General features: G+C 59.2%; 22 protein-coding genes across 29 annotated transcripts; 9 read left to right on the forward strand and 13 right to left on the reverse strand.

Moving 5' to 3' along the window:
- The first annotated feature begins 5088 nt into the window (after positions 1 to 5088).
- Positions 5089 to 10619, forward strand: NR1D1 (nuclear receptor subfamily 1 group D member 1). The gene is made up of 8 exons (XM_065651350.1): positions 5089 to 5255; positions 7245 to 7577; positions 7664 to 7752; positions 7832 to 7976; positions 8429 to 8889; positions 9027 to 9212; positions 9764 to 9974; positions 10053 to 10619. Exons 1-8 carry the CDS (start codon positions 5228 to 5230, stop codon positions 10250 to 10252), a joined length of 1653 nt encoding a protein of 550 aa, XP_065507422.1. The 5' UTR covers positions 5089 to 5227; the 3' UTR covers positions 10253 to 10619.
- Positions 10620 to 12855: 2236 nt separating this feature from the next.
- On the reverse strand, positions 12856 to 25886 carry THRA (thyroid hormone receptor alpha). Of its 5 annotated transcripts, none has more exons than XM_065651352.1 (10): positions 25798 to 25886; positions 20096 to 20136; positions 19307 to 19510; positions 17975 to 18036; positions 16139 to 16239; positions 15914 to 16061; positions 15352 to 15557; positions 14828 to 14974; positions 14480 to 14738; positions 12856 to 13421 (listed from the first exon to the last, which is right to left on the reverse strand). In XM_065651352.1, exons 3-10 carry the CDS (start codon positions 19357 to 19359, stop codon positions 13171 to 13173), a joined length of 1227 nt encoding a protein of 408 aa, XP_065507424.1. In that variant the 5' UTR covers positions 19360 to 19510; positions 20096 to 20136; positions 25798 to 25886; the 3' UTR covers positions 12856 to 13170. The 5 variants fall into 5 exon arrangements, with proteins under 5 accessions (XP_065507424.1, XP_065507425.1, XP_065507428.1 ...); XM_065651353.1 differs by lacking the exon at positions 25798 to 25886 and adding an exon at positions 25683 to 25791; XM_065651356.1 differs by lacking the exon at positions 25798 to 25886 and adding an exon at positions 25570 to 25588.
- LOC135997898 (basic proline-rich protein-like) lies at positions 23326 to 26279 on the forward strand. The gene is made up of 3 exons (XM_065650818.1): positions 23326 to 23468; positions 23600 to 24586; positions 25034 to 26279. Exons 1-3 carry the CDS (start codon positions 23326 to 23328, stop codon positions 26277 to 26279), a joined length of 2376 nt encoding a protein of 791 aa, XP_065506890.1.
- Positions 26280 to 28665: 2386 nt separating this feature from the next.
- LOC135997899 (uncharacterized) lies at positions 28666 to 29388 on the forward strand. Its single transcript, XM_065650819.1, has 2 exons — positions 28666 to 29110; positions 29219 to 29388. The coding sequence occupies exons 1-2, from the start codon at positions 28666 to 28668 to the stop codon at positions 29386 to 29388; spliced, it is 615 nt and encodes a 204-aa protein (XP_065506891.1).
- A 1361-nt stretch (positions 29389 to 30749) lies between these two features.
- On the forward strand, positions 30750 to 50132 carry MED24 (mediator complex subunit 24). Its single transcript, XM_065651302.1, has 26 exons — positions 30750 to 30818; positions 31028 to 31166; positions 33897 to 33979; positions 34472 to 34510; positions 35980 to 36053; positions 37166 to 37389; positions 37917 to 38028; positions 38528 to 38678; positions 38868 to 38981; positions 39124 to 39171; positions 39488 to 39570; positions 40301 to 40387; positions 40675 to 40786; positions 41257 to 41399; positions 42359 to 42396; positions 43049 to 43131; positions 44576 to 44754; positions 45255 to 45354; positions 45480 to 45655; positions 45731 to 45995; positions 46519 to 46700; positions 46983 to 47076; positions 47406 to 47505; positions 48984 to 49061; positions 49510 to 49658; positions 49793 to 50132. The coding sequence occupies exons 2-26, from the start codon at positions 31037 to 31039 to the stop codon at positions 49907 to 49909; spliced, it is 2961 nt and encodes a 986-aa protein (XP_065507374.1). The 5' UTR covers positions 30750 to 30818; positions 31028 to 31036; the 3' UTR covers positions 49910 to 50132.
- A 2634-nt stretch (positions 50133 to 52766) lies between these two features.
- Positions 52767 to 54691, reverse strand: CSF3 (colony stimulating factor 3). The gene is made up of 5 exons (XM_065651341.1): positions 54676 to 54691; positions 54116 to 54282; positions 53654 to 53761; positions 53395 to 53541; positions 52767 to 52937 (listed from the first exon to the last, which is right to left on the reverse strand). Exons 1-5 carry the CDS (start codon positions 54689 to 54691, stop codon positions 52767 to 52769), a joined length of 609 nt encoding a protein of 202 aa, XP_065507413.1.
- Positions 54692 to 56718: 2027 nt separating this feature from the next.
- On the reverse strand, positions 56719 to 60946 carry PSMD3 (proteasome 26S subunit, non-ATPase 3). Its single transcript, XM_065651084.1, has 12 exons — positions 60711 to 60946; positions 59978 to 60168; positions 59612 to 59749; positions 59340 to 59476; positions 59039 to 59229; positions 58496 to 58599; positions 58274 to 58388; positions 57851 to 57970; positions 57670 to 57773; positions 57254 to 57409; positions 57104 to 57154; positions 56719 to 57018 (listed from the first exon to the last, which is right to left on the reverse strand). Exons 1-12 carry the CDS (start codon positions 60877 to 60879, stop codon positions 56941 to 56943), a joined length of 1554 nt encoding a protein of 517 aa, XP_065507156.1. The 5' UTR covers positions 60880 to 60946; the 3' UTR covers positions 56719 to 56940.
- A 642-nt stretch (positions 60947 to 61588) lies between these two features.
- Positions 61589 to 66826, reverse strand: GSDMA (gasdermin A). The gene is made up of 10 exons (XM_065651250.1): positions 66698 to 66826; positions 65768 to 66030; positions 65393 to 65603; positions 65129 to 65294; positions 64940 to 65033; positions 64345 to 64392; positions 63922 to 64076; positions 63601 to 63751; positions 62932 to 63005; positions 61589 to 62363 (listed from the first exon to the last, which is right to left on the reverse strand). Exons 2-10 carry the CDS (start codon positions 65979 to 65981, stop codon positions 62127 to 62129), a joined length of 1350 nt encoding a protein of 449 aa, XP_065507322.1. The 5' UTR covers positions 65982 to 66030; positions 66698 to 66826; the 3' UTR covers positions 61589 to 62126.
- A 966-nt stretch (positions 66827 to 67792) lies between these two features.
- On the reverse strand, positions 67793 to 77998 carry ORMDL3 (ORMDL sphingolipid biosynthesis regulator 3). The gene is made up of 4 exons (XM_065651315.1): positions 77888 to 77998; positions 73546 to 73752; positions 71933 to 72084; positions 67793 to 71794 (listed from the first exon to the last, which is right to left on the reverse strand). Exons 2-4 carry the CDS (start codon positions 73717 to 73719, stop codon positions 71659 to 71661), a joined length of 462 nt encoding a protein of 153 aa, XP_065507387.1. The 5' UTR covers positions 73720 to 73752; positions 77888 to 77998; the 3' UTR covers positions 67793 to 71658.
- A 3914-nt stretch (positions 77999 to 81912) lies between these two features.
- Positions 81913 to 86342, forward strand: LRRC3C (leucine rich repeat containing 3C). Its single transcript, XM_065651206.1, has 2 exons — positions 81913 to 81967; positions 83810 to 86342. Exon 2 carries the CDS (start codon positions 83879 to 83881, stop codon positions 84659 to 84661), a length of 783 nt encoding a protein of 260 aa, XP_065507278.1. The 5' UTR covers positions 81913 to 81967; positions 83810 to 83878; the 3' UTR covers positions 84662 to 86342.
- A 4996-nt stretch (positions 86343 to 91338) lies between these two features.
- ZPBP2 (zona pellucida binding protein 2) lies at positions 91339 to 97009 on the reverse strand. Its single transcript, XM_065651338.1, has 8 exons — positions 96919 to 97009; positions 95979 to 96059; positions 95338 to 95463; positions 94636 to 94797; positions 93990 to 94208; positions 92764 to 92849; positions 91974 to 92151; positions 91339 to 91436 (listed from the first exon to the last, which is right to left on the reverse strand). Exons 1-8 carry the CDS (start codon positions 97007 to 97009, stop codon positions 91339 to 91341), a joined length of 1041 nt encoding a protein of 346 aa, XP_065507410.1.
- An 8562-nt stretch (positions 97010 to 105571) lies between these two features.
- IKZF3 (IKAROS family zinc finger 3) lies at positions 105572 to 128727 on the forward strand. 2 transcript variants are annotated; one of them, XM_065651071.1, is made up of 7 exons: positions 105572 to 105625; positions 106400 to 106510; positions 116179 to 116439; positions 117110 to 117277; positions 118907 to 119023; positions 123447 to 123563; positions 128024 to 128727. In XM_065651071.1, the coding sequence occupies exons 1-7, from the start codon at positions 105586 to 105588 to the stop codon at positions 128725 to 128727; spliced, it is 1518 nt and encodes a 505-aa protein (XP_065507143.1). In that variant the 5' UTR covers positions 105572 to 105585. The 2 variants fall into 2 exon arrangements, with proteins under 2 accessions (XP_065507143.1, XP_065507145.1); XM_065651073.1 differs by having other exon boundaries at positions 105580 to 105625; positions 106400 to 106520; positions 116168 to 116439.
- A 6657-nt stretch (positions 128728 to 135384) lies between these two features.
- LOC135998177 (retinol dehydrogenase 8-like) lies at positions 135385 to 137949 on the reverse strand. The gene is made up of 6 exons (XM_065651310.1): positions 137835 to 137949; positions 137597 to 137758; positions 136727 to 136906; positions 136557 to 136650; positions 136284 to 136467; positions 135385 to 135624 (listed from the first exon to the last, which is right to left on the reverse strand). Exons 1-6 carry the CDS (start codon positions 137929 to 137931, stop codon positions 135385 to 135387), a joined length of 957 nt encoding a protein of 318 aa, XP_065507382.1. The 5' UTR covers positions 137932 to 137949.
- An 805-nt stretch (positions 137950 to 138754) lies between these two features.
- On the reverse strand, positions 138755 to 146769 carry GRB7 (growth factor receptor bound protein 7). Its single transcript, XM_065651313.1, is given in 17 exon segments — positions 138755 to 138983; positions 139058 to 139151; positions 139504 to 139591; positions 139682 to 139742; positions 139821 to 139937; positions 140006 to 140086; positions 140375 to 140473; positions 140592 to 140702; positions 140773 to 140910; positions 141033 to 141107; positions 141349 to 141470; positions 141573 to 141729; positions 141806 to 141950; positions 142038 to 142214; positions 144374 to 144433; positions 144435 to 144467; positions 146762 to 146769. Coding segments are annotated over 17 exon segments (1713 nt in total). The 3' UTR covers positions 138755 to 138836.
- On the forward strand, positions 145483 to 148496 carry MIEN1 (migration and invasion enhancer 1). The gene is made up of 4 exons (XM_065651314.1): positions 145483 to 145607; positions 146701 to 146798; positions 147273 to 147349; positions 147683 to 148496. The coding sequence occupies exons 1-4, from the start codon at positions 145522 to 145524 to the stop codon at positions 147764 to 147766; spliced, it is 345 nt and encodes a 114-aa protein (XP_065507386.1). The 5' UTR covers positions 145483 to 145521; the 3' UTR covers positions 147767 to 148496.
- A 246-nt stretch (positions 148497 to 148742) lies between these two features.
- Positions 148743 to 159791, reverse strand: ERBB2 (erb-b2 receptor tyrosine kinase 2). Its single transcript, XM_065651311.1, has 27 exons — positions 159643 to 159791; positions 156890 to 157041; positions 156619 to 156805; positions 156046 to 156183; positions 155881 to 155949; positions 155011 to 155123; positions 154785 to 154926; positions 154594 to 154710; positions 154230 to 154356; positions 154069 to 154142; positions 153895 to 153985; positions 153612 to 153811; positions 152792 to 152924; positions 152598 to 152688; positions 152351 to 152511; positions 152220 to 152267; positions 151985 to 152123; positions 151777 to 151899; positions 151594 to 151692; positions 151329 to 151514; positions 151096 to 151251; positions 150675 to 150750; positions 150453 to 150599; positions 150263 to 150360; positions 150018 to 150188; positions 149580 to 149853; positions 148743 to 149499 (listed from the first exon to the last, which is right to left on the reverse strand). Exons 1-27 carry the CDS (start codon positions 159716 to 159718, stop codon positions 149171 to 149173), a joined length of 3717 nt encoding a protein of 1238 aa, XP_065507383.1. The 5' UTR covers positions 159719 to 159791; the 3' UTR covers positions 148743 to 149170.
- A 1223-nt stretch (positions 159792 to 161014) lies between these two features.
- PGAP3 (post-GPI attachment to proteins phospholipase 3) lies at positions 161015 to 164691 on the forward strand. 2 transcript variants are annotated; one of them, XM_065651128.1, is made up of 8 exons: positions 161015 to 161241; positions 161975 to 162072; positions 162152 to 162304; positions 162754 to 162816; positions 162919 to 162980; positions 163072 to 163208; positions 163305 to 163503; positions 164078 to 164691. In XM_065651128.1, the coding sequence occupies exons 1-8, from the start codon at positions 161040 to 161042 to the stop codon at positions 164139 to 164141; spliced, it is 978 nt and encodes a 325-aa protein (XP_065507200.1). In that variant the 5' UTR covers positions 161015 to 161039; the 3' UTR covers positions 164142 to 164691. The 2 variants fall into 2 exon arrangements, with proteins under 2 accessions (XP_065507200.1, XP_065507201.1); XM_065651129.1 differs by lacking the exon at positions 161015 to 161241 and adding an exon at positions 161583 to 161819.
- Positions 164692 to 165599: 908 nt separating this feature from the next.
- Positions 165600 to 168076, reverse strand: PNMT (phenylethanolamine N-methyltransferase). Its single transcript, XM_065651308.1, has 3 exons — positions 167923 to 168076; positions 167541 to 167748; positions 165600 to 166035 (listed from the first exon to the last, which is right to left on the reverse strand). The coding sequence occupies exons 1-3, from the start codon at positions 168074 to 168076 to the stop codon at positions 165600 to 165602; spliced, it is 798 nt and encodes a 265-aa protein (XP_065507380.1).
- Positions 168077 to 169144: 1068 nt separating this feature from the next.
- On the reverse strand, positions 169145 to 170695 carry TCAP (titin-cap). The gene is made up of 2 exons (XM_065651005.1): positions 170503 to 170695; positions 169145 to 169779 (listed from the first exon to the last, which is right to left on the reverse strand). The coding sequence occupies exons 1-2, from the start codon at positions 170670 to 170672 to the stop codon at positions 169530 to 169532; spliced, it is 420 nt and encodes a 139-aa protein (XP_065507077.1). The 5' UTR covers positions 170673 to 170695; the 3' UTR covers positions 169145 to 169529.
- Positions 170696 to 171780: 1085 nt separating this feature from the next.
- Positions 171781 to 191033, reverse strand: STARD3 (StAR related lipid transfer domain containing 3). The gene is made up of 15 exons (XM_065651006.1): positions 190949 to 191033; positions 185047 to 185329; positions 182557 to 182634; positions 182250 to 182327; positions 182103 to 182156; positions 181879 to 181996; positions 180676 to 180774; positions 180080 to 180135; positions 179696 to 179788; positions 178250 to 178312; positions 177156 to 177251; positions 176523 to 176602; positions 176116 to 176220; positions 174793 to 174886; positions 171781 to 172458 (listed from the first exon to the last, which is right to left on the reverse strand). The coding sequence occupies exons 2-15, from the start codon at positions 185260 to 185262 to the stop codon at positions 172354 to 172356; spliced, it is 1335 nt and encodes a 444-aa protein (XP_065507078.1). The 5' UTR covers positions 185263 to 185329; positions 190949 to 191033; the 3' UTR covers positions 171781 to 172353.
- Positions 191034 to 191296: 263 nt separating this feature from the next.
- PPP1R1B (protein phosphatase 1 regulatory inhibitor subunit 1B) lies at positions 191297 to 195882 on the reverse strand. The gene is made up of 8 exons (XM_065651240.1): positions 195661 to 195882; positions 194698 to 194758; positions 194152 to 194174; positions 193641 to 193716; positions 193341 to 193469; positions 192516 to 192584; positions 191852 to 192001; positions 191297 to 191768 (listed from the first exon to the last, which is right to left on the reverse strand). Exons 1-8 carry the CDS (start codon positions 195739 to 195741, stop codon positions 191680 to 191682), a joined length of 678 nt encoding a protein of 225 aa, XP_065507312.1. The 5' UTR covers positions 195742 to 195882; the 3' UTR covers positions 191297 to 191679.
- An 8132-nt stretch (positions 195883 to 204014) lies between these two features.
- Positions 204015 to 209787, forward strand: NEUROD2 (neuronal differentiation 2). Of its 2 annotated transcripts, XM_065651244.1 has the most exons (2): positions 204015 to 204047; positions 208906 to 209787. In XM_065651244.1, the coding sequence occupies exon 2, from the start codon at positions 208990 to 208992 to the stop codon at positions 209785 to 209787; it is 798 nt and encodes a 265-aa protein (XP_065507316.1). In that variant the 5' UTR covers positions 204015 to 204047; positions 208906 to 208989. The 2 variants fall into 2 exon arrangements, with proteins under 2 accessions (XP_065507316.1, XP_065507315.1); XM_065651243.1 differs by lacking the exon at positions 204015 to 204047 and having other exon boundaries at positions 208714 to 209787.
- Positions 209788 to 221935: the final 12148 nt, after the last annotated feature.

Consider the following 221935-nt stretch of genomic DNA (forward strand, 5'->3'; position numbering starts at 1 on the left):
GGGCGCGGGGAGCCCCTGTCCCGGGACCCGCCGCCCGGATCCCCCCACGCGGAAGGGTGAAGGAGGGAAGGTCCCGCTCTCGGGGTTCGGGTTTGTTGTGTGTGAGCCGGGCTCCACAAGTGCCCCCGTGGGTCTGCAGCCCCGCCTTGTGTGCACCCACACACACCCCACGGGGTCTGCAGCCCCCCCGTGTGCACACACACACACCCCACGGGGTCTGCAGCCCCCCCATGTGCACACACACCCCCCCAAACACCCGTGGGTCTGCAGCCCCCCCGTGAGCACACACCCACACACACACCCGTGGGTCTGCAGCCCCCCCCATGTGTGCACCCCACAGGGTCTGCAGCCCCCCCTTGTGCACACACACCCCTGGGTCTGCAGCCCCCTGTGTGCACATCCCCTGCACACACCCCCGTGGGTCTGCAGCCCCCCCGTGTGCACACACACGCAGCACTGCAGAGCCTGCAGTTCCTGGTGTACATGTGCAAGTACGTGCACAAACACCGCCCCCCCTGCACTGCCCTCCTCCCAGAGACTGCAGCTGCAGCATGCACACATATGTACCCATGCACACATATGTACACATGCGCACACACGCATGCACGCCCCCCTGCAGCAAGGGACTGCAGCCCCCGCTGCAGGCACACGCGCACCCTGCAGGCACTGCGGCCCCACTGCACGCCCACAGCCCCCCCGGCATGCACACGTGTGCACACGCACATACATGCACACACACACAGCACTTCCTCCCCCCTCCCGCGGCGCACGGGGTCGTGGCACCGGGGACACACAGGGCACGTGCCGGGGACGCGCAGGGGACACGTGGGGGACGTGCTTCTCCGCAGAGCTGCATTCACAAAGTGGAGGGTGCAAGGAGGGGTCCCCCTGCACGCAGCCCCCCACGATTTGCAGGGTCCCCCTCCGCCGTGGTCAGCGGGCCACGCTGGCGGTGCCGCCGCCCCATGGCGCGGTGCAGGGGAAGCCCCTCCGCTCTCCCCGCGTGTCGCGCCGAGCCCTGCGAACAAGCTGCCCCTTCCCACCGCGCGCACACGGCTGGCCACGCTCGCCCACGCGTGGCCACCGGGCCGGGGGGTTCCCGGTGGCCGGTCCCCGCTGCGGCAGGCCCACGTGCCGGCCGGGCGCCCGCCCGCACATGGCTCTGCAGCAGGGCCGCCGCGCAGGGAGGCTGCTGGGGCTAAAAATGGAGCAGGGCTCACATGCCAGCGCCACGTGATGCCGCAACCAGCTCGCTGGGGATGGAGAGGGCTCCCTGCACCCCAGGACGAGGAGGAGGAGGAGGGAGGGGAGCGCCCACTCACATGGGCTGGCACTGATGCCAAGCGGCGCGGTGCCCCCGGAGCCCGCAGCCACCGTGTCCCCTGCAAGTGGGGTGCCCCACGTCCCGACCCAGCTGTGTTTTGGGAAGGCTAAATACAGGCCCATGGAGGCGTGGGAAAGGGGAGTGGGATCCCCAGCTTGTGTTGGCGGGGTGGGGGGTCTGTGAGGGTGACGGAGCCGCCGTGGACCCCGGTGCTGCCCCTGCCCTCCCCTCCCTCCGGCAGCTCCGGGGCCGTGGCGCTGCAACGGGAACACAAACATCAGCACACGAGATTTATGGGGCCACAGCCAGGAGGGGTGTGGGTGAGGGGGCGAGCGCTGCCGCAGCCCCACCCTGCAGGCGGGGGCCACAGGGGTCCCCCCGACTGCCCGGGCTGCTCGCCACATGGGGGCTTTCCCAGACCACCCTGCACGGTGAATACATTGGGGTACCCCCCTCCCCCAGGGCCCCTGCACCCCCATATCCCAGCATCCCCCTGATCTTTGGGTCCCTCCACCCTCCTGGGGTCCCTGCACCCCCAGATCCTACACACCTGCACCCCCCCAGGCACCTTGCACCCCCCCTGGATCCCTGACTCTTTGCACCCTCCTGGGGTGCATTCACCCCTCAATCTTGCACCTCCACGAATCTGGGCACCCCTGCACCCCCAGATCCTGCCCCTCCCTGCGTCCCTGGACCCTGCACCTCCAGGGGTCTCTGCCCCTCAACCCAGGTCTGTCCTGTTTCGTGGTACGGGGGTGCTGTGGGATGTTCCCGCTCACCATGGGGTGCCCCTGCCTGCTGCACCCGGGCCAGGCTTGCCTTGTTTACCTGGTATTTTTTTTTTTTTCCCTTTCCGCAGGGAGGGGAAAGGCGAGTCCTGGCAGCGCAGAGCTGCTGGCCCCAGCCAAGAGCTGTGGGGACGAGCCAGGGCTGCTCTCTGCTTTCCAGCCACAGATCTGCTGCTGCACGGCAGGAAAACACCCCAAAAACCAGCCCTGCCCGGCACCCCGAGGCGACACCGGGGCTCCTGCCCTCCCACCTGCCATCATCAGTGCGATCCTGTGGGAACAAAAGGGGGGCCCGGGGATGCAGGACCCCCCATGGTGGGGTGAGACCCAGCATCTGTAGTTGCTCCCCCTCTGCAGCGTCACGCCTACAGCTGGGGAAACTGAGGCACGATGTGCGCCACGGTGACACAGGCACACAGCCAGACCTGGCATCGTCAACCCCATGGGGATGCTGCAGCCCCGCAGTGGGTTTGGAAGGTGTCCAAGCATGGGGGGTGCTGGGGGTGCAGCCCCCGCGGGGGGGCTGCACATTGCCAGACCCCCAGTGGTCAGCCTTGCGGGGGGGGACAGGCAGGAATAAACCCCTGTCCCCAGCAGAGACACCCCCCCTTTCTTGGAAAAGGTACAACAAGGTAAACAACCCGGCCAGCCCGGAGTAAAAATAAATCAATCCCTCTGCACGCAGGCGTTCTCCGGCAAGCGGAGCGCACCGTCACGTGGCGCGGCCGCACGGCACCGCCGGCAACCCGGGCACCGGGGCACGCGGCCGCCGGCCCTCGCGCCCACTCCTCGGCACTGGGAAACGATTCTTCCTCTGCCTCCTTGTCCCTGGGGAGCAGCGGGGTGGCCGCTGCAGGGGCGGGGGACAGGCCAGCCTTCCCAGGTGGACGCGGCAGTGGGGGGGCAGGGGGTGCAGTCGGGGGGCATGGCAGAGGAGGGGGGACAGGCACATGTGTCCCCCCATCACTGCCAGGCAGGGTTCACCTGGTGCCTGAGCGCGGTGGGATGGGACGACCTCGCGGGGGGGTTGAGGTGCCCTGTCTGCACCCTGGGGGGTTCATCTTGTCCCTCGCAGCCCCGCACCCATCCCAGGGACCCCCCGGGGAGCTGAGCAGCCGGGTGCAGCCGAGCACCCCTGTGCAGGGCCGGCTTCCCACTGTGCGCCATGTGCCGCAGCGCCGTGCACGGGGTTGTTTTCTGAACCGAGATGAGCGGCTGAGTCACGGCTAATTGCCGTGGACCAGGAACGTGCCAGGAGGGGAACGAGGCGCCGTGCGGGGCTGGTGGCACCTGCACACTCAGATCAGCCCGGGCACGGCTGAGCTGCTGGGAGTGGGGATGGGGTATTAAGGGCCCCCTTGCCCTGGGGCCCGTGGCCCCCGGGGCCCCCAGCCCCTGTGCCAGCCTGGCCCCACACATCCTTCCGGGAGCTGCTGGGGTTTCTCCCTGCCAGAGGTGCTGGCTGCAGCGTGGCCACGGCACCGCGCAACCACCTGGTGACTCAGGGCATGGGCACTTCCTGCAGGGTGACAGGGTGTCCCTGCCACCTCCCAGTGCCGCGGGGCACCCTGTGAGCTGGGAGCAGCCCCAGCACTCAGTGAATGTCCCTGGGGGCCCCCAGCTGAGGAACAGCCCCACGCACCCACTGGGGATAGCACCGGGGTCTCCTTGGGGTGCAGAGGTCTGGTGCACCCTCAGGCACCCCACGAGCTCCTGGCACAGCCAGGGTGCTCAAGGCCACCACTCCCATGGGATTTAGCTCCAAGGATTTCCTGGCCCTGGCACGTCCATTCTCTACACCTTCATCTCCTGGCTGGGGGCCAGGGCAGCTCCTGGCACGTGGCACCCAGGAGGTTGCGGGCACCCCCAAAACCTTTCCCCCCTGGGGCTGTGAGCACCCACGGAGACCCCAGCACTGCCGGGCTGAGCTGGCCCCTGCGCCACGACCCAGATCTGCTGGGTGACTCTGCCCTGGCACCGCGGCGCTGGGCACAGCACGTCGCTGCAGCCCCTGCGGCAGCCGGGATCGTGGCCAGGCTGGGCTGTGGCTGCCAGGCACGTGCCGTGCCGGGCACCCGCCGCAGGCACAGCATCGGCTGGTGGCACTGGGGACAGCAGGGACTGGGGAGGGGGCACAGCAGGGGGCTGGGTCAGTTGGGTAGGGGTCTGGCTGCGCTGCTGCTGTGCAATGCATTGGCATCCCTGGTTGGGGGGGACCCTGTGGTGCTGGTGCCACACTCTGCCTGGGTGTCCCCAGTGCAGAGGACAGTAACCAGTGCTGGGACCATGCTGTGCTGGGTGACAAGGGCTGTCCAGGTGTCCCCAGGGGACAGTGACATGCAGGGTGCCAGTGCTGTGCCTGGGTCTCCCCAGTGCAGGGGACAGTGCCATGCTGAGGCGCTCCCGGCGCAGGGACCACGCTTCGCTGGGTGACAGGGGTGCCCGGTGCTGTGCCCACATGTCCCTGGTGCAGGGGACAGTGCCAGGCAAGGTGACAGGGGTGCCAGTGCTGTGCCAAGATGTTCCTGGTGCAGAGGACTGTGCCATGCTCAAGGGTTCCCCAGGCTACGCTGGGTGACAGGTGTCCCCAGTGCGGGGGACAGTGCCACACTTGGGTGTTCCCAGCGCAGGGACCATGTGCTGGGTGACAGCGGTACCCGGGTGTCCTTGCTGCAGAGGACAGTGCCATGCAGGGTGACACGGATGCCTCTGCTGCGCGCGGGGCGTCCCCGGTCCCGGGGCCGGTCCCGTTGCAGTGGCCAGTCCCGGTGCCGGTCCGGCTGCCGGTGCTGGTCCCCGCGGGCTGGGAGGCGGCCCCGGTGCAGGGGTCCCCGTTGTGCCCGGGCTCCCCGGCGGCGGAAAGTGTGTCACTGGGGCACGAGGCTCTCCCCGGGAATCACATGGGGGAGGCGGCGGCGCCGCGTGCGGCCCAGTGCGCAGCCGCGGCCGGTGCCGGGCGGGCGGCGGGGCGGGCGGCGGGCGCACAACAGCCCTTGCCGGGCGGCGGAACGCACGGCTCGGCGCGGCTCCCAGCGCCTCGGCCCCGTTCGGCGCGGTTCTGGCAGCGGGAGGCTCGGCGGAGCCGGGACAGCCGCCTCCCCCCCGCTCCCCGAGGATGGCCGCCCCCGAAGCCGGTAGCACAGGTCAGTGCCCCGCCGGGACCGGGCGGGTAGCGGCACCGGCAGCGGCGGGCAGCACCGGAGCGGTGTCGGGGGCAGCGCACCGGCAGTGCAGCGTTGAGACCGCGAGTCGGACACCGGGACCGGGGTGGGGTCTTGTGCACCCCACCGGGCAGGATGCGCACCGGCACCGCATTCCGGAACGGGGATCTTTACTACCGGGACCGGGCGGTTCTGCATAGCGGAGTAAAGATCGGGCAGCGGGGCCGGCGCGTCCCCGGGAGAGAGCGATGCGCGCTGGCACCGGGGCGTCTTGGACACCGGGGTCACCCGAGCACCGGCACCGGGGCGCTCCGGGGCAGGAGGGATGGAGACAGAGACCGGGGAGTCTTGAGCGCCGGGGCGCACTGGACGCGGGGGTAGGAAGGGTGAGGACCGGGATCGGTGCGGCGGGACCGGGCGGGGGACGCGCGGCGGAACCGGAGTGTCCCGGGCAGCGGAGCGCGGCACGACCGGGGTGTCCCGGGCACCGGGAGCGGAGGGACGCGCACCGGGACCGCGGGAACCGGGCAGTCCGAGGGCGGCGGAGGCGGGGACGCGCACCGGGAGGGGCGGGGGGGGGGGGGGGGGGGGGGGAACGGAGGCGGTACCGTGTGTCCCCCCCCCGGCACGTGTCCCCCTCCCCGCCGCTGCCACGTGCGGAGTTTGTTTTCCCCGCAGCCCCGCCCCGCCCCCGCCCATTGGTCGCCTCATGACATCATCGCAGCCCCCCCGTGACGTCACACCCGGAAGCGTTCCACTCTCCCTTTCTAACGCGGGGGGGGGGGGAAGATCTCCAGGGCAACCAGAAAGGGGCGGGGCGTCGAAACGGGCCAATGGGGTGGAGGGGGAGGGGCAAAGCGTGAAGGGGCGGGATCGCGGGAGGCCACGTGCGGCTGGAGCACGTGGGGCGGCGGCGTGAGGCCGCATGAGCTGTTGTTGGGTGCGGGGGGAGCTGTGGGGCGGCTGATTAATGGGGGTCCCCAGGGGGTTCCCGGTGTTTCCCGACCCCGTGTCCTGGTTCCACCCCTTGGGGGGATCCCCCACCCCAAAGCCCCCGGGACCCCCCCTTTGGGGGGGTCCCGGGGGCTTTGGGGTGGGGGATCCCCCCAGTATTTTGGTGTCCCAGCAGCTGGGGCTCCCCAGGAGCTGCAGTTTTGGGGGGGGTGATATAAGACCCACTGTCCCCAATTCGGTGACCCCTTTTGGAGGTGGCTCAGTGGCGGGGAGGGGGCGGTTGGTGATTGGTGGTGACAGGCTGGCTCCGGCGCACGGCATCCGTGCCAGCGGCACCGTGTGCGGCGGGAGACACATGGCCCCGGCGATCCCGTGTGTCCCCAGTGTCGCCCTCCACGTGTCCTGTCCCCAAGTCAGTGCTGTTTCCCCTGCCCCGTGTGTGTGGTGGGGGGGGATAAGGGGGGCTGTGACCTTTGCTGTGGGCACAGCATTGGGGTTTATGTGCCCCCCACACTGGTCCCCACTTCTGCAGGGTTCCCCCACGCAGAGCTCGCTGCAGTGGGGCTGTATCCCCCCGCCTAAGGGGCTGCACTGTGACCCCTCCCCAGTGCCACGGGGGGGTGGCTTTGCTGCGGGGCTCCATCTGGTCCTTTGGGGCTGTGCCACGGGGCTCGTCACATCCCGGTGACGCCTCCGGCGGGTTCCTGGCCCACATTCCTCCCGCGGGCGCTTCCGGGGCGCCGTGTCCCCAGCCGGCTCGCACCCAGGCAGCCCAGCTGTCCCCGTCCCACGTGGGGCCGGTACCCGTGGCGGCTGGTGGGCGCGGTGCCTGGCGCAGGGCAGGTGGCACACGTGCGGCCGTGGCGCAGCGGAACGGCCGCGCTTCCAGGATGCATCCGAGGTGCTTCTCTGGGGACCCTCCACCCTGGGGCTGTGACCCCCTCTTGGGGTCTCGTCAGGAGGAGGCTGAGCCCGGCGCAGCTCGGTTCACACGTGGCCCCGCTGCTCTGCCCGCAGGCGGCGTGATCAGCTACGTGGGCTCCAGTGGCTCCTCTCCCAACCGCACCAGCCCCGTCTCGCTCTGCAGCGACAGCTCCAATGGCAGCTCCCAGTCGGGCTCACAGCCCTTCCCCACCTACTTTCCCCCATCGCCCACCGGCTCCCTCCAGGACTCCCGCGCCTACGGCGGGGGCTCGCTGGCCCCCCGTGAGGATGGCTCCCCTTCATCCTCCTCCTCCTCTTCCTCCTCCTCGTTGTACGGCTCCTCGGTGAACTACCCCGGGGCGCAGCAGGTCCCCGTGGACGAGCGGCGCCGCAGCTCGCCCAGCAAAGCCGGCAGCACCGTCACCAGTGAGTGGGGCGGGCGGGGGGGTTGCGGGTGGTGTGTGTCCCCCCCCATCACGGTGGGCACCCCGCTCACCCCTGTCCCTCCGCAGAGCTGAACGGGATGGTGCTGCTTTGCAAGGTCTGCGGGGACGTCGCCTCCGGCTTCCACTACGGTGTCCACGCTTGCGAGGGCTGCAAGGTACCGGGGATGGGGCTGGGGCGGCGCAGAGCCCCTGCTGTGCTGGGGGGGCCCCGAGTGACCCCACCCCACCCCGCAGGGCTTCTTCCGCCGCAGCATCCAGCAGAACATCCAGTACAAGAAGTGCCTCAAGAATGAGAACTGCTCCATCGTCCGCATCAACCGCAACCGCTGCCAGCAGTGCCGCTTCAAGAAGTGCCTGCTGGTTGGCATGTCCCGTGACGGTGAGCTCAGCCCTGGCCCCTCTGGTCCCCCCCAAACCCGGGGACCCCATGTTCAGTGCTATGCATTCCCTCCGGGGATGGGATGCCCTGTAGTCAGAGCTGCATGTCCCCTCCCAGGATGGGTCCCCCCATGCTCAGGGCTGTATGTCCCCTCTGAAGTTGGGGTCTCCCTGTCTGCACTGGGTGCCACGTGTGCACCACGGAACATGTCCTTGTCCCTTCTGCATGCTCAGGGCTCTATGTCTCCTCCAGGACCGGGTCCCCCATGCTCAGGGCTCTATGTCACCTCCAGGACCGGGTCCCCCATGCTCAGGGCTCTATGTCTCCTCCAGGACCGGGTCCCCCATGCTCAGGGCTCTATGTCCCCTCCAAGCTGGGGGTAGGGATGCAGCCGTGTTCCCCCTGGACCCCCATCATGCAGGGCTGCCCGCTAACACCAGTGTCCCCCACAGCCGTGCGCTTTGGGCGCATCCCCAAGCGGGAGAAGCAGCGGATGCTGGCGGAGATGCAGAACGCCATGAGCGGAATGGGCAGCGTCCTGCCGGGGATGCCCGGCCCCGCCGAGGGCCCAGCACCGAGCGGGGGCCGCACGCTGCCCCCCGGCCCCTCGCCGCTCGCCCCCCCCGGCTGCTTCTCCCAGTTCCCCCAGCAGCTGACGCCCCCCCGCTCGCCCAGCCCCGGGGGGGCCACCGAGGATGTCATCGCGCAGGTGGCCAAGGCACACAAGGAGATCTTCGTCTACGCGCACGACAAGCTGGGACCCCCCCCGCCCTGCGAGAACGGCCTCCCGCGCTGGGACGCACCCCCCGCCTGGGCCCCCGGACTCCCCGAACCCCGGCTCTGCCCCCCCACCTACCCCGAGCCCCCGGCGCGGAGCTGCCCCTGGCCCCGCGGCACCAAGGACGTCCTGCCGGTGAGCGCCCGGGAGCTCCCGCTCCCATTCCCTGGGTATTTTTAGCCGCTTAATCGCACTAATCGCCTTGTCCGTGGCACGGCGGCGGGGCCGGGGGAGCCCCGCGGGGCTGGGCTGAGCCGTGCCGTCGCCCGCAGGCCTGTCCCATGAACAGCCACCCGCCCGGCCGCAGCGGGCGCTCGGTGCAGGAGATCTGGGAGGATTTCTCGCTCAGCTTCACGCCCGCCGTCCGCGAGGTGGTCGAGTTCGCCAAGCACATTCCCGGCTTCCAGGCCCTCTCCCAGCACGACCAGGTCACCCTGCTCAAGGCTGGCACCTTCGAGGTACGTCCCGGGACAACAAGGGCTCGACGGAGGGCATGGTGCCCCGTGTCCTGGCATGGTGCTCCCTGACATTGCATGGTGCCCCACGGTCTGGCATGAAGTCCTATAGCATTGCATGGTGCCCCATGGCCTGGCACAGTGCTCCAGGGACTGGCATGGAGCTCCGTGGCCCAGAATGAAGTCCCACGGCATTGCACGGTGCCCCATGGCCTGGCATGAAGTCCCACGGCATTGCACGGTGCTCCACGGCATTGCATGGTGCCCCATGGCCCAGAATGAAGTCCCACAGCATTGCATTGTGCCCCGTGGCATTGCATTGTGCCCCGTGGCACTGCATGGTGCCCCTTGGCACAGAGCTGTGTCACAGAACACAGCATCGCACAGTGCCCCATGACATTGCACGGTAGCCCACGGGCATTGCACGGTAGCCCACAGCATGGCAGGATGCCCCACAACACGGGAGCCGCGGCACGCAGTGCAACATCACACGGTGGCCCACGGCCCTGCAGGACGGCCCCCGTCCCATCCCGCTGACACCGCGTGTGCCGCAGGTGCTGATGGTTCGCTTCGCCTCGCTCTTCGACGTGAAGGAGCAGACGGTGACGTTCATGAGCCGGACGAAGTACAGCCTGGAGGAGCTGTGGGGCATGGGCATGGGCGACCTGCTCAGCTCCATGTTCGAGTTCAGCGAGAAGCTCAGCGCCCTGGACCTCAGCGACGAGGAGCTGGGGCTCTTCACCGCCGTCGTCCTGGTCTCGGCAGGTGGGAGCTGGGGCGGCGTGGAGGGGTCCGGCGGTGGGGAGGGTCACCAGCCGCCTGCTGACACCCCCGTCCCCGCAGACCGCTCGGGCATGGAGGACACGGCGTCGGTGGAGCAGCTGCAGGAGACGCTGATCCGTGCCCTGCGCGCCCTCGTGCTGAAGACGCACCCGGCGGAGACGTCGCGGTTCACCAAGCTGCTGCTGAAGCTGCCGGACCTGCGCACCCTCAACAACCTGCACTCCGAGAAGCTGCTCTCCTTCCGCATCGACGCCCAGTAGTGCCCCCACGGACCCTGGGGACCCCCCCGCACACCCACCACCCCTGTACATAGCACCATGGGCTGGGGGGGGGACACACAAGCCCCCCGCGAGGGGCAGCACGAACCCCACGGCACCCACCAGACTCACCCCAGGTGGGTGCCAGGATGCTGGGACCCCCCCGCCAAGTTGGGTACCAGCCCCACGGCTCCGCTGGCAGCGCCCGGGGGGGTCTCCCTGCCCCGGCCCCCCCACTCCGGCAGCCAGCGGTGGAAAGCAGAGGCCGGATCCAGCCGAGCTGTGTGGGTCGGTTTGGTTGGGTTTGTTTTTTTTTTTTTTTCATCATATATTTATTACATAAATATATAGTAAAATAGACCAGCAACAATTACCATAAAAATATCTTTCTTTAAAATCCTGACCAAAACACAAAAGGGTTTTAAAATCGCACGTCACAGACTGTGATTGTCACGGAGCTCGGCGGCCCCCCCCCGACCCCCCCCCCGCCCCCGTGTCCCGCGCCCTACATTCAGCGCCGCCGGCCGCGGCCCCCGCCGCCACCGCGGCACCATGCATAGTCGGGGGACACCGAGCCGTGCCGACGCGGCCGCGAGCAGGTGCAGCTCCAGGAGCCATGAGGTATGTGCTTGGGGAGGGGTGGGGGGGACAGGGGACACGGGGACGTGGAACGTGGGGACGGGGACGGCCCGGGGTGGGGGGGTTGGCGGAGGATGGGGGGCACCGGTCCTGCCCCCCCTGGACGTGCGATGGCGACGTGAGACAGAGACAAGAGGGAGCGGCCCGGGGGGATGCGGGGGGAGTGCGAGGACGGGGTGGGGGGCGCTGGCTAGTGGGTGGGGGGAGCCGGGCTGCACCCCCAGGATGAGCCACCCCAGGGCACCGCATTGCCACCCGGGGGGGAACCAAACCCGGCTGTGGGGGGTGCCGGTCGCTGATTAAGACGCGTCCCGGTGCCAGCTTCGCCCCGCACGCCGCTGTGCAGGCAGCGCGCGGCATCGCGTGCACCGCGCACAAGAGCACACGGGCAGCGCGTGGCACCGGCACGGCCGCGGCACCGGCGCTGCACAGGCATCGCCGCAGCCGTCGCACCGGCACATCACACCAGCACGTGCAGCCATCGCAGCGGCACGACGCGGGCACCGCCGCGCCGGGGGGGCCGCAGCCCCTGCCCGAAGGCACGTGCGTTAAGGTCGGCGCTGCGCACGCAGGGCTGAGCGTGACCGTGGGCACCGGTGCTGCTGGGGGGGGGGGTGAACCCCCAAACCCTGCGCTGCCCGCCCCCCCCCCCCAGCGTGCGCATTAGTGTTTCTCGGCACCGGCTCCTATTGCACAACCCGGTGCCCGCTGGGGACCCCCCCGTGCTGGAGACCCAGGGCGAGAGTTTAAGACATTTTGCACCAAGTGCAAACCTGGCCCTGCTGTGGGGGGGGGGGTGAGGGCATCGCAACACCTCCCCCCCACCAAGCCACGAGGGCACCCATGGGTGCCACAGCCCCCCCCGACCCGGCTGCGAGGGGTCCCCATGCGCGACCCCTATGGTGGAGGGGAGGCAGAGTGTGGCGGGGGGGCCCGGCCCGGCCTCCTGTGCCCTGGGTGGGGCGGGGAAGTGTCTCGTGTTGGGATTTTCTGCTTTTAAACGACCCGTAAAAAGATTTTTTTTTTTAATTACAAAAATTATATATTTTATATATATTTATATATATATATATATTAGCTTAGGTGGGCCCCGGCAGGCTGCCTGCCTTGCCAGCTGCCCCCCGGCCCGCGCCCCCCCCTCGGCCTCCGCCTGAGGTAAGAAAAAATTCACAAACCTAAATTGGGGGGGGGGGGGAAAAGGTGATAAAACCATTCCCGGGTGCCCCTGCCACAGCCCTGCCCCCCCACCAAGCCAGGACCCCCTCCTTGGGCTCCCCCCCCCGGCGCCCATCACAGCCCAGCCCCCCCCGGGAGCAGGGGGGCGGTTGGGGGGTGCAGCCCCCCCAAGTGCTGCTGCCGAGGGGCCGGGGCAGTAGTGCAGTGGGGGCTGTGCAGGGTCCTGGGGGGGGCACTCGCTGGCCCCCCCCGCTGGCCCCCCCAGGGCCATTGCAACTTCTGACGGACACGACAAATAAACCCACGAGGACGAGGGGAGGGGGGGAAAACAACAACAAAAAATAAAGGACAACGGAAAAGGTGGGGGTGTGTGTGGGGGGGTGGTGGCACTGGGTCCTCACGCCCCCCACCCCCCGCCCCCGGTGTCCTGCAGCGCCCACCGTCCGCCGGCGCTTGGCACAAAATCATCTCCTCTCAGCCCAAAAAAAAAAGAGAAAACCAAAGCCCCGAATCTGGCCCCTAAATGCGGGGGGGAGGGAGTGCAGGGGGGCCACCCCAGCCGGGGCAGACCCCAAGGCCAGCGGGCTGGGGTCCCCCTCGCTGCTGCTGTACCCCCTGTGCCCCCCACCCTGCTATGGCGGGGGGGTCCCGGCTCCCCCCCCGGCCCCTGTGCCGCTGCCCGGCCAAAAGTGCATGTGGCCGTGGCCCCCCCAGCCGGGGCAGCCTCTCCCTGTGCAGCCCAGAGCCCCCTCCTCTCCTCTGCTCTTCCTCCTCCTCCTCCTCCTCTCTCCTTCCAAAGTGCAGTTAGTTTAATATTTTAGCCTCTCAGGGAGGGAAATAAATGCTTAAAAAATAATAATCTAAGAAGAGAAGGACAATAAAGGAAACGCTCGACCGTCGGGGCCCTTCCCTGTGCAAACAAACAAAATTCGTCAAGTCCTGGGGCACGGGGGGGGGCCGGCGGAGGGGGCACGGCGGGACCCCCCACCCTGGGGCGCAGCATCTGTCCCCCCCGCCCTCGGGGGCAGGGATAAGAAAAATTTGGGGGGGCCGGGAGGGGGCAGAGGAGGAGGAGGAGGAGGAGGGGGCATGGGGGGGTGGCAGCCCTACACCTCCTGGTCCTCGAAGACCTCGAGGAAGAGGGGGGGGAAGAGCTCGGTGGGACACTCCACCTTCATGTGCAGGAAGCGGCTGGCGTGGCAGGCGCCGATCATCCGCAGATCCGTCACCTTCATCAGCAGCTTGGGCCAGAAGTGGGGAATGTTGTGTTTGCGATAGTTGATGTAGTGCTCGAAGGCCAGCAGGTACGTCTCCTGGCACTTCTCGATCTTCTCCACGCAGATCAGCCCCGTCCGGTCTGTGGGGACAGAGAATTCGCCGTGCGGGAGTTTGGGGGTTCATCCCCGCACCCGCTCGGGGAGGCTCTTAGGGTTTAGTGCTAGATTTAGGTTACGGTTGGAATCGATCTTAAGGGTCTTTTCCAAGCAAAATTGTTGTGATTCTATGGCTGCCTGGAGCAGGTACCGCGCAGGTGTTGGGGTGCTCACCCCGTGCACCCCACGCTCCTGGGTGCTGGGGATTGGGGTGCCCACCCTTTGCACCCCCAAGTTGCTACACCATTAAGGATTAGGGTGCCCACCCCTTGCACCCCCAAGTTGCTACAGCATTAAGGATTAGGGTGCCCACCCCTTGCACCCCCAAGTTCCTCCAGCATAAATGATTAGGGTGCACACCCCTTGCACCCTCAAATTGCTACAGCATTAAGGATTAGGGTGCCCACCCCTTGCACCCCCAAGTTCCTCTAGCATGAAGGATTAGGGTGCCCACCCCTTGCACCCCCAAGTTGCTACAGCATTAAGGATTAGGGTGCCCACCCCTTGCACCCCCAAGTTCCTCCAGCATAAATGATTAGGGTGGACACCCCTTGCACCCTCAAATTGCTACAGCATTAAGGATTAGGGTGCCCACCCCTTGCACCCCCAAGTTCCTCTAGCATGAAGGATTAGGGTGCCCACCCCTTGCACCCCCCAGGCTGTAGCACCAAGGATTAGGGTGCCCACCTTGTGCACCCCCAGGTTGCTACAGCACTGGGGATTAGGGTGCCCACCCCTTGCACCCAAGGCACTGGGGTGCCCACCCCGTATCCCCCCAAAGCCAGTGGGGCACAGTTTCCCCAGGGTCCCCACTCAATGTACCCCCAGGGTGCTGAGGGCTCTGGGTATTGGGGAGCCCACCCAGTACATCCCCAGGATGCTGGGTGCTCCAGGCATCAGGGTGCCCACTCCTTGCAACCCCAGGAGTCTGGGGGCTCTGGGCATTGTGCTGCCCACCCAACACCCCCCAGGGCTCCCCCGGCACCAACCTGCCCACCCCATTCCCCCCAGTAGCCCTGGGGACAGACGCTGATGCCACTACCTGAGGACATGAGCAGCACAGCCTGGAGCAGGGCCACCTCGGTGTCGTCCAGGTTGAAGGCAGAGAGGGACTTGCCCAGGTCGAAGATGGCATCGGAGACGACGCCGAGGCCGCCGTTCTTGAGCTGCTCCCGCTTGACGGCCATTTCCCCGCTGAGCGTCAGCGTCTCGCTCTCGGGGTCGTAGCGCACGGCCGCCCGCAGCGACATGATCTCCATGCAGCAGCCCTTCAGCAGGATGATCTGGTCTTCGCAAGGCAGCTGGGGGGAAAAGAACCATCAGCGAGGGGGGGGTGGGAATTGCTACAGCCCCAGCCCTGCCACCCCCCCAGCCCCGGCTCCCCGCTTACCTCCGAAAACATGGGCAGTTTTTTGGCAAAGTCGACCACGCGGGTGATGGCCGGGGTGATGATTTTTGTAAACTCACTGAACGCCTCCAGGTCGACTTTGTCCCCGTCGGGCATGGAGGCCATGGGCGACTGGCCGATGTCATCGGGCTGCGGGGACACATGGTGGGGTTGGGGGGTGCGGTGTGACCGCGTCCCCCGCCCAGGGATCCTCAGGGTGGGGGGAAAGCGAGTTGGGGCTTGGCAGGGGCCAGCAGCCAGGAGAGGGAGCTGTGTGCCACCGCAGGGACAAGGACAGGCCACAGCTGTCCCCTTCGGTCACCGCTCACCCCTTAACCCTTCTGGGGGTGACAGGCTCAAGGACACCGGGTGACATCCCAAACCCCCCCTGGTGCAGAGGCACCACGAGTGCTGCCCGCCGCGCGTCACCAAGCGTGTGGGTGCTCAGCGGCCACCGGCCGGGGCGGGTGGCCAGGGTGGGTGTCCGGGGGGGGCAGCGGGAGGTTCCCCCCACCCTGTGCCCTCACCAGGAATTTCCGCTTCTGCTTCCAGTGGCTGCCCTGGGCGTTGGTGCTGCGATGGGCCTCGGTCACCACGTGGATCAGCTCCCACTCCTCCGCGCTGGGGTTGGGGCGATGCTGAAGCGACTTGATCATCTCCTCCTTGCGCCGCCGCTCCCGGTTCTCCTCGATCAGCTTCCGCTTTGCTACCCGCTTCGAATCATCCAGCACCACTGCCGGGAGACCCACCCCCATGAGCCGGGACCCCCCAGTGCCGTGCTGGGCATCCCAACCCACTCCCACGGCACCTCATCCTGCTCCTGCCGCTGCACCGGGCACCCCAACCCGCCCCACGGCACCGCCGGCACCGCCGGGAGCCCGTCCCATCCCCACGGCACCGCCGGGACCCCGACCCATCCCAACCCATCCCCACGGCACCGCCAGCACCACCAGGACCCCGACCCATCCCCAAGGCGCCGCCAGCGCTGCCGGGACCCCGACACATCCCGACCCATCCCCACAGCACTGCCGGGACCCCGACCCGTCCCCACGGCAGCAGTGGGTGCCCCCGTGCCCCCCCCGCACTCACGGTCCATGGCCATGCCCACGGAGATGCACTTCTTGAAGCGGCAGAGCTGGCACTGGTTGCGGGTGATCTTGTCGATGACGCAGCAGCCATCGTACTTGCAGGAGTAGGTGGGGTGCAGGTTCTTCTGGATGGTCCGACGGAAAAAGCCCTGGGTGGGGGGACACACGAGTGGTGAGCCGCGGTGAGCCCCCCCGCCCGCCCCCGCGCACCCCCTGCCCCGCTCACCTTGCAGCCCTCGCAGGTGATGCAGCGGTAGTGGTAGCCGGTGGCTTTGTCCCCGCACACCACGCACTGTTCATCTTTGTCCAGGTAACTAGGGATGTACCCTGTGGGGTGCCACTGTCAGGGACCCCTGCTGCGCCCAGCCACACCCCCCCGTGCCTCAGTTTCCCCCGCTGCGCTGCCGCCCCCCACCCCGCAGCAGGCAGTCCCAGCACAGGAAGGGTTAAAGGCTGGGGGGGGCTGCCCAAGCCCCCCACAGCAATAAAGCTCCCATTATCTGGCTCCCCAGCCAGCTGCGGGGGGGCATCCCCGTCCCCCCAGGGCACACAATGGCCCACTGTCCCCACCATTGTCCGGGGTCCCCCAGCCCAGCCGCCTGGGGACCAGCCCCTCCCCAAACCCCCCCATCACCAGCTTCGCAGGGAAACTGAGGCACAGACCACCCGCAATGCACGGGGGGGTCCCTACCCCCCGGGATCCCCGCGCCTCCCCCGGGATGGAGCGAATGCAGGTGTGGGGGTCCTGAGAGCCCACCCAGGAGCCCTGTGGGTGCTGGATGCGGGGGGGTCCCGGGTCCTCCCAGAGCGGGGAGGGGTGCGGGGGGGATGGGCTGGGAGCCGGATGCCTGGGTCCCTCCAGCGGCCCCTCCTCCTGCCCGGCAGGATCCTGCCGGCGCCGGCCGCTCCCCACTGGGGAATGGGGCAGGGCTGGGGGGCAGCGCCCGGCCGGGCCCCCCTTATCTCCCACCCCAGGGTGCTGCCGGCCCCCGATAGCGCCGCCCCAGCCCGACCCACGGCCACAGGGTGCGGAGGGGGACGGGCACCCCACGGGGACACGGGCGCTTGGGGTCCCGGCGGGGACGTGGGGTGCTGGGGACCCTGTGGCTGCACCCAGCAGGAAGGTGGGGTGCCTGGGGAGGCCAGGAGAGTGGGGTGCCCGTGGGACCCGGGGGTGCCTGGCGAGGATATGGGGATCCCAGGGCACTCTGGGGTGCCCATCAGGGACACGGGGTGCCTGTGGGACCCAGCAGAGACACGGGGATCCCGGGGGACCCTGGGGTGCCCACCAAGGACACGGGGTTCCCGCGGGATCCTGGAGGACCCAGCAGGGACATGGGGATCCCGGGGGACCCTGGGGTGCCCACCAAGGACATGGGGTTCCCGCGGGATCCTGGAGGACCCAGCAGGGCCATGGGGGTCCCGGGGGACCCTGGGGTGCCCACCAAGGACATGGGGTTCCCGCGGGATCCTGGAGGACCCAGCAGGGACATGGGGATCCCGGGGGACCCTGGGGTGCCCACCAAGGACATGGGGTTCCCGCGGGATCCTGGGGGACCCAGCAGGGACACGGGGATCCCGGGGGACCCTGGGGTGCCCACCAAGGACACGGGGTTCCCGCGGGATCCTGGGGGACCCAGCAGGGCCATGGGGGTCCCGGGGGACCCTGGGGTGCCCACCAAGGACATGGGGTTCCCGCGGGATCCTGGAGGACCCAGCAGGGACATGGGGATCCCGGGGGACCCTGGGGTGCCCACCAAGGACATGGGGTTCCCGCGGGATCCTGGGGGACCCAGCAGGGACACGGGGATCCCGGGGGACCCTGGGGTGCCCACCAAGGACACGGGGTTCCCGCGGGATCCTGGGGGACCCAGCAGGGCCATGGGGATCCCGGGGGACCCCGCGGTGCTCAGCACGTACGTGGGGTGCCCACGGGATACGGGCAGGACACGTGGCGCCTGCGGGACCTGCTGACCATGCGGGGTGCCCAGGGGGCCCGGGCGTGCCCAGCAGGGCCGTGGGGCACCCAGGGGACCCCGGGGGTGCTGGGGGGATCCCGTACCTGACATGCTGCTCTTCACCAAACATTGGCTGCTCTTTCTTTTGCGCTTGCCATCCAGCCACCTGCGGGGGGGTGGGGGCCAGGCTGGGACGGTGCCCCTCGGCCCCCCCGTGCACCCCACCCACCCACCCACACCCGCGACGTGGGGACCCCCCCCCCGGCGGGTCCCGGACACGGCAGTGCCACCGGTGGGGTCCGGAATTGGGGTGCCAGGGAACAAACCCATGGGTGCGGGGGGGGGACACCTTGGGGACCCCCGATATGGGACAGGGTGTCGCCCGGGGGGGCTGAGCCAGGGCGGGGGGGGGACGGGGGAGGGGAAGGGTGGGGGAAGGGAAGGGAAGGAGGGGGGGGGATGGGTGGGGAAGGGCTGGGGGGGGAGGGGGGGTGGGGGAGGGGCTCATTTACAGTCAAAGACAAAATGTCCTTTTGGCTCAGCGGGGAAGTGACGTCACAGGGGCTCAGCCAATGGCTGGCGCCGGGGGTCCGCGCCTCGCCCGCACGGCAGCAGCTCATTGGCGGAGCCGCCCGCGGTGGGCGGGGGGAGCCGGGGCGGGGGGACCCGACGCCACGGGGATGGGCACCCGCGCCCGGGGGTCCCGGGCTCCGGCGCAAGGTGACCCCGGGGCTGGCTCCCCCCGGGCACGTGAGAGCGGGTGGCCCTCCCGAAATAGCCCCGGGACAGGGTGGCCCGAGGGGCCCCGAGCGGGGAACGGGGGTGGCTGGGAGAGGGGGGGGGACACACACACGGGCGTGGGCACGAGTGGGGGGTGCGTGGAGCCCAGGGGGGCACCTGGGGCATGGGGATGCACGGGGACACGGACACGTCCACGATGGGATACGTGGGGACACACAGAGCATGGGGACACACAGGACATGGGGATGCACCAGGCACGGGGACACTTGGGGACATGCAAGGCGTTAGGGCGCATAGGGCCACACAGGGCAGGGACGTGGACACGGCCACGCAGGGATGCATGGGGATGCACAGGGCACGGGGACACACAGGACATGGGGATGCACGGGGACGCGGGGCACAAACATGTCCCTGACCACGCAGGGATGCACGGGGACGCACAGGGCACGGGGACACACAGGACACGGGGATGCACGGGGACGCGGGGCACAAACATGTCCCTGACCACGCAGGGATGCACGGGGACGCACAGGACATGGGGATGCACGGGGACACGGGGCACAGATATGTCCGTGACCACGCAGAGATGCACGGGGACACACAGGGCACTAGCACGCAGAGGGCACGGGGACACAGGGGGACACGAGGGCAGAGGCGGCCACGGTGGCAGTACCAGCGTGGGCACAGGGACTCACCGGGTGTCCTCTGGCTCCGACAGCGGGTCCAGGGTGCTGGGCTTCTGTTCCATTCACCGCAATTCCATCAAGGAGCGCTCAGCACCGACCGAGTGGGCTCCGCCACCGGTGCCACGCGCGGGGGGGCCACGGCGGGGGGCTACGACGCGCGCCCCATGGCGCCCGCCTCAGTGCTCAGCTCCACGCAGCATCCCGGGCCGGACCCTGCCGACACAAACGGCGGCTGAGCCCAGAGCCCTGCTGGGAGGGGGGCAAGGGCTGCAGCCCCGGGGAGCCCCCCTGGGAGCTCACGCTGTGGTGCAGGGCTGGGCAAAAGCACACGGGGGTGGGTGAGAGCGCTCAGGAGCAAGCAGGGCTGGGCGAGAGCACGCAGGGTGTGCAAGGCCACGTGGAGCGTGCAACAGTGTGCAAAGAGCACACAGGGCTGGGCGAGAGCACAAGGGACGTGCAAGAACACGTGGAGCGAGTGAGGGCTCGCAGGGTGTGTGCAACAGCACGCGGGGCTGGGGGAGAGAGTGCGGGGCGTGCAAGAGCGTGCATGGGTGTGTGAGAGCGTGCAGGGCGTGCAAGAGCGTGCACGGGTGTGTGAGCATGCGCAAGTGTGCAAGAGCATGCACAACTGTGCAAGGCTGTGTGAGAGCAAGTGGGGAAGCACACGCACACATGGGAGGAATGGGGGGTGCCCAGGGGAGCCCCCATGGATGCCACACCCGGGGTCAGGCTGAGCCCTGATGCATTTGCCTCATGCAAGTGTGTGTCCCTTGTGCTGGTTGGTGGGGGGAGACTTACAGGGTGGGGGGCGCCAGGCGATCCCTCCTCTGTGATCTCTCCTGCAGCAAAGAAACAGCACCGTGAGGCCAGGGCATGGGCAGCGCTGACTGCTCCCTGCATTGCGCACCCCAGTGATGCAGAAACCGAGGCATGACCCCGGCGGACCCCCCCTCACTCGCCCCCCCAGCCTGCATGTCCCCATGGGTGCCCAGCACCCACCAGCAGCACCCTGCAGAACCGGGGGGGCCTCATTTGCAAGTGTCCCCCGTGAACCCCCGGCGACCTGCCCTGGCACGGGGGCGTGTGGGGGTGCGGGGGCCCCCAGCCCGCGCCGGGGGGGCCGTGGGGCTGCGCCGGGCGCCGTGCCCGGCCCTCGGGCTCCTCCGCTCCGTGCGGGGACAGGCAGAAAAGTAGGTCACGTTTGTCTTGGCCGCGGCAGAAATTCCTCCGGCGGATTTAAAACGCAGCGGCTGGGGCTCGGCTGCGCCCGACAACCCCCCCCCGGCACCCCCACACCGCGGGGTGCCCCAGCCCGGCCCCCTGGCCCCCCTCCAACCGGGGATGCCCGGGCAGTGCGAGGATGGGGTCAGGGATGCTGCACCCATGGGTGCGCGGCAGCACCCCCCACCTTGCTGCGGGGTGAGCGCGCAATGCACGGGGGGGTCATGCAAGGGGTCCCCACGGACCCCCATGCATGTGACCCGGGGGGGCCGTCACCTGCCCCAGCCTCTGCGGGGAAACCGAGTCACTGCAGAGCACCCCACCATCTCTGCATCCCCCCCACACCTGGGGGGGCTCGGGGGGGGGCTGGGGCTCCTCACCGCAGCCCCAGGCTGGTCTTTGGGGCCGGCTGCTGGCGGTACCTATAGAGCTGGGGCGGCGCAGCCAGGGGCTGCAGCAAATGTTTGTTCCATATGGGAACAGCGCGCGGAGACTTCCAAGTATAGGCACTGGCAGCGCGCCAGGGCTGCGCGGCCCCGCCGGGCACCGGCCCCCCCGCCGCCCCCCACCCCCCTTCCCCCGGGACCCTGCACGCCGGCAGAGCCCCGACCCGCTCGGCGCATGGATGGGGCTGGGGTGCCGTTGCCACCGCGGTGAAGCTGGCACGGGCACAGGGCGCTCTGAAACCCGGCGTGGGGTGGGCTCAGCCGTGGCTGCCTCAGTTTCCCCGTTGGGGCGGCCTGGCAGGTGAGCGGTGTCGAATTAGAGGGGCTTAGGGATAAAGCCAAGGCTCAGCGCTGCTAAGTCGGGTCTCGCCCGTGAGCGTCCCTGTCAGCCCCCGCTGACACCCCCGGGATCGCCGGCACCCAGCACCCGGCTGAGCCCACGGTGTCGCTCCAGGAACCGTCACTCGAGGAATCCCGGCCGTGCTGGGGCGGCCTAGACAGACAGACAGACAGAAGCGGGAGGTGGCTCTCCTCCTCCTGTGAGACGTGTGATGAGTGCAGTCGGGTCTCAGCCCCCCCCGCGCCGAGTGGCACCCCAACCCGCGTGTCCCCACCCCGTGGGACCAGGTGCGGGGCTGGGTGGGAGCAGCGTGGCAGCCGGCGGGGGCCCCCACCCTGCGCTCCCCCCAGCCCAGCCCCACGCCCAGGGGAGCGTTTCTGCTGAGTCGGGTGGTTGCAGGCGATGGAAAACAACCTGGGGGCAAAGTCCAGGGCTGTGCTGGCGGCGGGAGCCACGTCGCCCCATGGGGGGCACCCAGCACCCCACTCCCCAGTGACACTGCACCCAGGGACCCCCCGGGATGAGGACCACAGCCCAGGGGACACCCCCCTGTGAAGGCGCAAGCTGCCTCGGTGCAGCCGGGCATGGGTGCTGCGTACTGGGGACACCCCACGGCGACATCCATCAGTGTCCCTGCCCCTGGGGACAGATGGGCTCTGGGGGTCCCAGGCGCCCCCTCCCCCTCGCCCAGCTGCCATCTGGGTCAGGGAGGTGAGGGCCTAAGCGCTTTAGCCAGGGTGCCAATTAGCGCGATTAGCAGGGGCTGGGGGCAGGGTGCCGCGGGCAGACCCGCCAGTCCCACACGCGCCGGACACCAGCGCGATGCCCAGTTGTGCGGGTGGCTGTGGGCAGCAGCACAGCGGGCACCGCGGCACCAACACCGCTCTGCCCCAGCCTGAGCAACCGTGGCTGCGCCGCCTGGCAGCACCGTGCCGTGGCAGCGCAACCAGGCTCAGGGACACCTGCCATGGCACAGCTGGCAGCGCTTGGCACGCGCCGGTGCCCACGTGTGTGGCTGTGCCCGGTGCCGCATGTGTGTCCTTGTGCTCACCCCCCGCACCTTTGCTGCTGCACGTCACCCTGTGCCTGGTGCCACGCAATGCCTGGTGCTGCAGGGTGCCCAGTGCCGCGGGGCACGCGTGGCAGCGTGCGGTGGGGCCAGCATGCCGGGAGGCTGCAGGAATCCCAGGCATGTGCAGCAGCTGGGCAGCCCGAGCACGGGAGATGCCATGGGCCTGACATCAGGGCAGCCCACTCTGTGCCACAGGGGACCCGCATGATGCCCCCTCCCCACACACGCGGTGTCGGGACCGTGCCACGGCACAAGTTGGCCCGCTGCGGTCAGGGCACACGGGCACCACGGCCCCGGCCACCCCGTGGCTTGGCGGCTCGGGAAACCACCACCCGAGCGAGGGCAGGAGAGGGCAGGAGGCCACGGGGACGGTGACCTGCCCTGGTGCTGACCGGGCACCCACGGCTGACACAGCCTCACACCTCTGACGGGTCCTGGACTTCTGTTATGGACACATGCACCGTGAACTCCACCCAGCCCCACAGCCACCGTGAACCCCAAAACTCCCGGTGCCGTCAAGTCCAACTGAGGCCATGACAGCCGCTCCTTCCCGCAGTGCCCAAGTGCGCAGCCGGGACAAGGCAGCAGCGTCGGATCCACTCCCTCTGCCCCACTTGGCCACCTTTGGCCATGCCTCTGTTTCCCCATCCCACCAGGGCTGCCAGTGGGGAGCTGCTCAGCAGAGGAAGAGCCGCGGTTCCACTTCCCCCAGCACAGTGCCACTTGTGCCAGCGCAGCAGGACGCAGCCAGGTCCCCGTGCCCCTGCTCCTCCTGGCCACAAAGGACACCCAAAGGGGTCCCCCGGGAACGTGGTGTGTGCTGAGCACCCGTAGTCTCAGCTCACCGGGGTGGCTGCAGGTCCCGAGCCCCACAGGGTGCCCCCGTCCCTGGGGAGGCTGTGCCGGGACACCGGGGAGCTATTCTCAGCGCTGGGAGCTTGGCACGGGGATGGGGATGTTTCTAAATCGGGGGCTCCGGTTCACGTGCACCAGGGTGGCGGGGCGGCTCCTGGGTTCCATCGCCAGGGGCCCCACTCGTGGGGGGGACGCAGCCACCACCTCGCCACGAGGCACCCAGGGTCGGCACCACTGGTGGGGCGCTGGAACCGGCACCAAGCCTGTCCGGGGGTGCCCGCCTCCCCCCGGGAAGCGGACACGGGAGATGGTCCCAGCAATGTCACCCCGGCCACCTGACCCCTGCTCGACCCCTGGCCGGTCCGCAGCGCCGGGGCCATCGCCGTGCGACTCCGCCCCGGGGGGGCGTCCCGGCCCCCGCTGCGTCCCCCCGCCGCATCCAGCCTGCGCGGGGCCCCGGGCGTCCTGCCCGCGCCCGCCTTCGCCTTCACCGCATCCCCCCCTCCTCCTCCTCCTGCTCCCCCCACCCCGCCTGGAAGGGGACCCAGGCGTCCGGCCCCGCCCCCGCGCTCCACCGCGCACCGGCGGCTGCGCGGGGTCCGGTGGGGCCGGGGCGGGGGGGGCGCGGGATGGGACCCCCCGGCCCGGGGCTGCTCCGAGCTTTGCCGGTACCCGCGCTCGCTGCTCCGGCAAAGTGCGCGGTGCGGCGAGGAGCGACGGGGCGGGGGGGGAGCCGCCGCCCCCCGGGAGGGGACGGGGATTGGGGGTACGGACGCAGCCCCCCCAAGCGCTCGCGGGGTGCGGAGCCCCGGGGGTGCACGGCCCGTAGAGCCCGCACCGGGTTCCCCGCTCCGTTCCTCCCGCCTCCCGGAACCCCGCCCGCGGGGCTGCCACGCCACGGCCCCGCGAAGGTCACGGCCGCGGCCGGATGGGGGTTGTCAGGCGGGGACCCCCACCCGGGGACCCCCCCCGCTGCCGGTCCCGGGGTGCGTGGCTGCACCGGTGTGTGCGAGCGTTGCGGGGGGGCACACGCAGCCGCACGGCAGCGCCGGCGGGGGGGGATGCGCCGCGCTCCCACCCTGCGCCAAGACCCCGGGCGGGGGAGCCCCCCCAAACCGGTTCCACCGGGACCTGCCCGCGCCTCACAGCGGCCCCGGTTCCCCCCGCCCCGATGGAGCCCCCGGGGGTCCCCGGAGCCCGCGGGGGTCAGGCTGGGTGAGGCGCAGCCCCGGTCCCCCGCCGCTGCCGGCGGTGTCAGCCCCGCGGCACGGGGTCACGGCGGCCACCGCGGCTGAAGGTCGCGCCGGTGCCGCCGGCTCGGCCGGGACGGCGGGGAGGTCGAACCGGAGGCCCGGGCAAGGCCGGCCGGTCCCGGGGTGACCTTGGCCGCGGCGCCCGATTGACCTGCCTCAGTTTCCCCGCTTCGCACGGGAGGACGCACCGGAGACCGGCCAGGGCCGCAGCCTGCGCCCCCCCGGCGGCACCGGGACCGCTGCACCCCAGGCAAGATCTGGCTCCCCCGGGGTTGGGATGGGGGGACGCTGCAGTCCGCGCCCCCCCCCGCCTCCTCGCGGGACCGCGGGACGGCGTGGAGAGGGGAGCCCCCGCCACGCCCCGAGCGCCGCTCGGCGGGGGCAGCTCCGGGGTGCAGCTCCGGGCCCCCCCCGCGCCGGGGACGCCCCCCGCTGTCCCCGCCCCAGCCGGGAGCGGCCGAACCGCCCCCCCCCGGCCGCCCCCCCCGCGCTCTGCTCCCGGCGCACAAAAAAATAATAATACTAATAAAAAATTTTTAAAAATCGCAGGCATTCCTGCCGCCGCGGCCAGGAGCGGGAGCGGGCGGGGACGGCCACGGGGCACGGCCACGGTCCCCCCCCTCCCCGGCCCTTTCACGGCCTCTCCACGGCGCGGCGACGGCTCCCCCCCCCCGCCCCACGACACGGCGACGGCCGGCCCACGGCACGGCCCCGCGACCTGCCCACGGCACGGCCCCGCCGCGGCTCGGCCCCGCACCCGTCACCGCAGAGCCACGCCGCCGCGACGGCCCGGGCCCACGGCCGCCCGCCACGCCGCCACGCCACGGCCACGCAGCAGACGCGGGGCCGGGGGGGCCACGGCGCTGCGGGAGGGCGGGGGAGCTGCCCGCCGTGCACGGCCCCCCCGGGCCCCCCTTGGCCGTGGCGTGGCGGGCGGTGGGCAGCGGCCGTGCCCCGCGGGCAGCCCCGCGCTGCAGCAGCGGGGGGGGGGGCGCACGGGCCCCCCCCGGCCCCACGGAGGGACGCGTCCCCCCCCCGCCCCGCTCCACGCCAAACGCCCGGATTTTTGCAACAAAAATATTTACCCGTGTTTTTCCTGCCGGTGCGCGCTTGGGCCGCTCCCCACCCCGCTCCCCGCCGCTCCCCGCGGTTCCCGGACCCCTCCGCCCCGACACCCCCCCCACCAAATTGCACGCACCGAACTGCGCCCGGGCTCAGCCGGGGGCGCCCGGGGGGGGCCGCGGCCGACGGTAAACAACCGGGCTGCGGCGGGGCCGGGCGGGGGACGGCGGCGGGGCCCGCTCGGGCCGTACCTGGGCGGCGGTGGCGGCGGGCGCGGGGCGGGCGGCGAGCGCGGAGCGGAGCGGGGCGCGGAGCGGAGCGGGGCGCAGCGGCGGCGGCGGCGGCCGACGGCGCCTGGCTCCTCCCCCGGCCCCGCCGCGCCGCCCGCCCGCCCGCTCCGCCGCGGCCGCAGCCCCCTCCGCCGGCCGCAGCCGCTCCCTGCACCCGCCGCGCCCGCCCCACGGACCCCGCGTGGGGACGGGGAGGGAGGGCGGCCCCGGGAGGGGGCCCCACGGGACGGCGACCCAGAAGGACGGGGACTAGCGGGGTGGGGACGGTGCCCGTGGCCGGGCGGAGGTGGCGCGCGTGGGGAGCGCGGGACGGTGCCCACGGTGGCCGCGGGGATGCCGCGACAGTGACGACGGGAACGGGGGATGGTGGCCACAGAGTTGGGGTCGGTACTCGAGGGGATCTGGGGACAGTGCCCGCGGGGGCCTGGGGCCGGTGCCCGTAGCAGGGTGGAAATGGTGCCCACAGAGTCTGGGGACAGTGTCCCCAGGGATGCTGTGACAGTGACAACGGGGTGCCCACAAGGATTGGGGACGGCACCCATGGGGTAGCTGGGGAAGGTGCCCACAGGGCCCCAGGGGTGAGGTGGAGATGGTGCCAAAGGGGCTGGGGCTGGTGCCCACAGTGCAGCGAGAGCGACAATGGGGATTGGGGACAGCGCGCACAGAGTTTGGGGACAGGACCTAAGTGGAGCTGGAGACAGTGCCCACAGGGGCCCGGGGATGGTGCCCATCACAAGGTGGGGATGGTGCCCACAGGGAGCTGGAGACAGTGCCCACAGGGGCCCGGGGATGGTGCCCATCACAAGGTGGGGATGGTGCCCACAGGGAGCTGGAGACAGTGCCCACAGGGGCCCGGGGATGGTGCCCATCACAAGGTGGGGATGGTGCCCACAGGGAACTGGGGACAGTGCCCACAGGGACGCAGTGGCAGTGCCAACGGTGACGGGGGACAGTGCCCACAGGGTCCCAGCGACGGTGCCCGTGGTGGGGTGGAGATGGTGCCCATGGGGAGCTGGGGACAGCACCCACGGCGAGTGGGGACAGTGCCCGCGGGGTGGGGACCAGACCCGCCCCCCGAGGTGCCCAGCCCGGCCCCGGTGCGGCGGCAGACACCCGGCCCGGGCGGGGGGAACCCGGTCCCGGCGGCCCCACGGGGCACCCAGCCCCCGCACGGCGGGTGGGCGCTGCCCCTGCGCCCCCCAGGGGGTGTGGGGCTGGGGGGGGCTGTGGGGCAAGGATCCGCTGTGGGGCTGGAGCCGGACCCCGCCGAGCGGCGGGCCGGGGGGCCAGGGGTGGCAACCTGCACTGGGGGCGCGGGGGGGCTCCCTGGGGTGCCCCCGGCAGCACCCCAACCCTCCCGTCCCACCCCACCTCTTTCCCAGCATGCCCCGCGCCCAGGCGCCCCCCTCCCCCCTCGGACTACACATCCCATCATGCCCGGGCTTAAAGGGCCGTTGCCGTGTGTCCCCCCCCCGCCCCGGGCACCGCAACTCGGTCCTGGAACCCCCGGGGTGCTCGGCCTGGCCACTCTCCCCCTCCGGATCCATGGCTCGCCCCTCCCTGGGCTGCACACACAGTGCGGTGACACTCAGGGGACATGGATACCCAGGGGACAAGGGGATCCCCAGGGGAGCGTGGTACCCAGGGGATGGGGATAATTGGGGCACAGAAGCACCCAGGGGATGGGGTTACTCAGGGGACAGTGACTCTCAGAGCATGGTAGTGCTCAGAGGATGGAGACAGCAAGGGGACGGTGCTACCCAGGGGATGGTGGCACCCAGGAGACGGTGGTACCAGTGGCACGGTGGTACCCAAGGGATGGGGACAGCAAGGGGACAGTGCTACCTAGGGGATGGTGGTACCCAGCGGATGGGTGTACCCAGGGGATGGGGGTACCCAGAGGATGAGGTACCCAGGGGATGGAACCTCAGCCTCCACCCCAGGGCTGGGCGGGCAGAACGACAGCCTGGGCTGCTGGTGGGTGTGCTGCACCCACAACCCTGCGGTCCCTATGGCCCCCCTGGTCCCTGTGGTCCCCTGGTCCCTGTGCTGCCCCTGGTTCCCACAGCCCTGTGGTCTCTGTGGCCCCCCTGGACCCCCTGGTCCCACGGTCCCCATGGCACTCCTTGTCCCTGCAGCACCCCGGGCCCCCCAGCCCCACGGCTGGTGGCAGCTGGGGCGCCAGCGTGGCAGGGGCAGGAGCAGGGGGGGTGGCACTCCCGGCCCGGCCCCCGCCTGTACCGTACACTTTATCCTCGGCAAACACGGCGCGTCTGCGGCTGCCCCCCCGCAACGCCGTCTGCCCGCGATAAGGCCGGGGCTGAGCTTGTCCCCCCCCGGCCTGCTGGGCTCGGCCACCTCAGCACAGTGCTGTGTCCCCAGATTCCCCCGCCCGCTGCCCTCCAGCACCCTCCATTCCCAGGGGGAAACTGAGGCAGGCCTGGGGTTCACTGCAACCCCCCTGGGCTGTGGATGGGCACCTCTCCCACCCATGGCCTGTCCCCCGGCCCCTGCTATGAGCCTGTGAGTTGCCCCCAGTGCCACCCCCAAGCCTCTTTGTGCCTGCGGGGCACGTTGGAGACCCTATGCCCTGCAGCAGACCCCGGGCTGGGGGGACAAGGAGCATGGAGGGGCCATGTCGCTCGATGCAGTCGGCCGGAACAAGCTCATTAAAATTCATCCCGCTGCTCTGCGGCGCGGAGCCGCTATATATAGCCCGAGCCCAGCAGCGCGGCCGAGCTGGGCCCCCCCGGAGACCCCCGCACCCCCCGGGAAGGGAGTGACACTGGGTGCAGCCCAGCGCCTGCATCCCCATCACTGGATGCCCTCATGGGGCAGCGCCTGCCACCAGCTGGGGGGCCAGGTGGCCCCGTGGGGGCGTCCCCCACCCCAGGCTGTGTGTCCCCCCCTCCCCCGCCTTCCCTCTGGGAGCCTCTCCTGGGAATCGAATCCTTCACACCCCCTCAAACACCGGTGGAGGCGGGTGGGAACCGCCCAAGTGTCCCCCCCACACTGACCGGCACCGGCTGCCCCGGTTACCCCGCGGGAAGGGGAAGCCCCCGCGCCGGCCCCCCCTCCCGCTCGCCCCCCGCCTGCCCCCGGCGCTGGGAACGGCCGCGGCCCCTTCCGGCCCCCCCGGCCCCGGGGCTGGAGGCAGCTGGGCCGGGGCGTCCTGCCAAGGCCGGGACCGGAGCCTCGACGCCCTCCCCCCGCGCCGGCCCGGGGGGGCTGGGACCCCCTGAGCGCATCCCACCCCCCCCCCCGCCCCGCCCAGGTCCGGTTTGGGGGTGCTTTGCCATGGGGGGGTGTTATCCAAGGGGGGCACCACTGGCCCACTCCCCCCTCGGACCCCTCCCGCGGTCTCCGGTTCTGCCCCCGGCAGCTGCGGAGAGCGGGACCCCCCCCCCACCCCGGCACAGGAAATCCCTCCTCATGAATGGGCCCCCCCGCGCTGCCGGGGCCCCTCGGCCGCCGCTCGCCCGCCTAATCCCGGCCCCGGCGCGGGGGGATTTGCAGCGCCCCGGCCCCATGAATGATTCACCGGGGAATTAAGGGGCCTCTGAGCCCCCCCGAGTGGAGGGGGGGGTTGGGGACAGTGGGTGGGGGGTGCTGAGGGGCCGCCGCCCCCCCCAGCCCCGCTCCCCATCCTCCCGTTGCCGTGGCGATGGCTCGAGGCAACCGTTGGGAATATTTTTAGCTGCTGGTACCGCATGGGGGGGGCCCAGCCCCATGGCTGGTTCACGTGTGCACACACACACGTGTCCGCGGGCACATCTGTGCACATCTGTGTGTCCACACATGCACGGGTGTCTGTGCACGCTTGCCCGTGGGTGTCTGCACACATATACGCATGAGCACACGCGTGTCTGTGTGCACACCCATGCACATGCGTGTGCAGCACGCACGCACACACACACACCCCCAGGCACATGTGTGCACACACACACCTGCATCCACACCCGCTCCCCTGGGCACGCCCATGTTTGCACGCCCGTGTTTGCACGCTCCCATGCTGTGTGCACACCCGTGCTCACGCGTGTGCGTGCACATGCACACACATGCATCTGGGCACACACCCGGGCACGCGCACACCGTCCTGTGCACACACACACATTCCCATGTTGACATGCCCATGCCTCTCCACACACCATGTTTGCACAAACTTGCCTTTGCACAGCCGTGCATTTGCACCCCCACACCTTTGCACCCCCAACTATTTGCATGCACCGTGTTTGCACACCCATGTCTTTGCACACACCCCTTTGCATGCACCATGTTTGCACGTCCATGCCTTTGCACAGCCACCACTTTCAGGCTGTGTTTGCACACCCATTCCTTTGCACAGCCATGCCTCTCACAGTGTTTGCACACACATGCCTTTGTCCTGCCATACCTTTCACACCCTGTTTGCACGCCCATTCCTTTGCACACCCACGCCTTTCCACAGCCACGCCTTTCACACTCTGTTTGCACACCCATCCCTTTGCACCACCACACCTTTCACACCGCGTTTGCACACCCATTCATTTGCACAGCCACACCCTTCACACTCTGTTTGCACAACCACACCTTTGCACGCACCTCGTTTACATAGCCACGCCTTTGCACAGACATGCCTTTGCATGCACCGCGTTTCACAGTCACGCATTTGCACACCCACGCGTTTGCACACACCATGCTTGCACTCCTACGCCTTTGCACACGCGTGGATTTGCACACCCGCGGATTTGCACACCCGCGGATTTGCACACCCGCGGATTTGCACACCCGCGCTCGCGCCCTCTTTGCGCCCCGCCCCGCCCCGCACTACAACTCCCAGCAGCCCCTGCGCCCCGCCCCACTCCGAACTACATCTCCCAGCAGCCCCCGCGCCTCGCCTCTCCTCAGCACCCAATCAGCGCCCGGCTTGCTGGCGGGTGCCATCATGGCGGTGCCCAGGCGCTGAGGGAAGAGTTCGGCGGCCTTAGCGGAGCCGGGGGAAGGTGAGGGCGGCGGGGACGGGCGGGATCGGTGCGGGGGCCGACCCTGGGGTCCCCCCCAACGCCCCGGGAGGGCTCAGGCTTCCCCTTTCCTCAGGAGCCGTTGGGCCTCTCAGCCGCTCTGCCTTTCCCCGGCGGGGAGGGGTCAGGAGTCCTTCCCCCCGCTCCCCAAAAACCTGTCAGCCTTGCCCTGAGCGCCCTTCCCTTGGCAGGTCGCGGCCATGAAGGTGGTGAACCTGAAGCAGGCCATCCTGCAGGCCTGGAAGGAGCGCTGGAGCGACTACCAGTGGGCCATCAACATGAAAAAGTTCTTCCCCCGTGGAGCCACCTGGGATATTCTCAACCTGGCAGGTGTGGGGATGTGGGCCTGGGGGGGATGTGGGCCTGGGGGGGATGTGGGGCTGGGGGAGATGTAGGGCTGGAAGGGATATGGGGCTGGGGGCAGCACAGGGGTGCAGGGATGGGGCTTTTGGCTTTGGTGGACCTGTTGCCTGGTGCCAGAGCTGAAGCTGGCCTAAAGCTCAGCCTGTGGTGGGGTCGCTGCAGTGATACGTGCTGAAATGCTGCTGGCGCAGAGCTCTGGGGTCGTGGAATCACAGAATGGTTTGGGTTGGAAAGGACCTTAATGATTGTCCAGTTCCAACGCCTCGCAATGGGCAGGGACACCTTCCACTAGACCAGGGGCTCAAAGCTCTGTCCAACCTCACCCTGAACGCTTCCAGGGATGGGGAATCCACAGCTTCCCTGGGCAGCCTGTTCCAGGGCCTCACCACCCTCAGGGGGAAGAATTTCTTCCTTGTATCCAACCTAAATCTCCCATCTTTCAGTTGAAAGCCATCACTCCTCATCCCCTTACTACACGTTCTTGTAAAAAGTCCCTCTCCAGCTTTCTTGTAAGTCCCCTTAGGTACTAAAAGGCCGCAGCAAGGTCTTCCCGGAGCCTTTTCTTCTCTAGGCTGAACAACCCCAACTCTATCCCAGCACCACTCACCACCCGGCCACACGCAGGTTCCTGCCAGCTCCCTCAGTTTCCCCCACCGAGAGGGGATAATGATGCTGTCTGCCTCGTCAATGTGCCCGGCCAAAGGAGCGGAAAGCGCTGCGAAGGAGCCAGGTGCTGCTCCGAAGGCTGCTTCCCACCCCTGGTTATTGGAGTTTCTTCTCCCACCCTTATTCAAGGGCGTTTGACACAAATCCTGCCAAATGCTGGTACCTGCTGAGCCCCTCGGTTTAAAGATTTGCCAGGCTTTTGTGCCAATTATAGAAACTTGTTGCTCGATCTTCTTTTTTTTTTCCCTGTACAGCAAGTGTGTGTTTGCGAACCCTGAGTAAATAAACCGAGCGCTGCTCAAGGATTGCTGCACCGAGGGATTTAAAGGGAAATAGCCCTGGCAGAGGCAGCAGCGCTCTTCACCCACCGAGGGGGAAACCTTTTTCAGACGGGTCTTTTTTTCCTCCCTCTGTCCCACCAGTGTTTTTTCTGGCAATGTCTGACCTGTGAGGGTGGGTTTTGTCAAACCAGCTCCTCAGACCGGGTTTGTCCCCCTCTCTCTGTAGCCAGGGAAAGACTTGGCAGCCCAGGGTTCACTGGGGGGCAGCCCTCCTGCAAGGGGGGAAGGAGCCAGGTCCCTTTCTACCCCGCTGCAAAAAGGAGCTTAAAAAGGAGGATGTGACACCGACACCGTCCTGGGCAGCGCGAGGGTTGTTGTGGGCACATAGGGAAGCTGTTCCCGAGGCCCTAATGGCTGTGATGATCACTCTCACCCTTGCCACAGCCCTAGGACTGTCCCTTTCCCAAGCTCCTGCCTTTCAGATTTCAACTACAAAAGAGGAAAAGCTGGCACAGGCCGGCAAGATCGTGGCAGTGCCCGGCAAATCCGTGCTGACACGTCTGCGGTGGGTCACAGCGTGCGGCTGGCTCGTGTTGAAGCTCCCTGATTAGATGGGGAGGGGAAAGGCTGCCATCAGCCTTCTGTCCTCGAGCTGAGACGCTTTTGGCCGTGCTCTCAGCCTTCGAGCAAGATCCAGGGAGTCTCCTGCTCCCGCGGTCAGGATCTGGCGACGGTTTCTGCTCCTCCTCGTCTTTGGGGCGATGATTTCCCGAACAGCCGCTGCCCCCTCTTGCATCTGGGTGCTTTGACCTACTAAGAGCCCGTACCACAGCCCAGGGCTTGCTTTTGGGAGGTGCTTTCTGCACTCTGCCATAGTTCAAGTGGTCAATTAAAGGCTTGACTGAGCAGATAGGACGGGCAGAGCCCCTGCAGCAGCCACGGGCTGGCAGCCGGCGGCAGGGAGAGCCAGACGTGCCGGGCTGGGCCCTGCTGAGAGGGGCTGTTTGCCCCGAGTTCAGCCCCAAGAGTGCAAGGATGTGAGAAGCTCCTGGGCAGGACGTGGGAGCGAGGGAGGGGAACGTGTTCAGAGAGCGGCAGGCACTTTTTTGGGGGCCTGGGTGCCCGTGGAGAGCTGAGTTAGCAGGAGGCTGCTTACGCTGCCTGAATTATTTACCGACTTTTGCCATCGGGGATTAGAAAGTTGTGGGATTCTGTTGATTTCAGGGAAGCGCGATGCTGCGGTTGGCACAGTTTGCCAGGTTTTCCCCTGTGCTGGGCACTGGCGAGCCCAAACCTCGAATCCTGGGGTCAGTTTTGGGCCCCTCATGCCAAGAAAGCCCTTGAGGGGCTGAAGCGAGTTCAGAGAAGGGAACGGACCTGGGGAAGGGGCTGGAGCACAAGTGTGATGGGAGCGGCTGAGGGAGCTGGGGATTCAGTGAGGAAACAGCCTCAAGTTGCACCAGGGGAGGTTGATGTTGGATCTGGGGAACAATTTCTTCCTCAAAGGGCTATGGGGCATTGGAACAGGCTGCCCAGGGCGGTGGTGGAGTCACCATCCCTGGAGGGGTTGGACAGACAGAGATGAGGTTCTCAGGGACATGGGGCAGTGCCAGGGGTGGGGGAACAGTTGGACTCGATGATCTTGAGGGTCTTTTCCAACCAAAATGATTCTCTGAGGGCAAAGCGTGCGTGTGTCTCCATGTCCCCACACCGTTTACGTGCTGACCTGGTCCCTCTCCTTCCCTTGCAGAGGCTCTTCTTGAACAGGCCATGATTGGGCCGTCACCCAACCCACTCATCTTGTCCTACCTGAAATACGCTATCAGCTCCCAGGTAATGACACTCCTCGTGCTGCAGACACTGCCAGTGTCACCTCATGGCCCCAGTTAGCAGGCGGGTGGCAGGCAGACACCCCAAATCTCCCATCTGTGCCTCTCCTGGGCTCAGGTGTGCAGTGGAGGGCTCAGCACCTGCCCCAGGCGGGGATGTTTCTGTAAACACCCTCTGCCCATCGCCTGGCTGCACGCGGGATGGAAATCCTTGTTCTTTGAGAGCCTCTGTGCTTGCCGTGAGCTCTGCTCTTCCTTAGCGCAGCGTTTAATACCGCCTGAAGTTTGTGCAAAACGAATCAGCAATCACCTAAAAATGTCTGTTTGGATTTGTGCTGGGTCAGTGCCCCGGCCCAGTCTGCGGTGACAGGCAGCGGGACCGTGCCCTGACCTTGCCGTTCCTCAGCAACCAGCACCACGCTGGCAAACATCACCCGCTGACACGCTGCTGCACCACGCTCGTTTTGGTTTTGTGGTTTTTTTTTTTTCCTTGTAGATGGTGTCTTATTCCACGGTCCTGACGGCCATCAGCAAGGTACGGCTCTGACAGGTGCTGCCGGAGGTTTTTCTCTTTACCTATGACCCGCATATCCATTTCCCTCCCCAAAACTCTCACCGAATATAGGTCAAGTGGAAAATGACATCATCTGCTGAGTCAGCAGTGGTCAGACAGCACAGATTAGTGCCCGAGTCCTTCTGTGTCCTGCTGGGGACAGGCTGCTGCTGTGCCTGCCCGGTCCCGCTCTGGTGTTGGGGACTTCCACGGGTGTAAAAGCCTCGTTCCTCCGTTGTGTGGGGCCTGGCAGGCTCCTGCCCCACAGCCCCGGGCGCATAAGCCACACCCCGGCTGCCGGAAACCACGTCCCTCTGGGGCTGGCGGCGCTGGCAGCACCGTGGGGATCCGGAGCTGGCGATGGAAAAGCAACGCTGCTCACGAGGGAGGGCTGCCAGCGCCCGAGCCGCGGCCACTGCAGCTTCCCACGGCTGCTCGGTGTCCCCGTGCTGCTGCAATGGGGATGAGCCCTCTGCTTGGCGTCTAGGGCTGCTCCATGGGGAGCAGTAGCTCCTCCTGAGCTGCGTCAGGCCCCCCACCCTCCCTGGGCACTTGCTTTGTCAGGGCGAGCTCTGATCTGAAGGGAGAAGAATTTAAGGGAGAAAATTTAAGGGTGAACGATTTAAGGGAGAAGAATTTCTCACCTCCCCACTCCTTGTGGTTACTGGGGGACGGGGGGAGAAAGGCGCTGGCAGCCTCGCGATGCCGGTGTTATTTTGGGGTGACACAGGCTGAGCTCGGAGCTGTGCCCTAAATGTGCCCCAAGCCCTGGTGAGGGTGGGGACCTCTCCAGCGGGGCACAGCACCGATCCGGGGGGGTGGTCGCGCTCCCAGGGGAGGGCAGAGCCAGCGTATGGCCGGCTGACGTTGAGCACCGTGGCGAGTTGGTTCCAAGCAGCGCAGGCTCATCACCATCCCCCTGCTCGTGCATCACTGCCCGTTCCAGCCGGGCAGGCAGAGAGCTGACCTTGAGAGCTGAGTTTTCCTCCTTCAGAGCAGCGTGGGCGCAGAGCAGACCCGCGGGCAAGCTCCGGCCCGGCGGGGTGGCCCATCTGCTCTGCCGGGAGGCGGGGAGCTGCACTTCTGCTGCCCGCCGGCCCCGCGGCCAGCCAGGCTGTTGGCACATGCTGCCAGCCCGTGCTGAGCCGGGGGTGGGCACGGGGGCTGGCACCGGGCCACTGCCACAGAGCGGAGCTCAGGCCACCGCTGCCGAGAAAACTCAGCCTTGTCCTCGCCGCCGTGGCCCGGTTGCCTCCCGCAACCCTGGGAGGGCAGGACACGACCGTCTGACAGCCCTGACCTAATTCTCGTTGGAGTGGCTGTTGGGCAGCTGCCAGGGCGAGCGTCTCGTGGCCGGCAGCGCCCGGCACAGCGCACAGAGGAAGGGGTTGCATTGGTTTTTGGGGCCTGGCAGCTCCCATCTGAAATCCTTTCTTGTTCCCTTGCTCTAGTTTGATGACTTTTCCCGGGATCTGTGTGTCCAGTCACTGCTGGAGATCATGGACATGTTCTGCGACCGCCTCAGGTACCGTGTGGCCCTTCCAGCCCGGCTGCCTCAGCCCCGGGCGGTACCGCGGGTGGTACTGGGAGCTGGGGGGGCCTGGCCGAGCCCAGGTACTAATCTCAGCAGGGAGAGGCACGTTCCCCCTCCAGCTCCACGTCCATTCCCCCTCCAGCTGCTCCAGGCTGGGCTGCCACACGAATGCCAGCACAGAGTGAGACCAAAACCCCACCAGCTTTGTGAGAAGCTGCAAGAAACCCACCTGTACTGGGCTAAACGCCTCTGCTGTGATATTCCTGCCCGGCTCAGGCAGACACAGGTGGGCGTAAGCCCTGTGGCCTGAGGTTTTCTGTTCCCTCAGAGCATTTAATTTCTCTTGTGTGGCTTCTGCAGCTTCCCAAGGCCCTGGCTATGGTGTCGCCATCTGCCAGCACTCGCCGTCCTGCCTGCGCTGCCCCAGGCAGCTGCCTTGTTTTGCTTCATGCTCTTCCGCTGGTGTTGCAGGACCCAAGGGAGCCCAGACAATTCAGGCCACAAAAACTTATTTAGAAAGCTCAGAAATCTTCCTGTTAACCCTTGACAGCCTCTGCTGGGAGGCTGGAGCAGAGAGCGTGTGGCAAGGAGCAGCGGGAGGAGAAGGAAGGCTGAAGGTAGCAGCTCTTCAATTAGATGAAATGAAGCAGCAGCGATGAATATGCACTAGTCACAGATGTTGCTGCAGAGCTGGCTGCTTAATCCAGCCCTTGCCTAATCTCATCCTCTGCTTAATTTGATCAAAACTTCTGGCTGCAATGATTTGTGCATCAGGAGGGGAAAGCGTTCACCTCTTGCAGCACATTGATCGATGCTGAGCCTCTCTTAGCAAGATAATTTGATTAGAGGCTTGGAAAGTTTCCCTGTAGTAGAGTGGTCAGAGAGGAGGCCGCGCTGGGGAGGCTTTATTTCCCCTGGCACAGCGGGATGGATGCTGGTGGGCTGAGCATGGTGGGATCTGTGACAGAGGAGCCAAGAGCCGGCGAGCACATGGGCTGGGAGCTCGGGATGTGGGTTTGGATCCCTGTGTCCCTGCCTCAGTTTCCCCAGAGGCAGCAGCCCAGCCCACAGTGAGCACAGTCCCGTTTTTTTCTCCTTCCCAGCTGCCACGGCAAAGCTGAGGAGTGCATCGGGCTCTGCCGGGCGTTGATGAGTGCCCTCAACTGGCTCCTGCGCTGCGCGGCCTTCTACGCTGAGAAGGTGAAGGAGACGCTGGAGCAGGCGGCGGCCGAGAATCAGCTGAAGATGTGTCTGGAGCGGCTGGAGAAGATGCTTGGCAGCACCAAGAACCGTGCCCTGATCCACATCGCCAAGCTGGAGGAGACGTGTGCGTGGCTGCCCCTGCCCTTCCCCAGGGCAACGCTCTGCCCGTGGCTACTGCCGGGGCTTCCTGCTGGCCCTGGGGAGATGTCATTGTCACCTCTCCCTTCCCCCTGCCCGGCTCCTGCCGCATTGTCCCTGCGGCTCCAAGCCCATCCATCTTCCAGCCCTGTTGCTGTAGCTGTCTCCTCCCTGGCTCCGTGCCACCCTCTGCCCCCTCCCCTCCTCGGAAGAGGAGCAGAATTAATGCAAAGGCTGCGGGAGCTGTTCCTGGGCACGCGGTGGGGCCCGTGTTCCACCAGCGTGCCTGGCACAGCCCCGCACCTCCGCTCCATGCCCGCGTCTGGCCAGGAGCCTGTGCCAGGCCCGAAGTGGGAGCTGCTGGGTGACACGCAGACCCTTGGCTTAGGTTTGCAGAGGTGCACTGAATTCAGCTCACCGCGGGTCCCCAGCCTTGGCAGACTCTCTGTGCTGCCTGCCCGGCTTCTCGGCGTGTCACTGTCCCCCCGCTGAGCGCCTGCCCTCCCTCCCCAGCCTCCTGGAGCACCGTGGAGCAATCCCTTGTCAAGCTGGGGGAGAACCTGAGCAGCCTCAGCAACTCCCCGCTGCGAAGCCAGGCTGACGACTGCATCTCCCTCATCAAGAGGTAGTTTTGTACTGCTGTCTGTGGGCTCAGGGGATGAAAAAATGGGTCTGAGCCCTGCGCTGGGGGCTGGGAGCCTCCTGCGTCCCCTCATGCTGGTTCTCTGCTTCCCTGTCCCTCCCCAGCTTGGACCCCGGCCCTGGGGTAGGAGAGGGGACAGGGCTAGCGGTGACTTGCTGCAAAAGAGTCTTACCCAGAGGTTGCTCTTCCAGCAGCCCTGGGGCCTCTTGCCATCACCCAGCTGCTCTGGTCGCAACAGAGCTGCTGTCCCTGCTCCAGATTGTCCCCAGAGCCGCTCCCAGGGCCATGGCTGTGGCGCGGGGGGCTTGACTGTCCCCCAAAGGCTCCTCTGCAGGGCACTGGGGCTACGAACTGTCCTGTCCCGGGGAGATGCAGGACAGCAAAGGTCTGGGGCTTGACCAGAAAGTGAGAATGGGACAGGAGGAGCAAGGATCTATCCTTGCAAGGCTCCAGTGACCCTGTGCTGTCCTTTCCCACCCAGCATCCCCACCATGCTCTCGGTGCACTCCGAGCAGCTGAACAAGACTGGTTTCCCCACCGTGCACGCCGTGGTGCTGCTGGAGGGGACCATGAACCTCACGGGAGAGACCCAGCTGCTGGTGGAGCAGCTGATGATGGTGAAGAGAATGCAGGTACAGAAGTGACAGCTTGTTCTCCTGCTCAGGGTTGCCCTGGGGGCTGTGGGACTGGGGACCTCCCTATGCTGAGCCTGGGGAGCAGTGGGAGCCCATTAACACCTTAGCAGGGGGTTCAGGGTTTGCCTGCGGTTTCGGGGAGTTGCTTTATTTGCACTAGGGGAATTTTGTCTGTGTACCCTGCAGCGCATCCCCTCCCCGCTCTTCATACTGGAGATCTGGAAAGCCTGTTTTGTGGGGCTCATTGAGTCCCCAGAGGGCACGGAGGAGCTGAAGTGGACAGCGTTCACCTTCCTGAAGGTAGGGCCCAGCCCCACGGCTCCCTGTGACACTGGAAGGACCCTGCGGAGTGGGAGGCGAGGGGACAGAGTCCCCGTGGGAGGGCCTGGCTGCAGAGTGGGCTCTGCCTCACTCAGTCACAGCCGTGCCCTGTGTCTTTCAGATCCCCCAGGTCCTGGTTAAACTCAAGAAGTATCCCCAAGGGGAGAAGGTGAGTGTTGAGGGCTGTCGGTTGGAACTGTGTGCCACGTTGTGTGCACAAGTGAGGTGTGTTTGTCACGATGATGGTGGCCGTAGGATCATCAAATAGTTTGGGTTGGAAAGGACCTTCACAGCTCATCAAGTCCAACCCCTGCCATGAGCAGGGACATCTTCACTCAGATCAGGTTGCTCAGAGCCCTGTCTCTGGGCTCTGATGGTCCATGTCCCAACAACCTTCCTCTGATAGACGAGGCAGCATGGGAGGGGAAGGTGGGCTCATGTCGGCAGCACTCCGAGCTGAGTGCTTGTCTTTTCTTGTACGGCAGGACTTCACCGAGGATGTGAACAGCGCCTTCGAGTTCCTGCTGAAGCTGACCCCTCTCCTCGACAAAGCAGATCAGCGATGCAAGTGGGTCCTTGCTGTGCCCAGGGCTGACCTGTGGCCTCTCCAACCCTGTCCTCTTTGTGGGGAGCCCCGATGCAGGATGACAGGGCAGCTCCTGGCAACACTTATTTTAGTTTCTTATTCAGTTTCTTCTTCCTGAGGATCTAGTGCTGCCAAATCAGCGAGGCAGTGAGTGTCTGCTAGCTGATTCATGTGGTGGTGGGTGGTGGGAGCAGAGCCAGGAGGGCAACCCAGGAATCCCCCTACCCTGCAGCACTGCCTGGGGCAGCAGGAATCACAGAATCACAAATCCCAGGGTAGTTGTGGTTGGAGAGACCCCTGTAGATCCCCAGCCCAGCCCTGCTCACGCAGGGTCACCAGAGCAAATCACACAAGTCGGTCCAGGCGGGTCTGAATGTCTCAGAGAAGGAGACTCCACACCAGCTCTGGGCAGCCTGGTCCAGGCTGTGGCACCGCAAAGGAAAGAAGTTTCTCCTCATGTTCACATGGAGCCTCCTGTGTTTCAGTCTGTGCTCGTTGCCCCTCACCCTGGCGTTGGGCACCACTGAACAGAGTCTGGTCCATCCTCTGACACCCACCCTGAGATATTGATCCCATTGATCAGATCCTTCTCAGCTTCTCTTCTCCAGCGGAACAGCCCCAGCTCTCTCAGCCTTTCCTCAGCAGAAGGATGCTCCAGAAAAATGCTCCAGGAATGCTGTCCCTCAGGCTAACATTCTCTTCTCTTTTCCAGCTGTAACTGCATGAGTCTGCTCCTGCAGGAGTGCAGCAAGCAGGGGCTGCTGTCGGAGGCCAACATGGAAAACCTGAGTGAGAAACGGTACAGCCTCCTCAAAAATTTGGGTTGGAGCACCTTGTCTTGCTGTCCTTGTGGGGGGAGCATAAAGGACCAGCTGTGATGCCACTGTCTGTCCTGCAGCTGGGACACTGCGGCCCGGGGGGATGTGGCTTTGCTTTTGGGGACAGACTGTGACAAAGTCTGTCCTCTTGAAGCAGCAGCTGGGGGGTGCCAATGGTGGAGGTGGGTGGGAGGTGGCTGAGGGGCAGGGAGGAGCGGGACATGGTGACAGATTCCTGCTAAGGGGTCCCCTGTTGTGGATCCCTCAGGCAAGCGGACAGAGAACATGCTCCGCACTTGAAATCGGCAGAGAACGCCAACATCCAGCCGAACCCGGGGCTCATCCTGAGGGCCGAACCGACTGTCACCAACATCCTGAAGGTGAGTCCCCCCCTGCAGCCATCTGGGCTCAGCCCCAGAGCCCATTTCCAGCAGCAGCAGCTTCACCAGGCAGCTGAGGGAGTTGGGAGGTGCCAGATCTGCTCCTGTAATCATAGAATCACTACAAATCCTAAGGTCAGTTTTGGGCCCTTCACAACAAGAAAGACTTTGAGGTTCTGGAGTGAGTTCAGAGAAGGGAAGGGGCTGGAGGACAAGTGTGATGGGAGCAGCTGAGGGACCGGAGGGGGTTTAGATTGGATCTTGGGAACAATTTCTTCCCGAAAAGGGCTGTCAGGCATTGGAACAGGCTGCCCAGGGCAGTGGTGGAGTCACCATCCCTGGAGGGGTTGAACAGATGGAGATGAGGTTCTCAGGGACATGGGGCAGTGCCAGGGGTGGGTTATGGGTGGACTCAATGATCTTGAGGGTCTTTTTCCAACCAAAATGATTCTATGATTCTTTTTTTGTAGACCATGGATGCGGATCACTCCACGTCCCCCGAGGGTTTGCTGGGGGTCTTGGGTCACATGCTGTCTGGGAAGAGCCTGGACTTGCTGCTGGCAGCAGCAGCAGCGACGGGCAAACTGAAATCCTTTGCTCGGAAGTTCATCAAGTGAGTATCCACCTGGACAACACCATTCCTGGGGATGAGCAAGGCTGGGGTGAACAGGCAGCCCCCCAAAGCTTTTCCGCAGGCTCTGGTCTCTGCAGCGCAGAGCCCTGGGGAGGGCTGGGATCGAGGCGGGGCTGCACCCCACAGCTTCTGTGTGAGCAGGGCAGAGAATGGAAGTCAGGTTGGTTTAAGGGTATTAAGAGAACTTGAAAGTGCCAACGCAGCCTCAGATCCAGGGTGCTCGCTGTGTGTGCACCTTTGGTCCCCAGACACGCATGTCCTGGTTAGAGCACATGCACCAGCACACGTGGGACTGCGTGATAGAATTGTAGAATCACAGAATGGTTTGGGTTGGAAAGGACCTTCCCAGCTCTCTCAGTGCCACCCCTGCCATGAGCAGGGACATCTGCACCAGCTCAGGTTGCTCAGAGCCCCGTCCAGCCTGGCCTGGGATGTCTCCAGGGATGGGGCATCCACCACCTCTCTGGCCAACCTGGGCCAGGCTCTCACCACCCTCAGGGGCAAAAAATTCTTCCTCATGTCTTGCCCCATGTCCTTTCTCAAGCATGGAGCCTGGGGCAGCTCTAACTACACCAGCCCAGCTGGCGCTCGCTCAGTTCGGGGGTGAAGGCCGTGCTCATAAATCCCTGCGCAGCTGGGCAGAACCGGCTCTGGCGAGAGGATGGTGCTCAAACGCCGGGCTGGCTGGGTGTGGGGGAGAGTACAGCATTGCTGGACCTGTTTTGCTGCAGAGAAGCAGAGAGAGGAGGCGGCTCGTCCCTGCTCGTCCCTGCCATGCTGGGGGGTGTCTGCGGAGCCGGGCTGGGTCCCTCAGTGCAGGGCACGGAGCTGGATGTGGTGCAGGGAGGGGTCTGCGGGCAGGGGCAGCCCCCTGTCTGGGGGACAGCAAGAGGTTTCACATGGTGCTAACACTTCCCTGTGGCTCTCTCTTCATCTAGGCTGAACGAGTTCACGAAACACATCACTGGAGAAGGCTGTAAGTGCCTGTGTGTCTGTGTGTGGGGTGGTTCGAGCAGTGCTCCCCCCGCCGCCACGTACTGGGACACTGTGGGGCCTAACTGGATTAAGTTGGGACTGGCTTTGGCGCCAGGAAGAGCTGAGCTGTGCTGGGCCCGGCTGGGGGCATGTGGCCGGGTGCCAGCAGGGATCTGTGTCCCGGGGACCCGCTGCCCTCGCCCTCACGCGTGGCACATGCGTGTGCATCCCAAATGTGGGGTGTTCCCTGCATGGGGGACAGAGCTCCCGCTCCCCGGCACAGCCCACGGGGCCCCTCGGGGCCGGCCCTGCCCTGGCTCCCTCCCTGGAAGGGGTGATGTGTCAGCACTGAGCCCGAGATAAGGACTCTGCATTTGCGTGTGATGAAACTCACTGAGCTCTCTGACCTTCCACGGCACGGGGGATGCTCTGGGGCTGCTGAAAAGCTGCTTTGGCGGCTCGAGGGGAGGCGTGTGGGGTGGAGGGGAAGCAGTTGCTGTATCCCCTGTAGCCCTTGTTTGCACACAAGCACTTGGGGGTTAGAAAAGCTGCCTGGGGGAAGCAGGGTCCTGCCCCCCCATCTTGCAGGGCTCCTGCCTGCTTCCTCTTGCCAAGGCTGGAGATCCCCAAACTCTTTGTTTCTTCTTCCCAAGCCAAAGGAGCCCCAGTTCGGGCCCTGCTCTTCGACATCTCCTTCCTCATGCTGTGCCACGTGGCCCAGACCTACGGCTCAGAGGTGAGTGTCCTTGGAGGGGCTGGGGCGCTGACTTTGCCACTGTCCTCACCAGCACTGCCCGGTGCCTTTCACCTGGTGCAGGTAGAAATCTGTCCCTGCATAGAATCACAGAATCATTTTGGTTGGAAAAGCCCCTCCAGATCATGGAGTCCAAGCATAACCCCACCCTGGCACTGCCCCATCTCCTGAGAACCTCATCTCTGTCTGTCCAACTCCTCCAGGGATGGTGACTCCACCACTGCCCTGGGCAGCCTGTTCCAATGCCCCACAGCCCTTTGGGGAAGAAATTGTTCCCAAGATCCAACCTCAGCCTCCCCGGCGCAACTTGAGGCCGTTTCCTCGCTGAACCCCCCAGCTCCCTCAGCCGCTCCCATCACACTTGTGCTCCTTCCCCAGCTCCATTGCAGGGTCTGTCCGTGCCCGGCGATGGCGCAGGGGTGGCTGCTGCCTGCCTCTACAGTACTGCGATATCAGTGTGAACTCTGCCTCCGCACCCTCTCCGGGCTGGCTCTGATCTCACTGGACTTTTCCCAGCTTTTTCCCAGCTTTCCCCCAGCTTTTTCCCTCTGTTTTGTCGCTGGCTGGACTGGGGGGGGCCACATGCAGCCAGGCCGAGCATCAGCCCCTCCCCAGAGAGAGTAGGAACTTGAAGCCCCGCTCAGGAAACAGCACTTGGGTTGTGTGAAAACTTTCCAGGTTTCGACATCTGTGTGTGTTGGGAGGCGAAACGATACCGAAACGCTGGGAAGGCTGAGCGGGAGCGAAAGGCGGGCGGGGGGGCCTGGGGAGGGAGGGTCCTGGCTGGAGGCAGCTCGGAGCGGACGTGCCCGGGGCTGTCTGGTGAGATCTCATCCCCCCGCTCCCGCCTGCAGCGACTTCCCTGACCAGCTGCTGCTGAACAGCTGTGCAAAACTTTTCTTTTTCTTTTTTTTTTTTTTTTCTGACAAAAATAGTGTCCCTTGGGTGACAACGAGCTGAAGGGAGAAGGGGGCGTGTAGGATTCCCAGCTTGTGTACCCCCCCCGGGGAGCCCTCCCAGCTGGGCCGTGCGCCCCGACCCCACAGAGCTGTGGGGCAGTTATTGCTGGGGAACCCTGAGCAGGGTGGAGGACAAGTGACGCTTTGTGGGCAGGACACGGTGACACCACTGCTGTGCTCGCAGCCCCGCAGGGCTGGTCCTGGGCTGGTGTCCCCATCTGAGATGGGCTGTTGTCCTCTGGGGGGAATCCTCTGCTGGAGGAGACAAACCACAGCCCACAGACTGGAAACCAGTGCCTTACTGGGGGCTGACCAGTGCCTGCCTTTCTGTGCAGGCCACAGGGCGGCGCTGCTCCCCTGGCCATGAATGCCCCAGGGTGGGGGGTCTGACCCCAGGGTGGGGGTCCCCAGCAGGGTCCCTGCGGGGCACAGACCGCGTGACAGACCCCGGGCTGGTTCCCTTGCAGGTGATCCTGTCAGAGTCGAGCCCGCCGGGCGAGGTGCCCTTCTTTGAGACCTGGATGCTGACCTGCATGCCCGAGGAGGGGAAGATCCTGAACCCCGACCACCCCTGCTTCCGCCCTGACTCCACCAAGGTGGAGTCCCTGGTTGCCCTTCTCAACAACTCCTCCGAGATGAAGCTGGTGTAAGAGCTCGGCTTGAGCGGGAAGGGAGCGGCCACCACAGAACGGGGCCACACAAATGATCAAGGGGATGGAACAGCTCTGCTGGGAGGACAGGCTGAGAGTTGAGTGTGTTCAGCCTGGAGAAGAGAAGGCTCCAGGGAGACCTTATTGCGGCCTTTCCGTACTTAAAAGAAAGAGGGAACAGACTCTTTCGCAAGGCCTGTAGCGACAGGACAAGGAGTGATGGTTTTAAACTAAAGGAGGGGAGATTCAGGCTGGACATGAGGAAGGAATTTTTGCCCCTGAGCGTGGTGAGAGCCTGGCCCAGGTTGGCCAGAGAGGTGGTGGATGCCCCATCCCTGGAGACATCCCAGGTCAGGCTGGACGGGGCTCTGAGCAACCTGAGCTGGTGCAGATGTCCCTTCATCCCAAACCATTCTATGGTTCTATGATCCTCCCTGGCCCCATGGTTGCTGTGAATGAGTGCCTGACCTCCCCTTGGCCTCTCTCTCCTTGGCAGGCAGATGAAGTGGCATGAGGCGTGTCTGAGCATCTCAGCCGCCATCCTGGAGATCCTCAACGCCTGGGAGAACGGTGTCCTCACCTTCGAGTCCATCCAGGTGGGGCTGGCGGGTTTGGACCCTGTAATTGGGACCCACAGCCCTGGGCAGTGATGCTGGGGTGAAGCCTGTGCATCCCTACGTTTCTGTGCTCATCCACCCCCACTTCCCATCTCCTTCTCTAGAAAATCACGGACAACATCAAGGGGAAGGTGTGCAGCATGGTGGTGTGCGCCGTAGCCTGGCTGGTGGCCCACGTCCGCATGCTGGGCTTGGACGAGCGCGAGAAGTCCCTGCAGATGATCCGCCAGTTGGCCACCCCCCTGCACAGCGAGAACACGCTGCAGTTCTACAACGAGCGGTGAGTCCTAGCTCACTGTGCCTGTCGTTCCTCTGCTTCCCGGGGCCTGCGTGAGCCCATCTCTCTCTGCTGCAGCGTGGTGATCATGAGCTCCATCCTGGAGCACATGTGTGCGGACGTCCTGCAGCAGACGGCCACACAGATCAAGTTCCCCTCCACGGGGATGGACACTATTCCCTACTGGAACCTCCTGCCCCCCAAGAAGCCCATCAAGGAGGTGCTAACAAGCATGTTCACCAAGGTGCTGGAGAAGGGCTGGGTCGACAGTCGCTCCATCCACATCTTCGACACCCTGTTGCACATGGGAGGTGTCTACTGGTTCTGCAACAACCTGGTCAAGGTATGGGGTGGAGGAGGATCTTATTGATGAGATAAATATCTCAGGGTGGGTGTCAGAGGATGGACCAGACTCTGTTCAGTGGTGCCCAACGTCAGGGTGAGGGGCAACGGGCACAGACTGAAACACAGGAGGGTCCACGTGAACATGAGGAGAAACTTCTTTGCTGGGAGGTGCCAGAGCCTGGACCAGGCTGCCCAGAGCGGGTGTGGAGTCTCCTTCTCTGGAGACATTCAAGCCTGCCTGGCCCGACCTGTGTGATCTGCTCTGGTGACCCCGCGTGAGCAGGGCTGGGCTGAGGATCTACAGAAAGCCCTGCAACCACAACCACCCCGCAACTCTGTGATTCTGTGAGGCAGGTGGCTGCGAATCCCAGCACCATGGCTGGGTGTTGAGGATGGAACTGGGAGTCCAGCTCATGCTCCCAGTGCTCAGGAGTCCTGGTTGTACTGGGCTGGTGTTGGATGCGAGCGGGACAGGCCCAGCCGTGCCCGTGTGTCCCTCAGCCCTGCCCTCCACCTCGCAGGAGCTGCTGAAGGAGACACGGAAGGAGCACACGCTGCGGGCCGTCGAGCTGCTCTATGCCATCTTCTGCCTGGACATGCAGCAGCTGACGCTGACCCTGCTGGGTCACATCCTTCCCAACCTGCTGACCGACTCCTCCAAGTGGCACATGCTCATGGACCCACCAGGAAAAGCCTTGGCCAAGTAAGACCCCAGACCCATGAGCACCCTCTTGTTTGGGGCAGGTGGGGATGAGGAGATGCTCCGTCCCGACACGCGCTCTGGACTCTGCCATCTTTGGACAACATCCTCAGACACATGGTGTGAATTTGGGGTTGTCCTGTGAAGGGACAGGAGTTGGACTCGATGATACTTGTGGGTCCATTCCAACTCAGGACATTCTGTGATTCCATGGCCCCCCCTTGCTTGCACACAGTCACTGGGGCGGGCTGGCAGCAGCTGGCCGTGTCCCTGCTCTGTCCCCAGGCTCTCCGTCTGGTGTGCCCTGAGCTCCTACTCCTCCCACAACAAGGGCCAAGCGTCCGCCCGACAGAAGAAGAGGCACCGAGAGGACATTGAGGTGGGTACAACATGGGGTTTGGTTGGGGGGTCTCTGTGCTCGAGGAGGTGATGGTGGCAGGAGCAGCAGAGACCAGGCTCCCTACCTGGGTGCTCAGGGCTGGCTGAGGTCCTTTGACCTTAAAATATGGTTTTTTGCCTTTTTCTCTGGGGAAGGGGATTTGGAATGAGACGGTCTGAATGGGGTTGGCCCAGGCTGGGATGCTCTGGGTGAGAGGAGATCGTAGTTCTGGACCGTGGGGCTGTGCAGAGCCCAGGGGGGGCCATTGGCCATGGGGAGGGGGGCTGGGATCCCTCCCAAGAGCGGAGCTAAACCCCTTTTTCCCCCAGGATTACATCAGCCTGTTCCCGCTGGATGACACACAGCCCTCCAAGCTCATGCGCCTGCTCAGCTCCAACGAGGAAGATGCCAACATCCTCTCCAGCCCCAGTAAGTGCGGACAGGGGGGCACCGTCCCGCCTCGCCGCTCCTTTTGGGGTGTGAAATGTGTATTGGCACAAAACCACTTCTTGTCACAAGCCGCTCAGGTGAAGATTTAGAGCGCTCAAGTGTGTTTTGCTGAGTTCTTGTGAAGCCTTTGCGCTTAGAAAAGGTCAAAGCTCTTGATTGGTCTGATTGGAACAGCTTTGGAAAGGAGCTGAGGTCAGATGTTCCTCCCGTGACGTTGCCACCCAACCCAGTGTGTTGTGCACGAGGGGCTCGGGGGGGATTTTTTAGAGCCCTGTCACCCCCAGACAGTCCGTGTGGGACCGGGGGGCTGATGTGCTGCAGCACGAGTGGCAGGAGGTGACATTCCTGGTGGATGTGGCTAAATCCCGAAATTCCACTCTTGTGAACAAGGCAGCGAGCGCAGCTGATGAGTCCCTGCAGCTCCGGCGGGTGTGCCGGGGGGTGTCCGTGCCCCTGGTCCTGTCACATCTCCCACATACATTGTCTGCACTCCTGGGCAGTGAGTCAGGAGTCCTCAGTCATTATTTCTCCTGATGCCCTTATCCTAAATTACTCTTCACTTATTAATTTTCAACACATGCCATCAACCTGTGGTTTTTGTTGGTTTCGTTATTGTTGAAATACGGGCTTTTCCCTTTATTTCACTATCTTTTTTTAACTTTTTGAGGCACTTCCACCTCTTTCCAGTGACATTCAGGACTTTTTTTGGGCTGTTCGCTGCCCTGATGTGGAAACGCCGCTTCCTGCGGCCACGTAACTCATGTGATTCCATGAGAAAAGTGTGGGAGGGCTTTTTTTCTTTTTTGTGAGCATCCTCAGAGCAGCACAAGGTGGGTCCTGCTGATTTTTGGCAGTAGTTGTGTACTCTGGGTCTGCACAAGAGCCTTGCCAGGAGGCTCCTGTCCTGTCGGACTGGAGATGTCCCAGTTGTCCCACAGGTGCACCTTTTGGTTTGTCTAAAATTCGCTCCTAGTCCGTTGCCTCAGCTCTAGCACCTAAATTGTACCCTGAGAGTGAAATTTTCATGCTGCTGTGCAGCTGGGGAACATCTGGCTCGCTCCGCCCTGCCTGCTGCACTGGGATGTGCGCGTCGCTTCGCCTTGGCCGAGAAGTCATTCCCCTCCTTTGTGCTTCGTGGCATCGCGTGACACCGCTCGTGCCCTCGCGCAGCGTCAGGGCCGAGTCACTGCTGCAATTAAACCCCGGCGGGGAGGCACAGCTCACGGGCTCGCTCACGCTCCGGGGATGTCGTTAATCTTGGTCGGACTCCGAATAAAGCCGGCTTGTGCAAGAGCGAAGTGTCACAGCCCTGGGGCAGCGTGCGGAGCCCTCCCCGGGCTGCTGCGTGTGTCCCCGGGTGTGTGGGGAACTGTTCCAGCTGCTGGCACCGCAACAGAGTGGGATGGTGACCGAGGCAGAGACCATTCCAGCCTGACGCCTGTTCTCCTCCCCAACAGATCGCTCCATGAGCACCTCGCTCTCCGCCTCCCAGCTTCACACCGTCAGCATGAGGGACCCACTGAACAGGGTGCTCGGTAAATCCCGGGGGGGTACCCGGTGCTGGGACCCGGCCCTGGGGTTGGATTAACTGTGTTGAGACAGTAGTTGGGACCTGTCCCCTGAACCCGACTGGCTTTTGATATTTCCCTGTCTCCACACCATAGAATCACAGAATCATGTTGGTTGGAAAAGCCCCTCAAGATTGAGTCCAACCGTTCCCCCACCCCTGGCACTGCCCCATGTCCCTGAGAACCTCATCTCCGTCTATCCAACTCCTCCAGGGATGGTGACTCCACCACTGCCCTGGGCAGCCTGTTTCAATGCCCGATAGCCCTTTGGGGAAGAAATTGTTCCCAAGATCCAACCTAAATCCCCCCAGCTCCCTCAGCCGCTCCCATCACACTTGTGCTCCAGCCTCTTCCCCAGCTCCGTTCCCTTCTCTCAACTCGCTCCAGCACCTCAAGGTCTTTCATTTCATTTCAGCAAACCTCTTCTTGCTCATCTCCTCCATCCTGGGGGCCAAGACCGCTGGGACCCACACCCAGTTTGTCCAGTGGTTCATGGAGGAGTGTGTGGACTGTCTGGAGCAGGGCAGCCGCGGCAGCATCCTCCAGTTCATGCCCTTCACCATGGTAAGTCCCACAGCCGCGAGATCCTCCTCCCTGGTCCCACGGGACAGACGGACACATCCCGGGGAGTCCCGCTGCCTGCTCTCCTGTCTCCAGCACCATTGTGACTCTACTGTGTTTCTCCTCTCTCTGGGCAGGTTTCAGAGCTGGTGAAAGTCTCCACCATGTCCAGTCCTAAAATCGTCCTGGCCATCACAGATCTCAGCCTGCCCCTGGGCCGCCGTGTTGCCGCCAAGGCCATCGCCGCGCTGTGAGCGGGATGTCTCCCTCCTGCCACGCAGGAGAGGGCGGCCGGGCTGTGTGACCCCACCAGAACCTGGGTGCTGGGATGGGGACGCTGGGGACAGCTGCTCTGTCACCACAGGCTCCTTCCCTCTGCATTCAGCCTCCTTCAGCACCTCGTGTTGGGCTGTCAGAGACTAAAACAAGCCCCCTGGCTTTTTTTCTATAATTATTTCAGTTTTTTTGTAGAACCAGGCTTTGCCTCATTTCTCTTTGGTTTCCTGCTGTGCTGAAACGGCATGAAAATTCTTGTTGGAAATTCCTCCCCGTGAGCGTGAGTTCACCCCGTGTCCCCGGCCATGGGCACCCACCGGCCACTGTGTAACCGCGGCCACGCCAGCACCACGCCGGGAGCGGCTTCTCACCGGGGCTGTCCCGGCACCCGGTCAGCTGCTTCGGCGGTGAATCCCTGTCACTGTCACAAAACCCCGACCCTGAGGGGGTGGCAGGGCTGGGGTGGCTTCGCCTCCCCTCCTTTCATTTATGTTTTCTGCTTGACTCACGAGAAAGGGGGAAGCGGTGGAGCTGGGCACCCCCCTTCTCCGCAGGGTGCCACGGCGCTGAGCCCGGTCTCTGCCACGTCCCGGGGGCTGAGCTGTCCCTCCTGCCCCCCCAGCATGAGTGAGGTTCACAGCTGCTGGTTTTGGGACTTCAAAATGAGTGTTTTGGGGGCAGAGGTGGCACAGGGAGGCCCCGGAGCGGTGCCAGGGGTTTGGGTCGGTGCTGGCCGGGGACAAGGCAGCCGGGAGGTGTCTCCCAGTGCAAGGACAGATGGATAGTGGGACACGGGGCTGCTGCACACAGCGGGGCAAGGGCTGCCCTGCCGCAGCGCTCAGTGCTTGCCCAGGCGCGGCTCTTTACCGGTAGCTCGGAGCAAAGAGCAGGACCTGGCGCTCTCGGCCTTTTCAGCTCTGTCAATATTTGCCGGCGGCAGCCCCGCACCCGGTGCTTCACCTTACAGGAAAGGGCTGGAGTGGGAGACGGGGTTTCCTGTAAGCGCCGATAAGGAAGCAGCGATGCTTTCTCTGCATTTGCTCTCCCGGGAGGCGCTGCAGATGGAGTGTGCAGCCAAAAAGCAGCAGCGGCTCGGGACAGTGGTGATGGTCCGGGATGGGATGATGGGGCTGCAGCCTCGTGCCTGCCCCTTCCCAGGGCTGGGACATCAGAGAGAGGCAGGAACGGGGACCAGTTCAGGATGCTGATGGTCACAGGACATGAACACGGGACCCGGGGGAGGAAGTGGGGTCAGCCCGGGGTGGCCAAACACCCACGGGGGAGCAGGGAGAGGCCGTGGGCCGGGGATGGCCGGAGTGTTTGCCAGGCCAAGGGGGATGCCCAGGACTCCTGGCTCTGCCCGTGTCACTCTGCCAAGTCCGTTTGTCTCTCCACCCAGCTCCTCTCGCTGCCAGAAGCTCCGTCCCATTGTGGCAGCTCTGGGAGGGCTCTGGGCACATCCCTGGGTGGCTGTGGCTCAGATTCCCTTCGTGGGAAGAGGGGTGGCTGGGTCCCCACACCACGGCGAGGGCACAGCATCCAGGTCAGCTCCGCAGAGCCCTGAGCACTCATCACACGCTTGCTCACCCTCCTGGCCCAGGACGGGGATGCTCTGAGCCCCCACCCTCTGCCAGCGGGTCCTGGTTTGGGGATGGTGCCGGTGTTGGTGCCAGGGCTGCTCCCCGTGGCCCTGGTGCTGCCGAGCTCCGGCGCTTTCTAGGAATCGGCTCTTGCCTAAGCGGCGCTGTGGGCACGGGAGGAAATTGCCACCCCCGGGCAGCCGCACCCCGACACCCCCAGGGGGGCTTGTGCAATGTCGTGGGGGCAGGAGGGCCGGGGGGGCTGGTTTGCACCCCCTGGGCACCGTGGAGCTGCTGCCAGCGCCCACGGAAATGAACGCATTGTCCCATCTCCGTCCCCACACCCCGGCCATGTGGCGCTTCCCCCTGCGCAGGCGGGAGACAGGAAAGGCAAACAGCCCGGACTCTGGAGCAAAAAATAGTTTATTTCCATTTTTATCACATATATTAAAAAAACATCATATGTTTCTCTGGGGCTCACCCAGCTGCAGTAATAAATACAGTACAAAACACACTGCTCGGCTGTGAAGTTTCCAGTACGCAAATACAGCCGCGTGGGCAGGGGAGCTGCCGGCACAACCACGAGAGCGGGGGCTGCGCCGGGGCCGTGCCGGGCTCGGGGGAACAGGACTGTGTTCTGCCCAGCCCAGGAGATGCGGACAAATAAGTTAAATTGCAATAAATACACTGAGTTTAGGAGGGAAGGTGCTGGGGCTTCCCTGGAAAAGCCTCATCTGGCACCTCCCCTCCTTCGTCTTTACCTAAAGGCTAATAAATATTAATTAATGTCACTATGCCTAATAGAAATAACACTTGTCAGGTCTGTCCCTGCAGGCTGCAGCCCAGGCAGGGAGATGCTGCTCTGAAGCATCTTCATCCACAGATGAAGACGGTTTCCCCTCGGCCGGGGCGGATGCCGCAGTGGTACCCGCAGCACCCTGCACGAGCCATTGGGGAAACTGAGGCACACACGGTGTCTGCAGGAGCTGCCGGGGCTCAGCCCAGCTCCCGAACCTCATAGCAGAGATACGCTTTTGTTTAAATATTAAACAAGGGTGATGCTGCGCACGGATACCCGTGCACGGATGCCACCGCAGGGCCGGCCGCCCTGCCCAGTGACCGATGGGCGGGGAAGCCTCCCCAGCCGGATAAATATTAAATAGCGATAAATATTACAAAAAAAAAGCAGAAAAGCCGGGGGCTCCCAGGGACGGTCACTCAGGCTGGGACATAAATAAATAAGGTGCGGGGGGTGTCAGAGGCGGGCGAGGTGCCGCAGTGCCCGGTACGCCGTCTCCAGGAACCGCTGGAAGTTGGCCAGGATGAAAAAGCCGCCAACCTGGTGGTGGAAGCGGGAGGAGAAGGCGGGGAGGGGGTCCCGGCCCTCCGTGGGGAACGTCACCGTGGCCAGGCCCAGGTCCTCCACCTGCAGCCGGGCAGAAGCAGAAACATCAGCTCCGGAGCCAGAGGTACCCAGGAGCGCGGCAGCATCCTGGCACTGCCCGCCCAGCCGGTGTGAGCCGGGGTGCAGAGCCCCGTGTCCCGGCTGTGTTCCCCCAGGGATGCAGAGCCCTGTGATCCCCCCGTCCCCCCAGGGTTGCAGAGGCCCATGTCCCTGCTGTGTTCCTCCAGGGATGCAGAGTCCCGTGTCCTGGCTGTGTTCCCCCAGGGATGCAGAGCCCCATGATCCCCCTGTCCCCCCAGGGATGCAGATCCCTGTGCCTCCACCATGTCCCCCCAGGGATGCAGAGCCCCGTGTCCCTCCCGTGTCCCCCCAGGGATGCAGAGCCCCGTGTCCCTCCCGTGTCCCCCCAGGGAAGCAGAGCCCCGTGTCCCTACCCTGCCCACCCCATCCCCTCAGCCCCCCTGTGTCCCCGCGTCACCTGCTGCTGGATATTGGAGGACAGGTTGGCCGCGTCCAGCTGCAGCGTCTCCACCAGCCCCGCGTGCCTGGGCAGCAGCTCCCGCACGGCGGCCAGGGAGCCCTGGTAGACGCGGAGCCCATTGCGGATCTGGCTGAAACAGGCCTCCTGCGGGGGGAACGGCAGCGTCGCGGGGGGCTCAGCACACCCGGACACCCCCAAGCAGTGGGGAAGCCGGTGGGGCTGAGAGCGGCCGGCTCGTGGCAGGGATGGCGCTCACCGCGTGGAAGGTGCGGCTGTGACATTGCTCCAGCGGCGCCTGCGCGATGCCCAGGTCCTGCCGCACCAGCAGCAGCTCTTCCTCCTGGCACAGCTGGAACGTGTCACACTGCAGCCCATGGGGACAGGGTCAGGGTGGCACAGGGACCCCGACATCCCCAAACACCCCATCCCTGGGGTGCGGGACCCCCCACACAGCCCGGCCAGGAGGAGAGAGGGGATGGGGCGACCTGGTTAGGTGGGGACGGGACAAGAGCAAACGTGCCCCAGGGATGTCCCCGTGTGTCCCCAAGCCCCTGTCCCCCAGGGCTGGGCAGCACGGTGGGAGCCTGAGGCACAGGGGACACCGCTGGCCCCGGCTTTGCGGTGCTGATAAGGCCGGGAAGGGGAAGGTCACCTTATCTGCGACCTCGCAGTGCCCGTGGCCACCGTCCCCCCCCGCCGCGGCACCCGGGGGACTCACCACCACGCGCTGCAGCGCGGCCACGTCCCCCTTGATCTTGCGGGTGAACTCGAGGTTCTTGTGCAGGAAGAGCTGGAAGTCCTGGTCCCCCGAGAGCTCAGCCAGCGGCGCCCCGTGCAGCACCCGCCACGGCGCCCACAGCAGCGCCAGCGCCAGAGCCAGGACACCTGCGGGGACAGCGGCTCAGCGCGGGGACACCCCGGCTCCAGCCCAGGAACGGTGGCACCAGCACAGGCTGGGGAGGGGGCAGAGACCCCCCGAAAGGGGGAGACGGGAAAGGGACCCACAAGGCAGCGGAGTCTGTGTGTGCAGCTGCAGCGGGTGCTGTGGGTGCTCGGGTGCAGCGGGTTCTATGGGTACGGTGGGTTTTGTGGGTGCAATGGGTGCTCTGGGTGCTGTGCATGCAATGGGTGCTATAGGTTCAGTGGGTTTTACGGGTGCTCTGGGTGCCATGGGTGCAGTGGGGGCAATGGGTGCTAAAGGTACGGTGGGTTTTGTGGGTGCTCTGGGTGCTGTGGGGGCAGCAGGGCAGCGGGTGCCGTGGGGCAGCGGGTACTCACGGGTGAGGCAGCACATGGTCCCCGATGCGGCGTTTCCTCCTCTCGGCAGCGCGGTTGGGCCCGGCACGGCTGGTTCCTGCCCCGGCTCTGGGCAGCCTCATCGATCGGGGCATTTATAGCGGCCGCGGGGATTCACACCGATGTGGTAACCGTACCAATTGCCTAATGATTGTCTTAATCACCAACATGCAAATCCCGGGAGCTCCGGCCACTGCCCACACCTCGCAGCCGTGGGGCTTTCCCAGGGCCGGCGATGTCCCCGGGTGCTGAGCCGGGCGCTCAGCGTGGCCCTGGCACCGCGGCGGGTGCCGGGACGGTGCCGGTGGTGGCTCGGTGACTCATTAACCTGCTCGCAGGGCTCCCACCTCGCTGGCCAGTGCCCAGTGCCACAGGGTCACTCACAGGTGACAGTGGCTTTTCACAGCCTTGGGGGTTGTCACTGTCACCAGCCCATGTGGACATTGTCCCCACCAGCTGCCCAAGCCCCTCGCCCCGGCGTCAGGGCGGGCAATGGGAATGTGACCATCGTGGTGGTGGCACCAGCTGGAGGTGGCTGAGGTGACACCCCATCCAGGGACATATTGCCCCCCACTCAGCACCCACGATGGGGCCAGACCCCCCCGGTGAGGGGCTGTCCCCTCCGGCTCTTTCGGGGAAGCGGCCGCCAGCGCAGCCCCGGGATCGGGGCCGTCCGGGCTGATGTGGGAATTTTGGCTTGTGCCGGTTCCCGCAAGCGCTTCCTGGGCTGGTGCCAGCTGGGCCTGACCCTGCGCGGCGCGGGAGGGACCCCCCAGTGACCCCGGGGTGAGGCTGTGCCGGGGGGGTCTCACTCTGCGCCGCCGACCCCCAGCTCAGGCCTGGGTCCCATCACTGTCCTGCAGGTCATGGGCGCGGGGATGGGACAGGGACCCCTGTCCCCACGTGTCCCAGAGCTCAGAGGAGCCCCAGGACCTGCTCCCCGCTCCAGCTGGGGAAGGAGCCCCCGGTGGCTGCAGCCAGTCCGTGAGCACCAGCCAGGGCCCCGCCCAGCACGAGGCAGGTGTTAACTCTGAAACCTAATGATGGCTTCCCCGCCCAGGACCTGGCAGCACCAAGTGTTCTGCCCTCAGGCTGCAAGAAAGGACCTTGGCAGCGGAGCCTGTTTATGGGATTTCCTGGGAGAAATGCCCCCCCCCGGAGCTGGGGGAAGCCAGAACGGGGGTGGCCATCGAGGGGGCTCAGTGTGACACACCCGAGCACCTGGAGCATCGCCCCATTCCCCGGAGCAGAGCTGCCATCTCAGCAGGTTGGTGCTTTCAGAAATCGGGGTGGTGGGGACGTGAATCAGCGCCTGGTGGGGCCCAAAGCCCCCGTCAGCTTTCCAGGGAAGGAAGTGGCGGCCAGACCTGAAACCTCGTGGGTGTTGGGGTGGGGGTGGCTGAGCTGACCCAGCACAACCCCCCCGGAACAGCCCTGCCCCACCCGGGGACTGTCCTGGGCCCCCGTCCCCCACAGTTCTGCCTCGTGGCCACCTGATCTGGGCACCCCCGGCCCCTTCCCAGCATCCGCCAGGACATCAGCGCTTTTGGGGTGTCCCTGTGTCTACATTTGGCTGCTGCAGCAGAACAAAGTTGTTTTGGGGAAGGAGGATCCTGGAGGTTGGAGCAGAGGGAGTCCCGGGGGTCCCTGGCTCAGCTCTGCGCTTGTCCCCGTGTCCCCAAGCCCCCGGTTCCCCATCCTGGCACAGCTGGGGTGTCACCTCCAGCCCCAGGGGGGGTTCCGGGTGGAGAAATCAGCCCCACGCACACCCACAGTCACAACAAACCCACCGTGGGAGGGCACCAGGCTGGTGGTTGGTTTTTTTTCTTTTTGCAACTTTTATTTTAAAAGTCATAATTGAAGCTTAACAAAGTTTGACCCCATTATTGTTGCAAGAGCTGGGGGCACCCGCGGTCCCTGCGGAGCCGCGTTCCTGCCCCCCCCCGGCGCCTGCCCTGGCCCCGCTTCTCCCCAGGAGCTCCCAAATTCATGGGCTGGTCTCGGGCTCAGCAACCACAGCCAACCTTAAAAGAATGTTTGTTTATTGGGGAAGGGGGTTCCCGCTGTGGGGGGGGAGTGGGCCCATGGCTGTGGGCCCAGGGACCCCCCCCATCCCCCTCCCACAGTACAGACATGCAGATATTTATTTATAAAAGAGGCAGCTGGGGACGGGGCTGCACGGGGGGGGCTCTGCTCAGACACCATCTTCCCGAGGGACAAATAAAAAAATACAGCCAGGCCAGAGGGTCACGGAAAACCGTCGTCATCATCCTCTGCCATCTCCTTTGCGAACTCCAGGTCCTGCTGCTCGCGCTCCCGGCGCTCCTGGAAGGCAAAAGGCAGAGATTGGTGGCAGTTTGGGGACAGGGGCCATGTCCTTGGTGGCGGAGGGACCCAGATGAGGTCTCACCTCTGCAGATTCCAAGTCCTTGTTGTAAGATTTGGGCGGGAACCTCATGGCCTGGAAAAAAAGAAAAACATGGGAATAAAAGGTCTGAGCTGAGCGACGCCTCAGCCCGGCCCCGATGTCCCCAAGCGCTTGGGGACCTGCCGCGCTCACCTTGACCGACATATTGTGGATGTCGAGGCAGAACGAGATGCGCTGGTGAAACGCCAGCTGGGGCTCCCGGGTGGAGTAAATGTCGATCATTTCCTTGGACTGGACGTAGCCCTTCTCGTGGTTAATGCTGGCCTCGATCACGCCGTCCCGGATGGCCTGCAAGCCGGGGGGGGACGCGGTCAGGGCCCACACTGTCCCCGAGGGCCGAGGCAGCGGTTTGGAGTGAAAGCGGCTGCTGTGACAGGAGCGGGGGGCTCAGGACGCAGCACAGAGAGGGGACTTGGTGCTCTGAGCATCCTCAGAAGCTCCGGGAGGAGCCTCAACCTAAAAATTAGTGACTGCAACACTGCAGGGACCGGGCAGTGGTGAGAAATGGGGCTGAGGACAGCGCAGGACCCCGGGGGACGGGACTTCACCTTGGCCACAATGAACTCTGCGTCCTCCGGACTGTCCAGCTGCAGCTTCTGGGCGATATCAGCCAGGGAGATGCGGGAGTAGGAGAGACTGATCATCCGGACACCTGCGGGGGGGAACGGGAGTGGAGCCCCCCAGGCCAGGCAGCCCCAGGGTACCCCAGACACCCCAGCAGTGTCCTACCCGTCTTGATGACGTTGTGTCTCAGGCGAATGATCAGGGTGTAGGTGCCATCAGCCTGGAACTTGTCCCCAAACTGATCAAGGACTTGGTTGAATTTGGCCAGGTTCCCGGTCCTGACGGCTGGAGGAGAGAACGCGCTAACTGGGGAGGGGGCAGGGTCTGGGATGCAGTGGGGGCGGACACAGGGACGCGGTGGGTGACACACAGGGCTGACCCCCAGGGCTGTTGTCCCCTCCTCTGTGGAGCCACTGGGTGAAACTGGCCTGGCACTGGAACCAGTACAGCCTGCAGCTGCGTCCCATCGAGGGGAGGGGACAGAAACCCCCCTGCTCCCTCCCCAGGGCTTCCCACTCCCCCAAAGCGCTGGGACATTGTGCCAGGACAGCGGGGAGGGAGCAAGCGTGGGTGGGGGGCCCGTCATACCCTGGGTCAGGAGGAAATAGGGCATGAGCGAGCGCTTGAGGGAGGGTTGTCTGAACTGCAGCCTGTCCGGGATCTCCCCAAGCAGCAGTTCCACCACAATCAGCAGCTTGTGCACCTGCAGCAGAAAAAAAATCGTGAGCTTCTGCAGGGCCCAACTCTGAGGCAGCTTCCCTGGGGATGCTGGAGGTACCAAACCCCCCAAACTGCTTGTTCCCTGCTCACTGTCTGCTTGAAGCCGACGGCCGTGTGCTGCGGTGCCTTCCGCAGGGCGTTGGTCATGGTTCTTCTTGCCTCTGAGTACTCCAGCTGGATGGCCTTGATGCGCCCTGCAGTGACACGGGGCAGAAATCGTGTGGAAAAGCCACCAAGTGAATCCCGCTGGATCCACACGGATGGAGCTTCAAATCCTGCCTGGGAGCCCCATCCCCAGCTGCTTAAACAGGTTCTCCGGGGAACCGGAGCCCCCGGTGACAGGACCAGAGGAAACGGCCTCAAGTTGCGCCAGGGGAGGTTGAGGTTGGATCTGGGGAACAACTTCTTCCCCAAAGGGCTGTCAGGCATTGGAACAGGCTGCCCAGGGCAGTGCTGGAGTCACCATCCCTGGAGGGGTTGGACAGACGGAGATGAGGTTCTCAGGGACATCGGGCAGTGCCAGGGCTGGGGGAATGGTCGGACTCCATGATCTTGAGGGGCTTTTCCAATCAAAATGATTCTATAATTCTATGATCTTGGTCCCAGTGCTGCAAGGGCCCCTCTGTGTCTCACCTGTGTAATAGAGGTACCGAGCCCACTCGTTGTTGTTGGCCTGTTCGGGAAACACGGACTTGGAGACGAGTTTTTCTGCTTGGTCGTAGAGGTTGTAGTGGAGATAGTTCCTCAGCAGCAGGTTCAGGAGGGTGGCCTGGCCGTCCGCGTCATGGCGCAGCGTGGCCGTGCGGAGCCGGGCGTGCAGGAAGCTGCGGGAAAGGGAGAAAAAACACGTCAGGGAGGAGGAAAAGAACCGCCTGGCTCAGCAGGGTGGAAGGGACCAAGCGCAGGGAGATCCCGCATGTGGGATTCACTCTACCTCCTGACCACGTCGAGTTTATTCAGGAATTCGTATATGCGGGAGTGGTAATAATAACATTTTGCCACCACCAGGTCAAGAGCCCGGCGGTTTTGGGAACTGATCTTCTGCATCAGGTCGTCAGACACTTTCTGAGCCTACAGGAGGGAGAGAGAGGTCAGAGCAGAGGAACCGCTGCCCAGGAAGAACAGAGAGGCTGTAGGGCTGAGCCCGGGGCTGCCTCCAAATGTGGCTGAAATATCAGGGAAAGTGTGGGACTCCCGGATTCTCACCTCTGGGTATCGCTTGCTGTTCATCAGGTAGATGACGAGGAGCAGCTGGAGGTAGGTCTCCACTTCAGGCAGGAGAGGGGCTGAGGCCGCTTTCCCTGTCCGCGGGCGAAACTGCAGCTCAGCTTCCGTGTCCATGGACTGTGGGGAGAGAGACGTGCTGGGCTCCCTGTGTCTACTCCTGTCCCCAACCCATCCCCAGTGACACCAGAGCCAGCCCGGGCTGCCAGCACTATAGTCCCATCCCCACCAAGAGCTGCAGCAAGTCATCTCACACACGAGCCTGTCCCAAGTGTCCCCAAGCCCCTGCCGTTCCTGGAGGCTCCTGGGTATGGGACTGGTGTCCCCTCCCCGTCCCCATACCCGTACCTCCTCCAGGAAGCCGAGCAGAAAGTCCCGCACGGTGCTGTTGGAGGTGAAGAAGCCGTTGATGGCTTTGTGGAGCACGTTGGAGTTGAGGCGGCGGGAGGTGGAGGGCAGAGCCCGCAGGGCGCGCAGGACGTAACGCGGCTCCTTCCCCGACACGGCCTTTTCCAGCTGCTTCACGTGCTCCTTGATGTCTGCAGGGGGACAAGGAATAAGGTGTCAGTTTGTGTGTCCCAGAGATCTCTGCTGAAGGATGTGCCAGGATGAAGCTGGTATCGGGATCCCCCAGATACAAGACGCCCCGTCCTGCAGCTCTTGGGTCCCTCTGTCCACCCGTGTCCGTGTGTCCCCAGTGTCCCCGGTGACCTCACTCGGAGTGGGTGGCTGGAGAACGTCCCTCCGGGGGTCCCATCCCCTCATTCTCCCCACGGGCTCCATGCTCACCCCACAGGGCCCCCCCACCCCTCAGAGACCCCCACTCAAAACCACCCCCCTCCCCTTCCCTCACAGCCCCTTATCCCCACAGTGACCCCCAATTTCTCTCCTTTGACACCTTTTCCAGCATCTTTCCCCCAGCCCCTACAACGATCCGCCTCCCCGGGGTCTCTATGCCCCCCCCCACTTCTCCCACAGGGACCCCTCACGGAAGCTCCCCCGAGCTGCCCCTGCTCCCCCATGACCCCTCAACCGACACCCCCCACCCCAACTCCCCGTTACCGGGACCACCCCCCCTCACCCTCCAACGTGATGGCGTCCAGCTCTCGCTGCGGTTGCCTCTCCCCGGCCGTTTCGGTCGCCGCCGCCGTCTCCTCCTGCATCTCCACGTCGGGGGGGGCGGGCGGCGGCCCGTCCGGGGGGGCCTTGGCCTTGTCGCCGCGGCGGCGGGACGAGCCGTCCTGCTTCATGGCCGGGCCGAGCCGGCGGTGACACTGCAACAACCGCGGGGCACGCCGGGAGCCGCCAGGCGCGCCCAGCCGCCGGCCGGCCTCACCCACCAGACCTGGGAGGTCGAGCGCCGAGCTCTCGGGTGTTTCCGTCAAGCTCTCGGGTGTTTCCGTGAAACGCTCGCGTGTTGCCGTCAGGCTCTCGGGTGTTTCCGTCAGGCTCTCGGGTGTTTCCGTGGGACGCTCGAGTGTTGCCGTACAGGCTCTCGGGTGTTTCCGTGAAACGTTCGAGTGTTTCCGTCGGGCGCTCGGGTATTTCCGCACGCCGCTCGGTTCTTTCCGCTTGTTTCCTGCGCATGCGCGGACGCTCCTCGCTGAGGCGAGGTGCGAGGGCGGCGGCCTCAGCCGCGGGCGTCGGTCGCCGTTCCCGTATTTGAGGGGCTCGGGCTGGGGCTGGGCTCCCCTCGTCGCCGGTACATAGCGTGGCCAAGCCTCTTGTGCTGGCGGTGCCCCCAGAGCCATCGGTGACCAACTAGGTAAGCAGCGCTACCCCTTGCTGAGGGCACCCTCTCCCCTGAGGGACCCGCCCAGGCCCTGAGTCTGAGGAGAGCTGGGCCTGCAGGCACTGGGTGACTGAAAACACCCCCCGGATTAAAAAATTGCCTCTCAGAATGCCTAGTTATCCAGTAAGAAAATAATTCTCTTTATTTATAAAGTCATAATCCAAGTATTTGTTACGTTGTTCTGCAATGCTGTGATTTATTTCTTGCTGGTGGGGTGTGTAATTGTGTGGTGGAGGTGCCGTTTGCCAGGTGGGCATCATTAAAAGGCTCTGAGATCCCACAGCTTTCTAACACTGAACAGCTTACTGAGTCACACCCGTGTCACAGGTGTGACCAGGATAAATGAGTTATTGTTGACTTATTCCTTTGTACGTTATTGACTGCGTGATCAGTGTGCTGGTGTTTTTTAGGACAACCAGGATCATGCAAAATGCAGCTGCCACCCTTGCGTGGGCTGTAGGTGTTTCGCTCTACATTCAGATGTGGGGAAGGAAAAAAAAACAGTTTTGGTACCTGGCTTCCATAAGGAGTTTTCTTGCCCTAACTCTGGTTTTCCCACTCATTTTAAATCAGCACTAAGCCTTAATAAGGAATTCCTCACCTACGTAGCAGGGTAAAATTCAGAGAGAGGATCTGGCTTTTGCAGTAAGAAACTTTCACATGCATTGTCAAGCGATTCCCTTGGAACGGGAGGATGTGTGTAACCTAATCTGAGTTGCTCAGAAGACCGAGGACGTACAGAGACACGTACAGGGCTGCGACGGCTGGGAAGGCGTTGTCTGTACAGATAACGGATCCATCCTTCTGGAGCTTCACTCCGCTCATCTCAACCAGGGCAATGGTTAATTCTTGTTCCTTCTCCTGTGGGAAGGAGAGCAAAGTGGGATCCACGCTGAACGGCCCCGTCGTGTCTTCTATGTCATGTTCCAGGATGCTCTCAACCTTCACAGTAATGACAAAAAAAAGAGCAAAATCAGTATTTTAACACTCTCATCTGTGGAAGTCATTAAGTAAATGATCTCTTTGACTTGTGGAGTGCTTTACCATCTTACAGGCACACTATGTAATCCACATTTATATATGGGCCTTTTTACCCTATAACACTATTGCTCATGTATTCGGTTTCCAGTTTCTTGTGAATTAGTTATGCCCAAGAAATTAAAATTGTAGTGGGTTTGTTTGTTTGTTTTTTTAAATCTGGAGCCAAAGCAGCCAGAAAATTCTGACTGCCATTTCAAGAAAAATGGCGATCAGCTGTGTCCAATGTAATATTTATCATCAGCAAAACAGTTGTTAGACATCTGAGGTATTCAGGTCTTGGGGTGATTTCTCTTAAAGTGAGTATTTTGATCCTTGCCAAGTTTGAAGCGATTATTCCTTCCCTTCTTCCCAGTGTTACCTAAAGTTGTGATACTGCTGCCTATATCATCATCTAAATGTTGCTTTACTTAAAATAACACTCCCCCCACCCTTTCGTTTTGAGCCACGTGTGATTTGTGTTTTCTCTCACCAGCTTAAGCCATTGGGGCACAATCTTCTCTTCCAAAGCCTCCAGCAACAGCAGCAGCTGATTCTCCGTTAGCTCTGCAGAGTTATTATAATAAAACAGGATATTTATATAATAAAACAGGTTTGTACCAAAACCCCTCAACAGTGTTTCAGAGGCATCTGGCCAGATGGGAAGGGTTGACCATGAACTATCTTGCAAGGAATGCCTGTTCAGTCAATAGTTCTAGTGCAGCCTCCCTGTGAGACAAATACGGCTGTTACTGTGGGTACAAAGAGACCAAAGCGGTTGAGGGGAGATTCAAGCCATATTTTGTGGCAGCCTTGGGAAAAGATCCCTGGAATTTGCACTGCTCTCTCTGTAAGGTGATCTTGCCATCTTTCCCCACATTTTAATTCTGATTTCAAGCCCTCTTTTCCTGGCCTGAGTGGTAACTCGGTGTAACGCGCCTGGCAGTTGCTGCTCTGCGACTGTTTTGTGCTCTTGGCATAAACCACCTTCATTCCCGCAGTCTAAGAAATTAATGTAGATAAATCCTCTGCAAGCGTCTCTCGCTCTCTAAGTTTTCTGTATTCTGCTAGTCGTCTTGGTGGGAACAATACATTAATATGTTGTTTTTAATATATTCTGGTGCTACTGGATTTAGCTGTTAAAACGGCCAACCAGTCTTACCATCTAACGCGTCCAGAGTGTAGGTGATTGCTCCTGCCAGCGCAAGGAGAAGATCCCTTGAAGAATCCTGTAAGCTGCTCAGCAGGTCTTTTAAGTCTGGGCTTTCTGTTTCCAGCTCAGAACCACCAGTGTCATGAAGAACTGCTTCCATCTAGGGGGATAAGGAAAGGAAACATCAGGATTTAAGATAAGAGATCTGCTGAGTAAAGGATTTTTGGATCGCTCGTTATGGCACAGGAGAAATAATTTCTGAGGGCAAGAGGTGCAATTGTGGATGTCTCTGTATTTATAAATCCTGGTGGTAAGAAGAACTTTGCTTACTTTCTGGGTCAGCTCTTGAAAGAGGTTCCTGTCTCTCATCGCAGCTTTGATGGCTTTTAAAAATACGACGAGCACATCAGAAGACAGCGTGGAGAGAATTTGACAATTTGCTTTAAGTTCTCCTTCCAGTTCTCCTAATTTTCCTTGTGAGGAACCTGAAAATCAGAGTGTACAAATATGTCACTTGTAAACTAGGCAATGCCACAGGAAGTTCGCTGGCACCCCTAAATTTAGAATTTGAAACATTTCTATGAATATTTTCAAAAGAAATATGCAGGTTTGAGTTGGACAGTTGTCATGTCTCAGGTAATAGGCAGTACTCGACAGTAAACACATCGCTTTTAGTAGTTTTGTTTGTCCTGAGAGACTCTGTCTTATCCAAAGCAGGTAAAAATAGTGTAAGTAATAAAATCCATTGCTTACCGTCAGATACAAGCATTGTTCTTGCTTCGTATGGGAAGTAGTCAAGATCTGCAAAAGGATAAAAAGGGCATTGCTGACTTAGAAAAATATTTAAAGCTGGATTTTTTTTTTTTTAACAGGGATGTTTTAAAGACTGTAGATACTGGTATCCCAGGTCTGAAATCTCAGGTCAGACTGGTGTTTGCACTCTTTCCAGCACACACATCTTCTGCCCATTCATTTAAAATCTGTTATTCCTACACCTCGTTCACTACCATCACGTGCCTTGTGTTGGGGTCTGTATGGGCCAATAAGTGTGTTAAAATATGAGTAAATTAAAATGACGGCTTGTACTCAATGAGATCCCTACAGGCGTAGGAAGCACAGGGGAAGCAAATTGAATGTGGGCTGTAAAATCCTGCAGCCGTTTTGTGGATCTCAGGCCCCTCATTTTCTACCTGCCCAGCGTAAGCATCTTTTATACCGGTCTTGCCGCTGAAGGGTCAGTCACCCTGTTTTCTCCCTGTCTCTTTTCATTTGAGTAGGAAAACAAAACAAACCTCTGCCCTCTGTGCTGTTTTTCAACAGGAGTTGGTAGTTTTTGGAAGCTACTTACACCACGATTCATCTGTAATCCCCAGCTGGATTGCCCTGAAGGCCAGGGTGCAGCCTTTGGGTATAGTTATGCTTTGTTTTTTCGCTGTGGTGCCCTGGTCAATGAAGAAAAAAAAAATCTGTTACCAGGCCTGGATGGCTTGCAGATGTTTGGGAAGGACAGATTCCAGAGGCTGAAGAGACATCAAACCTTCACACTAAACTTGGCATAAAACTGGGCCATGAAGCCCGCCGTCGCCTTGGTGCATTCCTCGTAGCTCGTCTCCTCAGAGGCTTCTATTGTTTCGTGAATCACGTATAAAATGTGTTGTGCTTTCTTTAGTTGTCGAATGAAGGTGTGATTCATATCCATTTTTCTAAAAGAGAAAAAGGATGCGATAAATGATTGCGTGACCTGGTGTGGGGTCAGAGGATGATGACCGGAGGGCACATTCTCCCTCTGTGTCTGCCATACCTTTTGTCTTGCAGTGCGTTGAGTTCTGGTAGCGGGATATGGTTCTTCTCCAGCGTGATGGACCACGCTTTGGATGAGGATGCAGCTCCTTTCACCTCTGCGTTTGCACAGTCCACAGGAACACTTAGATTACCATCAACTCTGTCGCTGCTGCTTTTTTTCAGTGTAAATTTGCTTGAATCTCTATCCCCTCCGTTGGGAAAGAGGGACTCTGAAATAATTTGATGCATTAGCTTAAGCATTGGTTACACAGGCTCAGTATTATAACTATTGTGCACGCAAGAAAGATGAAACGTGGTAGACTTCAGACACAAGTGATTCAAATGTTTCGTATGTGGAAATTGTAAATTTAAGAATGATAAATGTGAGCTTTACCTATGCTTTTATTGTCTTCTCCAGGCAGCAGCACGTTGTTGAGCCTGTAACCTGTCTGCTCGTAGCGGGGAAATAGGTGGAATATGGTTTTTCTTTTTCTTTTCACTAGACAGAGGGGTCTGAAATGTTCATGGCCTGAGAAGCTGGGAACTGGCACCAGGGTTCCTTTTGGATCCATTTGATGTACTATGGATTCAGTGAGTTTTTTAAACATCCTGCTGTGGCTGGATGAATTTTTGAACTGAAGCAAAGTCTACTTGTGCCTTAGGAAAGATACAAGACAAGTTAAGCAAAATTACTTTAAAAATACAAGCAGATGGTTGTAAGAAAATAACTGGTACTTTTAATTACAAAGAACTTTTCAAAACTGATAATAACCCAAACCAGCCCACATTAGTACAAGAACACACCTTTCACAGGAATTACATATAGGGAATAATTAATGCATTGTCCTGAAGTTTAAAAAGAAAAAAGCTTGAGCAATTTCTTGCTGTTTTTTACCGCTTCAGTGTTTTTTTTTTTTCCCCTGGCATCTTGTTGCTTAGTGGTCAGGCGTGGTTTAGCATTGTTACAAAATAGAGCGTTAGAAAAATGGTTTCATCAAAGTCTTACTGCAGGGAAGTAAAAGTGCTGAGAGGTGAATACTGGGTTGAGGGGGGAAGTTAGGAGAGCTTGTTCAATGGCAAGTCTCCTCCAAAATATATTTTAAAAAAATGATCCCAGCACAGCTACTTGGGTATGTCTTGGTGCTCTGCCTGTATCCCCTGCAGTGCAGAGATGGATATTTGAGAGGCAGAAAAAAATCACTGTTCATTTCCTGTTGTAGCTTGGTTTTAGTCCAAAGTTTCAATTTTGCTTCTTGCTTCAGTCAGCGTATGTGAGATATGATGATGAACTTTCATCTACAAATGCAAAAACTTCTGTACTTACTGAGAGGGGGGAAAAAAAAGGTGCAGGTCTTTTCCCTCTGCTGCACCTGACTTTATCAAGTCTGGTTGGAGAAGAGACGCTGATCCCTGTTTACAGTTCAGATGAGCAGATATGGAGGGATATCTTCCCACAGGGGTCTAAAAAAGAGACTGACTTAGTCTGATTCTTCCAGAAAGCAGAACTCTCATATGACAAAGGGTGTATGCAATGGAGCTGTGGACAGGAATTAGTCTCGTGTGGGGTCATTTTAGCAGTACCTACAGGACTCATTCCCTTGGGAGACTTTACAAAGACATAAAAACTAAACAAGAACATTCAACAGTTTACTCCACCCCTCTTCTGTACTGAAAGCTCTTAAAAAATGTACTTGCCTATTTGTGGAGTGAGTGGCTTCTCGTCCACGGTGGGTGGGCGATGCACAGAGCGATCCGCTGTGAATTGGAGTGATGTGGCCTCTTTAACACCGGAGCTGGCGAAATGCGTTCTCCCCGCCTCCCTGGGCAGAGGTCCGGAAGCATCTGCTAAATTAGGGCACAAAAAAGCCCGTTGCTTGCATAATTCTTCCTCCCAAAAGCTTCAGTCATCGACCTGAGTCACTCTCTCAAGATCCGTTACAGTGGCCGTGGACTTGAACTGCTTCTACAAATGCATCGTTCCTATAAGATTTGTTTAATTTCTAGCATGGTTCTGGTTTTCATTTATACTTCTGATCTGTTAAGATGAGGAACAGTGTGTTCCGATTCTGGAGGATTTCACTAAACCCGTGAGCGAGCTAATTAAGGCGGTGTAGACAAGGGGACAGTGTTATATCACTGGAGACAATTATTAACTTTTATTGATGAGTGGTGCACACGCCTGTTTGCTGTGAGCAGCAGAGAGTTCCTGTGCCTCGCAGGTGCCGTTCCCTGTGCAGGGATCCATGCGGTGGGCTACAAGCTCTTTGCTTCACTGCAACCGGTCACTTGGTGGCCTTGGAATTGCCATATAGGATTAATTTGCCACACTTGTTTAAAAGCAAAACTTGTTCATTTAAAAATCCAAGGAATCAAACAAAAGCTTTTTACATGAATACTTACTTTATTAGTTTCTCTTAGAATACTGTACAAAGGAGTAATAAAAATATTCACACTTTTATTTTAGAAAGTTCTCTACATGAGACTTCTGTATACACAGCAAAAAGAAGGGCTACAGGAAAAAAACCCCTAAAACTATGTACAATGTCAGAATGTGCCATTAAAAAAACCCAACTAATTTAAACTGATCCAAGGAGGATACATATACACAAACACTTGCATGCTTAAAAAGATTATAGGCAATGACAAAGCAATATAAGTTGTAATGAGAAATATTAATGTGTTAACAATGGTAACCAGCTGCTGTCCCCTTTTTAAGGGCCAGTACCATGCTTCTATTAAAACAAACAGAAAATTAAACAAAGATTTAAAAAAATAAAGTACTCAGAAATTAAGTAGTCCCAGATCTTGGGCTTTTCTTTTTATTTTTTTAAAGGTTTCTTCCTGCGAAGGGCTGGACTGTATGACATCCCATGAGCTACGTTAAACAAGTCGCAAGACAGGATCCCTAAACTGGAGGTATTGGGCTGGTGGTACTTGATTTTCTGGCTTTTCTGGTGCAGTGGCTGCCACACTGTGCAAACACGTGCGTGGTCTTATAGTGGCTTGGGAGAGGCTTTGCCCGGGACGGGACTGGGCAGAGGGACAGCTTCTGCCATTCCCGTGAAGAAGTCAAGGGGTGGTTTTCAGCAGCTTTTCTCCTTTGCCATTCATGGCAGAACAAAACAGAAAAGCATTTTAAGTACCTGCTTACCCAGTAATTGTTTCTCAGCCACAGGTCAGAGTCCACCTTTAATTCTCCAGTTCGCCCTAGTCACTCTAGGAGAAGCCAGTACAAGTTTGAGAGGAAAATCTGTCAAGTGTGACGTGATCAAAATCCCATTTAAAGCCAGTAACAAATACTTATCTCCTTTATGCAGGTACTTGCAGAAAATTCTCCAGTCTAAACGAATGAACGGGCAGTTTTAGCACTGGCATTCTGGTTCTTCACGCAGAGGTAAGCTTCACCCCGGATCACTGCAAGTGCACGTCTGAAAATCCCTCAGCCTGTCCACGCTGCCGCGATTGCCCTTTTCTCAGAAACTAGTTATCCCATCAGTGCTTTGACTCTACCCTTTAACTTGTTTGGCGCAAGATGAGCCTTTTGAGTGCTGAACTCACTTCTAGATGAACTTAACAAACACAAATAAACCAGAAGTGGTTTCAGTACAGAGTTCCAGGAGATGTGGAGCCGTGTCTGTTACCTCCACACCGCTGCGGTGGGGACAATCAGAAATTTGATTGGGTACCGCTCGCTCCCGTGACACCAACGGGAAGGAGCCACCTGACTGGCACATGAGGGTGGCTCAAGCAATTGCAACTGTGGTTTAATTACAATTAACTTATGGTTTCCTTTCTATGTTTGATTAATTCTGATACCTACCCTTAAGATGGGATCTTAAGGAAGACATTATCAGATGTATAATTGTTCAAGTAATTATTAATTTTATGTAGATACTTAATGCACCCCATTATTAACAAAGTCTTCCTTCAACTCTCTCACTTCTTTCCATATTTCTCCACTTTTCATTTATGTTTCCCTTGATTGGATTAACTTCAGTTATTCCACAGCAAAAATACTATCCCTGTGTTGTACAGAAAATCATTTGCCATGTAACACATATCTATATAAAGTCTATTTTAATAATTTGTGTGAACAAGGTAAATAAGAAAAGCTTACTATCAGAATTAAGGCTTTGCCTAACAAGAAGTTTTTAGGCTCTAAAAACTACCTTTTTGAGAAACTAATAATCCCGTTCTGTTTAACAGTTGATCTTTAATTTAACAAAACAGAATCAGGTGTCCATAGTGTCAGCTAAGAGCACAAATAACATGTCCAGATCCTCAGCTGGTGTAATGCCGAGGCCTTCAGGGAAACGGAAGTGCTGTACTTCATAAACAAGAGCTGACCTCCACCTTCCATTCATACTTCTGCTAAAAATATCAAAACTGCTTTGACTTTATAATGTGCATATACTTAGAAATACCCAGTATATGTCTGTCTATGTTGGAGTAATGCTTTTAAGCATATAGCCACTGTTGCAGAAAAAAGTTGATGTTTTTCTCCTTGTATTCTAGGAAAATAAATAAATAGTTTTCTTTCCTCTGGAGATTGACCACTGGCATGGAAGTTGTGCCTGCGGGCAGACGTTCAGGTCTGTTAAGCCACATCCAGTCTGCGTTACAGGTACAGCCTTCGCCGTCACGCTGCAGCTCTGAGGGCATCGAAACTCTCGACTTCTCAGTCCTTTCAAAGGTACTTAGCTGATTGATGAAATCTTTCTTATTTTGAAAACAATATCTATTTTTTTCAAAAGTCATTGTCTAGTAGCTTAAAGAGTATATTCGCTTTAGGGTATATAGTACCTTAACTAAAGCAGCAGTCCTTACGTCATGGTGGTTAAAAGGTTTAACCCGTCAAGTAAATTGCACATCTGTCAAACTCCCTCACTGGAGAACAGCACTCGGGTATTGAGCCAGACTCTTTTTTGACCTTCTTGAAAACTTCCTTTTCACTTAAAATATTTCCACTTCTCCAACATATTAGGTAATGATTCTCTATGCATTCCAGCGGCCCTCTGAGGTACGCTAGATGTTTTTCCCTTCTCTGCAGCAGTCTTGTAAGAAATGATTAAGTCTGAGATAGAGAAGTAAAGCGGCTTGCATAAAATTACGTATGGAGCAGTACAAGATCTTATATCCAAATCTGAAGTTTCCCATCCTTGTCCTATGCTCAGGCCATCAAAAAGAACTCGACAATATCCACTATGACCTCTAAAGCTAGAATCGGCTAATGCAGGAGCAAAATATAGAATATTTAAAATGTTTATACCATTGTCAAAAGTGTGAGACAATATAAGCACTAAGACAACAAAAAATACAGGTTTTCGTGAGTTTACAGGGGAAGCATGAGGAAAAACACGTTTCCTCCAGCACACAACCCAAAAGAAAACCAGATTGCTTTGAACAGTAGAAAGCTGTCTCAGCCAGGAAACCTAAACCTGCTTTATTCAGGTGGTAACTTTATGGGAAAAAGGCTCAATTTTGTTCCTATATGAAATAATCTGTTATTTTCAGTGACCCACTGCATCCTTCTGTTGGTCAGTTCACTCTGCTGCTGGTGCTGCAGAACCCAGGCAGATTCTGGTAGAAGCTGAAAATAACAAGTATGATTTAGGATCTATTGACTTTTTCCCTGAACTACGTGAATGGTACTGTAGAAAAGTGAACCTCTATCAAATTGCAGGTCCTTCCTTCCTGTACTGTTCTTAGTAAAAGAACTTCCTTTCTCAGTGGCATAAAAGATTGCAAAATAAAAATGTCATTCTCTTCCCCTGCCCCAAAATGGAACTCAAACCTCGAAACAATCAAGTATTGGGAAAGTCTGGTTGTATCCCTTTGAATTTCCCCCACATATCACTTAAAGCACCTAGCTTCAGAAAGGGAAGTCTATTTTAAAGTGCATTTACCACAGCAATAGTACCAGCACTAAAAGCTTTTCCCCTCATCCCTATTCTCTTCATTCAATATCTGGGATAGACGAAAATCTCCCCAGAATTCATCCTCGTTGTACCTTGAAGTCTCAGTGTATCTGCATCTATTTATGACACTGGAATAAAAGAAATCCAGTGTCATACGCATCCTGCTCCGCGCTAAACTCTACTCTGGAGCTTGCTTAGATTTATTGGGCATGAGGATCCAGCATGCGGTTTATGTCTATTGGATACTGCAGTTAAACAGCCGCTGTGAAATTACATCCCAGTGTGCGCAGGGGTGAAGAAACGGGAGTAGAGAGAAGGAACTTCCCCCTCTCCCCTGCTCCTCTTCCGTGCGCTCCAGCCACGCAGTTCAGTACTTGTTGATCCCAAAGATCCGGACTCCGTGAAACTGAGGCAGTTTGGGGATCAGGACGCTCATAAGGGAGATAGTGTTGATTACGAAGTGTATCCGGTCATACTTGGTGTAAAAGCTGGTTAGAAAATACCTAGAAAGGAGAGGAACAGAGGGAGAGGGGAGACTGAATTACAGCGCTTCGTGGTTTTGTTTCCCAGGACAGCATGTGCAGCAGGAGCCTTGATGGGTACAAATGTGTGAGGCAGCTCAGCTGCCCCAAAATACTCACAGGACGATGGGCATGATGGTCAGGAACTTGCGCGACGCCGTGAACTGCACGCCGTAGTCCATCTGCTCCCAGTGCGTCAGCAGCCGGGCCTTCCCCTGGTCCGGAGTCTCAAAAGGAGTTCCCTTCACGGTGTGTAGGAAGATGTACATGCTCTGTAGGAAAATGTACATGCTCTGTAGCAAACACAAACGCGTTGTGAAGCACACGGAGGGTTCTCTACGCCCCTTGCCACCAGAAACGGTCAGCTTCACGAACAGCGTGGCTGCGGGAGCTTGCACCAGCGCGTGGTTCCGCTAGAGGGACGTATCGCATCATCACTGCTCGAACTCGCAGCAGCTAATGAAGCAGCGAGAGTGAGGAAGGAAGAAAAGCTGCTGGCTCAGGCTTGGCTGTTACACCTGAGGCCTCTGGTTCAGCTCCTGGGCTTAAGCCAAGAAGGTGGTTGCAAGATCAGAGCCCGCAGATCTCCGGGATCAGGAGATGAGTGTGGACTCGCTCTACCATGCAACAGCAATGCTCTACGCGTTCTAAAAAAGTGCTGGCAGATCTGTGGGCAGTGAGGGTCTGTTACCGCCCTGATTGCAAGTTAACCTCTTGAAATGGAGCCCTGGCCACAGATAAACAGCAATTGTTTGGCTACGTCACGTGTGTTTTTTTTTTTTAAGTATTGCCATTGCTGGCCTTTAAACTCCTTTCTGTTCCCAGGACCTAATTTTTTAAGCTGCCAGAGAAGGGGAAGGAGCTGGCTGAACAGCAGGCAGCTTGTGAACAGAACTCCAAGCAGCTCTACTTGGTGATTTTTGTGGGTTTTTATTGTTGTGTTTTGCCCCCATTTTTTTTTTCCTTTCCCCCACCCCCCCAGCTAGAAATGCAAATAACATTAGCATGAGGGTCCCCAATAAGGTGGCCTCTGGAATATTCTCTGGCTGAGACACTATTTAAAATAAAGGATATAAAATTGATTGCTGAAGCTCTGAAGCATTTTGCCCCTTATGCCTGAGGGTGAAGGGCTGAGACGTCTGCTCCTCAGCTCTCGGACCCAAACGTGCTGAGACCTGCGCAGCGGGACAGCAGAGGTGCAGAAGCGAGACATTAAACCCAGGGAACCCACGTGCCCTTGTCCCCAGCACAGTGCTGTGACACCTGTTCACTTGGGTACCTGATCCTTAGAAGGGGGGAAGTTGTTCCTGGATTAATTTTTTCCTTTAAGCAGAGCAAAGTTTGGGTTTTAATCTTGTTTTCTTAACTCTGATGAGGCAAATTCAGATTATATCAAGTGAAGGCTGTCCTGCCAGCTTCTGTGCCCTGTCACAGCTGTTCCTCTGTGACAAAGGGACTTACCCGGCAGGCAAATGAATTCCGTGTCCCCTCTGAGCAGCCTCACCAGATGTTTGCTGTCTCATCTGCCTAGGCTGGACTTAAATATGTGGCCTAGAGGCAAAGGTGCAGTCTGAGGGGTGGAGGTTGAGTAACTTACCCTGTGTCTTTAGAAATACAGAGAAAGGAATTGTTTCAACAAGAACCTTACTACATTGCTCTCAGAAGAGCAGCCGGTGCTGAGAGGTGATCTCTCCATGCCCCAGGAAGCCAAACCAGCCACGCTGTTTCCTTACCATGTTGTGAATGATGTTGGTGAGAGTCCAAACCACAGGGACGCTGAAGAAGGGGATGCTCAGGAGCACGACGTGCAGCAGGCCGATGCCGAGGATGTAGGACAACCAAATGCCGCGGCTGTTCATGACGCGGGTGTTGGGGTTCACCTCGCTGTGCGCTGTTCCCACGTTCATGTTGGCTCTTGTGTCGAATGGGCACCCCTGGAACTAAAGCGGAGTCGGGTCAGTACTCGGATCACGGCAACGCTCCATCTGAATTGCTCAGGTAAGCACCGTGGGGGTGGAACGCAGCGCCGTCTGGCTGTTAAGCAAACCTGAAATCTTGTTTGCTATAAAAACCACAAGTCTGTTGACTTCTCTGCACCTCATTGTTTTCATTTCTAGAGCTGATGTTCATGGGGGGAAGGTATTGGAGGAGCGATTGAGATTTGGGAATAACGTGTGGGAAGCCTGTCTGTGACAGAAGCTACTTGTGATCTGCTGAAATGCTTTCCTGGAACTGAGATGTCAAGGTTCAGTCCTCCGATTGCCTGACAAGACTCAAACCAATACTTCTAAGCGCTTCTTAAGTCCTCATCAGAGTGTTAATTGTGGAAGCACTCAGCATATGAAGCTTCTTGCAGTTTTTTTACAGGTTCAGCATACATTAAACTCGGAAAAGAACACAAGTATTTGCAGAGTAAAGGCACAGCAGGTCTGTATCAACAGATCTCTTAATTACTTCAGCTAAATTAAAACGGTTCTGCACAGCTCTAGAGGCTTGCTGCATTCCTGGTCTGGCTTATGTGTTTTCCCTTCCAATTTAAGATTATGGGGAGAGGGGAAAAAAGTAACAAATTCCCCCATGGGGAAGGAATGAGATTCTTCTTGAGTTAGATATAACAAGGAAAAGTGCATCGGGAGGATATTTCAGTGGCAAGAACTGCAGAGGAGATGGCTTTTCCCCCTACCTGGAAAGAGCAGCTGCTGCATAGGCGGAAAACTGATTTTTTTTTTCCTGAACAATGCCAGGAGGGCGAGGAAGCAGGGCAGTGTCATCCTCTCGGAGAGGAGCACGTCTTTGGAGTGGTGTCCTGCAGCCTGTGCAGGTATCGGGGTGGCTTTTTGGGCTGAGAGCAGCAGGTATCAGTCAGCTTTTAGGCTTTCTGGGAAGGTGGGAGCTCTGGTTTACCCATTTCCAAGGATTACAGGAAATGACACAAATTAGAACTGCTCTAAAGCTTGAATATCTTTACACCGAAGTCAGAGAAGTTCTTGTGTAAACTCATCTTTGTCCGTGTCCCACGGAAATGCAGTTTAATTTGATAACACGGCCTGTCCCTGTGTGCGGAGGACCTCAAGGCGAGGGCTCTTTCCTGATGTCCAGCCCGGTGGTTTTGCTGCTCTGGTTCCCACAGCTGGAAGATGCCGCTGCTGTTCTCTCTCGCAGCCTTTGGTCTCGGGAGGCGATTCCCAGCCAGATCCAACATTACACGCCGCGTGTCGCTGCCAGCTGCTCGAGTTCCCTCGCGGAGCGCTGGGCCTGGCTTGTTTCAGGAGCTGGCGTTTCCCCCGGTTCCTGCCCGGAGTGAGAACACGAAGCCAACACTGGACTCCGCGGCTCCTGGGTGAGCAGAACAGATGCTCGCCCGCCTCTGCTACCCAGGTGTCACTCAGGGACCTTATATCTGGAGGTTTTTGCTACCAGAAAAAAGGTTTGCAAGTGTGCATAGCGCTTGTTGTCTTGTCTTGTTGGCTACTGGTTATTCCAGAGAAAAGCCTGAAGCTTGGTCTGAAAGCAGGACTAGAGCCAGAGTTCAGCACTTCAGTCCTGGCAGCTCTATCCTTAATCTGGTGCAATTCCTAAGGGCTTTCCGAAGGAAATCTAGGGCTTGCGGTGAAGCATAACATGGGTCAAAAAAGTCATATTGTTGCAACAACAACAAAAAGCAGCACAAGCGGCCCTGAGGAATGCATAAACAGGAGTGCTGGCTGCCAGACAGAGGAAATCATTCTCCTAAATACTGGTAAAGATCTCGGCTGGAATAGTGTCCAGTTCTGGAGGAGCTGGAGGAAGTCCAGGGGAGAGGAGTGAGAATGAGCAGAGGTGTAGGAAAAACATGACCTGCAAGGACAGACTGAAGGAAAACGGGGTTTGTTTAGACTAGAGAATGTTGGAAAGAGGAGTGAGGAATAATCCTCCAACATGCACAGACTGCTGTGTGGAGAAAGGAGACGAGTTGTGCACAACCGAGGCTTGGAATGACTTGCCAATGTGGAAGGACTGATGTTGGAATGGAGCGGCCAGGGAAGGCGATCACTGGTCTCACTGGAGGCTTTAAAATAAGTTTCATAAACAGTTAAAAAGTAAGATTCCTGTTTGGAGTGAGAGGTTGAGCAGGTGGCCCCCTCGGGACCCTCTTTTCTTGCAACGATGCGGTTACCCAAGGCAACAGAAGCTTGCGGACTTTCCAGCAAGCCCTACAGCAGGGGCAGAAGTAAATATAAACAAATAGAGCAGAATTTCCATTTGAGGACAACCACGAGTGTAATTTTTCAAAAACTAATGAGTAACTTCTACTTGGGTCCCCTCTGCAAATGAGGGCAGTTGTAAATCTGCAGCTGGGTAGCAAAAGGCCAAACCTCAGAAGCCACACATGAAGCAGTTCTGCTCTCTGTGCCTCAGTTTCCTTGCTTGTAAAAATGAGGATTAGCCGGGTAAAATGCTACAAACATCCCAGAGGTTAATTCATTCTTGCAAGAGAGGGAGTGAGACGTCAAGCGTTTGGTCCTACGCTGAGGATAATTCTGTGTGCTTCTCCAATTCTGTCCTTCCCCACCTTAAAAACATTTAATCTGCGGATCTTTTCGATATCTGAACCGCTGTTTGCTCCCTTCAGGTTGCGCACGCGGCTCTCCACGCTGTTGCAAAAGTCTGGCTGAGGGCGCATGACCTCCCAGAGCTCCGACCCCTACCCCAGCCCAGATCCCGTGGTGTTTGCTTTCTGATTTTTACACTGGGGATTTGTTCACCTGCAGGAAAAACAACACAAAACAACAGCGGGAGGAACTCCAGTTCCCCCCCAGGAGCTGCTGGCTGCGAAGTTTTGCTTTCCCACTTGTGCAGCTTTTTTTTTTTCTTAGGGACAGAAAAGCTTTCAATGTTTCACCAGAAGGGGTGTGAAGGTCAGGATTGTGCTGGGGTTGGACTGTGTCCATCCAAGGAGAGGAAAAGTCATAGCTGTGGTTGGAGGCAAAGGGCACGCAGTGACGGCCGAGCTGAGCCCTTTCTCTGCCCCATCCTTTTGTGGTGTGTTCCCAACTTCCCCCACCAGCCTTGGCGGGGGAAAGAGTCGAGTTTTGGGGCTGCATCTGGTGTGACAGCATCTCCCCACTTCTGAGGAAACAGGGAAATAAAACGACATCGGCAGCTTCCTGCTCGCTTTCTCATCCACCGGCTGCTGGAGGACCCACGACCTCTGCCTAAATCCCTGGCACCGTGGCCTGGGTCCTTCCCCACCTTTGCTGTTGTCCCCAGAGGAGTGTGACAACCGTGTGTTCCCGTCCCCTTGTGCTTTAGCTGCCTGGGGATCGCACCCTGGGCTCAGTACCCTGTTGTTCCTCAGCCCGGTGCAGGAACTTTGTGGGGAACGAGGGCGCAGGTGCTCGGTCGATCTTCCTGAGCATTCCCAGAACGTGATTATGATCCCACAGAACTGATTATGATCCCACGGAGCCGCAATCCCTACCCCTGGCAGCACCAGCAATCACCATCTCCCAAGCAAATAAATATTTTGAACCCTTCTTTGCGCGATGGCATCGAGTCCATCAAAGCTGTTGGCAAACGCGGCTGAGAGGAGAGATCGGACCCGGACGGCGCAGCTTCGTGTCCCAGGCTGGCCCGGAGTCATTGATGGACTTCAATGGGTCTGAGCCCTGTAGGGGCTGGGTTGTGGGGCTGCAGGTTTGGGGTGCAGCTCCAGGGCTCAGCTGGGGGGACCAGGAGCAGCAGGAGCCCCTGGGGCTCTGCCTCTCTCAAATTTTTAATTTAGGGGGAAAGCCGGGACCCGCAGGGGACGCTGTGTGGGTGATCGGGGTCCCCATCCAAAGACCGCGGGGACCCCCCTGCCCCGGAGCTTTCTGCCCCCATCCCGCAGCTGGTTTAGGATATTTTTTTGGTGTGTTTTTCCCTCGGACGGGCCCACACGAAGCCCCTTTCCCCACCCCCGGCCCCGGGGCTCGGCCGCCGCCTGTTCCCGGGGAGGGGGCGAGGCCTCCCCGGCCGGGCCCGCCGCGCTCCGGGCCGCTCCCGCAGCCCCGGGGGAGGCCGGGGAAGAACCGGCGGCCCCGGCCCCGCACTCACCGCTGCTCCGCCCGGCCCGGCCCGGCCCGGCTCGGCTCGGCTCGGTTCGGCTCACGGGGCCGGGGCTCCCTCCGCCGCGCACCCGCCGCCCCGGCTGCGCTCCCGGCGGCCCCCGCAGCCCGGCCCGCCCCGCCGCCCGGCACCACGGGAGCTGTAGTCCCGGGAGCGCCCGCACCGGAGCCCGGTGGGAGAGGCCGCGGGGGCCGCTGCAGGAACGGGCGGCGAGCCTGGGAGCCTTGGCCCCTCCGCGGGTGTCCTGGGCTCGGCGCCGGTGGCTCCACCACATCCCTGGGGGCAGATCGAGCCCCTCATGACGTGAAAAACCTCGAGGTGCTGGAGCGAGTTGAGAGGAGGCAACGGAGCTGGGGAAGGGGCTGGAGCACAAGTGTGATGGGAGCGGCTGAGGGAGCTGGGGGTTCAGCTGGAGAACAGGAGCTGAGGGGAGACCTTCTGATCTCTGACCTGCCTGAAAGGAGCTTGGAGCCAGGGTGGGTCGGGCTCTGCCCCCCAGGAACAAGCGCCAGGACCAGAGGAAACGGCCTCAAGTTGCGCCAGGGGAGGTTGAGGTTGGATGTGGGGAACAATTTCTTCCCCAAAGGGCTGTGGGGCATTGGAACAGGCTGCCCAGGGCAGTGCTGGAGTCACCATCCCTGGAGGGGTTGGACAGACGGACATGAGGTTCTCAGGACATGGGGCAGTGCCAGGGGTGGGGAACGGGTGGACTCGATGAGCTTGAGGGACTTTTCCAACCAACATAATTCTATGCTCCCTGCCAGCCCTGAGTTGGGGGAGCAGCCCCAGGAGAGCGCTCAGGGGCTGTAGCCGCCCCATTCTGCACCCTGGGGGCTCAGCCCCCTGCTCGCGGAGTGTCTGACTCCCTCCCCTGCCACCCTTCCCAGGGGCAAAACTCAAGCAGGTGTTGTGCAAGTGACCCGAGCAGGGACACCCTGCTGCGGGACACCCGGCCAAGGTCAGGGGCTGGGAGCGCTGGATTCCTGCGCTGGATGAGCATGGGGGAGACCATCTGGCCCGGCTTTTGTTTGCACAGCGATCAAAGCTAATCGCGTGGCGCTGCCACGGCCCCTCGGTGCGCGCAGCCATCTGTGCAGGGCTTTGTGCGCGCCGGCCGCCGCCAGCGAAGCCACTTTGTGCTGCGAACCCCCTGCCTGCAGCTGTGCCGGGGTCCTGGGCCGAGCGGAGCCCCCGGCAGCGCCGTGCACCCCGGCTGCCGCACACGCAGCTCTGCCGGTGCCGCTCGCAGCCCCCCAGCCTTTCCTGTGAAGGCCATCTGTGGGGTTTTGGTTTTGGCCCCAGGTGGGTTCGCAGCGCTGCTTTGCATGGAAGAAATGGAGGTTTTTCCCGACACTCCCTGGAGATCGGGGAGCCCACACCAGCGTCCCCGCGGGGCGCCCAGCCCCAGCCATGCATCCTGACCCCGTGCGCATCCATCTGGCCTCGGCACCAGCTGCACGTCCAGCTTCAGGCCCCAGCCGGCTCTGGCTGGGTGGCCGTGTGCCGGCTGGGCACGGCGAGGCCACCGAGACCCCGCCGGCTGCCAGGGCCTTGGCTGCCTGGTGCCACACACTGGCACCACGCTGCTGGCAGCACCAGCACTGCTCACCGGAGCCAGAGCTCCGCAACGGCTGCTCCCGGGGACACTTGGGCACAGTGGGACAAACGCACGTGGTTAAAGCACCTGTGGGTGCTGCAGCCACCGGCCGGGAGGACCCAGTCCCTGCCCGGTCCCTCGGGGTGCCCTCGGCAGGGCGAGGTGTGGGGATGCCAGTGTGCGCAGGTGGGGGATCCCGAGGGAGCTGGCCTTGCTTTGCAGGAGAGCCACGCACGCACAGCAGCCTCTGTTTTTATCCACACTCCTGCCTGACTGAGCAGCTCCCTCTGCGCGGTGACATCTAATTTAGCAGCTTCCCCGCACCCCGCTGACTCCGCACGTGAGGGGGAAGCACAATGCGACAGCTATTTTTAAACGGCCATAAATATTAATCCCTCTCAGTGATGCAGCAGGCAGCCTCTCGCTGCTGGCGCACGCGCGGGGCAGGAACCTGCTTCCCTGGGCTCCTCAGATCCAATTCACCCGCCCAGGGAACCCCGGCACTGCAGTTTGGGGGCTCTCCAGGGGGTTCCAGCCCCATGCACAGCCCAGGCCGGCAGCTGCCTGGCCCAGCGCTCCCCCCGTGCTCACCAGGGCTGTTCCCGTTTGGATTCCCAGCCCTCGCTCCTGGTCTCCCCCCGTGCTGGGGGGGCTGCGCTCCCCTCCCGCTCTCCCGGGCTGCCGGTCCTGCTGCCCAGTCGATACCCACTATATTTAGCACCACGGTGGCAGCAAGAAGCCGGTGCTGGTTATTTTTAGCCAGCCCTCCCGTGGCTGCGGCGGGGAAGGGTCTGCACAGGGTCGTGCTGCACTGCAGGTGCTGGTTTTTCGGGCTGGTGGGTGCTGTGTCCCCATGGGACACCCATGGGGTGCAGTCTTGGTGCTGCTTGTGCTCCCAGGGTCTCTGCCGCTGCTGTGGTGATCCACTGCTGCTCTGGGTGCCAGCGGGAGCTGGGACTCGCCAAAAGCTCAAGCACCACGAGCCTCTGTGTGCCGCCTTGGCCGCTCGATGCCCGCAGGCCCCGTCCTGCGGCGGGCGGCTGTGTCACCTGCAGCTGCCTCCACGCTGCCGCAGCCCCAGCATCGCTCCCGCTCCCTCCACAGCTCCCAGCAGTGCTGGGACTGGTGACAGGCAGCACAAGGCTTCTCTGCCGGTGAAGGGGCCCAGAGCCCCGGCGATGGTTCCCCAGCGGCTGCCTGCCAGGCTCCCGGCCACGTCGTGCCCCAGCCGGGCCCTGGGCTTGGCTCAGGTCGCAGCCCCAGCGATGGACGCACCAGCTGGACCATCCTGAGCATGGACACCATCAGCAGCCCCAGACCGACGGCTGCCCTGGCGTGTGCCGACCCTCGGCCCCGGTAAACCCTCGCTGGCTGCAGCACCCTGAGGTGCAGAGCCTGGGGCAGCCTGAGCTCCCGCTGTGCCATGGGCTCCGTCCTGGCCCTGTCCTCTCCACCTGGCCCCAGCTGGAGGGTGGGGGTGTCCCCAGGGAGTGTGGGGGTCCCGGGGGAGCCTCTGGCTCCGGCCCTGCCTGGCTGCGCCTCTCCCGTCAGGTTTTGTTCTGCTAATTGAGCCGAGATCCAAACCAGGCGCTTCGTAAATGGTTTAACCTCCCTGAGCAGCGGGAGAACGTCACTGCGCGGGGCCGGGCGCTCCCTCCAAGGAGAACCGGGGACGGGGCACGGGCGGCCGCCACCGTCCTTGCTGCAGCACGACAAGGGCACGGCCCCGGTGCCCGGTGTCGCACCGGGGAGCGGCCCCGGTGCCGTCCCGAGCAGCCGGGGGACCCGGCCGGGGCAGCTGGAGCCTTCGCCCTGCTCGGCGGTCCCGGCCCGGCCCGGTAACGGCGGCCGCTCTCCATGGTCCTGAGCCGGTCCCGCCGGTATCCCGGGACGGCGGGGCCCCGGGAGCACCGAACCCTGCGCAGCCCAGCGAGCCCTGGCCCGGGCAGCTCGGGGCTGGGCTGGGGGGACCCGCTGTGCCCCCCGCGGTGGGGCAGGAGGCTCCTGCCCGCCCGCTGCCGCCGCGGCTCGGGTTTCCCCGAGTAAGCGATGCCGGTACCGGGCAGGGAGGCTGCGGGCGGGGGGCTGGGGGCACGATCCCCCCGCCGGCCTGGGGGGGGGTCCTGCTCTCCCCGAGGGAAGGCGGAGGGGCGGGGGATCCCTGGGCCCTGGGGGGGCGGCTCCTCGCCGGGTCTCCCCGGTTCCCCCCGGGCTGCGGTCCCGAGGCAGAGCCTCTCCCGGGGGCCAGTGGCTGGAGACGACCTGAGCGCGGGGCCGGGGGTGCTCGGCGCTGTACGGCCCCCCCGGCGGGGCGGGCCGGGGGCGGGGAGCCCCGGGGAGGCCCGGGCGGAGGATCCCGCCCACCGGCCCCGCCGCCGCCGCCGGCTCCGGGCCCGCCGCGCTGCGCGGGGCGCGGCCGCTCCGGCCCGGGGCGCGGGGCCGCTCCGCCGCCGCGGGGCTGCGCACGGCAGGTGAGTCCGCACCGGGACCCCCCCCGGCACAGGGAGCGGGCAGGGCGGGAGGCGGCGGCGAGGGGGGGCCGGCGGCGCCGCGCCGAGCTGAGCTTCCCCCGGGGAAGCACCGGGGCTTCCCTCGCCCGCAACGCCCCCGGTGCCGGGGGGAGCCGGGGGGAACCCCGGGCATCCCCGGCTGCGCTGGGTGCACGGCGGGTCCTGGAGCCCTCACAGCCCCGTCCTGTCCCCGGGCACCTCAGCCGCCCTCCCCGGGGCTGGCGGCGACCCCCGGGGTCCGGCTGCGGCCCCCCGTGCCCTGCTGCGGGCTGGGAACCCCCCGGCGTTGTGGCGGGGAGGCTGGGTGTGCCCGTCCTCGCTGCGGTGCATGGTCCGGAGCACCGGGGGGTGGAACCATCCGAGCCCACCGCGGGGCCCTGGAGAGCCGCATCCCTCCCGCGGGGGTCCCCCGGATGAAGCCCCCGTGTCCTGGGTCACCGGTTCCCGGCTCACCCCGGTGGGTTTCTCGCAGTGTCCAGCTCAGCGCTCTCCCCCCTGCAGCGGGAGGGGGACCCAGAGGGGCAGCGTTTGCTCCAGGTTACTTCTGGCAGACTCGGGGGGCCGGTCGCCCCTGCCGGGCTGATGTGCTGCTGCAGGGCTGGGGTTCCAGGTGCCCTTTGGCCGCTCTCAGCCCTGGTCCCACTCGGGGACATCAAGGAGCCCGGGGGGGTCGCAGCGCAGGGGTCAGCTCTGCACTGGTGTGACCTTGGGGTGTTTTGGCACGGTTGGGGTGTGTTACAGTGCCCAGGTGCTCATCCAGAATACGCTACCAGGGTCACCTTTGGGTGGGCACCTCTGTCCCTTGCTGGGGAGCCCCGCTCAGCTTTGCCTTATGGGGTGCCACAGGGTGCCCTTTTACACCCGTGTCTTTAATGGTGGGATGGTGGGAGAGCACCTGCATCCTGCCTTGATGGCTTCACCACCGTGGCCCTGCCAAGGATGATCTGAAGCCCCTGTTCGTGGCGGGACCCACGGCTGGAAAAGCCAGGCACCGTGCTTGCAGAGCTTGGCCGTGGCCCTTATCTGCTGCCACCACTCTGGGAACTCGCTTACACGCTCAGCTCCAGTGAATTTCCTTTTTCTGTTTTTGTTTCTTTCCTGCTGACGTTTTTCCCCTCCGGAATAAAGAGCTGGATGGAGACCATGGTTACGGGGTGGTGTGGGCAGCCTGGCCCCATGGCCGGGGTGGCAGCGGGCAGGGGACAGCGGTGCCAAGCAACCCACCTGCCCCAGTCCCCTCAAAACGGGAGAAAACCCAGCGTGTATCTGCGTGTGCCCCAGGCGCTGCTGGGGATGGAGCCAGGGAGCGGGAACCTGCTCTGCCTCTGCCCGCACGTGTTTTCCGTAGTGTTCCCCGGGGGCTGCCTGCAGCGGCTGCTTGCCCAGAGCCCGGGCTCACCGACTGGCACGTCCCGCCAGCCGCTGCTGCAGGATGTGTTGGCCTCGTGCGAGCGAGCGACCAAACCGCGGTGACCTTGGCGGGCGGGAGCTCACCCCCACCTCTGGCTCAGCCCGAGCCGCCTCCGCTTGTTACAGCCCAGCTGCCGGCATGCCGGAGACGTGTCTGCTTGGCCCCTCAGAGCCTGATCGTGCTGCACGGCAACCCTGGGCGAGGCTGCTGATGGCAGGGGATGGGGGATGCATGAGCTATGCTGGCTGTCCCCATCCCTGTCCCTGTCCCTGTCCCTGTCCCCATCCCTGACCCCATCTCACAGCCAGGCGTGATGCTCGCAGCGGGCACAGCAGCGGTTCTGCCTCTCCACACCCTGGTCTGACGCTGTCTCCTTGCTGTCTCCATCTCAGATGCAGCCAAAACCACCGTGGGCGAGAGCCACCGGGCCAGCAGCCGTATGATAAAGCCAGCGCAGCACCATGCCTGCAGCAGAGCGGGTCCTCCTCCGCTCGGTGACCATGTGGCTGCTCCTGCAGAGCATCCTCCTCCTGGCCTCCTGCCTCCGCTCAGCTGCTGCGTTCCCCGTGGGCTGCTACCCCTCGGAAGAGGAGGGGCTGAAGACTTTCCGCTGCAGCAACGCTCGGCTGACTGAGGTCCCCAGGGACATTCCAAATGACACCAACAAGCTCTACCTGGACTCCAACCGAATCCCCTTCCTGCCCCGCGACGCCTTCCGGGACCTGCCGCTCCTGCTGGAGCTGGATCTGTCCCACAATGCCATCGCCAGCGTCGAGAGCGGGGCGTTCCGGGGCCTGGCAGAGCACCTGCACTCCCTGGACCTGTCTTCTAACAGGCTGGTGTCGGTCAGCAAAGACGCCTTCAGTAATCTGAAGGCCAAGGTCAACCTCTCCAACAACCCCTGGCTGTGTGACTGTCGGCTGCAGGAGTTGATCCGCACAGTGGATCTTGCCGCCGGCTCCTCGGCCGGCATTGTCTGCGACTCCTCGGCACAGGAGGAGCACGTTGGCAAAGCTTTCCTGCAGGTGATCGCCGACACGGACTTCTGCAACATGTACAAAAAGACCACGGACATCGCCATGCTGGTCACCATGTTCGGCTGGTTCGCCATGGTGATCTCCTACCTGGTCTACTACGTGCGGCAGAACCAGGAGGACGCCCGGCGGCACCTGGAGTACCTCAAGTCCCTGCCCAGCAAACAGCGGCGATCGGAGGAGTCGTCCACCATCAGCACCGTGGTGTGAGGTGCCGGCATCCCGCAGGACATGGGGATCCACGGAGCCGGGGATCGGCCGCTCCGCAGGCTCACCGTGGCCGCAGGAGCTGTCACGAGCCACTGTCGCTGCACAGAAATAGTTGTGGATTTGTTCTGTTCTCCTCGGGGAAGTGAGTGCCCGGCTTTGGCACAGCGAGGGGCGAAGCGGCTGCAGAGGGGGGTTGTTTTTGGCAATGAGCACAGAGTGGCGGCAGCATTCGAAGGACCAGAGAGACCCCGAGCATCCCCCCAGCACGCAACCGACCTGGACATTCAGACTTCATTTAAAAGTTTTAGATTTCCTTTGCAGAGATCCCTTGGGGCATTAGCAGAATCAGTGTTTTAATCCCTCCCCGGCTTACCCGCGGCTGCCCGAGGGATGTTCCTGGCGGCGTTGCACAGCCTGGGCCTGGCTCCCTGCCTGCGCTATGGGGATGAGCGGTACGGCCGCGAGGCCAGTGCCCTGCCGGGTCATCGGCCCCGCGAAGGTCCCGGTGGGGCCGAAGGACAGAGCGGGAGGTGGGGACACATGGGTTGGGAAAGGCAAGAGGCAGGTGTGGAGGTGCCCCACTCCAGTTCTGGATGATGCCACCCCATCTCTGGAGGGGAACCGAGGGGTCCAGGTGGTGGGTCCAGCCCTGCTGGGATGCCGGGGAGCGGGTTTCCCCTCGGTGCTCTCCAGGGACCATGCGGGTGGGTGTAGCACCCCCAGCAGCCCTGCTCGGCCGTCGAGGGGAGCTCCCACCGCTCCTTCTGGCATGCACGAGGCTGCCGACCGGTCACTGTGATGGGAGACGGGGATGGAGGGAACCACCGCGGCTCCTCCGCCCTCTCCCCACTCCCGCACCACTGGCAGGAGCCTGAATCTCCCCTAAAATGCCCCAAAGTCCCTTCTTGACACTTCCAGTATTGGGCTGCAGGTTCCTGGTGTTGGTAGGTAGAGGATGAGGTGGCAGGGGCCGGTGCGGGTAGGGGTCGGTGCCACCTTTGGGGGTGCAGGGTCCAAGCGGCGACTCAGAGCAAAGCCAGAGCAGACCCAGACTCTTCCAACCAAGTGTCTGGCCCTGAAGAGAGCTGGTTTTGCTGGTTTTGTCCTTTTTCTTTTTAAACCAACTGAAGCTAAATTGCCTTAATTCACCAAGAGCACCAACCAAAGCTGCTGGAACATTGTCTGTGCCAGGCCAGAGCCGGCTCCAGCTGCCCCGGCATGGCGGGGGCTTATTGCCGGCTCTGGCCTCAGTCCCTGGTGTGGGTGGCACGTTTTGGTGCAGGCAACGCCTTTTGGCACAGGCAGGGCTCTGTCCCCCGCCTGCTGCCCGTCCTCCCGTGCCCCAGTGCCGGTGGGAGCTGTGGGATGGAGCCGGCCGGGAGCGGCACGCACGGCCCTTCCACAAGTGCCTAATTTCCCAGCGCAGACCAGGGGCTCTGCAACGCACAACCAACCTCAGCCCCGGCTCCAACCCAGGCGTCGCCCCGTGCCTCCAGCCCCACGGCAGCTCCCCCTCCATACAACTGGAGAAAAGGGGCTGGGAGGGACCCGACCGAGCCACCACCAGCGGCTGCTCCCCCGTGGGCATCCCCCATGGTGTGCGGGGACACCCGGGACTGTCTGACCCAATATGTGTTTTGTTTAAGGGACCTTTTACGTTCTTACTTTATACAACAATAAAATTGGCTTTTACTTTGGAGCCCGTGCCCAGTGTGTGCTGGTGTGTGCGTTTGCGGGGGGCACAGGGTGCTGCTCCCACGGCTTTGGGCCGGGGCGGGTGGCATCCCTGCTGTGCCAGGGTCACCTCTGTCCCTGATGACATCCTGGCCACAAGGGAAGGATGAAGGACGCCTGCGACAGCCAATGTCCTCCCTGAGCCATGTCGGGCTCTGCTGGCGCTGTCAGAAACACGATCCTCGGTCCCTCCGGTAACGCTGCCTTTGCCTTCAATAAATGAACACACTGCAGCTCAGGTCACCGTCACCGCGCTGGTCCCTGAGCTGCGCCACGCTGGGACCCTGTGGGGCGGTTTGTGGGGACTCTGCTCTGCTCCCGTCACTCCTGTCCTCACCGGACCCGGGAATCATGTGGCACACAGGGCAGGGACCATAGTGGCCATAAGAGACAAGCCTCGGTGTCCCTGTGGTCCCCACGAGGGCTGTGGCATCCACGGCAGCCCCGTGCCGATTTGTCGGTACCTTTTCCCCATGCGGTGCCACGGAGGGTGAAATCTGGGACCTAACGCAGAGTGACAGATCCCGCTAGAGGGACATTAACCTCGTTTGTCACTCGGCCATCTCCAGACGTGACACAGCCCGCAGACCCCGGGCTCCGGAGCAGATGGCTGCCGTCCCCCACCCTGGTTGTCTGCCCGGGGATCCTCCTCGTGCCACCCTGAGCAGCTGGGGAGGGCTGGGGGGTGCCGGGGGACCCGGCTGCCACCCCATCTGCGGGGCTGGGGGTCCCCGGGGTGCTGCCGGTGTCCCACCACGGGGCTGGGTGACACTGAGCCTGGTGCCTGGCCCGGCTCTCCTGCCCAAGGAGTTATTAGGTTGGAATCCACTGGGCTCATTACAGCTGACACTAATGAGCATGGGGGAAAGGAGGTGGATTCGGTGGCAGCTCCTGCCATGAGGGAGCTTAGCTGGTTGTGGAACAGTCGGTATGTGGTTATTCAGTGGAATAAAATACATAACAAACCTCGTAAAAATCTGCAATAAGCTTCAGGAAGATAATTTGGTCTGGGACGGACTGAAGTTCAGTGGATTTATGTCATTAGTAATTACTTCCCTTACTTACTATTTACTTTCCTGCAGCAAGTTGCTGAGGGCAAGATCCTGCCGGGGAGCCGGGAACCGGCGCTCAGCATGTATGGGGGGCTCAGTGAACGTTTTTCTTAAATCGAGGAAATATAATAATCCATTTTAATCCTGCATTTCTGGGTAATTCATTTCCTGATGTACCGCAGATTGATCTGCTGGGATCAGCAATGGGAGAATTAGCAGCCTGACCTCCTTGTGCACCATTCCAGCACGTCAGTAAATCTCTGTTATTAACTTCCAAGGTGCGGGTAATTAACTGGCCTGGTCAGGGGGGCTGTTCTTCCTCTCCGGGATGGAGGAAAATGTGTCACTGGGGCAAGACTGAAGAATCGGGTCCTCGTTGGTGGTGACGCCTCTTCCGAACCCCCCCGGGAACGCAGGGACTAAGCGATGCTGGATATTCGACTATTGATGGAGCTCAGCCTGGCTGTAGATCTAAGCATTTGCTGTGTTTTAAAGGTTTGGGGTTGTGTGTTTTAAAGAAAGGTAAAATAATGGTTTTCTCAGCCCGTGAATGAAGCGTGTTCAGCATTCGCAGCCCCAGACCACATCCTGAACTTTTAACTGATTCGATTTAGAAGAGGGAAGGAAGGATGTCTAATTGTTTAATTTCCACAGTTATAAAAAAAATTTATAAGTTATTAGAACCGATGGCAGCAATTACACTGTGATTAAAGCTGGTCTACACTTCATCAATGGCCCTTCAGTTACGGAGCCTTATTTATTTATTTTCACCAACAACAAAAAAATCCATTTACAGTGGCATTGCTGCCAATAATGAATCATATTTATTCACTGTCTGCAAAGGACTCATTAATCCAATGATGTTGTTTGTTATAGGAACAGAGCTGCACAGAAAATGTGGTCGCTGGACTTGAGCAGGAGGAAATTTAATTTCAGCGCTAGGGTTGGGGTGACAGTTGGGATCAATGACCTTGAGGGGCTTTTCTAACCAAAACAATTCTGTGATTCTACGCACCTGGTGTTTCCTTGGCTTGTTCCCCTCACAGGTGTGATGAGTTGCTGGGATGTGCTGATCTCAGGGCACCTGGTCCTGCTCCTCCCTGCAGCCCCTCGCCTTATAATCTCCTGGGCAGGCTGATGGTTTCCAGTATGTCTGAGTGAACTGGGAGTTCTGGTGTGTCCTGGGCAGCACGGTGACCTGTTCAACTCCTCTTGATTTTAATTTTGAGGAGCAGCTCAATTGTGGGCTAATGAAGATGCTGCGGGAAGTTACGAGACGACTGTCCCATGGCAGCGGAGGTGTCACCGTCACATGCCGTCCTGTTGCTGGCAGCTCCACAGTGAGTGCTCCAATGGGTGTTTCTCAAGTGGTTTGTTCCAGGCTGGGAGAAAAAGCAGTTCTGATGTTAAAACAATGAGCTGTGCCTTCCACTTGGCAGATTACTTTTGTCATTTGTGGAAGTTTACAAGTTCTCTGTTGGTACGCAGCCTGTGGGAAGTGCTGAGGTACTAGAGGCCAGTGCAGACAAGGACGTTTTAAACTCAGAATTTATTATTTGTGATAACTTATTGCTACTCTTGAGGTGTTGTAATTGTCCTGTGCAGAAAGGGAGATCAGAGCTGCACCGTCAGGGCAGGTTACAGCGGGGATTTAAAGGGATGAGCCTCACAGGAGCAATCAGGGTTTCTCCTGCTGTGGCTACAGCTCACGTTTCCAAGAGGAAAGTGCGTAAAAAGACCAAAAAAAATAGGAGAATTTAAAGTGGTGAGGAAGGCTCTTGCAGTTCCTGTTGAGCTATTGCAGCTGGGGGAGGTACAAAGCGATGGTAAAAAGAAAAGATGAGGTGAGAGCTGATTACGGATATTTGTAAAATCTGAAGTGTGACAGCGATTCAGTGGCTTGAGGGAAGGGAAGGATTTGTGAGGGATGGTGGGTCATAAAAGAAAATATTCAGCTGTGTCCAGGGCTGTCGTGGGCAACGAAGGAGGGAGATCCGCCTGGATGGAGAGAACTGACACAGGAAAGGTCATAGTGAAGCCATTTCACACCAGTTTTTCATGGAAGTCTCCACAGAATTAATGACACAAACCCCTCTGTGATGCAGCACTGAAATGTTTGAACTATTTTTTTGACTTTTGAGGTCTGCTGAAAAACTTGAAGTGCTACAAGAGCTTCCTGTTCCTCCAGTTTCTAGGGGAAGGAGTAAGTGTTCATTTGTGACTTGCTGTTGCATTTAGTACCTACTCACTGTTTTTTTTCCCCGTAATAATTTATGCACGTGGCATTCCTGTTGTGAAATAGGCCAAGAGATGCAGGCAGCGAGCGCCGAGCCCGTCTGCTTAATCTGTATTAGCCTGAGCCGTGCACACAGTGTCCAGTTGGCAGCTCGGATAATCAGCCTACAGGCAGTTTAAATGCTCATTACGGTACACTTTATTCATCAGTATTTAATAAGTAATGATTCTGAAAAGCTCAGAGTGTGGTCTGTGCCCGTACCATCTCCTGCTGTGTTCCTGTCAAAATGGATGAGTTAAACTGGGTTGAATCAGGTCGATTTTTGGATGAATACCCACTGAGGAATTTCTAGATGCCATAAGAAGTTGCAGTTATGGAGTAGGAGGTGCTTTTTTGCTTGATTTAGTCCTACAGAGTGCAAAAAAGAAAGGAATGGCTCTGTGCCGGGAAGCTGGATGTGGATTTCTATGGCCATGTGTGTGCAGAATCTCCTTTGCTTGGTTTGCAGCTTAAAGAAAAATTGATTTAAAAAAAAAAAAGCCCGTGTTTTGGTAGTTCCACTGTGGCTTTGGAAGCCTGTGGCAGGCTGGCTGCTCCAGTGGGCTTGTGCTCTGCTCCATGCAGTGGCCGCTGAAAAGTCAGGGTGACTTATGAAACTCTTGATAGTAGTAAAATAAAATCTTTCCTAATAGTGCTTTATGAGCAAAATGATGAATTGCTGCAGATCCAGCAGCTAACCCTCAAAAGCAAAGTACATCTTTTTTTCTGGAAAGAAGCCTTTCCCATTATCTCAGTGCTTTGGCAACTTGTATCTTGACTCGTTACTCATCCGGTGAACTTGATGGGGAATTTGCAGCTGGTGTAAGAGGATCATCTGCTCATGTAACGCGGCACCTGGGGCTGGCAGAGCTCTGCCATGAGGATTGGATGCAGCTGAAGGAAAAGATGCAGCAGGCGAAGGCTGTGCAGCCTCTTCCTGGGACATACCCGCTTCTTTTTGGGGATCAGAAGGAGAGAACTCTAATATCTGGGAATTTGTAGAATGTTATTAACCCTCTCTCTTGCCAGAGACCTGATTTCACTTTCTGCTCCACCGATGCAGCGGGTCGGTGTCTGTTAACTAGTGCATGGTACAGTTTTGCACAGGGTGGGCTGGAACATTCAGGCACAGAAAAATGGGGAAAGATAACAGGAAGGGCATTTAATGTTTTTAAATCACGAAGATTAAATACTTCCATTAATATGTGCTAGAAATGGCTCATAGAGACTGGCATATGTGATTATGGCACATAATTCCACTACAACTATTTGCTGCCTTTGCCTGAATTGTTTAGAGCTGCTTTACTGCAGGACAGAGCTGTGGTGTCCCGACCAAGAAACAGACTCTTTGCACGAGCAGCCCTGTGACAAATGTCCTTTTTTTCCCCATCGAATTACTTTACCTTGCATGAACACTTAATTTTTTGTATAATTTTTACAGATTGATTGGTCTCTGAATACAGAAAAACTAGGGGTGTGTGAATGAGGATGTTCTGCTATTGTTCAAAAATGACCATAGGATTCCAGAATTAGTAGCTAAAACCAAAAAGGATGTCACGAAACCAATAAAGCTTTCACAGCTGCTCTTTGGTTTTCCAGTTTCTGTCGGAAGTTTATTAGCAAGCTGTTGCTCCATATATTTGGACTTGAGGCCTTGAACAAATCTGGCAGGTCACTTCGTTGTTAGGACTGTAAGTTCCAGGCTCACAAACCACTGTGAAAAGAACAGAGTTGGGGTGTCAGCCAGACTGGGACCCCCTGACACCCTCATGGGCCTTCCTGAGGCTGTGAGGAACGAGATCTTGCCCTTCCTGAGCTCACTGCCTCTTGCTAAATATCCCAAACTCCACAACCAGGGGTAGGTGCTGCTGGCAGAAGATCTTTTAAAACAGCTGAGTGTTTTCTAGCAGCACTACCATTAAGATAATTGGGTTTTATTTGCTCTGTAGCCTGAGCATCGTCACTCACCAGTGACCTGCAAGGAAAAAAAAACCCCGAACAATAAACCACTTCATCGCTCCCACTCACTCTGTTTGGAAATACAGTTACACCGATGAGCACACTAACAAAAACTGTCCGCTTGTTTTCTGTTCCTTTCTGTTTTTTTTCTTAAATCTGTGATGTCAATGTCTTTCCAAAAGATGAATGGAAATATCATTACTTTTGACACTGATATTTACCAAATGGTCTTCTCAGAAACTTGTGGCCGGAGCTAATCAGTGATATTTAAATCAATGTATGATGTATTTACCGCAGCAGCTCGCGCAGTTCTTGTGGGTGAAATCGTTCTTCCCAAAACCTGGTCGACAACTGTCAATGTGAGTAACCGAGAAACTGTTGTCCACATAGTGTATTGCAGGAACGGTGTGAAAATTGTGCCTCAAAGCATATGTCTGCTTACTGAAAAATGCTCCAATTCGATCTTTTGCCTAAAATTCGGAAACATTGGAACAATAAAAACCCAGTCAGTTGCTTTTTCTTGATTTTTTTTTTTTTTTTTTTTTTAAATTCACAGAATCACAGAATCACAGAATGTTGGGGATTGGAAGGGACCTCGAAAGATCATCTAGTCCAATCCCCCAAATTCAGTAAATACCTCGTACTCCTGGTTCCCACACCCAGGCCCAGTATCCATCTAATAATGAATATTAACATTAAGAAGCCAGAGATAACAGATTTTAGGAATTAGCTACAGTAGATTTACTTTATATTCCATTTACCAAATAATAAAGCTTTAGTTTAGAGAACTGGAAGTTCAGTATACTATTATAAATATTAATGTTTATAATTCTATAATTAGAGGTAAATATAAAGGAACTAATAAGCCTGATTTTTTTTTAACTGTTTGCATCAATTTGACTTGTAAAAACAGTTTTCCACCCTGAACTGAATTATTTGAAATCCATGAATTGTCATTTACAATGGCATTAATCCCATAAAATCAGGGTGAAGCTGGATTACTACCAGTCAAATCTGTCGCTGCTAAGGCAGAAATTTGTATTAAATATGCAGAGGAGACACAAGGGTGGCTGACACAGAACCTCTTCAACTTTCATGTTTGTCGCATCTTCACAATCATAAGGAACCTGGCGGCAAACTTCTTCCCATCCTGGTGCAAAAGGACTTACTGCGGGTGGGGGGCAAAAAGAACACATGTATATGCATTGAAAAATATATTGCAGTGAACTCAAATACCTCAAGCAGGTGTTTTTAGGTTCATTTCAGAAAACATCAACAAATAAAATGTATTAGTGCTTTTAGCGTCTTGTGGTGCTCACTTCATCCTACTGTATGCTCTTAATTTTGCCTCTAATTTGTGAAGAACGGTGATTTTTTTTTTTTTTAAACCTGTCACTGTCTACAGTCAAGATCATGTTTTGAAATAGTTCTTTTGACTGCATGCATTTGAATGATGAAAAACGAGTGACTGATAAAAGGCGGGCGGGGAAAAAACAGGTTCGCTCCTGGTGGTTTCTATCCAGTTACTTAAATCGCTTTGTTCCAGTAAGAGTCAGAGGTCAACCAATAAAATAATGTGCGGGAAAAATGCTGAGATGGCAGGAAGAACGGAACAAAATTCTCACCTAATACCCTCAGGTTACAGAAAGGGCTGAAGTTTTATGTACACTTAAACTTTGGGTCCTCGGTTTGTTCTGAATGTCTCTTCACTGAGGGGAAAAATGGCCACAAAATGTTCCATAACCTGTTGGATGGTCCCTCTTGACACAAGATGGGAACAGATACAGAAAAGAATGTGGTCAAAGCATTAATGAGTAACTTTCCTCAGTGATAAAATATCTCTAAATTGGGGCAGATATCAGGGTTGATTTAACCTGTTTTGCAAGGCAATAGAGCCACATCAGTATTGCCATGAGGTAATGAGGCTCTTGCTTTTAACCTCTGCATAGTTTCCTCGAATCAAGTGAAACCACAGAGGTCACAGACTTTATTAAAAATCAAATAATGAAAGATAGAGCCATTTTCCTTTTTTTTAAAAAAAGGCATCTTATCAGCTATCTCCTTTCAACTGCACTCCTTGAAAAGTAATATTTCCCACTCAGGTTTTAACTCGAAATTCAACATATAAACTGCATTTTAGCTCCATCTGTGGGCTAGTAAGAAAAAATACAGGGACTCCAAAAGAAAGCTGGGAAATGACTTCTGAAGGTGTACTTGACTTTGATGTCTTTCAGCTGCTGTTTATAGTACTCTGGGGTTGTTTATAAAAATAAATGATCCCTCCCAAACAAACATTGAAATGTGTTACCTTGAAAACTAACAAATAGCTCATACAGGAGGCCTTGTTTTGGTATCTTGACAGAGTGGCATTTGTAGGATGATGCTACGATGTGACATGTCAGATCAGAGATGATGTTATTTAAGATCTTCCTTAGCTCCTCAAAGAATTGGCTGTTAGCTGCTAGGTTGCATTCTTTTGTAGTAAAGCGAACAAATACCTGATATGCATGGTCGGCTTCCCTGTATGCTTTAAAAAAAAAAAGTTTGTGTGTGAGTTCTGCAGTGTAACCACAAGTGGAATCTTATAGAACCTTATCGTCTGTATCAGTGCACTTTGTATCTGAAGTAGGACTCTTATTCAAAAGCAAACAAATAAATAATGCTTACTCATTAACCAGAACAGAACAAATTTGTCCTTGCCAGAGCTCACTCAAATAGGAAGAGATATTTTGGTTTGAAACGTGCAGGAATTTGTGTGTATGTTATTTAAAGCTTTTCCCAAAACTTGAGAGAGGATTAGTGTGTGTGTAAATATAAAAAATTCATTTTCTATTCTGGGATAAAATGTTATCTAATTATTTTTTGATTAAGCTTTGCAATAAACGCGCACTTCACAACCTTCCCAAAACACAAAGGTGATGTGCCTTAGCATACTAGTTAGTTAGCAATCGTACCATATACCATGAATTTATATTCCTCAAACACTTCTCTTTCTTCTTGTGTTGTAGTTTCGATGATTTTGTGAGAAAGAGTGCAAGTGTAGGCTCCGGACATAAACTCCTTAAAACCCATCACCATCAGCTTTCCTGTTTCTGTAAGATTCACATACATTCGCCCTAGAATAGAAACAGGAAATATTTGATTACTGGAAATGTTTGGTTTCTGATCCTCTGCTCATTTAGAACATTTGAAGATGAGATCTTGCTCTTGTACATAATGACACGAATTCATATTAGTCTGAAACAATCTAAAATGTATGACCTTTAGGACTTATTGCAAGTTTACTTCTATCTCAAGCATTAGGAAATTTTAAAGGGAGAAGAGAAACACAGACTAACGTCAGAGCTCGTGGAAAAATTTGACAAAGGACCAAGTGACTCTTTGGACCCCCCATCCTATTGCAGGGTGGCCTCAATAGAAACAAGGAAAACGTGATTTCATGTACAGTAATCTACTTAGCCATTTGTGGTTGGCTTTTTCCCTTGTAAATAGAAAACAGAAACTATTTATCTCAGCATATTTTCCTGATTGCCTCCCCACCTCCCTGAGGCAGAGGCTGTTTCTGAGTTTGTGAAAGAAAGAACCGTAAAAAGCCCATTTTTATTAGTGACTGGGGAAAAAATAGCTGAGGCGGGCAGTGGAAATAGGTGACCAACCTTCTAAATTTGTTCCATCTGGACCAATCCAAAAATAGTTGGGATCTATCAACTCTTCGCTAGAACGAGCCGAATCCATGCATACTAGAAGTGGGCTGTTTGTAAACATCTTAACATACACATCCACTGCAATACAAAAGAAGGTAAATTAACTGAAATGCTTCTATCAAATGAGATCACCAAAATGCTTATTTCAAAAATATATTTAATGTAATGCTAAGGTTATTTTTTTCATGTTTGGACTTGAAAGGTATAAGGTTTAATCTTTTATCTGCAATTGTTGTTATTGATATTGTGGAACTGTCCACAGTTTGGTGGGTGCTGACTGCGAGTAGGAGACACTGGAGTCCTACACAAAACCATGTCACAAGCTCACAAAAACCACAAATTTTGAGCCTTTTGCAGAGAGGGTCCCTTATTCAGACATTAAATTTTCAGCTGTGCTTCTAGTAGCACTGTGAGACAAATGTGTTTCCAAACCCACCCTTTCTTGTTACTTTCGCGATCAGGATTGTATGCGGGAGTCTCCAGCACTGTTTGGCTGAGCTTGGTTGTGTCACTTCCATAATGATCACTGTACTTAAAACTCCATTTTAAAAGTCCAGTAAGACATAAATATATATACAAAAAGACAAGTTTACCTTCACGTTTAGTGTTGCCATAAACATAATTATTTTCAATTAAATCAATAGAATGTTTCTCTTCCTTATGTGAAGCTGTCACTGTAGAGAAAAGGACTTAATATATGAGAGAAATCTAAATGCGTGATTGACCATATATCTTTGTGTTAGCGAGTTTCTGTCTCTTGCTTTTCTTATTCTTTCTTCCCACACCCTTTTCTCAAAAACAAGGGCTCCTACTTCTTGCTGACTTGCCTGGTTTTGTTGCTTTAGTGCCGGCATTGCAAATCTGCCTTGATGCACTAGGTCCAAACTAGCTCAGCCTTTCTCTTTACGAAAAGCCAATAAATAGTTACAAAATCTAACTAGAAAGTAAAGCTCTTCCCAGTGACCGCAAGGGGAGCCAGGACGGGTGCAACATGCACTATTTTGGTTGGAAGACACTCAAGATTGAATCAAAGTGTTATCCCACCCCTGGCACTAACCAATGTCCGTAAGAACCTCATCTATGTGTATTTTAAACCCCTCCAGGGATGGTGACTCCAGCACTGCCCTGGGCAGCCTGTTCCAATGCCCAACAGCCCTTTGGGGAAGAAACTGTTCCCCAGATCCAACCTCAACCTCCCTGGCGCAACTTGAGGCCGCTTCCTCAAGCCTTCGCCTTTTGGGAAACAGCAGCTTGGGGGTTTCTGTTATAAGAGCCCCCAGATGGGAAAGTTGTTATAACGTGCTGTTTTCTGATGCTTTTTCCAGGTCATGACGGGTGGTGACCCTGCCTGAGCGCTGCCGGGGAGCAGGACGCTGCTGGGCTCCCCGCCTTGCCTTCTAAAAAGGGGTTTTATCATCATCACTTGAGGGAAGGTCCTGCAAAGCACAGCCGCTCTCCACAGATGGCAGCGCCCCCCCGCCTCACCTCACAGCCGCCCTGAGGAGCCCCCACTGCCGCTCCCTCCCCCGGTACCTCCTGTCAGGACACCCAAGGCAGCCGCCACCACCCCCAGGAGCCCCGCCGGGGGACAGCGCGGCCGCCCGCCGCCCCGGGCCGTGGCCATGGCCGCCCCGAGCGCCGCCTCCCCCGCGCCAACGGCCGCAACCGCCCGCCCCGCCGTGTGTGGGGGTAACGGCTCCGCCCGGCGCTTCCCGCCCTTTTCCTCCCCTCAGCGCGGCCGGGACGGGGACGGGGCCGCGCCGGGTCCCCCCGCGGCGCTTCGAGTGGGGGACTGGGGGGTCCCGGCTCGTCGCTGTCACCTTTTTTCTTCCTTGCCCACACCCTGTGCTTGTAAAAAAAAAATGTTTATTATTGCTTCACAGGTCACTTGGCTAGGGAAGGATGGTCCCCGCCCCCCCGGGCTCTTACGCCTTAGCCCCACACTTGGGTAACTACCACGTCGCTCTTCCACAGGGTGTGGAAGTGTGGGTTTTGACTCTAAAGTGGTGTTTGCAGCTGTGTGGGCAAGGATGGGAAACTGCGGGGGCAGGAGGAATTAGGTGCGTAGAATGATTTTGGTTGGAAAAGCCCCTCAAGATCATGGAGTCCGACTGTTCCCCCAGCCCTGGCACTGCCCCGTGTCCTGAGAACCTCATGTCCGTCTGTCCAACCCCTCCAGGGATGGTGACTCCAGCACTGCCCTGGGCAGCCTGTTCCAATGCCCCACAGCCCTTTTGGTGAAGAAACGTCTCGGGCAGGGGCTGAGGTCTGTGCTTGGGGCACCGAACCTGGTCACCGCAGGGACGGCTGGGCTGGCGTCTCTGAGCTCCACATCTCCAGGTCACTGCAAGCCTTGTGTGCCCGGCTGTTCTTTTCTTCAGCTGCAGGTTTCTGCAGCAACTCATTATGGGAGAAGCACTTGTAGCTTAAAAACAACAAAACCCCCCCATTCCTGCCACTTGCTGTGAGAAAGACTGAAAATAAGAGTTGGGCATATCCTGTTGGCTCAAAAACAGCCAAATGCTACGTATTACTTCAAGTACTTGGGGTTGTTTTTTAAGTCAGTTACGTGTTTTGGAAGACTTGCTTATGACTTTCGAGCTCTTAAAAGTAGAAATATTTTGTTTCTAGGCTGAGAGTTATGAAAATACTCAGGAAACCCAGGTGAACAGGGAGAGAAGGGTGCTTGCGTTTCACCAACCTGCACATCATGAGACACTCAAGATAAGGAACTGCGGCCAGGTCTCTGGTAATTAGCTAAATCATATTGATTGTGCAGCCTCAGACCACACCAGTGTCCAAAAATGATGAAATAGTATTTGCATAACAAATATGGAACCAGTAAACACAGGAATGGTAGTTATTTTTGCAGATAGCTGTAAATGTTTTAATTCAACAGTTCCATGTAAAAAATCCCCACACTTGAGTTATGAGTTTTCTTTAATAAAGCATGCAAAACAAAGTGTGAAAAAGAAGGTATCGAATTATTGATGGAAAATACTTTTACTCAAGCCTGGTGGTATTTTAACGTAGTGTCCCCTCTCATTTAATGTCTTGCAAAACTCCTCGCCCTATTAAATGTGTGCACTGCCTCGTTATTTCACTTTGCTCTCTTTGCAGGTAAGTGGCTGCGCTTTCTTCTTCCTTAGACCAAGATGTTAACTCTTAAGTGGTCTGTCAAGGTATCAGAACTATGACAGGGTTTTCGCTTTTAATTTCTTTGAGCTGCTGAACAGTTCATAATTAGGACCACCTCAAAAGATCTGACGTTCCCATGTGTTGAATGTTTTCAGTTTTACTCAAAGTTAACACTTCACGCTTACGCCTTATAGGCAAAATGATTCAGTTTTTAACGTGCCTGCTATAAACTAGTCATATTTCAGTCTGAACATCCTCAGTTCCTAAGGGTGTTTATACCCTGTTGTTATGTAACTGTTTTACATCAATCTTCCTATCCCAAAACATCCATTTCTCGGTTTTAAAGTGCAGCTGAGTTGCAGAGCCATAAAAACCCAACCCAACAAGCTTTGTCTGCAGTTTTGAACCTTTATAAACTTAGGTGCATCCATCCTTATCAATGACCTCGCATTCCATTGCTATGTCTACCAAAACATGTATCTAGCTTTCAGGAAAACTGCAGTTATTTAGAAGGCTTTAGCTGATGGGGAAATTCACTAAAAGAGAAACTTGTTTTTTAACAAAACCAGGACAGTGATGAAAGAAGTACAGAAGTGTAACAAACGGATGCAGCAGTAACCCTGAGGGTCCAGCAGTGCATCTGCCTCAGCCATGCTGAAAATCATCAGTGAGCTCCCATCATCTGCAGCATCTTGGGTTGGTTTTTCCCTTTTTCTCTCTCTGCTGTCTGCCTGGCTCATCGGTTTGAAGCCACAAACACGTGCTCTGATGTCAAAGCGTGCCAGGTACGGGCTGTGCTGATGTTCTGTGCTGATCTGAGATCTAGGCCAGCTGTTATCTTTTCAGGCCTTTTTTTAGTAAATAGTTCTGGGTTTGGGTGAAGGAAAATCCCATGAGTGGTACTGAGCTTGCGTGTGAAGTCAAGGCTGCGTTGGGCTGGCGCAGCTCACGCTTCCACGTGAATCATGGAAGGGTTTGGGTCAGACCATGGGCAGGGACATCCTGCACTGGGTCAGGTTGCTCAAAGCCCCGTCTGAGCCCTGTGCGGAGAGTCTCCTTTCAAACTTCTGTCTTAAATGTACAAAAATTGTCATTTAACAATCTCTTTATGAGTGCAATTAATCTTTAATTTATTAAATAATTTTGTAAGTTGATTTTTCTTTTAAATTGCAATGCTCTTTTGTTAGGAAAAATAGCTAACTTAAGTTTAATTTTAATCTTAGTCATTTAACTTTAATGTGGAGTCTGAGGAGTGCGATCTGTTAACGAATAATGCAAAGAAAGCAGCATTCATGTAACAGCCGAGGCTGCATTACCATGTTTACGTGATGTGTAAACAGAGCCAGGACTAATTGCACACAAAGGAAATTCAGGATGTAGAAAAGAAGTAGCTCTTTTGTGTGTCAGCATCATGGTGCACAATTGCCACACCAGTCTGGATAAAGGCTTCGACCACTTGGCTCTGCTGTGTAAAATAAAAATGAGTCAGAAGTGTGCCAAGGCGAAATAGCTCTGTGTTGCCCTGCGAAACTCTCTGAATGAATAGCTGTTGTCCTTTGAGCGACCTGACCCCTGCCAGTGCCAGCTTTCCTGCACTATTTTGGGTGCCAGCATTTGCCGCAGACCTTAAAGATGAAGGGATCCCTAAAATGCTAAGTAATATTTTTGGCTGGTTGTCCGTAATGGTTTATGGATCTGTTGGTCTTGCTGGCGACCCTTCCATGGAAGGGACTGTCAAACGGCTTCCCACCCCGCAGCGCTGGGGGAAAACAGTGCTCGTGTCTCGTTGGATATACTTGCACCTGGAGATGTGGGTTGGAAGGAGCTGTTGATCGAGCTCGAGGTGCAGTGGGTGTCTGAGGAGCTGTGTGATCCCCCGGGCACAGGAGTGTATCTGAGCCCTCAGGGTTGGTTTGTTACTCCTAGAGCTGCCTCCTGTGGTCCCACTCCCGATAGCGTCCCTGCCTAAGTAGCTGCTGTGGCTTCTACAAGAAAGCCCTTGAGGTGCTGGAGCCAGTTCAGAGAAGGGAACGGAGCTGGGGAAGGGGCACAAGTGTGATGGGAGTGGCTGAGGGACCTGGGGATGTAGCAAGTAACAGGACAAGAGGAAACGGCCTCAAATTGCGCCAGGGGAGGTTGAGGTTGGATCCTGGGAACAATTTCTTCCTGGAAAGGGCTGTCAGGCATTGGAACAGGCTGCCCAGGGCAGTGCTGGAGTCATCATCCCTGGAGGGGTTGAACAGATGCAGAGATGAGGTTCTCAGGACATGGGGTAGTGCCAGGGGTGGGGAATGGTTGGATTTGATATTCTTGAGGGTCTTTTCCAGCCAAAATGATTCTATGATTCTTTACCTGTGGAGCCGCCTCATGCTGGTGGCAGAGCTTCTCTCTTATCTCCCACGAAGCAGAGAGCGATGTGTTCTCTAAAGCGCAGAGTTTCGTGTTTTGCTTTGGTGCGTTGTGCGAGACGGGGGCTGCAGGTGCTCCCCCTCTGCCCGCGCTGTCTTGCTGAGCTCTGGCCGTCACCTCCGTGTTCCTGGTGCCACTTGTCCCCAGGGCGGGCGGGTCCCCGGGAGCGGGTCGGCTCCGTTGGCCGCCGCCCGGCGCCGCTCTCCGCCCGCCCAGCGCCGCCGGGCCGGATGTCGCGGTGCCCGCGGGAGGGAGCGGAGCCCGGGGAGGTCCCGCCGCCAGTCCCCGAGCCCGGCCGGGCAGGTGGAGCCGGGACCCGCGGCCGGAGCATGGAAGGTGAGAAACGACCCCGCTCTTTCCCCGGGATGGGGCTTCGGGGTGGGGGGCGTTTCTCCCCACCGACCCCGCTCCACCTCCCGTTTTCTTCAGCCCTTTCTGCCAGCACATCGCAGGCTCTGGAGGAGACATCTAATCGCGGGTTGCGATTAAACAGGAAACGAACGCGGCTTTTTCCCCCCTCTCTGTTTAATTTCGGAAGCATCCCAACATCTGTGATAAAGTGGGGGTTTAGAGCCGGCTTTATCTACTGTTCGTGTTCTACATTTTAACGAATTAACGGGCGTGTTGGTTTCTTTTCGTTTGTAAAACGTGCGTGGAACTTTCAGAGCCAGCAAAAAAACGTTGCGAGTTAATCCTGGGTTACAGCTTAATTCACTTTTGAAGAAAAGCAAAATTACCGGTGTTTTTAACAAGCCTGGCAAAGCAGCATTGCGAAGCATCCTTTGATTTATTATTTCAGAGGTGGATATTCTTATTTTAACTCATCGTTTTCGGGGCTTGAGTTTAGATTCCTCATTTTCTCAAATGATGTGAAGTTTTTGGTTAATTTAGATGCAGTTGTCTACTTGAAAATGTATTTTCCTTTGCTAAAGGCTTTTCAAACGTTTGTATTTAAGTATTTACTCAGAGTCTGACTTGAGACTGACTGCTTGAGAGATGTAACTTATTTTCTGAAGGAATGAGGCTGGTGGCAGCTGGGCGCTTGAATTGGAGCCTTATTTTCTTGATCAAGTTGGGACCACTGTGTATCTTGTGTGGGAGAAGAAAGCTCTGTAGTTATGTCAGAAATTTTAGTCTCCAATAGAAAATAAGTATGTTTCTGCCACTACAACTGAGATTATTTGAGAAGTCTCTTTTTTGATGTGTTCCTATTTCTTGTACGCTTACAGTTAACATGCAAATAATCCTTCAGGTTTTGGTTTGGTTGGGAAATGGGCACTGGCACGAGCAGGTGGTGGAGACCTGGGTCTAGGTAGCCAAAGTGTGTGATCTATTGGGTTGTCTCTTTGTGACAGGTTTATTTTTGCAAAGATCACAAGAACTGGCTCCATGCTGTCATTTCCACTTGCTGTACTGGGATGAACATGTTGAATTGCTAGATGTTCTGCTGTCTGCAGGAGGTCGTGTGCTACAATATGAGAAAAGTATTATCCTTGGTTACACATTGCTGATCAGGATTTCTTCCCAAAATGACGTGTGCACTTAAAATGCCGGTGTCGCTTAAAAAATATATGGTGCTGAAGACCACCAAAGTGTTAGAGACCCTATTTTTAAAAGTGCAAAGAGTATTTTTCTGATCCAGGTACCTTCTTCAGAAAGCCATTGAGACTGAAAATGCTGAAGAAGGTCATTCAGAGGAGGAAATTAAATAGGTTTTCTCTTTTTAATAGTGCAATGTGGGTTGAAGGTTGAAAATATGCTGGGGTGAAAAGAGTTGACCGCTGTGCATTGCAAAAGCACTGGGGTAAAGCTGTGCGAGTCTACCTGTAGGGCAGGGGCCAGGATTGGTGTGTGCTTTATTTTCGCTTGCTTGTGCCTCTTAAGACAGCTCAAAGACAAGGAAATGAGCTGTGTTTGCTCCATGTGCTGTGATAGGAGGACTGAGAGCATACAGGATTTAAAAAGATGTCCCCTTCACAATGCTCTTGGGTTGGAAACTGCAGCTGGCAGTAAAAAGGCAATGTTCTGGATTTCACTTTGGACGAAAACAGGTAAGATTATAATAATTCAACATGTACCTCCCATTCTGTTGCTTACAGCTATATCGATGATAGAAGGGTTCTAGTGTTATCATTAATTTGAAAACCATCAATTTTAGGGGGGCTACAATACAGCCAGGCTGTTTTGTTGCTTCTAGTTACTGGTCAAATACCAGGATAAAGTATAAATACAGTTATGTATTAAAATGCCAGAACACTTTTTCAGCAAGCTATTTGAATATTTTTGCCCTACTTTGGTTATTGGCATAGAACACAGGATGGCTAAGGATGGGTTTCAAAAACACATGAATTTTACTTCTGCTTTGTAAATGAACGTTCCGCGTCAGCTGCAACACACACAAGACAAGCGTCTCCTTTCCATGCGCCCTAGTCCCTGGATCTCTTTGAAGCTTGGGAAGACTAACGTGCTCTGTAAGTGATTGCCCACACTGTGCTTTTCTGAACGTTGGGTAGAAGTAGGGTCTTATTTTTATGGAATCAGGGATGGAAGCTTCCTAGGCCTTCCCCTTCTACCACACGTACAGTGAAGGATCTGGCTTAAACTAGTTGGGAAAGAGACCTGAGGTTAAATATGAAGAGACCACTAAGGCTTGAGATTAATATCACGAAGAAACCGGGTGGTGATGATGTTGAAGGCTTGAAAGTGATAGAATGACTGAGATTTTTCAACAGAAAAGATAAATATGATATGGTACGTTGTTTTTCTTACCTCTTCAGGAGGGTTGTACTGCCCATCCTGCACGGGGTTTCTGAATGTAATTAAAACTGAATTCAAGTGTTACAGAATAATGGGGATTTCACTGTCTTGCCCCAAGCTTAATTATTTGCACAATTACAAAGGTTTCTGTAATGTAAGTATATTATTGCAATGTAAAATTAAATACTAGAGAGAATTTTGTTCATGTACCATGCATTTACTGATGTTTCCCCATCACCATTCTTAGTATAAATTGGTCCATTTGCTTATTTGTACCTCATTTTTCCTGGTGTGATAAAATGAAACAAAGACAAATTAAGAGCCATAACTCTGGATTTCCTTGATCTTATTTATTTAACTTAAAATCTTAAAAAATATTGGAACTTTTTGTTATTTAATTCCATGACCGTTTATGACACAAGGTAACGTTTTTAGCTCTATGAAAAGACACTTAGTGAAAAGCTTGCATTCATGCTAAACTTGCATGCAAGGATAGGAGCTCTGATTTTATTTTAGGATATGTTTATTAAGTGCTAATAGCTTCACAACTTGTCTCCAGTCAGGAGTTACACCCTGAAGAGCTCAGGCTGCTGCTGGATGGCTTGAATCAGTAATAAATCCACCCTTCAATGTGTTTGTGTATTTGTATTTTCTTTTTTTCTTGCTGCTCTTTGGCAATAGCTGGTTAAGAGGAATGGGAACTACCTGCATAATGTAACACTTAGACCCATTATTGAGAAATGGGAGCTGAATGCTTTCATTTGGGAGACAACAAAACCAAACATTTATAAAAGATTTGCTGGATAGTTCTATTGTTGCCCTTTTTTTTTTTTTTTCCCTTCTTCTGAGTTTGCCCTTATTTTGTTGGAGGCATCAGCCTAATTTTTGGATGGCCTCAACTGCTGCTGGGCTCCTGTGCTGTAGAGTTAACAGAGCTTTATATTTTGACGTTGCAGCAACCACAGAAATGTTCCGTACGTAGCTGTGGCAGAGAGAGGTGAAGATGGGGTAAATGTCACCAGCGGTTAACACCTCATGGCCGCTGCCTGTGTGTTTCTGTTATGTAACTGCCAGGAATGAATTTTGACAAGTCCTGGAGCTATTATTTATGTTCAAAGATAATAAAAGATTTTCTGGTATGTGCAAAAAACAAAATGGGGGGAATAGCTAGAGGAAAGGAAGGAGGAAGGAAGCAGGTGGCTGTGACACGGTGAAGAAAATCAATCCTCATGTCAATGAAATCTCAAGACAGCAAAACATGAGTGAAGCCTTGTCTGGACAGGTTGGATCTGTGACTTCAGTTAAACTCACCAGCTTCAATGTGGGCACTGGAGTGGGAGATGGAAATACCTGCGGCTCACGTTGGCTTCAGCGCTTTTGGAAACCAGGCCACAAACGTAGTCCTCAAACTTTTTAAAAATTCTTGATGTGATCCTTATCTGAATCTCTAAATGGGAACTAGACTTGCATTTCCATTAAAACCAACTAGAGCTTGTGAAGATAACAGGGTTTTTCTGTTTTTTATTGAAGAAGGAGTGTGAAAATATCTTGTACTCAGTGCTTCATAGAAATTTGCTTCATATGGAGTTACTACCACTACACTATGCTCACAGAGTGCAAAATGAGATTTTTAAATTGAAAGTGTAAGTTGTTTTCTTCTATAATTTTTGAAGTTGGAAAATAATCACTTCTCTGGGCACATGCCAGTGTTGAAGATATAAAGAAGTTGTCCAATGAAATGCAACAATTACTTTATTCATTTGAGAATTTTGTGCTTTCAGTTTTGCTTTCAGTCGAAAACCCAGGAATTTATAACATTATAATAATTGTCATGAATGCTTCTAATATTAAGCAACTCAGACTGCTTTTCTGTCTTTTGCAGATTCACAGGCAGGTATGGACCTAAGTAATCCTCAGGAACAGCCCATGGTTGCAGGTACAGTGCTGGTCAAGTCACGTTCTTTCACCCTACCTTGAAAATTTTAAATTTAAATTGAGAAAAATATATGAATTGCAGTGTGTTTAGATTCCCAGGAGACCGACTAGCACAGTCACAAATATGAAGAGGGGCATGAAAGGCAAAAAGTAAATTCTAGAACTTGAATAAAACTGTGGAAACTTCACCTAAATTTTACTAAAAAATTGGCTTTATTTCAGAGAAGAGAAGCTTGGATTTCTGGGACATCCTGCTGCTGCAGTGATCAGCAGAAAACCTTCTGATAATGTTGGTGTTTAAAAAGACACATGTAAAATAAGCAGCAAAGTGCAGCTGGGTTCAAAGAGGTTTCCGATTAAACGTGCTCGAGCAGCTTCCTGGCCGGGAGCCAGAATGATTGATATTTTGCCCAAATGAACCAAGTAGAGCCATGATTCCTTTTCCAGGCTCTGAAGAACTTGCCTGCCAGCAGCAGTTATCAGAATACATATGATGTATAGAGTAACATATCCTGGAATTTATTCCTGTTTTGTTCTTGTTTAGAACAATCTCCAGAATAGTTAAATCTGAGCAAAAGCTTAAGATTTAGTTAAAGGTGTGTGCTCTGTGTAAGAGTTTTCATATGACTTTGGGAAGCAAATCCATTCGTCCAAACTGCAATTAATGCATCTGTAAGAAGAACATTGTGAGCAGTATTCGGAGTTCGCAGATACTTTGAGGTAATCGCCTGGAAATATTCTTGGAGCATAAATAGTTAATTCTTGTTCTTTTCAGAAGAACAAGAGGATTTGACAGACTGTAACCTGAACAAATCCCAGGAAATGGAAAGTATGGATAATGGGGAAGATGTGAAGGAACACAATCAGCCTAGTGAAGAAGCAGGAGGTAAAGTGGGGGATAGAATTCTGAAAAAATAAATTATGTTTTGTCTTTTTATTCATCTGATTATGCTGTACGAGTGATCAGAAAGTTTATTCTGGATCATGGCTCTGGCTTTCCTGCATATCTGTAGAAGGAATAATGATGCAATTAGTTTAGAGTGTTTCAACATGCTTTAACAGAGGAATAAACTGTTTTCCTTCAGGGAACCTCACATGCATTTTATAAGGGTCACTTTTACAGGATCTATGAAATATGGATAGCAAGATTAAAAAAAAAATCACGTGCATATGGTAAGCTCTTTTAATGTGCTGTAGCATACTAAATAAATGTTGTGTTTACTTCAGTGCTTCGCATACAGTTCTCTACAATCATTCTGATACCGGAAGCACAATAAATCTTAAATACTTAAGCATGCTGCACAAGTAGTCCAGACTATGTGGATATCAGTAGGTGTATTTAAATTTCTTCCTAAAGCCAAATGCCAGTTCGGTTGCTGTTGTCTACTAAAATTCACAAATAAAATTGGCTTTCATGTCATGCCCACTATATAACGGTAGCAGGTACATTAGTCACTGAGCAACCCTTGCGGGTCAATAACTATCTGTCTTCTAGATAAGTGAAACCACGTTCTGACAGTCCTGCCCTGGTGGGAGTGTTATCATTTGGGGATCACTAACCCTGGTAAAAATGAATATGTAGTATTCTCCAGAATCGTAGAATAGAAATATCGTTAGTATTAGTGATGGCTCTTGGGAAATGGATTATGTTAAAAATGTTAATAGCGGTTTTGTTGTTTGGCCCTTTTTGTGAGCAAGTGATTCTGCTTCAGTGTCTTCACAATTCACCACTGGCGATCGCCTCCATCACAGAAAACTCTCCGTTTTCTTATCCTGAAGCCCTGTCTGATCCGTGCCTGCAGGGTTTGTTCCATCAGCTGGAGGCCACCAGCAGAACAAGAGGCCACTGACTCAGAGTGAGATTGAACATTTGATAGCTGCCTTTCCACTGCCTTAATTTGTCTTGAACATGGTTTTCTTCGGTACAATTGGGTCTAGTTTTTCCATGTTTAGTCAAGCATTCATAGTAAGTTGTAATCTTCCGGTTTCTTGGACTATATGTTTTTTGTGAATCTTGAATTATTAATGAACGACACTCTAAATACAGAGTGGGGACTTCTGAGGCTTGGAGCAGAAGTTGGAGCCTGATCAAATCTAGATATCGTCTGGTGGAGCCTTGTATGTCAGATCTGCAGAAAGTCTGTGATCTTTTCAAACGGCTGCAGAACCCTCCTAAAGGCACCAAATAAACTAGTGTACAGGGCTGAAATGTCATCACAACCAGTGCTCTTTTGGCATAAGAAAATCCACTTTTTCAGCAAAAAATTCCATATTTGTGCTCCTTCAAGGCTGATGTGGTGTTTGTTCCATTTTATAACTGCTGAAGGTGGGGTGCCATTCAATGAAAACTATTCAACCTGTCCTATTATACACACCTTTTAAAAGGGCTTCAACTACCATGATTGCCAAGTATCGGCAAACAATTGGGCAGAAGGCTAGAGTAATATGTTAATTAAAAGCTTAGTGGCAAACAAGGGGAAAAAAAGAAAGAAACTGTTTTGTTTTTTTTTGCCTCAAGGGAATGGAAGCTGCATGCTGTGGTGCATGTGGTGTACGCTTGCCTGCAACCATAAAAATACGCTGTTCCCATGGTGCTTCCTGTATCTAGTCTGAAAAGAGACAAGCAATGAGACAGAAAGGGGAGGAAGCACTTAATTTCCCTTGATTTTTCCCTTGTTTCTTTACGTGTCCCCAACACTATTACTTTTGGTGGCCAAAGTTGAAACATCCTCAATTTAAAAATTAAATTAAAAAATCTGCATTCTTTCATAGGGGAGTCACAGTCAAGCGCAACTATTTAATTATGTCTTAATTCCCTTATCTGTTGAGGCAGACAACTTTTTTGGTGTTACGAGTGTTAGCTAGCTTTCATGGTTGTGAAATAAAAAGAAATAGAAGCCACATTTGTGGTTTATGGATGCTAATTGCTGCTGCATTTAGGTGTGCGGAAGGGGGCGGTTAAAAGGCTGGAGCGAGACAGGAGAGGATGACAAAACTCTCGCTTGGGCGCGTACTGAGGTTCCAGTGGTGCCGCTCGCACACGCACTTATCTGCTCGCAAAGGAAGTGCCGTTTTTTATCAGAATATTACATCTCCCAAGCCCAAATCGAGCCCTACCGCTGATGGGACTCAGGGGTTATCTCGCAACATCAGCAGCGCTGCGCAAGTTCACTTGACGGGGGATTTCTGTAAGTGCTCAAACCAGGGGCTGCTGAACCGTGCAGGGCTCTCCACTTCGGCAGCTCGACATGAACTGAAAGTCGCAGTGTTGTCAACAAAAAAAAGCCTCTTGGTTTTAGCGGCAGGAATGCTGCCGAGCGCGTTTGGTGACATCAACACAGGGAGTTGTCACCGCGGCCTGTCTGATTGACACCAGCTTGGACTGTCCTGCACAATGGGTAGCCCAGGGCTGATACAGAAACTCGGATATTCCAGTTGCCTTGAAATAAGCAGGAAAGTGAGCTGTTTTAGTCTAATTAACCCATTATGCTCAGCAGAAAATAGAACTTGCTTTTGAGATGTTGGTGTAAACTATCAGACGAAGTCTGGAAGGGGAATGGATGCACAGCATTAGTCAATTGATGATGGACTCCTTTCCACAACTTTTTAAACTGCATTTTTCTTCGCTTGTTCCACAATGTGCATCTCAGATTCACATAAAACAATTCCTTGAAATTAAAGGTGAGATACATACTTATTCCTTTGACACCAAAGTCAAGGGTAGATGAGTTGTGGTGTGTTCCCTCTCAACCTCCCCTGCCCCAGCAGGAAATAAGTGAAGATGAAGAAAACGGCCCTAGGAACTCAAATCACATGTCGTTGTAGAAAGTAATATCCATTTTTAGAAATATGGGTTGGTGGAAAGGAAATCAGTTAATTAGGATGACTCACATTTTGCCCCCAAACTAGGCTGTTCATTTGGCACAAAATGTGTGAGTTTAAGGGGCAGTTTTGCTGCTGGAAAGGTATCAGAAAGCAGAAATAGATCCACAAGAGCCCAAACTTTGCTAAAACGCAGCAAATGTTTCCATGAGCATTGGAAATGCTGAAGCTCGTTTCTAGTGGGGTTGTGTCTCATTGCCAGCTGACTTGTAATTGCATTCTGCAAAATTTGCATCATGTGTGAGATGCTGTATTACTTCTGGTACCCCTGCCAGACAGGACTGAATGGGGTGTACAGCTCTGAATGGCCAAAGCTCAAGTATCTCATTATAAACAGCTCAATTTGGAGACGATGTGCTTGTAATCTAAAATTCAAATCTCGGAATCTAGATTATTTACTACTGGAATTTTTTTTCTAGTGAAATCAAATCAATACACTTATTTTTGTCAGTGTTATGGTATTCAAGGTTTTTGAGCAACATCTTAACCAAGCTCCTGTCATCTGTGGTGAATATCAATGGAGTTTTAATACCTATAAACTGATTTCCCTGCTCTTCATGTTATGTTCTTTTTTCTTCATGTTATATTTTTCTGGTATGAAGCACAGGAGTATATCGCATCGCAAGAAAGATTTTTGGGAGATGAATTTTAAAAAGGCAAATGAAACTACACTTCTAACTTTTCGGGATAGAAGTTCATCAGAAAAAGCAGTTGACCAGAGACGATCATGCCTGAGCGGCTGTATTAGTAATAGGTCCCTTGGTATAACTAATGAAGGCGATTATCTGATTTTAACATGTGGCCTTTCTCAGTCTGACTGTTGGGTCCAGATGTTGTCTGATTAACTGTCTAATTGAAGTCTGATTTAACGGTTGTGATTGTATCTGGCTTTCTGGACTTCAGGAATTGTAATTTTAGAAATGTTTTCTATGAGTGATGTTATCTTAACCGTAACAGAAGGGAAGAACTCATGCAGTTTCTTTTTTTTTTTTTTTTTTTTTTTTTAAGAGGGAGAATTTAAAGATATTAAGATTTGAAAGGTGTTAACAGGTGTCATAAATGAAACAAAACTCATCTGGGACAGGTCTGGGGGTGTGGATGGAGTTTCCTCTGATCCTCTGTGCTCTTGTGCAACACTGAGGGCACAGGCAGTTGAAGTAAAATGGCAAGGAATTGACACTTAAAATTAAAAAAAAAAAATCCCATGATAGTTTCAGGATAGCTTTTTAGCTCCCAGTTATTGTCTCCGGTAATAACACCTTGCTTCCCCAAATCCGGTTTGTAGTGTCAGTTAAATGAATTATTTTTCATTTCCATCCCTAAACCATGGCCTGGTGTTGCTGAGCACTCGTCCTGTATAACTCCAGACTTGGTAGCACTTGTTTTTTGGATAACATTTTTTCCTTTATCACTGTTTCTGTCAGTATAACATATTTTGGAAACCTTTTAAAATGAAAATCCTAAAAAACCCACTAGCTTATTATTAGGCAGAAATTGGTAAATAGATGGGAAATACCAGGTATGAAATTATAGTTTTACACAGGAATATACATCTTTATAAGAAAAATGCTTGTATTTGAATAAGATGCTTTAAGAACCAGTTACATAATTCAAGTTTCATGGCTCGCATGAGCCTGGAGATGATGTGTGTTGTTTGGCAGTTGTTGTAATTAATTGTACAACTAGATAAATTATACTGTGTTTTAATGATAGAAAGACACTGGTATTAATGAAGTAGAAAATATACATCCGACTGCTTGGAAAATGATGCCTCTTTTTTTTCTTTCCGATTCGCAGTGCTGCATTTCAATTTGATTTGTTTCTATTTTTGTTTCAAGTCACAATAAAAACAAGGAAACTCATTACCGTAGAGCACGCACTCCACAAAGGGGAATTGTGAAAGTTTCTCTCCTATTTTCAGAAGTGAAATTTCCACCAGGTGCAAACTGCACCGGTTCATTTAGGAATTACCAGTCAAGTATGTTTTATATGGTATCTAAACAAAAGAGATGCTTGGTTTTTGTATGAGAATGGATACTGAACGAGAGTATGAAGAAAATTCTGGAAGGCACAAGGATGAGATAAAACCAAAGCAAATCTGTCCAAGAAATAATTTTTGGCAGCGGTTGCTGCTTCCTTTGTTGGCAAACAGGGATCTCACAAAAGCATCGCTGCTGTTGGAAAAAAGGAGATTATCACTGGGGTCAGGGGAAGAAACAAAGCCATGCTGGGCCAAAAAATCCTTGAGTTCCTTTCCCTTCCCCAGAATGGGTATCAGCGGACATGGAGAAAAATTGCCTCATCTCTGACTGTGTTACCTCTGTTTGTTGGGTTTTGGTTTTTGTTTTTTGGGGTTTTTTTAAAATATTTCTTTCCCCCCATTTTATCATTTCAATAGATGTACTGCAAACTCCTCTTTATTAATTAAGGAATACAGGTGTTTTTAAAATTTGTAACATATCTTTCCCCGCAGTGTGTTAATTCTCAGGATTCTGACTCTAATTTGGAAACTCCGCTGACTTTTTCTGTTTTACCATGTACGTCTGTTCTGTTTCAAGCTGGTTCAGGTAAAGGAATCTCGCATTCTGGGAGCAGACAGACCCCAGTATGCGCACACTAGGTCTTGGTTTTCTGCTGCTGTTCCTGGGGAAAATTTGTGGAGATAATGGTGATGAATCATCAGTTAATACCTGCCAAATCCAGGTAGTCACAACGCACACCTATAGACTCTTGTACTTCAGCATCTGAATCCTATTAACAGCTGTCAAAACCTGGTAAACTATTTATATGCTCTCACAATTTGTTTAATTGGATAGTTAGGAAATGGCATACAAGAAAAGCTTTTCTTTTTTCTTTTTTTTTTTTTTCCCTTTAGTCTGGCTGAACATCTGTAGCATTAGGGGCTCATTATCTCTGAATTGGCATAGCAAATCAGCAGCATCATTAAAATGCCACATTAAGATGATTAAGTTTCTTTGTTATCCAGTTGACTTTTTGCATGTGCTGAGGATTTCACGATTATGACCCCGCTCCTTGTAAAACACTTGAGCAACATCACCCTTTTGTGCCGTTGTCTTTAATAGCTTCTGGATTTTATTCCTTGTGCTTTTCATAACACTACTGGTAAACTTTGCTTAACAACAGTGCAAAACTTACGTTCTTTTCTCTACATTGGATGCAAAGGTCTTGGATTAAATGTAGTAATTGGGGGGGGTTTCCTTCTGAGACCTCCTACTAGAGAGAATCACTAAGGTAACGCTCTAGCTTGTCCTAATTCTTTGCTGCTATTGACTTTTTTAATTTGTGCATTTTATAGAACATACACAAGCACCGTTCATGTGGTGACTCAGTCTGAAGTTGCTACCACAGCTTTATTTTGGATTTTTTCCAGAACCCATTGTTTTTACAGTGTTTCAGGTGAAACAAAAATATTACTCTGGAGTATGTCTTTCATCTCGTAATCATCTCCCCAGGAAATGAAACCATGTGCATCAGCCTTAACGCATCACACTGGTACTTTGTTGTGTAAAACCTACAACATTTCTTTCTGCAGTGTATATTACCTTCATGAACCGCCTCAAGAAAAATAGTTACCTGGGTTGGACACGGTGAATGTTTTTTTCTCTTGCCTCTTTACTTTCCTAAGCATAGAAGAGATGATAGCACTTTTTTTTCTCAACTGGGGGAACTTTGTCAGTATTGTTAGGGATAATTGTGTTTTTTCATCAGCTAAATTTCCTTTTTCTTCTCGAAGTCATAGCCACCTTCCTCTTGCTTGAGGCAGATGAGCCTGGAAACTCCCTAATCTCATCAAAATACATTGGTATGATTTTTAGGTGACAGATACAAACCTTTCTCCTGATCTCACAGTATTCCCTGTGTGTGCCAGTGCATAGGGCAGAAGTCAGGACTGAAAAAGGAATTTGGTTCCTTCAGATCTCTGCAACCACCTGGTTCATTTTCAGGCCAACCTGGACTGAGCTGTCTTTTCCTCAGCCTGCTTTGTACCAGAGCTTTCTTCAGTATCGCTGTCAGGACGGCAGAATAGACTCTAAACAATAACAGGTGTGTTAGGGCGGAAAAATTCCAACCCTTCTAACACTTATTTGGTTAAAAAAAAGCCTCTTCCCTCGTGGCTTCTCTTCTGTGGTGTTCTCAGTCATCAGAAGGTGAATTTTTTTTCCACTGAGGTTCTTCAAACACCTACATGCAAACTGAAAAGCGCTCGAGCTTTGGTGGCATATCACTGGCGGCTGGAGCGGGGGGGATGTTTGTTGGGGGGAGGCAGCAGTGGTGGAAAAACCTTGAGCAGAACTCAGGTGCATCCTTCTCCATCACTAAAAGAACGCGAGCACTGCGAGCAGTCAGCGTGCAACGTGGAAAATGCAGAGGTAATTATTTTCCACGGCGGAAGCATAGGATGGCTTGCCCAGTTTGTGCCAGTCGGCACAGAGAGCTCAAACCAGTTTTGGCGCCGTGTGGACACCGGCACGAGTCTCTAAAAGAGTGAAAAGCTGCGAGCTGTGTGGTGAGGAACAGAAAACGGCAGAGAAGTCTTCTCAGTTGGAGGTTACAGCTCATCCTCCGCTGCTAAGCAATTGCATCTGATGCAGACGAAGGTGAGACGTTGAGTAGAAAGTGGGAATTGAAATCATTTCTGAAAGTGTGTGCTGCCTTTTACCGCTCTGCGCAGGATGTAGCAAATTGTTTTGGAACTGCTGCCTTTTGAGAGGGAAAAGAGATTCCGTTGAAAGCTGCTTTCAGCAGCTGGCAATTTTTTCATTAGAGTGATGGAAATGGATGCATAAACTGATTTTGAAGGAGTCTTGATAGCAGGATCGCCCTTGCATCCTCAGACATGAAGCTGGAGCAGAGAGGAAACCCTGTTTCGGTGGAGCTGGGAATCCCCGGGATGCGAAGCAGAACTGGTACTGACGGTGCAGGGAAAAATGGCCCATTTGCAGCTGAATCTCAACCTACCAGTGAGCAAACACCCAAACCTGTGTGAGCTCCTTGGGACCCTATACCAAATACTAACAGATGTCTAGGATGGGGGAAAAAAAGCCATCCTGTGAATATCATCATCTATGGGAGAGCACCAAGAGGAATCTCTGTTTTCCATTCCACCATTTCCATGGTGGATTCTTGCATAGGGTGAAGAAATTGTCACTCACCTGTTCCTTCCACCTCACTTCAACCCAAAGTAAAATAGGCTGGGCATAGTGCAAACATTTAGGATAGAGCAGCGATTTTTATCACTAAAATATAGTTGAAAATTTTGATTTTTGTGAAAGTATTGGTTGCCGGCCCTTTATTTTTCAGTGCTGCTTTTATGTTGCCACCTCATTTGTGCTGTCACTCGTTGTTTGTTCTCGGCATTTGATGTGGCTTATTACTCAGAACCAGAGCTAATACTTATTCAGTGGTCAGTGTTCTGTACTTGGGAGGAAGGACAAGTGATTAAGTGCCAGATTTAACTGTCTAACCCTCGATTTGAGAGAGGAGCAGGTGGCCATGAGAACAAGACTTTCAAACTGGAAACCATACATTTTATCTCCTGGTGCTTTTCTTCCCTTGGTAGTTTGAGGCAGAACTCAAGTCAGCTCTTGTCTAGGTGGAAAAGTGAGCTTTAGGCAGAAAAAAGCTGTCCTGTCCATTAGAAAGGAGTGCTGGTAATGCTGGAGTTAATAGTAGGAAGGAAATTCAGTGACAGAAGTTGGGAATCATCAACTGTTTATATAGTGTGACCAATTTGCTTATATATTTATATGGGAGTATTATTGCTAGTAAATTCTTAGCTGTTTGTTACATTCTCCTCTTGTCGTGAAATTTAAGGCAATATCTTTGGTTTTCTCTGAACACGGCTACAGGTCCAGGAACATATTTAAAGGCCATGGCTGCTGATCTTCATGAGTCTTTGTGTTCTTTGCCACATAGTCACAATATGACTTCGGACAAAACTTTTAACCTTTCTGGGATATATTTATTTATCAGGAAATCCTTGCCCTGCCTCTGCTGGCTTTACTCGCATAGTAACTTTAGGATACAGGTATCAAGATTAGCGGATGCTCGTCACACATGCCAGATCTTTGGATAAAAATTGCAATTTGCAAATGAAAATTAGGATGTTTCCTTAGGCTTAACTGATGAGAATCTCTACCATGGGAACACTGTAAGTCTTATACTGGATCAGACATATTTTTTAGGCATGTTTGAAGCACCTGAGGTTCCACAGGAAGAGATAAGTATCCTTTTAAGTGCGTCTTTCTCTGTTTCCAATTCACAAGGAGCAGCCTGAGACACTAATTTCTATAGGCTAATTGTGAGTCGTGGGAATAAGCATTTTCTTTTGAATCCTGAATAGTACCCTGTAATTGCAGGAGAAGTTTGTTCTGTATTATACTTTTATAACCTGTAGAAGGAAATTGTACATCAAAGGTAATTAACAGGCATGTCAATACTTTTAAAGGCTATCACACCATGTCATTAAGTGTACATGATCCGTGAAGATTCATGTCTCAATTGCATTTCTTCATCTTTGGGTGTTTAAATAAAACTTTTAGGAAGACTGATAATGTAATTTTACATAATTTTTGGTGAGCTTTTTTCCTAAGAGACTTCATTGTGCCTAAGCTGAGCATTTTTCCCTTTTGTGCTTTGTTTTGCCTGCAGATGATGTGGTTAAAGTGAAAGGTGAATACAGTGAAAGAGAGGAGAGTGCTTTAAATTCAGAGCCTATGGAAAACCCAGAAGAATCTGAAATGCCTTACACCTATCCCAGAGAATATACTGAATACGAAAGCATTAAACTGGAAAGACATTCTGGTTCATATGACAACATCAGGCCAGCTAGTGGAAAAATGAATTGTGATATCTGTGGATTAGCCTGCATTAGCCTCAATGTCTTGATGGTTCATAAGCGTAGCCACACTGGTAAATATCCCTATATTGTTATTGTAAGAGCTGAATACTGAAAGAATAATAATGTGTAATCTAGACTACTTATTTTTTAAAAAGATACCAAAATCGGGATTTCCTTGTTCTGTCCTTGATGCCACATGTGATCTCTGGCAAGTTACTCGCTTTTCTGTGCCTCACTTTACCCACCTTCTTATCAGGATTAAATGTTAGTAAAACTGTGTTTGTGAGGCATTTTAAGAATTTTGGATGAAAGGCACTATGTCATTGAAGTATTTCAGCCATTGGTTTTGTGCTGCCCTTTCCAGTCCGTGTATGTGTTTCTCTTTGTTCTATACTTTGGCAACAAACCAACGAGCATCTTACATTTTGACCTGCAGTAAGATAAGACTTTTTTTTTTTTCTAAAAATTGCTAGCTTGTTGGAATCAGCCTCCTCCAGAACACTTATTTCCATGGAAAAACTGTACAGTGTTTTCCATTGTCATACATATGTTACAAGAAGCTGTGACACCAGAGCTGCATTTAACTCCCACTGAAGTCAATGGAAGGGCTGTGTGTGTGTTTCTATAGAAATAAATTGATCCAGTATCTCATTCTTTCCTCTTCCAAAAAGGAAAAAGGGTATGAGGATATCGTGATACCCACGTAACCATTAAATGTCCTTTTTTGTATGTCATTTTAAGGTGAACGGCCATTCCAGTGTAATCAGTGCGGAGCTTCCTTTACTCAGAAGGGTAACCTCCTCCGCCACATTAAACTACACACAGGGGAAAAACCTTTTAAATGTCATCTTTGCAGTTATGCCTGCCAAAGGAGGGATGCGCTAACAGGTCACTTAAGGACACATTCTGGTAAGTGACTTCAAAGACACTTCATGTGTTTCAGATGTGTGTCACTAGGACACTCGATGTGGAAAATATAAAAGAGTCAGCAAAGTTTGCTCAGCTGGTCTAGTTTTGAAAGAGTTGACAAACAGCAGTGACCAGTCCCTCTGCCTGCTGTGCTGCTGGAACCATCTCCACTTTGAATCCAGAAAGAGGAGACGGGGAAAGCCGCTGTCACAGCCTCGATACCTGCTTGCACAAAATAACTCCTTGCTCACCTCGAATGAGTGGAGCCAGCGATGCCAGCAGGCTCTGAATTTGAGGAGCAGCGTGAAGAAATGCTTTGCCGGGACTTTGTTCTTCTCCTGCGCTGCTAGGATGGCTCCAGGAGTGTAATCCACCTCGCGGTTGTGTAGTGCCTTTCATCTGAATGTCTTAACATGCTCAACAAATGCCAGTGGTTTTTTTGTTCCGTCCATTTTTACAGATGAGAGAAATGGAGGCACAGAGCTGAGGTGACTTGAATAACAAGCCAGGTTTAAATTGATTAATCAGTTCTCCCAGTTCTACAAGAGCCCAGTTGTGCTTACTCTGTGTGTATATCCCATGTTATACAAAGGCCTAGAAAGAAAACATTTATTGTAAGTGACAGATGTTATCTCTGCACTTCACCTTACAGGAAAAAAAAAAAATCAACCTCGCAAAGAATCAAAGTTAAAAAATGAGATTATCCGACATGGATAAATGAGCTGCTGATTTAATCAAGACCCAGCACAGTGGTGGTGACTGTCCCCCACTAGCACAATCCTAAAAACATCATCGTGCTTCAAACATATCGCGTGGTTATTGTGACTGAAGTTTTTAAAGCTGGTTTATAAACAGTATGAAGAAAATCTCTTCAAGTGAATCACACAAATAAGCGAGCAATTGCATTAGCAGTAGGGAGTATGGTCTTTTTGCACAATATAAAATGCAAGGCTAGTTATATTGGTGCTGTACAGGGATGATATTTTGCCTGGGTTTGTTAGAGGATGTCTGTTCACAAACCAGTAATGAGATAATTTAGGAAGTGTCTCAAGTCCTTGCACATGAGGTGCTGGGAAGGGCTGTGTGAATGCTTGAGTTTCAAACAGGTTGGCTTCAGCTTAAATGGATTAAGAACATAATTCACTTTCCAGCAAGGGGCTTTGGAAATTAAATGAACCTCACATATGGTTTTGGTTTGGTTTAACTTCATCAGCTTCATGAAATCCTTGAAAAATTCTGCACAGGCGGGCCCTAGGTGAGGCAGTCGGGCAGTTGCAGTCCCGGTTTAGCAGTGGTACAATTACTCTTCCGTGGGGAAGTTATGCCAAGAAGAGTTGTCAGCTAGAGCCAGGCTTAGGAACCCGAGCTCCTGGGAGCCATGTCTAACCTAAGTCCTCGTCTTTTCTGCTGCTGAGCTTAGGGGATGAAGAGGAACTTTGTGTCCGGTGGTTCTCACCCTTCTGTAACCCCAATTTTGTCATGATTACAGTGCTCATAAACTTAACAGAAATGTAAAGCATTCCCCACGAGCTGAATATGTGCCATGAGTAACTATCCACTTGTATGTCACGGAGACAGCGTTTTAGTAGTATCTCATCGTTATTTTATACTGCGCTCTTATTTTTCTAGTGGAGAAGCCGTACAAATGTGAGTTTTGCGGGAGGAGCTACAAGCAGAGGAGCTCGTTGGAGGAGCACAAGGAGCGCTGCCGCACTTACTTGCAGAACACCGGCGTGTGCGAGGCTGGTGAGTTTATCACATTGCAGTGGGTTTGGGTTTTTTATTACATTACAGTGCTTAAAAAAGGGCACCTGGTAAGCTGTTAATTCAAGCCCGAGAACAGTTTTTACTACACGTATTTTCAGTAACCTAAGGGTCTGGTTTAATGCATCCCTCAGGCAACTAGTTAAAGGATGCTTTTATTTTAATCACTTCTTTATTTCACAGTTACTTTGAATGAAACACCTAAAATACCTTGTGCGCAGCATTTCTGTAGGTGACACAGTATGTTGAATTATTCCTACATCAGTGCTATTATGTAGCTTATTTTATTGGATGAGTTGATGCCCATGGTTGTTGACAACAGTTGTTCACATGTCTCAGTCCCTTTGTTTCCTTTTCTTTAGAATAAGAACTGTTGGTGAGAAAAGCATCAGGATGGTAGTAACCATTCTAGTTGCTTTTTAGTAGAAAGTTTGCATGTTCCAAGTGTGGCAGTGTGGAAATACCTCTGAAAGAAAGTTTTTTATGAAGCAATATTGCTAGCTTTGCTCAGTTCCTGATAACAATCTCTGCTCATTGTTCTCATTGCACAATAACCCACCTCTCTGTTCCACTCTCCATTATTTACTGACCACACAGAGATGCTACAGGAAGCAATGCCTCTAATTCGAGCTCCACTTTGAACTTCAGGGTTTTGTTAACGATGCCCGCATGTTCTAAAAATTATACTCGCATTTACAGCGCGGCGGAAACCACACCATGGAAACAATTCAGGTTAAATGATCGTATGTTCACGCTCTGGGCTGGAAGAGCAGTATCTGCTCGGTGTACATGTCCAGAATGACATGGTGACCAGGGCACAGGACTGTCACACACACCACGATGCCAGGAAAGGCCAGAATCGGTCACTAAGTAGGAGATGGTGACCCAAATTTAAAAGCAGTGAGGACCTGGGAGTGAAACCCCATCCTACTACTGTAGAAAATACCATGGTTAGGAGCTTGACTTGCTGTGGAATTCTAGAGGCACATGCGAGAGCACTGGTAGATCTGAGCAAGAGGGAAGAGGGTGGTTTGTTTGGTCTGCAGAGTTCCTTTTAGGATCCTTAGACTTTTTGATGTTTGTTTTCCCGTGCAGTTGAACCATCAGAACTATTCGCCTTGCAGGGCATTTCAAGAGCACAGGCTGGAACAGGTTAAGTGCTTTGGAAATCTAGATTTTCCTTAGTACTATTTGCTTTCTCTCAGCATAACTTTGAGCAAAGCACTTGACCGTTTCTGTCAGTCCAGCCTGAAATCTATTTTTAGATACATGTTATAGTTAGATAATGAGTTGTTTAAACTAATGTCACGATTTGCAGTGGAATCATCTAGTGGTTAATTGAAGAGGGAGACAGTGCACGATGATTTCTCTCCGTTTGACAAGCCTTTAGAGAACTTTGAGCAATTAAAAAAAAAAAATTTCTAAATACTAAATCTTATTCTTAGCTTGTTTGATACGTGATCCAGAAGAAAGTGGGGAGATAATTTTAAGTTGTGGGAGAGAACCAGTGTAACCACCTGTTACAGCTGATACTGTTTACCCAAGGCTGTATATGAAGACATCGTCAAAGACCTTTTGTGGCCCATAAATGGAGATTTTTTTTTTCTTTAGGCAAAAAAATGGCAGTTAGCAAGAAGTAGAAAATCTTAATGTGAAAGAGAAGACCCTCAGCATTAAAATAAAATGGCAGACAGTCATCAAACTGGAAGATTGATACTTACAGATGTCCCAGAAGATATTATGTAGGTCAATAGTTACTGTCTCTTCAGCAAACTTGTCTGAGTAAAGACCATTGTTACCTCGGCAGGAAGCCGCTTGTCTGCCCTCTTGACACTAATTTAATAAAGTTCACATAAATAACATTGACAAGACAAATAGTCACTCATCTGCTCCGTGGAGCTCCCAGTGTGTTTCTAGGGCTGGTTAAGAGGGTTTGCAAAAAGTTCACTCCTTGAGTTCCGTCACAAGATAGAGTAAAAGATTCTGAAAATATGGAATTAAAGCTTTAATAGTGCATGAGTGCAACTCATGAAGTTAAAGATTGAGAAAGAGAGGAACTCTAAGAACAAAATAAGAAAAATGAAGGAATGGTAGGGACCAGGGAGCTGCTTTTATGACATGGATGAATTGTGTTTGTTTGTTTTTCTTTACGATGTAAATTGTTGAATATACAGCACTGTTTATATTATTACTTGCTCAGGGTAGTTGTGGGTTGTTGGTGTTTTCAAAATTTAAATTACTATTATTAATGACTTGTGCAATGGTCCTGTCAAGATCACAAGCTTTCTGGGTTGGGGATGGTTAAAACCTTGAACTGCAGTTATCTAAAGATAATATAAGCAGCTCAGAAAGCACATTCCACTTTTTGGACCATGAGAGTTAAACAGAAGTTCTGAAATTAAAACCCCCATAACATTATTCTCAATAATTAACTAGAGCTTCTGGCCAAAACCCAAACAGATGATTAAGTTCTGCCTACCCGATTTTCCCTTGTAGTTTCAACTTAATCTGATGTTTTGTCTCACTTTATGTAAACTGTTACGTAGTGTCTTGGTATTTCATGCTGGAAGCAGGTGCATTTTAGCAGTTAATGAATGTAAGTCTAAACATGAGAGTGATTTGGAATAAAAATCAGGTCAGAAAAGCTGTATGTTATTACCTTTAAGGCATTTATTCATGCCCTCTGTGGGGCTGATGCTCATGTGTATCATGGAGTTCCAGCCTGATGAGCCAGGACTAAGGGAGTGCTGAGCTGGGCCCTGTTATCCCATCCATCCTGAGGCATTTTCATAGCCGGTATTTGTGGCGTCGAGTCCTTATGAAGCGCTTTACATTTTCAAAATGCTGAACAAACATTAACACACGGTTCTGGCTGAGGTTTGGTGAGTCATGGTTTGTGCTGACTGAAACTCATATGGTATCAATAACAGCAATAATAACCAAGTAAGGACTGACTGACTTTGAAATTATAGGGAAATGCTGCACACTAAGCTCTGGAAGGATGATACTGTGTTTTTATCACTTGTTGTACTTGGCAAACTGCAATTTAAGTCCAATACTGACTAAAGCTGCATTTAGCAGGACTGAAGAGATACAGAAGTGCTTGTATCCCTTTCCTCTGGCATCACTTCTTTCTTATGTAGATGATGCTTCACATTTAGGTAAGCTAGCGCAACAGTACAATGACACAGCAGCCAGGATTCTTTCACGGTGAGATCTGACCTTTGGTATTACCTTGAGAAGGTAAATTACCCTCCCCTGTCTTTGTTTCCTTCTACTTAGGTACCAACTCTCAAAGGCATGAGCAGCATCTTAAAACACATCTGCTTTTCACCACAGTGGTCCCTAATGCTGAAACACTTTTTGATATAGAAGTACCACTACTGATATTTGTTCTTTAAGCGAGAACAAGCTTTTTTTGGGGGGGAGGGGAAGCCACAGCGGTTATATTCAGTATTAGTGTGGCAGTAGCGATATGAGGTGGCGGTTCTTCAGCTTGGCTGATCCAGCTCAAAGCCTCGGCAGTAATTTCCGTGAAGTGATGGGCGCTGGTTAGTGCAGCTGAAGGAGAACTCTGGAAAATGGTTCAGAGCCTTAAAACAGCGGCCCGCTCTCAAGGGTGTGATCGTAGGGCACACAGACTTTTCCTGAAATTAGAAATTGTGGAGGTTATAATGAGGTTTGAGACACTTAATGCTTACAAGTGTGCCAGAGAGAAAACATTCTGAATTAGTTTTAGCTGTAGCATTTAGGAAAAAAAAGTTATACAATCTGAAGAGAAACCAGAGTATAATGGCTGAGTGAGAAGTGAATATTGAAATATTACATTATTTTTATTTTAATGGAACACTGACATATTTTATACAAGTTTCTTAGTGATTGGTTAAGAAGACGTGTAGGTATGACTGATATCTAAAAAGTGTAGCAAGAGCACTGAGTGTCTTGGATTGAAGTTTTGAAGCCGTGTCGGTCTGCAGGTGTCACACAGGCTTACTCAGAATAAAAAAGAAAGACTAGCAGAGGTGGTATCTCCAGCTACCTTTTGTAACCAGCCCTTCCAGCCAGTTTATTTTGCACTTCCTCTTGCTCACGAAGAGCCCGAGTTTGTAGTTTGTATGGTTTGCTCCCCTTGCACGAGCTCAGGACTGCACGACGAGCGGCTGTTCCTGCGCCTGGTTCCACTGACCGCAGCTGCTGCCCAAGATGCAAAGAGCAAGAACGACAGAAAAAGCAAAACAAGTTTACATCAGATCTCCAAACTGTTTCCTCCCTGTTAATGTGGCAAACTCCGGAGATTAAACCATTCATCTCTTCCTTTTTTTTTTTTTTTTTAATTTTTAATTTTTTTTCCTTTTCACCTACGTGTTGTGTTTTTTTTTTTTCTTCTTCACATTTTCCAAACTAGCGAGCGTGGAGGCAAGGCACATCAAGGCAGAGATGGGGAGTGAAAGAGCCCTTGTGCTGGACAGGCTAGCGAGCAACGTGGCAAAGCGAAAAAGCTCAATGCCTCAGAAATTTATTGGTAAGAACAAAAAACCTTTTCATGCGCAACAGTTAAATATGTGCAAGCTGGTAACCTGTAGTACAATGCTTCTGCTTCTTTTAAACACTCAAGTTTATAATCTAATTTAATACGAAAGAATATAAGTAGAGTAACTTTGATTATTCTGATGTGGTTTTAGTGATTTGTTGTAGGGTTTTGATTAAAATAAGAAGAATATATTCTGTTAGATACTTAAACTGAATGGAAGCTACTATTGTGCTTTGTGGAAATTTATCAATATATTTTATGAGCTTGCAGGTGGTGTTTTCTGTACCTGTGTGTTTGAAATGTTCTCTGCCAGGTTCTTTACAGGAAAAGACCAGAAGCCTTAATGCTGTTGAGGTCTCTTTCTGGTCAGCAGGAGCCAAAGCTACTTGCAGGTTGCACGCGTGGAATAAGGGCCTAAACACAGAAAAGTATTGGTTTGGGTTAGTCATCCTGCTGAATCTGACTATGATTTTAAAAGATCAGGTCCTTTCTTGTGGTAGTTTAAGCAACATGGTGTTTCCATAGCATTTTCTTTGCATTTAATTTTGTATGATCAGAGTTTTGCATGCTCTGGGGATCTTAAATACTAGTTTGACAGGTTCGCCTGATCCTCCTGGCTAGTCTGCGTTCATTAACCTGCCTTTTAAGAAAATAAAATGCAACTCTTGTGTCCTGAGTAAAGACCTGACTTAGCAGTTTTATATTAGTACTAATAATGCCTTATTTGTTATATTCTATATGGTTATATCAGGTACTGAGTGCTTATTTTTCTTAAAATACGTTTTGCTGGAGGGAGCAGTGAGGGGCGGGGAGTGCAGGCAGCTTAATTTTGAAAGGTACCGCAGCTCTTACTGGGTTTGGTGGGTAGCACTGGACTTTCATCTATGAAAACTGATAACTTTGATTTAGACGTCTTAAAATGGCTTTTAAAAGGTCACTTTTTGTACAGGAGTGAAGTCACCAGCACACTCCACCCCAGTGCCTTTGGGTGCTTAATATTGAAACTGTTGACTCTGTGATTCAGACCTTACATGTTGCACTGTGATTCAAACAGTAATACTAATGCAAACGTGTTTGAAAATCTTTAGCTTCCTTTTTTTTAGCCCTTCACCTTATCTTGTTTTATAATTGCTACCAATTCAGTCTTTCTGTATTTTATTAAGTGCATCTGCAGCAGGATGCAACCACTCAGCATACGCTTCAAGTTAAGTACCGGTGTTTTTCTGATTATTTTCTTTTTAACGAACATACTTGTTACCATATAGGATAGACCCATTTTTGATTTGTGATTGTGCTCAGTACCATGGTCTGCAGATGGCACAAGCCGATCCTGCACCATCCAGGAGTTTTTGCGGAGAAGCTGGAGGACTCAGGGCAGTTTGCCTAAAGGAATGAAACAACTAATTTGTGAGAGTTACTGTTTTTCTAGAACCCCTGCGATTGGCATGTTCTTGTTGGGTAACCTCTGAAAAAATTACTCGCTTGGTCCGTTTTATCCCTGGGAAGTATGTTTGCAGGAGCAGCCTGTCCGACCTTGGCTTGACTTGTGTGACTTTCTGACCTGTACGTGTAGGAGGGCAAATCTGCCGGGACAGCTTTGTCATTTCTTGGGAAACGGCATTCTTGGAGCGGGTGCTGATTTCTCATTTTGTCAGGAAGAAGGGATAGAGATGTGTACTAACAAGGCATCTTTGTTGGGCTCATTTCTGTGAATGAGGTCTATTGATCAGACAAAAAAAAAAACCCTTTATTATTATTTGAGGGTTCTACAGAGATTCATACGAGCACCAGGAGTCTTGCCCACTTTATTTTTTCACATTTTCATTTTCAGTAGCTACCACAAGTCTCCACTAAGGACACAGATCAGCAGAGCGTATACTTCACTCTTAAACTCCACACTGGGCCTCCTTTCAAAGGCTTCTCCTGCAAAGACTTTTGTCCTCAGCTTTTCCTTTAGTTATGAGGGAAGAAGGATTTGAATGGAAGTTGCTGAATTTTATGTTTCCTATTTTGCTGGGGATTTCTGTTTTGCATGTTGTATACACCAATTCTACAAACCTTGGCTTTCTGTACTTCCTGGTTCGATTAATGAACAGATATTTTAAAAAAATAACAAATAGAAATAGCCCAGGAGAAGAGATCCCTGTGCTGATGGTTCTTCCCTGCTGCATAAAACACTCAGGGGCTGCATCTTCAGTTCACACGAGTCCAGTTGACAGCAGCTGAGAATCTTGACCCACAAACTATTTCTTCCTTTTTAAAAACAAGTTCTCCCTGAGATGAGGAGTAGAAATATATTTCTCATGGTGGTCAAAGTGCTAACAAACACCGTTATCCAGCGTGCAAAGTCTTAACGAGAAATTGCCGGCTTTGGTTAGCGCGGCGGCGGGAAGCAGGTTCGCTCCCCGTTTCCAGTGTCCGCACCTCCCCAGGCTGCAAAAATCTGCGGATGTTTGAGAGCAAGCGAAGCATCGCTGAGCAGCACATGAGGATGTGTCATACGCTATGGCTCATGTGTGAATTTTGAAGGGGGACGCTTTTGCATTGCGCCGAGACAAACAAATAAAAAAGATGTTCCGCTAGCCGGTGGCTGCTTTGTAAATGAACCCTCAAGAACCTGTAAGTTTAATTTTTAATGTAGTGTTTTTCAATAATGTTGTGGCACTTCCCCTGGTGCAGATAGCAGCTTAACTCAGAATATTTATCTATTACATTGTCCTGCTGGCTACGAAGATAAAACATCAACTGCTTTCAGCACAGTCCATCTTATTCGTCCCCAGTCCCCATATACTCCTTTCCCCTTTTCTAAATCTTCAATACCAACTTTCTCCTGCCCGACTGCTGTTGTTTTTGAGTGAAGAGCTGATCTGGCTTGTTGTCTCTTCCCACGGAGAGTTTTGCTGTATTTGACTGAAGAGGAAAAAAAAAAAAAAAAAATTTCAAGAGTGGCCCCTTGTCTGCTTGATTGTGATATGGTGCTATAACTTGACATTCTGGATGTACGATTAGCACTTTCATGCGGATTCAGCCTGCCCAAATATTGGTATTTTACTGAGGTATTGCCTTGGGGTGTCTGCTGAGACGGCGAGGGGGGAGAGAGAGAGAGGAGCTGTTCTTTATGTGATGCCTTTTCCTCCCAAATTATCTGAGACATGTCGCAGGCTGGTTTACAGCCTCGTTTCTTGCCCTCTCATGTAAGGAGTCCACATTTGATGTGCAGTGGCCTTTTAAAAATGTACAGCAACATGGCACGTTAATGTATGTCAGAAGAGTGTTTGGGTATTTGCATTTCATTAGATATAACTGATAATTTAAGGGAGGCAGAATGAGCTCTTGTGGGGATTTTAAAAAGCCACCGGGATGGTGGAATAACAAAGTTCTGCAAGAGGCTCCGTGATCATGCATTGTGGTTTTTGTGCCTTGTGACTCCTAACCCGAAGTTTATGGGGAGTCCTGTATATTTTTACTTTTGTCGCACTTTTTTTTTTTTTAAATTTCAAATTTGTTCACATCTTTCACTTGCCTGGAGCTGGTTTTGTGAGTCATACAAATGTGCTATATTTTTTTTTTTTCCTTCCGTGTGAAGTTGGATCACAAGTTTTGTTGAGGGTTGGAAGCAGTTACGCTCTTGTGGTTCACTAACCTTTTTGTGTGTTTTATAAGAGAAACGTGAGCTCCTGGTTTTCTGCCTCTGCAGTGAAACCTAATGAGTTTCATATACATTGAGTCATGGTGTTGACAGGTGACTGATAAACATCTGCACTACTCCACTTATGGTAACTAAAAGATTAGTGGATCTGATGTTTGCAAGTCACTTGCACATAAAACATTTGGTCTGGTCCTTTTTTTTTTTTTTTTTTTTAAAAAAGCTTTAGTGTCCAAGGTCGTATAAAAGAAGAGTCTACCAGGTGGGTAAAAGTAGCGAGAAGTGCATCAGACTTCAGCCGTCACTTGTCTTAATTTCTTCTGTTAGAGATTCGTTTCTTCTGTACACTTCTCAGGGACAAGTCAAGAAAGAAGAGTTGCAATCTTGGTATTGTAAATGGAGTATTTAGGTTCACTATCAATTAGTTGTTTTACAAGTATTTTCATTAATGAGTATTTACCTTTTTCTAGGAAAAAAAAGTGAGAGAAGTTATTCTATGGAAGCTATGATAATATCCTTGCCCTTAAATCCCAGAATAATTTTTAAAAATTAATGATGATTTGTCCAGTAAGTATCCTCACCACCTCCTCTATTAGATTGGGTTTTTTGCTTCCAAGTCTGAGCTTTAAAAAACAAGAAAACCCAAAAAAACCCCAGAGACTTGTGCAGATGAACAGCCTCTTTCAGCAGAGAACATTTAATGCTTCTTTACTTTCCAGGCGCTACTGCCATTTAAAAAATGCATCATGAGCTTGACTTGGGTGGGTAAAAAAGCATTTAATTTAACACCTCTCCTCTCTTGCAGGTGAGAAACGACACGGTTTTGATGTTAATTATAACTCGAGCTTCGTGTACGAAAAGGAAAGCGACATAATGCAAGGACGCATGATGGACCAGGCCATAAACAACGCCATCACCTACCTGGGGGCCGAAGCCTTGCGCCCGCTCATGCAGACACCGCCGGCTCCCACCTCCGAAATGGTCCCTGTCATCAGCAGCCTGTACCCCATCGCCCTGACCCGTGCCGACGTGCCCAACGGCACCTCGCAGGAGGTGGAAAAGAGCCACGGCCACCTCCGGGACAAAAGCTTGTCCTCCGACAGGGGTCTTTCCCCAAACAACAGCGGCCAAGACTCCACAGACACTGACAGCAACCACGAGGAGCGGCCGAATCCCACCTTCCATCAAAGCCAGGTCATCCCTGCTCCATCCCGCAATGGCCTCCAGTCCTTGAAGGATTTCCCGAGGCCGTTCGACATCATCAAGCCACCCGCCATCTGCCCGCGCGATGCCTTCAAGGTCATCAACAAGGAAGGGGAAGCCATCGGGGTCTACCGGTGTGACCACTGCCGCGTCCTCTTTTTGGATTATGTGATGTTCACCATCCACATGGGCTGCCACGGCTTCCGCGACCCCTTTGAGTGCAACGTCTGCGGGTACCGGAGCCACGACCGATACGAGTTTTCCTCGCACATAGCGCGAGGCGAGCACAGGGTCGTGCTCAAATAAAAGGACTGGCTTTCAAAGGCTTTGGTTTAGGTCAGAAGGAAGGCTTGTTTGGTTGGTTTTTTAATTAGTATAAAGAAATTTCCAGAGAATTTTTCTATGCCAGTTTTTAAATGAGTGTCGCAGGGAGGTGATACCTCTAAATTTTTTTTTTTTTTAAGAAATATTTCAGTGTTCTGTAGCATCTGTGCCTAGCTGCCTTGGTGAGTGGTACTGTACAAAATACCAGGAGCAGAGACCCATTTTTATATGAACTTTATTTTTGTGAAAATCAAGAGCCATTTAAGATTTTTTTAAAAAATTTTTTTAAAGTGCATTTGTTTTTATAATGTATGCTTTAACTCAGCGCAAAAGGTTTTGATGCCCTGCTGCCTGTTTCTCTGCTTTTGGCCAGATGTATAGTCAGACGCATACAGGAGGAGCTTTTTCTGGCTGTTTCAGTCCCGATGATCTTCACATGGCTCATCACTGACACAAGGAAAACATGTGTCTGGGAGGGATTATTAATTCCTCTTTAAAGGTTTTCCCCTAAGTCTCAAAGAGCCCCACCACACTTTCATTTTTCTTACCCCTCTGTTCACTTTCTTTAAAGTCACTCCCACATGTGTCTTACTCACTAATAGCAAAATAAGAAATGAAACCTATTTTGGGGCTGGGGGTTTTTTAACAGTACGTGCATTTTTGGGATACCCAGTGAGATCACTGCTTGGCTCATCCATGCAGTCTGGGGGAAATTCTGATTTTTTTCATTGACGGAAAGTATTCCTTTTCTCATGGATGCCAAGAACGAGGATGAAACTGCCCCGTGCTCCCGCTCAGCTCCAGCGGCAGAACTCGCGGCTGTGCCATTTGTCCAGCTCTGGCACACAACGTCCCCACACCAGAGTCACTGTGTCCCAGCAGCAGCCGCCATCGTGAGAACCTGCATACACGAATGTGTGGGAGCTTGACAGCTCAATCATGCCGTCTGGTTTTACGTGGGGATATCCCTCGGAGTGAAATGTGCTGTTTTGCAAAATGAGTATTTACCATTACTTTGAAGCTGGTTTTTAAAATACTTCTTTTAATCTAATCATTGCTCCGCAGCTGTATTATTAGTCACTGTGCTGAAGATATGAATTCGATAACAGTTTTGCTGAGTGAATGTTTATTTTTTGCAAAGTATTTTTGTATGATGTAGAGTTAGGTGTGTTCTGATGGACTTTTGTATCCATTGTACACTTTGATATCTACGTTGCGTTTGTACTGTTTCCACAAGGGATCGCTGGAGCGCCGAGGGTCAAGAAATACTGAATTTAATTCCTTCCTATGACCTGGGCTCACTCTTTTTTGGATGAAATACTTTCTCCCTCCTTGAATTTTAAGGTACAAAAAAGAAAATTATATCCATTTTTCCTTCCGGCAGCAGCCTGGGCTTGGAAAGGCTTCCACCAATTATTTTAGCCAATTCCCTGCTTTAATTGGCATAAATCACCCAATAACTCCATCTCTCATGCTGTGTTTTCGTGGGGGAGAAGCACCTGAGTTCCACGCACACGGTGGCTGATGAAAACACTCCTCGCCCTTCACCAGAAATGAATAAGGTTGCACAGAGTAAAACGTAACTTGTCGTTTGCACAGGAAGCTCCTCAGATTGCCAAATGTGTGTCACACCGCGCCGCCAGTTTCTGTCTCGGGTACCAAATCCTTGAAAACACTCTGCAGATTACTGTCCCGCTCCTCACTTACCGCCGGGCAGGGCTTCAGCCACCTCCTCTTGCTTCCCAGATAAGGTGAGCAATCGACCGCTGTGCTTCTGAGCAGGTTTTTGAAAGGAAGGAGGGAGGTTTTTCACAGTATTTGGCTGAAACGGCTCCGTTTTCCCACCTGCTGCTCGGACAAAGTCATGATTTCCAGATAGGCTGAACCAAAAGAAGTTCCCTGCTCTGTCCGGAGTTGACGAGCGGTAACCTCATTATAGCTCTGCTGTTGAACAATCGTGTGTTGTGGAATTTCAACCCAGTCATTTATTAAAAAAGAAAAGTACATATATAGATATATAGATATATAGATATTTCATGAGTACCATTTATCTGCTGTGTGATGTGCTCTGAGCCTGTTCCTGTACATCCCTGAACCGGAGCCTTGGCTGTGTCCTGGGACACACCAGCCCTGTGGGGTGACAGGATCAGTCCCCTCAACGGCCTCCCCTCATTTTGGGGACCCTGTACCCTCCCGAGCCCCACATGGGGGGCAGGAATCCCCTTGGGCTGTGCCCGTAGGTCCAAGGGCTGCGCTCAGTGTCAGGCAGGTCACTGAGCTCAGAGGAGCTTTGCAATTCGCCTCGTCTGGGAAAATCGAGGTGTCGGGGGGTGGGAAAGGGCTGGTATTTGTTGTGAGCTTGATTTCTTCTGCTCCTGGTTTGGTTATTTTGGTACGAAACAAATGGCTGTTTGGACAGTTCTCTTTGAACGTGCTCCAGCCAGCTGTTTCATCTGTCTCGCTTGGTTTCTTTATTTACTGCTGAATTACACCTAAACAGCGGGCAGCGCTGGGGAGACTCAGGAAACTGCCTTTTAGCATTAAGAGATGAGCCTCTTGTGCTTAAAAATTTATTGAATTTCTCAATTTCAATAAACTCTCATGTCCATAATAGTGGAAGAGACCCCGGGGGGCTGCTCCCATCTGTCACCTCTGGGATCTGTGAATCACAAAGATGTGACGAAACCTGTGACCAGGCTGTAGCTGCGGTGTTTCAGCCCATGGCAATGGCTGTGGCCACCAGAACAGCAACCGATTAGTGGGATTTAACAATCACGTAGTTTGCTCGTCTAACTGCCGAAAAATGGCATTGGTCTCTGGTTCTGGTTAACAGATAAATGACACAGCCCAAGGGAACGTGCCCTTCTCTGAGCTGGGGCTGCCACTGCCTTTCCTTGTCTCCCCAGCAAGCCCAGGACAAGCGTTCAAGGGAGGGGAACAGCCCAAATTTGCCCCGGTAATGATTCCCGCGGGATCCTTGGGCCTCACTCCTGTGATGTGACGTGTCTCAAAGCGCCGTCCTCCTCCCCCGGTGTCACCGAGCGCAGTCAAAGTGAAACCGGGCTCTGGTAGGCGTGTGGAGGAGCCCGGAGCCCTGGCGTGCGTGGCGGTGGTGGTCTTGGTTGGGGGCAAATGCTTGTGGCTGGGTTTGACCTGGGATCCTGGGTGTCTGGGTGTGACACCGGGGGTGACACCCTCACAGCCAGCGCGGGAGAGAGGAGTGTTTGGGAAGGGGACAGCGGAAGGGGCACGTGCCCCTCAAATTCCTTCCCCATGGGCACGCTCTGGCTGCTCCTCCTGGCAGCCAGCTGGCGTCTGAAATGCTCAGCCCCACGTTCCTGGACCCGCTCCAGGACACGTCGACGCTCCCACGGGTGTGGGGTGGGCTGGGGGTTTCCGTGGGGTGACGGGGGCTGCGCCCACCGTGCCCGAGCACATCAGTCGGATGGAAACACCCCGGCAGGCGGGGAGGGGGGAGGCTTGCGCCAACCTTCCCACAGCACCTCTTTCAGCAGGTTGACGTTGTTCACACTTATTTCATACTCTCCTGATACCTTCTACTGCCAGAAGCTGGACATGCTTGAACCAAAGAAAAGAAAATTGTAAAAAAAAGAAGGCAGAGGATCCTTTTTTTTGTTGTTATTTTTTTTGTTTTACCTTCACTTCCTTCCTAGCGTGGCTGAAATGCAGGTGCCAAGGGTTATTTTCCCCTGGCTGTGATGCTGCCAGGTAATTCTGAAGGACGGGGTGAAACCCTCCCGGTGCTCACAGCCCCGCACCAGCCCAGGGGTTCAGGGCTGGGGGGACAGCGAACCCCCCAGCCTGGCCTCTCCCTGAATAAGAGCTTTTTTTGATCCTAAAAAACCCCTCAGCCCTCCTCTGCCAGGAACCAAAACCCCTTTAAAGCACCAGGCTTATAAAAACCTTCACTTGGTGTTATGACAGAGAGATCCTTATCTGCTGATATGCTGTAATTACGATAGAGCAGGAACTCGTTTCCCTTGTCGTGTTGAAACACGCTTTGTAATGCACAAAAATAAAAAAAATCCCATAAAACTCTGCCGGGTGCTGAAGTGCATCCTCTCAGCATCCCAGCTGGCTCTGCTCCCCGTCGGGGACCGGTCCAGCACCCCAAAACCAGCAGTGCCGGGAGGGGAGGGCGGCTGAGGGAGGACTGAGTCACCGCCACCTCCTCCTTGTCCCAATTCTCCAGCCTTTCATGAGTCACCCCGCCATGGACCCACCGGTGTTTCGCAGCCCTTTGCGTGGGCTGGGTGGCTCTGCTGTCCCCAAAATCTGGGGGATGAGGTGTGAGTGTGGCCACCTCTGCGCGTCCCTTGCGGGGCTGAGGGCCAGCAGATGGGGGGCACCCATCCCAACAAGGGGGAGCCCTGCACCTGCGGGCCGACCACCCTGCGTGACACACGGGGTCACCGGTGTCACCGTGGCGGTGGCAGCAGGTTCATGACACGCCTGCTGCCCTCGCCACTTTGCCGGGAGGGAAGTGAAGCCCCCGGGGGAGCCGCACATGCTCCCGCGCCACCCAGCCATTCCCTCCGGCGGGGTTATATCTGGTGCCACATTTGCATCGCGGCAAGCCGGCACACCTGGGCAGGGCCAGCGAAATCCTCAGGGGAGCGGCTGACGATTGTCACACGCCGGGGAAAGGAAAGTCCCAGCGGACGATTGTTTTTTAGAAAAATATGCTTCCCACCCGAGCATCTTTGGCCCCTTGGGCACCTGCTGGGACTGCAGCGCGGGGTGGGATGGGGACGATGCTCCTGGACTCTGCACGGGTGCTCCTAGAGCGGGGAGGATGCTCCCAGGTTGGAGATGCTGCTCCTTGGCTGTCAGCATGGCCCAGGTGCCCCCCAGCAGCTCCCTGTTTCCCCATCGCTTTGCCCCAGATCCCCCCCACTTCCCACCACAGGCGCTGGTGAGATGAGCTGCGGCCATTGCAGGGCTGCTGTCCCCTGCTCTGCAGTAGGTGTTGGGGACCATTCTGTCCCTCCTCACTTCCTGGGGGACACCATGGGCTGGGGGTGTCTGGGGGGTCCTGTCCTTCTTCGGCCCCTTTTCCCAAGGCTGTGGCTCTGTGTTGGGGGGGCTGAGCCACAACCAGGGGCCCCCCGTCTTGTTGCTCCGTGGGGCTGAGCACAGCCCCCCTGTTCCTGCCCCCCGGAGCGGAGAAAGTTAGTCAAATCTGCAGAAACCACAGCCAGGGGGGAGGCTGCGTCTCTGCCGCAGCTTTGATGTCACCCCTGCGTGTCCCACAGGTGCTGCGCCGTTGCCATAGCCCCGGTGCCGCGGTCCCCACCGCCGCTTTGCCATTAAGTCATGCAGGAAGGGGGGGATAATGCAAAAATATTTCCTCTCCCCCCACGCCCCCATCCTGTCCCCAGGGTGCTCGGAGCTGGCCAGGCCTGGGGGGCCACGTGCGTGGCTGCAGCCGCCATCCAGCCCCTCGTATGTGGGGCTGGGGGTCCTGGCAGGGGTTTAGGGGGCTGCACTGGGGTCCCCACATTTATGCCACATGTGTATCCTTGCAAACTCCATCCCGGGCGCCGGTGAGGCTGCGGGGTGTCCCTGGCTCCCAGGAAAGTGCGGTGGGAGCCGGGAAGGTTTCTGAGAAGTGGCACCCCCATGCTGAATCGTGGCCGGGCCTCCCTGCGGTTTCCCCCTGCTCTCATCTCCCGGGCACAGTCACACCAGCACCCATGCACCAGCACCCTGCGCCTAGCCTGAGGGGTGACAAAGGCTGCGCCCACCCCACTGCCACCCTCCCCGAGGTGGAGGGGACCCCCCTGGTGCTGGACTCCCCCTGACGTGTGTGTTTCTGGTGCCTGACCTGTATCCACCCTGCACCCACTGTGCAGCCAGCATCCCTGTACCCAGCATCCCTGCACCCTGCACCCAGCATCCCTGCACCCTGCACCCAGCCTTCGCTGTGCAACCCACACCTGCTCTGCACCGATCCCTGCACCCCCTGTGCACCCCCCTTTGCACCCTGCACCCCCTGTGCACCCCCTGAACACCCTGCACCCCCTGTGCATCCCCTGAACACCCTGCAGCCCCTTTGCACCCTGCACCCCCTGTGCATCCCCTGAACACCCTGCAGCCCCTTTGCACCCTGCTCCTGTCCTTGCACCAGCCCCTGCACCCAGCACAGCAGCCGAGCTGCCGGCACAGTGCCCTGCAGCCGCTTGTGCTGCTTGGTGACAAACGAGGGGTGACATGGTCCATCGTGTGGGACCCCCCCACCACGGGGCATTGCTGACTCCACAGCAGAGCCCAGGAGGGAAGGAGGATGGAGCCAGGGTCCGGGGGTGCTGCACACCCGTGAGTGCAGGGGCTGGGGGGTTTGGGTGCCCCCAGGGAGCTGGAGGCAGGTTGGGGGGGCAACTGCCAGCCCTTCCCAGCCCCGTCACACCGGCTGCACTCTCAGAGGAAGCCGCTCTGCTTTTTTTCACCCAGCGCTGGTTAAAAATACCACTCCTGATTTTAATACAGCGGCGGCGGGTGCTATTTTGGGCTGGGAGCAGGAAGCGAAACCCCACGCCGGTCCCGGCCCCGCTCGTCCCCCCACCTCCGAGCTGCCCCCCGAGCTCAGCCGGGCGGTTGTGCTGGGGGCTGGGGGGGCTATTTGAAGCCCAGCAGCCGGGCACCCTCCTTCACCTTCTGTGCCTTCCAGCGCAGCAGGCGGATGGCGCGCAGGCTGAGCCGCAGCACCGCGTCGTACTTGAACACCAGCTTGTAGAAGGCGTCGGTGACGAGGGCGCCGCTGGGGTCGGCATGCTTGAGCGCGGCCATCGGCGTGTACGCCGCGTTGGTCTGGTGCCGGAAGGGCGGCCGGGCCGCCTCGATCACCCGCAGCGTGTGCTGCACGTGGGGGCGATACTGTCCCCTTCCTGTCCTGGTCCCCTCCTCATTCCCATCTCCATCCCCATTCCCGTTTCCATCCCGTTCCCATCCTCATTCTCATTGCATTCCCATCCCATCCTATCCTCATTCCCAACCCCATCCCAACCTCTTCCCATCCCATTCCCATTCCATTCCAGCCCATCCCATCTCCATCCCAACCCCATCCCTATCCTCATTCCCATTCCCATCCTGTTTCCTTCCCAACTCCATTCTCAAACCATCCCATCCCCATTCCCAGCCTCTTCCCATCCTATCCCCCTTCCCATTCCCATCCCATCCCCATCCTATCCCTATCCCCATTCCCATCCCCATTCCCATCCCCATTCCCATTCCCATTCCCATCCTGTCTCCTTCCCATCCCATCCCCATTCCCAACCCCTTCCCATCTTATCCCTGTCTCTGTCCCCATTCCCATCCCGGCCCCTTTCCCAGCTGGGCTCAGCCCCATCCGGATGGAGCTCAGGGGGAAGGAGCTGTGGGGGCAGCTGGCTGGGGGGCTCTGCTCCTGGGTAGGGATAACTGAGGCTTCACTAAACAGCCCAGCCAGGGGCTGCCAGGCAGCGGGGGTGGGAACAGGGCAGTCCCCAGCCTGGCAGGGCCACCCCCCCGCCTGTCACCTCTGCGATGTCCTCGGGGGTCTGGCCCAGGCTGGCGAAGACGTCCCTGGAGTTGCGCAGGTAGAGGTTGGTGAAGATGTCGGCCGTCTCGGGGTCGGTCCGCGAGTAGTCGGCGCGTTTGGCTTCCTCGTACAACTTCTCCTCAAACTCCGTCATCACCGGCCCCGGCTCCACCAGGCTGATCCTGCCCGGGGACGGGGCGCTGGGGAAGCCAGCACCCCCAGACCCCCCCACCCCGGGGGGCTGCACCAGCCGCCATCCCCTGGCACTCACGCCACGTTGAAGCGCAGCGCCTGCACCACCAAGCTCTCGCAGAAACCTTCCACCGCGAACTTGGAGGCCGCGTAGATGTCATTGAAGACGATGCCTGGATGGGTGGGGGGGTCCCGGTGAGGGCTGGAGGGGGGCTTAGTCCCACTGGGGCGCCCTGTGCCCCCCCTTACCCTGCAGGCCCATGATGCTGCTGATGACGACGATGTGGCCCCCGCGGCGCCGCTTCATGTCGGGCAGCACCTCCTTGACCAGGCGGACGAGGCCAAAGAAGTTGGTGTCCATGAGGTTCTGCATGGCCGCCAGGCTCTGGCACTCCAGGGGACCCACCATGCCCACCCCCGCGTTGCTGACTGCGGGCACGGGGTGTCACTGGCGTGTCCCCTGCGTACGGGGGGTCCCTGTCCCGTGCTCAGAGAGTCCCCAGTGCACAGAGGGTCCCTGGTGCATGGAGGGTCCCCAGCATGGGACATGCTTGACATGGGCTGTCCCTAGAGCCTGGGGTACCCCTGGTGCACGGAGGGTCCCTGGTGCACAGGGTGTCCCCAGCATGGGGTGTCCCTGGGGCAGGGTGTCCCTGGTGCACAGTATGTCCCCAATATAGAGCTATCCTGGTGTGGGGTGTCCCTGGTGCACAGGGTGTCCCCAGCATGGGGTGTCCCCAGCATGGGGTGTCCCCAACATGGGGTGTCCCTGGTGCACAGTATGTCCCCAACATAGAGCTATCCTGGTGTGGGGTGTCCCTGGTGCACAGGGTGTCCCCAGCATGGGGTGTCCCCAACATGGGGTGTCCTTGGTGCACGGAGTGTCCCTGGTGCACAGGGTGTCCCCAGTCTAGGGTTATCCTGGTGTGGGGTGTCCCTGGTGCACCGGGTGTCCCCAGCATGAAGTGTCCCCAGTGCAAGGTGTCCCTAGTGCATGGAGGGTCCCTGGCGTGGGGTGTCCCTGGTGCACGGGGTGTCCCCAGCACAGAGTCCCAGCACAGGGCTCCCTGGCTCAGGGCACCGTGGGGACGCAGTGCCATGGGGGGTCTCGGGTCTCACCCAGGACATCGACGTGGCGCCCGGGGACGCTGTCCAGGCAGGCGCGGATGGAGCCCTCGTCACACACATCCAGCTGCTTGATCTCCAGCGTCCGGCCCAGCGCCGGCCCCGCCGCGGCCGCCAGCGCCCCGCTCCTGCCCGTGTCCCTCATGGTGGCGATGACTGGGGACAGAGGTGGCTCAGCCCCGCACCGGGTGTCCCCCCCACCCTAGAACGGGGGGTCCCCCACCCCGCTCACCTCGGAAGCGGTGCTGCTTGTCCCGCGCCAGCCGCACGGCCAGCGCCAGCCCGATGCCGGAGGAGCAGCCGGTGATCAGCACCGTCTTGGGAGCCATGGTGTGCCCGCAGCCCCCGCCCCCCGGCCCCCCGCCTTTAATAGCAGCTGGGCCCCCAAATCCGGGCCCTTAATCCCCCCCCGGCTAATCCCACCGGGATTTGCCAGCGGCCGCGTGGCTGAGCCGCACGTGGTGCCCAGGGCGCACAGAGGAGCTTTTGTGCGGGACTTGGGGCACCATGGGGACACCGCGGGACATGGGGACACTGCCAGCCGCACGCCCGCTGGCAGCGGGGGGGCTGTGGGAACAGACCCCCCCCAGCACCCCGGCTTTTCCTTTAGAGGGGACGAGGCGTAAACTCTGAAAAAATAACCTTTATTCTTGCTGTATAAAACACGTCACAGTTCGACTGGCCTTGCGGGGACGTGGGGGACACAGTGGCGGGTGCAACCCTCACCCCCCCGCCCCCAGGACCCCAATCCTGGGGCTCAGGACCCCCGAGCCCACCTGGCCTGGGGGAGGAGGAGTGTCAGGCCCCCAGGGGACACTTGGGGACACTTCGGGCCGGTGCTGGGTGGGGGGGAGAAAGTGCTTGAGTGTGGGGGGGCCCAGCGGCACTGGCACCCCAGGACCCCGCGGGCAGAGCCGGGGCACAGGAGGGTGGCTGGTGACAGAGATATCCTTGTCCCCATGTGTGCTGCGCCGAGCCGGCTCCGGTCCTGCCGCCCTGTGCCAGCAATGCTGGGCTGTGCCGAGCCGTGCTGGGCTGTGCCGAGCCATGCCGGCAATGCCAGACTGTGCCAAGCTGTGCCAGCAATGCCAGGCTGTGCTGAGCAGTGCCAAGCCGTGCCAGGCTGTGCTGAGCCACGCTGGCAGTGCCGAGCCGCGCTGGGCTTCGCCGGGCTGTGCCGTACCGTGCCGGCGGTGCCACGCGGTGCGGTGCCGCGCGGTGCGGCGCTGGGCGCTCAGAGGGCCACGCAGGTGCAGTAGTGCCGCAGCTTGCAGGGCAGGATCCCGCGGTTGATCTGGTGGAACTCCACGAGCTGGATGAGGTCGGCGAAGCGCGTCTGCCCGTCGTCCATGGTGAAGTAGAGCCGGCCCTCCTCCTCGCTCTGCCGGGGGACACTGATCAAGCCCCCCCACCCTCAGCACCCCTGGCCCCCCCGGCCCCACCGCCGGCACTCACCGGCAGGATGAGATAGTGTTTGACTCTCTGCAGGTGACACAGGGACAGGACGAAGCCCTTGGGGTTGCGCTGACTCTCCCGCACCAGGAAGACACTGTGAGCCCCGGGGAGGTGACACTGTTGGTCCTGGGTCCCCTCTGCCACCTCTGTGTCACCCCAGGGTCCCAGATACGCCCCCTGAGCCCTGGGGTCCAGTATCCCCTGGGGACCCTGTATCCCCCTGGGAGCCCCAGGGTCCTGGCCCCCCAACAAACGCCCAGCTCCCATATCTCTGGGGGGTCACACACGCCATGTCCCCCGGGAACATCTCCTCCATCTCCCAGGGGTCCTGCATCACCCCATGAGCCACAGGGCCCTATAACCCCTGGGGTCATGTCACCCCCAGGACGCCCATGTCCCCTCCATGAGCCCTGGGGACTCCGTTTCCCCCGCCGGGGATCCCGTACCCATCCACCAAGCCCTGTCGGCCGATGAGCTGCTGGGTGTCCTCCCGGGAGATGCGCCCGTGGAACCAGGGCTGGGTGCGGTGGATGGCTGCGGGGAGACGGGGGTCAGGCACGGGGGGACCCCCAGCCCGGGGCAGGGACCAGGGACCCCCCCTCGGCACAACCCGGCTGTGCTCACCGGCGCTGAGCGGGGAGCTCTGGCAGGCTGCCAGCAGGCTGTACCGGTGTGTCGTCTTCTTCTGGCCGTGCAAAGCAAGGACTGGGCATGAGGGTGGGCTTGGGGGGACCCCCCAACACCCCTCTGCACCCCAACTCACCCTCCAGGCTTGTGCCTCCTCCAGGGCCACCGACAGCACCTCGCTGGGGTTCTCGATCACCCGGCCCGTGCACCCCGAGAAGTCCATGGCCACCAGCGCGTTGTCCGAGACGCTTCGCTGGGGGGAGGTTTGGGGTGACCGGGGGGTCCCCGTGGGCCGGGGGGTGGCGGGGGGGTGGCACTCACCAGGGGCGTGGGGCCGATCCAGGAGGGCTGGCTCAGCCGCGCCTGCGCTTGCTGGTAGTTTCGGTAGAGCTGCATGCCGTACTGGGGGGAACGGGCCTGTCAGTGGGGGGGTCCCACAGCGGGGTGGGGGGACACCCGCCTGGCGTGGGGATGGGGACCTCCACATCCACATCCACCCGGTGTGGGGACAGGGACACTCATCCTGCATTTTTTCTAGCACAGGGATGGGGACATCCCTCCAGCATCCTCCAGCTTCCCCCCAGCGTCCCCCCAGTATCTCCCCAGCATCCTCCAGCATCTTCCCAGCATCTCCCCAGCATCCCCCCCCAGCACAGGGCCCTGTACCCTCCCAGGGGCACCAGGTCCCACCTTGAAGAGGCGAAAAGCCGCCATCCAGCAGCTCCGGCTCTGCTCGTCCTCGCTGCAGAGCAGCTTCAGCCCCTTCACACCGCTCCGCACCTTGTGGGGCTGCGGGGGGAGACCGGAGCCATCACTGGGCAGCCCTGCAGCCCTTGTGGGGCAGAGACCCCTCGTCAGGGGAAGGGACGGTCCCCCCGGCCCCCCAGCCTGGCAGGGACACCCCCACCTTGATGCAGAAGCCGAACTCGGTGGGTGTCCCGTAGAGCTTCTTGCCCTGCGTCACGTAGTAGATGTTGGACTCGGTGAGGTCGGCGAAGTACTGGAGGTGCCGGGGGTCCTGGGCCGGGGGGGGGTGTCAGTGCCAGCCCCGCTGCACCCCCGGCCGTGCCCCCCACCCATCCCCTCACCTTGGAGGTGCCTTTGGTGGAGTAGTAGAGCCCCGAGCGGCGCAGGGAGAAGTGGAAACGCTTCCAGACCTTGCGCCCCGGCTCCCGCAGGTGCAGGAAACCCTGGACCTCAGGGCAGCTCCCCGAGTTGAGGAAGTTCTGGGGGGACACGAGGGCTGAGGGGGATGGCAGGGTCCCCAGGGCATGGCGGGGTCCCCATGGCAAGGTCCCCATGGCACAGTGATGTCCCCATGGCACAGCCGGGCGCGGTGGCCCCGTACCTGGATGAGCTCAGAATGCGCCATGCTCTTATTCGCCTCCAGGCAGCTGGACACCATCACCTCGGGGAAGAGGGACTGCCGGGGGGGACAGGGGGTCAGGGGACACCATGGGGTGCTCAGGGTCCCCAGAGAGCGTACGGGTCCCTGTGGGACACCCAGGTACCCATGGGACACACGTGCCCCCACGGAACATCCAGGTCCCCATGGAGCATCCAGGTCCCCATGGGACACCCAGGTCCTCATGGGACACCCGGGTCCCCGTGGAGCATCCAGGTCCCCACTGTCCACCCGCGTCCCCGCGGGCTTTGCCACGTACCGCGTTGCTCTTGAAGAGCTCGTACTTGGCGAAGTTCTTGCGGAACACGAAGCGGCTGTCGGCGCCGGGGGGCCAGGAGCTCTGCACCTCCACCACCGCCTCGTGGTCCTCCAGGCACCGCTCTGCGGGGATGGGAAACACAACGGGGCTCAGCGCGGCGGCCGGGGAGGGGACACGCGGTGCCACAGCGTGCCGTGCCGTGCCGTGCCGTGCCGGCGGCTCACCCAGCGCCAGGTGCTGGTGCAGCTCGACCAGGGCCCAGCTCTGGTCCTGCAGCGCCCGCGTCCTCCGCACCAGCGTTTCGCAGAGCTGCCGCGCCGTGGTCCCCGCCGACGCCTCCAGCGAGCGGCACGCGCCGTCCTCGCCGAACACCTTCACCACCTGCGCCAAAGCGGGGCGGTCAGGGCGCCGCGCACCCCGCGGCTCCCTCCCACCCTTCCCCAGCCCCACGACTCACGTGGGAAGCGCCTTCTCGGGGGGGTCCCTGCCCCAGGGCCGGGCTGCTGAGGATGGGGGAGTTGGAGGGGCTGCAGAGCTCGGGGAAGGGGTTGGGGATGGCGGGCAGCGACGAGGCGCGCGGCTCCTCCGGCGGCACCGGCCGGCTGCGGGCAGACACGGGCTCAGCTCCCCTGGCCCCCCCAGCACCGGACCCCGCCTCGCCCCCTAGGATCGGGTCCCCCCCAACCCACCTGCTGCCGTGGATGAAGAGGGGCTGCGAGCGCTTGACCTCGGGGGGCCCCTCGCCCCCGTCCCACTCGCCGGGGACCCCGTCCTGCTCCACGCCGCCCGGCCCGGGGGGCTCCTGGAGGCTGCTCTGCTGAGCCCCCCCCTCCATGGCATTATCTGGTGGGGGGAGAGAGGAGGTCCTGCTCCGCACGAGGCTCCAGCGGGGGGGTCAGGGGTCTGTGGCCACCTTGGGCATCCCCATGGCCACCGGGTTGGGGACCACACGGGCCACCAGGCACCACCACACTGGTGCCACGGCACTGCTGGGGGCTGCACCCCCCGCCCGGGGGGTGTTTTGCCAGTGCCCACACAAGTGCTGAGTCAGCACCTGGCGGGGTGACTCAGCACCGCCCCACCTGTTCCCCCCGGGGGTCCCTGTCCCAGTGTGGAAGTTGGGGGACAGGAGAGGAGCCGGGGGGGCACAGCCCCTACGAGCCGCCTGAGAGTCCCCACAGCCCCCATGGGATGCTGTGCAGTGTCCCCATGTCACCACCCGGAGCCTGGGGACACTGGGGACACTGACTGAGCCAGACTGGGGCTGGTGGAGCCGAGTTGGGCTGAGCCGAACGGGGCCAAAGTGAACTAGGCCGAGCTTTGCTGGGCTGAGCTTTGCCGGGCTGAGCTTTGCCAGGCTGAGCTTTGCCAGGCTGAGCCACGGCGCCGGCAGCAGCAGGAAGCGGAGCGTGGCGGGGGCCCAGCCCAGACACCTCCTCGGGTCCAGCCAAACCGGTTCTGGCGGCCGCTCCCAGCTCCACCTCACCGCGCTGGCATCCGCGCCGGGGCGGCCGCGCCGGCGGCCGGGGGCGAGGGACCGGCGCCCGCCGTGGGAACGGCCCCGAGCCCACCCACCGGCACGGCCCCCCGCACCGCCACGTCACCCAGCCCGGTGCCGGCGCCCACGCAGTGCCGCGGCGCTCGGGGGATGTGGGGACACCAGCCAGAGCGCCTGTTTTGGCCCCAAAATGATTTGGAACGGGGCTGGGGGGTCTGTGTGGCCATGGAGAGCCCAGCCATAGCACGGGATGGCACACGGGGCCACCAGCATGCCGCACACGTAACACACGTGTGGTGGCCGCGCCGGTGGCACTTGGTGGCCGCGGGCGCACACCGGGCCCTGCCATCGCCTCGGTGCCGCACGGGGCCGGGTTAATCATCCACCCGTCACCGTCACCGTCATCGTCACCGTCCCCGCCTCCCGGCCAGCCCAGGGTCCAAGTCCATGGGCGGCAGGACCGATGCCATCGCGCGGTTGCCACCGCTGTCCCCTCCCATCGCTGCCCCCGCCACGTCCCTGCCCTGGCTGCCCAACCGAAAGGGAATCACGGCTCTGTCCCCGCTCCCCTGCCCTGGCTGTGCCCGTGTCTCCCTGCCTGGCCAGGCCCTGGGTGACTCTGGGGACAACCAGGGGTCAGGTGGGGTGATGCTGCCCACAGTGGGACAGGGTGCAGGGGACACTGAGGGGGATGTGACAGGTGGGGTCCCCACAGGACCCTGGGACAGCAGCACAGCCCTGTCACCAACCCGCCAGCCCATCACCGTGGCCTCAGGTCACCCCGGTGCCAGCCCTGTCCTGATGGCCGTGACGGGGCTCTGATGGGGTGATGGGGGGACACAGAGTGTCCCTGGGGTCTGGGACAAACAGAGCGACCGGGGGCTTGCGGCTATGGGGCAAGGGGACCAGGGTCACCAGGGTTATGGGACAGGGGGACCAGAGCCATCAGGTTTAGGGGACAGAGTCCCAGGGCCACCAGGGTTTGTGGATGGAGTCAGCAGGACTGCGGGGCAGGGGGACGGCGAGGCTGCGGGATGGGGTCCCAAGGCCACCAGAGCTACAGGACAGGGGGACCAGGGCCACCAGGGCTATGGGATGGGGTCCGAGGGCCACCAGGTGAGGGGACAGGGGGACCAAGGCCACCAGAGCTATAGGACAGAGTTCCCAGGGTCACCAGGGTTGGGGGACAGGGTCAGGGTTAGGGGATGGGGTCCCAGGACCACCAGGGCTATAAGATGTGATCCCAGGGCCACCAGGACTAAGGGACAGGAGTCCCAGGTCCCTCAGTGGTGGGTGGGGGTCCTGGTGGGTGCCGGGGCGGCGGGACGGGGGTGCAGAGGCTGCGGGGTGGCGGTGGCGGTGGTGAGGCTGTGCCGGGACGGCAGAGGAGGAGGAAGAGCCAGGAGCAAGGCGGGAGGGAAGGGGCAAGGGGGTACACGGGGCACGTCAGAGGGACAAAGCCAACGTCCCTGGGGGTGGTGATGGTCCCCCTGGTGCCAGGGACCCCCAGCCCGGCCCCGTTCCTACCTGCAGGCGCCCGCCGCGTCCCGCCAGGCTCCCGCCGGACCGGGGATTCCTGTTCTCCCCGGCTTTATCTACCTGCGCCAGCTCCCGCCCCCGCCTGACATCACTGCGCCCCGGGCCGGCCACCCGCCACCAGCCCCCCCACGGCACCCAGGGGTGTCCCCCAGCCCCCCGGCACCGGGACGGGGCGTCCAGCCTGGTCCCCTGTCAGCGCCGGGGGTCTGAGCCCCCCCAAACACACAGCCCACCGCCCTGTGTTGGTGATGGGGAGTTTCCCACAATGCCCTGGGGTGACCCCAGGAGCTGGAGGGGACATGGCTGTCCTGGGGGTGGCCCATCCCAGACCCCCCCGGCTCTGGGGGTTGGGTTGGGGCTCCCCTGGGACCCCACAAATTGGCCCGTGGGGTGGAGGGTCCCATGGGGTCAGCACAGGGACTGAGGCAGGTGGGGACCCCGTGGGGTGTGTGGGGGGCTCATGGGGGGTCTCATGCAGGTGGCAGCGTCCCCTGGGGTTGGGAGGGACCCCGTGAGGGGGCTGTGGGATGGGGGGGACCTGTGGGGGTCCCTTAGCGGGTCTGTGGGGGCCCTTGAGGCTCTCCATGGGGGGTGGGAGGGATCTCCATGGGGTCGTGGGAGCCCCATAGGGCCCGCGGGTGCCCCCGTGGGGTCTGTGGGTGTCCCCACAAGGGGCGTGCGTGTCCCCACAGGGGGTGTGGGTGCCCTCGTGGGTTCCTTGGGGACGCAGGCTCCCCAGAGAGGCTCCTATGGGGGGTCCAGGGGGTCCCCGCGAGGGACGCTGAGCGTTCCACAAGGGTCCCACGGGGCCGTGGGTGACCCCTTGGGGTCTGTGGGTGTCTCCACGGGGGTGCTTGCGGGTCCCACACGGGTGGTTGTGGGTCCCATGGGCTTGCTGCGGGTCCCACGGGGTCAGTGCGGGCCCCACGGTGTCACTGCGGGTCCCACGGGGCGTCGCTGCGCGTCCCCGCGGGTTCCGTGGGGACTCGGCGGGCCAGAGCGGCCCCGCCGCTGTGCGCTCCTCCCTCCAGCAGGTGGCGCGGGGGTGCCCGCCGGGAGCAGACGAGAGGAGGCGGTGCCGCGCACCGGAAGCGCCGCGTCACGTGGGCGCACCCGGAAGCGGCGGGCGAGCGGCGATGAGCGGCGGGGCCGAGGAGGCGGCGGCGGCGGCCGGGACGGGGCCCGGGGCCGAGCGGCGGGTCCGCATCGTGGTGGAGTATTGGTGAGCACCGCGCCCGGCACACGCTGTGCCGCCGGTGCCGCTTTGCCGCCCTGGGGGGTTCGCGGCGCTGCGGGCGGCGAAGAACCGGGGAGGGGCCTCCGGGGGTGTGAGGGGTGGGGGTGCTGGGGAGGGGGACACTGGGGTGGCGGGAGCAGCGACTGGGGGAACTGGGGTGAGGTGTGCGGGGGGCTGGGGGGGTCAGGCCCGTGATTCCGGGGGGACTGGAGGGGTTTCCTGCAGGATTTGGGGGGAGTTGGGGAGCAGGGGAGTGTGTGGGGTATGGGGGGCTGGGGAGCAGTGAGGGCCAGGAAGGCAAATGGGACCTGGGGGGGATTAGAAGGGGGTGGTCAGGAGGTCAGAGAGGTTCTCCTGCCCCTCTGCTCTGCCCTGGGGAGGCCACATCTGGAATATTGTGTCCAGTTCTGGGCCCCTCAGCTCCAGGACAGGGAACTGCTGGAGAGAGTCCAGCGCAGCCACGAAGATGCTGGAGGGAGTGGAGCATCTCCCGTGTGAGGAAAGGCTGAGGAGCTGGGGCTCTGAGCTGGAGGAGACTGAGGGGTGACTCATTCATGGGGATCAATATGGAAAGGGGGAGTGTCAGGAGGATGGAGCCAGGCTCTTCTGGGTGACAGCCAGTGACAGGACAAGGGGCAATGGGTGCAAACTGGAACACAGGAGGTTCCACTTAAATAGGAGAAGAAACTTCTTCCCAGTGAGGGTGCCAGAGCCTGGATCAGGCTGCCCAGGGAGGCTGTGGAGTCTCCTTCTCTGCAGACATTCCAACCCGCCTGGACACCTTCCTGTGTAACCTCATCTGGGTGTTCCTGCTCCGGCGGGGGGGTTGCACTGGATGAGTTTTCGAGGTCCCTTCCAACCTCTGACATTCTGTGATTCTAGGTGCAGGGGGGGAAGGTTTGGGGGGCACACAGGGACAGGAGTGACTCAGAGACAGGGGTCGTGGGGTTTGGGGGAGCAGCAGCAGGGGAGGTGGGTGCTGGGGGTCCCTACTTTGGGGAAGGGTTGGACAGGGTGATGGGGGGTGCTGGTGGGGGCTCCCCGCACTGTGCCCCCTCACTTGCCCCCCCGCCCCCAGCGAGCCCTGCGGCTTTGAGCCCACATACCAGGAGCTGGCGAGCGCGGTGCGGGAGGAGTACCCTGACATCGAGATCGAGTCCCGCCTGGGGGGCACCGGTAAGGCTGCGGGGGGGCCCTGCTGGGCTGTGCTGTGGTTGGGGTGACCCCCCACCTGCTTCCACAGCAGTGTGGGGTGTCAGCCCTGCTTGGGGGGTGCTGAGCTGGTGGAAACCTTGTGGTGAGGCTGGGGGGGTTGTGCCCTCATTGAGTGCTGCATATGGTAGGGGCTGCCCCTCAGCCAGGTCTCGGGCCGTGCAGACACTCTGGAGCCTGGGGGGCTGGGGGGAGCCCCCTGGGCTCTCTGGGGGTGCCCTGTGTGCTCTGCCAGCCCCATCCTGCTGCCAGGGGTAAGGCCTGGAGGCGACACCGCGGCGTTTCTGCCTCCTGGGTGCCTGTGCTGGGGCTCAGTGCAGCAGGAACGGTGGCGGGACAGGCGTGGGGTTGGTGACACCGTGTGGGGTGGGGACACAGGGTTGTGACACTGTGCAGGTTGGGGACACAGCTCATAGTTTGGCCCTGGGTGCTTTTCAGGTGCCTTTGAGATTGAGATCAATGGGCAGCTGGTTTTCTCCAAGCTGGAGAACGGAGGATTTCCCTACGAGAAGGACGTAAGTACCAGCCCTGCAGAGTCCTTGGGTCACTTAAAGGTATATTTATTTTCACAGCGACCTCCCCTGTGTCCTGTTTTTCCCTCGACATCCCCATTTCCTCACCCACCGGTTCTCCCTGAGCTCTGGTGACACTCACAATCTCATTAGATGTTGTTCTCCTTCATACCACCCTGCCAAGACCTGCTGCAGGTCCTGCCGGGGTACGGAGCGACCCTGAGCCGTGTGGGGAGTGGGGGATGAAGGTTCCTGCGCTTCCTGCCTTGGCGTGGCTGGGATTTGCCCCTGTGGAGTTGCCTGACCCCCACGTGTTCTCCCCTCTTGTCTCCTCAGCTGATTGAAGCGATTCGCCGAGCGAGGAATGGGGAACCACTGGAGAAAATCACCAACAGCCGCCCCCCCTGCGTCATCCTGTAGCCCCCGCGCCTGGCTGGGACCTCCCAGTGACCACCAGTGACCTCCGACTGGCCCCCCCCCCAGCTTCACTCTGCGCTGCCTTCGTTTGTTCCTGCACACGCCGGGGCGGGGACCAGGGACATTGGGGCAATGTGACAATGTCAGGACCCTCCCCTGTAACTGGGGGCGAGCGCTGGGATGGGCAGAGCTGCCGGTACTGGTGTCACTGGGCCGGGGGGGCTGTTCTGACAGGTCCCTTTGGGTCATGTCCCCGCCGTGCCTGACCCCCCACGATGTGGGAGGGCTCCCTGCCTGCCTTTGCCTCCCCCCAGCAGTGGGGGGGGGGCTCCCCCCTCCCTCAGCCCCTGTGGATTTGGGGACGTCACCAAACTCTTTTCCCAGCCCTCGGGGGAGCCAGGCCAGCTGTGTGTGTGGGGGGGACTTGGCAGCTCCAGCCCCCCCAGCAGAGGAAAAACCACTCACTCTCAAGTTTTAGTGTGATTCGTTAATAATTAAAGTCTCTCCTGTCACTGTTTAAACCGGTGCGAGGGCAGCGGGGACCGGCTGCCCCCCCCCGGGCATGGGAACCCCGTCTTGGCTCCGTCCCCATGGCCAAGAGGTTTATTTAATGAGCTTCCCTCCCCCGTAACGACTCTGCCCCTCACCAGGGGTGGCTGAGCTGGCCGAGGGGCCCCCCCTATTTATTCTATACTGTGTATAAACCCAGTGAATAAAGGACGGAGAAAGTGGTGGCCCCTCTCGTGTCGCTTGGTCACGGGGGTGGGACAGGGGCACTGAAGCATGAAAATGGGTTTAAATCAGGTCCCGGCTCCTGCCTGCCCGGTGGGATCGGGACTTTTACCCTCCCAAAAAGTGTGTCCTGCCCTTTGCTGACTCCCCGGGTGGTGGCAGCTGAGGGAAAGGACACGATTGTCCCCAGGAGGTGACCCCGGGTCCCCTGCACTGGAGGAAGGAGAAATCACACAGACAAAGGGAGTAATAAAAAAAACAATGTACAATTATCAAATATACATCTTGGTGCGATACAGTCGGCTTCAAAAGAATCCGGGAGGAGCTGGGACGCGTGTCCGGCGTCTGTCAGCTCTCAGTGCAAGTCCGTGTGTCCTGGCGCAGCAGGGGCGCCAGCAAGGGATGGGGAGAGCCTGGAGAAGGGGGTGGTGGCGGTGGAGCCTTTGGGGTGACGGTGATGGGCTGCGTGTCCCCAGGCTCAGTGTGGCTTGGGGGTCCCCAAAGCAACACCTGGCACAAAGGGTGACCTTCCTGTCCCCACGAGTGTCCCACAGCGTCCTGGGTGCTTGGTGTAACTGCGTGGCATTAGCCACCGGGCAGAGGGGACAGCCCCATGGCTCGCCGTGCTGTCCCCCACAAGCTGCCTCGGCGAAGTGGGGGGGTCTGTCCCCAGCCCTACGCGGCCGCATTGTCAGGGCCGGCCAGGCCCAGGTACTCGGGGTTCTCGGCTGTGGGCATCGTGCCGGGGCCACCCTCAGGGCCACCGGGTTTGGGGGGGTCCTGGTTCCAGTAATAGGGGTTGTCGAAGGCCTGGCTGAAGGGCCCGGGAGGGGCCAGGTACTCGGGGTTCTCCACGGCGTGGCCAAAGGGCCCGGCGAAGGGGTTCTTGGTGTCCTTGATGAGCCCGTTCTTCCCCTGGTGTCCCTTGGGCTTGTCCAGCGGGGACGGGGGTGCGCGGGGGTGCCGGGGGGGGGACCGCCGCTCCGCAGCCTGGTTCACGTACTCTGCAGCAACAAGGGACACGTTAGAGACCACCATGGGCTGAGTGCACCCCTGCGCAGGGTCCCCCTTGTCCCCTCCCTACCTGGCATGGCGGTGCGGGGGGCCGGGGGGGTGACACCCTCGGGGTCCAGACTCTCGCCGTCCTCGGCCGCCAGCACGGTGGGATCCTCGCTGTACCGGGGCAGGGAGCCAGGCTCCCGCGTCCCCCCGCTCTGCAGGACCCCCTTGGTCCCCCCATCCTCCTCCGGTGGCTCCAGCACGGGACCCTCTGGCCCCTCCGCCAGCCCCGGCGGGGGGAAGGGGAAGGCGGCCAAACCTTCACCCTCCTCCACATCAGCCGGGGTTTCCGCCGTGCTCTGGGGACAGGATTTGGGGCACTGAGTCAGGCGCTGGCACCCCACATCAAGGGACCCATCCCCGTGCCCGTGGGGGGGGGATTTGCACCCCCACATCCCCCCCTGCCAGCACTAGGGTCACCTCTGGCAGCAAAGGGGGGGGCTCCCCTTTGCCCCCTACCCACCCGCGTGGAGGAGATGCGGCTGCGGTAGGCGCTGGAGCTCTCGGCGCTGAAGAAGCCCTGGTGAGGTACCAGGTACTCCTCGGCATCAACCAGGTCCCCCATGTCCTCCTCCTCCAGCAGCGCGCGGTAGAATGTGCTGTCCATGGAGCCCGGCAGCCCCGCCAGGTCGTTCTGTGGGGGGTGTGAGAGGTTAGTGCCCCCCCTGGGTGCTGGCGGGGGGGCAGGACCCCCGGGGAGCCGCGTACCTGGATGACGACGAAGCGCTGCGGGTCGCGGGCCATGCGGGAGAACTCGGTGACCAGCTCCCGAAATTTGGGTCGGCACTCAGAGTCGATCATCCAGCCTGGGGGGGCAAGAACCGGGTGATGTCAGGGCTGGGGGTGAGGGGGGCAGAAGTGCCACCATGTCCCTGTGTCCTTGTCCCCCTCCCCGTACATTTCACCATGATCATGTAGACGTCGATGGTGCAGATGGGCGGCTGCGGCAACCGCTCGCCCTTCTCCAGCAGATCTGGGATCTCCCGAGCAGGGATCCCGTCGTAGGGTTTTGCCCCAAATGTCATCAGCTCCCACACAGTGACACCTGGGGGGACAGGGATGGGGGTGAGCGGTGCCCCAGGTCCCCCCCCAGCCCAGGGATGGGGTCACCCCGACGTACCGTAGCTCCAGACGTCGCTCTGGTGCGTGAAGCGACGGCGGAGGATGGATTCAAGTGCCATCCACTTGATGGGGACCTGGGACGGCAGACGGAGAGAAGCATGAGAGGAAACGGCCTCAAGTTGTGCCGGGGAGGTTTAGACTGGAAATTTGGAACAATTTCTTCCCCAAAGGGCTGTGGGGCATTGGAACAGGCTGCCCAGGGCAGTGCTGGAGTCACCATCCCTGGAGGGGTTGGACAGACGGACATGAGGTTCTCAGGACACGGGGCAGCGCCAGGGGTGGGGGAACGGTTGGACTTGAGGGGCTTTTCCAACCAAAATGATTTGATGATTCTATGGGCAGGACTGGGGGGGTCTGGCTGTCCCCAGGGGGAAGCACCATGGTCCCCACCACCCCGTCCCCGTGTCCCCAAGCCCCACCTTGCCACCGTCAGCGTGGTACTCGGTCTCATCGATGTCGAGCAGCCGGGCCAGCCCGAAGTCGGTGATCTTGACGTGGTTGGGGCTCTTGACGAGGACGTTGCGAGCGGCCAGGTCCCGGTGCACCAGCCGCACCTCCTCTAGGTAACTCATCCCCTGGGGACAGCACACATCAGCCTGGCCCCGGGACCCCGCAGTGTCCCCACCATGTCCCCCCGGACCCCGTGTCCTACCTTGGCGATCTGCACACACCAGTTGAGCAGGTCCTGGGAGCCGATGTGATCCTTGTTCTCACGCACGTAGTCCAAGAGGCAGCCGTAGGGCATCAGCTGCGTCACCAGCTGCACCGTGGACGTCAGGCAGATGCCCAGGAGCCGGGACACGTAGGGACTGCCCACCCCCGCCATCACGTAGGCTTCCTGTTGGGGGGGGGAAAGGGGCAGGTCAGGCTGGGCGGGGGGGCCACCGCTCGCCCCCTGGCACTGCCGGAACACTCACGTCCAAAATCTCCTTGTTGGCTTTGGGCGACGTGTTCTCCCGCAAGACCTTGATGGCCACCGGGATCTTCACGCTCTCGCCGTCGGGGATCCAGATGCCCTGCGAACGGGGGGACATACGTGAGGGGGGCAGAGCAGGGATGTCCCCACCCCGCTGGTGAAACAGCCCCCCCCAGCCCCACACCTTATAGACGGTGCCAAAAGCACCGGAGCCCAAAACTTTGACTTTCTTGAGCTCCGTCTCCTTGAGGATCCGCATCTGTGCCTGGTTGGGGAGGGCCCCGCTGGGCGTCAGCGGCTCCACCAGCTGTGGGACACACACGAGTGGGTGAGGGGGGGTCAGAGCCGCGCTGCTGGCCCCCCCTCAGCACCAGGGGTTCCCATGTCCCCACCTCGGTCTCCTGCAGCAGGCGCCGCATGGTGTGTTTGCGCTCCTGCTGCCGCCGGCGCTTGACGCAGATGACGGTGATGAGCAGGAGGACGACGACCAGCAGAGCCCCCACCACGCCGGCGATGATGGATGTCACCTGGCTGGGGGACAGGAGGTGACCGGGGTGGGGGTCCCTGCTGGGGGAGCCCCCCAGCACCCTGAGGGGTGGGGGTCAGGGTGGCACAGGGCGCTCGTACCTCGGTTTTTGATCCACAGGACACCCGTCCTCATCCCGGATCGTGCACCTTGGGGACGCAACAACATCCCCCGCGTCAGCATCCCGCTGTGACCCCCCCTTTCCCCGTCGCCCCCCGCAAACCCGACTCACGAGTGGGTGCAGTTGGTGGGGCAGAGCTGGCAGACACCGTCCTCGTCCGGGTACTTCCAGATGGGGACAAAAGAGGCGTCCGCCTTCACCCCGCTGGGACAGCGCCGCACGCACTGCTGCGCGTCCTTGTAGTGGGCGCACGCCACGCACTGGTCCGCCTCCTGCGGGGGGATATAGAGGAGGGGGTGAGGGACCCGGGCGTCCGGGGCTGCCCCCCAGCCCCCTCTCCGTCCCCTCGTGTCCTCACGGAGCCGAAGCAGGTCTCGGTGCCGTTCTGGGGCTGGCACTCGGAGTGACAGGGCAGGCACCGCGTCCCGTTGGCGTGTTCCCGGACGGCTCTGCGGGGAGAAGGGAGCGTGGGGTGGGTGCAGGGATGTGGGTCCCGGAGCCCCACCGGTGTGGGGGGGGCTCTGCCCGTTGTCCCCGGGGCTCCCCGCTCACCCGTCCAGGATGTTGCAGGAGGCGACGCACTCTTGTCCCCGCAGGAACCGCTGGCAGGTGACACACTGGGTCGGGCCAGGGCCCCAGCAGTGGCCGTGGGCGCAGAGCGGGGAGCAGACCAGCCCCTCGCTTTCTGGCGGGGGGGACACACAGACACAGGTGACAATGACCGAGACATACGTGTCAATGACGCAGACAGAGGGATCGAGTGCACCCTCAGAAGGTTTCACAGGATCACAGGATCGTTTTGGTTGGAAAAGCCCCTCAAGAACATCAAGTCCAACCATTCCCCCAGCCCTGGCACTGCCCCATGTCCTGAGAACCTCGTGTCCGTCTGTCCAACCCCTCCAGGGATGGTGACTCCAGCACTGCCCTGGGCAGCCTGTTCCAATGCCCCACAGCCCTTTGAGGAAGAAATTGTTCCCCAGATCCAACCTCAACCTCCCCTGGCGCAACTTGAGGCCGTTTCCTCTGGTCCTGGCGCTTGTTCCTGGGGAGCAGAGCCCGACCCCCCTGGCTCCAAGCTCCTTTCAGGCAGGTCAGAGATCAGAAGGTCTCCCCTCAGCTCCTGTTCTCCAGCTGAACCCCCAGCTCCCTCGGCCGCTCCCATCACCCTTGTGCTCCAGCCCCTCACCAGCTCCGTTCCCTTCTCTCAACTCGCTCCAGCACCTCGAGGCCTTTCTTGGTGCGAGGGGCCCAAAGTGACCCCGGGATTTGCAGTTTGGCCTCACAAGCACCCAGGACACTCTCTATGAGCACCACGGTGGGATCCACCAGCTCTCCCCCCAACCCCGTTCTCCCCACCCCGGGTGCCACTCACCGCACTGCTCGGGGGGTTTGTTGTGGGTCTGGAAGAGGCGCTGCCGGGGGTTGCGGAAGATGCTGCCCCAGGGCACCTTCTGCAGGAAGCAGAGCTGGGGGTTGTGGTGGACGAGGACCATCCCGCTGCTGATCTCCCGCAGGGCGCGCAGCCCCAGCGCCCGCACCCCCAGATCCTGCAGCGTCAGCGAGTAGGCGCCGCTGCCGAGACACCGCCGGGTGAGCACGGAGACCCCCCCAAAACGTCCCCGCGTCCCCCACCCCGTGTCCCCAACCCCGCTCACTTGTGCAACACGCGGCCCCGGATCACCCGCAGGTTTTGGAAGACGCCCAGGTCTGATATGCCGGGGGGCCAGGCGGCGATGTAGAGGAAACCTGTGGGGAGACGAGTGTCACTGTGACCCCCCCGTGTCCCTCTCAGCCCCATCCGCAGCCCCCCCGGCTCCCCCAGCTCTCACCTGTCAGCTCCTCCAGGCTCTCGAAGATCCGCAGCAGTTTGGGGTCCAGGGCGGGTGTGTTGGTGCTGGGGTCTCTGCCGGGGACAGGAGGGAGGTTGGAGCGGGTGGGGGTCCCGGGGGGGTCCCGGTGGCCGCCTGTGGGCTCGTGGGGGGGTCCTTACCCGGCGAAGGTCTCGGGCAGGAAGGCCAAGCTGCCGAAAATCTTGGTGCAGCCGTTGAAGTGCTGGATGTTGGAGGCATTGACGGCGCGGACGCCCTTCAGGAAATCCACCCCCAGCCCGTAGCACACTGCGGGGGGGCACGGCAGGGCTGGGGGGCTCCGCCGGGACCCCCGCTCCCCCCAAAACACTCACTGCTCCTGCCTCGCCAGCCATGGAGGGACCCCCAAAGCGCTTGGCCAGCACCCCAGGGCCACCCCTTGGGACACGGCCAGCACACCCCAGGGTCCCCAGGGCCCCCCCGAGGGCATGGCCAGCAGCCCGGGGTCCCCAGGGTCCCCCCAGGTGCCAACGGGGGGCTGCTCACCCTCCGGGCAGGGTTTGCTGCACTTCTCGCACTTCTGGACGTTGTTGACCGTCACCTCTTGGCTGTTCTGGGGGCACACGAGGGTGCAGGATCCCACCTCGGTCGCCAGGTAGTTATCTGGGGGGGGTGAGGAGGGGGTCAGGGCTGCGGTGGCTCAGCAGCGTCCCCCCCCCCGCTGCCACCACACGCACAGGGGCACTGGCTGACGCAGCTGGCACCGAAGGTGTAGCGCCCATCGCGGTTGGGCACCGACTCGAAGGTGTCCGAGTTGTAGATGACGAGGGGGGGACAGTGCAGCTCGCAGATCCCGCTCCGGTTGAAGTTCAGGCAGGCCTGGGCGGGGGGAACACACACAATGGTGGATGTCACCCCCCGCGCTGTGTCCCTGCGGGTCCCCCCGGCGTCCCCGGCGCTCACCAGGCAGTCGGAGTGCTTGGGGCCGGTGCAGCCGGCGGCGCACTGCTCGTGGCAGCAATCCGTCGGCTTCGTGCCCTTGCAGCGCGGGCAGCCGTGGCAGATGCTGTTGGTCACTGCGGGGGGGGCGGGCACAGAGACGTGCTATGGGGACAAGGACCCCCCAAATGCCCCCCCGCTCCTCCCCAGGGGTTGTCCCCAGGATGGGGTGCAGGTGGATTCCCAGGGCAGGGATTTACAGGGGGTGAGGGAGCCCCCCCCAGGGTAAGGATTTGGGTGCCAAGTAGGGGACAATGGGTCAGATAAGGGGGAGTAAGTGGGGGGCTCCAGAGCAGGGATGCTGGGGGTGGGGGAAGCAGGAGGTCCAGGGGGTCTCTGGGGACAGGATTTAGGTGACAAGTATGGGACAATGGGACAGGGATTTGGGGGGTAAGTGGGTGTCCTCAGAGCAGGGATTCTGGGGACCCCATGGGGAGACTGGGGGAGCAAGTGGGAAGTCCGGGGGAGGGCTCTGGGGACAGGATTTAGGTGACAAGTTGGGGACAACGGGACAGGGATGTGGGGGTCCCCAGAGCAGGGATTCTGGGGAGCCCATGGGGAGTGGGGGGGAGCAAGCAGGAGGTCTCTGGGGCCAGGATTAAGGTGACAAGTTGGGGTCAATGGGACAGGGATGTGGGGGTCCCCAGAGCAGGGATTCTGGGGAGCTGGCGGGGGGCAGCTGGGAACTCCAGGGGGTCTCTGGGGCCAGGATTGAGGTGGCGAATTGGGGTCAACGGGGCAGGGACATGCAGAGGGAGGGGGGATCCCCAGAGATTCTGGAGGGGCCGGCAGGGTTTTGGGGGTCCCGGGGAGGGCAGAGGTGTCTGTACTCACGAGTCTGGCAGTCCTGTGGCCCCTCGCCCCAGCAGTGCCCCTCGGGACACAGCGCCCGGCAGTCGGGACCTGCAGTGAGGGGGGTGATGCCGGGGGGGGCTGGCAACTCCCCGAGCCCCCTCCCTAGGTCCAAGCCGCCCCCCCCAGCCCCTCCGGGGTGCTCACAGCTGCGGCTGCGGGCGCTCTCCACGAGGGTCTCGCCACGGAGCTCGTTGTGCCGGTGGAAGATGTCAGCCCAGAGGATGGTCTCCTGGAAGCAGAGCTGGGGGTTCCCCTCGATGCGCACCCCCCCTTTCAGGATCTCTGTGCAGGGACAGGTACGGGAGGTCAGCATGGGGAGGGGGGGGTGCAGCCCCATGGGGACACCCAGCCCTGGATGGGGGGGACCTACAGTCCCATGGGGACACCCAGCCATGGATTGCGGAGACCTGTAGCCCCATGGGGACACCCAGCCCTGGGCAGGGATCTGCAGCCCCATGGCGACATCCAGCCATGGATTGGGGGGCAACATACAGCCCCATGGGGACGCCCAGCTATGGATTGGGGGGACCTGTAGCCCCATGGGGACATGCAGCCATGGATTGGGGGGATCTGCCACCCCATGGGGACACCCAGCCCTGGGCAGAGACCCAGCGCTCCAGGCAGGGACTGTTGGGGACCAGCACCCCCAGGCAGGGACCCGCAGCCCCCCCAGCACCTCACAGCAGGAGCCCCCACCCCGGGGAAGGTGTCCCTGACCTGTGAGGTGCCTCATGCCGAGCTGGCGCAGCCCCGGGGTGCCGGCGGGGCCGGCGTTGCCCACCACGGCCAGGGCGTAACGCTCCTGGAACAGCTGCGTCCCCCGGATGATGCGCAGGTTCTGCAGCTCCAACCCGCTCACTTGGTTCTCCGCGATCAGCACGTAGCCTTGCACCTCCTTGATGTCCTGAGGACAAGGGGACACTGTGAGGGGCACAGCCAGACCCCCGCCATGCCCCACCCGGGGGGGTTTTTCCCCTCTTTCGTGCACCTTGAGGAAGGCGGTGTCGGCGTCGGGGGGCAGGTAGGTGAGCTCCAGGTTGCCCTGCACCACCTGGCAGCCCTGGTAGAGGTGCCGCAGGGTCTCGTAGTGGCTCTCAGGGCTGGAGGGACGCAGCAGCTTCATGTCGGTCCCCGTGCAGACTGTGGGGACACAGTGGGAGCTCAGCCGGGGGTCCCGTCCCCTTCGTCCTCGCCCCCACGGGAAAGTGACCCTGCGGTGGCACCACCGGTGTCCGCAGGAAGCGCCGCGGATACGGAGATAGATGATTATCTCCCAACAGCTTCCGATGGGTTTCCTGGATCTCCCGCCCCGGCACGCGGCAAAACTGCTCCCGCTTTGGCACCCGGCCCCCCGCACGAGGGACACCTGGGGGCCGATGTCACCCTGTCCCCGCGGTGGGTGTCGGGGGCTGAGCTGGGACCTGCAAACCCAGGTCTTGCTGCAAACCCCTCCCCGGGTGCCCCGTGCCGGGGGCCGGAGCGGGGGCCGCGGGCAGGAATGCTCTGCCCACGCCGGCGGGGGGGCCGCGCCGAGACAAGACCCGATTGTTGAGCGGTGGCGGCTGCCGGAGCCCGGCTGGCCCCGTCCCACGGGGGGTTTCTGGCCAGGGGACCATCCCCGGGGTATCGGGGGACGGGTTTGGGGGGTGCGTGAGCCCGCCCTGGGCCCCGTGTCGGGCGGGTGAGTCACGGCCATGGGTGGCACCGAGGCCCCCGGCCGCCCGCTCCCGGCAGGAACCGCCTTTTCAGGTCGGGCGTGTTTGGGGAGCAGCGGTGACGCAGGGCTGGCGGGCACGGCCCAGCCCCGGCGCGCCCGCGGCCCCCGCGGCCCCCGCCGCCACAGACCCCTGCACCCCAGCTCCGCTCCGGCGCCCCCCTGCCACCGCCCCGGTGCCACCGCCGTCCCCGCCCTGCGCATGGGACAAGGGGACACTGAGGCACATGGGGGTCAAGCAGCCGTACCCTGCCCTCCACCCGGGTTTGGCGTCCCTGTGCCTGGCTGGAGGGGCCACCGGCCGCACCACGGCTGAGTGACAGCCCCTGGTGCCGGCAGCTGCCTGCACGGCCTCGTGGCTGCCGGCCACCTCCTCTGCCTGCTGCAGGGCCACCGAGCCAAGGAGAACCCCTGGGCACGGCTGGGGTGCCCCCCAAATTTGGGGTTCAGCTCTCAGCCCACTGCGGTGGCTTTGGCTGCGCACCAGAGGGTCCCCCCAGGAGGAAACGGTGCCATCGCGGCGAGCGGCCAAAGCTCAAGGTCTGCCCCACGGCGCGGGCAGGGGGTGCTGGCTGTCCCGGGCGAAGGGCAGGTGGGACGGGAACGGGGACGGATCCTGGCGGGATCCCGGCTCCATCCCGTGGGTTTCAGTCCTGCCAGCTCCCCCGGGTCCCCAGCCAGGCAGGCAGTGACCTGTCCCTGTGGGCAGTGCCACCGCGGATCGTCCCGTCTGCCCGCAGGTGGCCACCGAGGGGTCTAGCAGAGCCACCAGCCATGTGCCCACAGGGCTGCACTGGCCCCAGTTGTCACCAAGCTGGGGCTGCTGGTCATCCCCTCCTGGCCAACACAAGGATCTGGCCCAAGGGACAGCGTTGGGGACATTGGGACACACCGGTGTGTCCCCAACCCAGAGCTGGGAGCTCCCCAGGCACAGACCCTCTGAGCAGGGCAAGCCGTGGGGTGCCAGGAGCAGAGAGGACCCTGCATGTCCCCATGTCCCTGCCCCACAGCTCCGCACCGCTCATCCCCACCAGGCGTTTGCTTCCCAAAACACGCCCGGTGCTGGACCTGGACCCCCCAAACGCGGGGCTCAAACCCTGCGAGCCACTTCTGGTGGCCACCTTGGGGCCACCACCTCCGTCCTTGTCCCCCTGCCAGCCACTTCTGGGGCTGCTGGTGGCCACCTCGGGGCCACCAGCCCCATCCTTGTCCTTGTCCCTGCCAGCGCTGTCCCCGCCGAGGCCCGGGGCCAGAGCTCCTGCCCGGGCTGCTCCCCGCTCCCTCCCGGCCGCTCTCCGGGCTGGGCAGGGTGCGGCACGTCGAGAATGTGGATGGGAGCGACGGGGACGCACCCACCCAGCCACCCACCCGCTCCTGCCCCGGCACCCCGCGGCTCCCTGCCCTGCACCCCGAAACTTCCCCGCGGCTCCGGGAAGGGAACCCCGGGAATTTGGGGTGCCCACCCCCGCCCCTGCTTCCCCGGGAGTTACCGGAGCGCTGGCTGCAGCCGGGGGGGGGGTCCCCGCTCCTCGGGGCGGTACCGGGTTCTCCAAACTCCTCCCGGGGCAGCGGACCCGGGACTCGTCCCGCTCGGGGGGGGCCGGGGCAGAGCGGGCAGGGCAGCCCCGTCCGGCCCAGCGCCTCCCAGTCCAGCCCAGTCCGGCCCCCCAGTCCCTGCAGGCGATCGCGGCGCGGGGACGCGCTGCCCGCGGCGGGGACAACCGGGGGGGACCGAGGGGGCACCGGGAGGCATTGGGAGCGGGGAGGTCCCGTCACTTTCAACCGAGCAACCCCCGTGCACGCCGACCCTCAGCTTGCTGCCCCCCCCCCCGCCCGGTGATCCCCGGTCCCCTCCCCGTCCCCCCCGGTGCTCCCCCGGTGCCGGTCGCTCCCGTGCAAAACTTTGCACGAAGTCCCGCCGCCACCGGGGGGGGCCGCTCCTGCGGCCCGGTGTCCTCCCTGTTCCCGCTATCCCCTCGCTCCCCGGTGTCCCCCCCCACCCCCGGTCCCGGTACGGTCGGACCCACCTTCGGCGGCGGCGGGGGGGCCGCACAGGGCGGCGAGCAGGAGCCCGGCGCAGAGGCAGCGTCCGGCGGGGATCATGGTGCTCAGCGCGGGCCGCGGCCCATGGCCCCCGCCGGCCGCTCCGGGAAAGTTTGCGGTGCGGAGCCGCCGCCTCCCGCCGCTCCCGGGCTCCGCCTGGCGGGGCCGCGCCGCGCGCTCCCGGCCCCGGGGGAGGGCGCGCCCGCCCCCCGCCGTTCCCGCGCGCGCTCCCGCCGCCCCCGCTGCACCGGGAGCATCGGGACCCCCCGCTCCTAGGGGGCAGCGAACCCCTCACGGGCCGGGACGCCCCCCGGCCCGGTGGTCCCGGGGTCCCGCACCCCGGGGGGGCTGCACAGGCTGCAGGGTTGGGGGCGCGGAGGCGTCACCGCGGGGAGAAAAGCACCGTCCTTGTCCCCTCACCTGCCCCGCTGGGGCTGCGACTGTCACCCGTGCAGGGGAAGGGGACAGCAACGCCACTCCTGGGTTTGGGGACATGAGGATAATCCCAGAGGGTGGGGGGGGGGGGGGACAGTCCTGGGGTGCAGGGACACCCCAGCAGCACGCGATGGGTCCCCAATGAGGTGGCCTGGAGCTGGCGTCTGTCCCCCGCCCTGGGCACAAGATACTTGGCTGCCCTGGGTGCACAGGGAGGGACACTGGGACACGGGGTCCTCTGGGATGGTCACAGCCAGCAATGGGGACTCTGCATACAGCCAACCGGACCCCCCAGCCAAGCAGAACCGGGAGAGCGTCCCCACATGGGGCTGGTTGTCCCCACCATGTCCCCATCCCGTGTTCCCACGCATGTCACCGTGGCCACCCGCAGCCCCCAGGGAGGGGCTGGAGAAGGAGCCCCGATGCTGGGGGGGCTGGAACCCCCATGTGCCCAGGTGTGATGGCTCCTTGGGGACAGGAGCCAGCCTGTCACCACCACCCTAAGACAGGACAACGGCCACCCCGGGGGAGGGCACAGGGGGTGGCATGTCCTCCCCGTCCCCGGCCATTGGCACCCCCGCGGGACCGCGGCCACCTCGGGGTCCTCGCCCCACGGGCCCCGTCCGGGGTCAGGCATGGCCGGAGCCTGCAGGGCCCAGCCCGTGCTGCCCCCGGCCCGGCCCCGAGCCCCCCGGGGAGCCGGGGTCCCCGCACACCCCCCGGGGCTCGGCAGCCCCCCGGGATACGCTGTGCACTGGTGGGGGAATATATCCCATGAGCCTCTGCGGAGGGTGCCCATGGGGGGGATATATCCCATGAGCCTCCCGCCCTGGAGGACTGTATCCCATCATCCCAGTGGTAGGCGGAGGCGTTATATCCCATAGTGCCCCGCGCCGGCCCCCGTTTCCGGGGTGGGCCGGAAGTTGAGGGGGCGGGCCGGGCGGCGATGGCGGCCGGCGGCGGCGCGGCTCGGGCCGCGTTGTTGCTGCTGCTCGGGGCAGCGACGGCGCCAGGCCCGGCCCGGGGCTCGCAGGGTGACCGGGAGCCGCTGTACCGGGAGTGCCTGGGCCGTTGCGAGCGGCAGAACTGCTCGGGGGCGGCGCTGCGGCACTTCCGCGCCCGCCAGCCGCTCTACATGGGCCTGACAGGTACCGCCCCCGCCTCGCGGCCATTGGCTGCCGCTCCAGGCCACGCCCACAGGGCTGGCGGGCCACGCCCCCAAAATGAGACCATGCCCACTCGGCGGGCCACGCCCATCACAGAAGCCACGCCCATCACGGAGGCCACGCCCCCGGAGCGGCTGCCTGGGCGGGCGGGGCTGGAGCGTGCGGACGGGATCCGGCACTGGGGTGGACTGGGATGGACTGGCATGGACTGGGGTGGGCTGGGGAGCAGCTGGGCTGTGCTGGGGCCTGGCTGGGGGGCGCTGGGCCGTACTGGGAGGCACTGGGCCGTTATAGTTCTGTTCTGGGGCTCACTGGGAAGCACTGGGATGGACTGGGGCGGGGCTAGGAAGCACTGGGGCTGTCTGCGGCCAGGCTAGGGGGTGCTGGGCTGTACTGGGAGACGCTGGGTTTTGCTGGGGGAGGTGCTAGCCTTTGTCGAGTCGTTTAGTGGGTCACTAGACTATTTGTGAGGGGACACTGGGCTGTACTGGGAGTCACTGGAGGAATGTCTGGGTGTCCTGCCTGTCCCCAGCACAGCAGCGGACCCCCAGCCACACAGGGTGTGTCCCCTGCCCAGCTCCCCATCACCCCAACTGCATCCTGGTGCTCCCAGTACCTGTAGTGGTCTGGCCACACAGCCTGATGGTCCATACTGGGAGGGACTGGGAGGCCACAGCAGCCGCCCCCCTCCCACCGCTTACCCCCCCGGCCACAGGCTGGACCTGCCGCGACGACTGCAAGTACGAGTGCATGTGGCTGACGGTGCGGCTCTACGTGCAGGGCGGCCACAGGGTGCCCCAGTTCCACGGCAAGGTGAGCTGGGAGGCACTGGGACGGACCGGGAGGGAACTGGGGTCCCCTATTGACCCCGCCACCCTGCTCTCCGTTGCAGTGGCCGTTCTGGCGGTTCCTCTTCTTCCAAGAACCGGCCTCCGCCTTCGCCTCCTTCCTCAATGGCCTGGCCGGCTTCGTCATGCTGCTGCGCTACAAAGCCACCGTTCCCCCTGCGTCCCCCATGTACCCCACCTGTGTCGCCTTCGCCTGGGTGAGCCCTGACCCGCCCCCTTTCCTTCCCCTTTCCTTCCCCTTTCCTTCCCCTTTCCTTCCCCTTTCCTTCCCCTTTCCTTCCCCTTTCCTTCCCCTCCCCAGGGGGGCTCTGCTGCACCCACATCCTCATCTGGGGGTCACCTCGCAGCCCCCGTGGTCACAGGGCTGACAAGGGGACTTGGCGGGGGCACAGCCTGCGCTGCATGTCCTCTGCCCGAGCGCGGGGTCTCGAGGGTTTTTCATTTAATTAATTCATTGAATTAATCAGCAAACCCCACGCCCTGGCCACCAGCACCTCCGCGTCCAATTTTCAGGGTGCTCCTCTTCCCTAACGAGCCTGATGATTTGGGACATGACCTTGGCGGGGAGGTGATGCTCAGCTGGCATGGGGGGGGCTGCGTAGCCTGTGTGTGTTCCCCCACACATTTTGGGGTTTGCCTCCCCCAGGTCTCCTTAAATGCCTGGTTCTGGTCCACCGTTTTCCACACGAGGGACACGGCTGTGACGGAGGTGAGTGGCCTTTGTCCCCAAACCCACGCCGGGGTCCTGCTCGGCGTGGCGGGGGGAGTGTGTGCCAGAACCCCTCATCTCACCCAGCCTCAAATCCTGCAGAAACTAGACTATTTCTGCGCCTCGGCTGTCATCCTGCACTCCGTGTACCTCTGCGGTGTCAGGTGGGTGACCACGGGGACGCCGGTGATGCCGGCGGTGACAACCAGCGCCGACAACCAGCGCGCTCCTTCCTCCTCCTCCTCTTCCTCGCAGGACGCTGGGGCTGCAGCGCCCGGCCTTAATCAGCATCCTCAGAGCCTTCCTCCTCCTCATCCTCGCTGCCCACATCTCCTACCTGACCCTCGTCCGCTTCGACTACGGCTACAACATGGCAGCGAACGCGGCGATCGGTGAGGAGCCGGGGTTGGGGGGTTCGTACCCCTTTTTGGGGTGCCTCCCTCACCCCGTAACCCTTTTTTTTTTTTTTTTTTTTTGGTGTCCCCGAGGGCTCCTGAACGTGGCGTGGTGGCTGCGCTGGTGCGCGCGGACGCGGCTGCCGCACGGCTGGAAATGCGCGGCCGTGGTGCTGCTGCTGCAGGCGCTAGCGCTGCTCGAGCTCCTCGACTTCCCCCCCTTTTTTTGGGTGCTGGACGCCCACGCGCTCTGGCACATCGGCACCATCCCCCTCAACGTCCTCTTCTACAGGTCGGTGCCCCCCCTGGCCCTTAAAATAGGGGTGCTGGGAGGGGGGCTTGTCTTAAAATAAGGGTTCTGGGGGGTCCTACTTTTAAAATATGAGCACTGGGCACACCAGGCTTTCCCATAGTTTCTCTTGCAATTGGGGTTTTGGGGGCCCCTCTGTTTCCATTGGGGGGGGCTGAGTCCCACGCTTGAAATTAGGGTGTTTGGGACCCCACTTTTGTCCGCTGGGTGCCCCTCCTCTTGAAATTGGGGTGCTAAGGGTCCCCTCCCTTTTCTCCACGGGATTCTCAGTGCTCCCCTCTTAAAACTGAGGTGTGGGAGACCCCACTTTTGTCCACAGTGCCCCCCCCTCTTGAAAATGGGGCGCTAAGGGTCCCCCTTTGGTCCATGGGATGCTCAGTGCCCCACCCTTGTCCCACGGGGTGCTGGGGGGGGGCGGGTCCTGCTCTTGCCTATGGGACGCTCAGTGCCCCCCCTCCTTGAAATGGGGGTGCTGGGTGGCCCCTGCTCCCCAGGGGTCAGGCTGTGGAACTGGGGCCCCCCCGGCCCCCCCAGCCCTTATCTCTCCCCCCCCCAGTTTCCTGACGGACGACAGCCTCTACCTCCTCAAGGCCAAGGCCGAGCTCTGCAAAGTGGACTAGAGCTGCCGGGGGGGGGTCGCACAGCCCTTCGCCCCCCCCCGCGGTCCTGCCCGGTGCCAAGTGACCCCCCCCACCCCGTCCCCCCCACTCACAGGCTCCTTCCCCCCGTTGCCTTCTGAGGTTTGATGTTCTCTCTACATCCCCACCCCGTGCCCCCTATCTCCCCTCCCTGGGGTGTGGGGGGGCCGGGTCCCCCCGCTGCAGGTTGTGGGGGCGTGGGGGCAGCTGAGCCCCCCCAGTGTCCCCCCGGCCCGCACCGGTGCTGAGCCCTCCCTGCCGTGGAGCGCGGCAGCCGCGAGGTGGCAATGGTGCCCCCCCCCGGAGCCGCGGTGACACGGGGGGGACGTGGGTGGCTGGGGGGGGCCTGTGTGCGCGGGGTGGGGGGGTGGGACCCCCTGGCTTTTACAGGGTGTGCGTGGGGCTGGAGCGGTGCCTTGGGGCTGGGGGTGGCCCCCCCTGCCCGCCAGAGGGGCTGTGCCCCCCCACCGGGGATGTGCCCCCCGCCCCCGCTTGTCTGGGTGTGTTTTGGGGTGTGAATAAAGCTGTTTGATCTGGGCCTTGCCTGCCTGTCCCCCCCCATGCCGTGGCCCCCCCATGTTTGCCCTGTACCCCGTTTCCCACCCTGCTCTCACATCGTGTGCCCCCCCATGGTGCACACCAAACCCCCCCCGTGCCCCATATCCATGTGCACCCCCCCGCCCCGTCCTGAGCCCCCATCGCAGCCTCCCCACTGCCCCCCAGTCCCTGACCCCCCCACGAGGATCTGTGGGTGTCCCCCCCCCCCCAAGTCACCGCCAGGTTGTGCCGTGCAGCTCAGGCTTTATTGGGGACATCGTGGGGACACCAGGGTTCGGTGGCACAAAATCTTGGGGTGACAGGGCGGGGGGGGTTCACTTTTTGCGGGGTGTCCCTGTTTGTGGGGACTCTCTTTGGGGGAGTGTCTCTTTTTGGGGGGGCTCCCTTTTTGGGGGGGATGTCCGTCTTTGGGGAGTGTCCCTGACTGGGGGGGGATTCCTTTTTTGGGGGGCTGTCCATTCCCCCTCTTTGGGAGGAGTTCCCTCTTTGGGGAGGGATGTCCCTCTTGTGGGGGGCTGTCCTTCATTAGGGGATGGTCCCTCTTTGAGGGGGGGTGTCCCTCTTTGTGGGGGAGGAAGTTCCCTCTTTGGGGGGCTGTCCTTCAGTAGGGGATAGTCCCTATTTGAGGGGGGTGTCCATGTTTGGGGGATGTCCATCTTTTGGGGGGGTGTCCCTGTTTGGGGGGGGGGTCCCTCTTTGGCGGGGTGTCCTTCATTAGGTGACTGTCCCTGTTTGGGGGGGAGGTGTCCCTCTTTGGCGGGGTGTCCTTCATTAGGTGACTGTCCCTGTTTGGGGGGGGCGGTGTCCCTCTTTGGGGGGGTGTCCTTCAGTAGGGGATAGTCCCTATTTGGGGGGGGTGTCCCTGTTTTGTGGGGGGGTCCCTCATCCTTCCAGCGCCTTCTGCGCGTGCACGAAGAACACGCCGTCCACGTCGTCCACGCCGGTGCGCAGGGCGGGCGGCATGGCGTACGAGCGGAAGTCGCGCAGCCGAAACCCGGCGTCCCTCAGCGCCGCCCGCACGTCGTCCTCCCCCAGCGGCACCACCGGCAGCGCCGCGTCCCCCGCCAGGTAGAAGGACTCGCCCAGGGCCCCCAGCAGCAGCGCGTGGCCCCCCGGGCGCAGCAGCGAGCCCACGTGCGCCAGGGCCCGCGCGAAGGCCGCGCGGTCGGGGCTCACGGCCTCCAGGCAGAAGGCTGAGACGATGGCGTCGGCCTTGGGGTGCAGGGGGGCGCCCAGGGGGTCCGGCTGGTGCACGTCGATGGGCAGGATCCGGCGCAGGCGCTGGCGCAGCCGGCGCTGCTTCTCCTGCCAGGGCTCCCTGAGGGGATGGGGGGTCAGTGGGGATGGGGGGATCCCGGGGGGATCCCGGGGGGACGAGGGGTGTGGGGGCAGGATGCTGTGGGGATCAACATCCACTGGGACGGGGACAAGATCCCGCAGAGATCAACCGACATCCACAGGGACATGGGGACGGGATCCTGGAGAGTTCAACCAACATCCACAGGGACATGGGGACAAGATCCCGCAGAGATCAACCAGCATCCACAGGGACATGGGGGCAGGATCCTGCAGAGATCAACCAACATCCACAGGGACATGGGAGCAGGATCCTGTGGAGATCAACCGACATCCACAGGGACATGGGGATGGGATCCTAGAGAGATCAACCAACATCCACAGGGACATGGGGACAAGATCCTGGAGAGATCAACCGACATCCACAGGGACATGGGGACGAGATCCTGCAGAGATCAACCAACATCCACAGGGACATCGGGGCAGGATGCTGCAGGGATCAGCCAACATCCACAGGGACATGGGGACAAGATCCCGCAGAGATCAACCAACATCCACAGGGACATGGGGGCGGGATGCTGTGGGGATCAACCGACATCCACAGGGATGTGGGGACGGGATCCTGGAGAGATAAACCCAGCGCCCACAGGGACATGGGGGCGGGATCCCACAAGGATCAACCCACATCCACAAGGACATGGGGATGAGATCCGACAAGGATCAACCAACATCCACAGGGACATGGGGACAGGATCCTGCAGAGATCAACCAACATCCACAGGGACATGGGGGCAGGATCCTGTGGGGATCAACAACCACTGGGACATGGGGACAAGATCCCGCAGAGATCAACCGACATCCACAGGGACATGGGGACAGGATCCCACAAGGATCAATCAACATCCACAGGGACATGGGGACAGGATCCTGGAGGGATCAGCTCAACACCTCCAGGGACACGGGGTCAGGATCCCACAGGGATCAGCCCGGCATCTGCAGGCACATGAGGACAGGATCCCACAGAGATTAACCCAGCATCCGGAGGGACACAGGGACAGGACCCTGCCAGGATCAACGCAGCATCTCCACAGACACAGGGACAGGATCCCGCAGGGATCAGCCCAGTGTTCACAGGGACGTGGACCTGCAGGGACATGATCCTGCAGGAACAGACCAGCATCAGTGGGGACATGAGGCTGTGATCCCTTGGGATTTGGGGACACGATCCTATAGGGATCAACCCAGCATCCTCGGGGATGTGGGGCTGTGATCCCACGGGATTTGGGGACGCGATCCTGCAGGGATCAGCCCAGTGTCTGCGGGGACATGAGGCTGTGAAACGGTGTGGATTTTGGGGCACTATCCTATGGGGATCCGGGGATGCTCTCCTATAGGGATCGGCACAATGTCCCCAGGGCCATGCGGCTGTGACAGCACGGGCCACAGGGCTCCCGCCAGCACCGGGTCACCCACCTCCCGCTGTCCCCCCATGTCCCCCCATGTCCCCCCCATGTCCCCCAGCCCTACCCGCGCCCCTCGATCTTGCAGACGTGGCGGATGAAGGGGCTCCAGTCGAAGGTGCCGGGGTCCCCCCGCGCCCAGCGCCCCAGCTCCTCCCGGTTCACCGCCAGGTAGTCGGTGGCCACGATCTCCTCGAAGTGGTCGCAGGCGCTCAGCAGCTGGTAGATGGTGGGACCCGAACCCACGTCGATCAGCGTGCGCCCCCGGATCTCACCTGGGGTTGTGGAGCGGGGGGACACAGAGTGGGGGGGGTGTCCCACAATGAGCCAGGCACTGGCAGGGGGGACGGGGACAACCGAGGGGGTCCCACCCTGGCAGGGGCTGGGGAGCAGGGAGATGGGTGGGTGCCGAGGTGCTCTCCCACCCCCTGCCTCAGTTTCCCCCTCACCGCTGGCGAAGGTCTCGGCCAGACATCGCAGCTTCCAGGGCACCACGAACTCCTCGGAGGAGAAGTCGGCGCGGGGGGGCAGGTAGTTGTTGTGCAGGTAGGCGCGGGGGTCGAAGCGCTCGTAGCCCTCGCGGAGGGCGGCCAAGCTGCTCATGGCGAGGGGCTGCGGCGGCGGCGGCGCCCGGACCCGCTTTATAACCCCGGCCGCGCTGGGGGGGGCCGCGCTGGGTGATGGTGACAGTGCCCATCCATCGCGGATAACCGGGTTAGCGCCAGCGCCCGGGGGGACGCGGCTGGACGCCGGAGATGAGCAATGATGTTCCATCCTCCTCGAAATTGGGGGGACAGGAATCCTGGCTCCTGTGGCGTGAAGCTTTAGCCCCCCCCACCGCCCCCAGATGTGGGTGTCCTGGGTGTGACCCCCCCCTCAATGAGTGTCCCAGGGGAATGTCCCTGGGGATGGGATGGGGATGGGGATGGGGCTCCCCCCAGTTCATCCATCACCAGTGAGCTGAGTGTGCTGGAGCTCAGCAGTGCTCCCAGTGCTCCCAGTGCTCCCAGCTCCTTGGGATAAGGGGCAGGATGGGACCCGCTTATGGATTTTTTTTTGGAGGGATTAAAGAGCCCAAATCCCACCTGTGCCAGAGCTGTAGGAGGACAGACGACATGTGGGGAGAAGGGGATGAGATGGGGACAGGATGGGGATGGAATGAGGATGGGATTGGGACAGGGATGGGAATGGGATGGGGACAGGGATGAGGATGAGATTGGGACAGGGATGGGAATGGGATGGAAATGGGATTGGGATGGGGATGGGAATGGGACAGGGATGGGGACGGGATGCAGGTGGGATGCAGATGGGATGGGGCCCGGCCGGGTGCAGGGAGGGGACAGGGACTGGCGGTGGCCCAGGGACAGCAGGATCCGTCCCGGCGGGAACAGCTAATCTGGGCGCTGGCGCGGGGGCCACCATGGAGCCTGGCACGGGCTGGGCTGGCACCAGGGGGGACAGTTATATAAGCAGAAGCTTAACCCCCCCCCAAACCCTAAACCTCAACCCCTGCCGGTCGCCTGTGTCCATCCCACTGCCGGCAAGAGCTTGTGCCTCAGTTTCCCCCATTCCCAGCAAGGTCCCTCTCCCCGTAAATCCTGCCCCCTCCCCATCTCATGGGGGCCCCATACCCCTCTCTCTCCTCCCCCCCCTAAAAAAGGAAAAAAGAAAAAAGCAGGCTGGGCATTTTATTGCTGTACAAAGCCCATCGTTTGTACAACCCCGCAGTCCCCCCATCCCTCCACAGCCCCCCCAGGGCCCCGTTTGGCCCCAGGGGGGGTTTCAGTGCTCCCCATCCTTGCACCCTCTTCTCTTCGCCAGGGAAATCGAGTGACCCCCAGTGCTGCCGGGACCCCGCCGTCCCCTCTGGCCTCCGCGACACCTCCCACAGGGTGGGGGTCCCATGCAAGCGGGACCCCATCCCCACCTGCCCCACCCTCCTGCGCTGCCTCTTCGGGGCGGCCGAGTGGACCCAGGCGTCCGGGCCCCCCCGTCACCCCCCAGCATCATCCTCCTGCCCCCCACCCCAACCCACATCCCCGGTCCCCCATCACCCTCAGCCCCTCTGGGCTTCGTGGGACAGGGAGCGGGAGAGGGTGCGGGGCAGTTTGGCTCCGCGCAGGTCCGGGGGGGCGAAGAGGGGCAGGGGGAGCGTGCGGGCGTAGGGCAGGAGGTGCTGGGTGAGGGGGCTCCCCAGGCACCCCAGGCGGAGCAGCCCCCAGGGCGATCGCTGCTCCAACACCCGCGTCTCCCCGCGATGCTCCAGCGTCTCCCGGTGCTGAGCGTCCACCTCCCGCCGGCACCACCTGCACGTTTGGGGGGGCTCATTGGGGGGTCCCCAGCACCCCACGGGGAGCCCCGTGTCCTGCTCTGCCCCACTGGGGTCATCCCACCCTATGGGCACCGCTGGGGACCCCCATGTCACACCCACCCCTCGGAGGTGCCCGTGTCCCCACTGGAGACCCCCACAGGCTCACCAGCCCCACGGGGAACCCTGGAGCCCCCCCCAACCCCGCAAGGACCCCAGAAATCCTGGAGCCCCCCCCAGCCCCTTGGGGACCCTAGAAACCCCACAGCCCCCCACATCCCGCATAGCCCTATCGGGACCTTTGCAGCCCCCCCACAGCCCCATGGGGACCCCAAAGAACCCCAGGGCTCCCCCCAGACCCATGGGGCCCCAGAAACCCTGCAGCCCTCCCACATGCCCCATAGCCCCAACGGGACCTTTGGAGACCCCCACAGCCCCATGGGGACCACAGAGAATCCCAGAGCCTCCCCCCCAACCCCTTGGGGACCCCAGAAACCCTGGAGATCCCCCATAGCCCCATTGTGACCTTTGGAACCCCCTCCCCAACCCCACGGGGACCCCAGAAACCCACCACAGCCCCATCGCGACCCTTGAAACACCCCCCAGCAGCCCCAATACCCCCTGAAAACCCTAAACCCTTGGGCACCCTCAAGCACCCAGCGCCACCCTCCATGTCCGCAGCACCCCAAGGACCCCCCCCCAGCCCAGGGGTGCCCCTCACCCCTCCTCGGGCCGGGTGCTGAGCTCCAGGTCCAGCCACTCGGCGCTGAAGGTCTCGCGACGCCCCGAGTCTTCCTCGCGCACGTGGCAGCCCAGGCGGGCGCCCACCAGCCGCCCCCCGCTGTGCAGCACCACGCTGCTCCCCACCGTCCTGCCGCTGGCCCCCACCATCCCGGCACCGTGTGTCCCCCCCCGATGGGACGAACCTGCTTATATCCCCCTGCTGGGGCTATTTTGGGACGTGTCGCTGGCACCGAGGGGATGGGAGGGTGCCAGGAGCCTCCTTGGAGGGTGGCAATGGGGACACGTGTCAGCGCTGTGTGCCCGCTGGTGACTTGGCACGCTCTGGTGGCACCCCCCAGGTTGTGTCCCCCACTGTGGGGACGCAGGCAGGACCCCCTGGCGCTGGCCCAGGGCACGTTTGGCCTTTCCCTGTCCCCCCCCCCGGCACTGGCACCGGTCCCCAACATCAGCGACGGACCCTGGAGGCGTTAACGGCTTGGCGGGTGGCACTGCCAACGCGGTGGCCGCGTCACCCCGTGTCACCCAGCCCACGGTGGCTGTGTCATCCTGTGTCACCCAGCCCACAGTGGCCCCACTGCTGCCCACAAAGGGCCACTGGGGTCCCATCCTGGCGTGTCCCCCACCGGGCAGGGGGTGCTGGTCACAGGGTCCCCCCGGCCAGGCTATTTGCAGGGTGGACAGACGGGGGCTGCGGACAGATGGACACTCACCGGGTGTCACCGGCTGGGGCTCACGTGGTTGTCACAGCTTCCCTGCGGGGACGCGGGGCTCTAGTCCCACTCCCCGAGATGTCACCCCACAGCTGTGGTGGTCCCATTGCAGGGGGAACAACCCAAGGGCTGGGGGACATTTGGCGAATCCATGGGGACACCTAAGGAGGTGCCGGTGCCACCACAGGATGGGGCACAGTGACACTCGTGGCCAGTGGCCAAAGGAGCCTGGGGGGCGCATCCTTTGGGCCGGGGGGGGGTTCAGGTTACCCCAGCCCCACCTCCCGGGTTACAAAGGGCACGTGGAAGCCGAGGGGCTGCCAACAGTGCACGGCTTTTTATTCTGACACCCCGCCGTGGGCAGGGGGCGCGGGCGGACCCCCCAAAATGGGGGGCAGAGAGCCGGGAGGGCCAGCGTGGGTGCTCCCCCCTCCCCGCAGCGCTGCCGTGTGTGCCCCCGCGCTGTTCCCATTTATAGCGCAGAACACGGCACCGGCGCTCGCAGGTAGAAAGAAGCTGCAGTCGCCCACGCACCCCCCCCACCACGCCCCCCCCAAGAAGGATAAAAGTCTCTGCTTTAAGGCAAATCGTGCTCTGCCCCCCCCTGAGCTGCAGCTGGGGGGATGAACTCAGCCCAGCCCCGGGGGGGCAGCCCAAAGCACCAGGGAATAGTCTGGGGGGGGTCCCTGTGTCCAAGCCCCCCATCCCCTCCCTCAAGGGGGGGTCACAGCCCTGGGTGGGGCTTCGTGTGGACAAGGAGAGGGGACGGAGCTGTGTCTCACCCCAGTGTGGCCTTTTCCTCAGGCCCCTCTTGTGGGGCACAAATACAGCAGTTGGGGGGGTCACAGATGAGCCCCCAGCCCTGTGTGAGGGACGGGGCGGGGTCAGACCCCGAGGAGGGGGCGCAGGGGTTTGGCACGCAACAGTCAGTGGGTGCAGCACCCGCTTAGGGGGGAACTGTGCGAGGGGAAGGGGCTGAGCCCCCCCGGCCTAAGCTCAGCTGTTAGTACAGGGCATCTGCTCCCGGCAGGGGGCACGGCGAGGCCCTGGGGGCCGCAGGTCCCCTTCTGTCTGTCCCCAACCGTGGAGGAACGTCCGGCGGGGGCAGGTCCCGCTGCTCAGGCCTTGCTGGAGAGTTCGGCGACGCGCTGGCGCAGGTGGAAGGCGAACTCGAACATGGTGGCGGCCAAGCTCTGGTGGATCAGGTAGCGGGGCAGGCGGCCCTGCGGGGACAAAGGGACAGGGGGTCACAGAGTGACAACGACAGGGTGGTTGGTGCTAAGGGGCCCCTGTAGATCCCCCAGCCCAGCCCTGCTCACACAGGGTCACCAGAGCAGATCACACAGGTCGGGCCAGGCGGGTTTGAATGTCTCAGAGAAGGAGACTCCACACCCGCTCTGGGCAGCCTGGTCCAGGCTCTGGCACCTCCCAGCAAAGAAGTTTCTTCTCATGTTCAGATGGAGCCTCCTGTGTTTCAGTCTGTGCCCGTTGCCCCTCACCCTGGCGTTGGGCACCACTGAACAGAGTCTGCTCCATCCTCTGACACCCACCCTGAGATATTGATCCCACCGATCAGATCCCTCTGAGCTTCTGTTCTCCAGCTCAACAGCCCCAGCTCTCTCAGCCTTTCCTCAGCACAAAGATGCTCCAGACCCCTCAGCATCTTTGTGTCCCTCTGCTGGACTCTCTCCAGTAATTCCTTGTCCCTCTTAAACTGGGGAGCCCAGCACTGGACCCAGAACTGCAGATGGGGCAGAGCAGAGGGGGAGGATTCACCTCACGCTGCCACTGGCCCCAAGGACACGTTGGTGGCTCGTGGTCACCCTGTTGTCCCCCAGCTCCTTTTCCGCAGAGCTGCTTTCCAGCAGCTCAACCCCAACCTGTCCTGGGACACGGGGCTGTTCCTCCCCAGGGCAGGACCCTACACTCACACTCAGCCTTCCCTCAGCAGAAAGATGCTCCAGATCCCTCATCCCCTTCCCAGCGGGGGCAGGATGGAGGAATCGCTGGGTTTGGGGCTGGGGGGCTGATCCCCACGCCAACCTGGCTGGGGACGCATGAGCAGCGCAGCGGGAGCTGCCGCTTTGCAGGAGTTTGCTCCGGGGGAGGAACTAAAACTTGATTTATCTTAAAAGAAAAAAAAAAAGCAAACCCTTGCACGACTCAACTCCAACCGCCTCGGCCTGTGATCTATTATGTGAGAGGCATCAAAAAAAAGATAATCCTTGTTTCTGCGGGGGAAGGGAGCTGAGGAAGAGCTGGGAGCAGCATTGGGGGCTTGCAGAGGGTCCTGGGGCAGAGAAGGGGTCTGAGCACAGGCAAGGATGGCCAGAAAACTGTCCTGGAGGGTCAGGTAGGCACAGGAAGGAGCCCCCACCTTGGATGGGGGTGTTTCAGCAGGGCAGCAGGCAGAGATTTCTCCCTGGAGCAGGTTTTCTGTGCAGGAGTCCGTGGGATCATCAGTCCAGGGGCCATTTCAGACGCTTCCCCGAAAGGAGCTCCGGGGTGAAGCTGCATCACGGCCACAAACACACACACACGTGTGTGTAATTCTCACCCTGGGTTGCAGGAAGGGATGAGCCATGTGCTATAAATACTTCTCCAGGGCCAAAGGAAATCGCGAGGGAGCCTGGAGAGGGGTCTGTGCACCAGCACAGCCTTTCAGGAAGATGGTGGAAGCGGTTGACAGGCGGGTTATTAATAACTCTGCCCCTACGACATTTCTTCCAGCAGCAGAGGGTGAGAGCTCTCCGGCCTGGGAAGCGCAAGGAGCGTCTTTTCATCTTGCACAACCAAAATGGGTTTGTTATCCCTCGTTACCGAGGGGTGGAAGAGGCGTCGGAGCCAGATCTGGTGCAGGAAAACACATCTCTGGGGCTCTGCTCTCGCTCCTGCGCTCACTGCCCGGGCAAACGCTCCCAAAAATCCTTCCCGAAGCGTTTCCTGAGGCGGGCGGGAGCCGATGGGCTTTGTGGGGAGGGAGGGATGTGGGAGGGGAGGGGGCCGCAGCAGCAAGTGCTGAATGGAGCCTTTGTGCTCGCTGCCGCAGCGCCGTCTCCACGTCAACCTTCAGCGGAGGAAGAAAACGGGGCCAACTCCGCTCCCCCAAGCCCGGCTCCTTCGGCCTTTTGTCTGGGACACCAGTGAGGACTCGACACACGATTCCCCAAATAGCTCCAGAGCCGGGGGATCTCGCACTGTGGATACAGCCCCACACACGGGGGGTGGTCGAGTTTGGGGGGTGTCAGGGAATTGCCACACACGACTATTTTTGGTCCCTAAATAGGATAAAAACCTCCTCTCCACCAGAGATGTGAAACCCCAGGCGAGATCTCTGGCAGGGGAGGAAGAGCTTCCCCACCTCGGGCTTTTTTTGGGGGGAAAAAAAGGGAAGTTTTCAGGTGGCGTTTAACCTCCACCAGCAAAGTTTGAGTCCTTTTGAAATGGAGCCACTTCCAGAAGCAGCAGCAGGCGCGGGGAGCGGGTCCTCAGCACGCAGCGGACGCCGCTGAGCTCTGCTGGGGACGGGAGATGGCGAAGAACCGTTTTATTTTTACCTTCAGATCCGTGTTGAGAATCCAGATGAAGGTGCAGATCCTGGGGTTGCTGGGACATTTCAGCACGATAAATCCTCCGGGTCCGTTCTCACCCCTGCGGGGAAGCAAAAGCACAGAGTCAGAGCTGGGACCGGCCAAAAAACCGTTTTCCGGCGCTTTGGGGTGAATCGTGTCGATCCTGCGGCCGCCCCCCCCCTGCCTGCAGAGCCCCACGGGGTCTGAGCAGATGCTCAGAGGTGTCGGCTTTGGAAAAGGCAGGTTTCCCACAGGTGCTTTGGCAGCAGCGGTGCCAGAGCCGCCGGCTGAGCCACAGCTTCTGCCTCTGGACCGCGCCAGCCCGGCCGACAGCGGCTCTTCACCCGAGGGGAGGTTTCCAAGGAAAAATCCTGGGGAAACGGGGGAAAATAAGAGGTTCCCCCAGGAAAAATGAGCGGGCAGGGAAGCTCTGCGCAGTCACCACAGCCCCCAGATCCTTCTTCACACCATCTGATCCATCTCGGAGAGGAGAGCTGTGCTCATACACAGCCCAAATACACATTCCCCTCTACAGGATCACACTATTTTTGCTGCATCCTTTTGTAAAAAGATTTTTCTAGGCCCTGAAGTCCCCAGCTCTTAAATAGACTGAGGCAGCTCTAATGGCTCCGAGTTAAAATGTCAATTACTTTAACCAGATTATTAGGAAAAACAAAGTCAGTGCGTGCAGTGGCACAGCTGGGCCCCGGGCAGCGGAGCAGACAGCAACAAGGAGTCCTTGTTCGATGAAAATAACCCTGCCGGGATCCATCACCAGCCGGGCAGAGCTGTCCCTTCGGAAGGGGAGAGGCCAAAGACCTGCCGAGGTTTTGGGAACGGCTCCATCCTGACGCAGCTCATTTCACCCATGGGACCATCTCTCGGTGTCTGTAGCCTTTAAAGTCAGCTTACGAGAAGCAAAAGGCATCCGAGAGGCGCAACGCGAGCCACGGGCAGCTGTTTACCGCCCCTCCGAAATGGCAACTGGCCCTTGTTTGGGAATTAACTGTTACATAAACAGGATGCAGACTGGGTTGGGGTTTGTGCTGTTACTGGTCGGCACCTCCAGTCCCCTGAGCCGAGAGCTGGGAAACGCCCGAGCAGCACTCAGAGTTTCTTTAACAAAGGGAGAAGAACAAGGGAAGCCAAGGTTTAGTTCCACAAACAGATTAGCTTCCTGCAAACGCTGCCAGAAAGACAGCAGGGTTTGCATTTAAGTGGCTCTTTGCCCTAAAGCTTAAGTAAAATGAGTGTGTCAGATATCAGCTAAAAAAAAAAAAAAACACCAAAGCAGAACCTGCCTCTTACCTGACATACTTGGAGAGCGGAGGCTTCAGGCTGTGCGTGGTCGACATCCCTGAGGAAACGTACCTGTCTCTTCTTCTCTCGATCCGGCGCACGTTCACAAAATCCCTAAGGAAAGAAAAGGGCGCTGACTGCTTTAAAACACACGTGGGGCCGGGAAGGAGCAGATCCTGCTCTCCGCATTGCCGGGAAAGGTCGCCCCAGAAGTTTGTCAACGTGGTTATCAGGGAGACCGACCGACTGACCGGGACTGAGCTCTGAAGCTCCTGCCAGAAATGTCTGGAGGAGAATTCGGGGGCTCGTGGCCTTTGGGAGTGCCACTCGCTGACACTGGGAGCTCCCGGTGACTTGGGAGGGTGTTCACGGGTGTTTAGGGAGCTCAGTAAAAACAGACAGTGGAATAAACTGACCTCGGGGACACGACACCGCCCGCAGCCCCAGCTGCCACGTCATACGAGACGATCGTGTTGTCTTCAACCCGCTGCAAGATCTGGGAGGGGGGAAGAAAAAGAAATATTTCCTCAGATTGTGCCTGCAGGTCTGCATGTGCCAAGAGCCGGGCAACACGGACCCTGCCCTAAAACAGCACCAGGTTTCAAAGCAACTGGAGGGTTTTTAGCAGCTGATCCAAGGCTGAGGGGGACAAGAGCTTTGGCAGCGCGTACACAGGATTGTCACCTGCGCTGGGACCAGTCCTGCTGCATTTCGGGAGGGGGCACAGGCACTGCCTCTGGATCCCCCATCACAGCAACAGCGCAAAACGCCCTGAATCTAGCAAGCAAACGCAGGTTTGGCTCAACCGCGGCCCGTCTCCCTGCCCACCTCGTGGGTTTTTGGACGGGCACGCGCGTGCAGCTGGCGGTCGCGGAGCATTCGCATCGTACGGATGAGCGGTGGAGATTTAATGCCTCAGCGCCTCGGATCCAGCTCAGCTCCAGCAAGGACCCGGGCGACACCGACAGCCGGTGCTGGACCGGGGGAAGCGTCAGCTCTCCGCTCCAAGGAGCTCCTGTGATTAAGCCATCTTTGTCCGGCACGCTCACCTGGCAAGCTGCCACCGTTCTGTTCCACAGGATCATCTTCTCGGGCTGGAGAATAACCTCCTGGTACACTGTTTCAGCAGAGCACTGCAGGAAAGCCTGAGGACAGAGCCAGAGCCGTTAGCCAGTCCCCCCCCGCAAGGATTATTTTTAAGGAACGCCAGGCAGATCACAAAGAATGACTGGGATAATACGGGAGGGGAGCCTGGGCTGGCAAAGCCAGGGCTGTCACCTCTCTGTCACTGTGCTCCTGTTCCCAGGGTGCACGTGGAGTCAGGACAGAGCAAACCTCAGGTTTTGGCAGTGGCTGAACTGCTGCCGAGGGCCATGCTGGTGCGAGAGGGCAAATGTCTGTCTGTAACACAGCCGGACAGACGGACCTTGGGGCTGGCTCCTCTCCCACCCTCACCCCGCTCTATCAGTTCTGCTGCGTGCATTATCACTTTGGGAAGTGGCTGAAAAGCTCTTCTGAGCTCCAGCACATTTATTTCTCCATGTCCCCACGGGACGGGGGATCTTTGGAGGCAAACGGTTAACGCAATAAAGTGGGACCATCCAGTTTGTTTTCCTCGTGAACACAGAGCCGCTCCATTGGCAGCTCCTGCCAACGAGGCAACATATGCACTGGAACAAAGAAAAGCCACCGCAGCACCGACGCTTCATTAAAGCATGGTTTACAGCCAAGCCGCTCCGGCGAGAGGGCAAGGCTCTTCCGAGCAGCTCTGCTCCATGCCAGGCAGCAGCAGACGCACGCTCAGCCCTGGTCTTGCTGGCAATTAGTTGCAATTAGCCTCCTTGGTCAGATTAGTCCTAGACGCTGGAGTTGGAAACGAGTCTTGCGATCACCTGCTCCCGTTTCTACCAGCAGAGACCGGGGCCCAGCGTTATTTGCTGGGGAGTTTGTCTGCTGGCCAAGGGGTTTTCCTGGAGAGATTCCCCGGAGCGTGCAAGTGCGGTTCATCTGTCTCAAGCAAAGAGTGTGTTTTGCAGCCTGACCTGTCCTGCCAGGGCCAGGAGAGAGGAAAGGCTGAGCTGCAGCTCTGAGCACAGCAGTCACCTTTTGCCTGTGCCATACAGCGATCTGGGAAGCTTCTTACCTTTAAAATAAAGGTCTTGCCGTGGAAAGGTATTTCGAAAGTGTAAACAACATCACCAAAGTCCTGCGCAAGAAATAAGAAAGTCACGTTTATGTTAGGAAAATAAACGGCTTCCATCTGAGGGTGAAGTTTGCAAAATGCTGACCCGTGTTGTTCTGAAGGACCCTCAACTGTCCCCTGTCCCCTCCGTGACACCAGGCGGTGACCCCAGCGCAGCAATGGCACCGAGCACATTTCAGATGCACGTGCACAAATTTCCATCAACAAAACAATAGCCGGAGAGGCAGCGGTGATGAGACAGAAAAAGAAACCGCCCCGTGCCAGCCTGTAAACTCGCTCTCAAGGTCAAATTCCCTTTGTAACAAGGGGTAGGAGAGAGGAGTTGCTTTGCCAACACTGCTGTTGTTACCTCCATCTGAGAAGAGACTCCCCGGGGGGATTTGGGATGGACAGACGATAACCTTTCATCGTTAGCCCTGTGTTAAACTCTGATTAGTCTATTTAAATCCATCCCCCCCCCCGCCCCGCCCCGCACTTTGGATAAAGAAAACAATCTGCCCAGCTAGTTTGGCATCAGACAATGGATCACTTGATGGGGGAATTTGAAAGACCAGATGAGGCTGCAGTTTGCAGGACTCTCACCCCAATCATGTTGTGAGCCCACAAGCAGAAAGCGAGGTTGGTTTTAGGGGGCAGAGACACTGCCCCATTCTCACCATCCCACTGGAGAGAGAAAGGAACTGTAGGTACCCCTGAAAACTCTGCTGTAGCTCAGGGAATGAACCAGCACGGTGAGGAACGTGGCGGGGTGAGGTTCGCTTTGCTCTGTGCACCTCTGTGCCGCCCCGAAGCAAGAGCCATGACGTGCGAAACCCTTCAGCAAAGCCACAGCAGAAAGATACGTCCCAAATTTACACTCCAGCACCCACAAAGTCCCTGTCCTGGGAAGTGGGGGACACAAACAGCTTTGGGGGTGGCAGAAGGAGTCTGTTCCTGCTCCCAAAGCTGGCCAGAAAGGCCAGACCCAGCTTGGCTCGGTCTCCCAGCACCTCAAAGGCATTTTGCAGTGGAAAAAGAGCAGAAGCTGCAGCGACAGGACCCTCCAGCACCGCGGCAGGGCTGGAGTGTCCCCACCGTCCCCACACCGGCAGCTCAGCACCCCAACGCCTGCCAAAGGCGAGCTGCCCACCCTGCCGTCCAGAGGGACAACCGATGGGCTCTCTCCTGTCAAACAGGAAGGCAATTAAACGTCTAATTAAATAAGAGGGGATTTTACATTTAACTGAACTGGAATAGATTCCTAATTCAATCAGGTCGTTGTAACGCTTGTTAATTTTTCATGGCGCAAGGAGGTTTCAAAAGCCTCGTTTGCCCTCGCCGTTTTCGCTAAGCCGCCTGTGCTTTCTGCCGGCAGGTGGGGCGGGGAGTGGGGGGACGGACACTTGCATTGTTTTTCTCGAACTTCCAGTTCTCCTCCTGGGCGAGGATTTGGTCCACAACCTCCATCGCGTCTTTGCCTTGTCGGATATATTCTTTCTCCTAGGAGAGAGGGGAACATTTCATTAGCTGGGGTTGCAGAAAGGCTGAAACGCGCGCACAAGGCTCGCTGCCCCCCTCTCAGGGCTGGCAGAGGGAAACGGGAGATTTCCCATCACCGCACCACAGAAATCTCTTAATTTGGGTCACAGAGGCCTCATTTTAGAGCTCAAAGTCACGCTTCCCGCCCTGGCTTGTATCCACACACCAGCTGCGTCCACCAGCGAGTCTCTCGCCTGAACGTCAGGGTTTCCAGCAGGCAAAGGGCTCCGAGACGCACAACATTCAGTTTACCTGAGCTGTCAGCACCTTCCTCCCCGCACCTTCCTCCTCCGACTCATTGTCCGAGCCTGGGGGGAAGCAGACAATTAACACACGGCTGATGAACACCACTTGTACATAGAATAGAACCGTAGAATGGTTTGGGTGGGAAGGGACCTTCAAAGCTCATCCTGTCCAACCCCCTGCTGTGAGCAGGGACATAGAATCACAGAATCACTTTGGCTGGAAAAGCCCCTCAAGATCATGGAGTCCACCCGTTCCCCCAGCCCTGGCACTGCCTCATGTCCTGAGAACCTCATCTCCATCTGTCCAACCCCTCCAGGGATGGTGACTCCAGCACTGCCCTGGGCAGCCTGTTCCAATGCCCCACAGCCCTTTGGGGAAGAAATTGTTCCCCAGATCCAACCTCAACCTCCCCTGGCGCAACTTGAGGCCGTTTCCTCTGGTCCTGTCCCTTGTTCCTTGGGAGCAGAGCCCGACCCCCTCTGGCTCCAAGTTCCTTTCAGGCAGTTGCAGAATTTGGGGAGGAGGCGATTACGGAGCTGAGCAGCCCCAGGAGGAACGCCGGGAGGGGAACACGCCTGGCAAGCGAGGAGGGAACGTCCTACCTGCGAAGGATTCCGGTGGGGAGTAGAACTGCCCCTCGGAAAGGGCTCCGGGGTAGAGCAGGGGTCCGCGAGAGGCCGCAGCCTGGGCTGCCAGGTACCCTGGGAACCAAAGCACTGGGTGTGACACATGCAACATCCAGCACTTCGACACCGCGGGGTCCCAGGGCCCCCATCCAACCACCCTCCCAGCCGCTTTCCTCCAGATACAGCTGGTTTTTCGCACCGACACCAGCCAGCCCACAAGCTTTTCAGCTCCTGTTGCCTCATCTTTTGTTTGAGACGTTTTATCTGCATGGAGATCAATGGGTTCTTTTGCCTGTCAAATCCAAAGGCAATTAAGCATCTAATTAAATAAGAGTTTCCCCTGGAAGCAATTTGGAACCTGAGCCTAATCCAATAGAGGCATTAAACACTTGATCATTTTTTATCTTAAAGCCTCCTTGCAAGACCCAAACATCCTCTGGTGTTTTCCAGTCAGTCAGAGCATTTCTGATTGAACCCTGCCTGACAAATACTTCATTTACGTGCCATTTCCCAGTCCTTTTTCACCAGTTAAGCCTGGGAGAGCGACTAACTCTTTTAGGAAGGGGTGGCCATGCCAGCCCAGGCTGAGCACCCGCTCCCTAGAAGGACCCTTGGAAGTTACAGGCACCCGGCACCGCGGGGTAATTTGTAATAAAACATTAGGTCAAGCTCAATCTCCATTTAGTCTTGAACTCGGTGACCAAAGGTTGTAAAATTTCACACGCCGTAACTCACGCTGCGCCCCTGTAATGTGTCTGGGAGTGAAGCAATCCCTCTCGGAAAGGTCTCCAGCCCCGATCCGAAGACAGATATCCCGAGACGGAGAGTCCAACAGGCTGCCTGGCACCTGTCCCACTGTTTCAAAACATTTTCTCCGCTGCAGAGGTGAGCTCTGTTTCCAACACGTCTGGCTTCAGGATCCAGACATTGGGAAATTTGGCACTTTTTTTTTTCTCTCTCCGCTCAATTAAAAGATGCTTTTTATAATCTGGTATTTTCTTCCCCTAAAGGGACTTATATACCATTGCAGAATTGAGTCAGGCACTTAACGCCGCAGCCAGCCTGCAGATCACTTCTCCATAAATGTCATCTCTGTCAAGGTGCTGCCAAAGCGGCAGAAACCCCAGGCCCGGCGGTTTTATTCTGCCAACTCCTCCCAGAGAGGAGCAAAATACTTACAGCGTTCCTCTTCTGCTTCCTGAGTGAGGACTTTAAAATCCAGGAACCAAGTCTCCAGCCAAGCGATGACAAAGGAGACGATAGGGAGTAAATAACCAAAAGCCCCTTTGGTCAGAAGCTGAGTGGAAAAAAAAAAAAAAGAAACAACAGGGAATTTACACATGAGAGAACAGCAGCGTCAAGTAATCACAGAGCGATTCCCCTGCGAGCCCAAGGAAACCAACCTCGGAGAGGATGACCTTCACGATCAGGAAGGCACTGGATACCAATGTAGTGACCTGAAAAAATAAATTTACGGACCTCAGATCCCCGCGAACTCCAGGCAGAGCGAGAAAACTAAAAACAGGAAAACAAAGAAATGGCCTCCTTACCGCGATGACCCACCAGTGGCGCAGCCTGACAACAGCATAGGCCAGCAGCAGTACAAAAAACCGAAAGAAAGCCAAGACCTTGAAAAACAACAGAAAAAAAGCCATTGACACTCGTCACTGCTCTTGTCCCTCTGCCACGTGGTGGGAGGACACAGACACGAGCTCCTGAGGACCTTGTTGCCTAAACCGATGGGCTCAGGGCTGCGAACTGCCTGATTCTGCTGAGGCGCGAAGCTGCAGGGAGACCCCGGCACCCTCCCCTGGACCCAAAGGTGTTTCCTCACCCGCAGCACTCTGAGATACTCACAAATATGTCAAAGAAAGAGGTCTGAAAATGATAGTCGATGATTTCATTCCTCAAGTTCTTCTGAATGCCATCCTTGGTCTGAAAGGAGACAGGAGAGCAGAAAATGCTTGAGTGCGATGGGAAGAAACGAATGGGAGGAGGAACGCAGCCAAGCGCGGGTTACCAGGGGGGTCAGGTTGTGCATCAGGCACACAAATACCCACTGAACGCACAGCACGGCCTTGTCAGCCAACGTGGGACCTCGGGAGGGTAAAACATCCCATTTCACCCTCAGTTTCACACCGAGAGCACGAGTCAGGCAGCCAGACCTCAAGCAGAACATTAAAAACTTCTACTTGGGGGTTTTCTAACCCCAAAAAGCGGGTCCCCTCTCCTCTCCCCACGACAGCTGCGGGAACCCCGGTGGAAGAAGCCAAGTGGTGGGTTGAAACACACCGGGAAAGGGGCAGAGGGAGGAGAGGAGGACAAGGGACAATCCGATTTCCTCGCGGTCTGTGTCTGTTGAGAGGCCAAACCGCTTTCAGCGATATTGCACAGGAAAGAGCTCATGGAAGAGCCATCTCGCCTCACTCCGAGATAACCCGGGACCTGCCAGCCCTGGTACTTTTGACACCATAAATTCTGGTTCTCCGGAGCCTGGAATGGTTGTTTATGAGGAAGGGGCTGGCTCAGGTAACTGGAACAAATGCTTCACCTTTAGGCGATTGGTTTGAACGTGGCCCAGCTGGCCGGGGCGCAGGGACAGGCTGACAGCTGTTTGATGATCTGTGAGGAACAAGTCGGCGGATCTCAGGCCAGGTCTTGGCAGCCCGGTGTCCTGGCAGCCTCCGCTCGGCCCGGCCAAGGGCAGAAGAGGCAGCCACCAGGAAATGGTCCCTCTAGGTCAGGGCTGGAGCTTAATATTCAGGGAGATGGGGGGAGCAGAGTTCTGCACTATTGCTTTAGCTGATTTGTGGCTACAGGACTCGCTGAGCTGCCACCAAAAGCCTCCTCCCTGCACTGGGGCTCTGCAGGAGGTAAAGACACAAGAAAAGGCTTTGTATTCTGATTTCTGGGAGTTTTTTCAGTTTAAATACAGGCCAATGCCACGGAGAAGAACCATCTGAGGCATCTCTCCATCTCCAAGAGCAGCAAGCTCGCAGGGTTACAGTTTGCAGGCAACAGACATTTAACAAGGGCCAATTTGCTCGGCTTATCTCACAGCGAAGGAAACCGTTTGATAAAAAAAGCATTAGTCATGATATAAAATCGTTGCTCTTCATAACCAGGCAAATAAGCTACCCTAATAGCTTTAAATATGCAGCATCTCGGCTCAGGGCCCAAATATCAGCAGTTAGTCACTCATTAATGGCTACCTGCACGACCTACGCTCACAATCACCCTGGTGACCGCGCCAGCAGATATTAATTCCCCGGGGCTGGATTGGTTTTGATTTGTAGACAGCAGCTCTCAAAAAACCCCAGAAACAGGGACAAGAGCAGGGGCTGGGGTCCAAGACACCATTGGCATCGCAGGAATGCTGCCCAAGAGATGCTTTGTGCAAATTTTTGGGGCACTGGGGTCTCTTCAGGATCCCAATATCGCGTGGGCAGAGCAAGGGAGCTGCTGGCCGAGGCAATCTGTTAAGTGCAGACACCCAGGAGATAAACGGGGCAGAGATAAGAGCTGCTAAGTGAGCACAGGATCCAGTGCTGATAAATAAAGGCCAGACACCGGCACTGGGCTCTATCTGTTCATCTTGCTTCTCCGCGGAGATCGTTCCGTGCGAGGACGTGCGGTTCCTGGAACCCACCATCAGCACGGCTGAAACCAGCCGGGTGCAGTTCAGGACAAATAAACCAAAATACAGCCCAGGGAGCAAATCTGACTTGATGGGCCTGAGGTAAATAAACTGGATTTCCCTGGTCGTGGCCGCAGTTGACACGGGAGCAAAATCAGGAGCCTGCGGAGGGGGACGGGGCTGTTGGAGGGGACTGAAACTCTCACAGTGCCCCGAGCAGCACCTCCGGCTTTTGCGAGCTGAGATTAGTCGCTGAGATCAAAGCTCAAAAGCCCCTTTTGTCGCTGCCCAACAGCCCGACCGGCCAGAGGAGGGTCTGCACACCCCACTTCACTCCTCTGACACTCCTGGTAAATGCAGCTTTGCTCGAAGTGAAGGGAGCAGGAGGGAAACGTGGCCAAGTGCTCGACCCGGCGATTCCGCGGCCCCAGATCTCGTTACACTGCGGCACAGAGCATGAGATGTGATGGTGTTAACGACCCGGGACCGCCACAACAGAGCTGGGTTACAGGAAATGCGCTGGACTTTAGTTTACACTTAAGTGCGCAGGGGTTTCTCAGCTGGCACAAATCGCTGGGAAGAACAAACAAAGACTTGGCCCAAGACTTTTGCGACAGAGCAATTAACGGGGAGGGAACTCAATGAAAAAAAAAAGAAAAGCACAACTTAAAAGGGCAAAGACTCCATGGATTTGCTTCCCCCCAACTTACATTCAATTCAATTATCCACAACAAAGAGATGAAGAGCAGGTCGAAGGTGACGAAGAGGCAGAAGGTTCTCCTCACGTCCGAAATAGCTTTTCTCTTCTCCAGGGAGAAGTAGCAGTACGGGGAGAAGCCCTGGCTCTGGGACAGGGTGGTGCTGATGGAGGCGATGGCCGGGAGGCTTCGATCCAGGTCCTGCTGCAGATCTGTGGGTTTGTGCATCCTCGGCCCAAGAGACTTGGGTCCTACAGCAACCGGGGCAACATTGGCCACGTCAGAGCGTCGTCACCTGTGAGGAGACACCGAGGGGACACTCAGGCCTCCGGATACCCCTTTGCTTCTCCCCTCTAAGGGCAGATATTCCTGGTTTTAGAGCACAAGTGTAATGGGGGCGGCTGAGGGACCTGGGGGTTCAGCCTGGAGAACAGGGGCTGAGGGGAGACCTCCTGATCTCTGAACTGCCTGAAAGGAGCTTGGAGCCTGGGGGGGTCGGGCTCTGCTCCCCAGGAACAAGCGCCAGGACCAGAGGAAACGGCCTCAAGTTGCGCCAGGGGAGGCTGAAGTTGGATCTGGGGAACAATTTCTTCCCCCAAGGGCTGTGGGGCATTGGAACAGGCTGCCCAGGGCAGTGCTGGGGTCACCATCCCTGGAGGGGTTGAACAGACAGAGATGAGGTTCTCAGGGACATGGGGCAGTGCTGGGGCTGGGGAACAGGTGGACTCCATGATCTTGAGGGGCTTTTCTAACCAAAATGATTCTACGGTTCTATTATCAAATCAGATCCTGTCTGCTTTACACAGTTCCCGAGGGAAAAGGCCAAGACCAGCTTTTTGGGCTCCGTCTCTGCCGCAAAGACACCCCGGGCTGCCCCATCTCACCCGGGCACTCGCACAGGCAGGGACTGCCCGTCCCTCTCGCTCACCACGGGGACGGAGGAATTGGCTGCGAAAGGCTCAGAAGGTCCCTGGAGCCACCAGCAAGTGTCACCAGGACCCGGGGGCAGCCACCCAGAACGGGCTCGCGGCACCACGAGCCAAACCAGCGGCCGTGGCCAGAGCGGCAGATGGCAAACCCCATGGAGACGTCGCGGCAGCAGGAAAAGGGGCCTCGGGGGGTTTCCACGGAGGCTTGTGATCCGAAAGGGAATGGTCCCCGGGATCCCGGAGCCACTGCAGGCTGTGGCATCCTCCTCCGTGGGGAGGGACGTGAAGCTCCTGGGGGTTTTGCAAAAGGTAAATCTTAAAACCTCGGGAGCCAGTGATCCCGTTGGATCCCACCCCACACGGCTGAGGAATTGGGATTGTGACGGCGGGTCTTACACCCGACTCGGGCCGAGCGGAGCAGCAGGAATTGGGTGGGGGACAGAGCTGCGGGCACACAACCCCCGCGCCAGCGAGGTGTCGAGGTCCGGAGGCTGTTTTCACGCAGCCCGTGCCAACCATTGTATGAAAACGTTTCCTTTCCGTCAGCCCGGCACAAGGAAGCCGCAACGCTAACGGAGCGTGCGACTGAGCACACGCTGGGGACAAACAAGGAGCGAAGACGCCAAAACAGGTCAGGCCGGGGATCTGTCAGTCCCCAGCTCTGCATCACCCACAGCAAAGACACAGCTACCAACGCCTTCCCCGCAACAGATCCCTGCCTGAGGATGTTTTGCCTTCAAAAAAACCAGATTATTTGCTGCCTTAACCACTTCCCCAGCAGTTCTGCATCATCCAGGACCCAAGCGAGGTTTGTGTGTGTGCAGCAGATCACACCTGTAACAACCAGGAGGCTGCAGCCGCAGAACGTCTGATCCTGAGGGGCTTTTCCAACCAAAATGATTCTATGATTCTACAAAAAGAGCCCCAAGATTGTACCCAGACCTGCGGGAAGGGACAAACCCACAGGGCAGGCGAAGCTGTCAAGTCCCACCGGACGCTGGAGCGACCGCGAGAGCTGAGCACAACCTGATTTTTGGGGCGTTTCTGGGTCCCTGTGCCAGCAATTTCTGCATCCCGACCCCCCGGGGAGGGGAACAAAGCCGGAGTCCTGTCACATCCCCACCAGTCTCTCTCGGAAGCGCTTTGGAAGGAGCTGGAACACTTGTCACTTCGGATCAGCCGCAGCGACCACGGCCCTGGGCTGCTGCGAAAAGTTGAAGACATCTGTGAGCGCTGAATAAAACATCGCCCGGCGTGGGGGCCGCCGCGGAGATCTCCCCCTCCCGCCCGCAAACACCGCTTTGCACTTAGGCAGCTCCCCGCAACTTTCACAGCGCTTTAAAATCACCCGGAGAGACTCGACGGCCCCGATTCCACAACTGGGGCCGCTCTGCGGCACAGGGGACACGGCACAGCCTGGGGACATAGGGACGCAGGGACACAGCAGAACTCTCGTGCAGCTTAAACCCGCTTGTCACTAAAACCCAGCCTTCCTAATCAGGTCTAACACCACTTCAGAAACATGCCCGTCCCAAACCAACTGGCAATAAGCACCTTTTGGGTGAAAAAAAAAAGAAAAAAGGAGAAAAGGGGTTTGCCTTCAGAGCACCGTGGGCCAGAGGAGGGTTCAGGAGGAATATTTGAAGCCTCTGCCCAACTGGAGAAAGCTCTGAGCAGAAAGAGCAGGGGCTGGATGTCAGCATGTAGAAATGTGCCTTTTTTTTTTTTTTTTTTCTTTCTGGGTGACAGATAAATTATTGAGCGCCTCGGTGTTGTATTATGCATTCAGACATCCTCCGCAGCCCGCGCCGTTCTCGCTGCCGAACCCCGAGCTGCTTTGGGGGCTCTGGAGCTGCTTTTGGGGGCTCTGGAGCAGTTACAGCAGTTCCCACACAACAGCCCGGGGAAGCGCAAGGGACACCCTGGGTGACAGTAACACAGTCCAAAGGGGCCACTGGGGACCCCTCAGAGCTTTTCTGCTTAAAAAAAGAAAAAAAGAGGCTCCCAAGGCTTTGAGGAAAGATTTGGGATTTTTTTGGCTGGTAAAACCTCCTGTTTTGGAGATGAAGCGGGAGGTGAGAGGGGCTGCAGGGACAAGAGGTGATGCCACCATTGCGGGAAGAAAACACAGAGAAGCAGCCAGTGACATTCAGAGACAACACCAAGTGAGCACTGCATCTGGATGGCAAAACGCGGCGTCCCAATCCAGCCCAGTGGGAAACTGGGCACCAAATTGGGGCCAGGGCTTGTGCTGAAACACGTCCTGTCCCTGGGAATGGCCACGGCAGCCCCTGCGTGTCACCCCTCCCTGGTGTCACCCCCTCCCCCGTGTCACCCCTTTCCACTCTCGGCTTTCAGACTCAAATCACAGGCTCCTCATTAGCGCACGTTTGCATGTTAATGACCTGTCTTACAGCGAGAAGCTTTTCCATCTCGTGACAACGCTTTTCCTTCCCTCCCGCGCCCCCGACTTCCTATTAATGTGTCTTCTTGGCTCACATGACGACTTCAACAGCTCAATTCTCTGTCACCTCTGCTGAGAGTTACAGCGTTTGCACCGAACGCTGCACCGGGCGAGAAAACGCCTGGAGGGGGAGAGGGATGGGGCCTCTTAGAGCCACCAACTGCGGGATAGACCACCAACTGCGGGATAGACCACCAACTGCGGGATAGACCACCAACTGCGGGATAGACCACCAACTGCGGGATAGACCACCAACTGCGGGTGTTTCACAGAATCACGGGGTGGTTGTGGTTAGAGGGAGCCCTGTAGATCCCCAGCCCAGCCCTGCTCACGCAGGGGCACCAGAGCAGATCACACAGGTCGGGCCAGGCGGGTCTGAATGTCTCAGAGAAGGAGACTCCACACCCGCTCTGGGCAGCCTGGGCCAGGCTCTGGCACCTCCCAGCAAAGAAGTTTCTCCTCATGTTCAGATGGAGCCTCCTGTGTTTCAGTCTGTGCCCGTTGCCCCTCACCCTGGCGTTGGGCACCACTGAACAGAGTCTGCTCCATCCTCTGACACCCACCCTGAGATATTGATCCCATTGATCAGATCCCTCTGAGCTTTTCTTCTCCAGCTCAACAGCCCCAGCTCTCTCAGCCTTTCCTCAGCAGAAAGATGCTCCAGACCCCTCAGCATCTTTGTGTCCCTCTGCTGGACTCTCTCCAGTAATTCCTTGTCCCTCTTAAACTGGGGAGCCCAGCACTGGACCCAGAACTGCAGATGGGGCAGAGCGGAGGGGGAGGATTCACCTCATGACGCCACCAGCCCCAAGGACATGTTGGTGGCTCGTGGTCACCCTGTTGTCCCCCAGCTCCTTTTCCGCAGAGCTGCTTTCCAGCAGCTCAACCCCAACCTGTCCTGGGACACGGGGCTGTTCCTCCCCAGGGCAAGACCCTACACTCGCCCTGGTTGAATTTCATCAGGTTCTTCTCTGCCGAGAACAGACACAAACAGTGTCTGAGCTTCCTAGCGGGAAAAGACACTTTTAAAATAAAAATTGCCAATATTAAAGCAAATTAGACACTAAACCTCACTCCAAAAAACACATGAAGTGACTCAATCTTTTCAGCAAGCCACTGGACAGGCCCTGTCACATTCACAGCCAGGACCTTGGGGGGGTCCATGTGGTTCCTGCCCCCCAGGAGCTGCTTTGGGACCCCCCGGCAGCATCTGGTGTCCTTGTGCCGTGACCAAAGTCCCAGCCACGTCTCGCCCCGGCTGTCACCGAGTTTTGTGACACGTTGTGGAGCGGCGAGAGGCTTCGTGCTGCTTTTATCAGGGCGAGAGGGGGGTCTCCAAGGGCAGTGACACCCCACGGAGCATCTGCTGTCCCCACAGCGCCCAAGGGAGGGGGACAAAGCTCAGGGGCTTTGCGGAGTCCCCGGTGCCAACGCAGCGGGGACGTGTCTGTGATCACAGCACATCCAACCCCAGCGTGAACCCCCACAGGCCCATCAGCCCCCCGGGGGCATGAAAAGCGGTTTGGTGAACACCGGGATCACCGCAAGATGTTCTGGACGGAGCCATTCAGGGCGGCGTTTGCCAAGGGACTGAGGGGAGAGCAGCACCGGGAACCCAAACTGCCCCTCTGACCCCCAGTGAGCCCCTCAACAAGCCTCTCAAACCCCCAAAAAAACCCTCAACAAGCCCTCCTGCCCCTCAAGAAGCCTCTCAACAGGCCCCTTAACAAGCCCTTCTACCCCTCAACAAGCCCCTCAATCCCCCCAAAAGCCCCTTGACAAGCCCCTTTGCCCCCGACAAGCCCCTCAAAAAGCCTCTCAACCCCTCAAAAGGCCCCTCAACAAGCCCCTCTGCCCCTCAAAAAGCCTTTCAATCCCCAAAAGGCCCCTCAAGAAGCCTCTTTGCCCCCCAACAAGCCCCTAAAAAAGCCTCTCAACCCCCCAACAAATCCCTCAACAAGCCCCCCCTGCCCCTCATAAAGCCTCTCAACCCCTTAAAAGGCCGCTCAACAAGCCCTTCTGCCCCTCAAAAAGCTTCTCAACTCCCAAAAAGCCCCTGTACAAGCCTCTCGACCCCTCAAAAAGCCCCTCTGCCCCTCGAACAGCCCCTCATCAAGCCCTTCTGCCCCTCAACAAGCCTCTCAACCCCCAAAAAGCCCCTCGACAAGCCCCTTTGCCCCCCAACAAGCCCCTCAAACAGCCTCTCGACGCCCCCCCGACCCCTTCCCCGGGATTCCCCCTCCCCGGGGCTCATATTCATAACGACCCCCCGAAATCGCAGGGCCGAGGCTTCCACCCGCCGGTACCGGGAGCCCCGGCCCGCCCCGCGGTCCCGCACCCCGGGCCCAGCGCCGCCGCGGAACCGGCAGCAGGCCCCGCCAGGACTGCGCGCCCGGGACCCGGTAACCGGCCCCTCCAGTCAGGCCTGAAGCGGGGGGTTCAGAGTCAGCCAGCAGCGCCCGGAACCGCCCGCCCGGGCCCGGCTTGGGCCCGCCCGCGGTATCTGCGGCAACTGCGGTACCTGCGCGCCCGGAGCCGGTGCCGGTCCCCGCCGGAAGCGAACCCCGAATTCCGGCCCCCGCCACCGCCTCCGACCAGGAAGTGAAACCTGAGGCTGCGCCTGCGCAGAGCCGCTCCAGCGGTGGGCGGGCCCAAGGAGGGGCGGGGGGAAGGCGAGACCATTCCCCACCGCGGGGGGGAGGAGGGGGCGGTGCGGCGAGGGAGACACCATTCCCCGCGGCGGGGGGGGGCTGGCCCCATAGCGCTGCCCCACAGCTCCCTGCTCTTGTCCCCCCCATCCCCTGCCCGCCCCCAGAGCCCCAAACGCGGGGCTCAGCCCCCCAGGCAGGCTCCAGCCACTCTGTACAGCCGTTTATTGCGGGGAGGGGGGCTCTGCTCGATGGGCGGGGGGCAGGAGCTGGAGGGGGGGCGGACCCCCCCAACCCCCGTGGGGGTCGCGTCCCCGGCTCCTGCCCCAGCAACCGGGGCGGCGGCCCCTCCCGGGGGGGGTCCCGGGAACGAGACCCCCGGCACCGAGGCAGGAGGGCCATGGCCGGGCGGGGGTCTGGTCTGGACAGCCACGGTCATGGTCAAGGTCACGGTCATGGTCAAGGTCACGGTCATGGCACGACATGGCCACGGTCACTGTCATGGCACACGAAGCGCAGGCAGGGCAGGCAGCGGCGGGGGGGGCACAGGCGAAGCTGCTGCGGGTGGGGGCCGCCGGTGGTGGCCGCTGGTGGCCATTGTTGGCTAACTGGTGCCCAGCGGGAAGGTGGGCGAGTGGCGCTCGGTGCCGATGGGGCGTGAGGGCACCTCCGCGAAGCCGACGTGTCGCCGCTCTGGGGACAGACAGACGGACACGGCGGGGTCAGGCACAGGACCCGGCAGGGATGGGGGGGTGCAGGGGTGACACCCCACGTACCCCCAGTGTCGTCGTCCTCCTGCTCCCGTCCCGGCTCCTCCTCGTCACCCTCCGGTCCCTCGGGGTCCTCGGGAATCTCGGACACCGTCAGCGACTTCAGGGCGTCCCCGCGCTCCTCCATGCCGCCCGCAAAGGAGACCTTCTGCCCGCCTGCGGGCAACCAGACCAGTGACCCTGGTGGCCCCCAGGGACCCCCAGCTCTGGGGTGACAGCCCTTGGGGACCCCCAGCTCCCAGGGAGCCCCCAGTTCCAGGATGATGGCCCCCAGGATCCCCCAACTCTGGGGTGACCCCCAGTTCCCAGGGGACCCCCAGCTCTGGGTTGATGCCCCCCAGGGGCCCCCAGCTCTGGGGTAACCCCCAGCTCCGAGAGGACCCCCAGTTCTGGGGTGACAGCCCTTGGGGACCCCCAGCTCCCAGGGGACCCCCCAGCTCTGGGGCGACAGCTCCAAGGGACCCCCAACTCTGGATCAATCCCCAGCTCCCAGGGGACCCCCAGATACAGAGTGACAGCCCCAGGGACCCCCAGCTCTGGCGTGACCCCACTGCCTGCACCCCAACCCAGCCAGTGTGGGGGGACAGGTCTCCGAGCCCCAGCACCCCAACAGCAGGCAGGTGAGCAGCCATGTCCCCCCGCTGTCCCCCCGCTGTCCCCATGCCATTACCTTTCCGTTTGTGCGCCTTGGGGCCGGCGGGGAAGTAGCTCCGCTCGGCTCTGGCCTGGCTCCCCGGGGCTGCTCGGGCGGTGGGTGATGAGCGGGGGACAGGGGACGACACGCGCGGCACCGCGGCACCGGCAGCCGGCACGTCAGCCCCGCGGCCGGGGGTCCGGCTGGCGTCACCGCAGCCCCGGCGGGGGACAGAGACGCTGGCCGGCAGGGGGACGTGGTGGCCCCCGTGGGCTGAGTGGGGCCAGGCAGCGCTGGCAGCAGCTGGGCTGTGTCCCCCCGGGCACCCACCCTGTCCCCAAGGGCTACAGGGGATAGTGGCAGCTGCCTTTGCACCCCTGGGCTCCAGCAGCCCCATCCCCATGTCCCCCAGGCTCCGGCAATCCTGTCCCACTGTCCCCTGGGCTCTGGTAATCCTGTCCCCCGTCCCCTAGGCTGCAGCTGCCCCGTCCCCTTCTCCCAATGTCCCCCAGACTCCAGCAATGCTGTCCCCATGTCCCCTGGGCTCCAGCAGTGCCCTCCCTACATTCCTGCACCCCCTGCACTGCGGCATCCCTGTCCCCCTGTCCCCATGTCCCCTGGGTTATGGTAGCCCTGTCCCCATGTCCCCAAGGCTCCAGCAATCCTGTCCCCATGTTCTCTGGGCTCCAGCAGTCCCCTCCCCACATCTCTGCACCCCGGCATCCCTGGCTCCCCGTCCCCATGTGCCTTGGGCTGTAGCAGCCTGTCCCCATATCCTCTGGGCTCCACCAGCCCTGTCCCCATGTCCCTGCATCCCCCCAGGCTCCAGCGGCCCCGTCCTCCGTCCCCTGTCCCGCTCACCCGACTCGAGGACACTGTCGGGGTCGCAGGCACGGGACAGCTCATGGTCCCCGTCATCGGCCTCCCCGTCGGAGCTGTCACCCCCGGCCAGGCCACTCTCCAGGTGGGACTGCACGATGCGCTGCACCGCTGGGGAGGCACCAGCATCAACCCTGCTCCAGGCACTGGGAGCACTGGGAGCACTGGGGTTTCCCCACAGAGCCACACGGCACTGGGAGAGGTGAGGGGGCAAGTGTACCCAGGTGCCCCCAGCCCGCCCTGCACAGCCCCTGTGCCTCAGTTTCCCCGTTCAGCTGGTACCTTTGAGCGAGGGCGGCGTGTAGGCACACGGGTTGGTCCTCTTTGGTTTGAGCAGGCAGCCCTCGCCGGAGGCACGCTGTGGGAGGGACCGGCGTTGGGGACAGTGTCCCGGTGTCCCCGCACCGCGCCGGAGTCACCGCGGCCCCCGGAGAGCCTGGTACCCCCGTGGGGAGCTGTGATGGGGTCTCAGAGTGGCAACCCCAGGATGAGGTGGGGGGTCCCGCAATGGGGACCCAAAGCTGAGCCCTCCCTGAGGATGAGGACCCCGGTGTTGGGGACCCTGGTGTCCCCGTGACGGTCACAAGGTGGTTTGCACCACGGCCAAGCCCATGGCTCCACCGGCACCATGTGCCCGTGCCGGGAACTGATAAGCACCAGGGACAGGACGGGACGGGGCGAAGGGCGCTGGGCTGGGCCCCGGTAACCCCCCCAGAACCCGGGGAGCCACCGGACAGGGAGCAGGGACACCTGGGGGGAGTGGGGACACCCCGGGGTCCCGGCGCCCGCTCACCTGGTAGGGCAGGTTCTCGTCCTCTGGGTCGGCAGCGCCAGGGAGAGATGGGTGAGGGGGACGGGAGCCACCAGCACCCAACGGGGACAGGCAGGTCCCTGCCCACCCCCAGACCCCCGCGCCAGGGGCTCACTCCGCCCCCCAGGGACCTGCCACCACCTCCTGTCCTCCCACCGTGTCCCGTCCCTGCCACCCCATCCTTTATGTGACACTCTGTCCTCTCCCTGCCACCACGTCCCATACCTGACATACCACACCGTGCATGACACTGCATCCCATCCCTACCACCAGGTCCCCTTCCTGCCACCACATCCCATCCCAGACATCCCACACCATGTGTGACACCACATCCCATCCCTGCCACAGTGTCCCCTCCCTGCCACCACATCCCATCTCTGCCATGATGTCCCATCCCTGCCACCCAATCCTATCAGCGACAACATGTCCCATCCCATCCACCACCTCCCGTCACTGGACCACATGTCCACTGCCACCGCGTCCATCCCTGCCCCTTGTCCCCATCCTTGGGGTCCCTGTCCCGCTCACCTGGGGACGAGTGTTCAGAGAGCTGGAAGAGCATGGCTGGCGTGGGCCTCCGCCGGCGGATCTGGGGCACAGCAGAGTGTCACCGCCCGGCTGGGGACACTTGGAGGTCCCCTGTCCCCCTGCCCTGCGCCCCAGGACCGAGACCCCACACACATGCCGTGGGTGCGGGCAGGGAGTGTGTGGGGCCGCGCACCCCCCGGCACGGGGCGGGAAGGGGACAGGGACACCCAGTTGTGACCGGGACAGGGTCCCTGGGGTGGGGGGTCCCTGCTGAAGCCACAAAGGGGCCATGGCCCCGGACCAGGGTCCCCATGGTGTCCCTGGTTCCTCCTGGTCCCACAAGAGCCCCAGCTCCTGCCCAGACCCTCTGTGGGGGCTCTGGGTCCGGTGTGTGCTGGGGATCTGGGGATGTCCCCTCGGGCTGGGGACGTCCCTTCGGGCTGGGGTCGTCCCCTCGGGCTGGGCACAACCAGCTGGGGGTGGCTGCGCTGTCCCCCAGCATGTCCTGTCCCCTCTGTCCCATCCCTTCCCTCCTGCCCCATCCCTGTCCCCATCCTGTCCCCTCCATCCCTGTTCTCATCCTGTCCCCTCCATCCCTGTCCTCATCCTGTCCCCTCCATCCCATCCCTTCCCTTCCCTCCTGTCCCATCCCCGTCCCTGTCCCTGTCCCCCTACACAACTCCCTCTGCGCGGGACAGTGGCTCACACAGTGAGCTTGGAGCTCTCTCGTCCTGTCCCCATCCAGTCCTGTCCCCTCTGTCCCTCCCGTCCCATCCCGTGTCCCCGCTGTCCCCACCAATCCCCCTTTTCCTGCTCTCCCGGTCCCATCCCACCCTCCTGTCCTGGTCACACCGGGGGGGGTCCCTCGTCCCACCGAGGCCACCGGCAGCGCTGGCCAGCGCTGCCGGTGGCCTCGGTGGGACGAGGGACCCCCCCCGGTGTGACCCCGATGTCCCCCCTCACCATCTCAACAGCGCGGGGGTCCAGCTGGCTGGGGGGCGCCGGCACTGAGAACTGGATCTTCTTGCGGTCCTTGGGGTCCATGGCCTTGACCTTGTGTCACCGCCGCTGGCCGGGGTTGGGGATGGGGGGGGACAGGGAGTCTCTGCCACCGGTGCCGAGCAGAGAGTTCGGTGGCACCCGGGGCTGGGTACGACGAGGACTGAGAGCGGCGGGAGGTGGGGAAGGCAGAGCCGGTGAGGAGGAGGAGGAGGAGGAGGAAGGAGAAGGGAGGGAGGACACGTCTCCTACCAGGCGCTGAATTATTCATCTCCCCCGGGCAGGGGGGCTGAGGCCTCGGTAATGAGCCCTTGGGGAGCCCCCGAGGGGGTTCAGCCAACTCGCGGGGGGGGGGCCCCTTAACCCCTTCCCTGCCAGGGGGTGACATCTCGTCACTACGGCCAGGTGGGACGGGACGGGGAGGGGAACGGATGTCACCACGTGAATCCCCATCCTTGTGCCTCAGTTTCCCCACAGAGCTGCAGCCGGGCAGGGGACAGGGACAGGGGCACTTTTGCCCTTGGAGGGGGCATCAGGAAACCCCCCCCCGGCTGCTCCATGGCCCACGGACACCCCGCTGCCACCCCATGGGACAGGTACGCTGCTCCTTCGGGCGTGCGATCCACGGGGGAATGTGACCAGGGGACACCCACGGGCATGCGGGACCCCTCAAATGTCCCATTGCCTGTGTGCTGGGGGTCCTGCACCGCCACCAGCCACAGCCCTGGGGACAGCCAGGGGTCCCCGTGCAGGCGGACAGCGGGGTCACCAATAGCCGGAGCAGTGGCACCTGTCCCCTCATGGGGTGTCCTGGCCAGGGGACAGGGCCACGTCGGTGACATTGACACTGAGGAAGCTGCTGCTGAGGAGGAAGGAGGAAGGGGGAGCTGGGACCTGGCTCTGGCCCCCGGATCTCCCGGTGCTCCAACGGCTGTGGGTGGCCGCGGGCCAGCAGCCACTGCTCCAGCAAAATATTTACCCGGGTGGCACCGTGCCACGGCCCAGCCTCCCGACCGGCCCCGCGCCGCAAAGCACGGCAAAGCCCGGCTCGGCACGGCAAAACTCGGCTCTGCAAGGCAAAGCACGGCAAAGCCTGGCTCAGCACAGCAAAGCATGGCAAAGCTCAGCTCTGCAAGGCAAAGCACAGCAAAGCCCAGCTCTGCACGGCTAATCTCGGCCCTGCAGCACAGCACCACTGCACGCTCCTGTCCCAGCTGGGGACAGCCCAGGGAAGGGCTCCATGTCACCATGAAGGGGACGGTGAGGCCGAGCTGGAGGGGACAGGACAAAGGGTCCCTTGGTCACCCCATGCCGGGGGTCACCATGCCAGGTTCTGAGCATCATTCCTGTCCCCATCCCGGTGTGGGACCCGAGTCGTTATGGCAACAGGTTCCCGGGCTCCTTCCCGCTGCTGTTTCCATTCCTGCCGCCCGCAAAGGCGTCGTGCGAGGGGGTGGCCGGGTCCCCTCCCCGCGCTGCGGCAGCGGCAGCACCTGCAGCCCCCCGGGACCGGCACGTGCTGCCCACACCCGCACCCACGCAGCCCGCGCCCACGGGCAGCACCCGCAGCTCAGCGCAGGGGGTTCCACACCCGACACTGTGCTGGGGAGGGGATGCGGCGCCCGAGCCCCCTCCGTGTCATGCGGCTCTGGGGACATGTGTGCCACATGCGGTCCCGCTCCTTGCCAGGGCAGCCCCTACGGGCACCCGGGCTGCTGCACGGCAGAGCCACTGGTGCTTGTGCCATGCTGTGTCGTGCCGTGCCGTACTGCGCCCATCCCCGTGCCGTGTGGCGGGGGCTGCAGCTCCGCGCAGCAGCGAATCCTCCTGCAGAGAAAATAAAAATAGCAGCAGGTTCGGGGAAGCGGCGCTCGCCACCTCGCCCCCGGCCAGCGGGCACCGGCGAGGAGCCAGAGCCTTCAGGAGGTGGCAGAGCAACGTTGGGGACACAGGGCCGGGCACGGAGGGGACGTGGTGTCGGAGGGACAGGGTGCTGTGGGGTGTTGGGGCAGACGGGGCAGCACGAGGGGACGGGGACAGCGGGGACGGGACGTTGTGGGGATGGGGAATTGCTGGGGTAGGGAGCAGTGGGGACAGGGCGCTGCGAGGACAGGGCATCGTGGGGACAGGGCACCATGAGGGTGGAGTATTGTGGGGACAGGGTACACTGGGGACGGAGCATCGCGGCACTGGGGTAAACTGGGGACGGAGCATCGTGGGGACAGGGCACTGCGAGGCTGGAGCATGGTGGGGACACGAGGGCACCGGGGACAGAGCGTGGCGGGGGACAGGGTGCCATGGGGACAGGGCATCGTGGGGACACGAGGACGCCGATCGCCTGGTCCGAAAGGTGAGCGCCGGGTGGGCGGGGCCTGGGCGGGGCCTGGGCGGGGCCACGGGGTGGGCGGGGCTCGGGGGGGGGATCAGTGGGTGCCAGGGCCCCCCCATGTCCCTCACCCCGGTGTCCCCCTCCGGACACCTGGATCCCCTGCCCGACCCTGCGGGAAGGGGTGCCCACGGGTCCGCTTTTGAGGTCCCCCACCACTCCTGGGGTCCCCCCCCGGGCTCCCCACGGACTGTGCACCCCGAGACTCCCCCCCAGCACGCCAGGACCCACCGTGGGTGCGGTCCCCGGGCTCAGGGCCCCCCCGGAGCTGCAGCGGGGGCCGGTGCTCCGCCGGGCGCAGAGGAGGCGTCGGGAGCGGGAACACGCGTGGGAGCAGCCGTGGGAGCAGGAGGGGGCGGCGGGCGGGGGGGGAGCGGGGGCCTTAACCCCTTCCCTGCTGGGACCCCCCAGCGACAAGCCTGCAGAGCTGCAGGGGGAAGGTGGGGGCAGCCCCCTCCCCAAACGGGGCTGCATGGGGGGGCTGGGGCCCTGGCCACCCCCGCGGTGGCACCTCGCCGTCCCGCTGCCAGTGTCACTGCCCAGAGCGGCCGGGACGCACCTGGCGGGGGTTGGCACCCGCCTCTGTGCAATGGGGAAACTGAGGCACTGAGCAGCGCCGGCAGGACTGGGGGGCTGCAACCCCAGATCGCCACCATGCTGGGGGGTGGCACAATGCGGGGGTCCAACCCCAGCATGACGGGACGGGGGGGCTGCAGCCCTGCGTCCTGGGAAAGACAGGGGGGCTCTGACCTCAATGTGAGGAGGGGACATGTCCCTGCATCCCCGGTGGGACAGGGGCACCGGTGTCCCCAGCAGGGTGGGCAGGGGGCTGTGTCCCCATGTCCCTTGTCCCTGATGCCGTCGCCAGCCCAGCTGTCCCCACGGGCGCTGCGGCACGCTGCCGGCAGATGCCACCCCCGGCACGGCTGCCGTGGCGCTGCCCGGCGCTGGCACGGCCGTGTGGCGAGCGCAGGCCTGGGCACGGGCTCAAGGGCTTTGGCGCAGGGTGGCCGCGGTGGAGCCACGGCTGGAGCCGTCCTGTTGGCAGCCGCCGGCCCACGCCAAACCTCACACCCGCACCCTGGGGCGCTCCTGGCGGGGCTGGGGGCTGCCACCGGCTCTGGGGACACTTGGGGGTCCTGGGACAACACCCCCGGGGTGGGGACCCCAGCTGCTGGGGGATGCGCTGGCATGGGGGGGTCTGTGCATGTGGAGCCCAGTGCTGGGCTGTCCCGGGGTGGGGTCTGAATGGTTAAAACCTGGGGGGGTAGATATGGGGGGCTGCAAGCTCGGAGGTTTTCGGGGGGCTGTGGCAGTGAAACCCAGAGAGGAGAAACACCCCGAGGGGGACATGAGAAGCAGCCGTGCCTCAGTTTACCCACCTGTAGCACGTGCCCTCCACAGCCCGAGCCCCCAGCCGCCACCTTCCCCAAGATGTGACAGCAGGGGACACAACAGCCCATCCCGATGTCCTGCAGTGCCCTACCAGGGGGGCTGCATGGGGGGGCTGCCAGCCCCGCTCCCCCCACCCCGTGCCCACCGATGCCGCCCTCCCAGGGAGGGGCCCTGGCTGGTGCACCGGCCGCCAGCACAGCCCAGTTCGCTGCCGCCATTCCCAGAAGAAAGAATAAAGTTAAAACATCTGTTAATTTATAAACCAATTTAACCATGACTGGTTAATAAATAGCTACCAGCTGCCAACCCCCACCCTCCGCCCGGGCGAGGGCGCGCGGGGAGCCGGGGACGCGCGCACAGCCGGGCTTGCCCGTCGTCCCCGCGGCCACCCCACTGTCATTGTCACTGTTCCCGGTGGGGGGGTCCCCAGGGTCGCCCAGAGGGTCGGGGTTTGCTGGGGAGGGGCTGGTGTCCACAGGGAGGGTGACACGGCCACGGTGCCCAGAGCGGGGACTGTCACCTGCAAATCCATAAGGGAGGGACACAAGGGCAAGCGTGGCCTGTCTGGGGATGCTGCCCTGGTCGGGGGTTTGCTTGTGCAGGGGAAGTGGGGACATGGGGACATAGGTGCCTGCAGGTGGGGGCTGCGCTGCTTTCAGGGTGGGGTGTTGAGTGGGTGCTGGGGTGGTGGGAACAGCGGCGAGGGGTGACTGGGGCTGTGTGTGTGTGTGCCAGGACTGTGCATGTATGCACAGGGGGGACGTGTGTGCCTATATGTGCATGTGTGTGCATCCATGTGCACATGCATGTGTGTGCACAGGAGTGTGTGCACAGTTTTGTATGTGCATGTGTGTTTGTGTGCACCAAGGATGTGCATGTATGTGTGCATGTATGTACACATGTGTGCACAGGAGTACGTGTGTGTGTGCACAGAAGCACATGTGTGCACATGCATGTATGTGCCAGGCATGTGCATGCATGTGTGTGCACAGGAGTGCGTGCATGTCTATTTGTGCGTGCACCAAGGATGTGCATGTATGTACATGCGCATGTGTCAGGGAAGTGCATGTGTGTGCACAGGAGTGTGTGCGCATGCATGTCTGTGCCAGGGATATGCACACGTTTGTGTACACAGGAGTGTGTGTGTGAGCATGCATGTATGTGCCAAGCATGTATACTTGTGTGCATCCATGTGGGCATGCATGTGCGTGCACAGGAGTGCATGCATGTGTATGTGTGCACCGAGGATGTGCGTGTATGTACATGTGTGTGCCAGGGAAGTGCATGTGTGTGCACAGGAGTGTGTGCATGTGTGTGAGTGCATGCATGTGTGTGTGCATGTGTGTGCAAACACACTTGGCACACTCTTGTGTGTGCACACGCACTTTGCAGACTCTTGTGCATGTGCACGTGTGTGCACAGACCCCACATGTGTCCATGTCCACCCTAGCAGGGCTGGGCACCAAGCAGGGACTCCCCAACTCTCCTTTGGGAGCTACTGTCCCCACGGGCCAGGGGACAGTGTCGTGTCCCTTGTCCTGTGCCAGAGCCAGCGTGGAGCATCCTCGGTGCAGCAGACCTGGGCTGGATGCAGACAGAGAAGGGCCTGGCCCCAGCACTGCGGTGAAACCAGGGATGGCCACGGCAAGGGGACCAGGAGTGGGGTCCCCACTCCTGCCCCCCAAACTCTCCTTGTCCCCCCTGTGGGGCCAGAGGGCACAGCAGGGTCACGGCGCCCGGGGACATGAGCCCCTTCCCGGCCGCGCGCACCCCGACACGTGTCACAATAGTAATGTAATTTGTCCGTTAACAATGGGCAGCTTGAGGTTTATATTTAATTACAACATTTGCACCAACCTGAACTCACCCTTATTCATCAATAATGCATGGGTTTGTGTTTATCGCTGCTTAATTAATCTGTGCTTACGACAATTAAAGGCTTGCAAAATCCCCAAAGGTGGCGGCGGGGAGCGGCTGCGCGGTGCTGCCGTGGTCGCGGGGCTGCCGTGGCGGCTGGTGGGAGCAGGAGCGGCTGCAAAGTGGGGTGACCCCCCCAGGTACCCACATCCTTGGGGGTGTCCCCATGCCAGGAGGGGCTGGACACCTCCCGGCTGAGGGGGGAGCCCCCAAGCACAGGGGGCTGCAGTGGGCAGCACCATGTACCCCCTTCCCCTTGGGGACCCCACTCCCTGCCTCAGTTTCCCCACGAGGAGACAACCGAGGCTACCGCAGCCACCAACACAGACCCACCGTGTCACCCCCGGGGGACAGCCCTGCACCCCAAACCGCCCACACCCCTCCTCCCAATCGCTTTTTTTTCTCCATTTTCCCTTTCCCCTCCCTATTCTCCATCCCCTCGCCCCCTCCCACCCGCCGGGGCCGGGGGTGCCGGTGCCCCCCGAGCCGGGCAGCGCGGCCAGGCCGTGCCATGCCAGCTCTGTGCCTTTAAGCGCGGCGCAGCGCGGCTGTCCCGGATCAGCCGGAGCGCCTATTAAAATTTTATGCGAAGTGTAAATGGGCCAGGTCTCCAGCTTCCCGCTCCCTCCGAATGATTTATTACTCGCAAATACCACAGAACTAATTAGTATAGTAATTAATTAATACGAATTTGCATATTTGCATGTGCAATTAGTGCAGTGGAGTGATTACTCTGAAAATGAGAAGTTGGGCTTGTCAGATGGTGGCGTGAACTGGAGTGGAAAAGCCTCGTGCAAATGAACCTGGGCGGCGGCGGCACGCGGCGGCACGCGGTGACACCGGCCCCACGCCGGGACGGCGCGAGGCCCCACGGGTGGGGTGTTGGGGGGTGTCGGTCCTGGGGACCCCCCCCAATCCCTGGCCTGGCCCTGGGCCCCCGCCGTGGGGACCGCTCCATCCCTCGGCCATCTCCATGGCGACTCATCGTGCCAGGCGCGTCGCCATGGCAACGGGCCGGGCCACGCAGCCTCGCCATGGCGACTGTCGTCATCGGCGCCCTGTCACCATGGAGACTCCCCCCCCAACACCCAAATCCACTCCCTGCCGGGCCCTCTCCACCCGGGTGTTGGGATTTGGATGCTGCTGCCTGGGCTGGGGGTCCCCACAGCCACCCAGGATACGGGTCCCCAGTGTCCCCAGGGATGCGAGGTCCCAGAGCACCCCGGGATGGTCCCCCTGGTGCCAGGGACAGTGATGGCAGCAGCAGGCTGGATCAGCCCCCAGCGGCTGGGGGCCTGAGCCACCCCCCAAGGTGGGCATGTGGCACCCCCAGCCCCAAATCCAAACCTTTGCCAGTATCACCCCGGTCTCCCCTCACCCATGCCCCTGTGTCCACCCTCCCCGCTGAAGCCAGACACCACTCACTACATTTTTGGGAGGGCCACCAGCCGCCTCCCCCCTGGTTTGGGGACACCAGCGCAGAGGGGCGCAGGCAAGCGGGGCAGGGGGGCGATGGAGAGGGACAGGGCTGCGGGCAGCCCCCGTCACCCCCACACGCCATGTCCCCCACCATCGCGCCCCACCAGCTCCCTGAAACAGGCCCGAGCGGCCGCCATCTGCCGCGGGGGGGCCGGTGCCAGCGGCGCTCGTTCGGCCGCGCCATGCCCACGCCGGTGGCACCGCCAGCCCCTGTGCCACCCCCACCAGCCGGGGCAGCCATGGAGGGACGTCTGTCTGCTCCTGGGGCTTTGTGACGTCACAGTCCAGTGGTGGTGATGTCATAGCCCATTGTGACCTCACCCAGGGTGGCTTTATTACCTCAGCAGCAGCCACTGGTGGCACAATGGCAGCTCCCACTGGTCGCAGGTCCCAGGCTCCCAGTGTCCCCAAAGAGCATTTGACCCCGGCAGCGACAAACCCAGTGACTGCCAGGTGACAAAGGATCATGGCGGGAGGACAAGTCCCCTGGGGCCACCTGTCTCCCTGCCCCAGGACCCTCCGTCCCCAACCCCACAAGCAGCCACAGGTCCAGCATTTTCCCACTGGACAACTCCCAGGGTGTCGTTTGCCTAATTAACACCACGTGTCTTAAAACCAGCTGACGAGCCCCTGGCCCGTGAGCAGGAGTGGGTGGTCGGGGGGGACAGGCTGGGGGGGGACAGGACATGGGTCCGGCTGCCCCGGGGGACACCAGCCAGGGCGGGTAAAGCAGCAGCCCCGCGGCGATGGGAACTTCACATGGCACCAGCATCACAGCCCCAGGGCCCACACAGCATCTCCCCGTCCTCCTGTAGCGAAAGAAGAAGGGGTTTGCTAAAAGCCTCCCCAATTCCAGCTGAGTCAGGACCACCCCTTTCCTCCCTCTGTGCCTCAGTTTCCCTCCACCATCAGCTTCCTCCTTCCAGGCTCCCCAACCCACCCATGAGCCCACGGTCCCCACCTCAGGGACCTTTAGGGGACAGGCAGGGCACTCACACCCCCGTTTCCCAGAGACCCCCAGCCCGCAGATGGGTCCCTGCTCACCCAGCGATGTGTCCCACGAGGGAGCTGCTCCGGGGAGCAGCCTGGGGCTACTTTGTCCCCGAAGGCAGCAGGGATGGGGACAGGGACGAGCTCAGCTCCAGCTCCGGCCGCTCTCCTCCCCTCGGCTGCCATTCCCCGGCGGTGGCTCCGCCGCGCATTACCGCATCCATCTCTCCCAGAAATATTGCAGCGCGGAGCTGGCTCCATCTGGCAGCACGGCCCCCGCCTCCCCCCGCCACCGCGCACCGGGAGACGCCGGAGACGGCTCCTCCGCCCGGGCCCTGGACGGCTCGGTGCCACTGAAGGGGGACGGGGACCGCGCTGGCGAGGGGGACAGCTCGGGTGTACCCAGGCCCATGCTGTGGGGACACGGCGTGGCCTCGCCACGGCAGCCGGCTGCGGTGCCGCACACCGGCCCCACGCTGGGGATGCGGCAGCCGGCTGAGCCCCAGCAAACTCGCCACACACAGGGGCCCCGGGAGCCATCCCGGGCCCAGCTGGCTCCCAGCCGGGTCCTGGCACTGCCCAGCACCCGGCTCCCACCCCCGGCTCCGCCGGTGCCAACCCGCTTCTGTCCCCCCACCATGTCCCTCTGGATGCCACATGTCCCCTGGCACCCACCTCTGGGCAGGGTCCCCATCCCCGTCCATCGCCTTCCTGCCGGAAGGGACAACGAGGAGGAATTTTGGAGGAGAAAAGAGCTTCCTTCAACAGCCAAACGCCCCGCTGTGCCCCCCCGGGGGACCCGGCTTGGGATGGCCGGGGACCAGAGGCGGCCGTGCCAGGAAAGTTGGTCCCTGCACACAAGGACCAGCAGCAAGACAAGGACCACAGCCCTGGGGTCACCGGGCTCAGCCCCCCCAGAGCACCAGCACACAGCCCTGCCCCTGCTCCCCCGGCTCGCCCCAGGTCCCAGGGTCACCCCCACGTCACCTCTTCCTGCTGCCCACGATGTCCCCAGGGGCGGGATCCTGCTCATCCAGCCCCCAGGCTGCGATGCTGAGAGCCCCGCTCACCCCCCTGGGTGACTCCCCGCTCCGAAGGCACCTGGGGACACCCCCAGGGAATGGGATGGGGCTGCTCCTGCCCTGCTCTGCCCTGTGCCATCACCGGCTGCAGTGGAGGGGACAACACAGGGGTGGCACTGGGACCCCTCCTCCTGCCCACAGCACAGGCCGTGTCCTGGCACAGGCCAGCCGGGGGCCCCCGGCCCCCCCCGGCCCCAGCACAATGCAGCGGTTTGGGTTTTCATCTCCACGCTCCCCTTTCATCTCCTCTCCCCGTTTCATGTCTCCACTTTCTTCTCCCTCCAAGCGCTCTGCATGCTGATGAGCCTCACTCCGGCGCCCACCCTTACCGCTCACCGGCTGCTAATTAGACGGTAACGGATGCACCAGGCCAGGGGCCTGTGGCTTCACCCCTGCCCCTGTCCTTGTCCCCGCAGAGGCCAGCCCTGCCGCTCACACGGTAGCATCTCCTCAGCCTCGGGCAGCCCTGGTGCCACCATGGGTACCCATGGGCTGCGAGTCCCGTGTTGGGAATCGGGGCATCACCAGCTTCGCTGCCCCAGCACTGAAGTGCGGCCAGGCTGGAGAGGGGCTGTGTCACCTACCTGGGGTCCCCTGTCCCGTGAACCGAGGGCAGTGGAGTGGGGACTTACCCAGAGCTGGTGGGAACAGGCAGCACTGGCGTGCAGTGGGTACCAGGTGAGGGTGGCTCCTGGGGCACGGTGATGCCCACCCGGCAGCGCCTGCAAAATGAAGATGGCAACAACAGAGGGAGCTGAGCAGTGCCACAGGGAATGGCTGCGATGGGCTGCAAGACTGCCCAGGGATCGGTGCCCCGGCACGGCACCGGCACGGCACCGGCACGGCACCGGCACGGCTGGGGTGGGCACTGCCTCCCCATGGGCCAGCTCCAGCCCAGGTGCCATCTGCTCGGTCACAGCCGTGAGTGACAACCAGGGGGTTCGGCAGCGTGCAGGGGGGACACTCGCAGTCGGTGGCGGCCCCTCTGTCACGTGCCAGCCCTGACACCTGCACCGGGGGAGTGGGCACCGCCACCATTGCTGGCACAGCCCTGGCAGCCGGGCACGACCAGCCCTTTGTCTGCGTGTGGGCACAGCCCTGACCGCCACCGCCACCGTGTCCCTGACGTGACCAGCCGCGGCCGGCACGTACTGATGTATGGCACCCTGCACCCGCTGCCCCTTCCCCTGCCCGTGCCCCTCAAGCCAGGCAGGTCCCGGCCACCCTGGGCTCGCAGGGACAGAGGGGATCCATGGCACGGGGACACCTCAGCACAGAGCGAGGGCCTGTGGCTCAGCCACAATGGCACAAGGTGACAGGATCCGGCTCCCAGGGACAGAATGTGCCTGTTCCAGGCTCCCTGGCCCTGCTGCTGCCCGCCCCATCTGCAGGAACAAGGGAAATGGCAGCAGTGATTTCTGGATGCACGTGTGCTATAGTGGGGATGGAGCCGCAGGCTGGGGGGTGACGGGGCGCTACCGTGCCGGGCGTGGGGCCGCGGCAGACGAGGAGGTGCCTGGCAGACAAAGGCCCCATCGTCTGCACTACGGCATGGCTGGGCCTCCGCTGCCGGCACCGCGGGACCCGCATCCGCAGGAGCTTGGACCCCATGTGCATTGGGGAGGGTGTGCGTGTGCGTGTGCATGCGTGTGCAAGCCTGAACATGTGTGTTTGTGTGCGCGTGTAGGTGTGTACCGAAGGCTGGCTGCATCTGTGCATGCCGGGCTGTGCCGTGGGGTTGCAGAGACAGGCTGGCACGGCTATGCAGCCAAGGGGGTGCCGGCGGGGGCCGTGGGGTGGTGGGCAGTTGGATGAACCACATGCCGCCCGCGTGGGGACCCATGGCCCTGCAGCCACCAGCCCTGCCTGTGTCCACACCTGCAGCCCCCTGCACACACCTGTGCGGCCAAACTGGGCATCGCTGCCACCACCCCCACCGCCACCACCACCACCTCCCCTGGGCCCTGCCCACAGCCCCCAGCCCGCGCCAGGCCCTTGGCACCGCGGCCATCACTCTTCGCCTGGTGGCTGAGGGTGGGGACGGACCTGGGCGAGCCGCTGTGGTATTTTGCGGCGAGCCGCAGATGCCAGCTCCCAGCAAGAGTCCCCACGGTGTCTCCCCCCTTGCCCTGACGCCCGCCGGCTGCCCCTGGCACGCTCGGCCTGGCCGGGATGGCCGGTCTCCCTCGCCGCCCTGCCGCTGGCTCCATTGTTCAGCCCGGCCCCGCCATCGCTTGCATCTCGCTCGGGTCCCATTTTGCGGCGTGTAGGCAGAGCTGTAGATTTGGAAGAGGGTTTTTTGTTTTTTGGGGCTTTTTTTGTTGGTTTTTTTTTTTTTTTTGAGTACAGAGTGACAGATGGCGAGTCCTCCTTCCCCAGAGAGACAAATCTCCCTGAATGCAAGCGCATGTCAATCATTAGCTCTCATGTGATAGCTCTCGCGCATGACGTGCCAACCATATGGCACTGGCAGCAGAGCTGGTACCCCCTTTGCTGGGTAGAGATGCCACTCTCGCCTCCTTTTGGATAGAGGACTGCAGGAGGCTGGAGCACCTCAAGGAGCCGCGTCCCGGTCCCAGAAGATGCTGGGAACAATGAAATAAAAATTCCTCCGGTCCGCCCGAAGGTGAGTTATGTAAGAAGTGGAGGGCTGGGAGGGCAGCGGAGGAAACTTGAATGGAGAAAAGGCAACTTCCATGTTGATTTTGTTTCTCCGCCACGTCTCGCCCTTTTTTCCCCCGTCTTTCGTTCTCCCCCGGCCCTCGGTTCTCCCGCTCCCCATCGGCCCCACAGATGGGTTTTTCCCCACGCCCCCCGGAGCCCCCCCAAGGGGGTTGTTGGGGCTTCGTTCCCCCCGCCCCCCCCCGTTGCTGGGCGCGCCCGGGGCGGCTCGGTCCCGGCGGGACGGAGCGGGCAGCGGCGGCCGAGCGGCATCAACGAAATCGGCGCGGAGCCGCCTCGCCACCGCCCCCGGGGGTCCCGACCCGGCGGAGCCGCCTCCCCGCTCCCCCGCGGCGCCTCCGGCCCCCGCCCCGGGCGGTGCCCCCCGCCCCGGCCCCACCGCGCTTCCCGGTCCCGGGGGCGACACGGGCAGCGCCGCCGCCGGCGACCCGCGCGGTCCCCCGGGGGGGGCCCGGTCGCGGCCACCCCCGCCGCCCCCCGCCACCCCCCGCCGCACCACCGTTTGATGCCACCGCATTTTACGGGCCGCGCTCCGGTGGCCGGGTGTCCCCCGGGGTGGGGGGCTCCGGGCGGGGCTGACCGGGCCAGAGGGGGCACCGGGGCGGGGCGGCGGCCGCGCCCCGGTGCTCCGGCCCCGGGACGGCGGTGGCGGAGCTGCGGCCGGAGCCGCTCCGCGCCTGCGGCGGTGAAAAGTTGGAATCGTCAAAGAGGGGCCGGCGGCACCGGACACGGCCCGTGGGGCACCGGGGGCGGGGGTGACCGGCCGGGCCGGTGGCGGGGGGGCTGGGGGAGCCGGAGCGGCGGGTGCAGGAGAGGGGGCGCGGGGCGCGGGCGGCGGCCGCGGGGAGCTCGGGGGGGGCGGCCAGGGGCTGCGGGAGGGGGATCGTCGCCGCGCCCCGAGGGAGCCCCGGTGCCCCCGGGGTCGGGCGGCCGGGGCGGGCGGCGGCAGCGGGCGGCCCCGCGCCCAATTCGTTTTCGCCGGCCCCGGCGCCGCGGAGCCGCTCCCGGGGAGCGCGGAGGGGGGGAGCGGGGGGGGCGGCGGGGCCGCCGGTAACGCCTGGCTCTTTGCCCCCCGCTGCAGCCACCATGTTGACGCGACTTTTCAGCGAGCCCAGCCTGGTCCCCGAAGTACCGAAATTCGCCGGTTGGGCCGAGGAGTGCGAGGAGGATGCCCGCAGCGAGAAGGAGGAGCGGGCGGGGAAGGGCTGCGCCCTCCCCGAGGAGCCGCCCGAGGGTTCGCTGGGGGAGAGCAAGGAGGAAGGGGAGTTAGGCGGGGACGAGGAGGAGGAGGAGGAGGAGGAGGAAGGCTTGGAGGAGGCGGAGGGCGAACGGCCCAAGAAACGCGGCCCCAAGAAGCGCAAGATGACCAAGGCGCGGCTGGAGCGCTCCAAGCTGCGGCGGCAGAAGGCGAACGCCCGGGAGCGCAACCGCATGCACGACCTGAACGCGGCCCTGGACAACCTGCGCAAGGTGGTTCCCTGCTACTCTAAAACCCAAAAGCTCTCGAAAATCGAGACCCTTCGCTTGGCCAAGAACTACATCTGGGCTCTCTCCGAGATCCTGCGCTCGGGCAAACGGCCCGACCTGGTTTCCTACGTGCAGACTCTGTGCAAGGGGCTGTCGCAACCCACCACCAACCTGGTGGCCGGCTGCCTGCAGCTCAATTCTCGCAATTTCCTCACGGAGCAGGGTCAGGAAGGCGGCCGTTTCCACGGCCCCAACGCCTCCTTCGCCGTGCACCCCTACCCTTACCCCTGTTCGCGGCTGGCCGCGGCGCAGTGCCCGCCCGCCGCCGGCCCCGGTGCCCACGGGCTGAGGACACACAGCTACTGCGCCTCCGCCTACGAGAGCCTCTACGGGAACGCGTCCCCCGATTACAACAGCTCGGAGTACGACGGTGGGCTCAGCCCCCCCCTCTGCATCAACGGCAACTTCTCCCTCAAGCAGGACTCTTCTTCCCCCGACCACGACAAAAGCTATCACTACTCTATGCACTACTCGGCGCTGCCCGGTTCCCGGCCCGCCGGCCACAACCTGGTCTTCGGTTCGGCGGGGATGCGCGGGGGGGTCCACTCCGAGAACATCTTCCCCTACGACATGCACCTCCCGCACGAACGGGGCCCCATGTACGAGGAGCTCAACGCCTTCTTCCACAACTGAACGCACCCCCCTGCCCCACAACCCCACCGAGCGCCCCACTCCCCGCCCGGCCGCCCCGTCCCCGAGGTGTGGGGGACACGCGAACACCCGCGGACCGGCCCCCGGGGCTCCGCCGTGGGCTTTGGTGCAATATGGGGACCCGGCCCCGGCGGCGGGTCCCCGCGCCCCGTGGGGACAAAGTGCTTTTTTGGGAGGATTTCCCCTTTTCCTTAAGTTATTATTATTACTGAGTATTTATTTAGTTAAATTATTATTGTTGTTATTAGTAGTAGTATTTCTATATTAATTTATTTTTTATTTATTATTATTATTTCCCCCGAAGGGGGGGGCGCCCAGTGGCGGCAGCGCCCGGCAAAGCCGCCCCCGAAGCCCGGCCCGCTGGGTCGAGCCGCGTCGTTTCCTTTTTAATTCGTTTTAATATATTTGTATTTATATATATTTTTTTTCCCTTCCATTCCCCCCCATTTTGGGCTGTTTCTCCCCTCCACCGCCGTGACCCCCACACTCCCCACACCCCCCCCCCGGCATTGGACACCCGCTGCCCCGGCCCGTGGGAGCGAGAGGAACCTGCGCTGCGGCGCGGAGCGAAACTTTCCGAAGCAATAAAGAGGCGAAGGGAGGAACCCACATTTCTATCTATGCAAGCAGGCCCGGCCCGGCGGACGCTCAGAGATGCACTTTGCTTTGGGGGGGCCCCGGCCCCGCTCCCGGCCCCGGGAGCTCCTCTCGCAGCGCGTGTGTCAGGACGTTTTTTACCTGTTTTAAAAAACTTGAAACGGAAAAAAAAAAAAAAAAGGAAAAAACCCACAAAAAATTTAAAAAAATTATTAAGAATAACCCCCAGTCCCGCGGGGCCGCCCCGGTTTTCCCCAGCTATGCAAGCGGGGCTCCGGGGGAGCTGGCGGGGCTGCGCCCCCCACGCGGGGCCCGGGCCCGGCCCATGTGTCTTCGTCCCGGTTTGCCGCATTCCTTCGGTCGGGAGACGCCGTAAAGCCGAGATAACGCTTTTTAAATTATTATTTTCTTTCTTTTTTTTTTTTTTTTTTTTTTTTTTGGAACCTGCCCGCACCACCTTCGAGAAACCAGCATTTTTAGAGACCAGGGAGGAGGAGGAGAATTTCTGAGAATTGTTTTCAAAACGGAAAAAAAAAAAGTTTTGCAAAAAAAAAAAAACCGGGAAAAACAAAAAAAATAGAAAAAGAAAAAAAGAAAAAAAAATCACAAACCGTTGTAGCAAAGGGGACCCGCCTGTCCGACACCAGAAGTGCTTTCGTGTTTCTGTTCCGTTTCATTTCGATTAATAAATATTTATGGCCAACGATATGCAAGAGCCCCCCCGCGCCGGGAGCCGCTCCCCGCTGTCCCGCTCCCCGCCGCGGACACTGTTTGGCGGAGCGCGGGCCCGGGGGGTCCGGCGATACTGCATGCATCGTCCCGCCCCCCCGGGACCCCCCCGGACGCTCGCAGCCCGGTCCCCGCCGGGGTGGCCCCGCCAGGATTCCGTCGGCCGTGACGAGCCGCCACCGGTGCGATTCGCGGCGAACCTGTAATTACCGAGCGTCCTTCGACGACGATTAATAAATATTCAATGTTGACTCCGCCGACTTCGCCGCTTTCCTTCCGCCCCGGGGGTACCGGGGGGCACCGGCCCGACCCCCGGCTGCGGTGCCTCTCTGCGGTGCCGGTGCCTCCGCTGCTCCCGCCGCCCGAGTGCGCGGCCCGCGGTGCGGCGGCGCTGATATAACGCGGCTCTGCCCCACGGGTGTCCCCCCCGGGACCGGGGAGGCGGTGTCCCCCCACCTCGCCAATAAAGGCACCGGGATCTGGAGCGGCCGCCCGGCTCGGTCCCGGCCCCGCCACTACGGGCGATGTGCGGCGGTGACACCGCTCCGGTCCCCGGGGACACTGGTGCCCGGAGCTGGCACCGGGCCGCGGTGCCGGTGGCCTCGGCGAGGGTGCCCGACGCCGGTGGCCAAGGCCGGGTTCTCGATGCCGGCCCCGGTACCCAGTCGGCTCCCGGAGCGGCGCCCGGTGCCCGGTGCCCGGTGCGGAGCTGTCCGCCACGGCGGTGCTGAACGGCCGCCCGGGCCCCGTCACCTCCCCAGGAAAACGGCCGTCTGTCTATTTACCGTCCCCTCCACCGGGGCTCATGGCCACCCGACGGCTCCGGGCAGGGTCGGGGACCGGAGTCCCGGTAACGCGGTGCCGTCCCCCACGTCCATGGGAGTCGCGGGGGCCGGATCCCCGCGGGAGGCCGCATGCGCCGGGGCAGCACCGGAGCTGCAGGGACGGAGCCCCCGGGTTCCTCCCCGGTGAGGTCGCGGGTACCCGCGCCCCACAGCCCAGCGGCTTTTGAGGAAAATCTGGGCAGGTTTGGAGCCGGCCCGGGACGCGCGCCCAGCCCGGCCGGGCCCGAGCCCGGTGCCGTCGGGGCTGGAAACTGTGAACGGCTCCCGCGAGGCCCTGACGCCCGGGGGAAGGGGACGGCGGGGAGATGGGACCGGCCGAGCTGCGGCGACGACCCCCGAAGCCCCCTCGGCCGGGCCCCGGTACTCGCCGCTCGCCGTAGAGGAGCGAAGCCTCTTCCGACGGCTCTGGCCCGAACATCTTCCCTGGAAGGGCCTCGTTCTCCCGATGAAAAAGCCCCGGGGGGGCCCAACGGGGGCGATACGCGGCCCTTCGACCTTCGCCTGCAACCGGCGGCACCGGGGCCGCTGCCCGGAGATGCGGCGGCGAAAGGCGGATGCCTCGGCGGAGGGGAGGGGAGGGGGATGCGGGAGGCCGGGGGCTACGGGGGGGCGGCCGACACCTGCTCCCGGGAATGGCCCGGGGCCGGCTGTGGCGGGGAGTGCCGCTCCCGGTGTCGGGGCTGCGATTTAAGCTCGGTTCCCGGGATTTTTGTTTCTCCGGAGCCGGCCCGGCCCCGCCGAAGAGAGGGGATGCGGAAACCCGCCCGGCTGCTCCGGCACCGACCGGCTCCGCAATGCGGCCCCGTACTCGGTGCACGGCCCCGGTGCAAAGCTCCGGTGGAAGATTTTTGTGTATGGTCCCGGTGCACGGCTTCGCTGCAAAGCTCCGGTGCACGGTACCGTGCAGAGCTCCGGTGCACGGCCACGGTATACGGCTCCGGTGCAAAGCTCCGGAGCATGGCCCTGTGCATAGCTGGGGTGCAAGACCTCGGTAGAAGGCACCGATGGCAAGCTTCGGTGTCCGGCCCCGGTGCCCGGTCCCGGCGCCCGGTCCCGGCGCCCGGTGGGCCCGCACCGCGGCCCCGGTGCTGAGCGGCGGCGGCCGGCAGCTCCCGAGGAGGAAGGCGGGAGGTCGGGAACTGCCGCCGCTCCTCGTCGGGATCCGCGAGGGTTTGGCGTGATCGTGGGGTCAAAGTCACCTCGGGGCGGGGGGGTGTTACCGGGGACCCCTCACTGCTAGGCCGAGGGGACCGGAGCGGGGCCAGCACCGGGGGGACCCCGCGGTCGCGGCTTGCCCGGGCTCAACCCCCTATTTCAAGTCAGGATGAGATGGAGGGGTGGGGTTCTTCGCCCCCCACCCAGGCCCCGCCGCTCCCGGTGCCCCCGGCCGGCCCGGCCCGGCCCGTCTCCCGGCCCGGCGGAGCGCGGCGGGGGCGCGGGGCGAGCGCCAGCTCCGGGTCGCCGCTGCCACCGGCGAGTGCCAGCCGAGGGGGGGGAGGAGGAGTCATTGCTTCAGTTTAAATTTCATGGCATCTGTTCATTATTATACAGTGCGGATTTTTATATGGACAGCTAAATTAAAGACAGATTTCTGCCAAAATTGCAGATACCATAAAAACCGGAGGCTCCCGGCGCTGGGCGCTCGCCGCGCTCTGGATGCGGCCCCGATGCCACCGCCGGCCCGGGTGGCCCCGCTCCAGGGGTCGGGGGGTGCCCGGGGATGGGGGGCGGGGGACTGAGAAGGGGGGGCTGCCCCCGGTTTTGTGCCATGGGGGGGTCAAGAGGCCGCCCGGGGCGCGGGGGGGAGTGTCTGTTGTCCCCGGAGCCGCGGCCGGGGCGGGTCGGGCTGGCAGCGGTTCCCGCCGCACCGGGGGCTGCCGAGCCGCCCCCTCCCCCGCCCGGGCTGCCAGGCTCCATCGCAGAGGAGTTAAAACAAGGACATCTGTGCCTGGAATCGCTGTGAAGCTCCAAACCTGCCAACGCCTGCTGGCACCGGCCGCCAGCAAATGCTGGTACTCCGGAATGCGGCACCGCCTGCAGCCCGGCCCGGGGCCCCCGGCCCGCCCCCCCCGCCGCAGGGCCCGGCCCGGCCCGGCCCCGCGGGCTGCGGGACGAGGGGGAGCTCGGCCCGGCTGGGCAGGGGGGGCGGCTGCTCCTGCCGGGCACACGCGTGGGTGGGTGCACAAAGCCACACATGTCCCCGTCGTGTCCTCGCCAACCTCAGTATAGGGGGTCTCGAACCTCCCCCCCCAGCCCTGCCCAGGCCCCAGGGGGAGAAAAGGAGCAAAACCCCAGCAAGGGCAATGGAGGAGGCCAGACCCAGCAGATGCAGGGCCAGCCCTGGCCAGGAGTGCCAGAGAGCAGGTGGTGCCCACCTGAGCACCCTTTCCTTTCCCCTTCCTTTCCCTTCCCTTCCCTTCCCTTCCCTTCCCTTCCCTTCCCTTCCCTTCCCTTCCCTTCCCTTCCCTTCCCTTCCCTTCCCTTCCCTTCCCTTCCCTTCCCTTCCCTCCCCATCCCAAGCTCCAGTCCTATTCCCACAGCCCCTTCCAGAGCCCCCACCTGGGGGTACCACCTTGTCGCATCCCCCTCCAATTACCCCCAGACTCTCACCCTGCCTGGGCTCCCATCTCTCCCCTCTCCATGGCAGGCGGTGGCTCATTTCATATGGGAAATGTCCATTTTGTTGCCACTTAAAAGCTGATTTACGGCGGCTGCATCCCAGCCCTGCCTTGGCCTGTGTTCATCCCATAATCTGCCCATTTCTCTTGGCAGCTCCAGCTCGGCCGGGCTCGCCGGAGGTCTGTGCCGGGTGGCAGGAGCACCCGGCCCACACCGCAGCCCCCAGGCCCTGGTCCTGCTCCCCCCGGCACCCTGGTCCTCGTGCTGCTCTCACAGCTGGATCCCATCTGCTTCCAGCAGATCCCAATATCCGTAAGACGTCAGTGCCAGGCGATGCTTCTGGCTGTGGGATAGAGAGGACCCAATGCCACCAAAACACCGGCCCAGGGCTGCAGGGGACACGGGCAGGCAATGGGGACAGTGTGCAGGTGGCTTCACATCACCCCGGCACAGCCAGGGCCTCCCCTCCATCCACCCCGGGATGGGGTTGCTCCATCCATCCACCCAGCAGGACAGACGGACATCGTGCCCGGACAGACCCCGTCCATGCGTGGGGCACGGTGACAGTGCCAGGGCCTGTGCCGCAGTCCCGGCCCCACAGCCGCCGGCGGTGAGCAGCGTCCCGGCCAGCCCGGTGCTCCTGCATGTTCCTAATTAAATTTTACCCAACTATAAATCTTTTATTTTGTTAAATGTAATTGAAAAACACACCTTTGGAATCATCACATTAACCCGGCATCCGCTTTATTAGAGTAATTAAAGCCTTTCTCAAGTTCGTGCCGGGCGGATCGGCCGGATTGCCCCGTAATCCCGGCAAAGCAAACGAGTTCAGAGCAAAACTAATTACATTTAGAGCAGCTGTGATAATAATCCTAATTCAACCCCATTTGGTGCCTAAAATCCAGCGATCCAGCAGTGAAAGCTGGGGGGGCCGGGGGTGGCTGTGGCTCAGCTCTGCCCTCCAGCTTGTCCCCTGGGGGATGCCTGGGGGGGTCAAGCCCACCCTCCCCATCCCTCTGCATGACCCCGTCACCCTTTGCCGGGCACTGCCGGGGGCCGTGTCTTTGCCCCGGTGCTCGGGGGGGGTGGCACAGTGCCCAGACCCCGCCTCAGCGCAGCCTCTCTGGGGACAGGGGGGATCGTGCGGCCGCAGCTGGCGCGTGCAGCCGTAATGGCCACGGCTGGGCTGGCACGGCGGCCCCGCGCCTGCGGGCACCGCGCGGGCAGGAGCAGCTTGTGCGCCGTTTGTCCTTGACGGGGTCCCCGAGCGGCCGGCGCTGCCCGCCCCGGCACAAAGACCCCGCAGCCAAGACCTCCCAGCTCATCGCACATGTGATGCCAGGTCTGCGCCGGCACCGGGGGTCAGCGCCGGGCAGAGAACTCTGCTGCTTGGGAGAAAATCCTTCACTGGCGTCTCCTCTTGGTGCTGGAGATGGTGGGCACGGCACTGGCACTGGCACTGGTACCGGCACCGGCAGCACCGCGGATGCAGCACCGGCCAGGATGCGGGAGGTTATTTGCATCCTCACATTTACCTTGGGGAACGTTTGCTACAAATGTACATTGGAGCTTTTTTTTTTTTTTCTTTTTATTAAAGTTGCCAAAAATTTGTGTTAGCTAATGGCTTCTTAATTCTGCCTAAAATGAGAGAAGGAAAATGATGCCATTCATCTTGTATTGGTTTGAAATCACGTCTGACAACTAATCGATCATACTGTGGGACATTAACTCCTTTGGATGGGGGCCCAAGCCGGCTCCGCGCTCCCGCGCTGGATTCATTTAACTACTTTACTGCTGGTATTTTGGCACGTGGCTCGCGGGCTGGTTCCTCTCCGGTTGGTGCCGCTGAATTATTTGCCTTCCTCTGGATACAGCTGGCACCGCACGCAGCATCATCCCCCCCGCCCCTTCATCCGCTCGTGCCCTTCACCCGACCTTCGCCCCCCTCTCCCTTGGGTCCCCCCCCTCACTTTGGGCATCGCTGGGGGATTTTTTCCAGCTGGGGTTGAGCACCTGGGGACAAAGGGGAGGTCATGGGGGACACGGTGGGGGTAGCTTTGTCCTGTGGCCCCAGGTGAGCCGTGCCTCAGTCTCCCCATTGCTCCGTGGGGGAGGGCTCAGCCCGTGTGGTCACTGAGACATCTCCAAGGGGAGCAGGGGGGGTGGTGGCACCTCGAAGCCGTGAGCAGAAGCAGGGTGTCCCCATCCCTTGTGTCCCCACCACAAGCAAAAGCTGGTGACCCACCCGCTGTCACCCACACCATGACGCCCCCAGGGCTGTGTGTCCCCCCCGCACCCCCACCCCCGGCCAAGCAGGGCCCGATCCTGTCCCGCCCTCCACGGCCACAGCGGGGGGGACACATCGGGGCGGAAAAGGGTCCGGAGGGACCGCGGGGGTCGCAGGGGGTTTATATAGCCATGGGAGGCGGGGCCACGGGAGGGGAAAGCTGCGATTGGTCAGCAGTACAGGCCTTGGCAGGGGATTGGCTGGACGCATGAATCCTGGGTGGGGATTGGCTGAGGTCTGCCCCCATCTCTCGGACCGGAGGGGTCCCTGGTGGCTGCCCGGGATGGGTCACCTGCTGCTGGGGATGCGGGTGTCCCAGGGGACCCACCCCCATGGTCCCTGTCCCCAGGGTGTGCGGCCACAGCCAGGGTCACGGGCCCGTGTCCCCCCAAGGGTTCCCAGTGTCACCGGGGTCAGTGGGTGACACAGAGGTGCTGCAGAGGGGCCTGACCCCCCCAGAGCAGAGGACACGGGGACGGAGTCCCTGCTCCCCGTGGGTGGGGCCAGGATGGGTGTGGCACCATGGCTGGGACCAATCAGGTGTGTCATGTATGGGTGGAGCCAAGCAGGGTGTGACACATGTGGGTGGAGCCAAGCAGGGTGTGGCAGTGCTGGGTGGAGCCAGTGGGAGGGGACAGCGGGCTGTCTGGGGGGGCTGGATCCACCCACTGCCCCTGTCATCCTCATCACCCCCTTCATCCCCCTTCATCCCACTTCATCTCCTTCATCCTCGTCACCCCCTTCATCCTCATCATCCTCTTCACCCCATTCATTTTCTTCATCTCTTTCATCCCTTTCATCCCCATCATCCTCATCACCCCCTTCATCTTCTTCATCTCTTTCCCACCTCTTCATCCCCATCATTCCCTTGATCTTCTTCATCTCCATCACCTCCCTTCATCCCCATCACCCCCTTCATTTCCATCATCACCCTCATCCCCATCATCCCCATCAGCCCCTTCATCTCCATCATCCCCTTCTTCCCCATCATCCCCATCACCCCCTTCATCCCCATCAGCCCCTTCATCTCCATCACCCCCTTCATCCCCATCATCCCCATCACCCCCTTCATCCCCATCACCCCCTTCAACCCCACCCTCCCCTCCATGCGCGGGCCGATGAAGACGCAGACCCCGAGCGTATGTCAGGAATCAGCGCCTGTCGCCGGCGCCTTAATCTGTTTTCCTAAGCCGCCCACGAGCAGCGGCGTTCGCCGAATTAGGCCGACAGCTGCTACGGGTCCTTCTCCCCCTTTCCGTGCCCGCACCGCGACGCCTGCCGCAGATGCCGAGGGCCGGGAGCGGCGGGTACTGCCGCTCCCGGCCCTCGGCATCTGCGGCAGGCGTCGCGGTGCTCGCCTCGCACCTCCCGCCGCTCGGTGCCGGCACCGGCACGCGGGCACCGGCACGCGAGGACCGCGAGCATCACCCACCGCCCACCCCGCGGGATCAGGCGCTGGGGCACACGCGTGTGCATCCTCCTCTTTATATTTTTTTTTTTTTTTGGATAGCAGTAGAATGCAATATGCAAATGAGATGGTTATTACCGCAATGTTCGTCAAGCTGAGCTGAGAAGACATTAATAGCCTGATGAATATGCATGTGAATTTGTTAATTAAGTTAATTATTCTGCTGAAAATGCATTCGTCTTCCAAGGACATTTTCCCAATGATTTTTACATGCTTCAGTCATTAGTCATGCTATATTTTATCAGGGAAATGAGTTTGCTTAAGTTGTAAAAAAAAAAAAAAAAAGGCAAGAAAGAAAGAAAGAAAAAGGAAAAGGGGAGGAAAAAAAATGAAAAGGGTGAAGAAAAGGGAAAACAAAGCGTGGGGCAGGGCCGGGGGGAGAAACTTTGGGGAAGAGCCTGAGCCGGGGCTGCAGGTGGGTGCAGGTGGGTACGGGCACCCCCGTCTCCCCTTTTTCCCTCTGATGACAAACTTTTTTTTTTTTTTCCCAGTGCCAAATTTCCAACACATTAATTAATTGTTGTAGCCAATTAACTGTAGTTGTGCAAATGAGTTTAGCACTAATTACCATGCAGTGCCTGTAATCACATAAAAAACTTGCTGAGAGGTGGAGGGAGCGGGGGGAGCGGGGGCTCTGCCGGGGCGCGGGGTGGGGGGACGGGGACGGGATCCGGCCATGCGGTGCTTGGCCAGGGCAGGGATGTCACCCTCGTGGTGACACGGGTGTCCCCAGGGGCTCGGCAGGAGGGGACACAGGGGGACCGGCCATGGTGGGGGTCACAACCGGCTGGTTCCTGCTCTTGGTGGCGGTGACACCCCCTGTGCCGTGCTGAGCTGTGCCACGCTGTGCTGTGCCACGTCACGCCATGGGGGGACACAGCGGGGGACACGTGGCAGCAGGCGGGTGCCCGGGGTGAGCCCCCTCCCCAGCCCACCCAGCAGAGCCCCCGCAGCCCCTCGGCACCCGACACTCCCCCGGCCTTGGCCCCTCTGCCACCAAAGCGCACCCCAGGACAAGGTGGGGACCCCCCGACCCCCTGGCCGGGGGTTTTGGCAGGGCTGGGGTGGCACCTCCCGGTGAGGGGCAGCCGGGGCCGCGGTTTCTCCGGTAGCCAGGCCGGGCAGCAGGTGGGCACCGGGGGGGGCTGGCGCCCTGCCCGGGGGGGGATTAGCCGTGCCATGGATACAGACTCCCCAGGGGCTGCGGTGCTGCCGGGCTGGGGCCCCGGCTGGCACGGTATGGCACGGCTCGGCATGGCACAGCACGGCACAGCCTGGCATGGCACGGCATCGCACAGAATGGCGTAATATGGCACAGGATGGCACGGCACGGTTCTGCGCGGCACGGCACAGCGTGCTGCAGCACAGCGTGGCATCGCGCAGCGTGGCACAGCGCATCGCGGCACAGTGCATGGCGGCACCCCCAGACCCCAGCACCCCCCGCTCCCCCCGCCCGGGAGACACAGAGTTAACGCGGGACCCGCCGCGCTATAAATTTTGCATCGTGCGGGGTCGCGGTGGGGGGAGCTGGGTGGGAGCCAGGGGCTGTCTCTGGGTAACAATAAACACCCGGGCAGGAGCAGCTGGTGCTCCGACTCTCTCTGCATCACAATGCTGGAATCACGCTAATAAACCCAACCCGGCCGGGCCGGGGCCGGGGGCGGCCATGGGGTGATGGTCCAGCCATGGCAAGGGTCCGGCCATGGTGACAGTCCGGCCATGGTGACATTCCAGCCATAGTGACAGTCTGGCCACGGTGACAGTCCAGCCATGGTGACAGTCTGGCCATGGCGATGGTCCCTCCCCAGGACCCATCATCCCACAGCTGGGCCGGCATCTGCTCCCGGCGGAGCATCCCGGGATGCTGGAACAAACGGGTCCAACACCTCCGGTCATCGCCGCTGCCACCTGTCACCACGTGGCAAAGGGCGGGGGTCTGGTGATGCCACGTTTCCCTGCGAGATGCCAAAGCCAGCACATGGCGGCCACTCCCCAGGTGTGATGTGTCACCAGCCATGTGCCACCAGCTGTCCCCATCGCCCTGACACAGCGGTGGCATCGTCACCGGTGGCCCAAGCAGCAGGGAGCCGGCCCAGTGCCGTGGCACAGCTGGGTTGGGACCCCCCCAAGGACCTTCCCATCCCCCCAACATGTGCCTGGTGGCTTCAAGGGGTTTGGCCACCACCACGTTTCGCACGTCCCATGTGCCCAGAGCTGCCATCGGGTCCGGTGGACGTGGCCGTGGTGGCCGTGGGGTCCGGTGGCGGTGGCGGTGCCGTCCCCGCAGGCGGCAGCTCGCATTCCAGCGCAGGAGGCAGCTGCGCCGCCACCCCGGCGCGGCCCCCCCAGCGCCACTAAATATTAATGTCTGCCCTACATTGCGCCGCGGCACCTGCCACGGGCGAACCCCCCCGGCCCCTCGCAGGGCTGGGCAGCTGCCCCGGCACCGCCGCCTGGTCCGGCCCCCCCGGGGCTGCGCCAGAAGGTGTGTGTGTGGGGGGGGACGTGCCTGAACCAGATGTGTCCCCCCCTCCCTGCGCTGGGCGGGAGGAACAAAGCGATGGGGGGGACACGGTGGGGTGTGCGGGAGGCTGGGGGCAGAGCGGCTGCTGCGTGGGACGGGGCTGGGGGCTGCACCGGGGGGGCCGGAACCCCCCCACATCCCCACCCTGACCTGGGGGTCCCGACGAGAGGAACTGGGCAGCAGATTTGGAGCGGGGTTTGCCGGTGAACGCCCCCCCGAAACCGCCATCCGCAGCTGGGGCCGTGCCGCTCGTCACACGTGGATGTGCCAGGCGGCACCGGGGGGGCGGCCGCGGCGCCTTGAGCCCCAGCCAAAAGTCCAGAGCCGAAAAGTAGGGGGTGATTGATGGCGGCGTTTGGCGGGTAAGAGCACCCGGCGGCCCAATCCTCCCGCCGGCCCCAAGTCCTCCCCTGCCCCTATTCAGAGATCGTGTTGTCTCATGTTGGTCCCGGCGGCACCATTAATTAAAAATACATCCAATTAAATGGCAGGTGAAAACGTGCAGGCGCAGGCCCTCCCTCGGCCCCCCCGCCTTGGCTCAGCTGTGCCGGTGGGGAGGGCGATGCGGTTGGGGTGCGGTGCCAAGCCCTGTTGTCCCCGTTGTCACCTGGGCGTCCTGTCCCCACACAGGTGCCTGCTGCTGTCCCGAGGCGCTGGGGTGCAATGGGGCTGGGGGGTCACCCTCGCCGTGCCCCCCTCCCACAGTGGCAGGGACCACGGTGGTGGTGGCACGAGGAACGTCTCCAAAACGCGAGGTGGCACGGCCACCGACCCAACAGAGGGACACGGGCTGGAGCCGCAGCATCCCCGGGAGGTGGCACTGGGGGGCACGGGGGGGGCTGGGGAACCCCCCGGGCTGCGGCGGCTTCGCTTTCGCGCTAATTGGAGATGTTAATCTCGGGCGCTTTTTCCGCTCGGGGTGCTGGCAGGAGGCACCAGCTGTGCCGCGCCGCCCGCGCCGCCTTTTTAATCAAGCTGCCGGTGCGGCGGGGCGGGGGGGGGCACGGCGGGGCGGGCGGCCCCGTGTGACACAGGGACCGCGTCACCCCGCTCTGCGTCCC

This window comes from Caloenas nicobarica, chromosome 24 (genome assembly GCF_036013445.1).
Source record: "Caloenas nicobarica isolate bCalNic1 chromosome 24, bCalNic1.hap1, whole genome shotgun sequence".
In the NCBI taxonomy this organism is placed as follows: domain Eukaryota; kingdom Metazoa; phylum Chordata; class Aves; order Columbiformes; family Columbidae; genus Caloenas; species Caloenas nicobarica.

Coding starts and splice junctions, on each gene's coding strand:
- NR1D1 (XM_065651350.1), top strand. CDS start 5,228: ATGGCCGCCCCCGAAGCCGGTAGCACAG. Junction 7,753..7,831: donor ACGCTTGCGAGGGCTGCAAG/GTACCGGGGATG, acceptor CCCACCCCGCAG/GGCTTCTTCCGCCGCAGCAT. Junction 9,213..9,763: donor TCAAGGCTGGCACCTTCGAG/GTACGTCCCGGG, acceptor CGTGTGCCGCAG/GTGCTGATGGTTCGCTTCGC.
- PGAP3 (XM_065651128.1), top strand. CDS start 161,040: ATGGCGGCCGGCGGCGGCGCGGCTCGGGCCGCGTTGTTGCTGCTGCTC. Junction 161,242..161,974: donor GCTCTACATGGGCCTGACAG/GTACCGCCCCCG, acceptor CCCCGGCCACAG/GCTGGACCTGCCGCGACGAC. Junction 163,209..163,304: donor GGCAGCGAACGCGGCGATCG/GTGAGGAGCCGG, acceptor GGTGTCCCCGAG/GGCTCCTGAACGTGGCGTGG.
- ORMDL3 (XM_065651315.1), bottom strand. CDS start 73,719: ATGAACGTGGGAACAGCGCACAGCGAGGTGAACCCCAACACCCGCGTC. Junction 72,085..73,545: donor CCAACATCATTCACAACATG/GTAAGGAAACAG, acceptor ATTTTCCTACAG/AGCATGTACATCTTCCTACA. Junction 71,795..71,932: donor ACCATCATGCCCATCGTCCT/GTGAGTATTTTG, acceptor TCTCCTTTCTAG/GTATTTTCTAACCAGCTTTT.
- TCAP (XM_065651005.1), bottom strand. CDS start 170,672: ATGGTGGGGGCCAGCGGCAGGACGGTGGGGAGCAGCGTGGTGCTGCAC. Junction 169,780..170,502: donor AGCACCCGGCCCGAGGAGGG/GTGAGGGGCACC, acceptor CCAAACGTGCAG/GTGGTGCCGGCGGGAGGTGG.
- MIEN1 (XM_065651314.1), top strand. CDS start 145,522: ATGAGCGGCGGGGCCGAGGAGGCGGCGGCGGCGGCCGGGACGGGGCCC. Junction 146,799..147,272: donor GTCCCGCCTGGGGGGCACCG/GTAAGGCTGCGG, acceptor GGTGCTTTTCAG/GTGCCTTTGAGATTGAGATC. Junction 147,350..147,682: donor GATTTCCCTACGAGAAGGAC/GTAAGTACCAGC, acceptor TTGTCTCCTCAG/CTGATTGAAGCGATTCGCCG.
- LOC135997899 (XM_065650819.1), top strand. CDS start 28,666: ATGGGGCAGCGCCTGCCACCAGCTGGGGGGCCAGGTGGCCCCGTGGGG. Junction 29,111..29,218: donor CCCCCCCCCGCCCCGCCCAG/GTCCGGTTTGGG, acceptor TGCCCCCGGCAG/CTGCGGAGAGCGGGACCCCC.
- STARD3 (XM_065651006.1), bottom strand. CDS start 185,262: ATGCACAAACCCACAGATCTGCAGCAGGACCTGGATCGAAGCCTCCCG. Junction 176,603..177,155: donor GAACGGTGGCAGCTTGCCAG/GTGAGCGTGCCG, acceptor CCCCCCTCCCAG/ATCTTGCAGCGGGTTGAAGA. Junction 172,459..174,792: donor TTCTCAACACGGATCTGAAG/GTAAAAATAAAA, acceptor TTGTCCCCGCAG/GGCCGCCTGCCCCGCTACCT.
- ZPBP2 (XM_065651338.1), bottom strand. CDS start 97,009: ATGGCCACGGCCCGGGGCGGCGGGCGGCCGCGCTGTCCCCCGGCGGGG. Junction 96,060..96,918: donor CTTGGGTGTCCTGACAGGAG/GTACCGGGGGAG, acceptor TTTTCTCTACAG/TGACAGCTTCACATAAGGAA. Junction 94,209..94,635: donor ATATAAATTCATGGTATATG/GTACGATTGCTA, acceptor TTTTTTTTAAAG/CATACAGGGAAGCCGACCAT.
- THRA (XM_065651352.1), bottom strand. CDS start 19,359: ATGGAACAGAAGCCCAGCACCCTGGACCCGCTGTCGGAGCCAGAGGAC. Junction 16,240..17,974: donor GGTGAAGAGCAGCATGTCAG/GTACGGGATCCC, acceptor GGCACCCCACAG/GGTACATCCCTAGTTACCTG. Junction 13,422..14,479: donor TGTGCTGCTCATGTCCTCAG/GTAGTGGCATCA, acceptor CTGTCCCCACAG/ACCGGACGGGGCTGATCTGC.
- NEUROD2 (XM_065651243.1), top strand. CDS start 208,714: ATGTTGACGCGACTTTTCAGCGAGCCCAGCCTGGTCCCCGAAGTACCG.
- LRRC3C (XM_065651206.1), top strand. CDS start 83,879: ATGCCTGCAGCAGAGCGGGTCCTCCTCCGCTCGGTGACCATGTGGCTG.
- GSDMA (XM_065651250.1), bottom strand. CDS start 65,981: ATGTTTAAAAAACTCACTGAATCCATAGTACATCAAATGGATCCAAAA. Junction 65,295..65,392: donor AACGCACTGCAAGACAAAAG/GTATGGCAGACA, acceptor TTTCTCTTTTAG/AAAAATGGATATGAATCACA. Junction 64,393..64,939: donor GATTACAGATGAATCGTGGT/GTAAGTAGCTTC, acceptor ATCCTTTTGCAG/ATCTTGACTACTTCCCATAC.
- MED24 (XM_065651302.1), top strand. CDS start 31,037: ATGAAGGTGGTGAACCTGAAGCAGGCCATCCTGCAGGCCTGGAAGGAG. Junction 33,980..34,471: donor AATACGCTATCAGCTCCCAG/GTAATGACACTC, acceptor TTTTCCTTGTAG/ATGGTGTCTTATTCCACGGT. Junction 49,659..49,792: donor AGTTCATGCCCTTCACCATG/GTAAGTCCCACA, acceptor CTCTCTGGGCAG/GTTTCAGAGCTGGTGAAAGT.
- ERBB2 (XM_065651311.1), bottom strand. CDS start 159,718: ATGATCCCCGCCGGACGCTGCCTCTGCGCCGGGCTCCTGCTCGCCGCC. Junction 153,986..154,068: donor GAGCCTGGAGGAGCTGACAG/GTGAGAGCTGGG, acceptor GTCTCCCCACAG/GTTTCCTCTACATCGCCGCC. Junction 152,268..152,350: donor CCCACCAACTGCACCCACTC/GTGAGTCGGGTT, acceptor TGCGTCCCCAAG/GTGCACGATCCGGGATGAGG.
- CSF3 (XM_065651341.1), bottom strand. Junction 53,542..53,653: donor ACAGCCGCACCTTCCACGCG/GTGAGCGCCATC, acceptor TTCCCCCCGCAG/GAGGCCTGTTTCAGCCAGAT. Junction 52,938..53,394: donor CCTCCAATATCCAGCAGCAG/GTGACGCGGGGA, acceptor GCCCGGCTGCAG/GTGGAGGACCTGGGCCTGGC.
- PNMT (XM_065651308.1), bottom strand. CDS start 168,076: ATGAGCAGCTTGGCCGCCCTCCGCGAGGGCTACGAGCGCTTCGACCCC. Junction 167,749..167,922: donor GGCCGAGACCTTCGCCAGCG/GTGAGGGGGAAA, acceptor CCACAACCCCAG/GTGAGATCCGGGGGCGCACG. Junction 166,036..167,540: donor TGCAAGATCGAGGGGCGCGG/GTAGGGCTGGGG, acceptor CCATCCCCTCAG/GGAGCCCTGGCAGGAGAAGC.
- LOC135997898 (XM_065650818.1), top strand. CDS start 23,326: ATGGGGATGTTTCTAAATCGGGGGCTCCGGTTCACGTGCACCAGGGTG. Junction 23,469..23,599: donor ACCCAGGGTCGGCACCACTG/GTGGGGCGCTGG, acceptor GCCGGTCCGCAG/CGCCGGGGCCATCGCCGTGC. Junction 24,587..25,033: donor AGGTCGAACCGGAGGCCCGG/GCAAGGCCGGCC, acceptor TAAAAATCGCAG/GCATTCCTGCCGCCGCGGCC.
- IKZF3 (XM_065651073.1), top strand. CDS start 105,586: ATGGACCTAAGTAATCCTCAGGAACAGCCCATGGTTGCAG. Junction 106,521..116,167: donor GAAGCAGGAGGTAAAGTGGG/GGATAGAATTCT, acceptor TTTGTGCTTTGT/TTTGCCTGCAGATGATGTGG. Junction 117,278..118,906: donor TCACTTAAGGACACATTCTG/GTAAGTGACTTC, acceptor TTATTTTTCTAG/TGGAGAAGCCGTACAAATGT.
- PSMD3 (XM_065651084.1), bottom strand. CDS start 60,879: ATGAAGCAGGACGGCTCGTCCCGCCGCCGCGGCGACAAGGCCAAGGCC. Junction 59,750..59,977: donor TGCTCGGCTTCCTGGAGGAG/GTACGGGTATGG, acceptor CTCTCCCCACAG/TCCATGGACACGGAAGCTGA. Junction 59,230..59,339: donor AAACTCGACGTGGTCAGGAG/GTAGAGTGAATC, acceptor CCTTTCCCGCAG/CTTCCTGCACGCCCGGCTCC.
- PPP1R1B (XM_065651240.1), bottom strand. CDS start 195,741: ATGGACCCCAAGGACCGCAAGAAGATCCAGTTCTCAGTGCCGGCGCCC. Junction 194,175..194,697: donor CTCTGAACACTCGTCCCCAG/GTGAGCGGGACA, acceptor CTGCCGACCCAG/AGGACGAGAACCTGCCCTAC. Junction 193,470..193,640: donor CACGCCGCCCTCGCTCAAAG/GTACCAGCTGAA, acceptor GTGCCTCCCCAG/CGGTGCAGCGCATCGTGCAG.
- LOC135998177 (XM_065651310.1), bottom strand. CDS start 137,931: ATGGCTCCCAAGACGGTGCTGATCACCGGCTGCTCCTCCGGCATCGGG. Junction 136,907..137,596: donor GCGCCACGTCGATGTCCTGG/GTGAGACCCGAG, acceptor CCGTGCCCGCAG/TCAGCAACGCGGGGGTGGGC. Junction 136,468..136,556: donor GCGCTGCGCTTCAACGTGGC/GTGAGTGCCAGG, acceptor GTCCCCGGGCAG/GATCAGCCTGGTGGAGCCGG.